Raw genomic sequence first — 247,207 nt, 5'->3', positions numbered from 1 at the left:
TCACACTCCCCCCTCACCCTCCCCCCTCACCACTCCCCCCTCACACACTCCCCCCCTTCACACTCCCCCTCACACTCCCCCTCTCACACTGCCCCCTCTCACACTCCCCCCCTCACACTCCCCCCCTCACACTCCCCCCTCTCACACTCCACTCTCTCACACTCTCACACTCCCCATCTCACACTCTCCCCTCTCACACCTCACACACTCCCCCCTTCACACTCCCCCTCTCACACTCCCCCCCTCTCACACTCCCCCCCTCACACTCCCCCTCTCACACTGCCCCTCTCACACTCCCCCCTCACACTCCCCCCCTCATACTCCCCCCTCTCACACTCCACTCTCTCACACTCTCCCCTCTCACACTCCCCCCCCTCACACTCCCCATCTCAGACTCCCCCTCTCACACTCCCCCCTCTCACACTCCCCCCTCACACTCCCCCCTCACACTCCCCCCTCTCACACTCCCCTCTCTCACACTCCCCCCTGTCACACTACCCCACTCACACTCCCCCCTCTCACACTCCCTCCCCCCTCACACTCCCCCCCCACACTCCCCCTCTCACACTCCCCCCTCTCACACTCCCTCCTCTCACACTCCCCCCCCACACTCCCCCTCTCACACTCCCCCCTCTCTCACACTCCCCCCCCCCAACACCCCCCTCTCACACTCCCCGCTCTCACACTCTCCCCTCACACTCCCCTCTCTCACACTCCCCCCTCTCTCACACTCCTCCCTCTCACATTCCCCCCTCACACTCCCCTCTCTCACACTCCCCCCTCTCACTCTCCCCCCTCTCACACTCCCCTCTCTCACACTCCCCCCCATCTCACACTCCCCCCTCTCACACTCCCCCCTCACACTCCCCCCCCCTCACACTCCCCCCTCTCACACTCTCCCCCCCTCACACTCCCCCCTCTCACACTCCCCCCCTTCACACTCCCCCCTTCACACTCCACCCTCACACTCCCCCCTCTCACACTCCCCCCCTCACACTCCCCCCTCTCACACTCCCCCCTCTCACACTCCCCTCTCTCTCACACACAGTATCTGTCCCCTCACACTCTCCCTTCCAACCCCCACATCTCTCATGCATTCTCTCTCTCACACACACACCCCTCTCTCGCTCACGCACATTCACACACTCACACAGACTCCCCCCTCTCTTCTATATACTCTCCCTCTCTCTCACACACATACTCCACCCCAACTCTCATACACATACACATGCACATACACACACATAAACTCTCCCCTCTTTCAAACACACACACACACTCCCCCTTTCTCACACACATACACCCCCCTCTCTCTCACACACACACACGCCCCCTCCCCCCACACACACACACACTCTCCCTCTCTCTCACTCTCACACACATACTCACACTCGCCCCCATCTCTATCTCTCTCACACACTCTCAATCTCTCTCTCATACACACACACTCCCTGTCTCACACATGCACTCCCTCTCTCACACACACTCCCTCTCTCTCACACATCCACTCCCTCTCTCTCACACACTCCCTCCCTCTCTCACACACACATTCCCTCTCTCTCACACACACTACCTCTCTCACACACACACTCCTTCTCTCTCACACACTCCCTCCCTCTCTCACACACACTCCCTTTCTCTCACACACACACTTTCCCTCTCTCTCTCAAACACACACACACACATACTCACAAAATCTCCCCCTCCCTTTCTCACAAACATTCACACACATCCTCCTCTTTAGCTCTCTCACACACACTCTCCCCCTCCCCTCTCTCACTCACACACTCTCAATTTCTCTCACACACACACACACTCCTTCTCTCACACGTGCACTCTGTCTCAATCACACACTCTCTCTCTCACACACTCTCCCTCTCTCTCTAACTCCCTCTCTCACCCACACTCTCCCTTTCTCTCGCAAACTCCCTTTCCCTCTTTCTCTCATACACACTTCCTCTCTCACACATACTCCCTCTCTCACACACACACTCCCCCTCTCTCTCTCTCACACACACACACGCACTCCCCCTCTCTCACACACACTCTGCCTCTCTCTCTCAAACTCCCTCTCTCTCTCACACACACTTCCTCTCTCACACACACTCTCTCTCACACATACACACTCTCTCTCCCCCACACACTCCCTCCCTCTCTCCCCCACACACTCCCTCCCTCTCTCACACACTCTCCCTCCCTCTCTCACACACTCTCCCTCCCTCTCTCACACACACTCCCTCTCTCTCTCACACACACTCCCGCTCTCTCACACACACACTCCCTCCCTCTTTTACACACTACCTCTCTCTCTCACACACTCTCTCTCTCACACACACTCCGCCCCTCTCTCTCTTACACACTCCCTCTCTCTCTCTCACACACTCTCTATCACACACACACTTCCTCCCTCTCTCACACACACTCCCTCCCTCTCTCACACCACACACACACTCTCACACACACACTCCCTCCCTCTCTCACACACATACTCCCTCCCTCTCTCTCTCACACACACTCTCTGCTGACCAGCTATAAGCAGATTTAAGATTCAAATCCCACAAAGCTCCCAGTTCCATTATTATTGAGCTCGCTGTTAAATTCAAGTGTCAGTGAATCAAAAATTAAACCCTTTCTCACCTCATTTATATTTCCCCAATTGCACTAACTGGTGGAAACAAATCTTAAAAGATGTTATAAGTGTGACCAGAAAAGAAAAAAGTAGTGTGAGCATTCAGCTCTTCTCAAATCACTAACAGTGTGGGAGTGCTCCGATTCCTATCGCTCTCTGTCTGTCTCTTCCTCAGATCCCTAATCTACAATTCCAATCCTAAAACAATTCCAATCTCTCCAGTCTCAAACACAACATGTCGCCTTCACAAGAGGGGGAAAGGGACAAATCTTGTATTTTTTAATATATATATCTGATTCCAGGCCCCCCCCCCCCCACCCACACACAGACACAGATACAGACTGACTGACAGACACACACACAAACATACAGACAGACACACACAGACAGACACACAGATAGACCAACACAAACAGACACACAGACACAGACAGACAGGCACATACACATACAAACATACAGACAGACACACACACAGACACACACACAGCCACACACAGACTGACACAAACAGACAAACAGACACAGGCACACACAGACACAGACAGACACACACACGCAGCCACACAAACAGACACACACACAGACAGACAGACAGACACACACAGACACAGAAACATACACAGACAGACACACACAGATAGACAGACACCCATGCACACAGACACAGACAGCCCACACAGATACACACACAAACAGACACACACAGACAGACACACACAGACACAGAATCATACACAGACACACATACAAACAGACATACACAGAGAAACACACACAGACACATATATGCACACACACAAACAGACACAGAGACAGACAAACACAAACAGAAACACATTCACACACACACGCAGACACAGAAACAAATATAAAGAGTCACATACAAACACACACATTCACAAAAACACCCGCACATACATACACACAGAAACACTCACACAGATACACACAGATGGACACACAAACAGACATAGACAAATAAACACACACAGATAAACAGACACACAAACACAGATAGGCAGACATACAGACAGACACACAAGTACACACAGACAGACACACACACACATACACCCTCCCCTCCCCCTCCCCCACCCCAATCATTGTAATTTTAACCTGCCACTCCGCTCAGATGCTGAAAAATGGTAGAAGCCGGTATCCGCCAGGGGGCTTCAGACATGAAGAAAGATTTCTCCAGCAGAATTCATTTTAAAAAACCTCCTTCCATCTTTGTACCATTTCACTGAATCCGAATCTGAGCGGAGATCACTCGCCTTCCTGCATAAATCATATTCCGCTGAATACTCATCATCAATTGTTGTCAAAATCCAGTAATTCGCCAGCACCTGTATTATATACAGAATACACATCATCTAAACTCGCCAGTAAAACATCTCTCTGTGATTCCTCTAATCTTTACACCTCGCAGTTTTCCAATATTTAATGTTATCCCAGTTTTAGAAGGAGAAGCCGCGTTGGCAATGGTTGTGACATCAGTGTAGCTCTCTCACCAATGGAGATGTTTATTTCCATTTTATTTCAATGTTTTATTAATAAGGAGCGGCTGGAGCGCTGCTCTATGCACCTTGTCCCCAAGGTTACAGCTCAATGTCCCCGCTCTTGTGCGAGTCCAGCGGGACATTCCGCACTTTCCCCTAACGTGTGTGGGCTGGTGTGTGGGGGAGGTTTGTTTGTGTGTGATTGTGCGTGTCTGTGGATGTATGATGCGTGTGGGGGGGTTATGTGTTGTGTGTGGGTATCTATATGTGTGTGTCTGTGTCCGTCTGTGTGTGATTCTGCGTCTGCGTGTGTGTATGTGTGTCTGAGTGTGCGGGCGTGTGTCTCTCTGTGCGTCTGTGTGTGTGTTTCTGTCTCTGTGGGTTTGACTATGTGTGTCTGTGTGTGGGTGTTTGTGTCGGTGTCTGTCTTTCTGTGTGTCTCTGTCTCAGCGGGTATCTCTGTGTCGGTGTCTCTATCTCCGTGAGTGTGTCTCTGTCTGTGTCTCTGTATGTGTCTGTGGTTGGGTGTCTGTGTGTGTCTCTGTATCTGTGTCTCTGTGTCTCTGCGTGTTTGGAATGGTGTGTGGAAGCGGAGGGGAATGCAGCACATACACCTCAGTGAATGGTTCTGAAGCAGACATGGCCGATATCTTGTTAGACTGCAGTGTAAACGCTGCCTGGGATACAGGGATGTCAGGATGGAGGGCAATCGGGTGATACCCCGCGGTGGGAGAAAGATTCACTCCTTAAACCACTGCACCTTAAAACTCCCCTCAAAATAAGAATTTATGCCGGTTACTGGCAGGCAGGGTGCTGAGGGGAGTGAGCGGCTGAGATTAGCATCTATTCTATCTTTTTAGGAAGAGAAAAAAGGGAGGAAATTAAACAGAGGATGAAATAAAATGGTGAAATGTGTCCCACGCAGTTGGTGTGAGCTGGCTGACTGCTGACACCGTTTATTTATTAATGTTTTGTGTGTGTGCAGACATTGATGCGAAATAAAATGTGATAGTATTGGCAAATGGGAGGAAGGAGAGTTGTTTGGTGGAGAACGCCCTCCCCCAGACCACATGGGGGACCTTCCCTGGCCAACTGAGCAGCAGGACTTGGACATGTGAGTCGCAGCCGGAGCGCAGCCCTATAAATGCGGCTGGGAGGCAACGAGCAACTCATTCATTCCAGACATTGCTACAGGAGAAAGGAGAGATCAGGGGGGCTCTCTCTCTCTCTCTCTCCCACCTTTCATTTCACCACCTCTCTCCCCCTTTGCCCACTCCCTCTCCTCCTCCTCCCACACATCATCATTAGTGTTGTTACTTTGCCGGTTTTATTTGGAGGAGGGGGAGATTACAGAAGGAGGTCGCCAGGTCTTTTTTATGAATTTTCTGCCAGTCAACATGGTCTGTGAGACGAAGATGGTGGCGGACGAGGAGATGCCGGGGTCCAAGAACGACGCGATTGTCTCCTCCAGCCAGATGTGGCCAGCTCCGGGCTCCCCGCCGCCAGTGGCCGCCTCCTCTGGACCCCCCTCCTCTGGATCCTCCTCGCCAGAGGAGGCTGAGGGAGGGGAGCAGAAGCAGCTGAAAGCCGAGGCTGTCCTCATTCGGGAATTCCAGCCCAGTGACCAGGCTAGTGTTTGCCGCATCTTCTACCACGGCATAATGGAGAGGATTCCCAACACGGCGCTCAGAGGGTTAAAACAACAGCCCAAGATCCTTCTCTTTTACTCCTGTCTGACCGGTGAGCCAGATTTTACCAGCATTCCCATTCGCAATAGAAAATGTTTTTTCCACCCCACTCTTCCCAAAGTCTAAATCCCACTATTCCCGAAACCCCAACTCTTCCCCAATTTAGATGTATTTTTGCACCTATTTTATGATCAGGAATGTGTATGTGTGTGTATATATGTGTGTGTCTGTATGTATGTGTGTGTGTGTGTGTGTGTGTGCTTTTTTACGCAGCCAAACGTGATGGACAACAATCTTTAATTTATTTAAATTCTATAAAAGAATATGTACCACTGTATTATTTAATTATTATTTTTTATTTTAGAACAAAAAAGACACTTAATGTGGCGGTCATTTTAATCTTTTAAGAGTTTTCAGTCTGAAATCATTTGAAAAATGAGAAAATAAGGCAGACGATCGCGAAACTGCATTGTCAATGTAAGTGGAGCTCAGCTTAATGCTGATGGACAGGCGCTATACTGACAGGCGGTGCGCGGACTGGGGAGGGGGTCTGAGGGGGGTGCTGGGGGGGGGGGGTGGGGGGTGGAAGAGGGCAGCTGGAAAGCGGCCCGGGTGGTCTCACCCCACAGCGGAGACAGTCGGGTCTCTGACAGAGACCCACAAGCATGTCAACTCACAGAGCTCCAGCTGTGCACATGGGGGGTCTGGCAAACAGAAGTAGTGCGGCCAATGCGGAGCAGCACTCCGGTATTCTAGCAGTATACACTTCCCCAGTGTACACTTCCCCAGTATATATTTCTCTAGTGTGCACTTCTCCATTATACACTTCTCTCATGTAGACTTCCCCAGTATACACTTCTCCAATATGCATTTCTCCAGTATACATTTCTTTAGTATACACTCCCCTACTAAACACTTCTCTGGTGTACACTTCTCTGGTGTACACTTCTCTGGTGTACACTTCTCTGGTGTACACTTCCTCAGTGTACACTTCCTCAGTGTACACTTCTCTCGTGTACACTTCCCCAGTATACACTTCTCCAACATGCATTTCTTTAGTATACATTTCTCCAGTATACATTTCTCTAGTATACACTTCCCTACTATACACCTCCCCAGTATACAGTTCTCTCGTATGCACTTCCCAATATACACTCCCCCAGTTTACCGTTCCCCAGCTTACCCTTGCCCAGCTTTTCTTCACCTGGGTAAGGTAACCTTGCTAAGGGTACCTTGGCAGATGTAATCTGATGAAATTGGAGTCACTGTGAGCAGGTCTGGGCACCACTCCTTTGGAAGTTTATATTGGCCTTGGACTGCGTGCAGCACGGGTTTACAAGAATGATACCTGAACTTCAGGGATTAAGTTATGAGGAATGAGTATACAAATTAGACCTGTTTTCTCCAGAATTAAGAAGGTTGAGGGGTGATCTGGTCAAAGTCTTCAAGATATTAACAGGAAAAGACAGGGTAGATAAGGATAAACTATTTCCACTGGTTGGAGATTCTAGAACTAGGGAGCACTGTCTAAAAATTAGGGCCAGACCATTCAGGAGAGATGTTAGGAAGCGCCTCGACACACAAAGGGTAGGAGAGGTTTGGAACTCTCTTCCACAAATGGCAGTTGATGCTAAATCAGTTGTTATCTTTAAATCTGAGATAATGTTTTGTTAAGCAAAGGTAGTAAGGGATATGGGCCAAAGGCAGGTAAATGGAGTTAGGCCACAGATCAGCCATGATCTCATTGAATGGTGGAACAGGCTTGAGGGGCTGAATGGCCTACTCCTGTTCCTATGTACTCTTACCCATGTACCCTTACCCATGTACCTTATCTATGTACCTTACCCAAGTATCTCTTTCCATTTACCCTTACTAATGTACCCTTATTAATGTGTACATTATCCATGTAACTCTTGGACATGTACAGTTACTCATGTATCTTACTCAGGCACCCTATACCCAGGTACCCCTTACCCATGTACACATTAAAGGGAGGCACTGGACTCATAATCCAGAGACCCAAAGCAAGATCTGGGGACCCGGGTTCGAATCCCGCCACGGCAGATAGTGAAATTTGAATTCAATTAAAAAAAACCTGGAATTAAAATTCTACTGATGACCATGAAACCATCTGGGGCACTAATGTCCTTTAGGGAAGGAAATCTGCTGTCCTTATCTAGTCAGGCCTATATGTGACCCCAGAGCCACAGCAATGCGGTTGACTCTTAAATGCCCTCCAATTCAGTGAAATGGAGGGTAGTTAGTGGTGGGCAATAAATGCTAGCCCAGTGTGTACAGCTTTTCAATGTACACCATGTATCCATTGCTATGTAACCTTACCCATGCACCTTATCCATGTATACATTACCCATGTACCCTGCCCCATTACTTTACCCAAACACCTCACCCAGGTATCTCTTACACATGTACCTTGCCCATGTCGCTGCAACCACATTACCATGGTTACATTTACCCATGTACCTTTTTACTTGGTAGCTTTACCCAGGTTATCACTAATTTTGTGTCCATATCATCCTTACCCCGATAGACTTTTCACAGGAGTCTCTGCTGAGACTGCTCGGTATCTCTGAGTTTTCTGTCTAATTGTCATTTCAGCCTGTGCAGTGTTATATCTCACACACTCTGGCATGCAGTGGGAGGACATTCCATGTACACAGATAGGGAATGTTCCCAGTGGGAATGTTCCTCATTCTCTATATGGACACATGCACACAAACAGGGACTGTCCTATGCACACAGACAGGGAATATTCCCAGTGGGAGTCAGCATCTTCCTCTGCATCCCACTATAAGGGGAGATGCGTCTTTAAAACATGCGCTTGTCTTTCTTGTTGTGACGAGCGCTCCGCGCCCCCGCACTTCTCGAGCCAGTCTGCGGCGCGTGCCCGCGAGACCCGTTCACGCGCAGTGCGCTCAGGAGGCAGAGGAGAGAGGAGAACGCGCTGCGGGTTCTAGTCAGCATGTGCACCAGCGGCTGGGGGGGGGGGGGCGGGGGGGTTCGGGGAGAAAGAGACAGGAGCTGAGAGGCGAAGAACAGACCTTTTTTTGTAGCATTTTAAAATACTGCCAAAGATTGTTCCTAATCCCACTCCAGACTCTTCTTTTAAACAACATCAGGCCTGTGAGCAGTTTGCTGTGTATTGTTAAATGTGAAGACACAGTAGGTAAGTTAGAAGGTGCCACACTGTTTACAGTGTCACTGTGTTAACAATTTGACCAAACTGTTCTTTAAATGATGTGATCAGTTTTGATGGTAGACAGGTTTAAAAAAAACACAGTACTTAACTGTGTTTGGGAAATCTTGTGGACATCACCTGCAGTTGAGACAACAAGTTATGTAAGTATGTACATAAATATAGGAATTATTACTTTTTAAAACAGCAACATGGGCAGTAAATGTGTATATATTTTTATAATATGTGTGTGTCTCCTCTGGGGTTGTTCCGAAATAAACACTCCATTCTCTTTTCTGACAGGTATCGTTTATTTCTCTCCCTTGTCTCCATAGTAATGTGCTTTTATCTGACCAAGTCCTCGCTGCTGACCTGCTGTGTGCCCACCTTACTATTGGGTGCAAGATATTACTACAGTAGGAAAGTTATCCTCAGCTATCTTGAGTGTGTACTACAAACCGACATGTCAGATATAGAGCAGTATTACATGAAACCTGCAGGTGAGTTCCCAATTTTCAGAAGCCCTAAGGAGGGTGTGGGTGGGTGTGGGGCTTGGGGGAGGGTGGGCATTGGTGGAGGGTGGGAGGCCTGGGATTGTTTTCTGTTTCCTTTGGTTCTTTTGCAATCACAGAATCAAAGGTGTGTAATGCTGGAGGTTTTCAGTGATAAAGTGGGAAAGAATGTTTGAAAGTGGGGAGTTTTGCATTTGAAACATGTTAAAACAATGCATTTGGTTCAAAGGGCATCTCAGGTCCTGGCTCCCTGAGCCATAGAATTACCAGGACATTGGAATGTAATTTTTCATGAAAAGGCTATTGAACATTTACTTTCCCCAAGAGACAGTGGGTGCTCAGTGTTAGCTGAGGTTTTCAGAACTGAGTTTGATGTTTTTTTGGATATAGATGGATTTTATGGCCTCGCTTGGGCAAGATCGTAAAATCCCACCCGAGGCCAAAGGAGATTTCTGTTCTGGGAACCTTGCCCGCCCCGAGTGATAGGTTCTCGGCCATTCAGCCAACTCAGGTCAATGAGTTGAGGTTCAGACTGGACGGAGGAATATAATCAAGGGGCTAAATAGACTACTCCTGTCTATGTAACTCTGTAAGCCCCCCACCCCTTCCACACACAGCCCTCTCCCACATCCCAAACCACCCCCACCCCACTCCCAACCAACCCACCCTGCCAACACACTTCCTCATTATTGCAAGTGCTGATTAACAGGGAAAGGACTACTTGCACATCCCAGCTACTCTGGATTAGGAAAATAGTGAATGATATGTGTGTGAATCAATGTAGAGGCAGACAGTGGGCAGGGAGTGGGACAGTGGTGAGAGACAGGGGAGTTCTACCTGTGAAGCTATGTTAATTTTAATTGGCAAACAGTCAGTCCTGTTTAGCAGAACTCGCCTCAGTGCTACTCCTTCCATTTCAACTACTGTGGGGAGGACCCAACTCTATTCACCTAGTGTAGTAACAGCAGGTTTCAACTTCTCCATCGTAACAATTCCAGGACTATAACCTGGTGTCTTGCTCAGAAATTAATAAACCTTTAAGTTTGAAGAAATTCCCAAGTGTTCCTTGATGCTTAGCTGTCTGAAATGTTGCTTATTTTATAAGAATTTTGACACTTTTTAAAAGATAACATCTTTGGTTGCAGCCGAAACAGTGATTGTATAGATATTTTAGTTTAATATTGTGTTGGATTATGTGATTTTATTTAGAAAATGTATGCAGTTTATTCATCATAATTTAGAGATGTGTTATTCCACTATTTTAAATAAGGAAAACAAAACATATCAAATTTAACGCTGTTTCTTTTTGATTTATAAATAAATTTGAACTAGGTGACTAAGAATAGACATAAATGTAACCATCAAAATCTTGCTTCTCGTGTTTGCTTCCTGTGACCTTCCACTGATTCTTTTGTCACACAGTCCCTATCGCACTATACTGTACTGATATCAAATAGTACGTCCTCTTATGTATGTCATTTATAGATGAAGCATTTCAAATACTGGATAGGCATGACTATGAGTATGTGCGAATGTGAAGAATATTTCCAGGCTCACCTAGCATCACACCCACAGGCTTGTTGTAAAAGGCATTGACGCAGATTCTAAATCACACCTTCACTGTTACAATAGCCTCTGATGCTGAACCATGAGCCCATGGCTGATTAAGTGAATTGAGATGGTAATCATTACTCTAGTAAATGTTGGAAGAAACAATTGTAATAACAAAACCAGGAAATGCTGGAAACACGTTCAGTGTTCAGTGGCATTGGGCGAGAGAGAGAGTTAGCTCTCCAGCTTTTTACTTGCTGGTCAGTAAGACAGCGGATACTGTTCCGATTCAGCGTTGTCGGTTAAAGGGGCCGAAGGAAAGCAACCAGTCTTTAAGCCTTGGCTAGAATTTGCTCGGATGGCTGATCCCTCACTGGATATTATTTATATTATACGGGTAAACGTCATCTCTCTGCCGTATGCCTCTTAGTCTCTCCCAGGAGGTGTGACAGCTGAGTAATTCAGAGGCATCAATTGAGATAAAAGATGCGAGTGAGCATATAACACAGAGCAGTGGTGTTAAACTTGTATCAAAGCTTGGTTAGGCCACATTCAAGAACATAAGAATGGTTGGTTTTCAGACTAGTGGAAGGAACGGAGTGGAGTTTTCCAGGGTTGGGCTTTAGGACCTGGCTTTTTCTGATGTATATTTATGATCTAGACGGGTTACAGGACTCAATTTCAGAATTTGCGGATGATACAAAACTGGAAAATATTGTGAACTGTGAAGAGGATAGAAATAAACTTCAAGAGAAGAGAGACAGGTTGGTGGAAATGGGTGGACACATGGCGTGTGAAATTGGTAAGGAGAACATGGAGAGACAGTATAAAATAAAGGGTACAACTCGGGCTGCAGGACCTGGGGGTATTAATGATTTAACATGGCAGGGTATGTGGGATTCTGAGCTTTGTAAATAGAGGAATGGAGTGTAAAAGTACTGGAGTTATGATGGACTTTATAAAGCGTTGGTTTGGTCTCAGCTGAGGTTTTGTGTCCAGTTCTAAGGACTGCACGTTTGGAAGGATGTGATGAGGGAGGACAGAAAAGATTTCTGAGAATGGTCCCAGGGAAGGAGAAACTGAGCTTGTTCTCTTTGGAGAAGATTGAGAGGACAGCTGCACAAAATGATGAAAGGTGGATAGAGTGGGTAGGAATTGTGGAAGGACCAAGAACAAGAGGGCATTGATTTGATGTGATTGGCAAAAGAACCATTAGGAGCAAGAGAAGGCTGTTCAGCCCATCCAGCCTGCTCCGCCATTCAATTAGATCATGGCTGAATCATTTACCTCAATGTCACTTTCCCGCACTATCTCCATATCCCTTGATGTCACTGGTCTCCAGAAATCTATCGGTTCCTGTCTTTAACATGCTCTCTGGCTGAGCTTCCACAGCCCTTTGGGGGAGAGAATTCCAAAGATTCACCACCCTCCGAGTGAAGAAAAACCTCTTGATTTCAGTCCTAAATGGCCTGCCCCTTATTCTGAGATGGTGACCTTTGGTTCTTGATTTAGCAGCTAGGGGAAGCACCTACCTGCATCTACCCTGTCACCCCTCTGCAAGAATTTCGTAAGTTTCAATGAGAAATAATGCATCAGAAACATGTGGAAAACAATTTCAGGCAGTGAATGGTTAGAATTTGGAATGCACTGGAGACAGATTCACACAGCGAGTGGTTAGGATCTGGAACGCACTGTCTGAGAGTGTGGTGGAGACAGATTCACACAGCGAGTGGTTAGGATCTGGAATGCACTGTCTGAGAGTGTGGTGGAGACAGATTCACACAGCGAGTGGTTAGGATCTAGAATGTACTGTCCGAGTGTGGTGGAGACAGATTCAATTACAGTTTTCAGAAGGAAAATTGGACAATTCCCTGAAGAGAGAAAATGTGCAGGGCTATGGGGAAAATGAGAGGGGGCAGTGGGACTAGGTGAGTTGCTCTTGCAGAGAGCTGGGTCAGATATAATGGGCCAAATGGCCTGCTTCTCCTGTAAAGATTCTATGGGAACATTACAATCAGGGGTAGGAGGTAGACAATATAGTCCCTTGAGCCTACTCCACCATTCAATGACTGATATGGTCTTGGCCTCAACTCCACTTTCCTGCCTGGTCCCCATATCTCTATAGTTCAAGAATCTGTCTAACTCAGCCCTGTTTATATTCAATGATCCAGCCTCCATTGCTCCCGAGTCAAGAATTCCAAAGATGAAACACCTCTGGAGAAGAAATTTCTCCTTGTCTCAATCTTAAATGGGAGACCCTTATTTTTAAACAGTGTCCCCCTAGTTCTAGATTCTTCCCAGAGGGGAAACATCCTCTCAGCATCAACCATGTCAAGATCCTCTCCCCCAGCCGCCAGAATTTTGTGTCTTTCAATCTGATCACCTCTCATTCTTTTAAACTCCAATGTGTAAAGTGCCAACCTGCTCAACCTTTCCTAATAAGACAAACTCCTCATCCAAGGACACAGCGCAGTGAACATTCTCTGTATTGTTTCCAGTGTAAATATATTTCTCCTTAAATAAGGAAATTAGCAGCCAGCACCACGGACATTCTGTCTTCCACCTTCTTCTGCTGGGAAAAAGATACAAAATTCTGATGTCACGTACCAACCGACTCAAGAACAGCTTCTTCCCTGCTGCCATTAAATTGATCTTTCTCTACACCCTAGCTATGATTGTAATTATATTTTGCACCCTCTCCTTTCCCTATCCCCTATGTACTCTACGAACAGTTTGCTTTTGTCTGTAGTGCACGCAAGAAACAATACTTTTCACTGTATCCCAGTAAATGTGACAATAATAAATCAAATCGAATCAGATCAGCCATGACCTTATTAAATGGCAGAGTAGGCTCGAGGGGCTGAATGGCCTATTCCTGCTCCTTGTTCGTATGTTTGAGATCAGAATGGTACACAGAAATCTAGGTGTGGTCTTACCAATGTCCTGTACTGCTGTAGAAACTTCCCTCCTTTTTGTATTCCATTCCCATTGCAAGAGCGGCCTGTATTCAATTTCCCTTCTCATTTTCTTTTTGTATCTGCTTGCTAACGTTTGTGCATCATGTACCAGGCCACCCAGATCCCTCTACTGCATCATTCTGCAGTTTCTCTCCACTTAAATAATATTCTGCTTTTCTACTTTTCCTATCCAAGTGGATAATCTCACATTTCCTCACATTATACTGAACTGCCAATTTTTTGCCCACTCTCTGAATCTGCCTATATCTCTTTGAAGCTTTTTGTATCCTCCTCGCAACTTGTATTCCTACTTATCATCAGTAAATTTGTCTCCAATACAACAATCCTGCCATCCCCGGTCATTAATATAGATTGTAAATAGTTGAGGCCCAGTACTGATTCCTGTACCACACTTGGAGTTACTGTGCACAGTTCTGGGCTCCATATTGTGAGATGCATAATAGAAACAGGGGTGAAGGTGGGACAGTGATTCACAAGGTTGACTCCAGAAGTGAGAGGATTAAACATTAATCAGGGAAGGATGAACAGGTTGGATCTCTGAGGGGTGTCCTGATAGATATCTTTATTATCAAGGGTATATGTAGAGAAGCTGTTTCCGTTTATGGTAGAGACCAAAATATAAAATAGTCAGCAATAAGGAAATTGGGAGGAAAAGAAAACCTTTTCACCCAGGAAAGGGGTTTGAATTTGGAGGTTTCTGTCACATGGAGCAATTTAAATAGAAGACGGTTAATTTTTTGAGGGGAGAGGAAGGGAAGATCATACTGACAAGGTTACAGGGAGGGCAGTGGAGAATGGGCTGTTTCTATGTTGTGGACGCAATTGTTTTTTCCTTATTCTTCCTTGGGATCTTGGTGTTGCTGGCAATCCTGCCCATCCATAATTACCCTTAAACTGAATGGCTCACTCGGCTATTTCAGAGGGTAGTTCAGAGTCAGCCACATTGATGTGGTTCTGGAGTCACATGTAGGCCAGACCAGGTAAGGATGGCAGATTTCCTTCCCCTGGGTGGGTTTTTATGGTAATCAACATTGAGTCACATTCCTGAGACTACCTTTTTTTAAAAAAAAAGTATTTATTAACAGAATTTAAATTTCACCAGCGATGGTGGCGGGATTTGAACTGATGTTCCAGAGCATGACCCTGGGCTTCTGGATTTCTGACCAATGACAATACTACTCGGGCACCGTCTCCCCTAAGCTGGAAATATAGCGGTCTCCAGTTGAAGAAAAGTTAAGGTTCATCTATATTCCTCTGCTACAATACTGCGTGCCACTTGATATAACAATAATCGTGAATCATGACAATCTCTCTGGGCACGATGACCTTTCCTTGTCCTAGATACATAAAGAATTGGATTGAATCTTGCTTCATCCCATTCAAGATAATTAAACTATTTTTTTCCTGTGATAATTGAGAGAATATTCCATCAGTTAATTAGTAATCTAAACCTACATCATCCAGCAGTAAAATAATTAGCACCAGAAATGTCTATATTTCACAATGAAACTTTAATTTTTCCACTCCCACAATTTAAATGGAATCAGTTCTTAGTCTCTGAGGATTTATTATTTGTAATGTAGATAATGTACAGCAATGAGTGACCAAATGGATAATAAGAAGAGAAAAACTAGAGTGCGAGGTAAAGCTGGCTGGAAATATAAAGACAGATAGTAAGAGTTGCGATAGATATTCTAAAAAGAAAATAACTAAGGGAGCGTTGGTTCTATAGGAAGTGTGTCTGGGGAATTAATAATGGAAAATAAGGAGATGGCAGATGAATTGAACAGGTATTTTGTGTTGGCCTTCACTATAAAGGAAACCGGTAACATCCCAGAAATATCTGTAAATCAGGAAATGGAAGGAAGGAACTCGGGAAAATTACAATCACCAGGGAAGTGGTATTGAGTAAATAGTTGGAGCTGCAGATTGACAAGTCCACAGGTCCCAATGGACTTCATCTTAGGATCTTAAAAGGAAGTGGCTAGTCAGATAGTTGGTGCATTGATTTTAATTTTCCAAACTTCACTAGATTTAGGGAAGGTTCCAGTATATTGGAAGATAGCAAATGTAACATCTTTATTCAAAAGGGGAGAGAGAAAGCAGGAAACTGTACGTAAGAAATTACAGGCAAGTCAGCTTAACGTCTTTCATAAGGAAGATATTAGAAGCCATTATTAATGAAGTTATAGGAAGGCATTTAGATAAATTCAAGGTAATCAGGCATGATCAACATGTTTTGTGAAAGGAAAATCATGTTTAACCAACTTACTGAGGTTCTGTGAAGAAGTAGTCAGTGCTGTGAATAAAGGGGAACCGATGGATGTACTGTACTTAGACTTTCAGAAGGCATTGATAAGATGCCACATCAAATGTTATTGCGGAAAATGAAAGCTCATGGTGTAGTGGGTAACATATTGGCATGGATAGAAGATTGGTTAGCTAATAGGAAACAGAAGTTGGAATTCTCCGGTCTCAGATGCTCAGCTATTGCTGCCAGTGAGAATGGGGGATTTGGCGCTCAGCCAAATCTCTTTTCACAGCAGCGGGCCCGGAGAATCCCAGCTGCAGGTGAGGTCAGAGATGTCCAGCCCGAGCGTGGGTATAAGTGTGTCATTTTCTGGTTGGCAAGATGTGAGAGTGGCGATCAGTGCTGGGGCCTCAACTCTTTACAACTTATAAAATGATTTGCATGAAGAAATCAATGGTTTCCAATTTTGTTGATGACACAAAGATGGGTGGGAAAATAAGTCATGAAGAGGGCATAAAGAGGATACAAAAGAAAATATATGGGTTAGGTGAGTAGACAAAGATCTGCCAGATGGAGTCTAATGTGGGAAAATGTGGAATTGTCCATTTTGACAGGAAGAATAGAAAATAAGCTTATTATCTAAATGGTGAGAGGTTGCAGAGCCCTGAGGTACAGAGGGATCTGGGTGTCCTAGTGCATGAATTGCATAACCTTAGTATGCAGATACAGCAAGTAATTAACAATGTTAATAGAATGTCATTTTTTGTTGCAAGTGGAATTGATTCAAGAGTAGGGAGGTTATGCTTCAGTTATGCAGGGCATTAGTGAGACCACATCTTTGTTCTGTGTACAGTATTGGTCTCCTTATTTAAGGAAGGGTATAAGTTTGTTGGAAGCAGTTCAGAGAAGGTTTACTAGACTAATATCTGGAATGCATGGGTTGTCTTATGAGGAAAGGCTGGACTGTCTGTCTTGGCTTGTGTCTGCCAGGTTTAGAAGAGTTAAAAGATGACTTGATTGAAACATGTAAGATCTTGAGGAGTCTTGATAGGGTGGATGTGGAAAGGATGTTTCTTCTTGTGGGAGAATCTAGAACTAGGGGTCACCCATTTAGGACAGCGATGAAGAAACATTTTTTCTCACAGTTGTGAGTCTTTGGAACTTTCTTCCTCAAAGGGTGATGGAGGCAGAGTCTTTGAATAGTCGTAAGGCAGAGATAGATCGATTCTTGCTAAGCAAGGGGGGGTTATTGAGGTTGGCAGGAATGGAGTTGAGATTAAAATAACGATCTTATTGAATGTTGGAGCAGGCTCAAATGGCCAAAAAGCCTACACCTGCTCCTAATCTGTATGTTAATATGTACGTATGTTCGTACATAGAATATAAGCTCACATCAAACACATTGTTACAATCTAGAGATAGGCTTATTCCATTTTTTTCTAATTGCCTCATTAAGATGCGGGTTGTCTTCCTTCGAAAGGAAATACTTGTATTTGTATCACACCTTTCACAGACATCCAGAAGCAATTTACAACCATTGAAGTGTAGTCATAGATCATAGAATCTACAGTGCAGAAGGAGGCCATTTGGCCCTTTGAGACTGCACCGACAACAATTTCACTCGGGTCCTTTCCCATCCCCGTAACCCCACATATTTAGCCGCTTAATCCCCCTGACATTAAGGGGAATTTATCATGGCCAATCAACTTAACCCGCACATATTTGGACTGTGGGAGGAAACCGGAGCACCCGGAAACCCACGCAGACACAGGGAGAATGTGCAAACTCCACACGGATAATCACCCGAGGCTGGAATTGAACCCGGGTCCCTGGCGCAGTGCTAACCAGTGTGCCACTGAGCCGTCACTGTTGTAAAGATGGCAGCTCCCACAAACAAGAATGTTATTGTGATGTTGAATGGCCAATAAAACTTGGCTAGGAGACCAGGATTTACACTCCTGTTCTGTTTCAGATTGATGTTATGAGATCTTTTACACGCACACAAAAAGGTGGATAGGGGCATGACATCATTTGAAAGTCGAGACCTCCTACAGCGCAGCGGTCCCCTGGCGGTGTCCTCTACATTGGGGAGATTAAATGCAAACTGTGTGCCTTCTTTGCAGAACACCGCCGGTCGTCCGCAAGCTTGACTCCAACCTTCCAGTCGCTTACCATTTCAATTCCCCATCTTGCTCTCGTGTCCTCATGTCCATTGGCGCAAAGGCATTTTACAGCCTTCTGGACTTGACATTGAGTTCAACAACTTCACACCATGAATTCTATACTCCATTTTTTTTCCCAACCCACTCCTCCCACAGGGCCAGTCGGGAACTTGTTCTCATGTTTTGCTTTCAGAGTACAGACCCGTTTTCTGCTATTAACATGTCCTGCTATCTCTCCTTGAGGCCACTATTCACACATTCTTTAGTCTTTAATGCTATCATTAACACTCCCTTTGTCTTGTGTCCATTACATCTTTGTTAAGTCTCTCCTGACTCACCTGTTCCTATTTTGTTCCATCCCCTCTCTTCCAGTGTAAAACCCATCACATTTCTCCCTCTCTTTAACTCTGAAGCAGAGTCATGTGGACTCTAAACGTTAACTCTGTTTCTCTCTCCACAGATGCTGCCAGACCTGCTGAGCTTTTCCAGCATTCTCTGTTTTTAATTTCAGATTTCCAGTAGCCACAGTATTTTGCTTTTATTTTACACTCCCAGTATCCTTGGCTTTTGTGTTTAAGTCCCGGGGTGGGTTTTGAACCCAGGATCCCATGACCCAGAGGTGAGAATGCTACCAGCTGAGCTACAGCTGACACTGCAGGTTGAGGGGAGATTGAATGAAGGTGTTCAGAGAGGAAATAAGGAAAAACTGTTGCCACTGGCAGGACGGACAATAACGGGGAGATAACATAATTGGCGGAAATCAAGAGGGAGAGAGAATTCTTTTCACATGGCGTGTTTTTAAAGGGAATTGGATAAACACTTTAAGGGGAGAAATGTGCAGATCTCTGGGTAAAGAACAGAGAAGCAAGACTTTTTAAAAAAAATGTATTTACAGGATGTGGGTGTCACTGACTGGACCGCACTTATTGCCCATCGCTAGTTGGCCTCCAGACGGTGGTGGTAAGCTGCCTTGTTGAACCGCTGCGGTCTCTGTGGTGTAGGTACACCCACAGTGCCGTTGGGGAGGGAGTCCCAGGATTTTGACCCAGCGACAGTGAAGGAACGGCGATATCTTTCCAAGTCAGAATAGTGAGTGACCTGAATGGGAACTTCCAGGCGGTGGTGTTCCCAGGTATCTGCTGCTTTTGTCCTTCTAGATGATAATGGGCGTGGGTCTGGAAGATGCTGCCTAAGGGACCTTGGTGAATCCCTTCAGTGCATCTTGTAGATGGTACACATGGCTGCCATTGTCCATAGGCGGTGGAGAGATTGAATGGAAGGGGTAGCAATCAAACGGGCTGCTTTGTTCTGGATGGTGTCGAACATCTTGAGTGTTGTTGGAGCTGCAGTCATCCAGATAAGTGCAAAGTATTCCATCACACTCCTGACTTGTCCATTGTAGATTGTGGACAGGCTTTGGGGAGTCAGGAGGTGAGTTACTCACTGCAGGATTCCCAGCCTCTGACCTGCTCTGGTAGCCGCAGCAGTTAAATGGCTGGTCCAGTTCAGTTTCTAGTCAATGGTAACCCCCAGGATGTTGAGACTAATTGGATTATTCTTCCAAAGAGCCAATACTGACAGGATGAGGGTGAGAGGCCTCCCTGAGTAGTATGTGATTCTATGATTGCTTTACCAGCAGACTCTGACTGTGTCTCACAGCAAACTTTAATCTCTGTCCTAAATGGTTCATCCTCAGAATGCGGCCCCTGGTTCTGGACACCTCCACCATCGGGAACATCCTTCTTGCATCTACCCTGTCTATTCCTATTAGAATTTTATAGGTTTTCAATGAGATTCCCCCCTCATTCTTCTAAACTCCTGTGAATATAATCCTAACCAACTCAATTGCTCTTAATACGTTAATCCCACCATCCCAGGAATCACCTTTGCTGCACTCCCTCGATAGCAAGAACATCCTTCCTCAGATAAGGAGACCAAAACTGCACACAATACTCCAGGTGTTGGCTCACCAAGGCCCTGTATAATTGCATTAAGACATCCTTGCTCCTCTCACAATGAAGGCCAACATACCATTTGCCTTCTTTATCTCCTGCTGCACCTGCATGCTTACCTTCAGTGACTGGTGCACAAGGACACCCAGGTCTCGTTGCACATTTCCCTCTCTCAATTTATAGCCATTCAGATAAAAGCCTGCTTTCCTGTTTTTGCTATTAAAATAGATAACCTCACATTTATCCACATTATACTGCATCTGATATGCATTTGCCCACTCACTCAACTTGTCCAAATCACATTGGAGTATCTCTGCATCCTTCTCACAGCTCACCCTCCCACACAGATTTGTGTCATCTGCAAATGTGGCGATAGTACATTTAGTTTCCTCACCTAAATCATTAATATATAATGTCAATAGCTGGGTTGGTAGCACTAATCCATGCAGTACCTCACTAGTCACTCCTGCCATTTGGAAAATGACCCATTTATTCCTCCTAAACAAAGAAAATTACAGAACACGGACAGGCCTTTCGGCCCTCCAAGCCTGCACCGACCATGGTGCCCGACTTAACTAAAACCCCCTCCCCTTCCAGGGACCATATCCCTCTATTCCCATCCTATTCATGTACTTGTCAAGACGCCCCTTAAAAGTTACTACCGTATCCGCTTCCACTACCTCCCCCAGCAATGAGTTCTAGGCACCCACTACTCTGTGTAAAACATCTGCCTCATATATCTCCTTTAAAACTTGCCCCTCGCACCTTAAACCTATGCCCCCTAGTAATTGACTCTTCCACCCTGGGATAAAGCTTCTGACTATCCACTCTGTCCATGCCTCTCATAATTTTGTAGACTTCTATCAGGTCTCCCCTCAACCTCCTTCGCTCCAGTGAGAACAAACCAAGTTTCTCTAACCTCTCCTCATAGCTAATGCCCTCCATACCAGGCAACATCCTGGTAAATCTTTTCTGTACCCTCTCCAAAGCCTCCACATCCTTCTGGTAGTGTGGCAACCAGAATTGAACACTATATTCCAACTGCGGCCTAACCAAGGTTCTATAAAGCTGCAACATGACTTGCCAATTTTTAAACTCAATGCCCCGGCCGATGAAGGCAAGCATGCCGTATGCCTTCTTAACTACCTTCTCCACCTGCATTGCCACTTTCAGTGACCTGTGTACCTGTACACCCAGATCTCTTTGCCTATCAATACTCTTATGGGTTCTGCCATTTACTGTATATTTCCTATCTGTATTAGACCTTCCAAAATGCATTTGTCCAGATTAAACTCCATCTGCCATCTCTCCGCCCAAGTGTCCAACTGATCTATATCCTGCTGTATCCTCTGATGGTCCTCATCGCTATCCGCAAATCCACCAACCTTAGTAAGTTTGCAGACGATACAAATCAAACCGGTTACATTTTCCTCCAAATCATTTATATATATATTACAAACAGCAAAGTCCCAGCACTGATCCCTGAGGAACGCCACTTATCACAGCCCTCCATTCAGAAACGCACCCTTCCACTGCTACCCTCTGTCTTCTTTGACTGAGCCAGTTTTGTATCCACCTTGCCAGCTCACCTCTGATCCCATTCGACTTCACCTTCTGCACCAGTCTGCCATGAGGGACCTTGTCAAAGGTCTTACTGAAGTCCATGTAGACAACATCCACTGCTCTACCCTCATCAATCATCTTAGTCACTTCCTCGAAAAACTCTATCAAGTTTGTGAGACACGACCTCGCCTTCACAAAACCATATTGCCTCTCACTAATACGTCCACTTATTTCCAAGTGGGAATAAATCCTGTCTCGAAGAATCCTCTCCAATAATTTCCCTACCACTGATGTAAGGCTCATCGGCCTGTAATTACCTGGATTATTCTTGCTACCCTTCTTAAACAAAGGAACAACATTGGCTATTCTCCAATTCTCTGGGACCTCCCCTGTAAGAGTTTTAACAACACCAGGTTACAGTCCAACAGGTTTATTTGGTCGCAAATGCCATTAGCTTTTGGAGCGCTGCTCCTTCGTCAGATGGAGTGGAAATCTGCTCTCAAACAGGGCACAGAGACACAAAATCAAGTTACAGAATACTGATTAGAATGCGCATCTCTACAGCCTACCAGGTCTTAAAGATACAGACAATGTGAGTGGAGGGAGCATTAAGCACAGGTTAAGGAGATGTGTATTGTTTCCAGACAGGACAGCCAGTGAGATTCTGCAAGTCCAGGAGGCAAGCTGTGGGGGTTACTGATAGTGTGACATAAACCCAACATCCCGGTTTAGAGATTCCTGTTTGAGAGCAGATTTCCACTCCATCTGACGAAGGAGCAGCGCTCCGAAAGCTAATGGCATTTGCTACCAAATAAACCTGTTGGATTTTAACCTGGTGTTGTTAAAACTCTTACTGTGTTTACCCCAGTCCAACGCCGGCATCTCCACATCATGACCTCCCCTCTAGCCAGTGAGGATACAAAGATTTCTCTCAAGGCTCCAGCAATTTCCTCCCTTGCTTCTCTCAGTATTCTGGGGTATATCCCATCAGGCCCTGGGGACTTGTCTACCTTAATGTTTCTCAAGAACCCCAATACCTCCTCCTTTTTGATCTCAACATGACTCAAACTATGTACACATCCTTTCCCAGACTCATCATCCACCAAGTCCTTCTCTTTGGTGAATACTGATGCAAAGTACGCATTTAATACCTCGCCCATTTCCTCTGGCTCCACGCATAGATTCCCTCCCTTGTCCTTGAGTGGGCCAACCCTCTCCCTGGCTACCCTCTTGCTCTTTATATATGTATAAAAAGTCTTGGGATTTTCCTTAATCCAATGCTTTTTCATTACTCCTTGCTTAAGTTTCTTTCTACTTTCTTTGTATTCCACACTTGCTTCGTGTGTTCCCAGCCTCCTAGCTTTGACAAATGCTTCCTTTTTCTCTTTGATTAGGCTCACAATATCTCTCGTTATCCAAGATTCCCAAAACTTGCCATACTTATCCTTCATCCTTACAGGAATGTGCTGGTTCTGAATCCCTATCAACTTACACTTGAAAGCCTCCCACATGCCAGATGTTGATTTGCCCTCAAACATCTGCCCCCAATCTACATTCTTCAGTTCCTGTCTAATATTGTTGTGATTAGCCTTCCCCCAATTTAGCACCTTAACTTGAGGACTACACTTATCTTTATCCATAGAATCATAGAAACCCTACAGTGCAGAAAGAGGCCATTTGGCCCATCGAGTCTGCACCGACCACAATCCCACCCAGGCCCTACCCCCATATATTTACCTGCTAATCCCTCTAAACTACGCATCTTAGGACTCTAAGGGGCAATTTTTAGCATAGCCAATCAACCTAACCCGCACATCTTTGGACTGTGGGAGGAAACCGGAGCACCCGGAGGAAACCCACGCAAACACGAGGAGAATGTGCAAACTGCACACAGACAGTGACCCAAGCCGGGAATCGAACCTAGGTCCCTGGAGCTGTGAAGCAGCAATGCTAACCACTGTGCTACCGTGCCGCCCATCAGTACCTTAAAGCTTACTGAATTGTGGTCACTGTTCCCAAACTGCTCCCCTACTGAAACATCGACCGCCTGGCTGTGCTCATTCCCCAATACCAGATCCAGTATTGCCCCTTCCCTAGTTGGACTATCTACATACTGTTTCAGGAAGTCCTCGTGGATGCTCCTTACAAACTCTGCACCATCCACACCCCTAGCAGTAAGTGAGTCCAAGTCAATATAGGGGAAATTAAAATCTCCCACCACAACAACCCTGTTACTTTTATACCTTGCCAAAATCTGCCTACATATCTGTTCCTCAATCTGCCGCTGGCAGTTGGGTGGCCTATAGTAAACCCCTAACATTGTGATTACTCCTTTCCTATTGCTGAGCTCTACCCATATTGCCTCACTGTATGAGCACTCCGAGGTGTCCTCCCGGAGTACAGCTGTGATATTCTCCTTAACCAGTAGTGCAACTCCCCCACTATCAAGCAACTTCCCCTCTATCTCGCCTGAAACATCTGTATCGTGGAATGTTAAGCTGCCAATCCTGTCTTTCCCTTAACCAAGTCTCTGTAATAGCAACAGCATCATAGTTCCTATTACTAATCCAAGCTCTAAGTTCATCTGCCTTACCTGTTACACTTCTCGCATTGAAACAAATGCACTTCAGTCCACCAGACCCTCTTTGATTAGCAACCCCACCCTGCCTGCTGTTTCTCTGAGTCTTACTGGCCCTACTCTCTGGTTCCCTTCAGCTAATTCACCTTTGCTTTGGTTCCTCTTTGTTTCCTGGCTGCCAACCAGTTTTCTATCCCCCATTCCCAATGCGCTTTAATTTATACACTAATCTCTTATATGGCACTTTGTGGTAAGCCTTCTGAAAGTACAATTAAACCACATCTAATGGCTTCCCCACTTCAACTCTACTAGTTACACCCTCAAAGAATTCCAGTACGTTTGTCAAGCATGATTTTCCTCTTGTAAATCCATGCTGACTTTGTCAGATTTTACCGCTGTTTTCCAAGTGCACTGCTATAAAGTCTTTGCTAATGGACTCTGAATTTTCCCCACTACCGGTGCCAGGCCAACTGGTCTATAATTCCCTGTTTTCTCTCTACCTCCCTTTATAAATGAAGTTCTAAAATGCTTTTGGAAGTGCAGGTAGCAAACTCAACAGGCTATTTTTGCTCAGCAAGATTCAACAGAGAGCGGCGTGGTCATGACCAGATAACCTGTTTTTTTTTCAATGATGATTGGTTAAGGGGTAAATATTGGCCCGAGCGCCACAGGAACTCCCTCTGCTCTTTTTGAAATAGTGCAGCATAACATTCAGTCCATCTGAGAGGTCAGATAGGCCTTGGTTTAATGTCTCATCCAAGAGATGCCACCTTTATCAATGTCAACCTAGAACGTGTGCTCAAATCTCGTGAGTGAGGTCTAACCCATGGCCCTCTGACTGAAAAGATGACAGTGCTACTACTGAGCCATGGCTGAGCTCTAACAGCTATAGAATACTATGAGCCTAATGCTCTGGGTCACTGAACCAAAGGTTGCATTATTGGGTGTATTTTAAGTGTGGTGGTTGGCACAGACAACCTTTTCATTCTTTCAGTGGATCTGGCTGACATTTATTGCCAATCCCTAATTACCCTTGAACTGGTGGCTTGCTCGGCCATTTCGGAGGGCAGTTAAGAGTCAACCACGTTGCTGTGGGTCTGGAGCCACATGTCGGCCAGACCGGGTAAGGAGTGCAGCTTTCCTTCCCTAAAGGACATTCGTGAACCAGATGGGTTTTTACAACAATTATAGAGTCATAGAGGTTTACAGGATGGAAACTGGCCCTTCGGCCCAACTTGTCCATGCCGCCCTTTCTTTTTTAAAACCTCTAAGCTAATCCTAATTGCCCGCATTTGGCCCATATCCCTCTATACTCATCGCACCCATGTAACTGTCTAAATGCTTTTTAAAATACAAAATTGTACCCGCCTCTACGACTACCTCTGGCAGCTTGTTCCTGACACTCGCCACCCTCTATGAAAAAATTGCCCCTCTGGACGCTTTTGTGTTTCTCTCCCCTCACCTTAAACCTATGCCCTCTAGCTTTAGACTCCCCTACTTTTGGGAAAAGATATTGACTATCTAGATGATCTGTGCCCCATATTATTTTATAGACCTCTATAAGATCACCCCTCAGCCTCCTACGCTCCAGAGGAAAAAGTCCCAGTCTATCCACCTCTCCTTATAGAACATAGAACAGTACAGCACAGTACAGGCCCTTTGGCCCTTGATGTTGTGCCGAGTTTTGTCCGAAACCAAGATCAAGCTATCCCACTCCCTATCATTCTGGCGTGCTCCATGTGCCTATCCAATAACTGCTTGAAAGTTCCTAAAGTGTCCAACTCCACTATCACAGCAGGCAGTCCATTCCACACCCCAACCACTCTGTGTGAAGAACCTACCTCGGACATCCTTCCTATATCTCCCATCATGAAGCTTATAGTTATGCCCCCTAGTAACAGCTACATCCACCCGAGGAAATAGTCTTTAAACGTCCACTCTATCTATCCCCCTCATCATTTTATAAACCTCTATTAAGTTGCCTCTCATCCTCCTCCGCTCTAAAGAGAAAAGCCCTAGCTCCCTCAACCTTTCCTCATAAGACCTACCCTCCAAACCAGGCAGCATCCTGGTAAATCTCCTTTGCACTCTTTCCAATGCTTCCACATCCTTCTTATAGTGAGGCGACCAGAACTGCACATAATATTCCAAATGTGGTCTCACCAAGGTCCTGTACAGTTGCAGCATAACCCCACGGCTCTTATACTCAAACCCCCTGTTAATAAACGCTAACACACTATAGGCCTTCTTCACGGCTCTATCCACTTGAGTGGCAACCTTCAGAGATCTATGGATATGAACCCCAAGATCTCTCTGTTCTTCCACATTCCTCAGAACCCTGCCGTTGACCCTGTAATCCGCATTCAAATTTGTCCTACCAAAATGAATCACCTCGCACTTATCAGGGTTAAACTCCATCTGCCATTTTTCGGCCCAGTTCTGCATCCTATCTATGTCTCTTTGCAGCCTACAACAGCCCTCCACCTCATCCACTATGCCACCAATCTTGGTGTCATCAGCAAATTTACTGGCCACCCTTCAGCCCCTCCTCCAAGTCATTGATAAAAATCACAAATAGCAGAGGACCCAGCACTGATCTCTGCGGCACTCCGCTGGTAACTGGTCTCCAGTCTGAAAATTTTCGATCCATCACCACCCTCTGTCTTCTATGAGATAGCCAGTTACTTATCCAATCGGCCAAATTTCCCTCTATCCCACACCTCCTTACTTTCTTCAAGAGCTGACCATGGGGAGCCTTATCAAATGCCTTACTAAAATGTCTCCGACATCAACTGCTCTATCTTCATCTACACACTTAGTTACCTCCTCAAAGAATTCTATCAAATTTGTGAGGCAAGACTTGCCCTTCACGAATCCGTGTTGACTATCCCGGATTAAGCTGCATCTTTCCAAATGGTCATAAATCCTATCCCTCAGGACCTTTTCCATTAACTTACCGACCATCGAAGTAAGACTAACCGGCCTATAATTACCAGGGTCATTCCTATTTCCTTTGTTGAACAGAGGAACAACATTCGCCACTCTCCAGTCCTCTGGCACTATCCCCGTGGACAGTGAGGACCCAAAGATCAAAGCCAAAGGTTCTGCAATCTCATCCCTTGCCTCCCAAAGAATCCTAGGATATATCCCATCTGGCCGAGGAGACTTATTGACCCTCAGGTTTTTCAAAATTGCTAATACATCTTCCCTCAGAATATCTACCTCCTCCAGTCTATCAGCCTGTATCACACACACATCCTCAAAAACATGGCCCCTCTCCTTGGTGAACACTGAAGAAAAGTATTCATTCATTGCCTCTCCTATCTCTTCTGACTCCATGCACAAGTTCCCACCGGCCCTAACCTCACCCTGGTCATTCTTTTGTTTCTCACATAAGAGTAAAAAGCCTTGGGGTTTTCCTTGATCCGACCCGCCAAGGACTTCTCATGCCTCCTCCTAGCTTTCCTCAGCCCATTTTTTAGCTCATTCCTTGCTACCTTGTAACCCTCAAGCGACCCAACTGAACCTTGTTTTCTCATCCTTACATACGCTTCCTCTTTCCTCTTGACAAGACATTCGACCTCTTTTGTGAACCATGGTTCCCTCACTCGGCCATTTCATCCCTGCCTGACAGGGACATACCTATCAAGGACACGCAGTATTTGTTCCTTGAAAGCTCCACTTTTCATTTGTGCCTTTCCCTGACAGCGTCTGTTCCCATCTTATGCTCCCTACTTCTTGCCTAATCGCATCATAATTATCCCTCCCCCAATTATAAACCTTGCCCTGCCGTACGGCCCTATCCCTCTCCATTGCAATAGTGAAGGACACCGAATTGTGGTCACTATCTCCAAAGTGCTCTCCCACAAACAAATCTAATACTTGGCCCGGTTCATTACCCAGTACCAAATCCAATGTAGCCCCACCTCTTGTCGGCCTATCCACATATTGTGTCAGGAAACCCTCCTGCACACAGTGAAAACTGCCCCATCCAAACTACTCGACCTATAAAGGTTCCAATCAATATTTGGAAAGTTAAAGTCACCCATGACAACTACCCTGTGACCTCCACACCTATCCATAATCTGCTTTGCAATTTCTTCCTCCACATCTCTATTACTATTTGGGGGCCTATAGAAAACTCCTAACAACGTGACCGCTCCTTTCCTATTTCTAACTTCAGCCTATATTACCTCAGTAAGCAGTTCCCCTCGAACTGCCTTTCTGCAGCTGTTAAACTATCCATGATTAACAATGCTACTCCTCCACCTCTTTTATCACCTTCCCTACTCTTACTGAAACATCTATACCCTGGACCTTCCAACAACCATTCCTGTCCCTGTTCTAACCATGTCTCTGTAATGGCCACAACATCGTAGTCCCAAGTACCAATCGATGCTCCAAGTTCACCTACCTTATATCCGGATGCTCCTTGCATTGAAGTAGACACACTTCAACCCACCTTCCTTTCTGCCGGTACACTCCTGCGACCTTAATACCCTCCTCAGTACCTCACTACACTCAACACTGGCTTCTGGACTAAAGCTCGTTTTCCCATCCCCCTGACAAATTAGTTTTAAACCCCCCGAAGAGCCGTAGCAAATTTCCCTCCCGGGATATTGGTGCCCCTCTGGTTCAGGTGCAAACCGTTCTGTTTGTACAGGTCCCACCTTCCCCAGAATGTGTTCCAATTATCCACGTAACTGAAACCCTCCCTCCAACACCATCCCTGCAGCCAGGTGTTTATCTGCACTCTCTCCCTGTTCCTCAACTCACTAGCACGTGGCACCGGCAACAAACCAGAGATGACCACATGGTTTGTCTTGGCTCTCAGACTCCACCCTAGCTCCCTAAATTCCTATTTTAAATCCCCGTCCCTTCTCTTACCTATGTCGTTGGCACCGATGTGTATCACGACTTGTACATGTTCCCCCTCCCCCTTAAGGATCCTGAAAACATGGTCCGAGACATCATGGACCCTGGCACCCAGGAGGCAACATACCATCCGTGAGTCTCTTTCGCTGCCACAGAACCTCCTATCTGTCCCTCTAACTATCGAGTCCCCAATAACTATTGCTCTCCTGCTCTCCCCCCTTCCCTTCTGAGCCACAGGGACGGACTCAGTGCTGGAGATCCGGTCACCGTGGCTTACCACTGGTAGGTTGTCCCCCTCAACAGTATCCAAAGCGGTATACTTGTTGCTGAGGGGAACGACCACAGGGGATCCCTGTACTGACTGCTTCTTCCCAGCCCCTCTCACCATCACCCATCTATCTTCATTCTTCGGAGTAACTACATCCCCGAAGCTTCTATCTATGGCCATCTCTGCCTCCCGAATGATCCGAAGTTCATCCAGCTCCAGTTCCCTAACGTGGTTTTTGAGGAGCTGGAGATGGGTGCACTTCCCACAGGTGTAATCAGCAGGGACACTGACGGCGTCCCTCACCTCAAACATTCTGCAGGAGGAACATTGCACTGCCTTCCCTGACATCCCCTCTAGATAACTTGCGGATAAAACAAGAAAAAGAAAGAGCTTACCTGATATTCACTCACCCCCTTTAGGTTAGTGGAGGTGGAAGGGTGGGGGACACTACAAGTGTAGTGTCTCGGGTTTAGGAACCGCCCAACTTATATACAGGTAAAAATAAAACACTTAACCAGCAACGACTGCGGCCCGCACTATAAAAGCAAACTACAAACCTTCCCAGAACTCCCCACGGCCGACTTCCGGTTTCCTGCTGCTCTAAAAGGAAAAAAAAGCTCCACAAAAAGTAAGTTTAAAAACAAAAATTCAGCTACCTTCAGCTCTCTTTACCAAAAATCGCTCCCCTCTCCGCCTTCTCCGCTGGAAGAATGAGGAAGAATCACTCAATCCATCAAGTCCCAGTAGCATCCTAGTGAATCTTTTCTGTCCCCTTTCTAATTTAATAATGTCCTTTCTATAATAGGGTGACCAGAATTGCACACAGTATTCCAAGTGTGGCCTTACCAGTATTTTGTACAACTTCAACAAGACATTCCAACTCCTGTATTCAATGTTCTGACCGATGAAACCAAACATGCCGAATGCCTTCTTCACCACTCTGTCCACCTGTGACTCCACTTTCAAGGAGCTATGAACATGTACCCCTCGATCTCTTTGTTCTGTAACTCTCCCCAACGCCCACCATTAACTGAGTAAGTCCTGCCCTGGTTCAGTCTTACCATCACCTCGCATTTGTCTAAATTAAACTCCATCTGCCATTCATCAACCCACTGGCCCAATTGATCAAGATCCCGTTGCAATTGGAGATAACTTTCTTCACTGTCCACTATGCCACCAATCTTAGTGTCATCTGCAAATTTACTAACCATGCCCCCTATATTCTCATCCAAATCATTAATATAAATGACAAATAACAGTGGATCCTGCACTGATCCCTGAGGCACACTGCTGGTCACAGGCCTCCAGTTTGAAAAACAACTCTCTACAACCAGACAGAAGCCAATTTTGTATCCATTTAGATATCTCACCCTGGATCTCGTGAGATTTAACCTTATGCAACAACCTACCATGCGGTACCTTGTCAAAGGCCTTGCTAAAGTCCATGTAGACAACATCCAACTGCACTGTCCTCATTTACCTTCTTGGTTACCCTTTCAAAAAACTCAAATCAAATTTGTGAGACATGATTTTCCACTCTCAAAGCCATGCTGACTGTCCCTAATCCGTCCTTGCGTCTCTAAATGCCTGTAGACCCTGTCTCTCAAAATACCTTCCAACAATTTACCCACCACAGATGTGAGGCTCACTGGCCTGTAGTTCCCAGGCTTTTCCCTGCAGCCCTTTTTAAACAAAGGCTCAACATTTGCCACTCTCCAATCTTCAGGCATCTCACCCGTGACTATCGATGATTCAAATATCTCGGCTAGGGGACCCACAATTTCCTCCCTAGCCTCCCACAATGTCCTGGGATACACTTCATCAGGTCCCAGGGATTTATCTACCTTGATGCACTTTAAGACTTCCAGCATCTCCTTCTCTGTAATATGAACACTCCTCAAGACATCACTATTTATTTCTCCAAGTTCCCTGACATCCATGCTTTTCTCAACAGTAAGTACTGATGAGAAATATTCATTTAGGATCTCACCCATCCCTTGTGGATCCGCACATAGATGACCTTGTTGATCCTTAAGAGGCCCTACTCTCTCCCTTGTTACTTTTTTGCCCTTTATGTATTTGTAGAAGCTCTTTGGATTCTCCTTTGCCTTATCCACCAAAACAATCTTGTGTCCCCTTTTTGCCCTCCTGATGATAATTTCAGCAACGATGATGGTGAAACTATCTTCAAATTAAGGCTAGACTGTTTAAGGGTGATGTCAGGAAGCACTTCTTTATGCAAAGAAATCCAAGATTCACAGAATTGTCATGGAGAAGAGGAGGCCATTTGGCCCATCATGTCTGTACCAGCTCTCCAAATGACATCATTACTTAGTGCCATTCCCCTGTCATTACCCCTGCACATTGTTTCTATTTAGGTAGTCATCTAATGTCCTTTTGAATGCCTCGATTGAACCTGCCTCCACCACACTTGCAGGCAGTGCATTCCAGACTCAAACCACTTGCTGAGTGTCATAGAGTCATAGAGGTTTACAGCATGGAAACAGGCCCTTCGGCCCAACTTGTCCATGCCGCCCTTTCTTTTTTTAAATCCCTAAGCTAATCCCAATTGCCCGCATTTGGCCCATATCCCTCTGTACCCATCTTACCCATGTAACTATCTAAATGCTTTTTAAAAGACAAAATTGTACCCGCCTCTACTACTACCTCTGGCTGCTTGTTCCAGACACTCACCACCCTCTGTGGAAATATTGCCCATCTGGACACTTTTGTATCTCTCCCCTCTCACCTTAAACCTATGCCCTCTAGTTTTAGACTCCCCTACCTTTTGGGGACCAGCTCCAAAGGTCCCCAAAGGTGAAAAAGCTTTTTCTCACATTTGCTTCTTTTGCAAATCATTTTAAATCTCTGCTCCCTCGCTCTCGATCCTTTTATGAGCGGGAACAGTTATCATAGAATCATAGAGGTTTACAGCATGGAAAGAGGCCCTTCCGCCCAACTTGTCCATGCCGCCCTTTTTTTTAACCACTAAGCTCGTCCCAATTGCCCGCGTTTGGCCCATATCCCTCTATATCCCTCCTACCCATGTAACTATCTAAATGCTTCTTAAAAGACAAAATTGTACCATCTTTACTACTACCTCTGGCAGCTCGTTCCAGACACTCACCACCCTATGTGTGGAAAAATTGTCCCTCTTTACCCTTTTTTATCTCTCCCCTCTCACCTTAAACCTATGCCATCTAGTTATAGACTCCCCTGCCTTTGGGAAAATATGTTGGCTATTTAACTGATCTATGCCCATCATTATTTTATAGACCTCCATAAGATCACCTCTAAGTCTACTATGCTCCAGAGAAAAAAATCCCAGTCTATCCAGGCCTCTCCTTATAACCCAAGCCATCAAGTCCTGGTAGCATCCTAGTCAATATTTTCTGCACTCCTAATTTAATAATTTCCTTTCTATAATAGGGTGACTAGAACTGTACACAGTATTCCAAGTGTGGCCTTATCAATGTCTTGTTCGGCTTCAACAAGACGTCCCAACTCCTGTGTTCATTGTACTGACCAATGAATCCAAGCATGCCGAATGCCTTCTTCACCGCTCTGTCCACCTGTGACTCCACTTTCAAGGAGCTATGACCCTGTACCCCTAGATCGCTTTGCTGTATAATTCTCCCCAACACTATACCATTAACTGCTGTACCATTACCTACCATTAACTACTCTCACCAGCCCCCTAATGATTTTGAACATCTCTATCAAATCTCCTCTTAGTCTTCTCTCGAAGGAGAACAGTCCCAACCTCTCCAATCTATCCTCATAACTGGAGTTTCTCATCCCCAGAACCATTCCTGTAAACTTCTTCTGCACTCTCTCCAATGCGTTCACATCCTTCCTATAGTGTTAATAGACTCCCCTGAGTCTACAGCAGACTGGAAGATTCTGGCCAGCACCCCTGTAATTTCCACTCTGACTTCCTTCAATATCCTTGGATGTGGGTTATCCAATCCCAGTGCCTCATCAACTTTCAGTACAAACAGTCTATTCAACACTTTCTTCTTATCCTACTGTTTCTGGCTTTTCACCATTTGGAACTGTTCCAGGGACAGAATTTCATCATCTGTCACCACCTGGAACTCTCAGCCCCAAACACCTGGTAGGGACCTGAACATTCAACTGAAACTCCCAAATATGAGATTGATAGGTATTTACTAGGCAAGAGCATTACGAGTAATGGAACCAAGCAGTTAAGTGGAATTAAGATACAGATTAGCCATGATTTAATTGAATATTGGAACAGGCACAAGGGGAGAACTGTTGCAATATTCCTATCACCCGAGTCTAAAGTATGTGCACCATGTAGGGAAGGTCAGCTTCAGTGTAGTAATGTGTGTATGATGTTAGGAGCATGCAAAGTTTCTGTTGTCTACGGCTTTTGAAGATTGTCATTGTGGTTGTTACACTCAAGCTCTTTAGCAACTCTCAAGCTGCTGAGCCTGTACAGGGGAAGGGAAACAACACTCAAATGAGATTTATCTTTGAAGGATGTATTTCCACTTGCATAGGTTCCACAGGACATGAGGCCAAACCACAAATGAATCGATTCTCAAATTTTAAAATACAGATCATCTCCTGGATCTGGCAAGGCCACTGGACATGTATTGCCCATCTCTCCTAGTTCCCTGAGATGGTGGTGATGGTCTTTAATTCTTTGTCCTGATTTTTGCTGCAACTGAGTGGTTTGAGAGGCTTTTTCAGTGGCTATTAAAAATCAACTACGCTGGTGTGTGACTAGAGCCACATGTCTGCCAGACTGGGCAAGGATGACAAATTTCCTTCCCCAAAGGGCATGAGCAAATCAGATGGGTTTTTACATTGCTCAATTCACAGCTCTTGTTCTATGATATATTTTGTCAATTGCACAATGTCTATTAACGTGAGATGAAGTGGTTTCCAGTGATTGCAGTTTCTGCTGTTGATACTTTAATGGGTCTGAATAATTGACACTTTCATAGTGTTATAATTAAGAAAGTAGAAAGTTATGAATGAATGTGTTTTTGAAGCATTTTCTCAATTTATTTTGTTTTTATACTGTACTATATTAGGTGAATGGGTATGGAGGACATGAGGGGCTGGATGGGGGCATGGGTTGGCATGGGTGGGGCATGGGGAGTTTGTATGTGTGTGTGGATGGGGAGGGGGTGATGAGGGGGTGTAAGGGTGAGGGCCAGAAAGCTGTTTTTTGTTTTGCTGTCATTATTACACGAAGGTGGGCCTTTAAAATTCATTATTGATTTTAAATCTAGATTTGATAGGTAACATATCTTTGCAGACACTTTCTCCTGTGGTGGATGTGCCGAGCCAGAAAATTTCCCAGCTGCTGCTAAGCACCTTCAGGATGAAAATCCAGGCCTACATTTCAGGCCTGTGCCTTTTCTGTTCTGTCAGAAAGTCATGCGTCAAAATAAACTTCATAATTTACATTTACTGGGCACACTCATTCATTTAAAATAAAATACATAAGCAGAAAAATGAATAGTAAAGTTGTCATATTCTCAAAAGACTAGGCTGGTGGTGATTTAACCTGAGGATCACCACACCTCAGGCAAGGTTGAGAAGGCGAGGCCTTCATGAATGACCTCAGCCGGTATGGGAATTGAACCCGCGCTGTTGGCATTGCTGTGCATTACTAACCAGCTATCCAGCCAACTGAGCTAACCAGTGGCAATATCATGATGCCACCACCTCTCTTTCATGTATTGATCCCCCAAATCTCTTTGGACTCCTACTGTTTCTGGCTTTTCACTATTTGGAAAGTGTCCTTTTCTATCCCTTTTCAGTCCACAGTGGATGGCTTCACATTTGCAATCCAGTTGTCCCAGTTTTGACCAGTCAGTTGATCTTTCAATTGTTAACAGGGTCCAAGCAGTTTGGTGAAGCAAAAATCAAAACAAAAAACTTTACTTTATTGAGAGAGTTTGTTAAGAGTTTGTTAAGTCTCACAGCTTTCCTCCCAGTGTCCCAGCTATCCCCTATTTACATGCGTTCAATTAATACACACCATCGGTTTTTCTTAACTTTAGTATCTTGTCAAATTAAATTGTTAACATCAATGTCTCTTTTAAGTGTCTATCTACACAAATGGCAAACTTTTAGATATAAAGCTTTTTATCCCATTATCCGATTAATTCATAAATAGAGTGAATAATTGGGGCCCCTTCACAGATTCCTTTGAGAAATCTCCGATCACATCCTGCCCATTATCCCTAATCTCTATCTCCTTCTGCTCAGCCAATCTTCGAAGCAAGTTACCTTTTAGTCCCTCGTAAGGGATTTTATGAATCTTCTGGAAGACCATATAAATAATATGCAAAGACAGTCCCCTGTCTATTCAATCGGATTCATCAGGCATGACCTATCCATTGTGCATCTACACTGACTCTCTCTAATCAGATGGAAATTTTCAGTGTGTTCAGTCACCCTATCCTTAATTATAGACTCCAGCAATTCCTCAGTAACAGATGCTGGACTAACTGGTCTATACTTCTTTGGTTTCTCTCTCTCTCACTTTTCTTTGCAGAGTGGCATATGCACTTTTCCAAATTAAAGGGCAGCATGGTGGCTAGCTTTGCTGCCTCACATCAGGGTTCAATTCCTGGCTTGGGTGACCGTCTTTGCGGAGGTTGCATGTTCTCCCTGTGTCTGTGTGGGTTTCCTCCGAGTGCTCCGGTTTCTTCCCACAGTCTGAAAGATGTGCTGGTTAGGTGGATTGGCCATGCCAAATAGTCCTTTAGTGTCCAAAGATGTGTAGGTTCCAGAGATTAGCGGGTAAATCGTCAGCGACACACTGACTACTTTTTCCTAAATAATTGTGGAAATAAGTTGTGTTGATCTTAATATATCTAACAAGTTTCTTTTCATACTCCCTTCTTGTAGCTCTTATATATTATGTCACCCTATGACTGTTCTTTGTATCTTTCCCATTTGCCAGGATCTGTGCTTTTTTAACACACATTTTTATGCTTTTTCTTTTAGTTTGATGTTGTCTCTTAACCTTTTGGTTGTCCGTGGCACTTGTTTTCGGGCAAGTTGAACACATTTTCCTCGGGTATGAGCTGGTTCTGTACCACAGTAAATATTTCTTGAACACCTCCCACTGATCGGTCATTTTATTCATTCACAGATTTGTCCAGTTCACTGTGGATAGTCCCTGTTTCATCCCATTGAAGTCAACCTGAGCTAAATCTAGAACTTTAATAGCGGTGTTTTTATATTTCAAGCATTGTGCTAATTGCTATTTGATGAATTTTCAGGCACTGTCAGGCTATTAACTAAACCTAGCTCATTACTCATTACTGAGATGGCCTGCCTCACTCCTCCCCCACTGCACCCTCCTCCCCCACTATACCCTCACACATCTCCCCCCACTACCCACCCTCATACCCCTTGACACCTTTAGAATCTAGAAATCTATCTATTTCCTTCAATATAATTCAATGACTTGGCCTCCACAGCCTTCTTGTGGTAAAGAATTCCACAGGTTCACCACACGCGGAGTGAAGAGGTTTCTCCTTATCTAAGTCCTAAATGGCCCACCCTGTATCCTGAGACTGTGACCCCTTGTTCTAGACCACACACCCCCTCCCCCAGCCAGAAGAAACAACATCCTTCCACTCTTAGTGCTGCTAGAGAGGGAGTTCCAGGATTTTGACCCAGAGACAGTGAAGATACGTTAATATATTTTCAAGTTAAGATAGTGTGTAGCTGGTGTTCCCATGTGTCTGCTGCCCTTATCCTTCTAGGTAATAGAGATTGTGGGTTTAGAAGGTGCTGTCGAAGGAACCTTGGTGCAGTCCATCTTGTGGATAGTACACACTGCTGCCATTTTGTATCGGAGGTGGAGGGAGTGAATGTTTAAGATCATGGATGAGGTGCCAATCAAGCAGGCTGCTTTTTCCGAGATGGTGCTGAGCTTCTTGAGTGTTGTTGGAGCTGTACCCATCCAGGCAAGTGGAGAGTATTCCATCACAATCCTGATATGTGCCTTGTAGATGGTGGACAAGCCTTGGGAAGTCAGGTGGTGAGTTACTCTCTGCAGAATCCCCAGCTTCTGACCTGCTCTGGTAGCCACAGTATTTATATGGCGAGTCTGGTTCAGTTTCTGGTCAATGGTAACCCCCAGGTTGTTGATAGTGAGGAATTTGGCGATGGTGATGCAGCTGAGTTCATGGGCAGATGATCGGATTCTCTCTTGTTGAAGATGGTCATTACCTGACACTTGTGTGGCACAAATATTACTTTCTGTTCAACGGTAACCTCCAGGGTGTTGATAATGGGAGATTCAACGATGGTGATGCCATTGAATGTCAAGGGGCATTGTTTGGATTCTTTGTTATTGGTCATTGCCTGGCATTGTGTGGTGTGAATCGTAATGTCACTTTTCAGTCCAAGCCTGAATTTTGACCAGATCTTGCTGCATTTGGATATAGACTGGCTCTGATGCTTCTCTGATGACCTTTGGCATCCGTGCCTTCGACTCTAAGCTCCAGAATTCCCTCCCACAACCTCCCGCCCCAATCTCTGCTCCTTTGAGAAGCTTCTTAAAGTGACCTCTTTGACCAATTAGGCCACCTGTCCTAAGATCTCGTTATGTGCTCAGTGTCACACTTTGTAGCTAATGTTCCTGTGAAGCACCTGGGGACATTTTACAATGCTAACAGTGCTATAGAAATGCAAGTTGTTGTTGAGAGAATAATCAACACCTGGACTGGGATCAGGATAGGACAATAGCAGCCAAGACGAGGCACTTACTGGCTGTGATAGTGAGACCAGAGATTTCAATGGAGATTTATGCTAAATGGATCAGATGACTTTCTGTAACCATACCGATCCCTGTGACCATTTGGGGCTGCATTGAGTGGTTTGAAAAGAAGCTAAGTTAAAATGGTTAGCATTCTGGTTTGCCCTGTTGTTATCAGATCAGCTCTGAGCTGCTTCTTGTCCCTTTGTTTTATTACTGTAACAACGTTAAGTAAGACCTGCATTTAGATAGCATCCTTTGTGACCTCAGGACCTCCCAGAGCCAATGAGCTATTTCTAAAGTGTGGGCGCTGTTGTGATGCAGGAGATTTGCACACAGTCAGATCCCACAGACAGCAAGATGAAAATGGCCAGACAATTTATTTTGGTGATGTCGAGTGAGGGATGGATGCTGAATAGTTCGGGACACTGGGTACAACTCCACTTCCCTTCCTCAAGATAATCCCCTGGGATCCTTCATGTCCACCTGAGGGGGCAATTGTGACCTCGGTTTAAGGTCTCACCCACGAGGCAATTGTCCAAGATAATTCAGAGAAACCCGCACAGAAATGTGAGGCTCAAAACGAGCAACATCAGATGTATTTTGTGAATGAAAGGTTATGCCAGAGCCAAAGAAAGATGATTCCTGCTGATATTTAATTTCCACTTTGATTGGTGCTTAGCATTTAAATTGGCCAAAAAATTTCAAAGGCTTTGTAAATTTTCTCTTTGGCAATTTGACTGTTTTTTTTGGCTGCTTTGCCATGCTTTCACCTTCATAACGATTGTGAAGTCCATTGTTTGCATTTATAAAGATGGCAGAGGCTCAGAGACATGTACGTGGAAACAAAACAATTAAATTATTCCTGAGTCCTGTGACCAGCTCACTGTGGGTCTAGAAGGAAGATTCCCCACGTGTTACTGGTCCCAGAAACACATACTTGAGGCCAGCCATGATTTACATTCCAGGACTGATCCTGGAGTGATTTACCATAAGACATAGGAGCAGGATTAGGCCACTCGGCCCATCGAGTCTGCTCCACCATTCAATCATGGCTTATATTTTTCTCATCCCCATTCTCCTGCCTTTTCCCCATAACCCCTGATCCCCTTAGTAATCAAGATAATATCTATCTCTGTCTTAAAGACACTACATGACCTGACCGCCACAGTCTTCTGCGTCAAAGAGATTCACACTCTCTGGCAAAAGAAATTCCTCATCTCTGTTTTAAAGGATCATCCCTTTAGCCTGAGGTTGTGCCCTCTGGTTCTAGTTTTTCCTACTAGCGGACACATCCTCTCCACATCCACTCTAACCATGCCTTGCGGTATCCTGTAAGTTTCAATAAGATCCAGCCCTCATCCTTCTAAACTCCAGTGAGTACAGACCCAGAAGCCTCAACCGTTCCACATATGACTAGCTCTTCATTCCAGGGATCATTCTTGTGAACCTCCTCTGGACCCTTTCCAAGGCCGGCACATCCTTCCTTAGATATGGGGCTCAAAACTGCTCACAGTATTCCAAATGGGGGTCTGGCTAGAGCATTATACAGCCTCAGAAGTATATCCCTGCTCTTGTATTCTAGCCCTCTCGACATGAATGATAACATTGCATTTGCCTTCCTAACTGCAGACTGAACCTGAACGTTAACCTTAAGAGAATCTTGAACAAGGACTCCCAAGTCCCTTTGTGTTTCTGATTTCCTAAGCATTTTCCCATTTAGAAAATAGTCTATGCCTCCATTCCTCCTTCCAAAGTGCATAACCTCACACTTTCCCACATTGTATTCCATCTGCCACTTCTTTGCTCACTCTCCTAACCTGTCCAAGTCCTTCTGCAGCCCCCCTGCTTCCTCAATACTACCTGTCCCTCTACATATCTTTTATCATCTGCAAACTTAGCAACAGTGCCTTCAGTTCCTTCCTCCAAATCGTTAATGTATATTGTGAAAAGTTGTGGTCCCAGCACTGACCCCTGAGGCACACCACTAGTCACCGGCTGCCATCCTGAAAAAGACCCCTTTATCCCCACTCTCTGCCTTCTGCCAATCAGCCAATCTTCTTTCCATGCCAGGATCTTACCTTAACACCACGGGCACTTAACTTATTTAACAGCCTCCTATGCAGCACCTTCTCAAAGGCCTTCTGGAAATCTAAATAAATCACGTCCACTGGTTCTCCTCCATCTAACTTTCTCGTTACCTCCTTAAAGAACTTACTTAGTGTAGAGTTTCCATATAAGGCAAGTTTGACGAGCCTCTAATGGAATAGAATAGGAGAAGGCCATTCAATCCAATGGCTCTTTTCCATCTTTCAATGAAATCGTCACTGACCCCATCTTAACCCCATTTACAATCATTAAATAACCCTTAATTCCTTTAGCCAGCAAAACTCAAATCAATCACATTTCAGAAATATTCAGCTGATCCTCCCCACTCCCACACGCAGCTTTCTGGGGAACGAGTTCCAGATTTCATTTATCTAACACCATTCATGCCTCAAGGTGTCCCAAAACACTTCACTGCCAATAAAGTACTTAACGTAGTGTCATCACTGTTAGAATGTGGGAAATGCAGCAGCCAATTTGTGCACAGCAAGCTCCCACAATCAGCAATGTGATGATGATCCACATCATCTGTTTGTGTGATGTTGATTGAAGAATATTGGCCAGGACACCAGGCAGGTTCCCCTGCTCTTCTCTGCAATTGTGCCTTGAATCTTCCTCATTCACCTGAGAGAGTGGAGGGGCCTCACTTAGTTTCATCAGAGAAGCTGATTCTCTGCTAGTGCCGCACCTCCATCAGTACTGCACTGGAGTGTCCCCAGATTGGTTCCATGACCACCAGCCACATCCATGTTATGATTTGGGCAGTGTAATATTTGGGTCAATTAGCTTGGCGGGCAGGCTGCCAACTTCGATATCCGCCCACCTAACATGATATGGGGTACAAGTCTACTGATGACCATGAAACCATTGTCGTAAAAACCCACCTGTTTCACTAATATCGTTTAGAGAAGGAAATCTGCCATCCTTACCCGGTCTGGCCTACCTGTGACTCCAGACCCTCTGCCCATGACATTGACCCTCAGCTGCCCTCTGAAATGGAAGGTAATTAGGGACGGGCAATAAACGCTGGGCTTAGCCAGTGATGCCCAAATCACATTAAATATATAAAAAATAACTAGGGACAAGATGTCATGTTCTCCTGATCTGCACGATTGAGGTAACCTGAAATTGAAAACATTGACTTGGGAATCTTTTCCATAGCATGACCTAATTCCCAAACCTATTGTCAAACATACGAGCAGCAGCAGCAATGACCAACAGCACTGTGGGTGTACCTACGCCACATGGACTGCAGTGGTTCAAGGCGGTGGCTCACCACAGCTTTCTCGAGGGGCTGTTAGGGATGGGCAATAAATGCTGGCCTAGCCAAAGATGTCCACATCCCATACACAAATTAAAAATAAATTGTGTTGCACCTTTAATGTAATAATCCCATGGTGCTGCACAGGAGAGTTATAAAACAAGACGTGACACTTTGTCACATCAGGAAGGTTTCAGTCAGGTGAGTAACACCTTGGTGAAAGGAGAATGTAAGAGTGTTTTTTAAAAAAAGGGAAACAAGCTCGCGAGGCAGAGAAGTTTAAGGAGGGAATTCCGGAACTTAGGACTAGGCAGCTGAAGACACAGCCAGCAATGGTGGAGCGATTATAATCCGTTTGCTCAGGAGGTCAGAATGAGAGGACTGCAGGTATCTCCAAGTGTTGTGGGGCTGGAGGTGATTATAGAGATGTGGGCCAGAGTGGGGTAGGGCAGGGAGGTTGGGTGGGGGTTAGTGGAGGGATTTGAAAACAAGGGTGAGAATTTTACAATGAAGACATTGCTTGAGCAGGAGGCAGTGTGGCTCAGTGAGCACAGGGGGTGACGGTGGAACACGACTTGGGACAAGTTAAGGCACTAGAGTTTTGGGTGACCTCAAGTTTCCAGAGGGTGGAATACGGGAGAGCAGCAGGAATGCATTGGAGTCGTCGAGTCTGGAGGTAACAAAGACGTGAATGAATGAGGGTTTCAGCAACAGAGACGCTGTGACGGGGGTGAAGTTAAGCGATGTTACGGAGGTGGAAACGGGCGGTCTTGGTAATGGTACAAATGTGTCAACATGCTGCTGTGCAGAGGGACCTGGGGGTCCTTGTGAATGAGACGCAAAAACCCAGTCTGCAGGTGCAACAGGTGATCAAGAAGGCAAATGGGATGTTGACCTATATCGCAAGGGGGATAGAGTATAAAAGCAGAGATGTCTTGCTGCATCTGTACAGGGCATTGGTGAGGCCGCAGCTGGAATACTGTGTGCAGTATTGGTCCCCTTATTTGCGGAAGGATATATTGGCCTTGGAGGGAGTGCAGAGAATGTTCACCAGGTTGATACCAGAGATGAGGGGTGTTGATTATGAGGAGAGACTGAGCAGATTGGGTTTGTACTCGTTGGAATTTAGAAGGCTGAGGGGGGGATCTTATAGAGACCTATAAGATAATGAAGGGGCTGGATAGGGTAGAGGTGGAGAGATTCTTTCCACTTAGAAAGGAAACTAGAACTAGAGGGCACAGCCTCAAAATAAAGGGGGGTCAGTTTAGGACAGAGTTGAGGAGGAACTTCTTCTCTCAGAGGGTGGTGAATCTCTGGAATTCTCTGCCCACTGAAGTTGAATATGTTTAAATCATGGATAGATGGATTCCTGATCGGTAAGGGAATTAGGGGTTATAGGGATCAGGCGGGTAAGTGGAACTGATCCACTTCAGATCAGCCATGATCTTATTGAATGGCGGGGCAGGCTCGAGGGGCTAGATGGCCTACTCCTGCTCCTATTTCTTATGTTCTTATGTGTCATTGGAAGCTCATCTCGGGGTGATATGTGACACCAAGGTTGTGAACAAACTTGTTTAATACCAGGCTGTCGATAGGGCGAGGGACAGAGTCTGTATGGCGGGAAACAAAGTCTGGACTCCAGACTGAAAACAATGGCTTCAGTTTCCCCAATGTTTCATGGCAGGAAATTTCTGTAAATGGTCTGAAAATATAACCACTGTGTAGAAGTTGAGAGAGCTGAGAAATACGTAGCGAACTCAAAAATGAAAACTAAATTGATTGAGGGGATGGTGGTCGAACTTTCTTGAGCATTACAATGTGATACAACTCAGATGCTTCATGTTGATGTGGGAATGGAGTCACATAAACACATCAGCCCAGACAAACAGAGCAGCTTCCCTTCCCCAGAGAATAGGTAGTGAACTGTATGAGTTTTTGATGACAATCCGACAGCCTCTTGAATTCAATATCCTGATCCCGCTTCTTCCCCCCCAACCCATATTATTTCTGTTCATGAGTGGGACGTGGGCATTGTTGGCTGGCCAGCATTTATTGCCCATCCCTAGTTGCCCTTGAGTAGGTGATGGTGAGCTGCCTTCTTGAATCGCTGCAGTCCACCTTCTGTATCTAATTTCTTCTTGAAAACACACTGTTTTGGCCTCAATTACTTTCTGTGGTAGTGAATTCCACAACATTCACCACCTTCTGGGTAAGGAAATTTCTCCTCACCTCAGTTCTAAAAGGTCCCTTAACTGCAGTGGTGATGTTGGGAATTGCTTTAAACACAAAATTAGAGATGCATGTGATAAGGGAATATCAGTGATCATGGGTGATTTTAATCTGCACGTAGATTGGGCAAATCAAATTAGCCATAATGCCGTAGAGGAGGAATTCCTGGAGTGTATACGGGATGGTTTTCTTGACCAATATGTGGAGGAACCAACTAGAGAGCAGGCCATCTTAGACTAGGTACTGTGTACTGAAAAGGGAATCATTGCCAATCTAGCTGTATGAGACCCCTTGAGGATGAGCGACCATAACATGATAGAATTTTTTATCAAGATGGAGAGTGAAGTAGTTGTTTCGGAATCTTAATAAAGGAAACTATGAGGATATGAGGCGTGAGTTGGTCTTGATAGATTGGGGAGCGTTACTTAAAGGGATGACAGTGGATAGGCAATGGCAAACATTCAAGGAACGCATGGGGGAACTGCAGCAACTGTTTATTCCTGGCTGGCACAAAAGCAAAATGGGTAAGAGGGCCAATCCATGGCTTACAAAGGGAAATAGAGACAGTATCCAATCTTAGGAAGAAGCATACAGATTGGCCAAGAAAAATAATAGGTCTGAGGATTGGGGGCAGTTTAGAATTCAGCAAGGAAGGACCAAGGGATTGATTAAGAAGGGGAAAAGACAGTATGAAAGTAAGCTTGCAGGGAACATAAAGACGGACACTAAAAGTTTCTACGGATACGTGAAAAAAAAAGGGGTTGGTGAAGACAAATGTAGGTCCCCTCCAGGTAGAAACGGGGGAATGTAAAATAGGGGACAAAGAAATGGCCGAGCAATTGAATACATACTTTGGTTCTGTCCTCACAAAAGAGGACACAAATCAGATGCCAGAAACATTGGAGAATGCAAGATTTTAGTGAGGAGGGAAGAACTGAGGGAGATCAATATTAGTAAAGAAATGGTGCTGGAAAAATTGATGGGATTGAAGGCGGATAAATCCCCAGGACCTGATAATCTACATCCCAGAGTACTTAAGGAAGTGGCTCTAGAAATAGTGGATGTATTAGTGGTCATCTTCCAGGATTCTATAGACTCAGGAACAGTCCCTGCAGATTGGAGGATAGCTAATGTCACTCCAATATTCAAAAAGGGAGGTAGAGAGAAAACAGGGAATTATAGACCAGTAAGCTTAACATTGATAGTGGGGAAAATTCTCAAATCCATTATCAAGGACTTTATAGTGGAGCATTTAGTAAGCAGTGGCAGGATCAGGCAGAGTCAGCATGGGTTTATGAAGGGGAAATCATGCTTGACAAATCTGTTGGAATTCTTTGAAGATATAACCAGGAGAGTTGACAAGGGGGAACCAGTAGATGTGTATATTTGGGCTGTCAGAAAGCATTTGACAAAGTCTCGCACAAGAGATTAACATGCAAGATTAAAGCACATGGGATTGGGGAAATGTATTGTGATGGATAGAAAACTGGTTGGCAGAGACAAAACATAAGAACATAAAAACTAGGAGCAGGAGTAGGCCATCTTGGCCCCTCGAGCCTGCTCCGCCATTCAATAAGATCATGGCTGATCTTTTCGTGGACTCAGCTCCACTTACCCGCCCGCTCACCATAACCCTTAATTCCTTTACTGTTCAAAAATGTATCTATCCTTGCCTTAAAAACATTCAATGAGGTCGCCTCAACTGCTTCACTGGACAGGGAATTCCACAGATTTACAACCCTTTGTGTGAAGAAGTTCCTCCTCAACTCAGTTCTAAATCTGCTTCCCCTTATTTTGAGGCTATGCCCCCTAGTTCTAGTTTCACCCGCCAGTGGAAATAACTTACCTTATCTATTCCCTTCATAATCTTATGTTTCTATAAGATCTCCCCTCATTCTTCTGAATTCCAATGAGTATAGCCTCAGTCTCTCCTCATAAGCCAACCCTCTTAACTCTGGAATCAACCGAGTGAATCTCCTCTGCACCCCCTCCAATGCCAGTGTGTCCTTTCTCAAGTAAGGAGACCAAAACTGTACACAGTACTCCAGGTGTGGCCGCACCAGCACCTTATACAGCTGCAACATAATCTCGCTGTTTTTAAAACTCCATCCCTCTAGCATTGAAGGACAAAATTCCATTTGCCTTCTTAATTACCTGCTGCACCTGAAACAAAGAGTAGGAATTAGTGGGTGCTTTTCAAATTGGCAGGCAGTAACTAGTGGGTGCCACAGGGATTGGTGCTGGGACCCCAGCTATTCACAATATATATTAATGATTTGGATGAGGGAACAAAATGTAACATCTCAAAGTTTGCACGTGATATCAAGTTGGGTGGGAGGGTGAACTGTGACGAGGATGCAGAGATCCTTCAACATGATCTGGACAGGTTGGCTGAGTTGTCAAATCAAGGGCAGATGCAGTATAATTTGGATAAGTGTGAGGTTATTCACTTTGGAAGCAAAAACAAGAAGGCAGATTACTACCTGAATGGCTGTATATTGGGAGAGGGGAGTGTGCAGCGGGACCTGGGTGTCCTTGTGCACCAGTCACTGAAGGTAAGCATGCAGGTGCAGCAGGCGGTAAAGAAGGCAAATGGCTTGTTGGCCTTCATTGCAAAAGGTTTCGAGTACAGGAGCAGGGATGCGTTGCTGCAATTATACAGGGCCTTGGTGAGGCCACACCTAGAATACTGTATGCAGTTTTGGTCTCCTTTTCTGAGGAAGGATGTTCTTGCTCTCGAGGGAGTGCAGCGGAGGTTTACCAGGCTGATTCCGGGGATTGCGGGACTGATGTATGAGGAGAGATTGACTAGGTTAGGATTGTTTTCTCTGGAGTTCAGACGAATGAGGGGGGATCTCATAGAGACTTATAAAATTCTAACAGGACTAGACAGGGTAGATGCAGGGAGGATATTCCCAAAGGTGGGGGTGTCCAGAACCAGGGGTCACAGTCTGAGGATTCAGGGTAGACCATTTAGGACGGAGGTGAGGAGACATTTCTTCACCCAAAGAGTGGTGAACCTGTGGAACTCATTACCACAGGAAGTAGTTGATGTCAAAACATTGAATGTATTCAAGAGGCGGCTGGATATAGCACTTGGGACAAATGGGATCAAAGGTTATGAGGATAAAGCAGGATTAGGCTATTGAGTTGGATGATCAGTCATGATCATAATGAATGGTGGAGCAGGCTCCAAGGGCCAAATGGCCTCCTGCTGCTCCTATCTTCTATGTTTCTATGTTATCCTCAAACACTGACCCCTAGTTCTGGATTCCCCCCATTGGGAACATTCTTTCTGAATTTACCCTGTCTAACCCTGTTCGAATTTTATAAATTTCTATGGGATCCCCTCTCACTCTTCTAAACTCCAATGAATATAATCCTAACCGATTAGTCTCTCCTCATATGACAGAGCTGCCATCCCGGGAATCAGCCTGGTAAACCTTCGCTGTATTCCCTCTGAGTCATTTCTGACTCAATATTGAGTTTTTTGAGGAGGTGACAAAAATGATTGACGAGGGAAGGGCCATGGATATTGTCTACATGGACTTTAGTACAGCATTTGACAAGGTCCCTCATTGCAGGCTGGTGTAAAAGGTTAAATCACATGGGATCAAGGGTGAACTAGCTAGATGGATTCAGAACTGGCTTGGCCATAGAGGCCAGAAGGTAGCGGTGGAAGAGTGTTTTTCTGAATGGACGTCTGTAGCTGGTGGTGTTCCGCAGGGATCAGCGCTGGGACTTCAGTTGTTTGTAATATATTTAAATGACTTGGAAGAAAACGTAGCTGGTCTGATTAGCAAGTTTGCGGGTGATACTAAGATTGCTGGAGTTGCGGATAATGATGAAGATTGTCAGAGAATACAGCAGGATATAGATAGGCTGGAACATTGAACGGAGAAATGGCAAATGGAATTTAATCCAGACAAATGCGAGGTGATGCATTTCGGTAGATCCAATTCAGGTGGGAGTTATAAAATAAATGGTAGAACCATCAGGAGCATCGACACACGGAGAGATCTGGGAGTACAGGTCCACAGATCCTTAAAAGTGGCAGCACAGGTGGAAAAGGTGGTTAAGAAAACATATGGCGTGCTTGCCTCCATCGGCCGGGGCATCCAGTATAAAAGTTGGCAAATTATGTTACAGTTCAAAAGACGTGCTGGTCAGGTGCATTGGACATGCTAAATTCTCCCTCAGTGTACTCAAATAGGCACCGGACTGTGGCGACTAGGGATTTTCACAGTAACGTCACTGCTGTGTTGATGTAAGACTACTTGTGCCAAATAAATAATAACGTTAGAAAACATTGGTTAGGCCACATTTGGAATACTGGGCGATATTTTACCATATTTTATCTAAGTACTGGACGGACTTGAAACTGGGAGAGTTTCAGATCCTTCTTTTGGCATGGTTTTACGCTCCACCCCCTGCCCCCCCCCCCCCCCTTCCCCCGGAACATTCTGCTACAAAATTCTGAGCGAGTCTGTTGCTCGCTGCAGAAGCCTGTGGGTGGGGACTAATGCACCAGAAAGCCTACAGAGGGAGGTAGTGCGCATGTGCAGGCTTCTGTTCTGCACATGCACAGTGGCAGTGGCAGGGGTTTGACAGACAAAGAGAGAGTTATCAGGCCCCTACTAGTGCAGGCAGTCTGAAACAGCTCCCCCCTCCCGCCCGCAATCGCAGGGACCCGCAGCCGTAGATATAGCCCCTGCCGACCATCCCCATGCCCAGACTGATCGCAGACCTCCTCCCTTCCCCATCGATCGCGGCCCCACTGCCCTCCCCTCACCAGTCGCTGCAGAGTGGCAGCGGGCCCCCTCTCTCTCCCTCTCCCCCTGATCGCTACAGAGTGGCAGTGGACCCCCTACCCCTTTGGCCTTGCCCCCACTAGTTCCCTGCCCCACTGGCCATGCTCCCCACTGGCCCCTCCCCCATTAGCCCCACCCCCTGGCACTGCCCAGTGGGCATTTCCCAGTTACCGAGGTGGCATTGCCCATGTGCGAGGGTGGCGCTGCCAGTCTAGCTGTGCCCAAGGGGCACCCCCCTTGCCCTTGGCCTCCCCGGGGGCCTCATTGGCCTGCGGTTCCTCCAGCGAGGCCAAGTCGACTGCTCACCGTTCATGGGGAGAACCTTTCCTGGGGGGTGGTGGGGGGGAGCCCAGACGATTGAGCGCCAGGCTCACTAATGACATGTAAATGCTCCGTTAAATAAATTTCAATAAACTACTCCTCCCGTCGTCCATTTCCGGCGAAAGGCTGACCACGTTGGAAATCCAGCGCTGGTAAAATGGCACTGATTTTCACGAAAACCGACACCAATCACGCTAATCTCTTTACTCCCCAATTTACGACTGCGTTGGCGCAGGGTGATGGTAAATTCACCTCCACTGTGTCCAATTCTGGTCGCCACACGACCAGAAGGATGTGGAGGCTTTGGAGGGAGTTCGGAAAAGGTTTACCAGGATGTTGCCTGGTATGGAGGGTATCAGCTATGAGGAGAGATTGAATAAACAGGGAAGACGGAGGCTGAGGGGCGACCTGATAGAAGTTTCTAAAATGAAGGGGGGTATAGATAGAGTGAACAGTTGGAAGCTTTTTCCCAGGGCAGAAATGACAATTACAAGGGGGCACAAGTTCAAGGTAAGGGGGGAAGGTTCAGTAGAGATGTGCAGGGGAAGTTTTTTACACAGGGTGTGGTGCGGGCCTGGAATGCACTGTCAAGTGAGGTGGTTGAGTCAGACACGTTAGCAACATTTAAGGCTTACCTGCATAGACACATGAACAGGCGGGGAATAGAGGGATACAGGCGGTTGGTCTAGATAGGACAACGTAGCATTCACCTAAGGAAGGAGCAACGCTCTGAAAGCTCGTGATTCCAAATAAACTGTTGGACTTTAATCTGGTGTTGTGAGACTTCTTACTGTGCCCACCCCAGTCCAACACTGGCATCTCACCATTATAGGACAATGTGATTGGTGCAGACTTGGTGGGTCGAAGGGCCTGTTCCTGAGCTGTACTGTTCTTTGTTTGTTCTAATAGCAAGGACATCCTTCCTCAGATAAGGACACCAAAACTGCACACAATACTCCAGGTGTGGCCTCACCAACACCCTACACAATTTCAGACCTTAACCACTCACTACGTGAAAACACTTCCAATTACCTTAAATCTATCTGTGCCCTCTCATTCTCAACCCTTCCGCCAATGGGGACAGTTCTTCCTATCTAGTCTGTCCAGACCCCTCATGATTTTGAATAGCTCTATCAAATCTCGATGTAAAATGTAACTTGAAGATAATCGAGTTGGCATCTTTCCCGATGGCCTTCTCAGTAGATATGTATTTCAGGATTATGACATAGAGGTGTTTTATCGGTGAAGTCATTTCGCAGCATTGTGCGGGAACTGTTCCCAACTGTAGCCCAATCGAGATCAGCCTCCTAACAGTGCTGGGTGATGAAAAGTAGGTTATGTTACTTTGCTGGAATTTCTGGACATCTGCAGTAACTTTGGAAGGTCAAAGTGCTGATAAGCTGCATGGGCCACAGACAGCAACGCAGTGACCAGACGTAATTCCTATGTGTGCCAGAATTAAAATGACAAAGTGCAGACAGAGAGAGAGAGGCAATCACAGGGGGATCAAGAGAAAGGCTTATTCCACCACATAGGCATATTAAACATCTGCGGCGAGTTAATTGGCAGGAGCTGTGACAGGGTAAGCATAAAATGTTACCTGACTTGTGATCAGGAATGCGCTGCCTGAAAAGGTGGCAGAAGCAGATTCCAAATAATGTTTCTAGAAGGGATAGATACTTGATGAAGAAAGATTTTCAATACCACAGGGAAAGAACACAGCAGTGTGACAAATTGACAGGTTGAATGTGCAGTATCATTTCACATTTTCGGAATAACTGAGAAACAAGAAGATAAGAATTAGTCTGGAAGGTTAAACTATTTAGCAGGGAAGCATGGATGAATGTGAGGTTATCCGCTTTGGTGGCAAAAACAGGAAGGAAGATTATTATTTGAATGGTGGCAGTTTAGGAAAAGGGGAAGTGCAACCTGATCTGGGTGTCATGGTGGAACAGTCGCTGAAGGTTGGCATGCAGTACAGCAGGTGGTGAGGAAAGCTAATGGCATGCTGGCCTTCATAGCAAGAGGATTTGAGTATAGGAGTAAGGATGTCTTGCTGCAGTTGTATGGGGCCTTGGTGAGGCCACACCTTGAGTACTGTGTGCAGTTGGTCGCCAAGTCTGAGGAAGGACATTCTTGCTATTGAGGGAGTCCAGCGAAGGTTCACCAGACTGATTCCTGGAATGGCAGGACTGACATTTAAAGAGAGACTAGATTGGCTGGGCTTGTACTCACTGGAATTTAGAAGAATGAGAGGGGATCTCATAGAAACATATAAAATCCTGATGGGACTGGACAGGCTAGTTGCAGGAAGAATGTTCCCAATATTGGGGAAGTGCAGAACTAGGGGTCACAGTCTAAGAATAAGGGATAAGCCATTTGGGAGATGAGGAAGAACTTCTTCACTCAGAGAGTAGTGAACCTGTGGAATTCTCTACCACAGAAAGCTGTTGGGCCCAGTCCATTAGATATGTTCAAGAGGGAGCTGGACGTGGCCCTTGCAGCTAAAGGGATCAAGGGATATGAAGAGAAAGCGGGAGTGGGATACTAAAAGCGCAGGATCAGCCAAGATCATATTGAATGGTGGTGCAGCCTCCCAGGGCCGAATGGCCTCCTTCTGCACCTATTTTCTATGTTTCTATGTTTTTTAAAGTCATGTTGGAGTTGTATAGAACTCTGGTGAGGCCACAGCTGGAGCACTGTGTGCAGTTCTGGTCACCACATTATAGAAAGGATGTGGTTGCCCAGGAGGCGGTGCAGAGGAGATTCACCAGGGTGCTGCCTGGGATGGAACATTTAAGTTATAAAGAGAGGTTGGATAGGCTTGGGTGGTTTTCTCTGGAGCAGAGAAGACTGAGGAGTGACCTGATTGAGGTGTTGAAGATTATGAGGGACATGGACAGAGTGGATATAGAGCAGCTGTTCCCCTTAGTTGAAGGGTCAGTCACAAGGGGACACAAGTTCAAGGTGAGGGACAGGAGGTTTAAGGGGGATATGAGGAGAAACATTTTTACCCAGAAGGTGGTGACAGTCTGGAATGCGCTGCCTGGGAGGGTGGTGGAGGCGGGATGCCTCACATCCTTTAAAAAGTACCTGGATGAGCACATGGCACATCATAATATTCAGGGCTATGGGCCAAGTGCTGGTAGATAGGATTAGGTGGAAGTTCAGATGTTTCTCGTGTGCCATTGTAGACTCCATGGGCCAAAGGGCCTCTACTGCGCTGTATGATTCTATGAACCCAATACCAGGGTCCCCTCACTCTAATGCACATGACAGCATCATTCACCAGATCTTTTTTTCAAAGAATAACTTGCATCAACATCAATTATATTTAAATAGCGAGAGCTCTGCCAATTTTTGTCATGATGGCAGGCATGCCTTCAACTTCTGAGGCTGAATTCCCTCCATAAGGCTCTCCATTCTCGACCATTCACTCCTCCTAAAAGTCACCATTTCCAATCAATTTTGCCACTTGCTCAAATATGACTGTGTCATTGTTGCATTTCATCTGAAACACTGTGGGACATTTAACACACTAAAGCTGCGAAATCAGTGCAAGTTGTTTTATGGAAAGCTGTGCGCTGCTCTGAACAGCTGCATGCTAAAGATCAAATCATTTAGAAAAATCAGGTGATAAATTCACCCACACAGAATGATGCTAAGATATCAAACTGACAGGTCAGATTGTTCATTACACACCCGATATACACCCGGTTCATTATAAACCCCGATATATACCCGGTTCATTATAAACCCCGATATACACCCGGTTCATTATAAACCCCGATATACACCCGGTTCACTATAAACCCCGATATACACCCGGTTCATTATAAACCCCAATATACACCCAGTTCACTATAAACCCCGATATACACCCGGTTCGTTATAAACCCCAATATACACCCAGTTCATTACAAACACCAGTATACATCCTGTTCATTATACACACCGATATACACCCAGTCCATTATAAACTCAATGTACACCCGGTTTATTATAAACCCTGATATACACCTGTTTCATAATAAACCTGATATACAACCAATTCATTATAAACCCCGAGACACACCCAGTTCGTTTTATACCCCGATATACACCCGGTTAATTATAAACCCCGATTTACACCCGGATATACACCTGGGTTCATCATAACCACGATATACACCCGGTTCATTATGAACCCCAATATACACCCGGTTCATTATGAACCCCAATATACACCCGGTTCATTACACACCCGAAAAACACTCAGTTCATCATAAACACTGATGTACACCCGGTTCATTATAAGCCCTGATATACACCCGTTTCAAAATAAACCCCAATGTACAAGCAGTTCATTATAAACCCCGATATACACCCTGTTAATTATAAACCCTGATATACACCCGGTTCATTATAAACCCCAATATACACCCGGTTCATTATACACCCCGATATACACCCGGTTCATTATAAACCCCAATATACACCCGGTTCATTATAAACCCCAATATACACCCGGTTCATTATAAACCCCAATATACACCCGGTTCATTATAAACCCCGATATACACCCGGTTCATTACACACCCGAAAAACAATCAGTTCATCATAAACACTGATGTACACCCAGTCCATTATAGACCCAGGAAACACCGGGTTCATTATAAACCCCCGATATACACCCGGTTCATTATAAACCCCCGATATACACCCGGTTCATTATAAACCCCGATATACACCCGGTTCATTATAAACCCCCGATATACACCCGGTTCATTATAAACTCCGATATACACCCGGTTCATTATAAACCCCGATATACACCCGGTTCATTATAAACCCCGATATACACCCGGTTCATTATAAACCCCGATATACACCCGGTTCATTATAAACCCCCGATATACACCCGGTTCATTATAAACCCCGATATACACCCGGTTCATTATAAACCCCCGATATACACCCGGTTCATTATAAACCCCGATATACACCCGGTTCATTATAAACCCCGATATACACCCGGTTCATTATAAACCCCCGATATACACCCGGTTCATTATAAACTCCGATATACACCCGGTTCATTATAAACCCCGATATACACCCGGTTCATTATAAACCCCCGATATACACCCGGTTCATTATAAACTCCGATATACACCCGGTTCATTATAAACCCCGATATACACCCGGTTCATTATAAACCCCCGATATACACCCGGTTCATTATAAACCCCCGATATACACCCGGTTCAATATAAACCTCGACATACACCCGGTTCAATATAAACCCCGACATACACCCGGTTCAATATAAACCCCGATATACACCCGGTTCATTATGAACCCCGATATACACCCGGTTCAATATAAACCCCGATATACACCCGGTTCAATATAAACCCCGATATACACCCGGTTCATTATGAACCCCGATATTAACCCTGTTCAATATAAACTCCGATATACATCCGGTTAATTATAAACCCTGATATACACCCGGTTCATTATAAAGCCCGATATACATCTGGTTCAATATAAACCCCGATATACATCTGGTTCAATATAAACCCCGATATACACCCGGTTCATAACGAGCCCTGATGTACACCGTGCTCATTATAAACCCGATATAAACCCAGTTCTTGGAAACCCCGATATGCACCCAGTTCATTATACACCCAATATACACCGGACTCATCATAAACCCAAATATACACCCGTTTCATCATAAACCACGATATACACCCGGTTCATTATACACCCGATATACACCCGGTTCATTATACACCCGATATACACCCGGTTCATTATAAACCCCGATATACACCCGGTTCATTATAAACCCCGATATACACCCGGTTCATTATACACCCGATATACACCCGGTTCATTATAAACCCCGATATACACCCGGTTCATTATACACCCGATATACACCCGGTTCATTATAAACCCCGATATACACCCGGTTCATTATACACCCGATATACACCCGGTTCATTATAAACCCCGATATACACCCGGTTCATTATACACCCGATATACACCCGGTTCATTATAAACGATGATATACACCCGGTTCATTATAAACCCCAATATACACCCGGTTCATTATAAACCCCGATATACACCCGGTTCATTATAAACCCCCAATATACACCCGGTTCATTATAAACCCCGATATACACCCGGGTCATTATAAACGATGATATACACCCGGTTCATTATAAACCCCCAATATACACCCGGTTCATTATAAACCCCAATATACACCCGGTTCATTATAAACCCCGATATACACCCAGTTCATTATAAACCCCGATATACACCCGGTTCATTATAAACCCCGATATACACCCGGTTCATTATAAACCCCGAAAAACACCCGGTTCATTATAAACCCCGATATACACCCGGTTCATTATAAACCCCGATATACACCCGGTTCATTATAAACCCCGATATACACCCGGTTCAATATAAACCCCGAAAAACACCCGGTTCATGATAAACATCGATATACACCCAGTTCATTATAAACCCCAATATACACCCGGTTCATTATAAACCCCGATATACACCCAGTTCATTATAAACCCCAATATACACCGGGTTCATTATAAACCCCGATATACACCCGGTTCATTATGAACCCCGATATACACCCGGTTCATTATAAATCCCGATATTAACCCTGTTCAGTATAAACTGATATACACCCGGTTCATTAATAACCCCGATGTACACCCGGTTCATTATAAACCCCGATATACACCCGGTTCATTATACACCCGATATACACCCGGTTCATTATAAACGATGATATACACCCGGTTCATTATAAACCCCAATATACACCCGGTTCATTATAAACCCCGATATACACCCGGTTCATTATAAACCCCCAATATACACCCGGTTCATTATAAACCCCGATATACACCCGGGTCATTATAAACGATGATATACACCCGGTTCATTATAAACCCCCAATATACACCCGGTTCATTATAAACCCCAATATACACCCGGTTCATTATAAACCCCGATATACACCCAGTTCATTATAAACCCCGATATACTCCCGGTTCAATATAAACCCCGAAAAACACCCGGTTCATGATAAACATCGATATACACCCAGTTCATTATAAACCCCAATATACACCCGGTTCATTATAAACCCCGATATACACCCAGTTCATTATAAACCCCAATATACACCGGGTTCATTATAAACCCCGATATACACCCGGTTCATTATGAACCCCGATATACACCCGGTTCATTATAAATCCCGATATTAACCCTGTTCAGTATAAACTGATATACACCCGGTTCATTAATAACCCCGATGTACACCCGGTTCATTATAAACCCCGATATACACCCGGTTCATTATACACCCGATATACACCCGGTTCATTATAAACGATGATATACACCCGGTTCATTATAAACCCCAATATACACCCGGTTCATTATAAACCCCGATATACACCCGGTTCATTATAAACCCCCAATATACACCCGGTTCATTATAAACCCCGATATACACCCGGGTCATTATAAACGATGATATACACCCGGTTCATTATAAACCCCCAATATACACCCGGTTCATTATAAACCCCAATATACACCCGGTTCATTATAAACCCCGATATACACCCAGTTCATTATAAACCCCGATATACTCCCGGTTCAATATAAACCCCGAAAAACACCCGGTTCATGATAAACATCGATATACACCCAGTTCATTATAAACCCCAATATACACCCGGTTCATTATAAACCCCGATATACACCCAGTTCATTATAAACCCCAATATACACCGGGTTCATTATAAACCCCGATATACACCCGGTTCATTATGAACCCCGATATACACCCGGTTCATTATAAATCCCGATATTAACCCTGTTCAGTATAAACTGATATACACCCGGTTCATTAATAACCCCGATGTACACCCGGTTCATTATAAACCCTGATATACACCCGGTTCATTATAAACCCTGATATACACCCGGTTCATTATAAACCATGATATACACCCGGTTCATAATAAACCCGGTGTACACCCAGTTCATTATAAACCCCCGATATACACCCGGTTCATTATAAACCCCCGATATACACCCGGTTCAATATAAACCTCGACATACACCCGGTTCAATATAAACCCCGATATACACCCGGTTCAATATAAACCCCGATATACACCCGGTTCAATATAAACCCCGATATACACCCGGTTCATTATGAACCCCGATATACACCCGGTTCATTATAAATCCCGATATTAACCCTGTTCAGTATAAACTCCGATATACACCCGGTTCATTAATAACCCCGATATACACCCGGTTAATTATAAACCCTGATATACACCCGGTTCATTATAAAGCCCGATATACATCTGGTTCAATATAAACCCCGATATACACCCGGTTCATAACGAGCCCTGATGTACACCGTGCTCATTATAAACCCGATATAAACCCAGTTCTTGGAAACCCCGATATGCACCCAGTTCATTATACACCCAATATACACCGGACTCATCATAAACCCAAATATACACCCGTTTCATCATAAACCACGATATACACCCGGTTCATTATACACCCGATATACACCCGGTTCATTATAAACGATGATATACACCCGGTTCATTATAAACCCCAATATACACCCGGTTCATTATAAACCCCGATATACACCCGGTTCATTATAAACCCCCAATATACACCCGGTTCATTATAAACCCCGATATACACCCGGTTCATTATAAACGATGATATACACCCGGTTCATTATAAACCCCCAATATACACCCGGTTCATTATAAACCCCGATATACACCCGGTTCATTATAAACCCCCAATATACACCCGGTTCATTATAAACCCCGATATACACCCGGTTCATTATAAACGATGATATACACCCGGTTCATTATAAACCCCCAATATACACCCGGTTCATTATAAACCCCGATATACACACAGTTCATTATAAACCCCGATATACTCCCGGTTCAATATAAACCCCGATATACACCCGGTTCATGATAAACATCGATATACACCTGGTTAATTATAAACCCCAATATACACCCGGTTCATTATAAACCCCGATATACACCCGGCTCATTATAAACCCCGATATACACCCAGTTCATTATAAACCCCAATATACACCGGGTTCATTATAAACCCCGATATACACCCGGTTCATTATAAACCCGGATATTCACCTGGTTCATTATAAACCCCGATATACACCCGGTTCATTATAAACCCGGATATTCACCTGGTTCATTATAAACCCCGATATACACCCGGTTCATTACAAACTCTGATATACACCCGGTTCATTAATAACCCCGATATACACTCGGTTCATTATAAACCCTGATATACACCCGGTTCATTATAAACCCTGATATACACCCGGTTCATTATAAACCCTGATATACACCCGGTTCATTATAAACCATGATATACACCCGGTTCATCATAAACCCCGATATACACCCGGTTCATCATAAACCCCGATATACACCCGGTTCATCATAAACCCCGATATACACCTGGTTCATCATAAACCCCGATATACACCCGGTTTAATGCAAACCCTGATATACACCCAGTTCATTGTAAACCCGATATACACCCGGTTCATTGTAAACCCCTATATATACCCGGTTCATTAAACATCGTTATATACACGCATTATAAACCCCAACATACACCTGGTTCAGTATAAACCCCGACATACATCAGCATCATTATAAACCCTGATATACACCCGGTTCATTATAAACCCCGATATACACCCGGTTCATTATAAACCCCGATAACCCGGTTCATTATAAACCCCGATATACACCCGGTTCATTATAAACCCCGATATACACCCGGTTCATTATAAACCCCGACATACACCCGGTTCATCATACACCCCGATATACACCCTGTTCATTATAAACCCCAATATACACCCGGTTCATTATAAACCCAGATATTCACCTGGTTCATTATAAAACCTGATATACACCCGGTTCATTATAAACCCTGATATGCACCCGGTTCATTATAAACCCTGATATACACCCGGTTCATTATTAATTCGATATACACCCGGTTCATTATAAACCTGGAGATTCATCTGGTTCAATACAAACTCCGATATACACCCGGTTCATTATAAACCCCGATATACACCCGGTTCATTATAAACCCCGATATACACCCGGTTCATTATAAACCCCGATATACACCCGGTTCATTATAAACCCCGATATACACCCGGTTCATTATAAACCCCGATATACACCCGGTTAATTATAAACCCCGATATACACCCGGTTCATTATTAATTCGATATACACCCGGTTCATTATTAATTCATATACACCCAGTTCATTATAAACCCCGATATACACCCAGTTCATTATAAACCCAATATACACCCTGTTCATTATAAACCCTGATATACACCCGGTTCATTATAAACCCTGATATACACCCGGTTCATTATTAATTCGATATACACCCGGTTCATTATTAATTCGATATACACCCAGTTCATTATAAACCCCGATATACACCCAGTTCATTATAAACCCCGATATACACCCAGTTCATTATAAACCCAATATACACCCTGTTCATTATAAACCCTGATATACACCCGGTTCATTATAAATCCGATATACACCCACTTCATCTTTCAAAAGTTGAATTTAAAGGGGTAAGACATGACAGGAGAGCTCCAAGCCGTGGTTTGCTCCTCTTGCTCCATGTGGCAGGCTGGGGACAGTTCCAGTCCCCTGGGTCAGCATGTGTGCAGGAAGTGTCTCCAGCTACAGCTCCTGGAAGCTCGAGTTTCAGAGCTGGAGCGGTGGCTGGAGACACTGTGGAGCATCCGCGAGTCAGAGAGTATTGTGGATAGCACGGATAGAGAGTTGGTCACACCGCAGGCTCAGACTCCGCAGGCAGGAAGGGAATGCGTGACCACCAGACAGAGCAAGAGAGATGGGCAGGTAGTGCAGGAATCTCCTGTGACCATTCCCCTGGCAAAACAGATATACCGCTTTGGATACTGTTGAGGGGAATGACCTCTCTGGGGAAAGCAGCAGCAGCCAAACGTGTTGCACCACGGTTGGTTCTGCTGCAGAGGGGAGGGGTAAAAAGTGTGCCAGTGCAATAGTTACAGGGGATTCAATTGTAAGGGGAATAGACAGGCATTTCTGTGGCCGCAAACGAGACTCCAGGATGGTATGTTGCCTCCCTGGTGCTCGAGTCAAGGATGTCTCGGAGCGGCTGCAGGACATTCTGAAGGGGGAGGGCGAATAGCCAGTGGTCGTAGTACACGTTGGTACAAACAACATAGGTAAAAAAAGGGATGAGGTCTAAAAGCAGAATACAGGGAGCTAGGAAGAAAGTTAAGAAATCCAACATCAAAGGTAGTGATCTCGGGATTACTACCAGTGCCACGTGCTAGTCAGAGTAGAAATGAGAGGATATATCGGATAAATATGTGGCTGAAGAGATGGTGTCAGGGGGAGGGTTTCAGATTCCTGGGTCATTGGGACCGGTTCTGGGGGAGGTGGGACCTGATTGGACGGCTTACACCTGGGCAGGACTGGGACTGATGTCCTTGGGGGAGTGTTTGCTAGAGCGGTTGGGGAGGGTTTAAACTAATCTGCCAGGGGGATGGGAACCTATGTAAGGTGTCTGAGAAGGAGAAACAAGGACAAAATGTGGGGAGAAGATTCCAACTACATCAAAAATCAGGAAAAAAGTTAAAAGGAAGGAGAACTCAGGAGATGTTATTAATGTAAGTGTTAGACTTCAAAAAGAAGGTACAAAAACTAGCATAAGGGAACTTTATCTGAATGCTCGTAGCATTCAAAACAAGGTAAATGAGTTGGCAGCACAAATCATTGCGGATGAGTATGATTTGGTGGCCATTACAGAGACATGGTTGCAGGATGGTCACGACTGATTTGTTGGATTCCGGGGTAGTGCAGGCGGATTGGAAAACGGCTAATGTTACGCCGCTGTTTAAAAAAGGAAATAGACAAAAGGCGGGTAACTACAGGCCGGTTAGCTTAACGTCTGTAGTTGGGAAAATGCTGGAATCCATCATTAAAGAAGAAATAGCAGGCGATCTGGATAAGAATGGTTCGATTAAGCAGACGCAGCATGGATTCATGAGGGGAAAGTCGTGCTTGACGAACTTGTTGGATTTTTATGAAGATGTGACTAGTGCGGTTGACGGAGGCGAACCGGTGGATGCGGTGTTTTTGGATTTCCAAAAGGCGTTTGATGAGGTGCCTCACAAAAGGTTGCTGAAGAAGATTGGGTCACACGGAGTTGGGGGTAGGGGGTTAGCGTGGATTGGGGATTGGCTATCTAACAGGAAGAAGTCTCACAACACCAGGTTAAAGTCCAACAGGTTTATTTGGTAGCAAATACCATAAGCTTTCGGAGCGCTGCTCCTTCGTCAGATGGAGTGGAAATGTGTTCTCCAACAGTGCACAGACACAGAAATCAAGTTACAGAATACTAATTAGAATGCGAATCCCTACAGCCAGCCAGGTCTTAAATGTACAGACAATGTGGGTGGAGGGAGCATTCAACACAGGTTAAAGAGATGTGTATTGTCTCCAGACAGAACAGCTAGTGAAATTCTGCAAGTCCAGGGGGCAAGCTGTGGGGGTTACTGATAATGTGACATAAATCCAACATCCCGGTTTAGGCCGTCCTCATGTGTGCGGAACTTGGCTATCAGTTTCTCCTCAGCGACTCTGCGCTGTCGTGTGTCGTGAAGGCCGCCTTGGAGAACGCTTACCTGAAGATCCAAGGCTGAATGCCCGTGACTGCTGAAGTGCTCCCCCACAGGAAGAGAACAGTCTTGCCTGGTGATTGGCGAGCGGTGTTCATTCATCCGTTGTCGTAGCGTCTGCATGGTTTCCCCAATCTACCATGCCTCGGGACATCCTTTCCTGCAGCGTATCAGGTAGACAACGTTGGCCGAGCTGCAAGAGAAGGTACCGTGTACCTGGTAGATGGTGTTCTCACGTGAGATGATGGCATCCGTGTCATTGCAGAGGTTGCTGTGGCAGGGTTGTGTGGTGTCGTGGTCACTGTTCTCCTGAAGGCTGGGTAGTTGGCTGCGGACAATGGTCTGTTTGAGGTTGCGTGGTTGTTTGAAGGACAGAAGTGGGGGTGTGAGGGTGGCCTTGGCAAGATGTTCATCTTCATCAATGACATGTTGAAGGCTCCGGAGGAGATGCCGTAGCTTCTCCGCTCCGGGGAAGTACTGGACGACGAAGGGTACTCTGTCCACCGTGTCCCGTGTTTGTCTTCTGAGGAGGTCGGTGCGGTTTTTCGCTGTGGCGCGTCGGAACTGTTGATCAATGAGTCTAGCGCCATATCCTGTTCTTATGAGGGCATCTTTCAGCGTCTGGAGGTGTCTGTTGCGATCCTCCTCATCCGAGCAGATCCTGTGTATTCAGAGAGCTTGTCCGTAGGGGATGGCTTCTTTAACGTGTTTAGGGTGGAAGCTGGAGAAGTGGAGCATCATGAGGTTATCCGTGGGCTTGCGGTACAGTTAGGTGCTGAGGTGACCGTCCTTAATGGACGGTCCTTAATAATCTCCATTAAGGACGGTCACCTCAGCACCTCACTGTACCGCAAGCCCACGGATAACCTCATGATGCTCCACTTCTCCAGCTTCCACCCTAAACACGTTAAAGAAGCCATCCCCTACGGACAAGCCCTCCGAATACACAGGATCTGCTCGGATGAGGAGGATCGCAACAGACACCTCCAGACGCTGAAAGATGCCCTCATAAGAACAGGATATGGCGCTCGACTTATCGATCAACAGTTCCGATGCGCCACAGCGAAAAACCGCACCGACCTCCTCAGAAGACAAACACGGGACACGGTGGACAGAGTACCCTTCGTCGTCCAGTACTTCCCCGGAGCGGAGAAGCTACGGCATCTCCTCCGGAGCCTTCAACATGTCATTGATGAAGATGAACATCTTGCCAAGGCCATCCCCACACCCCCACTTCTTGCCTTCAAACAACCACGCAACCTCAAACAGACCATTGTCCGCAGCAAACTACCCAGCCTTCAGGAGAACAGTGACCACGACACCACACAACCCTGCCACAGCAACCTCTGCAATGACACGGATGCCATCATCTCACGTGAGAACACCATCTACCAGGTACACGGTACCTTCTCTTGCAGCTCGGCCAACGTTGTCTACCTGATACGCTGCAGGAAAGGATGTCCCGAGGCATGGTAGATTGGGGAAACCATGCAGACGCTACGACAACGGATGAATGAACACCGCTCGCCAATCACCAGGCAAGACTGTTCTCTTCCTGTGGGGGAGCACTTCAGCAGTCACGGGCATTCAGCCTTGGATCTTCAGGTAAGCGTTCTCCAAGGCGGCCTTCACGACACACGACAGCGCAGAGTCGCTGAGGAGAAACTGATAGCCAAGTTCCACACACATGAGGACGGCCTAAACCGGGATGTTGGATTTATGTCACATTATCAGTAACCCCCATAGCTTGCCCCCTGGACTTGCAGAATCTCACTCGCTGTTCTGTCTGGAGACAATACACATCTCTTTAACCTGTGTTGAATGCTCCCTCCACCCACATTGTCTGTACCTTTAAGACCTGGCTGGTTGTAGGGATTCGCATTCTAATTCATATTCTGTAACTTGATTTCTGTGTCTGTGCACTGTTTGAGAGCACATTTCCACTCCATCTGACGAAGGAGCAGCGCTCCGAAAGCTTATGGTATTTGCTACCAAATAAACCTGTTGGACTTTAACCTGGTGTTGTGAGACTTCTTACTGTGTTCACACCAGTCCAACGCCGGCATCTCCACATCATATCTGACAGGAAGCAGAGAGTCGGAATAAATGGGTGCTTTTCTGGTTGGCGGATGGTAACTAGTGGCGTGCCGCAGGGATCGGTACTGGGGCCTCAACTATTTACCATTTATATAGATGATCTGGAGGAGGGGACTGAGTGTAGGGTAACAAAGTTTGCAGACGACACAAAGATAAGTGGAAAAGCGAATCGTGTGGAGGGCGTAGAAGGTCTGCAGAGAGATTTGGACAGGCTGAGTGAGTGGGCGAGGATCTGGCAGATGGAGTATAATGTTAACAAATGTGAGGTTATTCACTTTGGAGGAAATAATAGCAAATTGGATTATTATCTAAATGGAAAAAAATTACAACATGCTGCTGTGCAGAGGGACCTGGGGATCCTTGTGCATGAGACGCAAAAACCCAGTCTGCACGTGCAACAGGTAATCAAGAAGGCAAATGGGATGTTGGCCTATATCGCAAGAGAGATAGAATATAAAAGCAGAGATGTCTTGCTGCATCTCTACAGGGCATTGGTGAGGCCGCAGCTGGAATACTGTGCGCAGTATTGGTCCCCTTATTTGCGGAAGGATATATTGGCCTTGGAGGGAGTGCAGAGAAGGTTCACCAGGTTGATACCAGAGATTTAGGGATGTCAGAAGTTACAGAGGGACATAACATAGAACATAGAACATTACAGCACAGAACAGGCCCTTCGGCCCACGATGTTGTGCCGACCTTCATCTGAAACCAAGATCAAGCTATCCCACTCCCTACCATCCTGGTGTGCTCCATGTGCCTATCCAATAACCGCTTAAATGTTCCTAAAGTGTCTGACTCCACTATCACTGCAGGCAGTCCATTCCACACCCCAACCACTCTCTGCGTGAAGAACCTACCTCTGATATCCTTCCTATATCTCCCACCATGAACCCTATAGTTATGCCCCCTTGTAATAGCTCCATCCACCCGAGGAAATAGTCTTTGAACGTTCACTCGATCTATCCCCTTCATCATTTTATAAACCTCTATTAAGTCTCCCCTCAATCTCCTCCGCTCCAGAGAGAACAGCCCCAGCTCCCTCAACCTTTCCTCATAAGACCGACACTCCAAACCAGGCAGCATCCTGGTAAATCTCCTCTGCACTCTTTCCAGCGCTTCCACATCCTTCTTATAGTGAGGTGACCAGAACTGCACGCAATATTCCAAATGCGGTCTCACCAAGGTCCTGTACAGTTGCAGCATAACCCCACGGCTCTTAAACTCCAACCCCCTGTTAATAAAAGCTAACACACTATATGCCTTCTTCACAGCTCTATCCACTTGAGTGGCAACCTTTAGAGATCTGTGGATATGGACCCCAAGATCTCTCTGTTCCTCCACAGTCTTCAGAACCCTACCTTTGACCCTGTAATCCACATTTAAATTTGTCCTACCAAAATGAATCACCTCACATTTATCAGGGTTAAACTCCATTTGCCATTTTTCAGCCCAGCTTTGCATCCTATCTATGTCTCTTTGCAGCCTACAACAGCCCTCCACCTCATCCACTACTCCACCAATCTTGGTGTCATCAGCAAATTTACTGATCCACCCTTCAGCCCCCTCCTCTAAGTCATTAATAAAAATCACAAAGAGCAGAGGACCAAGCACCGATCCCTGCGGCACTCCGCTAGCAACCTGCCTCCAGTCCGAAAATTTTCCATCCACCACCACCCTCTGTCTTTGATCAGATAGCCAGTTACCTATCCAATCGGCCAACTTTCCCTCTATCCCACACCTCCTTACTTTCATCATAAGCCGACCATGGGGGACCTTATCAAACGCCTTACTAAAATCCATGTATATGACATCAACCTCCCTACCTTCATCAACACACCTAATTACCTCCTCAAAAAATTCTATCAAATTTGTGAGGCACGATTTGCCCTTCACAAATCCGTGCTGACTATCCCGGATTAATCCGCATCTTTCTAAATGGTCGTAAATCCCATCCCTAAGGACCTTTTCCATCAATTTACCAACCACCGAAGTCAGACTAACCGGTCTATAATTACCAGGGTCATTTCTATTCCCTTTCTTAAACAGAGGAACAACATTCGCCACTCTCCAGTCCTCTGGCACCATCCCCGTGGACAGCGAGGACCCAAAGATCAAAGCCAAAGGCTCTGCAATCTCATCCCTCGCCTCCCAAAGAATCCTAGGATACATTTCATCAGGCCCAGGGGACTTATCGACATAGATAGGATGCAAGACTGGGCGGACAAGTGGCAGATGGACTTCAACCCAGATAAATGCGTCGTGGTCCATTTTCGTAGGTCAAATGGGATGAAGGAGTACAATATAAAGGGAAAGACTCTTAGTACTGTAGTGGATCAGAAGGACCTTGGGGTCCGGGTCCATAGGACTCTGAAATCGGCCCCGCAGGTGGAGGAGGTGGTTAAGAAGGCGTATGGTGTGCTGGCCTTTATCAATTGAGGGATTGAGTTTAGGAGTCCGGGGATAATGATGCAGCTATATAAGACCCTCGTCAGACCCCACTTGGAGTACTGTGCTCAGTTCTGGTCGCCTCACTATAGGAAGGATGTGGAAAAGATTGAAAGGGTGCAGAGGAGATTTACAAGGATGTTGCCTGGATTGAGTGGCATGCCTTATGACGATAGGCTGAGGGAGCTCGGTCTTTTCTCCTTGGAGAGACGAAGGATGAGAGAAGACCTAATAGAGGTGTATAAGATGTTGAGAGGCATAGATCGGGTGGACTCTCAGAGGCTTTTTCCCAGGGTGGAAATGTCTGCTATGAGAGGACACAGGTTTAAGGTGCTGGGGGGTAGGTACAGGGGAGATGTTAGGGGTAAGTTTTTCACACAGAGGGTGGTGGGCGAGTGGAATCGGCTGCCGTCAGTGGTGGTGGAGGCAAACTCAATAGGGTCTTTTAAGAGACTCCTGGATGAGTACATGGAGCTTAATAGGATGGAGGGTTATAGGTAGGTCTAGAAGGTAGGGATGTGTTCGGCACAGCTTGTGGGCCGAAGGGCTGTTTGTGCTGTAGTTTTTCTATGTTCTATGAGGGGTGTTGATTATGAGGAGAGACTGAGCAGATTGGGTTTGTACTCGTTGGAATTTAGAAGGCTATGGGGGGATCTTATAGAGACCTATAAGATAATGAAGGGGCTGGGTAGGGTAGAGGTGGAGAGATTCTTTCCACTTAGAAAGGAAGCTAGAACTAGAGGGCACAGCCTCAAAATAAAGGGGGGTCAGTTTAGGACAGAGTTGAGGAGGAACTTCTTCTCTCAGAGGGTGGTGAATCTCTGGAATTCTCTGCCCACTGAAGTGGTGGAGGCTACCTCGTTGAATATGTTTAAATCACGGATAGATGGATTCCTGATCGGTAAGGGAATTAGGGGTTATGGGGATCAGGCGGGTAAGTGGAACTGATCCACTTCAGATCAGCCATGATCTTATTGAATGGCGGGGCAGGCTCGAGGGGCTAGATGGCCTACTCCTGCTCCTATTTCTTATGTTCTTATGTTCTTATGACTGGGAGTTGAATATCCAGGGGTATCAAACTGTTCGGAGGGACCGACAGGAAGGAAAGGGAGGTGGTGTAGCTCTGATATTTAAGGATGACATCAGGGCGGTAGTGAGAGATGATATAGGTTCTATGGAAAAAAAGGTTGAATCCCTTTGGGTGGAAATTAGAAATAGTAAGGAGAAAAAGTCACTGATAGACGTAGTCTATAGGCCACCAAATAATAACATCATGGTGGGGCGAGAAATAAACAAAGAAATAACTGATGCATGTAAAAATGGTACAGCAATTATCATGGGGGATTTTAATCGACATATCAATTGGTCAAACCAGCCTTGAGGAAGAGTTCATAGAATGTATCCACGATAGCTTCCTTGAACAGTATGCAATGGAACCGACAAGGGAGCAAGCTATCCTAGATCTGGTCCTGTGTAATGAGACAGGAATAATTAATGATCTTGCAGTTAGGGATCCTCTTGGAAGAAGCAATCACAGTATGGTTGAATTTAAAATACAGATGGAGCGTGAGAAGGTAAAATCCAATACCAGTGTCTTGTGCTTAAACAAAAGAGACTACAAAGGGATGAGGGAGGAGTTGGCTAAGGTAGACTGGGAGCAAAAACTTTATGGTGGAACAGTGGAGGTCTTTTAAAGCGATCTTTCACAGTGCTCAGCAAAAGTATATACCAGTGATAAGGAAGGACTGTAGAAAAAGAGATAATTAGCCGTGGATATCTAAGGAAATAAAGAAGGGTATCAAATTGAAAGAAAATGCATACAAAGTGACAAAGATTAGTGGGAACCTGGAGGATTGGGAAATCTTTAAAGGTCAGCAGAAAGCCACGAAAAAAGCTATAAAGAAAAATAAGATGGATTGTGAGAGTAAACTAGCTCAGAATATAAAAACAGACAGCAAACGTTTCTACAAATATATAAAAAAAGAGTGGCTAAAGTAAACATTGTTCCTTTCGAGGGTGAGAAGGGGGATGTAATAACTGGAAATGAGAAAATGGCTGAGGCATTGAGCAGGTATTTTGTGTTGGTCTTCACAGTGGAAGACACGAATAACATGCCAAACATTGCTGACAGGAAGGCTATGGCAGGTGAGAACCTAGAAACTATCATTATCACGAAAGAGGTAGTGTTGGACAAGCTAATGGGGCTAAAGGTAGACAAGTCTCCTGGTCCTGATGGAATGCATCCCAGGGTACTAAAAGAGATGGCGGGAGAAATAGCAAATGCACTGGTGGTAATTTACCAAAATTCGCTGGACTCTGGGGTAGTTCCCGCAGATTGGAAAATAGCAAATGTGACGCCACTGTTTAAAAAAGGAGGGAGACAAAAGGCAGGTAACTATAGGCTGGTTAGCTTAACTTCTGTAGTAGGGAAAATGCTTGAATCTATCATCAAGGAAGAAATAGCGAGACATCTGGATATAAATTGTCCCATTGGTAAGACACAGCATGGGTTCATGAAGGGAAGGTCATGTTTGACTAATTTGGTGGAATTCTTTGAGAACATTACATGTGCAATGGACAATGGGGAACCTGTGGATGTGGAGTATCTGGATTTCCAGAAGGCATTTGACAAGGTGCCGCACCAAAGACTGCAACATAAGATAAAGGTGCACGGTGTTACAGGTAATGTATTGGCTTGGATAGAGGATTGGTTAACTAACAGAAAGCAAAGAGTGGGGGTAAATGGGTGTTTTCTGGTTGGCGATCAGTGAAGAGTGGTGTGCCTCAGGGATCAGTTTTGGGATCGCAATTGTTTATGATTTACACAGATGATTTGGAATTGGGGACCAAGTGTAGTGTGTCAAAATTCGCAGATGACACTAAGGCTTAAAAAGAGCTTACCTTGGAGGTTTCAGCCTCATTGTTCCACAGGAGCAGGCTGAGGGTAAGAGAGTTTGTTTCTACACTTGATTTATTTATTTATTTTTCATTGATTTTTGTGTTTAAAATCGGAGGGGGTTTTTTTCAAAACCGGAAGTAGGCCCAGGAGAGGCCTGGGAAGGTTTTTGGTGGGTTTAAAAGGAGGCCGCACTTTTGAGTGAGCAGCGGAGTAAGCAGGGAACAGAGCGAGAGCTGTAAGGGCTTTGGCTCTAAGGGCTTAGGCAGAAAGGGTGAGGCGGGGTAAGTTTAATTCGTTTTGTTGTCTCTTCAATTGCAAATCTTAAGTTCAGTCCGTGTGGATTCCGAGGAAAAGGGGGGGAAAATTGCTCATTGCAACTCTATCTGCTAGTGATACTGGCAAGGTATCTAGAGGGGATGGGTGTGAAAGCAGTGCAATGTTCCTCTTGCAGTATGTTTGAGGTGGGGGATGCCGTCAGTGTCCCTGCTGATTACACCTGTGTGAAGTGCACCCATCTGCAGCTCCTCCAAAACCGTGTTAGGGAACTGGAGCTGGAGTTGGATGAACTTAGGATCATTAGGGAGGCAGAGGTGGCCATAGACAGAAGCTTCATGGATATAGTTACTCCAGTAAGGAAAATAGATGGGTGACAGTGAGAGGGGCTGGGAGGAAGCAGTCAGTGCAGGGATCTCCTGTGGTCGTTCCCCTTAGCAACAAGTATTCCGCTTTGGATGCAGTTGAGGGGGACGACATACCAGTGGTGAGCCGCAGTGAGCGGATCTCCAGCACTTGGGGCGTGGATTGGTACTTGGGACTATGATGTTGTGGCCATTACGGAGACATGGGTAGAACAAGGACAGGAATGATTGTTGGACGTTACGGGGTATAGATGTTTCAGTAAGTGTAGGAAAGCTGGTAAAAGAGGTGGAGGAGTAGCATTGTTAATCAAGGATAGTTTAACGGCTGCGGAAAGGCACTTCGAGGGAGATCTGCATATTGAGGTAATATGGGCTGAAGTTAGAAATAGGAAAGGAGCGGTCACGTTGTTAGGAGTTTACTATAGGCCCCCAAATAGTAATAGAGATGTGGAGGAAGAAATTGCTAAGCAGATTATGGATAGGTGTGGGGTTCACAGGGTAGTTGTCATGGGGGACTTTAACTTTCCAACTATTGATTGGAACCTTTGTAGGTCGAATAGTTCGGATGGGGCAGTTTTTGTGCAGTGTGTGCAGGAGGGTTTCCTGACACAATATGTGGATAGGCCAACAAGAGGTGGGGCTACATTGGATTTGGTACTGGGAAATGAACCGGGCCAAGTGTTAGATTTGGTTGTGGGAGAGCACTTTGGAGATAGTGCTAACATGGATTGACGATTGGTACTAACATGGATTGACGATTGGTACTAACATGGATTGACGATTGGCTGTCAGACAGAAGGCAGAGAGTTGGGATAAAAGGTTCTTTCTCAGAATGGCAACCGGTGACAAGTGGTGTCCCGCAGGGTTCAGTGTTGGGGCCACAGCTGTTCTCTTTATATATTAACGATCTAGATGACGGGACTGGGAGCATTCTGGCCAAGTTTGCCGATGATACAAAGATAGGTGGAGGGGCAGGTAGTATTGAGGAGGTGGGGAGGCTGCAGAAAGATTTAGACAGTTTAGGAGAGTGGTCCAAGAAGTGGCTGATGAAATTCAACGTGGGCAAGTGCGAGGTCGTACACTTTGGAAAAAAGAATAGAGGCATGGACTATTTTCTAAACGGTGACAAAATTCATAATGCTAAAGTGCAAAGGGACTTGGGAGTCCTAGTCCAGGATTCTCTAAAGGTAAACTTGCAGGTTGAGTCCGTAATTAAGAAAGCAAATGTAATGTTGTCATTTATCTCAAGAGGCTTGGAATACAAAAGCAGGGATGTACTTCTGAGGCTTTATAAAGCACTGGTTAGGCCCCATTTGGAGTACTGTGAGCAATTTTGGGCCCCACACCTCAGGAAGGACATACTGGCACTGGAGCGGGTCCAGCGGAGATTCACACGGATGATCCCAGGAATGGTAGGCCTGACATACGATGAACGTCTGAGGATCGTGGGATTATATTCATTGGAGTTTAGGAGGTTGAGGGGAGATCTGATAGAAACTTACAAGATAATGAACGGCTTAGATAGGATGGACGTAGGGAAGTTGTTTCCATTAACAGGGGAGACTAGGACGCGGGGGCACAGCCTTAGAATAAAAGGGAGTCACTTTAGAACAGAGATGAGGAGAAATTTCTTCAGCCAGAGAGTGGTGGGTCTGTGGAATTCATTGCCACAGAGGGCTGTGGAGGCCGAGACGTTGAGCGTCTTCAAGACAGAAATTGATAAATTCTTGATTTCTCGAGGAATTAAGGGCTATGGGGAGAGAGCGGGTAAATGGAGTTGAAATCAACCATGATTGAATGGTGGAGTGGACTCGATGGGCCGAATGGCCTTACTTCCGCTCCTATGTCTTATGGTCTTATGGTCTTATAGTGACCACAATTCGGTGTCTTTTGTTATTGCATTGGAGAGGGATAGGGCCGTACGCCAGGGCAAGGTTTATAATTGGGGGAGAGGTAATTATGATGCGATTAGGCAAGAGTTAGGGGGCATAAGATTGGAACAGAAACTGTCGGGGAAAGGCACTAATGAAAAGTGGAACTTTTTCAAGGAACAAATACTGTGTGTCCTTGGTAGGTATGTCCCTGTCAGGCAGGGAGGAAATGGCCGAGTGAGGGAACCATGTTCACAAAAGAGGTGGAATGTCTTGTAAAAAGGAAGAGGGAAGCTTATGTAGGGATGAGGAAACAAGGTTCAGATGGCTCGATTGAGGGTTACAAGTTAGCAAGGAATGAGCTGAAAAAGGGGCTGAGGAGAGCTCGGAGGGGGCATGAGAGGTCCTTGGCGGGTCGGATCAAGGAAAACCCCAGGGCTTTTTACTCTTATGTGAGGAATAAAAGAATGACCAGGGTGAGGTTAGGGCCGGTCAAGGACAGTAGTGGGAACTTGTGTATGGAGTCAGTAGAGATAGGCGAGGTGATGAATGAATACTTTTCTTCAGTGTTCACCAAGGAGAGGGGCCATGTTTTTGAGGAAGAGAAGGTGTTACAGGCTAATAGGCTGGAGGAAGCAGATGTTAGGAGGGAGGATGTACTAGCAGTTTTGAATAAACTGAAGGTCGATAAGTCCCCTGGGCCTGATGAAATATATCCTAGGATTCTTTGGGAGGCGAGGGATGAGATTGCAGAGCCTTTGGCTTTGATCTTTGGCTCCTCACTGTCCAGGGGGATTGTGCCAGAGGACTGGAGAGTGGCGAATGTTGTTCCTCTGTTTAAGAAAGGGAACAGAAAAGACCCTGGTAATTATAGGCCGGTTAGTCTTACGTCGGTGGTTGGTAAGTTGATGGAAAAGGTCCTTAGGGATGGGATTTACGACCATTTAGAAAGATGCGGATTAATCCGGGATGGTCAGCACAGATTCGTGAAGGGCAAGTCGTAGCTCACAAATTTGATATAATTTTTTGAGGAGGTAACTAAGTGTGTTGATGAAGGTAGGGCAGTTGATGTCATATACATGGATTTTAGTAAGGCGTTTGATAAGGTCCCCCATGGTCGGCTTATGATGAAAGTAAGGAGGTGTGGGATAGAGGGAAAGTTGGCCGATTGGATAGGTAACTGGCTATCTGATCAAAGACAGAGGGTGGTGGTGGATGGAAAATTTTCGGATTGGAGGCAGGTTGCTAGCGGAGTGCCACAGGGATCAGTGCTTGGTCCTCTGCTATTTGTGATTTCTATTAATGACTTAGAGGAGGGAGCTGAAGGGTGGATCAGTAAATTTGCTGATGACATCAAGATTGGTGGAGTAGTGGATGAGGTGGAGGGCTGTTGTCGGCTGCAAAGAGACATAGATAGGATGCAAAGGTGGGCTGAAAAATGGCAGATGGAGTTTAACCCTGATAAATGTGAGGTGATTCATTTTGGTAGGACTAATTTAAATGTGGATTACAGGGTCAAAGGTAGGGTTCTGAAGACTGTGGAGGAACAGAGAGATCTTGGGGTCCATATCCACAGATCTCTGAAGGTTGCCACTCAAGTGGATAGAGCTGTGAAGAAGGCCTATAGTGTGTTAGCTTTTACTAACAGAGGGTTGGAGTTTAAGAGCCGTGGGGTTATGCTGCAACTGTACAGGACCTTGGTGAGACCACATTTGGAATATTGTGTGCGGTTCTGGTCACCTCACTATAAGAAAGATGTGGAAGCGCTGGAAAGAGTGCAAAGGAGATTTACCAGGATGCTGCCTGATTCGGAGGGTAGGTCTTATGAGGAAAGGTTGAGGGAGCTAGGGCTGTTCTCTCTGGAGCAGAGGAGGTTGAGGGGAGACTTGATAGAGGTTTATAAAATGATGAAGGGGATAGATAGAGTGAACGTTCAAAGACTATTTCCTCGGGTGGAAGGAGCTATTACAAGGGGGCATAACTATAGGGTTCATGGTGGGAGATATAGGAAGGATGTCCGAGGTAGGTTCTTTACGCAGAGAGTGGTTGGGGTGTGGAATGGACTGCCTGCAGTGATAGTGGAGTCAGACACTTTAGGAACATTTAAGCGGTTATTGGATAGGCACATGGAGCACACCAGGATGATCGGGAGTGGAATAGCTTGATCTTGGTTTCAGATAAAGCTCGGCACAACATCGTGGGCCGAAGGGCCTGTTCTGTGCTGTATTGTTCTATGTTCTAAGATGGGTGGCAGAGCAAAGTGTGCAGAGGATGCTGAAAGTCTGCAAAGGGATATAGATAGTCTAAGTGAGCGGGTGAGGGTCTGGCAGATGGAGTACAATGTTGGTAAATGTGAGGTCATCCATTTTCGTCGGAATAACAGCAAAATGGACTATTATTTAAATGGTAAAAAATTGCAGCATGCTGCTGTGCAAAGGGAGCTGGGTGTCCTTGTGCAGGAATCTCAAGGAGTTGGTTTGCAGGTGCAGCAGGTAATTAAGAAGGCAAATGGAATTTTGTCCTTCATTGCTAGAGGGTGGATTTTAAAAACAGCGAGGTTATGTTGCAGCTGTATAAGGTGCTGGTGAGGCCACACCTGGAGTACTGTGTACAGTTTTGGTCTCCTTACTTGAGAAAGGATATACTGGCACTGGAGGGGGTGCAGAGGAGATTCACTAGGTTGATTCCGGAGTTGAGAGGATTGGCTTATGAGGAGTGACTGAGTAGACTGAGGCCATACTCATTGGAATTCAGAAGAATGAGGGGAGATCTTACAGAAACATATAAGGTTATGAAGGGAACAGATAAGATAGAAGCAGGGAAATTATTTCCACTGGCGGGTGAAACTAGAACTAGGGGGCATAGCCTCAAAATAAGGGGAAGCAGATTTAGGACTGAGTTGAGGAGGAACTTCTTCACACAAAGGGTTGTGAATCTGTGGAATTCCCTGCCCAGTGAAGCAGTTGAGGCTACCTCATTGAATGTTTTTAAGGCAACGATAGATAATTTTTTGAACAGTAAAGGAATTAAGGGTTATGGTGAGCGGGCGGGTAAATGGAGGTGAGTCCACAAAAAGATCAGCCATGATCTTATTGAATGGCGGAGCAGGCTCGAGGGGCCAGATGGCCGACTCCTGCTCCTAGTTCTTATGTTCTTATGTTCATTATAAACCCGATATACACCCAGTTCATTACACACCCGATATACAACTGGTTCATCATAAACCCCGATATCCACCCGTTTCAGTATAAACCCCGATATACATCTGGTTCGTTATAAACTCAACATACACCCGGTTCATTATAATCCCCGATATACACCCGGTTCATTATAATCCCCGATATACACCCGGTTCATTATAATCCCCGATATACACCCGGTTCATTATAATCCCCGATATACACCTGGTTCATTATAATCTCCGATATACACCCGGTTCATTATAATCCCCGATATACACCTGGTTCATTATCAACCCCGATATACTCCCAGTTCATTATAAACCCCGACATACACGTGGTTAATTATGATCCCGATTATACACCCGGTTCATTATATAGCACGATATACACCCGGTTCATCATAAACCTCGATATACACCCGATTCCATATAAACCCCAATTTACACCCGGTTCATTCTAAAACTGATATACACCCAGTTCATTATAAACGCGATTATACACCGGGTTAATTATAAACCCCGATATACACCCAGTTCATTTTAAACCCCGATATACACCCAGTTCATTATAAACCCCGATATACACCCAGTTCATTATAAACCCCGATATACACCCAGTTCATTATAAACCCCGATATACACCCAGTTCATTATAAGCCCTGATATACACCCATTTCATAATGAACCCCGATATACTCCCAGTTCATTAAAAACCCCGATATAGCCCCGGTTCATTATAAACCCCAGTATACACCCAGTTCGTTATATACCCCGGTATACACCTGGTTCATTATAAACCCCGATATACACCCGGCTCATTAGAAACCCAGGATATACCCAGTTCATGATAAACCGTGATAGACACCTGGTTCATTATAAAGCTGGTAATACGCCCGGTACATTCTTAACTCTGATATACACCCAGTCCATTATAAACCCCAATATACCCCCAGATCATTATACACCCCGATATACACATAGTTCATTATAAACCTGATATACGCCCGGATCATTATACACCCCGATATACGCACGGTTCATTAAAAAGTCCGATATACACCCAGTTAATTATGAAGCTGATATACACCCGGTTCATTATAAACCCCTATATACACACGGGTTATCATAAACCCAGATATACAGCAGTTCATTCTAAATCCCGACATACATCTGCATCATTATAAACCCCGATATACACCCGGTTCATTAGAAACCCGATATACAACTGGTACATTATAAACCCTGATATACACCCGGTTCATTAGAAACCCGATATGCAACTGGTACATTATGAACCCCGATATACACCTGGTTGATTATAAACCCAGATATACACCCGGTTCATTATAAACCCCGATATACACCCGGTTCATTATAAACCCCGTATACACCCGGTTCATTATAAACCCCGATATACACCCGGTTCATTATAAACCCCGTATACACCCGGTTCATTATAAACCCCGATATACACCCGGTTCATTATAAACCCCGATATACACCCGGTTCATTATAAACCCCGATATACACCCGGTTCATTATAAACCCCGATATACACCCGGTTCATTATAAACCCCGATATACACCCGGTTCATTATAAACCCCGATATACACCCGGTTCATTACGAACCCTGATATACAACTGGTTCATTATAAACTCCGATATACACCCGGTTCATTATAAACCCGATATACACCTGGTTCATTATAAACCCGATATACACCTGGTTCATTATAAACCCCGATATACACCCGGTTCATTATAAACCGCGATATACATCCGGTTCATTATAAACTCGACATACACCCGGTTGATTATAAACCCCGATATACACCCGGTTCATTTTAAACCCCGATATATGCCCAGTACATCATAAACCCCGATATACACCCGGTTCATTATAATCCCCGATATACATCCGGTTTATTATAAACCCCGATATACTCCTAGTTCATTTTCATTCACTTTAGGTCCAGGCAACTGAAAACAGATGGAGCTCTGGAGGAATACAGAGAGAGTAGGAAAGAACTCAAACGGGGAGTTAGAAGGGCAAAAAGAGGTCACGAAATGTTCTTGGCAGACAGGATTAAGAAGAATCCTAAGGCATTTTATTCATATGTTAGGAACAAAAGAGCTGTCAGGGAAAAAGTCGGACCTCTCAGGGACAAAGGAGGGGAATTATGCTTAGAACCCAAGGGAATAGGGGTGATCCTAAATGAATACTTTGCATCGGTATTCACAAAGGAGAGGGACTTGTTGACTGGGAGTGTCTCAGAGGGAGGTCTTGACCCGTTAGAGAGAATCTCCATTACAAGGGAGGAAGTGTTAGGTTTTTTAGGTAACATTAAAACTGACAAATCCCCAGGGCCTGATGGCATCTATCCTAGACTGCTCAGGGAGTCAAGAGATGTAACTGCTGGGCCTCCGATGGAAATCTTTGTCTCTTCATTGGACACAGGTGAGGTCCCTGAGGATTGGAGGGTAGCGAATGTGGTGCCGTTATTTAAGAAGGGTCCAGGGATAACCCGAGTAATTATAGGCCAGTGAGCTTGACGTCCATGGTAGGGAAGTTGTTGGAGAGGATTCTTAGAGACAGGATGTATGCGCATTTAGAACGGAACAGTCTCATTAGTGACAGACAGCATGGTTTTGTAAGAGGGAGGTCGTGCCTTACAAATTTGGTGGAGTTTTTTGAGGAAGTGACAAAAACGGTTGACGAAAGAAGGGCCGTGGATGTCGTCCATATGGATTTCAGTAAGGCATTTGACAAAGTCCCTCATGGCAGGTTGGTTAAGAAGGTTAAGGCTCATGGGTTACAAGGAGAGGTGGCTAGATGGGTAGAGAACTGGCTTGGCCACAGGAGACAGAGGGTAACAGTCGAAGGGTCTTTTTCCGGCTGGAGGTCTGTGACCAGTGGTGTTCCGCAGGGCTCTGTACTGGGACCTCTGCTATTTGTGATATATATAAATGATTTGGAAGAAGGTGTAACTGGTGTTATCAGCAAGTTTGCGGATGACACGAAGATGGCTGGACTTGCGGATAGCGATGAACATTGTCGGACAATACAGCAGGATATAGATAGGCTGGAAAATTGGGCGGAGAAATGGCAGATGGAATTTAATCCAGATAAATGCGAAGTGATGCATTTTGGAAGAACTAATGTAGGGGGGAGTTATACAATAAATGGCAGAGCCATCAAGAGTATAGAAACACAAGGGACCTAGGTGTGCAAGTCCACAAATCCTTGAAGGCGGCAGCACAGGTGGAGAAGGTGGTGAAGAAGGCATATGGTATGCTTGCCTTTATAGGACGGGGTATAGAGTATAAAAGCTGGAGTCTGATGTTGCAGCTGTATAGAACGCTGGTTAGGCCACATTTGGAGTACTGCATCCAGTTCTGGTCGCCGCACTACCAGAAGGACGTGGAGGCTTTAGAGAGAGTGCAGAGAAGGTTTACCAGGATGTTGCCTGGTATGGAGGGTCTTAGCTATGAGGATAGATTGGGTAAACTGGGCTTGTTCTCCTTGGAAAGACGGAGAATGAGGGGAGACCTAATAGAGGTGTACAAAATTATGAAGGGTATAGATAGGATGAACAGTGGGAAGCTTTTTCCCAGGTCGGAGGTGACGATCACGAGGGGTCACAGGCTCAAGGTGAGAGGAGCGAGGTATAACTCAGATATCAGAGGGACATTTTTACACAGAGAGTGGTGGGGGCCTGGAATGCGCTGCCAAGTAGGGTGGTGGAGGCAGGCACGCTGACATCGTTTAAGACTTACCTGGATAGTCACATGAGCAGTCTGGGAATGGAGGGATACAAACGAATGGTCTAGTTGGACCAATGAGCGGCACAGGCTTGGGAGAGCCGAAGGGCCTGTTTCCTGTGCTGTACTGTTCTTTGTTCTTTAAAACCCAATATGCACTCTGTTCATAATAAACCCCGATATACACCCGGTTCATTATGAACCCCGATATACACACGGTTCATTATAAACCCCAATGTACACCCGGTTCATTATAAACCCCGATATACACCCGGTTCAATATAACCCCCAATGTACATCCGGTTCATTATAAACCCCGATATACACCCGGTTCATTATAATCCCCGATATACACCCGGTTCATTATAAACCCCGATACACACCCGGTTCATTATAAAACCCGATATACACCCGGCTCATTATAAACCCCGATATACACCCGGTTCATTATAAACCCCGATATACATCCGGTTCATTATAAACCCCGATATACACCCGGTTCATTATAAACCCCAATATACATCCGGTTCATTATAAACCCCGATATACACCCGGTTCATTATAAACCCCGATATACACCCGGTTCATTATAAACTCCGATATACACCCGGTTCATTATAAACCCCGATATACACCCGGTTCACTACGAACCCTGATATACACCCGGTTCATTCTAAACCCTGAAATACACGCAGTTAATTATAATCCTGATATACACCCGGTTCACTACGAACCCTGATATACACCCGGTTCATTCTAAACCCTGAAATACATGCAGTTAATTATAATCCTGATATACAACCAGGATATTTCACGCCCCGATATACACCCGGTTCGTGATAAACCCTGATATACACTCAGTTCATTATAAACCCGGTATATTCTTAACCCTGATGTACACCCGGTTCATGATACACCCCGATATACACCCGGTTCATTATAATCCCGATATACAACCGGTTCATTATAAACCCCGATATACACCCGGTTCATTATAAACCCCGATATACACCCGGTTCATTATAAACCCCGATATACACCCGGTTCATTATAAACCCCAATATACATCCGGTTCATTATAAACCCCGATATACACCCGGTTCATTATAAACCCCGATATACACCCGGTTCATTATAAACCCCAATATACATCCGGTTCATTATAAACCCCGATATACACACGGGTTCATTATATACCCTGATATACACCGGCTTCATTATAAAGCCCAATTTATGCCCAGTTCAATATAAAACTGATATACACCCAGTTCATTATAAACTCCAATTTGCACCCGGTTCATTATAAACCCCGATATACACCCAGTTAATTATAAACTCTGATATACACCCGGTTCATTATAAACCCCAATTTATACCTGGTTCATTATAAAACCGATATACACCCAGTTCATTCTGAACCCTGATATACCCCCAGTTCAATATAAACCCCGATATACACCCGGTTCAATATAAACTCCGATATACACCTGGTTAATTATAATCCCTGATATACACCCGGTTCATTATACACCCGATATACACCCCATTCATTATAATCCCCGATATACACCCGGTTCCATATAAACCCCGATATACACCCGGCTCATTATAAACCCCGATATACACCCGGTTCATTATAAACCCCGATATACACCCAGTTCATTATAAACCCCGATATACACCCGGTTCATTATAAACCCCGATATACACCCGGTTCATTATAAACCCCGATATACACCCGGTTCATTATAAACCCCGATATATACCTGGTTCATTATAAACCCCGACATACACCCACTTCATTATAAACCCCGATATACACCTGGTTCATTATAAACACCGATATACACCCAGTTCTATATACACCCCAATATACACTAGGTTCAATATAAAGCCTGATGTACACCCAGTTCATTCTAAACCCCGATATACACCCGGTTCACTATAAACCCGACATACACCCGGTTCATTCTAAACCCTGATATACACCCGGTTCACTATAAACCCCGACATACACCCGGTTCATTCTAAACTCCGATATACACCCAGTTCTATATACACCCCAATATACACTAGGTTCAAGATAAAGCCTGATGTACACCCGGTTCATTCTAAACCCCGATATACACCCGGTTCACTATAAACCCCGACATACACCCGGTTCACTATAAACCCTGATATACACCCGGTTCACTATAAACCCCGACATACACCCGGTTCACTATAAACCCTGATATACACCCGGTTCACTATAAACCCCGACATACACCCGGTTCACTATAAACCCTGATATACACCCGGTTCACTATAAACCCCGACATACACCCGGTTCATTCTAAACTCCGATATACACCTGGTTCATTATAAACCCTGATATGCACCTGGTTCATTATAAACCCCGATATACACCCGGTTCATTATAAACCACAATATACACCCGGATCAACATAAACGCTGATATACACCCAGTTCATAATAAACCCTGATACACACCTGGTTCATTCTAAACCCCGATATACACCCAGTTCACGACAAACCCCGATATACACCCGGTTCATTATAAACCCCGATATGCACCCGGTTCATTATAAACCCCGATATACACCCGGTTCATTATAAACCCCGATATACACCCGGTTCATTATAAACCCCCAATATACACCCGGTTCATTATAAACCCCGATATACACCCGGTTCATTATAAACCCCGATATATACCTGGTTCATTATAAACCCCGACATACACCCACTTCATTATAAACCCCGATATACACCTGGTTCATTATAAACACCGATATACACCCAGTTCTATATACACCCCAATATACACTAGGTTCAATATAAAGCCTGATGTACACCCGGTTCATTCTAAACCCCGATATACACCCGGTTCACTATAAACCCGACATACACCCGGTTCATTCTAAACCCTGATATACACCCGGTTCACTATAAACCCCGACATACACCCGGTTCATTCTAAACCCTGATATACACCCGGTTCACTATAAACCCCGACATACACCCGGTTCATTCTAAACTCCGATATACACCCAGTTCTATATACACCCCAATATACACTAGGTTCAATATAAAGCCTGATGTACACCCGGTTCATTCTAAACCCCGATATACACCCGGTTCACTATAAACCCCGACATACACCCGGTTCACTATAAACCCTGATATACACCCGGTTCACTATAAACCCCGACATACACCCGGTTCATTATAAACCCCGATATACACCTGGTTCATTATAAACCCTGATATACACCTGGTTCATTATAAACCCCGATATACACCTGGTTCATTATAAACCCCGATATACACCCGGTTCACTATAAACCCCGACATACACCCGGTTCACTATAAACCCTGATATACACCCGGTTCACTATAAACCCCGACATACACCCGGTTCATTCTAAACTCCGATATACACCTGGTTCATTATAAACCCTGATATGCACCTGGTTCATTATAAACCCCGATATACACCCGGTTCATTATAAACCACAATATACACCCGGATCAACATAAACGCTGATATACACCCAGTTCATAATAAACCCTGATACACACCTGGTTCATTCTAAACCCCGATATACACCCAGTTCACGACAAACCCCGATATACACCCGGTTCATTATAAACCCCGATATGCACCCGGTTCATTATAAACCCCGATATACACCCGGTTCATTATAAACCCCGATATACACCCGGTTCATTATAAACCCCCAATATACACCCGGTTCATTATAAACCCCGATATACACCCGGTTCATTATAAACCCCGATATATACCTGGTTCATTATAAACCCCGACATACACCCACTTCATTATAAACCCCGATATACACCTGGTTCATTATAAACACCGATATACACCCAGTTCTATATACACCCCAATATACACTAGGTTCAATATAAAGCCTGATGTACACCCGGTTCATTCTAAACCCCGATATACACCCGGTTCACTATAAACCCGACATACACCCGGTTCATTCTAAACCCTGATATACACCCGGTTCACTATAAACCCCGACATACACCCGGTTCACTATAAACCCTGATATACACCCGGTTCACTATAAACCCCGACATACACCCGGTTCATTCTAAACTCCGATATACACCCAGTTCTATATACACCCCAATATACACTAGGTTCAATATAAAGCCTGATGTACACCCGGTTCATTCTAAACCCCGATATACACCCGGTTCACTATAAACCCCGACATACACCCGGTTCACTATAAACCCTGATATACACCCGGTTCACTATAAACCCCGACATACACCCGGTTCATTCTAAACTCCGATATACACCTGGTTCATTATAAACCCTGATATGCACCTGGTTCATTATAAACCCCGATATACACCCGGTTCATTATAAACCACAATATACACCCGGATCAACATAAACGCTGATATACACCCAGTTCATAATAAACCCTGATACACACCTGGTTCATTCTAAACCCAAAATACACTCGATTCATTACCAAACCCGATATACACCCAGTTCATTATAAACCCCGATATACATCTGGTTAATTATAAACCCGATATACACCCGTTTAATTATAAACCCAATGTACTACCAGTTCATTTTAAACCCCAATATGCCCCCAGTTCAAAATAAACCCTGATATACACCCGGTTCATTATAAACCCCGATATACACCCGGTTCATTATAAACCCCGATATACACCCGGTTCTTTATAAACCCCGGTATACACCCGGTTCATTATAAAGCCTGAGATACACGTGGTTAACCATAATCCCGATATGCACCTGGTTCATTATAAATCCTGGAATACACGCAGTTAATTATAATCTCAATATACACCCGGTACATGATGCACCCCGATATACACCCGGTTCATTATAGACCCTGATATACACCCGGTTCATGATACACACAGATATACACCCGGTTCTTTATAAACCCTGGTATACTCCCAGTTCATTATAAAGCCTGATATACATGTGGTTAACTATAATCCCTATGTACACCTGGTTCATTATACACCCCGATATACACCCAGTTCATTACAAACCCCGATATACACCCGGTTCATTCTAAGCCCGAAATACACCCGGTTCATTATACACCCGGTATACACCCGGTTCATTATAAACCCCGATATACATCCGGTTGTTTATAAGCCCCGATATACTCCCAGTTCATTCTAAACCCAGAAATACACGCAATTAATTATAATCCTGATATACTCCCAGGATATTTCACGCCCCGATATACACCCGGTTCATGATAAACGCTGATATACACTCAGTTCATTATAAACCCGGTATATTCTTAACCCTGATGTACACCCGGTTCATGATACACCCTGATATACACCTGGTTCATTATAATCCCGATATACAACCGGTTCATTATAAACCCCGATATACACCCGGTTCATTATAAACCCCGATATACACCCGGTTCATTATAAACCCCAATATACATCCGGTTCATTATAAACCCCCGATATACACCCGGTTCATTATAAACCCCGATATACACCCGGTTCATTATAAACCCCAATATACATCCGGTTCATTATAAACCCCGATATACACCCGGTTCATTATAAACTCCGATATACACCCGGTTCATTATAAACCCCGATATACACCCGGTTCACTACGAACCCTCATATACACCCGGTTCATTCTAAACCCTGAAATACACGCAGTTAATTATAATCCTGATATACAACCAGGATATTTCACGCCCCGATATACACCCGGTTCGTGATAAACCCTGATATACACTCAGTTCATTATAAACCCGGTATATTCTTAACCCTGATGTACACCCGGTTCATGATACACCCCGATATACACCCGGTTCATTATAATCCCGATATACAACCGGTTCATTATAAACCCCGATATACACCCGGTTCATTATAAACCCCGATATACACCCGGTTCATTATAAACCCCAATATACATCCGGTTCATTATAAACCCCGATATACACCCGGTTCATTATAAACCCCGATATACACCCGGTTCATTATAAACCCCAACATACATCCGGTTCATTATAAACCCCGATATACACCCGGTTCATTATAAACCCCGATATACACCCGGTTCATTATAAACCCCGATATACACCCGGTTCATTATAATCCCCGATTTACACCCCGTTTCATATAAACCCCGATATACACCCGGTTCATTATATACCCTGATATACACCAGTTCATTATAAACCCCGATATACACCCGGTTCATTATCATCCCCGATATACACCCGGTTCATTATCAACCCCGATATACACCCGGATCATTATCAACCCCGATATACACCCGGTTCATTCTACACCTTGATATACCCCGGTTCAATATGAACCCCGATATACACCCGGGTTCAATATAATCCCGATATACACCCGGTTCATTATACACCCGATCTACACCCCGTTCATTATAATCCCCGATATACACCCGGTTCATTATAAACCCCGATATACACCCGGTTCATTATAAACCCCGATATACACCCGGTTCCATATAAACCCCGATATACAGCCGGTTCATTCTAAAACACCGATATACACCCGGTTCATTATCAACCCCGATATACACCCGGTTCATTATAAACCCCGATATACACCCGGTTCCATATAAACCCCGATGTACACCCGGTTCATTATACACCCGATATACACCCAGTTCATTATAAACCCCGATATACACCCGGTTCCATATAAACCCCGATATACACCCGGTTCCATATAAACCCCGATATACAGCCGGTTCATTCTAAAACACCGATATACACCCGGTTCATTATCAACCCCGATATACACCCGGTTCATTATAATCCCCGATGTACACCCGGTTCCATATAAACCCCGATATACACCCGGTTCATTATAAACCCCGATATACACCCGGTTCCATATAAACCCCGATATACACCCGGTTCATTCTAAAACACCGATATACACCCGGTTCATTATCAACCCCGATATACACCCGGTTCATTATAATTCCCGATATACACCCGGTTCATTATACACCCGATATACACCCGGTTCATTATAAACCCCAATGTATACCCAATCCATATAAACCCCGATATACATCCGGATCATTCTACACCCTGAAGTACACCCGGTGCAATATAAACTCCGATAGACACCCGGTTCATTATAAACCCCAATATACATCCGGTTGTTTATAAGCCCCGATATACTCCCAGTTCATTATAAAGCCCGATATACACCCGGTTCACTATAAACCCTGATATACACCCGGTTCACTATAAACCCCGACATACACCCGGTTCATTATAAACCCCGATATACACCTGGTTCACTATAAACCCTGATATACACCCGGTTCACTATAAACCCCGACATACACCCGGTTCACTATAAACCCCGACATACACCTGGTTCATTATAAACCCTGATATACACCTGGTTCATTATAAACCCCGATATACACCTGGTTCATTATAAACCCCGATATACACCTGGTTCATTATAAACCCCGATATACACCCGGTTCACTATAAACCCTGATATACACCCGGTTCACTATAAACCCCGACATACACCCGGTTCATTCTAAACTCCGATATACACCTGGTTCATTATAAACCCTGATATGCACCTGGTTCATTATAAACCCCGATATACACCCGGTTCATTATAAACCACAATATACACCCGGATCAACATAAACGCTGATATACACCCAGTTCATAATAAACCCTGATACACACCTGGTTCATTCTAAACCCCGATATACACCCAGTTCACGACAAACCCCGATATACACCCGGTTCATTATAAACCCCGATATGCACCCGGTTCATTATAAACCCCGATATACACCCGGTTCATTATAAACCCCGATATACACCCGGTTCATTATAAACCCCCAATATACACCCGGTTCATTATAAACCCCGATATACACCCGGTTCATTATAAACCCCGATATATACCTGGTTCATTATAAACCCCGACATACACCCACTTCATTATAAACCCCGATATACACCTGGTTCATTATAAACACCGATATACACCCAGTTCTATATACACCCCAATATACACTAGGTTCAATATAAAGCCTGATGTACACCCGGTTCATTCTAAACCCCGATATACACCCGGTTCACTATAAACCCGACATACACCCGGTTCATTCTAAACCCTGATATACACCCGGTTCACTATAAACCCCGACATACACCCGGTTCACTATAAACCCTGATATACACCCGGTTCACTATAAACCCCGACATACACCCGGTTCATTCTAAACTCCGATATACACCCAGTTCTATATACACCCCAATATACACTAGGTTCAATATAAAGCCTGATGTACACCCGGTTCATTCTAAACCCCGATATACACCCGGTTCACTATAAACCCCGACATACACCCGGTTCACTATAAACCCTGATATACACCCGGTTCACTATAAACCCCGACATACACCCGGTTCATTCTAAACTCCGATATACACCTGGTTCATTATAAACCCTGATATGCACCTGGTTCATTATAAACCCCGATATACACCCGGTTCATTATAAACCACAATATACACCCGGATCAACATAAACGCTGATATACACCCAGTTCATAATAAACCCTGATACACACCTGGTTCATTCTAAACCCAAAATACACTCGATTCATTACCAAACCCGATATACACCCAGTTCATTATAAACCCCGATATACATCTGGTTAATTATAAACCCGATATACACCCGTTTAATTATAAACCCAATGTACTACCAGTTCATTTTAAACCCCAATATGCCCCCAGTTCAAAATAAACCCTGATATACACCCGGTTCATTATAAACCCCGATATACACCCGGTTCTTTATAAACCCCGGTATACACCCGGTTCATTATAAAGCCTGAGATACACGTGGTTAACCATAATCCCGATATGCACCTGGTTCATTATAAATCCTGGAATACACGCAGTTAATTATAATCTCAATATACACCCGGTACATGATGCACCCCGATATACACCCGGTTCATTATAGACCCTGATATACACCCGGTTCATGATACACACAGATATACACCCGGTTCTTTATAAACCCTGGTATACTCCCAGTTCATTATAAAGCCTGATATACATGTGGTTAACTATAATCCCTATGTACACCTGGTTCATTATACACCCCGATATACACCCAGTTCATTACAAACCCCGATATACACCCGGTTCATTCTAAGCCCGAAATACACCCGGTTCATTATACACCCGGTATACACCCGGTTCATTATAAACCCCGATATACATCCGGTTGTTTATAAGCCCCGATATACTCCCAGTTCATTCTAAACCCAGAAATACACGCAATTAATTATAATCCTGATATACTCCCAGGATATTTCACGCCCCGATATACACCCGGTTCATGATAAACGCTGATATACACTCAGTTCATTATAAACCCGGTATATTCTTAACCCTGATGTACACCCGGTTCATGATACACCCTGATATACACCTGGTTCATTATAATCCCGATATACAACCGGTTCATTATAAACCCCGATATACACCCGGTTCATTATAAACCCCGATATACACCCGGTTCATTATAAACCCCAATATACATCCGGTTCATTATAAACCCCCGATATACACCCGGTTCATTATAAACCCCGATATACACCCGGTTCATTATAAACCCCAATATACATCCGGTTCATTATAAACCCCGATATACACCCGGTTCATTATAAACTCCGATATACACCCGGTTCATTATAAACCCCGATATACACCCGGTTCACTACGAACCCTCATATACACCCGGTTCATTCTAAACCCTGAAATACACGCAGTTAATTATAATCCTGATATACAACCAGGATATTTCACGCCCCGATATACACCCGGTTCGTGATAAACCCTGATATACACTCAGTTCATTATAAACCCGGTATATTCTTAACCCTGATGTACACCCGGTTCATGATACACCCCGATATACACCCGGTTCATTATAATCCCGATATACAACCGGTTCATTATAAACCCCGATATACACCCGGTTCATTATAAACCCCGATATACACCCGGTTCATTATAAACCCCAATATACATCCGGTTCATTATAAACCCCGATATACACCCGGTTCATTATAAACCCCGATATACACCCGGTTCATTATAAACCCCAACATACATCCGGTTCATTATAAACCCCGATATACACCCGGTTCATTATAAACCCCGATATACACCCGGTTCATTATAAACCCCGATATACACCCGGTTCATTATAATCCCCGATATACACCCCGTTTCATATAAACCCCGATATACACCCGGTTCATTATATACCCTGATATACACCAGTTCATTATAAACCCCGATATACACCCGGTTCATTATCATCCCCGATATACACCCGGTTCATTATCAACCCCGATATACACCCGGATCATTATCAACCCCGATATACACCCGGTTCATTCTACACCTTGATATACCCCGGTTCAATATGAACCCCGATATACACCCGGGTTCAATATAATCCCGATATACACCCGGTTCATTATACACCCGATCTACACCCCGTTCATTATAATCCCCGATATACACCCGGTTCATTATAAACCCCGATATACACCCGGTTCATTATAAACCCCGATATACACCCGGTTCCATATAAACCCCGATATACAGCCGGTTCATTCTAAAACACCGATATACACCCGGTTCATTATCAACCCCGATATACACCCGGTTCATTATAAACCCCGATATACACCCGGTTCCATATAAACCCCGATGTACACCCGGTTCATTATACACCCGATATACACCCAGTTCATTATAAACCCCGATATACACCCGGTTCCATATAAACCCCGATATACACCCGGTTCCATATAAACCCCGATATACAGCCGGTTCATTCTAAAACACCGATATACACCCGGTTCATTATCAACCCCGATATACACCCGGTTCATTATAATCCCCGATGTACACCCGGTTCCATATAAACCCCGATATACACCCGGTTCATTATAAACCCCGATATACACCCGGTTCCATATAAACCCCGATATACACCCGGTTCATTCTAAAACACCGATATACACCCGGTTCATTATCAACCCCGATATACACCCGGTTCATTATAATTCCCGATATACACCCGGTTCATTATACACCCGATATACACCCGGTTCATTATAAACCCCAATGTATACCCAATCCATATAAACCCCGATATACATCCGGATCATTCTACACCCTGAAGTACACCCGGTGCAATATAAACTCCGATAGACACCCGGTTCATTATAAACCCCAATATACATCCGGTTGTTTATAAGCCCCGATATACTCCCAGTTCATTATAAAGCCCGATATACACCCGGTTCACTACGAACCCTGATATACACCCGGTTCATGATAAACCCTGAAATACACGCAGTTAATTATAATCCTGATATACACCCAGGATATTTTATGCCCCGATATACACCCGGTTCGTGATAAACCCTGATATACACCCGGTTCATGATAAACGCTGATATACACTCAGTTCATTATAAACCCGGTATATTCTTAAACCTGATGTATACCCGGTTCATGATACACCCCGATATACACCTAGTTCATGATACACCCCGATATACACCCGGTTCATTATAATCCCGATATGCAACCGGTTCATTATAAACCCGATATAGACCCAGTTTATTATGAACCCCGATATACACTCAGTTCATTATAAACCCGATAGACACCCGGTTCATTATAATCCCCGATATACACCCGGTTCATTATAAACCCCTATATACACCCGGTTCATTATAAACCCCGATATACACCCAGTTCATTATAAACTCCGATATACCCCCGGTTCATTATAAACTCTGATATACACCCGGTTCATTTTACACCCTGATACACACCCGGTTCATTATGAACCCTAATACACACTCGGTTCATTGTAAACCCAATATACACCCAGTTCATTATAAACCCCGATATACACTCGGTTCATTATAAACCCCAATATACACCCAGTTCATTATAAACCCCGATATACACCCGGTTCCTTATAAACCCCAATTTACACCCAGTTCATTATAAACTCCGATATACACCCGGTTCATTATAAACTTCGATATACACCCAGTTCATTATAAGCCCCGATATACACCCGGTTCATTATAAGCCCCGATATACACACGGGTTCATTATATACCCTGATATACACTGGGTTCATTATAAAACCGATATACATCCGGTTCAGTATAAACCCAATATACACCCAGTTCAATATAAACTCCAAGATACACCCATTTCATTATAATCCCCGATATACACCCGGTTCACTATAAACCCTGATATACACCCGGTTCATTATAAACCCCGATATACACCCAGTTCATTATAAACCCCGATATACACCCAGTTCATTATAAACTCCGATATACACCCGGTTCATTATAAACTCTGATATACACCCGGTTCATTTTACACCCTGATACACACCCGGTTCATTATGAACCCTAATACACACTCGGTTCATTGTAAACCCAATATACACCCAGTTCATTATAAACCCCGATATACACTCGGTTCATTATAAACCCCAATATACACCCAGTTCATTATAAACCCCGATATACACCCGGTTCATTATAAACCCCAATTTACACCCGGTTCATTATAAACTCCGATATACACCCGGTTCATTATAAACTCCGATATACACCCAGTTCATTATAAGCCCCGATATACACCTGGTTCATTATAAGCCCCGATATACACCCGGTTCATTATAAACTCTGATATACACCCGGTTCATTATAAACTCTGATATACACTCAGTTCGTTATAAGCCCCGATATACACCCGGTTCATTATAAGCCCCGATATACACCCGGTTCATTATAAACCCCGATATACACACGGGTTCATTATATACCCTGATATACACTGGGTTCATTATAAAACCGATATACATCCGGTTCAGTATAAACCCAATATACACCCAGTTCAATATAAACTCCAAGATACACCCATTTCATTAGAATCCCCGATATACACCCGGTTCACTATAAACCCTGATATACACCCGGTTCACTATCAACCCCAATTTATACCTGGTTCATTATAAAACCGATATACACCCAGTTCATTCTGAACCCTGATATACCCCCAGTTCAATATAAACCCCGATATACACCCGGTTCAATATAAACTCCGATATACACCTGGTTCATAATAATCCCTGATATACACCCGGTTCATTATACACCCCATTCATTATAATCCCCAATATACACCCGGTTCCATATAAACCCCGATATACACCCGGTTCATTCTAAAACACCGATATACACCCGGTTCATTATCAACCCCGATATACACCCGGTTCATTATAATCCCCGATATACACCCGGTTCATTATACACCCAATATACACCCGGTTCATTATAAACCCCAATGTATACCCAATCCATATAAACCCCGATATACATCCGGATCATTCTACACCCTGATGTACACCCGGTGCAGTATAAACTCCGATAGACACCCGGTTCATTATAAACCCCAATATACATCCGATTGTTTATAAGCCCCGATATACTCCCAGTTCATTATAAAGCCCGATATACACCCGGTTCACTACGAACCCTGATATACACCCGGTTCATGATAAACCCTGAAATACACGCAGTTAATTATAATCCTGATATACACCCAGGATATTTTACGCCCCGATATACACCCGGTTCGTGATAAACCCTGATAAACACCCGGTTCATGATAAACGCTGATATACACTCAGTTCATTATAAACCCGGTATATTCTTAACCCTGATGTATACCCGGTTCATGATACACCCCGATATACACCTAGTTCATGATACACCCGGTTCATTATAATCCCGATATGCAACCGGTTCATTATAAACCCAATATAGACCCAGTTTATTATGAACCCCGATATACACTCAGTTCATTATAAACCCGATAGACACCCGGTTCATTATAAACCCCGATATACACCCGCTTCATTATAAACCCCAATAAACATCCGGTTCATTATAAACCCAATATACACCCAGTTCATTATCAACCCCGATATAGACCCGGTTCATTATAAACCCCGACATACACCCGGTTCATTATAAACCCCGATATACACCCGGTTCATTATAATCCCCGATATACACCCCGTTTCATATAAACCCCGATATACACCCGGTTCATTATATACCCTGATATACACCAGTTCATTATGAACCCCGATATACACCCGGTTCATTATCATCCCCGATATACACCCGGTTCATTATCAACCCCGATATACACCCGGTTCATTATCAACCCCGATATACACCCGGTTCATTATCAACCCCGATATACACCCGGATCATTATCAACCCCGATATACACCCGGTTCATTCTACACCCTGATATACCCCGGTTCAATATGAACCCCGATATACACCCGGTTCAATATAATCCCGATATACACCCGGTTCATTATAAACCCCGATATACACCCGGTTCATTATAAAACACCGATATACATCCGGTTCATTATAAACCCCGATATACACACGGTTCATTATAAACCCCGATATACACCTGGTTAATTATAAACCCCAATATACACCCGGTTCATTATAAAACCCGGTATACACCCTGTTCATTATACTCCCTGAGATACACCCTGTTTATTATACACCTGATATACACCTGGCTCATTATACATCCCCGATATGCACCCGGTTCATTATATACCCGGTTCATTATAAACCCCAATATATAACCAATCCATATAAACCCTGATATACATCCAGATCATTCTACACTCCTGATGTTCACCCGGTGCAGCATAAACTCCGATATACACCCGGTTCATTATAAACCCCAATATACATCCAGTTCCATATACACCCCGATGGACACGCAGGTTCACAATTATTACCGATATACACCCGGTGCATTATCAACCCCGATATATACCCGGTTCATTATAATCCCAATATACACACAGTTTATTATAAACCCCGAAACACGCCCGGTGCATTATACACTCCGATGTACATCCGGTTCATTATAAACCCCGATATGCACCTGGTTCATTATAAACCCCAATATACACCCGGTTGATTATGAACCCCGATATACACCCGGTTCATTATAAACCCCGATATACACCCGGTTCATTATAAACCCCGATATACACCCGGTTCATTATAAACCCCGATATACACCCGGTTCATTATAAACCCCGATATACACCCAGTTCATTATGAACCCCGATATACACCTGGTTCATTATATACCCCGATATACACCCGGTTCATTATAAACCCCGATATACACCCAGTTCATTATGAACCCCGATATACACCTGGTTCATTATATACCCCGATATACACCCGGTTCATTATAAACCCCGATATACACCCGGTTCATGAAAAACCCCGATATACTCCCGGTTCATTATAATCCCCGATATACACCCGGTTTCATATAAACCCCGATATACACCCGGTTCATTATAAACCCCGATATACACCCGGTTCATTATAAACCCCGATATACACTCGGTTCATTGTATACCCTGATATAGACCGGGTTCATTATAAAACCGATATACATCCAGTTCAGTATAAGCCCAATATGCACCCAGTTTAATATAAACTCCAAATACACCCATTTGACTATAATCCCCGATATACACCTGGTTCATTATAATCCCCGATATACACCCGGTTCATTATAAACCCCGATATACACCCGGTTCATTATAAACCCCGATATACACCCGGTTCATTATAAGCCCCAGTATATGCCCGGTTTATTATACACCCGAAAAACTCCCGGTTCATTTTGCACCCCGATATACACCCGGTTCATGATAAACCCCGGTATTCACCCGGTTCATTGTAAACCCCGATACACCCCTGGTTCATTGTAAACCCCGATACACCCCTGGTTCATTATAAAGCCCGATATATACCCAGGTTCATTATCAACCCCGATTTATGCCCAGTTCAATATAAAACTGATATACACCCGGTTCATTATCAACCCCAATTTACACCCGGTTCATTAGAAAACCGATATACACCCTGTTTATTATACACCTGATATGCACCCGGTTCATTATATACCCGGTTCATTATAAACCCCAATATATAACCAATCCATATAAACCCTGATATACATCCAGATCATTCTACACTCCTGATGTTCACCCGGTGCAGTATAAACTCCGATATACACCCGGTTCATTATAAACCCCAATATACATCCAGTTCCATATACACCCCGATGTACACGCAGGTTCACAATTATTACCGATATACAACCGGTGCATTATCAACCCCGATATATACCCGGTTCATTATAATCCCAATATACACCCAGTTCATTCTACACCCTGATATACACACGGTTCAATATAAACCCCGATATGCACCCGATTCATTATCAACCCCGGTTCATTATCAACCCCGATATACACCCGGTTCATTATCAACCCCGATATACACCCGGTTCATTATCAACCCCGATATACACCCGGTTCATTATCAACCCCGATATACACCCGGTTCATTATCAACCCCGATATACACCCGGTTCATTATTAACCCCGATATACACCCGGTTCATTATCAACCCCGATATACACCCGGTTCATTATCAACCCCGTTCATTATGTAAGGAGCATCCGAAATAAGGTAGGTGAACTTGGGGCGTGGATTGGCACTTGGGACTACGATGTTGTGGCCATTACGGAGACATGGGTAGAACAAGGACAGGAATGGTTGTTGGAAGTTCCGGGGTATAGATGTTTCAGTAAGTGTAGGGTAGCTGGTAAAAGAGGTGGAGGAGTGGCACTGTTAATCAAGGAGAGTGTAACGGCTGCAGAAAGGCATTTCGAAGGGGATCTGCCGACAGAGGTATTATGGGCTGAGGTTAGGAATAGGAAAGGAGTGGTCACGTTGTTAGGAGTTTACTATAGGCCCCCAAATAGTAATGGAGATGTGGAGCAAGAAATTGCTAAGCAGATTATGGATAGGTGTGGAGGTCACAGGGTAGTTGTCATGGGGGACTTTAACCTTCCAAATATTGATTGGAACCTTTATAGGTCGAATAGTTCGGATGGGGCAGTTTTTGTGCAGTGTGTGCAGGAGAGTTTCCTGACACAATATGTGGATAAACCGACAAGAGGTGGGGCCACATTGGATTTGGTAATGGGAAATGAACCGGGCCAAGTGTTGGATTTAGTTGTGGGAGAGCACTTTGGAGATAGTGACCACAATTCGGTGTCTTTTGTTATTGCAATGGAGAGGGAGAGGGCCATACGGCAGGGCATAGTTTACGATTGGGGGAGAGGTAATTATGATGCAATCAGGCGGGAATTAGGAAGCATAGGATGGGAACAAAAATTGTCAGGCAAAGGCACTAATGATAAGTGGAACTTTTTCAAGGAACAAATACTGCGTGTCCTTGATAGGTATGTCCCTGCCAGGCAGAGAGGAAATGGCCGAGTGAGGGAACCATGGTTCACAAAAGAGGTGGAATGTCTTGTCAAGAGGAAGAAGGAAGCGTATGTTAGGTTGAGAAAACAAGATTCAGTTGGCTCGATGGAGGGTTACAAGTTAGCAAGAAATTAGCTGAAAAAGGGGCTTAGGAGAGCTAGGAGGGGGCATGAGAAGTCCTTGGCGGGTCGGATCAAGGAAAACCCCAAGGCTTTTTACTCTTATGTGAGGAATAAAAGAATGACCAGGGTGAGGTTGGGGCCGGTCAAGGACGGTAGTGGGAATTTGTGCATGGAGTCAGAAGAGATAGGAGAGGTGATGAATGAATACTTTTCTTCGGTGTTCACCAAGGAGAGGGGCCATGTTTTTGAGGAAGAGAGGGTGTCACAGGCTGATAGGCTGGAGGAAGTTGATGTTCGGAGGGAAGATGTACTAGCAATTTTGAATAAACTGAAAGTTGATAAGTCCCCTGGGCCTGATGAGATATATCCTAGAATTCTTTGGGAGGCAAGGGATGAGATAGCAGAGCCTTTGGCTTTGATCTTTGGGTCTTCACTGTCCACGGGGGTGGTGCCAGAGGACTGGAGAGTGGCGAATGTGGTTCCTCTGTTTAAGAAAGGGAATAGAAATGACCCTGGTAATTATAGGCCGGTTAGTCTTACTTCGGTGGTCGGTAAGTTGATGGAAAAGGTCCTTAGGGATAGGATTTACAACCATTTAGAAGGATGCAGCTTAATCCGGGATAGTCAGCCCGGATTTGTGAAGAGCAAGTCTTGCCTCACAAATTTGATAGAATTTTTTGAGGAGGTAACTAAGTGTGTAGATGAAGATAGTGCAGTTGATGTCATATACATGGATTTTAGTAAGGCGTTTGATAAAGACCCCACGGTCTTATGAAGAAAGTAAGGATGTGTGGGATAGAGGGAAGTTTGGCCGATTGGATAGGTAACTGGCTATCTAACAGAAGACAGAGGGTGGTGGTGGATGGAAAATTTTCGGACTGGAAACCGGTTACCAGCGGTGTGCCACAGGGATCAGTGCTTGGTCCTCTGCTATTTGTAATTTTTATAAATGACTTGGAGGAGGAGGCTGAAGGGTGGATCAGTAAATTTGCTGATGAGACCAAGATTGGTGGAGTAGTGGATGAGGTGGAGGGCTGTTGTAGGCTGCAAAGAGATATAGATAGGATGCAGAGCTGGGCTAAAAAATGGCAAATGGAGTTTAACCCTGACAAATGCGAGGTGATTCATTTTGGTAGGACTAATTTAAATGTGGATTACAGGGTCAAAGGTAGGGTTCTGAAGAATGTGGAGGAACAGAGAGATCTTGGGGTTCATATCCATAGATCTCTGAAGGTTGCCACTCAAGTGGATAGAGCCGTGAAGAAGGCCTATAGCGTGTTGGCGTTCATTAACAGGGGGTTTGAGTTTAAGAGCCATGGGGTTATGCTGCAACTGTACAGGACCTTGGTGAGACCACATTTGGAATATTGTGTGCAGTTCTGGTCACCTCACTACAAGAAGGATGTGGAGACACTGAAAAGAGTGCAAAGGAGATTTACCAGGATGCTGCCTGGTTTGGAGGGTAGGTCTTATGAGGAAAGGTTGAGGGAACTTGGGCTTTTCTCTTTGGAGCGGAGGAGGTTGAGAGGAAACTTGATAGAGGTTTATAAGATGATGAGGGGGATAGATAGAGTGAACGTTCAAAGACTATTTCCTCGGGTGAATGGAGCGGTAACTAGGGGGCATAACTATAGGGTTCATGGTGGGAGATATAGGAAGGATGTCCGAGGTAGGTTTTTTACTCAGAGAGTGGTTGGGGTGTGGAATGGACTGCCTGCAGGGACAGTGGAGTCAGAAACTTTAGGAACATTTAGGAAGCTATTGGATAGGCACATGGAGTACTTCGGGATGATAGGGAGGAAATAGCTTGATCTGGGTTTCAGGCAAAGCTCGGCACATCATCGTGGGCCGAAGGGCCTGTTCTGTGCTGTACTGTTCTATGTTCTATGTTCTATTATAAACCCCAATATATACCCAATCCATATAAACCCTGATGTACATCCAGATCATTCTACACTCCTGATGTTCACCCGGTGCAGTATAAACTCTGATACACACCCGGTTCATTATAAACCCCAATATACATCCGGTTCCATATACACCCCGATATACACGCAGGTTCACTATTATTACCGATATACACCCGGTGCATTATCAACCCCGATATACACCCGGTTCATTATAATCCTCGATATGCACCCGGTTCATTATATACCCGGTTCATTATAAATCCCAATATATACCCAATCCATATAAACCCCGATATACATCCAGATCATTCTACGCTCCTGATGTTCACCCGGTGCAGTATAAACTCATTTGCATGCAGTTAAATCGACTTAATGAACTGCGCGCCCAACTCTACCGCCAAATCCCACTTTACCGTCTTCTGGCCCGATCCGCGTCCGCGCTGTTACCGACCTGCAGAATAAAAGTCTGAAGTCGCCTCTGCAGCCTCCCAAGAGCGGGGTCAGAGACTGCAACGGCTCTCTGACCCAGGTCATCCTCTGGTCGGGGCGGGAGAGGGGTGGGAGGAGGAGAGGGGGTGTGATGTCTCATCCCCTGGGGGGCTTCGGGGGGGGGGGGGGGGGGTGGGAGGGGAGGGGTGTGACCGATCATCCCCTTGGGGGGGGGAGGAGAGGGGGTGTGACGTCTTATCCTCTGGTCGGGGGGAGGGTTCCGCTGCCTGTCTGCGGCCGATCCCTCCTGGCACCATCACTGGTACACTACCAGCCACAGATTACTCTTCCCTGCAGGTGCGAGAGAGCGGGAGAGATGGCTGTGGCTGGTAGAGTACCAGTGATGGTGCCAGGAGAGATCGGCCACAGACAGGCAGTGGAACCCCCCTGACCAGAGGATGATACGTCACACCCCCTCTCCTCCCCCCCCCCCCCCCCCACCCCAAGGGGATGATACATCACACCCCTTCTCCTCCCCCCCTCAGAGGATGATACGTCACACCCCCTCTCCTCTCCTCCCCGCCCCCCAGGGGATGATCGGTCATGCCCCCTCCCCGCCCCTCCCCTCCGACCAGAGGATGACCGTCAGAGAGCCCCTCTCTCCGCTTTCTGCTTTTTCTTTAGCGCCCGGGCGCTCTGTCAGATTATTTTCGACCTGCGCATGCGCAGTTCAGAGCTCCGATCAGTCCGCCAGCGCTAAGCCCCGTCCACAGCACGGATCGGGCCCGAGCCGGCAAAACGCGTATGGGCGCGCTGGAAAGAGGATTCCAGGCATGGATCTATTTGACGCCCAGATCCGGCACTTAGACTCAAAATGGTAAAATTGCCCCCTGTACCCGCCTCTACTACTACCTCTGGCAGCTTGTTCCAAACTCTCACCACCCTCTGTGTGAAAACATTGCCGCCCTGGACCCTTTTTTATCTCTCCCCTCTCACCTTAAACCTATGCCCTCTAGTTTTAGACTCCCCTACCTTTGGGAAAAGATATTGACTATCTAGCTGATCATTATTTTATAGACTTCTATAAGAGCACTCCTACATTCGAGAGAAAAGTCCCAGTCTATTCAGCCTCTCCTTATAACTCAAACCATCAAACCAATAGCATCCTAGTAAATCTTTTCTGCACTCTTTCCAGTGTAGTAATATCCATTCTATGATAGCGTGACCAGAACTGTACACAATACTCCAAGTGTGGCCTTACCACTTCTACAACTTTAGCAAGATGTCCCAACTCCTGTATTCAATGATCTGACCAATGAAACCAAGCATGCTGAATGCCTTCTTCACCAGTCTGTCCACTTGTGACTCCACTTTCAAGGAGCTATGAACTTGTACCCCTCGATCACTTTGTTCTGTAACTCTCCCCAACGCCCTGCCATTAACTGAGTAAGTCCTGCCCTGGTTCAATCTACCAAAATGCATCACCTCGCATTTATCTAAATTAAACTTCATCTGCCATTCGTCAGCCCGCTGGCCCAATTGATCAAGATCCCGTTGCAATCCCAGATAACCTTCTTCACTGTTCACTATGTCACCAATCTTGGTGTCATCTGCAAACTTACTAACCATGTCGACTAAATTCTCATCCAAATCATTTAAGATAAATGACAAATAACAGTGGACCCAGCACTGATCCCTGAGGCACACCTCTGGTCACAGGCCTCCAGTTTGAAAAACAACCCTCTACAATCACCCTCTGGCTTCTGTCATCAAGCCAATTTTGTATCCATTTGGCTACCTCACCCTGAATCCCGTGAGATTTAACCTTATGCAATAACCTACCATGCGGTATCTTGTCAAAAGCCTTGCTAAGTCCATGTAGACAACATCAACTGCACTGCCCTCATCTACCTTCTTGGCTACCCCTTCAAAAAACTCATTCAAATTTGTGAGACATGATTTTCCACTCACAAAGCCATGCTGACTGTCCCTAATCAGTCCTTGCGTCTCTAAATGCCTATAGATCCTGTCTCTCAAAATACCTTCCAACAACTTACCCACCACAGATGTGAGGCTCACCGGCCTGTAGTTCTCAGGCTTTTCCCTGCAGCCCTTTTTAAACAAAGGCACATTTGCCACCCTCCAATCTTCAGGCACCTCGTCTGTAATTATCGATGATTCAAAGATCTCTGCTAGGGGACCAGCAATTTCCTCCCTAGATTCCCCGATATACACCCGGTTCATGATAAACCCGATAAACACCCAGTATATTATAAAGCCGATATGCACCCTGATATAAACCCGGTTCATTATCAACCCTGATGTACACCAGGTTCGTTATAAAACTAATATACACCTGTTTCAATATAAATTCCGATATACACCCGGTTCATTATAACCCCAATATACACCCCGTTCACTATCGACCCGATATACACCCAGTTCATTGTGAACCCCGAGATACACCCTGTGCTTTATCAACCCAATATACACCCGGTTCATTATAAACCCTGATATACACCCGCTTCATTATAAACCCCGATATACACCCGGTTCATTATAAACCCCGATATACACCCAGTTCATGATGAACCCGATATCATGTAAACCCTGATATATACCCGGTTCAATATTAACCCCGACATACACCCGGTTCATTATAAACCCCAATATACACCCAGTTCACTATTATCCCCGATATACATCTGGTTCATTATACACCCCGATATACATCTGGTTCATTATACACCCCGATATACACCCGGTTCAATATGAACCTAATTTACAACTGGCTTATTATAAACCCGATATACACCCAGTTAGTATAAATCCTGATTATACACCTAGTTTGTTATAAACCCCAATATACACCCGGTTAATTATAAACCCCAATAAACACCCAGTTCATTATAAACCGCGATATACACCCAGTTCATTATAAACCCCGATGTACACCCGGTTCATTTTACACACCGATATATACCCGGTTAAATATAAACCCTGATATACACCCGGTTCATTATGAACCCCGATATCCACCTGTTTCATTATAAGCCCAATATACACACGGCTCATTATAAACCATGATGTAGACTTGGTTCATTATAAACCCCGATATACACCCGGTTCATTATACACTCCGATATACAACCGATCTATTATAAACCCCAAAATACACCCGGTTCATTATAAACCCCGATATACACCCGGTTCATTATACACTCCGATATACAACCGATCTATTATAAACCCCAAAATACACCCGGTTCATTATAAATCCCGATATACACCTGGTTCAGTATAAACCCCGATTTACACCCGGTTCATTATAAACACTGATATACACCCGGTTCATCCTACATCACAATATACATCCGGTTCAATATAAACCCTGAGATACACCCGGTTCATTATAAACCCCGATATACACCCAGTTCATTCTACACACAATATACACCTGGTTCATTACAAACCCCAATATGCATGTGGCTCATTATACACCCCGATATGCACCTGGTTCAGTATAAACCCCGATATTCACCCGGTTCATTATAAACCCCCGATATACACCCAGTTCATTATACACCCCGATATACACCCGGTTCAATATAAACCCCGATATACACCCAGTTCATTATACACCCCGATATACACCCGGTTCATTATACACCCCGATATACACCCGGTTCATTATAAACCCCGATATACACCCGGTTCATTATACACCCCGATATACACCCGGTTCATTATACACCCCGATATTCACCTGGTTCATTATACACCCCGATATACACCCGGTTCATTATACACCCCGATATACACCCGGTTCATTATAAACCCCGATATACACCCGGTTCATTATACACCCCGATATACACCCGGTTCATTATACACCCTGATATACACCCGGTTCATTATACACCCTGATATACACCTGGTTCAGTATAAATCCCGATATACACCTGGTTCAGTATAAACCACTATATACACCCGGTCCAAAATAAACCCGATATACTCCCAGTTTATCATACACCCGATATGCTCCTATTCATTATAAACCCTGATATACAGCCGATTCATTAGGAACCTGATATACACACGGTTCATTATACACCCCGATATACCCCTGGTTCAGTATAAACCCCAATATAAACTTGGTTCAATATAAACCCCAATTTACACCCTGTTCATTATGAACCCCGATATACACCCGGTTCATTATAAACCTGATATATACCTGGGTCGTTGTCAACCCCGATATATACCAAGTTAATTGTAAAATCGATATACACCCGGTTCATTAAAAACCCCAATATACATCCTGTTCATTATAATCCCCGATATACACCCTGTTCATTGTAAAACCCAATATACAACCTGTTCATCATAAACCCGATATACACCCTGTTCATTATAAACCCGATATACACCTGATTCATTACGAACTCCGATATACACCCGGTTCATAATAAACCCGATATACACCTGATTCATTGTAAAACTGATATACACCCGGTTCATTATACACACGAATGTACAACCGTTTCGTTATACACCCAAAATATACCCGGTTCATAATAAAACCCGATATATACCCGATTCATTATTATCCCGGATATACACCCGGTTCATTATAAACCCGATATACACCTGGTTCAGTATAAACCCTGATATAAATTCGGTTCATTATGACCCCGATGTACACTCGGTTAATTATAAACGCCGATATACACCCGGTTCATTAGAATTTCCGATATCCACCCAGTTCATTATAAACCCTGATTTACACCTGGTTCATTATAAACCCGATATACACCCGGTTCATTCTACACACAATATACACCTGGTTCATGAGACACCCCGATATACACCTGATTCAGTATAAACCCTGATATGCACTCGGTTCAATATAGAACATAGAAAAGCTACTGCACAAGCAGGCCCTTCGGCCCACAAGTTGCACCGAACAATTTCCTTACCTTCTAGGCTCATCTATCTTACTAACCTCCATGAACCTATCCAAAAGTCTCTTAAAAGACTCAATCGAATCCGCTTCCACCACCACTACCGGCAGCCGATTCCATGCACCCACCACCCTTTGAGTGAAAAGTGTACCCCTAACATCTCCTCTGTACCTACTCCCCAGCACCCTAAACCTGTGGCCTCTCGTGACAACCATTTCAGCCCTGGGTAAAAGCCTCTGAGAATCCACTCTATCAATTCCTCTCAACATCTTATACACCTCTATCAGGTCACCTCTCATCCTTCGCCTCTCCAAGGAGAATAGACCTAGCTCTCTCAACCTATCCTCATAAGGCCTACCACTTAATCCCGGTAACATCCTTGTAAATCTCCTCTGCACCCGTTCTATGGCTTCCACATCCTTTCTGTAATGAGGCGACCAGAACTGGGCACAGTACTCCAGGTGGGGTCTGACCAGGGTCCTATACAGCTGCAGCATTATCTCCCGATTTCTAAACTCAATTCCTCTATTGATGAAGGCCAGTATACGATACGCCTTCTTAACCACAGCCTCAACCTGCGACACCGCTTTGAGCGTCCTATGAACCCGGACCCCAAGATCCCTCTGTTCTTCCACACTGCCAAGCGTCTTACCCTTAATATTATATTCTTCCATCCTATTCGACCTGCCAAAATGAACCACCACACACTTATCTGGGTTGAAGTCCATCTGCCACTTCTCCGCCCAGTCTTGCATCTTATCTCTGTCTCGTTGCAACTGCTGACATCCCTCTACACTATCCACAACACCTCCAATCTTTGTGTCATCAGCAAACTTGCCAACCCATCCTTCCACTTCCTCATCCAGGTCATTTATAAAAATCACAAAGGGCAAGGGTCCCAGAACAGATCCCTGGGCACCCCACTGGTGACCGACCTCCACTCTGAAAAAGACCCATCTACAACCACTCTTTGCCTTCTGTGGGCAAGCCAGTTCTGAATCCACAAAGCAACGTCCCTTTGTATCCCATGCCCCTTCACTTTCTCCATAAGCCTTGCATGGGGCACCTTATCAAACGCCTTACTGAAATCCATACAAACCACATCTACCGCCCTTCCCCCGTCTAAGTGTCTAGTCACATCTTCAAAAAACTCAATCAGACTCGTAAGGCATGATCTGCCTCGGACAAAGCCGTGCTGGCTACTTCTGATCATACTATTCCTTTCCAAATGTTCATAAATCCTGCCTCTCAGGATCTTCTCCATCAACTTACCTACCACTGAGGTTAAACTCAGCGGTCTATAATTTCCTGGGCTATCTCTTCTCCCTTTCTTGAATAATGGAACCACATCCGCCATCCTGCAATCCTCCGGAACCTCTCCCATCTCCATTGACGACGCAAAGATCATCGCCAGAGGATCAGCAATCTCTTCCCTCGCCTCCCACAGTAACCTGGGGTACATCCCATCCGGTCCTGGTGATTTATCTAACTTGATGCTTTTCAACAGCTCCAACACATCCTCTTTCCTAATGCCCACATGCACAATCTTCTCAGTACACTGCAAGTCTGCACTGCAACTACCAAGATCCTTTTCCACTGTGAATACTGAAGCAAAGTATTCATTGAATACCTCAGCTATTTCAACCGGTTCAATACAGACTTTCCCACCGTCACATTTTCTTCCTGACTAAATCCGTTACAGCTTTCGTGCACCACGGTTCCTGTAACCTACCGTAAATCCCCCGTCGCACCGGAACATTGCCCTGAGTTACACCCGGTTCATTATAAACCCCGATATACACCCGGTTCATTATAAACCCCGATATACACCCGGTTCATTATAAACCCCGATATACACCCGGTTCATTATAAACCCCGATATACACCCGGTTCATTATAAACCCCGATATACACCCGGTTCATTATAAACCCAGATATACACCCGGTTCATTCTACACCACGATATACACCCGGTTCATTCTACACCACGATATACACCCGGTTCATTATAAACCGCGATATACACTCGGTTCATTATAAACCCCGATATACACCCGGTTCATTATAAACCCAGATATACACCCGGTTCATTCTACACCACGATATACACCCGGTTCATTCTACACCACGATATACACCCGGTTCATTATAAACCGCGATATACACTCGGTTCATTATAAACCCAGATATACACCCGGTTCATTATAAACCCAGATATACACCCGGTTCATTCTACACCACGATATACACCCGGTTCATTCTACACCACGATATACACCCGGTTCATTATAAACCGCGATATACACTCGGTTCATTATAAACCCCGATATACACCCGGTTCATTCTACACCACGATATACACCCGGTTCATTCTACACCACGATATACACCCGGTTCATTATAAACCCCAATATACACTCGGTTCATTATAAACCCCGATATACACCCGGTTCATTCTACACCACGATATACACCCGGTTCATTCTACACCACGATATACACCCGGTTCATTCTACACCCCGATATACACCCGGTTCATTCTACACCACGATATACACCCGGTTCATTCTACACCACGATATACACCCGGTTCATTCTACACCCCGATATACACCCGGTTCATTCTACACCCCGATATACACCCGGTTCATTATAAACCCCGATTTACACCCGGTTCATTATAAACCCCGATTTACACCCAGTTCATTATAAACCCCGATTTACACCCGGTTCGTTATAAACCCCGATTTACACCTGGTTCATTATAATTCCCAATACATACTTGGTTCAATATAAACCCCGATATACACCCTGTCTGAATATTCATTTTGATTCATGTCATTTGTAGGGAGAATTTGCTGAGGTGCAAATGAGGCTGACAGGTTGCATGCCACCTTTATTATGCTCTTCTGTACTTCCTGGTCCCCATTTACTCTTCTATAATGGGATAGATTTCTGAGGTCATAGGAAATTGGAGCCGGAGTAGACTATTCTGACCATTGAGTGCGCTCCATTATTCTATAACATTGTGGCTGATCCGATTGTTTCCTTCATTCAACATCCTTCCCTCCTCCCATAACCCTTGACTCACTTGTCAATCAAATTTCTCTCTCGCTCAGCCCTGACCATATCCAATGACATCTTTCTCACCTCAGCTCCTTATTCTGAAACTGTGTCCCAGGTTCCAGATTCCCTTACAACAGGAAACATCCTCTCAGCATCCACCCTGTCAAGCCCCCTCAGAGTTTTATGATTCATCTCTCATTTTTCTAAGCTTCACTTGGTACAAGTCCAACTTGCTCAACCTTTCCTCAAAAGACAGACTCCTTCATCCCAGGAATCAGCCTTCTCTGATGCAGGTATATCCCTCCTTAAGTAATGTGATCAAAACTTCAGCCAGTACTCCAAATGCAATCTCACCAACACCCTGTGCAGTTATAACAAAGCTTTCCTATTTTTATATTCCATTCCCCTTGCAATAAAGGCCAACATTCCAAATACCTTCCTAATTACTTGCTGTACCTGCACTTTTAGTGATTCATATAAAAGGACATCCAGATCCCTCTGTAGTGAAGCATTCAGGGATATCCAGATCCCTCTGTACTGAAGCATTCTGCAGTGTTTATCCATTTAAAAACATTCTACTTTTCGATTCTTACTGCCAAAGTGCAAACCTTGCATTTTCCCGGAATCTATTCCATCTGCCAATTTTTGGCCACTGACCCTATCCTAAATCCCTTTACAAAATCTTTCTATCCTCCTCCTCCTAACTTGGTTTTCCATCTATCTTTGTGTTATCAGCAAATGTACCCACCATACAGTCAGTCCCTTCATCCAAATAAATAAATACTTTCGAGTGCAAACTTCCCTGTATTGTTTGTTAAAAGTGATGGTGTGTGAAATCTCAGATGGAATAGCTATAGACCCTGAATGGAATGGACTCTAAATCAAATACTCTCTCCCACTTTATTTTGCTGGATGGGGAGCCAAACTGAATGGGGTTGAGGTAAAGATCTACTTCAGGAGCAGAGCAGACTTGAGAGCCAATCGAGACGGTAGTTCCACAAGGAATAGCTGAAACAAATAGTATAGGTGCATTTAATCGGAACCTGGATAAACGGGGTGAGGGGCTGTGGGTGGTGTTCACATGGAGCATAAATACTAGCACAGACCAGTGGGGTTGAATGGTCTGTTTCTGTGTTGTAAATTCAATATCATTCTTTGTCTCACGTGCAGGGAATTAAAAGCAGAGTAGGCTGTCTTGCCTAGTATGTTCCACGTAGTATCTTCTTGTCAGGTGGTCCAAGAGGGTCATTGCCCCAGAACGGTGCAGTTGTCCATTTGACTAGAAGAAGGGTGACCCGACTAAAATTGAAAGATAACAGTACGCTTTGTGCTGATGGTACTGGAGAATAGCCAGGGGATTATGAGCAAAGATTCCATCATCTGGGAATGGGCCTGCTAGAAGGAAGGAAGCCTGAGAACATTGGCAGGAATTTTCAATGTCCCACTGATAGAGGCTGGGCCAAAGCCTCACTATAATCCTTGGCCCATGTCTCATGTTGACCTCTTAGTTCAGGTAGCAGGGGGTTTCCAGGGCTGGCGGAGTTGGAGAAGGGGGCAAATGCAATTGAAGCAAAATAAAAGCAAAAAGGATTGTGTTTCCACTCATAAAGAAAGACAGATTTATGATTGCTGTTAAATGCAGGATATTCCAAAGTGCTTTACAGCAGGTAAAGAACTTTCCGAAATGTAGTCACTGTTATGACATAGGGAAACGCGGCAGCCAGTTTGTGCACAGTAAGATCCCACAATTAAATAAATGGTTTGCATATACGCATGGGCTAAGAAGTGAAGTTGGTGAAAATTAAACCAATTTCATGTGTGACTCAGAACAAGCTGACAAAGGTTTTCTGATTCTGTGCTTGCAGCCCCTGATCCCTATGCTTTAAAACAGATGGGTGGAAAATGAGAGGTTGGCGAGCACAGGAGCGGAAAACCATGAACATCTCCCCACCTAAAAGGATTCTTCCCGTGACAGAACTGGTGTCTCCAATGGAACAAGTTCTGCAGCCTGATTCTTGTCTTTTGTCATCGGTTTTACAGGTATTTTGTGCAGTTATTATTCACTTAATACTGGCAGCAAAATCTGGGCCATTCCCAGCTCGCTGCTCTTCACTGGTTGATGGTCACATTCAAAGGGCAGTGGCACAGCTGAGCGGATGTCCAATTTTCCTGCTTTCCTGTTGGGCAGTAAGTCCAGATAAATGCTGTTTTTTTTTATCTTCGTGGCCAGCCCTTTACTCACTTTGAGTAGAAAGTCTGCATGCTCTTTGCCAACAGTGTCATAGAGTCATTACAACATAGAAGGAGGCCATTCGGCCTATTGATTCCATGCTAGCTCTCTGAAGAGCAATCCAGTCAATCCCCTTTAATATCCATAGCCCCGCAGATTAACTTCTGTCAAACGCCCATCCAATTTCCTTTTGAAATCATTCATCATCTCTGCTTCCAATACTGTCATAGGCAGCGAGTTCTGTATCTCTTGCTCAGAAAGTTAAATCTGTGTCCTTCAAGGTTTATTTTCGCTCCTAAAAATAATAGGATTCAAACGATAGTCAGTGGATCTGCTATTGACTGTGAATCTTCACTAACTGGAGACCGATATACACATTCAGTTGCTTTGAACTGAGGACATGTACTCACACACTCAATTAGTTTGCAGTGAAAGGAAGGAAAGACTTGCATTTATACAGGGACCTCTGGATGTCCCAAAATACTTTACAGCCAACGAAGTACTTTTGAAGTGTACATACTGTGTGAAATATGAAATACAGGAGTCAACTTGCACACAATACGCTCCCACAAACCACAAGTCGTTAATGATTGAACAATCTGTTTTCGTGATGAAATATTGTCTCGGAGACCGGGGATAACACTCCAAACCACACTGAGGAGTCTTTTACATCCACCCGGACGGACAGGTGGAGGCTTAGCATTGCCCCTTGGAACTGCCCGTTGGGCTGCCTATACTACCCCTAGGCACTTCACCTTGGTGCTGACTGCACTACCCCCTGGTACTGCCTGGCCATGTGCCCCTCCCCCCAGAGGTTATACTTCTCTGTGCGCCCCCAGCGTGGTCTCTTCATCTGGTTCACATTGCTCTAGACCTGTTATAAACCTCATCATGTCAGTTGGGGGTCAGGGGGAGGGGAGGGAACCTGATGTTGGGGGGGGCGGGGCGTAACAGCACAGCAGGGAAGCTCCAACAAACATGAAAGTAATGTATTAGCTTCCCGACCTTCCTGGGTGGGAACATCATTATGTCAATGGCGGGCAGGTTGGTGATGATAGCGTCACCAGACAGTGCCGGCAAGACTTCATTTTTAGCCTCTCATGGGTTTTGCGACCATGTCCCCAACCGTGGGTGCAAAATCTCAGCTAGAATCTTTGACAGTGCGGTGATCCCTCAGTACTACATCGGGAGTGTCAACCTTAATTATTTGTCTATAAGTCTCAGGAGTGGGGCTTTGAACCATGAACCTTGTAATAGGACTAGCAACTGAGTCATGGCCGATAGTGAAGCTCTGTACTCATTCTGTCTGCTGGGACTAATCAGTTGGTTTAAGAGTGAAACCAACAAGGTAATGCAGGACTGCATCTTACTCTCAAACTGTTATTCACTGGTGAGGTGATGGTTCCTCTGGTTGGGGGGGAACAGAACAAGAAGGGGAGGAGGGGACTGAGTGTAGGGAAACAAAGTTTGCAGACGACACAAAGATAAGTGGAAAAGTGAATCGTGTGGAGGGCGTAGAAGGTCTGCAGAGAGATTTGGACAGGCTGAGTGAGTGGGCGAGGATATGGCAGATGGAGTATAACGTTAACAAATGTGAGGTTATTCACTTTGGAAGAAATAATAGCAAATTGGATTATTATCTAAATGGAAAGAAATTACAACATGCTGCTGTGCAGAGGGACCTGGGGGTCCTTGTGCATGAGACGCAAAAATCCAGTCTGCAGGTACAACAGGTGATCAAGAAGGCAAATGGGATGTTGGCCTATATCGCAAGGGGGATAGAATATAAAAGCAGAGATGTCTTGCTGCATCTATACAGGGCATTGGTGAGGCCGCAGCTGGAATACTGTGTGCAGTATTGGTCCCCTTATTTGCGGAAGGATATATTGGCCTTGGAGGGAGTGCAGAGAAGGTTCACCAGGTTGATACCAGAGAGGGGGTGTTGATTATGAGGAGAGACTGAGCAGATTGGGTTTGTACTCGTTGGAATTTAGAAGGCCGAGGGGGGGATCTTATAAAGACCTATAAGATAATGAAGGGGCTGGATAGGGTAGAGGTGGAGAGATTCTTTCCACTTAGAAAAGAAGCTAGAACTAGAGGGCACAGCCTCAAAATAAAGAGGGGTCAGTTTAGGACAGAGTTGAGGAGGAACTTCTTCTCTCAGAGGGTGGTGAATCTCTGGAATCCTCTGCCCACTGAAGTGGTGGAGGCTACCTCGTTGAATATGTTTAAAACACAGGTAGATGGATTCCTGATCGGTAAGGGAATTAGGGCTTATAGGGATCAGGCGGGTAAGTGGAACTGATCCACTTCAGATCAGCCATGATCTTATTGAATGGCGGGGCAGGCTCGAGGGGCTAGATGGCCTACTCCTGCTCCTATTTCTTATGTTCTTAAGAACTTGGTCCACTGTGGAAGACACAGCTGTACAGTGTGAAATGGAGGAAGATCAGGAAAGCAATAGAGGTTTCAATAATTAGGGAAACCAGCAGGGGTTTCTGTACCATGGGTGTAATTCCAGGATAGTGTGTCGCCTCCCTGGTGCCAGGGTCAAGAATGTCACTGAACAGCTGCAGAGCAACCTGAGGGAAGAGGGAACAGCCAAGAGGTTGCAGTTTACATAGGTATCGACCACATAGGTAGATTGAGGGAGGCTGTCCTTGAAAGATAGTTTTAGGGAGCTAGGGAAATGATTGATAAGCAGGATTAATAAACAAAGATAGTAATCTCTGAATAGCTGTCACAGGACGGAACGGTGGCACAGTGGTTAACACTGCTGCCTCACAGCACCAGGGACTCAGGTTCAATTCCAACCTTGGGTCACTGTCTGTGTGGAGTTTGCACATTCTCCCCATGTCTGCTTGGGTTTCCTCCAGGTGCTCCGGTTTCCTTCCACAGTCCAAATATGTGTAGGTTAGGTGGATTGACCATGTTAAATTGTCCCTCAGTTTTCCAAGGTGTATAGGTTAGATGGATTAGCCATGGGAAATGTGTGGATAGGGCAGGGGAGAGGGTTGGGAAAGATACTCTGTAAAAGAGTCGGTCAGACTCGATGGGCTGAATCGCCTCTTCTGCACTGTCAGGATTCTATGATTCTCCGAGCAAGTGAGTGTAGAAATTGGAGTCTGCAGCAGCCGAAAGGCAGGGCTGGAGAGACAGTAAATTCCTGAGATCATCCTGGCAGAGACAGGACCTGTGCAATTGGAGAGGGTGCATCTCATTGGACCAAGGACCACTATCATTACGGGGAGGTTTGCTAGCTCTGTTAGGGGGATGGGAACCAGAGTGTCGATTCAGAATGGAGAGAAGGAAAGCTCCTTTAGATCAGGGAAGCAGAGGCAGTGGCGTAGCGAAAATGCCACTGGATTAGCAGAAGCCAGGTAATGCCCTGGGGACGTGGATTCAAATCAATTTAATTATTCAATTAATGAAAATAAAATCTGCAATTGAAAGCAAGTTTCAGTAACGGTGACCATGAAACTTATCACCGATTGTTGTAATAACCCATCTGGTTCACTACTATCCTTCAGAGAAGGAAATCTGCCGTCCTTACCCAATCTGGCCTACATGTGACTCCAGACCCACAGCAATGTGGTTGACTCTTACTTGCCCTCTGAAATGGGCTAGCGAGACACTTAGTTCAAGGGCAATGAGGGATGGGCAACAAAAACTGGCCAGCCAGCGATGTCCACATCTCATGAAAGAATTTTTTTTTAAAGCTGGAAATGGAAGGTGGAAAATGAGGGGCTTTGGGTTCAGACTCAGGTGTACGGAGCAGCATTATGAAGTTTGAAAGTGGTACAAAATTCTTGTGGTGATGCTGAGATGGTCTGAAGCATGATATATGACGTTCGATGTGGAGAAGTGTGAAGTGATGCACTTTGGAAGGATTAATATGGAAAGAAGCATACTATAAATAGCATGTTTTTGAAATGTGTAAACGATTGGAGGAACCTTGGTGTCCATTCATGTAAATACTTAAAGGTGGCACGGCAAATTGATATGGCGTTCAACAAAGCAAATGGTTTGTTGGTTTACAAATGGAGGGATAAAGCAAAGAAATCATATTCTGGACCTTCACAGATTTGGTCATAGCTGCAGTATTGTGGACAATTGTGTGCACCACACTTCAAAAAAATGTGTAAAGTCTTGGCGAGGGTACAGAGGGGTTTGACCAGGGAAGAGGAACTTCAGTTATTAGGAGAAGTTGGAAAACTGAGGACTGTGGAAAGTCATTGAGTATGTTCAAGACAGAGATTGATAGATTTCTAGATATTAAAGACATCAAGATATGAGGATACTGTGGGGGAAGCAGCATTGAGCTAGAGGATCAGCCATAGGTGAATGGTGGAGCAGGCTCGAGGGACCTGCTCCTCTTTCTTAGAGAGTTAAGAGGTGCCTTGATACAGGCTTTTAAGATGATCAGAGGTTTTAATTTAGTAAATAGGGAAAAACTATTCCCTCTGGCAAGCTGGCCAATAACTGGAGATCAGAGATTTAAGGTAATTGGGGAAAGATTTAGAGGAGAGGTGAGGAGGACCAGGATCTGGAATACTCCAACTGCAAACACGGTGGGAGCTGATTCCATAATTTTAAAAGAAAGTTAGGCAAGTACTTAAGGATGTGAAATTTAAAGGGTTACATAGAAAAGGTGGGGGGGGGGGGTGGATGGTGGTGCTGGGATTAGTATAGTACAGATATAATGGGACGCATTACCATGTTCAGTCCTATAATTTCTATCATTCTATGAGGTGTTGCACTGGACTCCTTTACATTATTAGTACTGAAGACTTGTTAAACTGATGGAACGATGGAATGGTTAAAGCACAGAAAGAGATCATTCAGCCCATCATGTCCTGGACCCAACCATCTTCAGCTGCTTCATCAATGACCTTCCCTCCATTATAAGGTCAGAATTGGGGATGGTCACCGATGATTGCACAATGTTCAGCACCATTCACGAATCCTCAGATACTGAAGCAGTCCATGTTCAAATGCAACAAGATCTGGACAATATCCAGGCTTGGGCTGACAAATGGCAAATAACATTCACACCACACAAATGCCAGGCAATGACCATCACCAATAAGAGACACTCTAACCACCGTCCCTTGACATTCAATGGTGTTACATCACTGAATTCCCCACTGTCAACATCCTTGGGGTTACCATTGACCAGAAACTCAACTGGACTCACCACATAAACACAGTGGCTACTAGAGCAGGTCAGAGGCTAGGAATACTATGGCGAGTAACTCACATCCTGACTCCCCAAAGCCCATCCACCATCTACAAGGCACAAGTCAGGAGTGTGATGGAATATCCCCACTTGCCTGGATGGATGCAGCTCCAACAACACTCAAGAAGCTCGACACCAAGAAAGACAAAGCAGCCCGCTTGATTGACACCACATCCACAAACATCCACTCCCTCCACCACCGACGCTCAGTAGCAGCAGTGTGTGCTATCTACAAGATGCACTGCAGCAGATCCTTAGACAGCACTTTCCAAACTTACGACCACTTCCACCTAGAAGGACAAGGGCGGCAGATACATGGGAACACCACCACCTGCAAGTTCCCCTCCAAGCCACTCACCATCCTGACTTGGAAATATATCGCCATGCCTTCGCAATCACTGGGTCAAAATCCTGGAATTCCCTTGCTAACGGCATTATGGGTTAACCCACAAAACATGGACTGCAGCGATTCAAGAAGGCAGCTCACCATCACCTTTTCAAAGGCAACTAGGGATGGGCAATAAATGCTGGCCAGCCACGATGCCCATGTCCTACGAATGAATTTAAAATAAATGTCTCTGCTGGCTCTCTGCGAGTGTACATCAGCCGGTCCCACAGCCCTGCTGCCCAGCAAATCTTTCTCTTTAGGAGCTTCTCCAATTAATTCCCTTTTGAAAGCCTTGATTGGAGCTGTCTCCACCACACTCTCAGACAGTGCTTTCCAGATCCTAACCACTTGCTGTGTGAATCTGTCTCCACCACACTCTCAGACAGACCATTCCAGATCCTAACCACTCGCTGTGTGAATCTGTCTCCACCACACTCTCAGACAGTGCATTCCAGATCCTAACCACTCGCTGTGTGAATCTGTCTCCACCACACACTCAGACAGTGCATTCTAGATCCTAACCTCTCGCTGTGTGAATCTGTCTCCACCACACTCTCAGACAGTGCATTCCAGATCCTAACCTCTCACTGTGTGAACCTGTCTCCACCACACTCTCAGACAGTGCATTCCAGATCCTAACCACTCATTGCAGGAATAAAACTTTTCCTCATATCAGCTCAGGTTCTTTTGCCATTCACCTTACGTAGATGCCTTCTCATTCTTGATCCTTCCACCAATGGGAACAGTGTTTCCCTATCGACTCTGTCTAGACATTCAGTTTGTTCAAAATGAAAACTTGTCCTCCTTCAGTTTGTTGGAAGATGTGAACATCTTTGGCTTGGACATTTCTTCAGATTGAGTACAAATCTTCATCAATTTGCTCAGGATAAAGACCTGTACTCTGTGCATTTGTTTGAGAAGATGTGTATTCACTCAGTTCATTCCAGCTCTAGATATATATTCCTCATGGCTACTTAAGAGAATGATTGCAAATTGTGCTAAAAGCCAGACAGTCAAACATTGTTCTCATTTGAAGTGTTAAAAAAGAGTGTTCCTTCCCAAAACTTTCCCACAGAACTCACTGAGCAAGGGAAAACACATAACTGGTTACGTACAAAACTGCTAAACAGTAAAGGAAAACAGAACAGAAATGTTTGAGAAATGTGAGTGAGCTGGGAGCGTGATCACTGCAAATGGCAGTTTTGAGGATCAATATGGTGGAGTGTCTTCAATTCTTCAGTTCACAAGGTCAAACAAACTCAGTCCTTTTGGATTGGGGTAAAATCTTTATTTCCAACACCTCAACTCTTCTCACACACTGAGGTGAATTTTCTTGTTCTGCCCACCACGGGAATCGTAGCAAGCGAGGGGTAGACCATGGAAAGGTCCGTTGACCTCAGGTGGGATTTTCCGGTTGCGGGGCGAGCGTGGCCGGAAAATCCCGCTCACTATGTGACCTTGAGTAGGTGGAGCAGTGTTTGGGACTTGTCATTGTGGGAGGAGGAAGTGAGAGTGGATAGTTAAGGAGGGAGATGCTCACCAAAATACCCCAAATAACTTACCCCAGTTTTATTGAGCATATGTGTTGATGTCAATGTGCTTCCATCCCTTGTGACATTCAGGATGTTGGATCACATAGAAACATACAAAATTGGAGCAAGAGCAGGCCATTCATCCCCCCTCAAGCTTGCTCTGCCATTTAGTATGATCATGGCTGATCCCTATACCAAAGCCATGCTCCTGTTCTCTCCCAGTGCCTTTAGCATCCAGAAATCTATTTCCTTCTTAAATATATTCAGTGATTTGGCCTCCACAGCTTTCTGTGATAGAGAATTCCACAGTTTCACCAACTTCTGAGTGAAGAAGTTTCTCCTCATCCCAGTCCTAACCCCTGTATCCTGGGACTGTGACCCCCTATTCTAGACCCTCCAACCAGAGGAAATGACATCCCTGCATCCAGTCTGTCTAGTCTGCTAGAATTTTATACATTTCAATCAGATCCCCTCACATTCTTCTAAACTCCAGTGACTACAGGCCCAGTATCTCTCCTCATACACAATCCTGCTGTCCCAGGAGTCAGTCTGGTGAACCTTTGTTGTACGCCCTTGATGGCATGTATATCCTTTCTTAGGTAAGGAGACCAAAACTGAACACAGTACTCCAGATGTGGACTCACCAAGGCCCTGTACAGATGTAGTAAGATATTGTTGCACCTCTATTCAAGTCCTCTTACAATGGAGGCCAACATACCATTTGCCTTCATAACTGCTTACTGCACCTACATGGTTGCTTATAGTGATTAGTGTACTAGGACACCCAGATGTCTTTGTACATCAACATTTCCAAATCCATCACCATTTAAATAATACTTTGTCCCTCTGTTTTTCTAACTGAACTATTAGCTTCACACTTATCCACTTTATCCTGCATCTGCTTTGTATTTGCCCCTCACTCAACTTGTCTAAATTGCCTTGAAGCCTCTTAACTACCTCCTCACCACTCACATTCCCACCTAGTTTTGTGTCATCAGCAAACTTGGAAATATTACATTTGGTTCCCTAATCCAAATTGTTAAGAAGCTGGGGCCCAAGCACTGATCCCTGTGGTACCCCACTAGTCACTTCCTGCCACTTCGAATAAGACCCATTTATTCCTACTCTCTGTTTCCTGTCTGCTAACCAATTCTCCATCCATGCCAGTATATAACCCCCAATCCCACGTGCCTTATATTTTGCACACTAACCGCTTATGTGGGACTTTATCAAAAGCTTTCTGAAAATCAAATCATGTTGTGTTTACATTAATAATTTTGAGTGACAAGTATGTTGGACTAACTCTTGAAGATTTTTCTTTATAGTTATTGTTGATGTTAGTGAGATGTTATCAGGGTAGATTTTGACTTGGTGCCTTAATGTCTACAGCAACTTTTAAATCTCATTCGTCCGACCTTTATGTCCATTAAAGTCAGTGGACACAATCACACAGTCAAGATCTACCCTTGTCAACAGAAACCCAGGTAACCCAAAATATTCAGCCAGCTCTTCTTCTTGCCATAGGTTCCTGCTTCTGGGTTGCGGTTCTGGACGGGAACGTTGTGGGCATCGTGGCTGCCAGAGGCAACGAGGAGGATAACACGGTGGAACTCCGCCGCATGTCCGTGGACTTTGACCAGCGGGGGAAGGGCATTGCCAAGGCCCTGGGCCGCAAGGTCCTGGAGTTTGCGGTTCTCAACAACTACTCGGCTGTGGTGCTGGGGACCACTGCCGTCAAGCCGGCCGCCCACAAGCTGTACGAGTCTTTGGGATTCAGATATGTGGGCGTCACTGAACACTACGTGCTCCCGGGGATGAACCACTCGATCTTGGAGAAAATGTTTTTCCAGCTTCGTTACCACCGCTACCGGCTGCTTCTCCGTGAAGAGTAAATGTTTCCCGGCTCACCTCTTGCCCATCCCTCACCTCTTCCCTTTACAAACACCGGAATCGAATGCCCGACGCTTCGTAATATTTTTGATTTTTTTTTCTCCACCCTCCTTACCACCCTGAGCCTCTCATGGCCGATGAGAATTACAATTGCCCCGGACTTGCTGTAGGATGGTGGTGCCTGTGACCAAAGCAACCTGCCTGCAGCTAATATTCTTACAGTATGCAGCATGTCTTGGGCTGGGGTCAACATACAACACGACCCAACTTACCCTCAACTAGACCTCCATCAGTACATCAGTCACACAGTATGGATGCGGTAACAATTACTGTACTGGCGTAGCTTTTTGGGAGAGAGCGTGGATTGATACGGGGTGGATCATTGCACCTGCATTTAATGTACTGCCAGGTGATGATCAATGATCGGTACTCTTTCCCACCCCGCCCCCCCCCCCCCCCAACCCCACCATTGCCCGCCAAACGTCTCCCTCCCATGCTAGTGACTCTTAACTCCCTTCATCGCCAGCCGTTACCGTGACAGCCTTCGCGATCATGTGACAGTGTTTGAGAACGAAACACACCCAGCTTGTCCTGCTGCATGCCGAGGAAGTGTGGAGAAGATCAATCCTGGCTGGGCCGGGCCTGGCCAGGCCTGGCCTGATTCACCCGTACCCAGACTCCAACAGCACTTTCTTTATATTAAAAAAAAAAGAAAAATTAAATCGAGGATGTGCTGCATCCTGCCAAACTAGGGAGAGAGAGAGAGAGAAAAAGCAAGAATCAGAGAAAGGTGCATCCAATAACATGACTCTTATTTCCATTGTCTTCACAAGCCAGCAAGATTTAGTCATTTGGATGTTCTTGATCCCATGTTGCATATTGTAAAATAAGCATTTACTTTGTTCCTTCTCCTGGGTGGCAGTGAGTAAACTCTCCGCATGCGTACTGAAGTATCTATGCTGCTGTTAGGTTTTTTTTTTGTTCCTCTTTTCATTTTTATTTCTGCTTGAGCTGAATGATGTCATTTGAGCAGAATGGAGGCTGCGGTTTCTAAGGAAGCGCATCGCCCCCCCCCCTCCCCTCCCCTCCCCTCCCCTGCCCTCCCCCACCCCCTCAACCCTCCTCCCCCACCATATCAATGATAAACGCAGAGTCCAAAAATAGCAAGTAGGGAACCAGGAGAACGACTCCTGCAAACAGTAAAAGAAAAATTACATATGACAATACGACACAAAATCCATAAGCAAAAAAAAAATCTTATTATTAATTACAAATAATAGTTGTGATTGGTCTTCTGCTGCCTTGCTTAGTGTTGCTATGGTAGTTGCTTTAATGACATCAACCTTGTGACTGGTAGAATGCAGAAGCAATGCAATTGGCATGTGTCTGTACCCTAAGTGTGTGTGTACAGTGCCTGCCTGAACAATAAGACAAAGGATATAGCTCCTTAATCATGAAATAAAAACTGTGTATATCTTTAAAGCATTTTTTTTTGCATGCTGAATGTCTGTCTTGAATTCCAAACAACGACAAAAAATTGGTAGCTGAATTTTAGTTTCAACAATGGAAATGTTCTATATATATATATAAAAAAATCTTCTGGAAATGCACTTCAGTTACTTTCTCAGAGACGCGAGCCTTGATGATTTGTAAAGGATTTTAGTATCAGTACTTTGTAATAGAAATGCTGTGTGTGTGCGTGTGTGCGCGTAAAAAAGGAAGAGAGATACTTTTTTCACAAAGTCATTCCTGGTTAAAGGACAAAGATTGGTTGCTTTGTTTATTTTTATTACGCCGATGTTTTCTTGAAAGATACCGAAGTTCAGTTGGCACAAGCCAATTTTTCTTTTTGGAGAGTAATATCTTACTGGTGATGAATATCTCTTAGCTTTTAATGAACAGTCAAGCTTCGGCATTACTGAAATAGTGAAGATCTCTCACATCAGTCCGAATTATTTTTAAGTCATTTTCTGTACATAGATTGTACCTCGCTGGCGATGGTGAGTTTGTTGCAGTTCTCAAACCAGTGCAATATTGGTCTACATTGGTCCTGCAGCTCTTGTGACCGAGCACGGTCCAACCCTACGAGTGAAAGGACTGTTTTATTGTGTGTCGCTCCCGGTGGAACCTCGGTGATTTTATTTTTCATTTTCAGGTTAATTTTCGTATCAATAGGCTCTTCTGTTTCTCTCCTCAGTCTCTCTGGATCGTGGCCTGGTGGTTGGCTGTACCCAAGATGGCCACTGGGAGGGGCAAGAGGATGATCGTCAAATGACCTTTGGCGCCTCCCCACAGTGACACCCGGCTGAGATCAGGAACTCAAGTGGCCCATTAGGGGCAATAAGACCTGAGTCTCAACCCCATCATAGCACTAGTGTTGAATTCTGAGTATGATATCAGTTTGCTATAGGCGGTGGGATCATTAGTTTTTGCTGCAAAATAAAATATGTTAATATGTATGTATATAGTATTGATCCATTTAAAACAAATCTACTCTAGTTTAAGTAGGAGTAGATTATTTTTTGGTGTTGCATTGGATAGTGTATTGCTTTCAAGAGTCCCTAGAACACTCTTTTTCCATCAGCCATTTTTCCTCATTCAATGGATGAGTTAAAATTTGACCTGATATGAGAAAGTTAATGGATCTTGAGGAAAGTCCTGACCTGGGATCATTCCTCACAAGCTGGTCAATTGTCACAGCTTGCAATATGCTATGAAGTTTTTACACAACAGGTGCAGAGACCTGAAAAAGACGCTCGATTCTGAAAGTCCTTATTTCAGAATCTGCACCTTTGTTGTTGTTACCTTTTGCTCAGAGTGATGAACCTTTAATTGGTTTCAGTGCTTGTTTTAAGGTGTGGGCTCTGCTGTTCAAACCGATAGCTTGGGTTTAAAGAGTTTTAGTGACCAGGACCTTGTTTGTTCAGATTTGCACCACTGTCCTCAGCTCTGCAAATCCAACCTGAAGATCTTTCTTTTTCAAGTAAAGGATATGTTTCTCCACCTGAATTGCTCCATCCTGACTTTTTAAAGTCTCTTCCCCACCTCGGCCAATCAGGGTTGGTTCCCTGCTCAGGTGCGTTGACAGGTAACCTCCCCTCAGCCTCCAGCCTTGATCTGGCCACCAAGATGTACAAAGGTGAAGGACTGAGTGAAACAGAAAAGCCTGGAATGAAGAAAGGTTTTAACATCCGTGAGAATACAAAGTGGTTCCATTACCAATTTCTCCTAACTCATAATTATATGTAGAAGCAATAAAACCTGAATTGTCAAGTTTTGAAGATAAGACTTTAGAAGCCCAGTAATGCATTTATTGTAATGTATATTTGTCCCATTTAAGAAGTCTTGCAACAACAGGTTAAAGTCCAACAGATTTATTTGGAATCATAAACTTTCGGAGCACTGTTCCAGACTCACCTGATGAAGGAGCAGCACTCTGAGAGCTTGTGATTCCAAATAAACCTGTTGGATTTTAACCTGGTGTTGTGAAGCTTCTTACTGTGCCCACCCTAGTCCAACGCCGGCATCTCCACATCATGATCCATTTAAGATAGAGATGAGAATCATTTTCTCTCCAAGGACTTTCTTTGGAACTCTCTTCTTCAGCAGGCAGTGGAAGCACAGTCTTGGAATATTTTTAAAGTAGATAGATTCTTGATTAACAAGGCGGGGGAGGTGGGGGGGGGGTGAAAGTTTAGCAAGGGTAGGCAGGAATGCGGGGTTGAGGTTACAAGCAGATTAGCCATGATCTTATTGAATGGTGGAGCAGGCTCGAGGGGCCGAGTGGCCTACTCCTGCTCCTAATTTTTATATTTGAATAAATAACTCCTAAAATAGATTGTGTTTCTTCTCCAGCAACTCTGACGCAGGCACCCAGAATGCTTTAAATGTGGCAAGATTCTGCACTGCATTTTTATAATCAGGAATTTTACTTCTATTAGTCTGGACATGGTGCGGAGATGTTTATAACTTCCTGAGCTTGTAGCACGGGCATGGCCTTTTGCTGGTGGGTATCCTGCTCAAAAGGCAGTCTTTAAGCTCATTAATTATAAGTGCACCACATGACCTTGTACTGAGTTGTGTAGATTGTGAGGGTCAGATCCCTGTCCTCAAGAATGCGTAATATCTTTCTGACTGAAACACACGACCTCCGCCATTTAGAAGGACAAGGACAACAGACACATGGGAATACCACCACCGGCAAGTTCCCCCAACCCTCCCCCCACCGGCCATACACCATCTTGACTTGGAACATCCTTCCTAACAACATTGTGAGTGTACCAATACCAGACAGACCAGAACGGTTCAAAGACAATTAGGGGGATGAGCAATAAATTCTGGCCTAGATTTCATGAGTGAAGGAAGAGGGAAATCTCCATATTAGACCAGGGTATGGAAAGAAGACAATCACCCAAGGCCCCAGCTTTCATACCCCTGCTCGGAGTTATAGGCATTACAGGTAAAGGACAGACCTGAACCTCTAGTCAAATTGGCTATGGCCACTGAAACGTGAGCAATGTGATTGGAATACTTGGTGACTAATTACCCACGAGAGACGAGCCAAAAGAGGAGGCGACAAGTTACTCTTCTTTGGGAAGAGCTGTAGAAAAGTCTACATTCAAATTGTTACTTTAAGTTTATTACTGGGCAAGTGAACGTTCGGTCACAAAATTAACAACATATCAAATGATATTTGAAGCACATTCTCTCAGCATCATGGTACATCCTTCCTTCCTTTGCTAACTCCAGGGTAGCACTAAGCCACGGTAAATATGAATACCTGTCTTTAAATGAAGAAAATGCTGGAGAATATCTGGCAAGTCAGCCAGCAGCTCAATGAAGAAAATGGGGACTCAGATGAATATCTGCTGTATTTTTTCAGCTACCTTTGTTACATACCCGTCACTTACATTTTTTAAATACTTGCTTTCAAACATTTGAAACAAATAAATGACCGGAATAGCAAATGAAGGAAATTTACACCGATGTGCTGAGTGTTTTATAAGATTCAGATGCCAAACCTTTGTCTTCTCACAGTTTAATTTCTTATTTTTGTTCGCCCAGTTGCTCTTAATTTAAGTTTCACTGTATCGTCCCTTTAAGCCTTAACTGTCCAATTCAGCAATAAACTGACATCGGGAAATACAATGAACAGTATACTACAGCCAATGGTGAACCTGTTTTCAGTAATAAGAAGTACTTTGATAATTGATTTTTAAGCATTTTCAGAGGCTGGTTGCAATTCATCGATGAAACTTTCAGTGTCCCTGCAGTAAAAGATTAATTTTGTATTGTGACTTGGACTGATGCATGTAAATGTTCTTCATGTTATCTGTACATTGAATCAATATACAAACTTTAAAGGGACATTACTTTTGTTGGCTAACCCTACATTGCAATGTGTAAGTGCTGACCAATTTAACTTGTACATATATTTCAGAATCCTCAGGTGGGCTAGTTGCTCTTTCGACGGGGAGCTTTCCTCGCTCCGTTCAGCCGGGCTGGAGCTCAAATCGCATCCTCGTCCCTACAATCACCCTCTCCTAGGCTGCTGCCCTGGTTCATGGCCAGAGGAACGGTGGAAAGGTCCACGGGGAGATTTGTCTTGCCCGCTTACCCGAGGGAGGGGGTGGAGTGGGTGTGTGGCGTGTGGAGATTGGGGTTGGCTTCCTGTCCGACTGGGTGTTCACCAAGAAACTATAGGACGGACAGAACATTTAACTTTAAAACCACATTCACATTAATTGGCATAACCACAAGCTGTTGCCATTCTGATTTCAGTGAGATTAAGCCCTTTCCAAAACATCCACACCATCAGATGCAATTTTAACCTAATCCATTGGCACGGTAGCACAGTGGTTAGCACTGCTGCTTCACAGCTCCAGGGACCTGGGTTCGATTCCCGGCTTGGGTCACTGTCTGTGTGGAGTTTGCACATTCTCCTCGTGTCTGCGTGGGTTTCCTCCGGGTGCTCCGGTTTCCTCCCACAGTCCAAAGATGTGCGGGTTAGGTTGATTGGTCATGCTAAAATTTGCCCCTTAGTGTCCTGAGATGCGTAGGTTAGAGGGATTAGTGGGTAAAATATGTAGGGATGTGGGGGTAGGGCCTGGGTGGGATTGTGGTCGGTGCAGACTCGATGGGCTGATTGGCCTCTTTCTGCACTGTAGAGTTTCTATGATTCTATGATTCATCCCGCGATTGAGTGCAAAGCTGGGTTTATGTCCTGCTTGGTTTTACTCTGCATTGTATTTAGTGGAGAGTGATCCACGCAGCCTCTGGGGCTTTCCTGTCTGACCAGTTTGGTTAAAATTGCTCCTGCTCCCCATAATGAAATTCCACAGGGCATTAGCAGTTACCATGAGTTTCTGAGTGCTGTCTTGGCTTGGGGGTGACAGAAAGGGCATTTCCATACCCTAGGAACATAAGAAATAGGAGCAGGAGTAGGGCACTCAGCCCCTCAAGCCTGTTTAATAAGATTATACTTGATCATCAGCTTCAAATCCACTGTTCAGCCTGATCCCTATATCCCTGAATTCCCTTTCAGTCATAGAATCATAAAATCCCTACAATGCAGAAAGAGGCCATTCACCCCATTGAGCCTGCACTGACAACAATCCCACCCAGGCCCTATCCCCATAATGCCACGTATTTACCCTGCTAGTCTTCCTGACATTAAGGGGCAATTTAGCATGCCGATCCACCTAACCTGCACATTAAAAAATCTATCAGGATCTGTCTTGAATATACCCGACAGTGGAGCACACAGCCCTCTTGGGTAGAGAATTTCAAAGACTCATCAACTTCTCTGTGAAGTTTTTACTCTGTCAGACATGCTGACTGGTAGTGTCTCAGAGAGATGTGTTGACCCGTTAGAAAAAATCTCAATTACAAGGGAGGAAGTGTTAGGTTTTTTAGGAAACATTAAGACAGACAAATCCCCAGGGCCAGATGGCATCTATCCTAGACTCCTCAGGGAGGCAAGAGATGAAATTGCTGGGCCTCTAACAGAAATCTTTGTCTCTTTGCTGGACACAGGTGAGATCCCAGAGGATTGGAGGATAGCAAATGTGGTGCTGTTATTTAAGAAGGGTAGCAAGGATAACCCGGATAATTATAGGCTGGTGAGCTTGACCTCCGTGGTAGGGAAATTGTTGGAGAAGATTCTTAGAGATAGGATATATGCGCATTTAGAACTGAATAATCTCATTAGCGATAGACAGCATGGTTTTGTACGAGGAAGGTCATGCCTCACAAATTTGGTTGAGTTTTTTGAGGAGGTGACAAAAATGATGGATGAGGGAAGGGTCGTGGATGTCGTCTATATGGATTTTAGTAAAGCGTTTGACAAGGTCCCTCATGGCAGGCTGGTGCAAAAGGTTAAATCTCACAGGATAAAAGGTGAGCTAGCTAGATGGGTGGAGAACTGGCTTAGCCATAGAAGACAGAGGGTAACAGTGGAGGGGTCTTTTTCCGGTTGGAGGTCTGTGACTAGTGGTGTTCTGCAGGGCTCTGTACTGGGACCTCTGCTGTTTGTGATATATATAAATGATTTGGAGGAAAATGTAGCTGGTGTGATCAGTAAGTTTGCGGACAACACCAAAGATTGCTGGAGTTGCGGATAGTGATGAACATTGTCAGAGAATACAGCAGGATATAGATAGGCTGGAACATTGGGTGGAGAAATGGCAGATGGAATTTAATCCAGATAAATGCGAAGGGATGCATTTCGGTAGATCTAATGTAAGGGGGAGCTGTACAATAAATGGCAGAACCATCAGGAGTATAGACACACAGAGGGACCTGGGTGTACAAGTCCACAGATCCTTAAAGGTGGCAGCATAGATGGAGAGGGTGGTGAAGAAGGCATATGGCATGCTTGCCTTTATTGGACGGGGCATAGAATATAAAAGTTGGCATATGATGTTGCAGCTGTATAGAACGTTGGTTAGGCCACATTTGGAATACTGCGTCCAGTTCTGGTCGCCACACTACCAGAAGGACGTGGAGGTTTTGGAGAGAGTACAGAAAAGGTTTACCAGGATGTTGCCTGGTATGGAGGGTCTTAGCTATGAGGAGAGATTGGGTAAACTGGGGATGTTCTCCCTGGAAAGGCGGAGGATGAGGGGTGATTAATAGAGGTGTATAAAATTATGAAGGGCATAGATAGGGTGAACAGTGGGAAGCTTTTTCCCAGGTCGGAGGTGACGAACACAAGGGGTCACAGGTTCAAGGTCAGGGGGGCAAGGTTCAACACAGATGTCAGGGGGACATATTTTACACAGAGGGTGGTGGGAGCCTGGAATGCACTCCCAAGCAAGGTGATTGAGGCGGACACGCTGGGATCGTTTAAGACTTATCTAGATAGCCACATGAACAGACTGGGAATAGAGGGATACAAACAAATGGTCTAGTTGGGCACATGAGCGGCGCAGGCTTGGAGGGCCGAAGGGTCTGTTCCTGTGCTGTATTGTTCTTTGTTCTTTGAAGAAGTTTCTTCTCATTTCAGTCCGAAATAATTGGACCCTTATCCTAAGACAATCCCCTCGAGTTCCAGATTCTCGAACTCGGAGACCCCATTAAGCCCCCTTGGGTCCAATGTGATCACCTTACATTTGTCTAAACTCCAGAGAGTAAAGTCCCTCTCCATTCAATCCCTCCTCACACTCTCTCCCCAGGAATCAATATAATGAACTGCTTCGACACCCCCTGGATGGCAAGTATATCCTTGTTTCGACATGGAGACCAAAACTATAAACAGTACTCCAGGGCAGGAATTTTCTGACCCCCCTCCCCCCCCCCCCCCCCCGGACCCCACAGAAGGTTTCCCGGCAGCAGAGGCAGTCTGCCATTGGCGGGTGCTGGAGGTGGCTTGCTGGCCAATGGTAGGCTGCCTCAGCTGCCAAAAAACGTGAAGTGCGGGGGGGGGGGGGGGGGGGCGGGGTGGAAAATCCTGGTCTCGGTGCTTTACAGTTGCCAACTCTCCAGGATTGTCCTGGAATCTCCAGGAGTTGAATATCGATCTCCAGGTCGCTGCTGTGTGCAACCCTGGAGAAAAATCACTGGGACATTAAGAAAAGATTTTCTTTGTTCATTTTCTTTGAATATTTCTCTTTACTAGATATAGAGGTCTTGGAAATAGGGGCAAAGGTTCATAGACATCCTACATTGCAGGAGGCGGCCATTCGGCCCATCGAGTCTGCACTGACAACAATCCCACCCAGGCCCTATCCCCATCACCCCACATATTTACCCTGCTAATCCCTCTAACCTATACATCCCGGGACACTAAGGAACAATTTAGCATGGCCAATCAACCTAACTCGCACGTCTTTGGAGTTTGGAAGGAAACCCATGTAGACACGGGGAGAACGTGCAAACTCTACACAGACAGTGACCCAAGTCGGGAATTGAACACAGGCCCCTGGAGCTGTGAGGCAGCAGTGCTGACCACTGTGTCACCGTGCCACTCAGTTATTTGCCTGACAGACAAGCATCATCCAATTGGGGAAGGAGACTTTTCACTTTCCTCTTAGTGTAGGGTGGCAGTGTGTCACAAGGATGGGTGTGTTGGCCAACTAATGGCTGGAACATAAGACCATAAGACATAGGAGCAGAAGTAGGCCATTTGGCCCATCGAGTCTGCTCCGCCATTCAATTATGACTGATATATGCATGGGGGGGGGGGCAAGTCAAGTGATGAAACTTCCAGGAATACATTTAATTCCAGTTGGCAACCTGAGGTGTCTTCTCAGCCAATCCCTGCACAATTACAGCAAGATTTTTATACGCTTGTACCCCAACTCCCTTGCAACAAAACATTCAATTTTTCTCCCTAATTGTTAGAGCCATAGAAAAGTTACAGCGCATGGAGAGGCCATTCAGCCCATCATGTCTATGCCGGTCAATAAAGGGAGAAAAAAAGAAACTAGCTGCTTATTTTAATCCTATTTTCCAGCATCTGGTCTGTAGCCATACAGGTTACAGCACTTCAAATATAAATCCAGGGACCTTTCAAATGAGTTGAATGTTTCAGCTTTAGCCACCAACTTAGGCAGTGAATTCCAGACACCCACCACTCTCTGGATGAAAAAGATTTTCCTCATGTCCCCTCTAATCCTTCTGCTAATCACCTTAAATCTATGCTCTTAGTAATTGACCCTTCAGCTCAGGGAAACAAGTCTTTCCTGTCTAGGCCCCTCATTGTTCTGTACATGCTGTGCCTGCATGTTAGCTTTCCCTGCTTTTGTGTACCAGGACACCCAAATCCCTCTGAACACCAACATTTAACCATTTCTCAGCATTTGAAAAATATTCTTACTACCAAAGTGAATAACTTCACATTTCTCCATATTAGACACCATACACCACCTCTCTGCCCATCCGCTTTACCTGTCACTACCCCTTTGTAAACTTTTGGGACTGGATTTTTAGGGGGTCAGAACCCACAATCTCGAAACGGTGGTCTTGGGTTCTTCTCGGGGTCCTGACGGTGCAGGACAGTTTGAAATTTTCAATTGGTTAGCGAATGATGGGGGGATTCAAGGGAACAGAAGCCCACTTGCTACTCATCAATGCTTCATTAAGGTCGTTCAGGGTCTAGTTAATGAGGCCTGTGCCATTGAGAATACAATTTTTAATGGTTATGTCCATGAACCCCAGCAAAGCTGTCAGGTTTACAACAGAGCCATGTTCATCTTGTAACATGGAAAGTTATCGAGCCCCCCAGTAATCTGTGCTGGAATATGCACATTATCTTGGTTTGGTCCGGTCGCCTGGATGCATGAGTAATCATCTATCCTCCATGGCTCTCTGACAAGCTGCCTCTGTTCGACAAAGGCTGCCACCTGCCTTTACCATTGGCACGGACAGACAGTGCTCTGTGCCACCAATTGGGTGCTGAGCTCACCTCCTGGCCAACTAAGGAATTTACATTTAAAAATAGCGTGTGAGAGCAAATTCACCGGGGTGTCAGGTTCCCGAACCTGCTTTGAGAACTTGGCCCTTTGTGTCCCCCTCACAACTTACTTTACACTTGCTCCCTTCATCTAAGTCATTTTGGTTGTAAAAAGCTGAGACCCAAGTACTGATTCATGTGGTACCCTACTGAATAATAACCTGCCAATCCTCCTCTCTGCTTCCCAGCTTTTGATCAATCAATCCTCTATCCACATTAAGGTATTCGCTGATGTTAACACCATGGACTGGGATTCTGACTGAGCCGAGACAGATACATAGAGGAATTTTGCCGCCTCGCCCCCCCCCAGCGAGGCTCGCAGAACGGCATTCTCCAATGGCCTCGGGCGGAATGTTACGAGCCTCAGGTGGGCGAGGCGGTAAGATTCTGGCCACAGTCTGCAATCTAGATGGCCCTGTATTGAGATGAGTTTATTATCTCACTCGTAAGGAAGAAAGATAATCCCAACGTGTTTACAGTTTTGCTTCAAACTATTTGAACAAGGAAGTTCAATTAAAAGCTTAAGATGCTTGTAACTCAGAGTAAGAAGATTCAAACTGTGTTAACTCGTTTTGAAACGTGAAAGGCAATCAACTTTGAATTGGGTATTTTTTAATCTAAAAGGAGATTTTGGAAGCAAGGGGCATCTCTTGCTTTCAATCTTTGCTCTTACAGAATTCAGAATGTTTCACACAAATGTCGGATCAATGAACCAAACTACTGCTGTTGTCAAAGTGTACATTTTTAATTTGGAAATTTCTCAGCAGTGAGAATGGACGCCATAGATGGGGAGGAACAGATATTATTATTAATCTCACTGTCATTGCAGAAACACTGGATCGTGGCTGTATGAACTTTTCTGCATGATACGATTAACATGTTATTCCTATCAGAACATTATTACTGTTACAGCAGTGATTGTTTCTTGGTTTGGTGCACAGTGATTTGAAATGTCAATCTGTATTGCTAAACTGAAGCCAATGTCAGGCCCTCCAGTCTTAGCTTTGAGCTGCCTATTGCTTGTGCAGAATGCCCATCAGTAGATTCTCTTGCAGCCATTTAGACAAGATGCCTGCGGTACAATCAGGCCTATATGCTTCTCATTGCTCCAGTGCCGACTGATCAGGGTATGGAATGTGTGGCAGCAAAACCAAGGTCAAAGATCCAATGCTTATGTCGATATGTTGATGTTAGTCCCAATAAAGACACTGGGAAACATTCAGCCTTCCGACATCCCCCAGCATGGTGATAGATAAACAATGTTGTTTCAACCCTTTCTGTTCATGATATGCGATATTTGTTTGGTGAGATATTGCTGCCACCTTTGCTATAGAATAACTACCACCTCCTTTGCTGTGCAGTGGACAGTGAAACACTTGGTATGAACTTTTCTGGTTGTAGAGTTTATGTCCGACTGGAATTTCTGCACCCTCCCCGGGCTGGACACACCCCCCGGCAGCTTCTCTTCTTCCTCCTGTGGACCCGAGGGCCAGGATTTCAGCTCACTCCTTTGTGTTTGATACCCACTATCAATGGATGCTTGGAACTATTGATGGCACCAGGACAGCCATGCAGCCCTCCCTCTGGTGCTGGAGGTGACAGATTAGTAAAGGGGGTCAACTCAGCAGATTAGCTGCAATGAAATATGTGATTAGGCTGCTTTTATATGTATATATATTAGAAATATTAAAACAAAGCACTATCTTTAATTGTTTAGAAGTCAAAATGTTTAATGCCAACACATTGGGATACTGTCTCTTTACTGAATGTATCAAAATGCACAATTGTACAAATTGAAGGTGTCTGTTTTTTTAGGCATGAGATGTGTATCCAGTCCCTTTCATTACCCAGAAGACAGATGTTCGACAGGCTATTTTTCTGCTGCTGGTCAGTTGTAACTGTTTAAAGTCTGTAACTGCAAGGTAATGCTGAGGACAAGAATGTTCAGTGTACATGTTGAGAATCAGTGGAATATATGTACCACCAATTCTAATCTGTTAAAGGTGCAAGAAGCGCAGCTACCATACAAGACTCACTATTATGCCATCCTCATCCTTAGTGTTATTGTCTAGAGTAGACTGAAGTCCAGTGTCAGAGACTAGACTGAAGCCCAGTGTCAGCGTCTAGACAGAAGCCCAATGTAGTCTAGACAGAAACCCAGTGTAAAGACAAGACAGAAGCCCGGTGTCAGTCTACTCAGAAGCCGAGTATCAGAGTCTAGACTGAAGCCCTGTGTAGTCTAGACAGAAGCCCAGTGTATTCTAGACAGAAACCCAGTGTCAGAGTCTCAAAGGAAGACCAGTGTCAGAGTCTAGACAGAAGCCCAGTATCAGAGTTTAGACTAAAGCCTAGTGTAGTCTAGACAGAAACCTAGTGTACAGTCTAGATAGAAGCCCACTTTCAGAGTCTAGGCATAAGCCCAGTGTAGCCTAGACAGAAACCCAGTATCAGAGTGTCAAAGGAAGCCCAGTGTCAGGGTCTAGACAGGAACCCAATGTCAGAGTCTAGACAGAAACCCAGTGTCAGAGTCTAGACAGGAGCCCAGTGTCAGAGTCTAGACAGGAGCCCAGTGTCAGAGTCTAGACAGGAGTCCAGTGTCAGAGTCTCAAAGGAAGCTCTGTGTCATGGTGCTGTACAACTGTTTGTGTTGCAATCGGAGCTGCCTGGATGATCCCAAACTATTGTTTGAGGTGCTGCATCATTCATTTCACAGATTAAATCCCAACAGTGCACAGTTAGTGACCAGAACCTGCAATCAGGAGCAGGTGAAAAATAACCACTGATAGAAAAAAAACACATGGTGATATTAGGCCTTGACTAGAGTAAGGGAGTCACTGATTGTCCTTTCATATTGAAATTCTAATTGCAACCAGCTTCTTCAGAATGAGTGTAATGTTTTTAGTCGTTACCAATGAAACCGCTGTCTGACGTGTTGAGCAGGACTCAATTTTTTGGGGGGTGGGGGGAGGTGGATGGGGGACTGGGGTGATGGTGGGGAGGGCAGGGGGGGGGGGGTTGGGATTGGAGGGATTTACAGGACAACCCATTGCTGTCTCACGTTAAGATTTCCAAAAGTGAAAGATCTGAGAGTATAATAGAGTTGGCCTCGTTACCTTTGCTTATACCGGTGTGGTATTCATGTGTTTGCGCACTCAATGTTTTCTATTCTGTTGTAAGAAGGTTTAATAGGTGTGCAGGATGTGTAGTTCTGAGGCTGATGGTTTGCAGGCACTTTAACTGGACAGCAGGTTGCCGCTGTAACTGTAAGATGATCGCTGTCGTACTCGCGTATGCGTGCTGTACTGCGTGGTTCTTTCGATGCATATTTATAAGGGAAGCTGTAAAGACGATGGCTTGTATTATGAAAGCAATGCTGTGTAAATACTGTATCAATAAACGCAAATTAAAGGTTCTGCAAATGATTTCATGTTTTGGGTGCTGTAAAGTTAACTGAATCACCTGCTCTCCTGAAGGACCAAACAATTTGGGGAACGGCTCAAGAATATTATCTCAGCACAAATACTGCAGATGTCGGGAAATCTGATTGGCTGACAGCTGTCCTTGCTGCTAATCAACGTTCATTAGAGTCTGAAATGGCAACAGGCCTGTCAGAGTCAGCAAGGGATGCATCACCCTCTGACTGTCCGAGTGAAAATTCAACCCAGGGTTAACATTTGAACTGATGCAAGGACACACAGCTGAAATGTTAACTCTTCCATTCTCGCATTGGCGGGAATCATTGGGGGGCAAAAAATTTGACAAATCAGCAAAACGTCCATTGATTTCAGGCTGGGATTTCCTTTCCCGCAGAGAGAAAGGCTGGAAAATCCAGGCCTCTGTTTCTCTCTCTACAGATGACACTGGACCTGCTGAGTGTTCCCTGCGTTTTCTGTTGTTATTTTATATGATATATCACACTGGTGACAGGCTAATAGTTGCTACTATAAACGCTTTCCCAAAAGAGAATCTTCTGTTGTGGTACTGAGAGATTCCAACGTAATGTTGAGAGAACCAGATATTGTAAAGACTGTTGCTTATACACTCCACCTGACTCTTTCATTATTAATGTCATTAATGCACCTCTTCTGAGCAAGAAATTGAACTTTATCCCCACGAGTTCATTGTGGTATTACAATCTCTGGTATATTGTTAGAGAAACATAGAAGATAGGAGCAGGAGGAGGCCATTTGGCCCTTCAAGCCTGCTCCGCCATTCATTACAATCATGGCTGATCGTCCCACTCAATAGCCCAATCCTGCTTTTCCCCATAACCTTTGATCCCATTCGCCCCAAGTGCTATATCCAGCCGCCTCTTGGATACATTCAATGTTTTGGCATGTAATTTTACAGTCTGATTCATAGACATTTACAGCACAGAAGGAGGCCATCATGTCCACATTGGTTAGCAAAGATCTGACTATACCAATCCCATTTTCCAGTGCTTGGCCCATAGCCCTGGAGGTTATGGCACCGCAAGTGAGTATCTAAGTACTTGTTAAAAATTCCAATGGTTTCTGACTCAACCACCCTTTCACAAAGTGAGTTCCAGACTCCCACCACGCTCTGGGTGAAAAGGTTTCTCCTCATCTCCCCTCTTAGTCTTCTACCTTTTACCTTAAATCTCTGCCCCTGGTTATTGACCCTCGAATAATGGGAAACGTACCTTCCGACCCACCCTGTCTCTACCCCCCTAATCTTAGAGGTAAAGTTGCCATAGACACAGATGACCATAGGTTGCTCTCTCCTTTGAGGGGGAGAGCTGACTGGTGGTGATTTAACCTGAGGATCACCACACCTCAGGCAAGGGGCAAGGCGGGACCTTTATGAATAACCTCAACCGGGACGGGAATCGAACCCATGCTGTTGGAGTCGCTCTGCATCACAAACAAGCTGTCCAGCCACCTGAGGTAAACCAATCATTTAGGGGTGGCACGGTGACACAGTGGTTAGCACTGCTGCCTCACAATTCCAGGGACCCGGGTTCGATTCTCAGCTTGAGTCACTGTCTGTGTGGAGTTTGCACGTTCTCCCCGTGTCTGTGTGAGTTTCCTCCAGGTGCTCTGGTTTCCTCCCACAGTCCAAAAATGTGCAGGTTAGGTGTATTGGCCATGCTAAATTGTCCCTTAGAATCAGGGGATGCATAGGTTAGTGGGATATACAGGGTAAATATGATTTCTATGAATCATAGAAACCCTACAATGGAGGCCATTTGGCCCATCAAGTCTGCACCGACAACCTAGGCCCTATTCCCGTAATCCCACATATTTACTCTGTACATGTTCTATGATCATAATTTTATAGACCTCTATCGGGTCCCCTCTCATCCAAGGAAAACTCTATGCCTTGGCTAATAAGGGCAAGTACCCCATAGGCCTTCTTAACCACCTTATCTACCTGCCCAGCCACCTTCAGCGATCTGTGGGTATGTACTCCAATATCCCTTTGATCTTCAGTACTTTCCAGGGTTCTAACATTCATAATGTCATCCTTTACCTTGTTAGCCCTTCCCAAGTGCATTCCCTCACACTTTCCCAGGTTGAATTCCATTTGCCACTGCTCTGTCCACCTGAACAGTCCTGCCGTTTACCTCTATCCTCCTCACTATTTACCACCCTCCAATTTTCTGTAAACTTCTTGCTCATACCCCCTACATTTAAGTCCAAATCATTAATGTACACCATAAATAGCAAGGGCTCTAGCACTAAACCCTCTGGAACCCCACTGGAAACAGACTTCCAGTCACAGAAACATCCCTCTACCATCACCCTCTGCTTCCTGCCTCTCAGCGAATCATGGATCCAATGTGCCACTTTGCCTTAGGTCCCATGGGCCCTTACTTTCTTGATTAGCGTTTCATGAGGGGCCTTATCAAAAGTCTTGCTAACATCCATATCGACCACATCAAATGCATTACCCTCATCAACACTCATGGTTGCCTCCTCAAAAAATTCAATTAAATTTGTCAAACACAACCTTCCCTTAACAAATCCTTGCTGACCATCCCTGGTCAATCTGACAAAGAGCCATCCAGACTCGAAATATTGGCTCTATTCTCTCTCCACAGATCCTGTCAGACCTGCTGAGATTTTCCAGCATTTTCTGTTTTTGTTTCAGATTCCAGCTTCCGCAGTAATTTACTTTTAACCTGATCAATCTGTCTATCCAAGTGCGGACACATTCTGCCCCTCAGAATTCTTTCTAGTAACTTCCCCACCACCGAGGTTAGACTTACTGATCTATAATTTCCTGATCTAACTCTACCTCCCTTTTTTAATGATGGGACAATGTTAGCAGTCAGCCAGCCCTCTGGCACCTCAGCTGTGATCAGAGAGGATCTGAAAATTACTGCCTGTGCCCCTGATATCTCCTTCCTTGCCTCACTCAACGGGGAGGAGATATCAGGGATATCTTGGGATATATCATATCCGGGCCTGCGGATTTATCCACTTTTAAGGCTGCTAAAACAGCTGGTACCTCCTCTCTCTCTCTATGTTAATTTACTCCAACATTTCACAGTCCTCCACCCGAATGTCTTTTTCCATTTGAAAACCAACGCAAAGTACTCATTAAGGATTGTACCAACATCTTCCAGAACCACACTGTGGTTCATTGTGATATTACAGTCTCTGGTTAATTGTAATGTAATCTGATTCATTATGATATTACAATCATTGTAATATTTTAATATTATTTCTGTGTTATAATATTACAATCATTGGTTTATTGGGATATTATAATCACTAGTTCATTGTGATATTACAAGCACTGTTATATTTACATTTTTAAAAATTCATTTATGAGATGGGCCAGCACTTATTGTCCATCCCTAATTGCCCTTGAAAAGGTGATGGTGAGCTGTCTTCATGAACCACTTTAGTCCCTGTGGTTAGATATACCAACAGTGCTGTTAGGGAGGGAGTTCCAGGCATTTGACCCAGCGACAGTGAAAGAACAGCAATGTACTTCCAAGTCAGGATGGTGAGTGAGTTGGAGGGAAACCTCCAGGTAGTGGTGTTCCTAGGTATCTGCTGCTCTTTTTCTTATAGATCATAGAATCCCTACAGTGCAGAAGAAGGCCATTTGACCCATCGAGTCTGCACCGATTACAAACCCACCCAGGCCCTATTCCCGTAACCCTCCTTTACCCTGCTAATCCTCTGACACTAGGGACAATTTAGCATAGCCAATCAACCTAACCCGCACATCTTTGGAGTGTGGGAGGAAACAGGAGCACCCGGAGGAAACCCACGCAGACATGGGGAGAACATGCAGACTTCACACAGACAGTGACCTGAGGCCAAAATTGAACCTGAGTCCTTGGCGCTGTGAGGCAGCAATGCCAACTGTGCCACTGTGCCGCCCCAAATGGTAATGGTTGTGGGTTTGGAAGGTGCTGCCTAAGGAACCTTGGTGAGTTCCTTCAATGCATCTTGTAGATGGTACACACAGCTGCCACTGTGCGTTGGTGATGGAGGGATTTTTGGTTCATTGTGATGGCTCTGGTTTATTGTAACATTATAATCTGATTCACTGTGACATTACAATCATTATTATATTTTTTAAATATTACAATTCTTGGTTCATTGTAATATTACAATCACTAGTTCATTATGATATTACCAGCACTGTTATATTTCAATACAGAAATCTCTGCTTTATTGTATGAATGTATTATATTCACTGGGCCATCCGTCAATACTTCAGATTTACCTACAATGGGCAACATAATGGCAGATACTGTAAAGAAAAATCCCATTCAAAATATGAACAGGGTCTTCTCTTTCTGAGGCTGACTGCCCTGCCGCCCACTCCTTCATCATTTGCTGTTTTTAATTTCAGACAAGAGGCGTTATCACGTTATAAAAAGTGGCGTTCATTTCTAGTCTGTGAAGACCTTCCCCTGACAGATGAAGGGAGAATTGAAAGTCCAAGACGGCAAATCTGAAAGCAGAAGGTTTCTCACACTGGCCACTTGTGATCGGGAATGAGCTGCCTGGAAAGCTAGAGTCAATAGGAACTTTGAAAAGAGAACTGAATAAATAGTTGAAGTGAAACATTTGCTGGGCTGTTGGGAAAGGCCTGAGGGGTGAGACTAATTGGATAGGTTTTTCAGCAAGCAAGAGGGGCTGAATGATCTCCTGTGCTGTATCATTCTAAGGTAATAAAGGAAGTAAAGATGGAGGATTTCACCTGGCTACTGTTTCTGTCGAAGGCTGAAGTCACCAGGTTGCCACTACCAATCTGTAAATCTGCGATTCTAACAGTTAGAACATAGAACAGTACAACACAGAACAGGCCCTTCGGCCCTCGATGTTGTGCCGAGCTTTATCTGAAACCAAGATCAAGCTATCCCACTCCCTATCATCCTGGTGTGCTCCATGTGCCTATCCAATAACCGCTTAAATGTTCCTAAAGTGTCTGACTCCACTATCACTGCAGGCAGTCCATTCCACACCCCAACCACTCTCTGCGTAAAGAACCTACCTCTGATATCCTTCCTATATCTCCCACCATGAACCCTATAGTTATGCCCCCTTGTAATAGCTCCATCCACCCGAGGAAATAGTCATTAATCCCCAAAGATCATTAATCATTAATCCCCAAAGATTAATTAACTATTAGACTGGCATTTTTAATAGTTTTTGCAAAACAATGTGACTACACAACCCTTAGGGATGAAACAAACATTGGGGCTGTGATCTTACGACTGCGACCCGCACGGCCAATGAGCGGGTTGAGCCGGTAAGATCACGAGAGAACCGAGAAATCGGTTACCGGCACCGGATATCCGGTGAGATCAGCCTTGCGCCTGAAAAGGTCACGAGGCTGATTTCAATGTTTGAATATATTTAAATACCGATTTAAATATTACAAGTGAGCCCGGGGCACTATCGTCCAGGCTCACTTGCCTCTGCAGCCTCACCGGCGAAGGTTCTCTCCGTGATGATCACGTATGGGCCCCATCAACGGGGACCTGTTGTGATGGCCTCGCCAGTGGGACCGGAGGCCATTGAGGCCCCCCTGGGAGGAACGTGGGGTGCTGCCTGGCACTGTGGCACTGCCCACCAGGCCCCCTGGAAGTGCCAGCCTGGCACACTGGCAATGTCCACTGGGCAATGCCAAGTGGTGGGGCCTAAGGCAATGGGTGGGGCTTAAGGGGAGGGCAATGCCTGAAGGGGAGGCAGTGGGTGGGGGCTGCACACATTGCAATCAGGATTCGCCAGGGCAGCGATTGCTCAGGGGGGTGTGGTGAACAGGGAGCTGTGATTGGGGGAGGCACGATTGGGGTGGGCAGCAATTGGGGCGGCGATTGGGGGGCTACGATTGGGGGTGTGATTGGGGGAAGTGCAGGAGGTGATGTCTGGGGGAGTGACAGTCTTCCAATGCACCAGGTACTCTTGTATATAGTGCAGTGGGAGATCACACTGCAGGCACAATTGCCCCCTCTAACAGTCAGCAGCCGGCTTCCCGACGTGAATAGACTCTTTCCACTCCCCCTACTAGCAAGAATCATACTTAGCTTCATTTTGAATCTTTCTCTCGCCAAAAAACCGATCTGAAACTCTCCCATTTTCACGCTCATTCGGCACTTGGTAAGATTGCCCCCTTAATACCCATTTGGAAAGACATGGGTTAATTAGGGATAGTCAGCATGGCTTTGTAAGATGGAGGTCATGTCTCACAAATTTGATCGATTTTTTTCAAAAATGTGATCGAGTGTGTGGATGTGGGAAGTGCAGTTGATGTAGTATATATAGATTTTAACAAGGTCCCACATGGGAGATTGATTGAGAAAGCTGAAGCGCATGGAATTCAGGGAAACGTGGCAAGATGGATCCAAAATTGTCTTAGTAATAGGACACAAAGGGTGCTATTTGAGTGACTGGAGGCCAGTGTTCAGTGGCGTAGCACAAGTTTCAGTGCTGGGTCCCTTATTATTTGTTATATACATAAATAATACAGATGAGAATATGGGGGGAGTGATCAGTAAATTTGCAGATGACACCAAGATTGGTAGGGTGATTAATAGTGAAGAAGATCGTAGGCTACAGGAAGGTTTTCATTTATTTATTCGTGTCACAAGTAGGCTTGCATTAACACTGCAATGAAATTATCGTGAAAATCCCCTAGTCGCCACACTCCAGCGCCTGTTCAGGTACACTGAGAGAGAATTTAGCATGGTCAAAGCACCTAACCAGCACATCTTTCGGACTGTGGGAGGAAACCGGAGCACCTGAAGGAAACCCACGCAGACATGGGGAGAAAAAGCAGACTCCGCACAGAGAGTGACCCATGCTGGGAATCAAATCTAGGTCCCTGGCGCTGTGGGGCAGCAATGCTAACCACTGTGCCACCGTGCTGCCCATATTAGCGCAACTTAATGGTAGTTATTGTAGGCGCAAGATCGATGGACTGAAGGGCCTTTTCTGCACTGTATGACTCTATGACTCTCTGTGGATTGCAGTAACCAGCCATTTTTCCATATTTACAAGACAGGAACAGGGAGCCTGGAATACCTGGCAGCTCATGTCACCATTGCCCACTGAAAGTTGGTGCGAAGCTTGTTTCTTTTTACTTTAATGTGCTTTTTTTCCCCTGTCTTTTGCTCTTTGTATTTCTGTGTATCACTGTTCAGATTAGATGGGAGCTAGATCACGGATTCCAGGCACAGGAATAAATTCCAAGGTTATTCTCAGCGGGCCCTTTGAAAACTCACATAGACCGCTGGGGTCCTCAGATGACCGACTGAGAACCCTTGGTTTAGGCAACACTTGGAGTACTGTGCACAGTTCTGGTCAACTTCCTCTCTTGTGTTTTTTGGAGTGGGCAGGCGAGTTGTTTAAGTGTGTGGCACTTTTACATTTTCTGCACACATGTTACCTTACAGGGGCAGACTTGTGTGCAGCCTGCAAAGAGACTTTTAGGCTGCTGCACAGCAACATGGCTGAGAGGGAACATTAGTTCTAGCCTCCATATTATAAGAAGGATGCAGAGACAGTGGAGTGGGTCATTCCAGCATAGGCTGGAGCACTTTTTTCTGGAAAAGGGCTGCCCGAAAGATGACCTAATTGAGGTCTCCTGGATAGAGTGAGCTGCTTAGGTCAATCACTCAAAACCCGTAAGCTGATTTAAAAACCCGTCTCTGTTTTGTGCGCCAGGTGCAGTTGATCTGTGTCCAATACACTTACAGCTCTGGCCACTGATTTAGCATTCTGAGTCACAGTGGTGAAGGACAAGATCATGTTGCTGATTAGAAATAAACCCAAGTATTCACATTGACTGCATCCACTGAATTCAACACTCAGCAGTTGACAACACCATTAGTAGGTCACACTCTCTCCCTGTTTAAGACTCTCCCTAAAACCCAGAGAATGCCAGACAGAAGAGGACATATTGTTGGGGAGATGGTGGTCTGGTGGTAATGACTCTGGACTAAATAGAATAGAACAGTACAGCACAGAACAGGCCCTTCGGCCCACGATGTTGTGCCGAGCTTTATCTGAAACCAAGATCAAGCTATCCCATTCCCTATCATCCTGGTGTGCTCCATGTGCCTATCCAATGACCGCTTAAATGTTCCTAAAGTGTCTGACTCCACTATCACTGCAGGCAGTCCATTCGACACCCCAACCACTCTCTGCGTAAAGAACCTACCTCTGATATCCTTCCTGTATCTCCCACCACGAACCCTATAGTTATGCCCCCTTGTAATAGCTCCATCCACCCGAGGAAATAGTCTTTGAACGTTCACTCTATCTATCCCCTTCATCATTTTATAAACCTCTATCAAGTCTCCCCTCAGCCTCCTCCGCTCCAGAGAGAACAGCCCTAGCTCCCTCAACCTTTCCTCATAAGACCTACCCTCCAAACCAGGCAGCATCCTGGTAAATCTCCTCTGCACTCTTTCCAGCGCTTCCACATCCTTCTTATAGTGAGGTGACCAGTACTGCACACAATATTCCAAATGCGATCTCACCAAGGTCCTGTACAGTTGCAGCATAACCCCACGGCTCTTAAACTCCAACCCTCTGTTAATAAAAGCTAACACGCTATAGGCCTTCTTCACAGCTCTATCCACTTGAGTGGCAACCTTTAGAGATCTGTGGATATGGACCCCAAGATCTCTCTGTTCCTCCACAGTCTTCAGAACCCTACCTTTGACCCTGTAATCCACATTTAAATTAGTCCTACCAAAATGAATCACCTCACATTTATCAGGGTTAAACTCCGTTTGCCATTTTTCAGCCCAGCTTTGCATCCTATCTATGTCTCTTTGCAGCCTACAACAGCCCTCCACCTCATCCACTACTCCACCAATCTTGGTGTCATCAGCAAATTTACTGATCCACCCTTCAGCCCCCTCCTCTAAGTCATTAATAAAAATCACAAAGAGCAGAGGACCAAGCACTGATCCCTGCGGCACTCCGCTAGCAACCTGCCTCCAATCCGAAAATTTTCCATCCACCACCACCCTCTGTCTTCGATCAGACAGCCAGTTACCTATCCAATCGGCCAACTTTCCCTCTATCCCACATCTCCTCACTTTCATCATAAGCCGACCATGGGGGACCTTATCAAACGCCTTACTAAAATCCATGTATATGACATCAACTGCCCTACCTTCATCAACACACTTAGTTACCTCCTCAAAAAATTCAATCAAATTTGTGAGGCACGACTTGCCCTTCATGAATCCGTGCTGACTATCCCGGATTAATCCGCATCTTTCTAAATGGTCGTAAATCCCATCCCTAAGGACCTTTTCCATCAATTTACCAACCACCGAAGTAAGACTAACCGGTCTATAATTACCAGGGTCATTTCTATTCCCTTTCTTAAACAGAGGAATAACATTCGCCATTCTCCAGTCCTCTGGCACCACCCCCGTGGACAGCGAGGACCCAAAGATCCAAGCCAAAGGCTCTGCAATCTCATCCCTTGCCTCCCAAAGAATCCTAGGATATATTTCATCAGGCCCAGGGGACTTATCGACCTTCAGTTTATTCAAAACTGCCAGGACATCCTCCCTCCGAACATCTATTTCCTCCAGCCTATTAGCCTGTAACACCTTCTCTTCCTCAAAAACATGGCCCCTCTCCTTGGTGAACACTGAAGAAAAGTATTCATTCATCACCTCGCCTATCTCTACTGACTCCATACGCAAGTTCCCACTACTGTCCTTGACCGGCCCTAACCTCACCCTGGTCATTCTTTTATTCCTCACATAAGAGTAAAAAGCCTTGGGGTTTTCCTTGATCCGACCCCGCCAAGGACTTCTCATGTCCCCTCCTAGCTCTCCTAAGCCCCTTTTTCAGCTCATTCCTTGCTAACTTGTAACCCTCAATCGAGCCATTTGAACCTTGTTTTCTCATCCCTACATAAGCTTCCCTCTTCCTTTTCACAAGACATTATATTTCACGTGACTAATAATCCAGAAGCCAGGCTAATGCTCAGGGGTCATGGGTTCAAATCCCACCACAGCGGCTGGTGGAATTTAAATTCAATTAATAAAGTCTGGAATATAAAAATAGTCTCAGTAATGATGACCATGAAACTATCATTGATTATAAAACAAACCAGCAACATAGGTATTCTTATCACACCTTGAACAGACATAGAATAAAACAAAATTAACACTGAATAGCATGAGGTGATATTAGGGCAGATGACTAAAAGCTGAATCAATGAGGTCGGGTTTAGAGAACATCTAAAAGACAGGAAGAAAGGATAGAGATAGAAAGGTTTCAGCAGCTCAGGCCCAGACAGCTGAAGGCATAGCTGTCAAAGTTGGAGCAACTATAATCGAAGATGCTCCAGAAGCCAGAATGAGAAGAATGAAAATTATCTTGGAGGGTCACGGGGCTGGAGGTGACTACGGATGATAGGGAGGGGTGAGGCCATGGAGGGATTTGAAAACATGGTTGAGGATTTTAAAATCGAGGTGTCCCTTAGGTCGGCAAGCACGGGGTGCTGGGTGAATCGGGCATGCTTTGAAGTAAGGTTAGGACCATCTCCAACAAGAGAGAATCTAATCATCACCCCTTTATATTCAATGGCATTACCATCGCTGAATCCTCACTATCAACATCCTGAAAGTTATCATTGACCAGAAACTGAACTGTATTAGCCAAATAAATACTCCAAAAGCAGGTCAGAGATTGGGAATTCTGCAGAGAGTAACTCACTTCCTGACTCCACAAAGCCTGTCCACAAGGCACAAGTCAGGAGTGTGATGGAAGACTTTCCACTCGCCTCGGTTTAATCTACAGCAAGCTGTCTCATTTAGATTCAACATGTTAGAACATAAGAAATAGGAGAAGGAGTTAAGCCCCTCAAACCTGCACCACCATCCTGTACCATCATGGCTAACCCCAACACTGACTCCATCTTTCCACCCAGTCTCCAGTTCTCCTGATTCCTGTAATGTCCAGAAATCTATCGACCTCTGTCTTGAATATACTCATCAACCGAGCATCCACAGCCCACTGGGGTTGTCTCAACATCAGCAATTCATGAAGGTCACTTGAGAGTGTGCCACACATATCCACATTAAAGGGCAAACAACCCATATCTCCTCAGTATTGCATGACCAATAGGGACAGCATCATGATCACTGTATTAGAGCCTTCCTTGACCAAAGCCTAGGCTCAGATTTTGCTTCCATCACAAATCCAATGACTGGAGTTAGGCAGACATTGGGTTCAATCTAGAGGCCTGGCTTGTCTTGGTTCACCAGGTTGGGGAAATAACATGAAGGTTGCAACAATTCCTCAGAATCGGATGCTCATCAGTCTGCCGTTCTAACCTGTAGGAAATTATTGATGTGAATTAGAAACAGTTGTTTTTTCAACACAGATTCCTGAGGTGCTCAGTATCGCACTCCCCACCTCCTAACAGTGACATGACTTCTTGAACAAGTCCCTCTTTCCCTGCAGCCAGTTGCTGAGCCAATCTCATTCTAAATCCCTATCAGCTTCCAAATGTTTTGGGATGTCCGTGCTGCAAGGCTTCCCAAAGGAAAATAGGAGATGGTTCAGCCAGGGTCTCTGTCTCCTAGATTCATGTTTTATCATTGTTCACCAGACTATTATTGTACAATCGTCATCAGTTTTTTAAAAAAAAACTTGCACTTATATAGCACTTTCCATGACCACTGGATGTTTCAAAGAGCTTTACAGTCAATAAAGTAGCTTTACTGCTGGAATTCAGTGAATATAGTAAGAAGTCTCACAACACCAGGTTAAAGTCCAACAGGTTTATTTGGTAGCAAATACCATAAGCTTTCGGAGCGCTGCTCCTTCGTCAGATGGAGTGGAAATATGCTCTCAAACAGTGCACAGACACAGAAATCAAGTTACAGAATACTAATTAGAATGCGAATCCCTACAACCAGCCAGGTCTTAAAGGTACAGACAATGTGGGTGGAGGGAGCATTAAACACAGGTTAAAGAGATGTGTATTGTCTCCAGACAGAACAGCTAGTGAGATTCTGCAAATCCAGGGGGCAAGCTGTGGGGGTTACTGATAATGTGACATAAATCCAACATCCCGGTTTAGGCCGTCCTCATGTGTGCGGAACGAATATGGCAGCCAATTTTGCACATATCAAACTCTCGCAAACAGCAAAGTGATAAAGACCAGGCAGTCTATTTTAATGATGTTGACGAAAATGTAAATATTGTCCAGGACCCCAGAGATAAACCCCCTGCTCTCCTTCAATATAGTGTCATAGGATATTTCACATCGACTTGAAGAGACAGGTGAGGCCTTTGAATAATGTCTCACCCAAAAAAATGGCACTTCTAACAACGCAGCACCCCCTCAGTACAACACTGGAATGTCAGCCTTGATTTATGAGCCTGGAGAGGAATTTGAGCCCAAAACCTCACAATTCCGAGACAACCTCGCCACAACTGACACACAACAAATTTATATTCACTCCCAAAGTACTTCAGTAAGATTCGTGGGTCTGACTGACCACCCTTTTTAAAGACCGATATCATGTTAGCCTGTCTTCAATGTTTATCAACACCCAGTCGATTCCTCACGAATCTCATCCTTCGTCTCTCGAAGCATTCTGAAAATAAACACTGCCCTTCCCTGGGAACATGATTGTTTCAAATCCCTTTTGCTTGTCCAGAACCACTGAGTCCCTTAAACCAGTGATTTATTCTGCTTGCATTGTCACTTTTTAGGGAGGGCATTCTACTAATGTCTTCCCTAGGGAAATAATCTTTTAGTAAATTAACTATCCAGTGTTCTTCTTTGCTTTCAGCCCAGTTGGTAGGTTTTAAGGATTCTCACCTTAGCCCTTACTGTTAGTTACTGGTAGAATGTCTTACTGGTGTGCCTTGTATCTGCTATTTCCAGGTTACCCTTTGTCCCTCAATCACAAGTTTAACATGTTTCTACATTCATCCCAGCATGCCCCCCTACAGGTTCGCAGATGTCATTTTTCCTTCGCATTTCACTTCAGATCAATTTGTTAATCCATCTGTTAATCCCATGAGTGCCAATTCAGATTTGTATTTATCCCACTCTCCTGAACGTTTGCCATTACTTCAGTGGAAGAATCATGAAAAGTGAAAACAATGGAGAAATTCACACCCTATCCCATTAAAGATGTCCCATTTATCCTGTGTTGAGGTGTTGGTTGGTGAACAACTCCCCATTTCGTTTAATTTGCTTAAACTGTTAAAATATATAATAATCACCTCTCCTGGTGTTGAGCACTTACAAGTCCCAGATCACGTTGAACATAATATTTAATAGTCCCTACTTTCCAAAAGAGTTGCTGTTCTGATTGCTTTATTTTATCTAAGTAACATCATTGCCAAGTCAAGCTATGCATTGACTCTCATTGCTTCCATTTAAGACAGAGATGGGGAGATTTTTTTTCCTGTCAGAGGATCATGAGTCTCTGGAACTCTCTTCCTCAAAAGGTGGTAGAAGCTGAGTCTTTGAATATTTTTAAGGCAGAGAAAGATTGACTCTTGATTAACAAGGGGGTGGTAGGTTATCATGGTTAGGCAGAAATGTGGGGTTGAGGTTACAATCAGATCAGCCATTATCTTACTGAATGGCGGAGCAGGTTTGAGGGGCTGAGTGGCCTACTCCTGCACCTAATTCATATGTCCATATGCTTCCTTGATGCACTGTGTCAAGATGCAAGCATGCAATGTTTTTACTTTCGAGGAATGTATTTAGTCACTCAGCATTATGCCTTTAAAGGAGTTCAAGATGTCCTCTAGTGAAGTGTTGTTGAATAGCCCTCACAACTCATTAAATTGCTTCATCTCATCCAACATCTTTGTGGGTTTAACCCTTTTAAAATTGTACCATGTGCTCAGCGTTTAGGAATCTCAGATTACTTTGAATGGAATATTTTGTGGTTGTAACTCCCTTAAAGAGCTGTGACCTCCAATTCCTTTATTTCATTTGGGTCATTTGTTATTACTTAGTCAAGATGTGCTTCGCCTCTGGTGCCTCCTTGATTCACTGGGTCAAAAAGCGGTCATGCATAACACTGATTGACTAGAGTCTGAACCACATGAATTCCCAAATGACACTTGGTTGATTTAAGTTCCCCATTAAAATAGCTTTACTGTTTTCATTTAAACTGTCTTCCTCCATACTCCAACCTCAACGCCTGTGACACAATCATGAGAATGCATTATGCCAATCAATTATAATATCCTAAATAAGGTTTACAGTCAGTACCGTTTCTTACACCTCTTTCCATAAGGGTCCTCTGGATGAGACTTTGTCAATGTAGCATCAATCACTGTTAATTCAATAGCTACTGAAACCCTGCGCTGTGGACCCATTAAGGAACTGTGCTGAGATCCCCAATCTCATTTCATGTAGAATTATTACAGCCAGCAGAGAGATGGAGGAGGGACTATCACACCATCTGTCTCAGGCTGGATTTAAGACCATGCCCTAATGTTAAATTAGTGTTAGTCTACTATGACTCCCAGTTCCTGGAAAATTAGTTCTATTTCAGTGAAATAATTTCTTATACACAGTGCATCTTTCTCTTGCTGTATTGTTGTATGTCTGCAGCATGGCAAGAATAAGATGGGCATATAACGAAAGCACTTACTTTGAATAAGTGTTAGTGCTACTATTTTTTGATAAGATGACGATTGTTTTAGATCTATACAGTTAAATGAATGAAGTGGACAATTAAACAACTAACAGGAGGGGGATGTTCCACAAATTCCCATTCCTCTGTGAAAGAAATAAGGCTGAAGCATTTGCAACCATTTTCAGCCGGAAGTGCCAACTGGTCCCCAGCATCACAGATGTCAGTCTTCAGTCAGTTTGGTTCACTCCACATGTTATCAAGAAATGGCTAAAAGCACTAGATACTGCAATAGCTAAAGCAGACTACTGTAACATCCCAGCAGTAGTACTGAAGACCTGTTCTCCAGAACTAGCCATACCGCAAGCCAGAAGGCAAACAAGTCAGGAGTGTGATGGAATACCCTCCACTTGCCTGCAGCTCCAACACTTAAGAGGTTCAATGTCATCCAGGATAAAGCAGCCCACTTGATCGGCACCTCACCCACCAACTTAAACATTCACTCCCTCCACCAATGATGCATAGCGGTAGCACTGTGTATTTTATATAAGATGCACTGCAGGAACTCACCAAGGCTCCTTCAAAACCACAACATCTACATCTAGAAGGACAAGGAGAGTGGCTACATGGGAACACCACAACCTGCAAGTTCCCCTCCATGCCACACACCATCCTGACTTAGAAATATATCCCTAACAACACAGTGGGTGTACCTGCACCACAGGAACTGCAGCGGGTTGAAGAAGGCAGCTCACCACCACCTTCTCAAGGGCAATTAGGGATGGGCAACAAATGCTGGCCGAGCCAGTGACGCTCACGTCCTATGAAAGGATTTTAAAAATACACTGACGAACATTCCATTATGGCGACACTTATTTGAAAGACATTTTACTGTTCCTCTAACCTATAATTTTAACTTATGCAATTTTCACTACTATTATAGCTAAAGCTTCATTCAGTACTACACAGTCTTTTCAATTTTCAGTCCAAGGTCAGGATAGTCAGAGATATGTAAAGGAATCATAGATGGAGAGTGTTACAAAGCCAATAGTGACAGATGGAGTCGAGTAACGGGCAGCCTTGGCAAGTTGAACACACAGCCAGCTGGTTGGGAGGCAGGCACTCGAACATGTTGCTTCACTGCCCTGCACATTCATTCTTGACAAGAATAAGACTGGGGCGAGGCAGGGATGTGAAAGCTAAATATTGTGTGAGATGAGGAGTGTAGAACAGAATTCATCGCAAGCTGAGCTGAATCAGCAGGCCAATTTTCAGTCGTCCAACCCTCCACCTCTCCGCCCGCCCCAGCTCCCTAATTATCACTATTCAGCTTAATGAGCGGACACAAGAAGGATATCTTGAGAAAAACTAGCACCTACTAATAGGCTCCCAAGTGATTTTCAATGGCTCAATCTCTAACCTTTAATCCACAATGCCTTACTAATAATTTCAAATCTATTCTTTAATTCATTTTGATTTTAATGATACTGCAAGGTAGCAGCATTAATTATTTAGCACACTTGCAGATCTCCCATGGCATTGTATGCTGTAAGCTGAATTGCATGCCATTTAATCAAACAAGAGAGATTTGCACAACATAATTCAATGAGAGAAATATTTCTACCAGGCTCAAATTCTAATTTGTTGTTAAGTAAACTGAGGTTCCGGTCATTTGGAGTTCAATTGTTGCTTGATCGAGGCATTTTTGTAGATTGGAATGTGCCTGTCAATGTTAAGCAGATGGATAGAAATCAGGTCGAGGCGCCCAGCTATTAGATAGCTTTCCATAACCGTAATGAAATGTGACTCCTGAAATGTGACAACTCGATAGTCGACAGTCCATTTTTAATTAATTACCAGCAGATTTCTTGTAAAACTGCTCACAGTTATTTGGAGAATGAAACATTTTGTGACAATCAGGGTGTTTATTGCAGTAAGTGTGAACACTCAGAGAAAAATACCCTGCAAGCGCAAATTAAAGTCAAGAATCTTACCAGAAATTTCTGCGATATTCAGCAATCATTGGTCCTGACGATATTCTCCCCAGAGGGTTGGCATATGGAGCCAATGGGCCAAGCGATCTCTGTGCTGTAATGACTCTAAGGTCTATTCATTCCCTTAGTCAAACTGTTCCAATGCCTCCAATGACTTGGATCAACTTAATAATAAATCTTGCCTTGAAAGAGCACCTACCATATCTTCAAGACATCTCAAGGTGTTTCACAGACAATTAAGCAAGTCTGAAGTCACTATTGTTCTGTAGAGGAGGCAATTTATGCACAGCAAGCTTCAACAAGATAAATGACAAAAAAGATAAACAGGTATTTTTGTTTTAGTGGTGTTGGTTGAAGGATGAATATTTACCAGGACACTGCGAGCTCCCCCACTCTTCTTTGAACAGTGCTGTTGGATCATTTACCCCAACCTGAGAGCGCAGACTCAGAGTTGGTTTAGTGTCTCATCTGAAAGACAGCACCTCCATCAGTGCAGCACTCCCTCAGCCTAGATTAGCTGCTCAAGTCTCTGGAAGGGGACTTGAAACCACAATCTTTTGACTCAAGAGTTGAGAACACTATGAACTGGGCTAGACCTCTGGATGATTGTGCAGGTATGTTCTATCCATGAGCACAGTAACCCTGGCCTTATCAGCCTTCTTCCATTCATCAACAAACTGATGGAGACCCATCAACAATACCATCAAACGGCACAAATACTCTGTCCCTATTTTAACCTGTTAACTGGAGCCAAACCAGGTCTGAGTACTTAACTCCCTGCTCAAAGCACAATCTCACCTGTCACCAATTTAGCTTGAGTTTGATGAGGAATGCGAACCACCAACAATTGAATAAATACTTCAAAAGCTGCTGTCCAATGACCTCTTCACGACCCCGATTTGAATTTAATCCCAGATGGTGTAAGTCACGCATTGTCAAATTTGCTGGGAAAAGCTAGCAGCAAATGGACCTCGAATCTTCTATGTTTCAATAAGATCACCTCATATACTTCCAAACTCCAATGGATACAGGCCCAGCCTGTCCAACCTCTCCTCAGAAAATAACCCCTATCAGCTGTTCAGTTTCAGGATGGTGAACTCTGACCCCTTAAGACATTCACTATTATCTCTGTCCTCTGAAACCTTTGAAGTGTCCTAGTCACTTTGACATCCAAGCCCCATGGACATCTGGAAGCCTTCAGAATCATTGTAGGGATTGACCCAGATGTTAAAAGCCCACTTTACAGTGTTCTTGTATGACCTATCAGGTAAAGCTGTCACTGCCAGAATGCCAGGGGCAATGCAGGGTTGACACTGGGGGTCCTGAGGGGAATCCTGAAGGAGGGAGTGGCCTGAGGGGGTTAGTGAGGTGGGCGCCTGAGGGGTATTCTGATGGAGAGGTCTGAGGGGCATCCTGAGGGGAGGGGCTGAGAGGGGTCCTGAGGGGTGCCTGATGGGGATCCTGAGGAGGGTCCTGAAGGGACCCCATCTGGGGTCTCTCTTGTGGAAGTAGGTTGAGGACTCTGGCTGGAGAGGGGGAGTTCAGACCATCCTCATGCTTGCATGATGTGACAGGAGGGGGAAGAATGACCCATTCTTTCAGTGGTGGGGAGGGGGGTACTCACCTTGTCAGTGGGGGTCACCATGTCCATTGAGGAGGGCCTATCTGTCTTTAAAAAGGGTGCCCCAATCTCTGTAAAGCTGTGCTGGCTGACATGATTCACGCATGCATACATTTAAATGGTTCAGGTGGGAGAATGATTCATTGAATCGTAGAATCACAGAATCACACAGTGCAGAAGAGACCCTTTGGCCCATCAAGTCCACATTGACACATTAGAAACACTTGAACCCCCACCTAATCCCATCTACCAGCACTTGGTCTATAGCCCTGAATGTTATGATGTGCCAAGTGCTCATCCAGATACTTTTTAAAGGATGTGGGGCAACCCGCCTCTACCACCCTCCCAGGCAGCGCATTCCAGACCGCCACCACCCTCTGGGTAAAAAAGTTTTTCCTCACATCCCCCCTTAAACCTCCTGCCCCTCACCTTGAACCTATGTCCCCTCGTGACTGGCTCTTCAACTAAGGGGAATAGTTGCTCCTTATCCACTCTGTTCATGTCCCTCATAATTTTGTACACCTCGAATCTTCTCTGCTCCATAGAAAACAACCAGTGCAACCACATACTTCCGATAAAGTGGTGACCAGAAGTGCACACAGTACTCCAGCTGTGGCATCACCAAAGTTCTATACAACTCCATCATGACCTCTCTGCTTTTGTAATCTATGCCTCGATTGATAAAGGCAAGTGTCCCATATGCCTTTTTCACCATTCTACTAACATGCCCTTCCGCTTTCAGAGATCTATGGACAAACATATCAAGGTCCCTTTGTTCCACAGAACTTCCTAGTGTCTGAACCATAATACTTTTTTGTCAAATTACTCATTCCAAAGTGTATCACCTCACACTTTTCAGGATTAAATTCCATCTGCCACTTTCTGCCCATTTGACCATTCCGTCTATATATTTTCTTGTAGCCTAAGACACTCCGCCTCACTGTTAAATACTCGTCCAATCATTGTGTCATCCACAAACTTACTAATCCTATCCCCCACATAGTCATCTATGTCATTTATATAAATGACAAATAATAGGGGGCCAACTTCAGAATGGTTCTGGAGGGAGAATGGTTCCAGTGGGAGAATGTTTCCGGTGGGAGATTGGTTCCAGTGGGAGATTGGTTCCGGAGGGAGAATGGTTCCGGAGGGAGAATGGTTCCAGTGGGAGAATGTTTCCGGTGGGAGAATGGTTCCGGTGGGAGAATGGTTCCGGTGGGAGAAGGGTTCCGGTGGGAGAATGATTCCAATGGGAAAATGGTTCCGGTGGGAGAATGGTTCTGGAGGGAGAATGGTTCCGGTGGGAGAATGATTCCAATGGGAGAGTGGTACCGGAGGGAGAATGGTTCCGGAGGGAGAATGATTCCAATGGGAAAATGGTTCCGGTGGGAGAATGGTTCTGGAGGGAGAATGGTACCGGAGGGAGAATGGTTCCAATGGGAGAGTGGTACCGGAGGGAGAATGGTTCCGGAGGGAGAATGATTCCAATGGGAAAATGGTTCCGGTGGGAGAAGGGTTCCGGTGGGAGAATGATTCCAATGGGAAAATGGTTCCAATGGGAGAATGGTTCCGGAGGGAGAATGGTTCCGGAGGGAGAATGGTTCCGGTGGGAGAATGGTTCCGGTGGGAGAATGGTTCCAATGGGAGAATGGTTCCGGAGGGAGAATGGTTCCGGAGGGAGAATGGTTCCAATGGGAGAATGGTTCCGGTGGGAGAGTGGTTCCGGTGGGAAATGGTTCCGGTGGGAAAGTGGTTCCGGTGGGAGAGAGTTTCCGGTGGGAGATGACTGCAGTGCTATTCCCCACTCTGCACCAGATTTGCAAGCCACTATCAAATTCTTCAATTTTGCAGACAAGAAACTCAGTCTGTTCTTGAATGTTGCCAAAACAAAACTCAAAAAGCAACCCAGACCTGGTCAGCCAAATATTCTACCTCCAATATCTGTTGAAGGAGAGATTCTGGAATTTGTGGCTTACTTCCCATATCTTGGCAGTTACCTTGTTCAAAAGGCCACCATTGACAAGGAGATCCGACACTGGACTCCTGCAAGTTAAAAGCGTCCGAGTGTACAGATCATTTATTATCACCATGTGTCTCTATGAGAGTGAGACCTGGACTGTGTATCAGTGACACGCTCGAGAAATTTCATCAGCAATGTGTCCACCACATCCCCCAGATTCAATGGGAGGGAGGATCATCAAATAAATGCCTGTGTCCGTCTGGAAGCCAGTTCCACAAGCATTCAGGCAAAACCCCTGAAAAATCAGCTTCCGTTGATAGGTCACTAGTCAGATAGCAGAGAGCTGTCTCCCCCACCTGTTTCTCAACTCACACATTGCCAGTGTTCCAGGGGAGAATAAAGGAAATGTTTTGAAGGCACTCTGAAGCTCCCATTGAATTGTGGCAGCATTAAGACTGGGAGGAGCTTGCTGCCAATCATTCCAAAATGGTGACAACTTGTCCATCAAGCTGCATCACGCTTTGTGTCAGAATGTCTTCATGATGAGGCAGAGTGGTGGCAGAGAAGCAAAGAAAAATAAGTAAATCCTGCACTTCGGATTTGACCATTGCTAGGATGGTCTGACCCATGGGCTCAAAGATCTGTTGGTCAAGAATTGACCTGTTCAGTTACATGAAGACACAGGGTAGAAACACGCAACCGTGAATAGACTTCATCCTCAAATCGAGACACAGCCGGCGATGGACCCTAAGGGCAGAAAGTATCCAACCTGAGCAGGCTCGAAGGGCTGAATGGCCTACTCCTGCTTCTAGTTTCTATGTCTGAAGTACAACTGCCAATTCCGATTGGATGTGCTCCTTCCACCTTCTTCTGTTGGGAAAAAGATACAAAAGTCTGAGGTCACATACGAACCGACACAAGAATAGCTTCTTCCCTGCTACCATCAGACTTTTGAATGAACCTACCTCACATTAAGTTGATCTTTCTCTACACCCTAGCTATGACTGTAACACTACATTCTGCACCCTCTCCTTTCCTTCTCTATGAACGGTGTGCTTTGTATGTATAGCGCGCAAGAAACAATACTTTTCACTGTATACTAATACATGCAAATCAAAGATGTCACCACATGACCTTCCACCTCCAACTGTCCCCCTTCCCCCCCGCCGCCCCCCACTCTATGTTCCTGCCACTGGCCAGCTAGCTTGTCAATCTTAGCAGTGCCCCCACCCCCCGCGCCTTTCACCTGATGAAGGGGCAGCACTCCGAACGCTCGTGCTACCAAATAAACCCCATTGGACTTTAACCTGGTGTTGTGAGAATTCTTACTGTGCCCAACGCCGGCATCGACACATCATGGCCCTTTTCTTGATTAATTGGAAAGTGACTTGTTGATACTTGCTTGGATCATTCTTAACTGTCAGTCAAACAGCCTCTTTCCCCAAAATGGAAAGGAAAGGCAAGGAGACAGAAAATTGGAGGAAGGAACTGAGGAGAAATGGAGGTAAGCAGATTCCACCTCCTGATATCTTCCCTGTAATGGAGTCATGGACAACAAAAGGCCCAAGGACATATCACTTCTCCTTTCCCTGGTGTTTGGGAGACCCCTCTTCCCTCTCTTGGTCAACACATCAAGAGCCAGAATAGAGGAAAACTTCAATATTATTCTAACAGGCAAATTAAAATGTTCCCGGAAAATTAAAAAGAACACATTTTGTTTTAGAGCCCCTATGCCTTTCCTCCCTGGGTTTGCCTGCACCAGCATTCTGGAGATTAATCCAATCCTCACTGGGTTAGCAACCCTATTCTAACATTATGTCCTCATCTTTCTTCATTGCTGTAGGGTGAGCATAACATCTGGCAAACTGGTCCAAACTCTCACAGTCTGTGCATCTAGACAGATCTGTGTTCATAACCGGGGGAGTGAAAACTTGGATTTGCAAACCATCTTCTGAATAGCTGCATCGATTGAGGACAGGAACAGAAGAATTGATTGCACTTTAATGAGCCGAGAGCCAACGGACTGTTTATCACCAGGCAACTTGGCTAACAAACAGAAGTCCAAGGTAACCAGCCAATCCAGTCTGCATATAATAGCGGCAAACAAAAGCAATAGAAATGAGTCTGGTGCTAATGGAAAGAACCAATTGCCTCCTCAATCAATCATGTACAGCCATGTAATCATTATGGTGAGAAAATCACATAAAGTGTGGTTGCTAATAATTGGAGGATGCTAACAATATTAGAAATATGGGGTGAAAAGTTGAATCACAGAATTGTTATAGAGCATCATGTCTGCTCCGACTCTCCGAATTAGTGATTCATCTAGTGCCATTCCCAGGCAATCCTGCACCTTCTTCCTTTTCAGATTACTATCTAATTCCCCCTTGATTGCCTGGATTGAATCTGCTTCCACCACACTGTCTGGCAGTGCATTCCACACCTTAACCACTTGCTGCATGATAAAGCTTCTTTTGTCAATTGTCTTAAATCTGCACCCTCAGCTCTGTCCTTTCACGACTGGAAAGGGTTTCTCTCTACTGTATCCAGACTCTTCATGATTTTGAACACCGCTATCAAATCTCCTCTCAATTTTCTCTTCACTAATGAAACAGCTCTAACTTCTCCAATCTATCTACTTAACTGAAGTTTCTCATCTTGCTGGTAGACCAGATAACAAAATGTTCATACATAGAAGGACAAGGAGACAGAGAAATGAAGAAAAAAATAATGGGAAATGGGGGAGAGGATTCTGCCTCATAGTATCTGCCCTGTAATGGAGACCCAGATGACAATAGGCCCAAGGACATCCTTTTTCCCTTCTCCCTCCCTAGTATTTGGTGTTTCCTTCCCTCTATCTTGTTGAATGTATCAAGGGTCAGAATGGAGGAAAATTTCTCATAATAATTATGGGGAAGTGTATTTCAGTTGGCAGACTCCACGACACTGAGGTGTCAGCCTCGATTATGGGCACAAATCCACAAGGAGGATTGAAATCGCTGACCTTCTAGATTCAAAGTAATGAATCCTACCAATAAGCCAGAACTGATGCAACAGTGGTGCTGCGAAACTGTGATGCTTAGCAACATATTGGAGAATGTACCACACACTCATCAGTGAATTTTACACAAAAGCTTGAGAGTTAGGAGTTGCCTGAACATTCTTAACGTATCGTCATTGGAGCTTATCAACTTTGGAGAATAATCAAATGCTAACACTGGTGTGATGCTGGGCGTTTTAAAAATATTTTTGGATTATGGTGACATTCTGTAAAGAAGACTGTGTATGTACGTGTGTATGTCAATGATTAATTAAACTGGAGGGAAGGTTAATAGAGACAGCTTGTTTGTGAGAACCGACAGATAAAAGGGTAAAGGTGTTAGGTTCATGCATTTGTAATGAGAGGTTTTAGTGAGGTTGGATCTAAAATTTGCTTACGGTAAGTAGGAACGTACTTATTCAGCTGGTGAATTTCAAAGAGGAGTTAGAAGTGACAAGGAACCTTTACAGCTTAAAAGGTTGTACAGATAAACAGGGGAAGGTATATTAAATGTTATTGACAAAAAGTGGAGACAAAATATGAAAATGTGAAAGATTTTATATTTGGAAAAGTTGAGTTCAAAGAGGTGGTTGAGGATGATGGAATTTGAGATGAAGGGGAAAAAGATGTTTAAGGCAGGATATTTAACTGAGTTGTATGGCTGTGTGGGAGAGATGTCATAGAGACCAGATCTGGATGCTGAGGAAGTGTGAAAGATTAGAATTTGAAATAGTCACCCAGTTTCAAGTCAGAAAGGTTTTCTGAAGCATCTTTTTGGATTTCCACATCTGAGTGGAAGTTTTTGAGGAGTCAAGTGGTCTACTTTTATTAGCATGACAACAATTCTTTACTTTGGGTAATATTACTGGATTTTTAAAGTTACAAATCTGTAAGGGACTTGTTGCCAAGTTGTTCACTTGTGTTTTTGGCCAAGTGTGTTTTTTTTGGGAGTTGTTCTGTAAGACTGTTTTAACAGTGTAACTTTAATCTTCCGTGTTCAAGATTCTTTTTCTTGTTAATATATCTTAACATTTTAAAAAGCCTAAAGGTGTTACTGGAATCCTTGGCTTTTGGGGTCAGTAGCTCTTCCTCCTTGTTTCCAAAAGCAAAGAGTTATGATCTATCAGGAAGACAGGTTTCCATTTAGGATCTGACTTGCTCAGCAAGTAACATCTACTGTGGTCACAACACTGTTAATAAAAAGAGACAGTGCTGATTATCTGTAAAATATAATTGTCAATTCTATTTCAGAGAGATATTGGATGAAGTTTCTCATGAGCTATAGCATGATTGGATGCACAGAAACCGTCATTATTACTGAATTACTCATTGTTTATACATGCAAAAATATTTCTGCAGAAATAGTTTTACAGTATTCATCTATTGAAGTATTTTGTTTAGATGAGTATATGAGGGAGAAGGATATAGTGATGGAGTTAGATGAAGTGAGATGGAAAGAGACTTGTGCTGAGAATAAATACTAGCTTGAAACCGCTGGAACAAATAACCTTTCCTGTGCTGTAGATACTGTGTACTGTATTTAATTAATTGTTTGCTATTATATCCTCATTATCAATGGGCTTTAGTTGGTAAAAGCTTCAGAGTGCTTGGAATTTGTGCAGTTTGTATATTGAGGATGTTTCCATGTGCCTTACATGCCTGTGAATGTACTGCTCATTACTCTACTTTGTCTGAACTCCAAGGAGGGCAGACTCGAACAGCGGGAACTGGAGCAAAACACAACCAGAATACAAATGAACTGACTCAGCAGATTTAATGAAGGGAACTGTCTGAAATACATACACCATGAACAAATCGCTAAACACACATGCAGGAGTTGTCAAGCAATTTGAGAACATTTCTAATCAACTCGAATACTGAGGGCTGGACTCCTACACTAAGTTTTCTTGGAAAGCTTTCTGTTTAAGGGCTGCCTTACGTAATGAGATGCTACCTGGGATCATCAATGCTGCACCCTGCGTTCATATATCCTTGCTTTTTGAAACATAACAGAAATTTCCTTCTCTTTTCTCTCAAACTTTCCTGCCCCATTATGGCTTCTGAACCCTTAGACAGAATTTTGCACTGTCTGGAAGGGCTGTCTGGACAATGCTGGAACATCCCTATACCATTCACCTCATATTTGTGCCTCACTCTGACACCAATATTACACACGCTGAGTCAATATGAATTGGTGTGAGATGGGAAGACTGTCAGGTTCTTCCCCCCAATGTTGAATATCATACCCAGTGAGTGGCCTTGGAGAGTTCATGTGGATTTATTTTCCACTGGTCCAAAGCCTCATCAGATGGTGGACCAGCAGAGCCTGGCGTGACCAAGGTAACCACGTCACTGACCAGGTAAGACTATTTCTACATTTCAATGAAATATCAGTGTATAGGTGAAAATTTAAACAGGAGTTGGAGGAGCATGGTAAAGACAATAAGACATTATCGATGAATTACAAACACCAACTCCCTTGTTGATCTCAAGGCTGCAACAGGAATGGTCAATTTTGCAAGCTTTTACATTTCCTCTGGTTTTGTATTTCAATTAAAAACTCTTCCCTGGAGCCCCAAGTTGGTGAGGTGGTTTTGGCTGACTGGCTGCATTATGGCACATAAAAGCAATACTGCGGGTGCTGGAATCTGAAACCAAAACAGAAATTGCTGGAAAATCTCAGCAGGTCTCACAGCATCTGTGGAGAAAGAACGGAGCGGTCGGGCGGGATTTTACGACCTCGCTCGGATGAGGCTCGTAGAACCCTGCCTGAGGCCAACGGAGAATTCTGTTCTGTGAGCCTTGCCCGCCCCGATTCCAGGACGGGCGAGGCGGTAAAATTCCGGCCAACAGCTCTGAAGAAGGGACATCCAGATTCGAAATGCTAACTCTGTTTTCTCCACAGATGCTGTCAGACTTGGTGAGATTTTCCAGTGTTTTCTGTTTTTGTTGCATTATGGTACATTCTGCTTGAGTCATCAGCAGCGGTCCTTTCAAACACAAACACAATCACTGCAACATATCAGGAGCAAGCACAGGTGGGGAGATATTAATTATTACCCAGCAAAAGCCATCAACCTCAGTGTTTCCAAACACACTATGAGGAAACAATCTGCTTCAACTCACAGTGCTGGATATTAGAAACATTTCTGCTGATTAACATCAATTGAACAGAATCCATATAATCTGGTTAAAAAAACTGTGCAGCGTTCCTAATTTCATCCCAAGCTGCAGAAAGAAAGTGAAAGTTATAACGCCTTTAGGAGCAATGAAAACACAAAGATGATTATACTTGTTAAAACACTGGCAAATACCCTGAACCAAGTATTGATGCAGTTAGTGACTGGGTGTCTCCACACCTTGCAACTCTTCCATTGAACCCCAAGACTTCCCAAAGGAGAGATAGACTTTTAAAGGGACCTGTGGAGAAGATAACAAATTACCTGTTACCAAATTAATAATTAGTGTCATGGGTTTCTTTCAAATTCATGAGAAATTGTAATTAAATTGGGCTGAAATCTTTTCAGTCCTGGTGCATTGCAGGGGTGGATTGTACCTTTAGATGTACCCTGAGAGCCTCCACAGACTGCAAGGATTCCATGGTTCTTTTAACAAGTCCTACAATTGAAGAAGAATGGTGAGTGGCGAAGGCTGGCTAAACAATGGTTCTAATTAAACAATGAGTCAATTGTATCCTGCTAATAAAAATGTCAGATTTCAGTTCATGGTAATTCCATAGGAACATATAATGGGTAGAATATTTTAAAAATGGCAAAGTGTCCGGTCCTGACTGAAAACCAGCGTATTCCTCCCCAGAAACACAACCAGGTTTTCACTCCAGATGAAGGCAAAATAGTTCAGATGCTGGAATCTGAAACAAAAACAGAAAATGCTGGAGAAACTCACCAGGTCAGACAGCATTTGTGGAGAGAGAATGGAGCCAACATTCACTCCAGATCTTCTGACACTTTGTTAAAACAATAGCAGGGGGGTGTGATTTGCGCTGTCATTCTTGAGGGATGGGGCCGAAAGGTGCTGGCAAAGCTGGTGCCACAGAGATCAGGCACCAATTTTAGAGGGTGCCCTAGCCTCCTCTCACTCCCCCAAAGGACATCAGGACACCATCCCCATTGCTATCTGCAATCATCCCACCCTCCAACCCACCACCCACTCACTGTCACCGGCAATCTACCACCCTCAATCATTGCTGCGCTCCCTGGTCCCCCCCAGCAATGCCAACCTGGCACTGTGCTGACATGGTACTGCCAGGGTGTCAAGGGGGCAGTGCCCAGGGGCACTCCGTACAGCAGTAACCATTCCCATTAATGCGACGTCATGCCGGTGGAGTTGAGCATCTAACGTTCCTGGAAGGTGCAGCATTATGCTGTTTATGCATATTGTAATCTATTTAAATTGATGGTAATCAGGTCCATGCCCTCGGTGGGTGTGCTGCATCGTCTTCCTTCTTGGCGCACACACTAACTTCCCTCAGACATCTTCAAACCCCTTCCACAGTGCACACACTAGCCTACAGGCCTTGGAGCAGGATCTGGCACAGAATGAAAGAACAAATTCCCTGAGTACTACATTGGATTGTCAGTCCAGATTTAGTGCTCAAATCTCTGGAGTGGGACTTGAACCCACAACCTTCTCACTCAAAAGGCAAGAGCACTGTACGCAGAGCCACAGCTGGCAGGAGAGGAGGGGTCGCATTATATTGCAAACTCTGACACCTATGAACAATACACACATCATTTGCAGATACAGAGCATGTGGTACTGGTGATAGCAAAGTTATGACATTTTCTCATCCTTTTCTCTTTTGATCTAACTCTCACTCACTCAGTATTTTATTCTAGCACAAGGACCAGCTCCTCTTGTGCTGATAGCAGTGACGCTATCGCAATTACAAGTGCCAGTCAGTGGAAGGGTGCTTACAGTTCAACTCACAAACGTGAATGGTGTCTAGGGTTTGAGGAAAAACTGACCTGCTAGTTCCTGGATCTGGGAATCTTCAACCTCAAACAGTAGTTCATCATGAATCTGAGCTACTAACCTAGAATAGAGAGTTGAGGTGAGACTCGATTGTCACAGTTACTGCCAGGTTTTATCAACATGGATGTATCACAGGTTCTATACAGATGTACATGTCTGTTTAGCATTCTGCAAGTGGTGTGGTTAGATGGTGATTATTATGGGTGATGGGAAGAAGTTCCCAGCGAGCCCAGTAGTCAATTCGATAGGTCATTCAGGAAGATACCCAATTTCTTGGTGTAGACAAATGCTGATCAGCTGAACTCCGTTATGTGGAGAGACTGGAGAAGCTGGGATTGTTCTCCTTAGAGCAAACGATAAGGAGAGATTTAATAGAGAGCTTTAAATTTTGTTGGATTACAATCGAGTGAATAAGGAGAAATGGTTTTCAGTAATCAGAGGACATAGATTATTAAATAGTTGGCTAAATAGCCCGAGATTAGATTTTTAAAAAATTCTTTCATGGGACATGGGCATCGCTGGCTGGGCCAGTATTTATTGCCCATCCCTAGTTGCCCTTGTTCAGAGGGCAGTTAAGAGTCAACCACATTGCTGTGGCTCTGGAGTCACATGTAGGCCAGACCAGGTAAGGACAGTAGATTTCCTTCCCTAAAGGACATTAGTGAGCCAGATGGATTTTTCCGACAATCGACAATGGTTTCATGGTCATCAGTAAATTCTTAATTCCAGATTTTATTTAATTGAATTCAATTTCTACCATCTGCTGTGGTGGGATTCGAACCCGGGTCGCCATAACATTAGCTGAGTTTCTGGATTAATAGTCTAGCAATAAAACACTAGGCCATCACCTCCTGAGGAGAAATGTTTTTATACCATGAGTTATTACAATCTGAAATGTGCTACCTTAAAGAGCAGTAGAAGCAGATTACGTCTACTGTAAAAACCTAGAATTGCCACATTAAGGAATCATGTACCCCTTGACAGATTCCAGCATTTTTGCCCCTACCGTTCTACCTGGAACCCAACTTACACTCAGAATTTTCTTGCTACTAGGCTGGCTATAAAACCCCCTTAGCACTGCTTTCTTTGCCTATGTAGATAGCTTACATTTTTAAAAACTTATGATTTAACTTGAGTATAGGTGAAAAAAGGGGACATGCTGTCAAAACTTTTCATCTTGCATTCATCAGGACGGACACAAGAATGCCAAATTTCCTTTTGACTGCAAAAGACAGATCCTTGCTAATACACAATATATATAATTAATAATACATGTTGCTTCTAGCAAGCGGACATGAGCCACATTGCAAGCCCAGCTGACAACATTAAACAGATTGTTAGTGTAATTTTTAGCAGACTCAGGATTGTTCAGCAAGTCCTGTCCAACTGCGGAAAGACATCTAATGTTAAATATTATAAAGGGAATTTTCTCGTCCCACCCACCAAAGGAATCGTAGCGGGCTGGGGGGGGGGGCTGGAGGGGGTGGGGGGCATCATGCAAAGATCTGTTGACGTCGGGCAGGACTTTTCAGTTTTGGGGCGAGCGCGGCTGGAAAATCCCACCCTATGTTCTGAGTTTCGCAAACAGGAGCTGGTTGAGGACGGGCGGCACTCTGTCTTTTACGTCATGCTGGAAATTTCTGTCAACAAGCTGACAGAGGTGCAAGCAGCCTGTTGTTCATTCAGTGAGTGGCTGCGTATGTGCTTGAGGGAAGATTGTTGGAGAGCATTCCAGCTATTGCCAATGCATGAAGACGTACTTTCTGATATCAGTCCTCAACTTACCCTTTTAGACAATTTGCACTCAGGTTCCATACATTCTGTAGTGTTTACTCAATATGAAAATGATGCTCAGTATTAATTCCTATTCCACATGGTGTCTTGTATTCCTTTATGTTGTATATATTGACCTTGGATGGGCTGCAGCATAGATTCACCAGAATGCTACCTGGTACTAAGAGGGTTTATTATGAGGACAGTTTGTATATACGAGGCTTGTGTTCCCTCATGGAGAGAAGATTAAGAGGCGATATAAAGAAATATTTAAGATGGCTGAAAGATTTGATAAGGCAGACAGCGAGGAATTATTTCCTCTTATGGGAAGAGTCTGAACAAGAGGCCATTTTATTTAAGATAGACCATTCAGGGTGGTGACAGGAAGCGCGGGGTGGTGGAAATCTGGAACTCCCTTCCGCCAAAAAGCTATGGAGGCTGAAATTTAATGGAAAATTTCAAAACTAAGATTGATAGTTTCTTGTTCAGCCTGGTGTCAAGGGTTAATTAAATGGCAGACCAGACTTGAGAAGCTGAATGACTTATTCCTCTTTCTATGTTCCTATAAGCGGCCTGCTCATGCACCTCCTTCCAAGGCTTCATTTTCCTCATAATGCGGTCCTCTGGCTGACTCGGGGGAGGTCTTGTGTTGCAGGGGGTAGAGTTCCATTTGATGGCCAAGGTCAGCGTGTTATCAACCTATAAATCCTTCCAACGCACCTGTGTTAGGCAGTAAGAGTGGGAAAGTCTCCTAGTTGGGGATGTTGGAGAGCCAAGGCCTCTGGCTTCAGTATAGCAACCTGTTCCCAAGAACAAATATAACCATGCACTTTGTCTGCCTTGTTCATCTTTAGACACAGAAAGTTTTCTAAGTGTTTTTTCATTCTTTCATGAGATGCAAGAGCAGCATTTGTTGTCCCATTCCTATTTGTCTTTGAACTGAGTGCACTGCTAAGGCAGTAAAGAGTCAACCACATTTCTGTGGGTTTGAAGTTACATGTAGGTCAGACCAGGTAAGGACAGCAGATTTCCTTCCCTAAAGGACATTCGTGAAGAAGATGTATTTTTACAACAATTTGTTGAAGTAAAGACCATAAGACCATAAGACATAGGAGCGGAAGTAAGGCCATTCGGCCCATCGAGTCCACTCCACCATTCAATCATGGTTGATTTCAACTCCATTTACCCGCTCTCTCCCCATAGCCCTTAATTCCTCGAGAAATCAAGAATTTATCAATTTCTGTCTTGAAGACGCTCAACGTCTCGGCCTCCACAGCCCTCTGTGGCAATGAATTCCACAGACCCACCACTCTCTGGCTGAAGAAATTTCTCCTCATCTCTGTTCTAAAGTGACTCCCTTTTATTCTAAGGCTGTGCCCCCGCGTCCTAGTCTCCCCTGTTAATGGAAACAACTTCCCTACGTCCATCCTATCTAAGCCGTTCATTATCTTATAAGTTTCTATCAGATCTCCCCTCAACCTCCTAAACTCCAATGAATATAATCCCACGATCCTCAGACGTTCATCGTATGTCAGGCCTACCATTCCTGGGATCATCCGTGTGAATCTCCGCTGGACCCGCTCCAGTGCCAGTATGTCCTTCCTGAGGTGTGGGGCCCAAAATTGCTCACAGTACTCCAAATGGGGCCTAACCAGTGCTTTATAAAGCCTCAGAAGTACATCCCTGCTTTTGTATTCCAAGCCTCTTGAGATAAATGACAACATTACATTTGCTTTCTTAATTACGGACTCAACCTGCAAGATTACCTTTAGAGAATCCTGGACTAGGACTCCCAAGTCCCAAGTCCCTTTGCACTTTAGCATTATGAATTTTTTAACTCAAAGTTAAAGGATACAAGATGGTTACCTGGCACAAAATGGACTCTGGGAAAAGACATTAAGGTGTGCTGACTTGGGCACAGACATTGCACAATGAGTTAAATCCTGTTAGTGTCTAAATTACTGCAGGAAATAGATCAGACCTTGAGGCACCTTAGCTTGAGATAAAGCAGAACCAAAACAATGAGTTTTTGTAACGAGATCAGTCGTTGATAGAACATAGAACATAGAACATAGAACATTACAGCGCAGAACAGGCCCTTCGGCCCACGATGTTGCACCGACCAGTTAAAAAAAAAAACTGTGACCCTCCAACCTAAACCAATTTCTTTTCGTCCATGAACCTATCTACGGATCTCTTAAACGCCCCCAAACTAGGCGCATTTACAACTGATGCTGGCAGGGCATTCCAATCCCTCACCACCCTCTGGGTAAAGAACCTACCCCTGACATCGGTTCTATAACTACCCCCCCTCAATTTAAAGCCATGCCCCCTCGTGCTGGATTTCTCCATCAGAGGAAAAAGGCTATCACTATCCACCCTATCTAAACCTCTAATCATCTTATATGTTTCAATAAGATCCCCTCTTAGCCGCCGCCTTTCCAGCGAAAACAATCCCAAATCCCTCAGCCTCTCCTCATAGGATCTCCCCTCCATACCAGGCAACATCCTGGTAAACCTCCTCTGCACCCTCTCCAAAGCCTCCACATCCTTCCTGTAATGTGGGGACCAGAACTGCACACAGTACTCCAAGTGCGGCCGCACCAGAGTTGTGTACAGTTGCAACATAACGCTACGACTCCTAAATTCAATCCCCCTACCAATAAACGCCAAGACACCATATGCCTTCTTAACAACCTTATCTACTTGATTCCCAACTTTCAGGGATCTATGCACACATACACCTAGATCCCTCTGCTCCTCCACACTATTCAAAGTCCTCCCGTTAGCCCTATACTCAACACATCTGTTATTCCTACCAAAGTGAATTACCTCACACTTCTCCGCATTAAACTCCATCCGCCACCTCTCGGCCCAACTTTGCAACCTGTCTAAGTCTTCCTGCAAACTACGACACCCTTCCTCACTGTCTACCACACCACCGACTTTGGTGTCATCAGCAAATTTGCTAATCCACCCAACTATACCCTCATCCAGATCATTAATAAATATTACAAACAGCAGTGGCCCCAAAACAGATCCCTGAGGTACACCACTTGTAACCGCACTCCATGATGAATATTTACTATCAACCACCACCCTCTGTTTCCTATCCGCTAGCCAATTCCTGATCCAATTTCCTAGATCACCCCCAATCCCATACATCTGCATTTTCTGTAGAAGCCTACCATGGTGAACCTTATCAAACGCCTTACTAAAATCCATATATACCACGTCCACTGCCTTGCCCCCATCCACCTCCTTGGTCACTTTCTCAAAAAACTCAATAAGGTTAGTAAGGCACGACCTACCTGCCACAAAACCATGCTGACTATCACCTATCAATTCATTACTCTCCAAATAACTATAAATCCTATCCCTTATAATTTTTTCCAACATCTTGCCGACAACAGAAGTGAGACTCACCGGTCTATAATTCCCGGGGAAGTCTCTGTTCCCCTTCTTAAACAATGGGACAACATTCGCTAACCTCCAATCTTCTGGTACTATACCAGAGGCCAACGACGACCTGAAGATCAGAGCCAGAGGCTCTGCAATCACTTCTCTTGCCTCCCAGAGAATCCTTGGATAAATCCCATCCGGACCAGGGGATTTATCTATTTTCAGACCCTCCAGAATATCCTGCACATCCTCCTTATCAACTGTAATACTGTCTATTCTACTCCCCTGCAACCCAGTGTCCTCCTCAGCTGTATTCCTGTCCCCTTGCGTGAACACCGAAGAGAAATATTGGTTCAATGCTTCACCAATCTCCTCCGGTTCCACACATAACTTCCCTCTGCCATCTATAACTGGCCCTAAACTTGCCCTAACCAACCTTCTGTTCTTGACATACCTATAGAACGCCTTAGGATTCTCTTTAACCCTATCCGCCAAAGTCTTCTCATGTCCCCTTTTAGCCCTTCTAAGCTCGCTCTTCAACTCCCTCTTAGCCAATCTAAAGCTTTCTAGTGCACTACCCGAGTGCTCACGTCTCATCCGAACATAAGCCTCCTTTTTCTTTTTAACCAACAAAGAAACTTTTTTGGTGCACCACGGTTCCCTAGCCCTACCAATTCCTCCTTGCCTGACAGGGACATACCTATCACAGACTCGCAGTAGCTGCTCCTTGAAAAAACTCCACATGTCGGACGTTCCCAGTCCCTGTAATCTCCTAGTCCAACCTATGTTTCCTAATTCTCTCCTAATAGCCTCATAATTACCCTTCCCCCAGCTAAAACCACTGGCCCGAGGTTCATGCCTATCCCTTTCCATCACTAAGGTGAACGTAACCGAATTGTGGTCACTATCACCAAAATGCACACCAACTTCCAAGTCTAGCACCTGGTCTGGCTCATTTCCCAGCACCAGATCCAATATAGCCTCACCTCTAGTTGGCCTGTCTACATACTGAGTCAAAAAACCTTCCTGCACGCTTTGAACAAAAACTGACCCCTCTAACGAGCTAGAGCTATAACAATTCCAGTCAATATTAGTCAAGTTAAAATCCCCCATAACAATTGCCCTATTACTTTCACTCCTAAGCAGGATTGACTCCGCAATCCTTTCCTCAACCTCTCTAGAACTTTTAGGAGGTCTATAAAAGACTCCCAACAGGGTGACCTCTCCTCTCCTATTTCTAATCTCCGCCCATACTACCTCAACAGATAAGTCCTCATCAAACCTCCTCTCTGATGGGGGAAATAAATGCATAAATGTATCTACTCTATGTATAACGATGTGCTAACGGCTAATGTCCGTACTTGTCCATTATTTGAAAATGTATAAAAGATGCTCAACTGCCATTTTAAAGTTGAGAAGGTGACTGCGTGCACTGTGGAGAGCCCAGCGCTTCTCCCAAAGCTTTGTCCGATAAACTGCGTGTTGAATCTTTAGCTCTGACTCCGAGTGGTGATTTTCCCACAACAAATTGATGACGCTCGCCATTACTGAGAGTAGTTTATAATTCCAGTATTTATCAACTGAATTCAAACTCCACAAGCCTCTGTGGTAGGATTTGAACCCATGTTGCCAGAGCATTAACCTAGGCGTCTGGGAAGGGAAGGGTAGGTAAAGTCACCATCGTCCCAGATGACTGTAGGCTGCTCTCCCCTTTGAGTGGGAGAGCTGACTGATGGTGATTTAACCTGAAGGTCACCACACCTCATGTGAGGGGCAAAGCTGAGAAGGCAGGCCTGGCATATGGCAGCTGCCTGGATTACTAGTTTAGTGACATTACTGCTGTGGCACCATCTCATCCAGCCTGGCTGAATCTGAACCCATATTGAATCCGGCAAGATTGGCATCCCCCTTTTTCAGCACTGGTGTGCCTACAAGTCACTTTAGATCCTTAAAATGATAGAATCCCTAGAAGGAGGCCATTCAACCCATTGATCTGCACTGACTCTCTGAAAGAACTTCTTATCCAGGCCCAACTCTCCTGCCCTATCCCCATAACCCCGCGCATTTACCATGGCTAATCCACCTGATCTGTACATCTTTGGACTGTGGGAGGAAACCGGAGCACTCAGAGAGACCCACGCAGACATGGGGAGAACGTACAGACTCCGCACAGACAGTGACCCATGCCAGGAATCGAACCCAGGGTCCTGGCACTCTGAGGCAGCAGTGCTAATCGCTGTGCCACAGTACTAATCCTTTTATCATACCTAAAGGCTTAAACGGCGAAAGGACAAAATAAATCAGAATATGTGCAATTTTGTATCATAAAGTCCGATAAAATTAGAACCAGGGATCGCTGCATAAAAATAAGGGATCGCTCATTTAAGATTGAGATGAGAATTTTTTCTCTCAAAGTCTCTGGAACTTTCTTCCTCAAAAGGCAGTGGAAGCAGAATCTTTGAATAATTTCAAGGCAAAGCTCGATAGATTCTTGATTAACAAGGGCGAGATGTAGAATGTGGAGTTGAGGTTACAATCAGATTAGCCCGAGCGGCCAAGTAGCCTACTCCTACTCCTCATTCGTATGTTTGTATTACAGTTCTCAGTCCTGGAACCTCTAAAGCCCTGAACGTTCCAGTTATGACCATCTGAACTCTGTTTATTCAATGCCTACCAAAGCACTGATAAAACTGGTTAGGAGGGGGTCAGAGTAAGAGAGAATGTACCAATATTTAAATTACATTCACTGTGCAGGTATGTCAGCGCGCAGAGTGTGGCAAATAAAGCTGGTTGGTTGCAAGTACAGATAGCCATGTGGAAACACGATGTTATGGTGATAACAGATATGTGGCTCAGCAAAGAACCGGACTGGGTACTGACTATTCCTGGATACTGTATGTTCAGGAAAGATAAGGAATGAAATAAATGAGATGGGGTAGCAGTATCGATTAAGAATGCGATAGTGCTGGAGAGAGAGAGGATGTCGAGAGGAGTCAAGAATCTATTTGGTGAGAGGTAAGAAACAACAGAGGCAGCACAAAATTGCACAGCATGCAAAAGCAAATGGTCCCAAAGGTAGGGGAGTCTAAAACTAGAGGGCAGAGGTTTAAGGTGAGAGGGGAGAGATACAAAAGGGTCCAGAGGGACAATTTTTTCACACAGAGGGTGGTGAGTGTCTGGAACAAGCTGCCAGAGGTAGTAGTAGAGGCGGGTACAATTTTGTCTTTTAAAAAGCGTATAGACAGTTACATGGGTAAGATGGGTATAGAGGGATATGGGCCAAACGCGAGCAATTGAGACTAGCTTAATGGTAAGAACTGCACAGCATGGACAATTGTAAACCTCTATGACGCTATGACTCTATGAGCATTATCAATAGGATATCAATCAGTCACTGACAGCAAGCATACAGGTATAGCAAGCAGTTAGGAAGGCAAATAGCCTTCATTGCAAGAGGGTTTGAGTACAGGAACAAGGATGTCTTGCTGCAGGGCTTTGGTGAGACCACACCTGTCGTACTGTGTGTCATTTTGATCTCCTCAGCTAAAAAAAGAGATACTTGCCATAGAGGGAGTGCAGCAAAGATTCACTAGATTGATTCCTGGGACGGCAGGATTGTCGCATGAGGAGAGATTGGGTCAACTGGGCCTGATTTACCGGAGTTAAGAAGAATGAGTAGGGATCTAATTGAAATGTACAAAATTCTGACAGGGTTGGACAGACTGGATGCAGGTCAAGAACAAGGCATCACTATCTCAGGATATGCAGTAGGCTATTTAGGATCTCTTCACTCGGAGGGTGGTGAATTTGTGGAATTCTCTGCGAGAATATGGCTTTGATATAGGGGATCAGCCGTGTTCACGTTGAATGGCAGAGCAGGCTCAAAGGGCCAAGTGGCCTATTCCCAAAGTAAAAAGAAAAGTAAAGTTGATTTATTAGTCACAGGTAAGGCTTATATTAACACTGCAATGAAAGTACTGTGAAATTCCCCTAGTCGCCACACTTCGGCATCTGTTCAGGTCAATGCACCGAACCAGCATGGCTTTCAGACTGTGGGAGGAAACCAGAGCACCCGGAGGAAACCCACGCAGAAACGGGGAGATCGTGCAAACTCCACACAGACAGTGACCCAAGCCGAGAATCGAACCCGGGTCCCTGGTGCTGTGAGGCAGCAGTGCTAACCACCGTGCCGCCATGTTCCTGTTCCTACTTTCTGTGAAAGAGAGGAGAAAAGTTGCACAAAGTTACAAAGAGGTGCAAGACTTAACGAGTAGCTATAACTATAATGAATGAATTATCTTAATTTTTACCAATTGAAATATTTAATTTGGCAAGATATGATTCTTAACTGCTAACTTATCTCTATTCGTTCCAATTCAAGCAATATTCCTCTTATATACTGAAATTCCTCTTCAAAATCATTTAGTAACAGAGGCTATCGTGCTTGTATGTGGGCTGCCAGTCCTTCAGCCTCCGGAACACCTCTGGAGAGAGAGAGAGACAGAGAGAGAGAGATCTATCAAACATGCCTACCTCTCTATCGCCTGTCCACACTTTGGCAAATCAGACCACAAAGTTGTGCTCCTGCTCTCAGCTTACAAGCAAAAACTGAAGCGGGAGAATCCATCAAAGAAAGTCATGCAATGTTGGTCGGAGGAATCAGATGATTTCCTACGGGGCTGCTTGGAGTCAGTGGACTGGTCAGTATTTAAAATCGCTGCGACCAGCCTGAGCGAGTACGCCACAACAGTAACTGACTTCATTAGTAAGTGTGTAGAAGACTGTGTCCCAAAGAAGCAAATCCACGTGTTTCCCAACCGGAAACCATGGATGAACATAAGAACATAAGAAATAGGAGCAGGAGTAGGCCATCTAGCCCCTCGAGCCTGCCCCGCCATTCAATAAGATCATGGCTGATCTGAAGTGGATCAGTTCCACTTACCCGCCTGATCCCTATAACCCCTAATTCCCTTACCGATCAGGAATCCATCTATCCGTGATTTAAACATATTCAACGAGGTAGCCTCCGCCACTTCAGTGGGCAGAGAATTCCAGAGATTCACCACCCTCTGAGAGAAGAGATTCCTCCTCAACTCTGTCCTAAACTGACCCCCCTTTATTTTGAGGCTGTGCCCTCTAGTTCTAGTTTCCTTTCTAAGTGGAAAGAATCTCTCCACCTCTATCCTATCCAGCCCCTTCATTATCTTATAGGTCTCTATAAGATCCCCCCTCAGCCTTCTAAATTCCAACGAGTACAAACCCAATCTGCTCAGTCTCTCCTCATAATCAACACCCCTCATCTCTGGTATAATCCTGGTGAACCTTCTCTGCACTCCTTCCAAGGCCAATATATCCTTCCGCAAATAAGGGGACCAATACTGCACACAGTATTCCAGCTGCGGCCTCACCAATGCCCTGTACAGATGCAGCAAGACATCTCTGCTTTTATATTCTATCCCCCTTGCGATATAGGCCAACATCCCATTTGCCTTCTTGATCACCTGTTGCACCTGCAGACTGGGCTTTTGCGTCTCATGCACAAGGACCCCCAGGCCCCTCTGCACAGTAGCATGTTGTAATTTCTTTCCATTTAGATAATAATCCAATTTGCTATTATTTCTTCCAAAGTGAATAACCTCGCATTTGTTAACGTTATACTCCATCTGCCAGATCCTCGCCCACTCACTCAGCCTGTCCAAATCTCTCTGCAGACCTTCTACGCCCTCCACACGTTTCACTTTTCCACTTATCTTTGTGTCGTCTGCAAACTTTGTTACCCTACACTCAGTCCCCTCCTCCAGATCGTCTATATAAATGGTAAATAGTTGAGGCCCCAGTACCGATCCCTGCGGCACACCACTAGTTACCATCTGCCAACCAGAAAAGCACCCATTTATTCCGACTTTCTGCTTCCTGTCGGATAGCCAATCCCCAATCCACGCTAACACCCTACCCCCAACTCCGTGTGACCCAATCTTCTTCAGCAACCTTTTGTGAGGCACCTTATCAAACGCCTTTGGAAATCCAAAAACACCGCATCCACCGGTTCCCCTCCGTCAACCGCACTAGTCACATCTTCATAAAAATCCAACAAGTTCGTCAAGCACGACTTTCCCCTCATGAATCCATGCTGCGTCTGCTTAATCGAACCATTCTTATCCAGATGGCCCGCTATTTCTTCTTTAATGATGGATTCCAGCATTTTCCCAACTACAGACGTTAAGCTAACCGGCCTGTAGTTACCCGCCTTTTGTCTATTTCCTTTTTTAAACAGCGGCGTAACATTAGCCGTTTTCCAATCCGCCGGCACTACCCCAGAATCCAACGAATTTTGATAAATAACCACTAACGCATCTACTATTACCTCTGACATTTCTTTCAGAACAGGGATATCCGCTGCTTGCTGAAGTCTAGGTCTGAGGCGTTCAAGTCAGATGACCCTAACCTATACAAGAAAGCCAGATATGATCTAAGGAGTTCCATCAAAGATGCCAAAAGATGCCAAAAGACAGTACCAAGCTAGAGTCCCAGGCTAGCCACACAGGCCCCCGCCAACAATGGCAAGATCTGCAAGACATAACAGGCTACAAGATGACGGCATGTAAAATTGCCAGCTCCAATGCCCCCCTCCCTGGTGAGCTCAATGCATTCTACGCCGTTTTGAGAATGAGGTCAGCGAGAGCATGTCCTCCATCCTGGAAGCCCTAGATGAACCTGTATCTGGGGTCACCATTGCAGATATCAGAGCAGCTTTCGCAAAGGTCAACCCACAGAAAGTGACTGGCCCAGATGGGGTACCCGGACAAGCACTCAAATCCTGCGCGGATCAGTTGGTGGGGATATTTGCAGACATCTTCAACTCCTCTTTATAACTATCTGCTTCAAGAAGATGACCATCATCCTAGTACCAAAGAAAAGCCAAGCAGCGTGCCTTAATGGCTATTGTCTGGTGGCTCTGACATCCATCATTATGAAGTGCTTCGAAAGGCAAGTCATGGCACGAATTAATTCCAGCCTCCCGTACTACCTGGATCCACTCCAGTTTGCCTATCACCGTAACAGGTCCACAGCAGACGCCATCTCCCTGGCCCTGCACTCAACCCTGGAACACTTAGATGACAAAGACACCTATGTCAGACTCCTACTTATTAACTATAGCTCAGCCTTTAACACCATTATTCCCACAAAATTCATCTCCAAACTCTGTTGTCTGGGCCTCGGCTCCTCCCTCTGCGATTGGATCCTGAACTTCCTAACCCACAGACCACAATCAGTAAGGATAGGCAACAACACCTCCTCCACGATCATCCACAACACCGGTGCCCCACAAGGCTGTGTTCTCAGGAAACTTCAGGAAATGTAAAGAAGAACATGCCCCTGTCTACATCAATGGGGTTGAAGTAGAAAGGGTCGAGAGCTTCAAGTTTTTAGCTGTCCAGATCACCAACAACCTGTCCTGGTCCCCCCATGCCGACTCTATAGTTAAGAAAGCCCACAAACGCCTCTACCTTTTCAGAAGACGAAGGAAATTTGGCATGTTCAGCTATGACTCTCACCAACTTTTACAGATGCACCATAGAAAGCATTCTTTCTGGTTGTATCACAGCTTTCCGGTTGTATTGTTCCACAGGAGCAGGCTGAGGGTAAGGGAGCTTGTGTGTGCACTAATTTATTTAATTATTTTTTCAGTTAAATTAGTGAAAAAAATCGGAGGTTTTTTTTTCTAAACAGGAAATAGGCCCAGCAGCAGCCTGGGAAGGTTTTGGAGGGTTTAAAAGTAGGCCGCACCTTTGAGCGGGCAGCGTCGTTAGCGGGCAGCAGAGTGAGCAGGGGACAGAGTGAGAGCTAAAAGGGCTTTGGCTCACAGGGCTTCGGCGAAGGCGAGGAAGGTTGTTTGTTTGTTTTTCTTCAGTTACACCCCCTTTTTGTTTTATCCCCAAAACTAAAAAGGACATGGCTGGTATGAGTGGGAGGCCAGTATACTGCATTCGGTGTGGGATGTGGGAGTTCCTGGAGACAACTTGCCTCCCGGAAGTCCATATCTGTGCCAGATGTGTGGAACTGCATCTCCTGAAGGATCGTGTAAGGGAGCTGGAGCTGAGGCTCGATGAACTCAGTTTAGTTAGGGAAAATGAGAGAGTAATAGATAAAAGTTATAGTCAGGTAGTGACACCAGGGTCTCGGAAGGAAGACACGTGGGTCACAGTTAGGAGGGGTAATAGTCAGAAGGGTGATGTGCCAGAAAGTACCCCAGTGGCAGTCTCCCATAAAAGAAAGGAATGGGCAACGGATGGGAGAAGGGAAGGGAGTGAGCAGTCTGTGGAGAGATCCCCTGTGGTTGTCCCCCTCCAAAATAGGTAGCTTGTTTTGGATTCTGTGGAGGGGGATGACCCTCTAGGGGTAAGCCACGAGGACCAGATCGCCTCCACAGAGACAGGCTCAGGGGTCCGGAAGGGAAAGAAGGGGTTTAGGAGAGCGATAGTTGTGGGGGACGCAATGGTTAGAGGCACGGACAGGCGGTTCTGTGGAACTGAACGAGAATCCAGGATGGTAGTCTGCCTCCCTGGTGCCGGGGTACTGGATGTCTCCGAGAGGGTAGGGAACATATTTAAAAAGGAAGGTAGTCAAACGGATGTGATTGTACACATTGGGGGAAATGATGTAGGTAGGAAGAGCAGGGGGGTCATACGAGAGAAATTCAGGGAGTTGGGTGCTAGGCTAAAAAGTAAGACCTCCAGGGTAGCAATATCTGGACTGCTCCCGGTGCCTAGTGCAAGTGAGGCTCGGAACAGGGAGATTCTACAGTTGAACGCGTGGCTAAAGGACTGGTGCAAGAAGGAGGGTTTTAAATTCATAGATAACTGGGAAATCTTCAAGTCAGGATGGCAACTGTACAGAAAGGATGGGTTACACCTTAACTGGAAGGGAGCAAATATCCTGGCTGGGAGTTTTGCTAGAGTGTTTCGGCAGGATTTAAACTAGTGTGGCAGGGGGGTGGGGAACAAAACAGGAGGTCAGTAAATACTGAGGCTGGGGTCGAGCTGGGGGCCAGGGCAAGGCTAGCTAAGAAGAGGAGCACTCTGGACGAGGAGGACCTGACTGGGCCTGGAGGTCTGGAGTGCATCTGCTTCAATGCGAGGAGCGTAACGGGTAAAACAGACGAACTTAGGGCCTTAATGCTTGTGCGGAATTTGCATGTGGTTGCGGTGACGGAAACTTGGTTAAAAGAAGGACAGGACTGGCAGCTGAATATTCCGGGGTATAAGTGTTTTAGGCGAGACAGAGGAGGGGCTAAAAAAGGTGGGGGAGTAGCGATATTAGTTAAGGAGCATATTACCGCGGTGCAGAGGGTAGACAACTTAGAGGGGTCATGTACTGAGTCGCTGTGGGTGGAACTCAGAAACAGGAAGGGTGCAGTCACTATGCTGGGGGTGTACTACAGACCACCCAACAGCCCACGGGATGTGGAGGAAAGGATATGTCATGAGATTCTGGATAGGTGCAGAAAACATAGGGTTGTTGTAGTGGGGGACTTTAATTTCCCTGGCACAGACTGGAAAGTGCTTAGAGCTGGGGGACCGGACGGGGAGGAATTTGTAAAATGCGTACTGGAAGGTTCTTTGGAACAGTATGTAGATAGCCCGACTAGAGAGGGGGCTATACTGGACCTAGTTCTGGGAAATGAGCCCGGTCAGGTCGTCAAAGTTTCGGTTGGGGAACATGTGGCAAATAGTGACCACAACTCTGTTAACTTTAGGACAGTAATGGACAAGGATGAGTGCTGTCCTACGGGCAGGGTGCTAAATTGGGGGAAGGCTGACTATAGCCGGATTAGGCAGGAATTGGTGGATGTTGATTGGGAGAGGATGTTCGAGGGTAAGTCCGCGTCTGGCATGTGGGAGTCTTTTAAGGAACTATTGATAAGGCTGCAGGATAGGCATGTGCCTGTAAAAAGGATAGATAGGAAAGGTAGGATTCGAGAGCCGTGGATAACCAGGGAAATTGAGGATCTGATTAAAATGAAAAGGGAGGCGTACGTTAAGTCCAGGCAACTGAAAACAGATGGAGCTCTGGAGGAATACAGAGAGAGTAGGAAAGATCTCAAACGGGGAGTTAGAAGGGCAAAAAGAGGGCACGAGATGTTCTTGGCAGGCAGGATTAAGGAGAATCCTAAGGCATTCTATTCATACGTTAGGAACAAAAGAGTTGTCAGGGAGAAAATCGGACCTCTCCGGGACAAAGGAGGGGAATTATGCTTAGAACCCAAGGGAATTGGGAATTGTATCACAGTGTCAGAGAGGAGGTTTGATGAGGACTTATCTGTTGAGGTAGTATGGGCGGAGATTAGAAATAGGAGAGGAGAGGTCACCCTGTTGGGAGTCTTTTATAGACCTCCTAAAAGTTCTAGAGAGGTTGAGGAAAGGATTGCGGAGTCAATCCTGCTTAGGAGTGAAAGTAATAGGGCAATTGTTATGGGGGATTTTAACTTGACTAATATTGACTGGAATTGTTATAGCTCTAGCTCGTTAGAGGGGTCAGTTTTTGTTCAAAGCGTGCAGGAAGGTTTTTTGACTCAGTATGTAGACAGGCCAACTAGAGGTGAGGCTATATTGGATCTGGTGCTGGGAAATGAGCCAGACCAGGTGCTAGACTTGGAAGTTGGTGTGCATTTTGGTGATAGTGACCACAATTCGGTTACGTTCACCTTAGTGATGGAAAGGGATAGGCATGAACCTCGGGCCAGTGGTTTTAGCTGGGGGAAGGGTAATTATGAGGCTATTAGGAGAGAATTAGGAAACATAGGTTGGACTAGGAGATTACAGGGACTGGGAACGTCCGACATGTGGAGTTTTTTCAAGGAGCAGCTACTGCGAGTCTGTGATAGGTATGTCCCTGTCAGGCAAGGAGGAATTGGTAGGGCTAGGGAACCGTGGTGCACCAAAAAAGTTTCTTTGTTGGTTAAAAAGAAAAAGGAGGCTTATGTTCGGATGAGACGTGAGCACTCGGGTAGTGCACTAGAAAGCTTTAGATTGGCTAAGAGGGAGTTGAAGAGCGAGCTTAGAAGGGCTAAAAGGGGACATGAGAAGACTTTGGCGGATAGGGTTAAAGAGAATCCTAAGGCGTTCTATAGGTATGTCAAGAACAGAAGGTTGGTTAGGGCAAGTTTAGGGCCAGTTATAGATGGCAGAGGGAAGTTATGTGTGGAACCGGAGGAGATTGGTGAAGCATTGAACCAATATTTCTCTCCGGTGTTCACGCAAGGGGACATGAATATAGCTGAGGAGGACACTGGGTTGCAAGGGAGTAGAATAGACAGTATTACAGTTGATAAGGAGGATGTGCAGGATATTCTGGAGGGTCTGAAAATAGATAAATCCCCTGGTCCGGATGGGATTTATCCAAGGATTCTCTGGGAGGCAAGAGAAGTGATTGCAGAGCCTCTGGCTCTGATCTTCAGGTCGTCGTTGGCCTCTGGTATAGTACCAGAAGATTGGAGGTTAGCGAATGTTGTCCCATTGTTTAAGAAGGGGAACAGAGACTTCCCCGGGAATTATAGACCGGTGAGTCTCACTTCTGTTGTCGGCAAGATGTTGGAAAAAATTATAAGGGATAGGATTTATAGTTATTTGGAGAGTAATGAATTGATAGGTGATAGTCAGCATGGTTTTGTGGCAGGTAGGTCGTGCCTTACTAACCTTATTGAGTTTTTTCAGAAAGTGACCAAGGAGGTGGATGGGGGCAAGGCAGTGGACGTGGTATATATGGATTTTAGTAAGGCGTTTGATAAGGTTCACCATGGTAGGCTTCTGCAGAAAATGCAGATGTATGGGATTGGGGGTGATCTAGGAAATTGGATCAGGAATTGGCTAGCGGATAGGAAACAGAGGGTGGTGGTTGATAGTAAATATTCATCATGGAGTGCGGTTACAAGTGGTGTACCTCAGGGATCTGTTTTGGGGCCACTGCTGTTTGTAATATTTATTAATGATCTGGATGAGGGTATAGTTGGGTGGATTAGCAAATTTGCTGATGACACCAAAGTCGGTGGTGTGGTAGACAGTGAGGAAGGGTGTCGTAGTTTGCAGGAAGACTTAGACAGGTTGCAAAGTTGGGCCGAGAGGTGGAGGATGGAGTTTAATGCGGAGAAGTGTGAGGTAATTCACTTTGGTAGGAATAACAGATGTGTTGAGTATAGGGCTAACGGGAGGACTTTGAATAGTGTGGAGGAGCAGAGGGATCTAGGTGTATGTGTGCATAGATCCCTGAAAGTTGGGAATCAAGTAGATAAGGTTGTTAAGAAGGCATATGGTGTCTTGGCGTTTATTGGTAGGGGGATTGAATTTAGGAGTCGTAGCGTTATGTTGCAACTGTACACAACTCTGGTGCGGCCGCACTTGGAGTACTGTGTGCAGTTCTGGTCCCCACATTACAGGAAGGATGTGGAGGCTTTGGAGAGGGTGCAGAGGAGGTTTACCAGGATGTTGCCTGGTATGGAGGGGAGATCCTATGAGGAGAGGCTGAGGGATTTGGGATTGTTTTCGCTGGAAAGGCGGCGGCTAAGAGGGGATCTTATTGAAACATATAAGATGATTAGAGGTTTAGATAGGGTGGATAGTGATAGCCTTTTTCCTCTGATGGAGAAATCCAGCACGAGGGGGCATGGCTTTAAATTGAGGGGGGGTAGTTATAGAACCGATGTCAGGGGTAGGTTCTTTACCCAGAGGGTGGTGAGGGATTGGAATGCCCTGCCAGCATCAGTAGTAAATGCGCCTAGTTTGGGGGCGTTTAAGAGATCCGTAGATAGGTTCATGGACGAAAAGAAATTGGTTTAGGTTGGAGGGTCACAGTTTTTTTTTTAACTGGTCGGTGCAACATCGTGGGCCGAAGGGCCTGTTCTGCGCTGTAATGTTCTATGTTCTATGTTCTATGAATAGGGGAGATCCTAAATGAATACTTTGCATCGGTATTCACGAAGGAGAGGGGCGTGTTAACCGGGAGTGTCTCGGAGGGAGGTGTTGACCCGTTAGAGAAAATCTCCATTACAAGAGAGGAAGTGTTAGGTTTTTTAGGGAACATTAAAACTGACAAAGCCCCAGGGCCTGATGGCATCTATCCTCGACTGCTCAGGGAGACGAGAGGTGAAATTGCTGGGCCTCTGACGGAAATCTTTGTCGCTTCTTTGGACACGGGTGAGGTCCCTGAGGATTGGAGGATAGCGAATGTGGTCCCGTTGTTTAAGAAGGGTAGCAGGGATAACCCAGGAAATTATAGGCCGGTGAGCTTGACGTCCGTGGTAGGGAAGTTGTTGGAGAGGATTCTTAGAGACAGGATGTATGTGCATTTAGAACGGAACAATCTCATTAGTGACAGACAGCATGGTTTTGTAAGAGGGAGATCGTGCCTTACAAATTTGGTGGAGTTTTTTGAGGAAGTGACAAAAACGGTTGATGAAGGAAGGGCCGTGGATGTCGTCTATATGGATTTCAGTAAGGCATTTGACAAAGTCCCACATGGCAGGTTGGTTAAGAAGGTTAAGGCTCATGGGATACAAGGAGAAGTGGCTAGATGGGTGGAGAACTGGCTTGGCCATAGGAGACAGAGGGTAGTGGTCGAAGGGTCTTTTTCCGGCTAGAGGTCTGTGACCAGTGGTGTTCCGCAAGGCTCTGTACTGGGACCTCTGCTATTTGTGATATATATAAATGATTTGGAAGAAGGTGTAACTGGTGTAATCAGCAAGTTTGCGGATGACACGAAGATGGCTGGAATTGCGGATAGCGAAGAGCATTGTCGGGCAATACAGCAGGATATAGATAGGCTGGAAAATTGGGCGGAGAGGTGGCAGATGGAGTTTAATCCGGATAAATGCGAAGTGATGCATTTTGGAAGAAATAATGTAGGGAGGAGTTATGCAATAAATGGCAGAGTCATCAGGAGTATAGAAACACAGAGGGACCTAGGTGTGCAAGTCCACAAATCCTTGAAGGTGGCAACACAGGTGGAGAAGGTGGTGAAGAAGGCATATGGTATGCTTGCCTTTATAGGACGGGGTATAGAGTATAAAAGCTGGAGTCTGATGATGCAGCTGTATAGAACGCTGGTTAGGCCGCATTTGGAGTACTGCGTCCAGTTCTGGTCGCCGCACTACCAGAAGGACGTGGAGGCATTGGAGAGAGTGCAGAGAAGGTTTACCAGGATGTTGCCTGGTATGGAGGGTCTTAGCTATGAGGAGAGATTGGGTAGACTGGGGTTGTTCTCCTTGGAAAGACGGAGAATGAGGGGAGATCTAATAGAGGTATACAAGATTATGAAGGGTATAGATAGGGTGAACAGTGGGAAGCTTTTTCCCAGGTCGGAGGTGACGATCACGAGGGGTCACGGGCTCAAGCTGAGAGGGGCGAAGTATAACTCAGACATCAGAGGGACGTTTTTTACACAGAGGGTGGTGGGGACCTGGAATGCGCTGCCAAGTAGGGTGGTGGAGGCAGGCACGCTGACATCGTTTAAGACTTACCTGGATAGTCACATGAGCAGCCTGGGAATGGAGGGATACAAACGATTGGTCTAGTTGGACCAAGGAGCGGCACAGGCTTGGAGGGCCGAAGGGCCTGTTTCCTGTGCTGTACTGTTCTTTGTTCTTTGTTCTTTGTATGGCTCCTGCTCTGCCCAAGACCGCAAGAAACTACAAAAGGTCATGAATTTCACCAATCCATCACGCAAACCAGCCACCCATCCATTGACTCTGTCTACACTTCCTGCTGCCTTGGCAAAGCAGCCAACAGAATTAAGGATCCCATGCACCCCGTCGGAAAAAAGATACAAAAGTCTGAGGTCACGTACCAACCGACACAAGAACAGCTTCTTCCCTGCTGCCATCAGACTTTTGAATGGACCTACCTCGCATTAAGTTGATCTTTCTCTGCACCCTAGCTATAACTGTAACACTATATTCTGCACTCTCTCCTTTCCTTCTCCATGAACGGTATGCTTTGTCTATATAACGCGCATTAAGTTGAGCCACTAGACAGACAGAGAGAAGACTCACTTCTTTCAGAACCTGGCAGTAACTGCCTGCGTTTTCCCTGTAAACGTAGCTCCTCCCCTTAAGCACATGACTGTCTCTGTCAAACAACCTAATCAAAATCCTACTCTGAAACCCCAGGGGAAAAACCAAATAAACAAAAATGCATTCACTCAGATTAAAACTAACACATCCCTAGCTAAAATCAATCATTAGCCTAAACTAGCTCAGGATATTAAAAACAAAGCAAAAGTTTCTACAAGTATATAAAACGAAGAAGAGTGGATAAGGTAAACATTGGTCCTTTAGAGGATGAGAAGGGGGATTTAATAATGAGAAATGAGGCAATGGGTCAAGGCATTGAACAGGTATTTTGTGTTGGTCTTCACAGTGGAAGACACAAATAACATGCCAAAAATTGATGACAGGAAGGCTATGGCAGGTGAGGATCGAGAAACAATCATTATCACTAATAAGGTAGTGTTGGGCAAGTTAATGGGGCTAAAGGTAGACAAGTCTCCTGGTCCTGATGGAATGCATCCCAGGGTACTGAAAGAGATGGCGGGAGAAAAAGCAAATGCACTCATGGTAAGTTACCAAAATTCACTGGACTCTGGGGTGGTTCCCGCAGATTGGAAAACAGCAAATGTGACGCCACTGTTTAAAAAAGGAGGTCGACAAAAGGCGGGTAACTATAGGCCGGTTAGCTTAACTTCTGTAGTAGGAAAAATGCTTGAATCTATCATCAAGAAAGAAATAGCGAGACATCTGGGTATAAATTGTCCCATTGGTAAGACGCAGCATGGGTTCATGAAGGGCAGGTCATGTTTGACTAATTTGGTGGAATTCTTTGAGAACATTACATGTGCAGTGGACAATGGGGAACCTGTGGATGTGGTGTATCTGGATTTCTAGAAGGTATTTGACAAGGTGCCGCACCAAAGACTGCTACATAAGATAAAGGTGCACGGTGTTACGGGTAATGTATTAGCATGGATAGAGGATTGGTTAACTAACAGAAAGCAAAAAGTGGGGGTAAATGGGTGTTTTTCTGGTTGGCGATCAGTGACTAGTGGTGTGTCTCAGGGATCAGTGTTGGGACCGCAATTGTTTGCGATTTACACAGATGATTTGGAGTTGGGGCTTGCAGGCTCCAAGCGCTCCATCCCCTCCCCCCTTCTACAGTCGCCTCACACTCCTAAAAATAAACTCTCACAGCCTAACAATCACTAACACTGCTCTTTTAAATGCAATTGCAGGTCTAAAGATCATCCGACCTCTGCAGGAAGAGCCCGAACTGGCAGTGAGCCAGTGGACCCTGATACACGGACTCATCCGCAACCGCGACCCCAGGGACATCATCCACTTACCAGCCTTCGACCCGTCCACGCCGGAGCGTGGTCTGGATGTTCACCAACCGACGAAGCCAAAATGCAGCCCGACAGTGACCCGGAACACCCAACCGCGCAGACCCATCTACCGACGCAGGAACTGCTAGCAAGGCAACAAATCCTCCATCTGCACACCGACCAGAGCAAACAATCCCTTTGGACACAACCATACCCTTAACACCGCAAACCATTCTCACCGTCTCCCAGGCTCGAAAAGAAGCAGACACTCCAGGAAGTGTGGAAAACGTTCAGGCTGCAGGTGAGAGTGAAACGCCGCGGTCCCAAGGCCCTCCTCTCCAGCTTACTGCTGGCAAATGTCCAATCTCTGGAAAACAAGCTGGACGAACTTAGATCCAGACTCGCTTTCCAAAGAGAACTGAGGGACTGCTGTGTACTCTGTTTCACGGAGACGTGGCTCACCCATGCTTCACTGGACAGTGCCCTACAACCAAAGGGCTTCTCAATTCATTGAATGGACCGTACAGCGGCCTCAGGCAAGGCCAGGGGAGGTAAGATCTGCTTCCTAATCAACACCTCATGGTGCCTAGACGTAGCAACGCTGGCAACTTGCTGCTCCCCAGACCTAAAATATCTGGCGCTAAAATGCCACCCCTACTATCTTCCATGGGAGTTCACCTCCGTTATCCTGATGGTAGTTTACCCCATGCAGACGTGAAGATCGCGCTTGACAAAATATACACCACTATGAATAGCCTTGAGACAAAACATCCCGAAGCCTTGTTCATCGTGGCGGAGGACTTCAATCAGGCCAAGCTCAAGAGCGTACGACCAAGTTACCACCAACACATCTCCTGCTCCACCAGAAGCCCAAACATCCTAGACCACTGCTACACAAATGTCAAACATGCCTACCGCTCTATCGCCCACCCACACTTTGGCAGATCAGACCACTCGGCTGTGATCCTGCTCCCAGCTTACCAGCAAAAACTGAAGCAGGAGAATCCATCAAAGAGAGTCATGCAATGTTGGTCTGAGGAATCGAATGATCTCCTGTGGGGCTGCTTAGAGTCAGTGGCCTGGTCAATATTTAAAAATTCTGTGACCAGCCTGAACAAGTACGCCACTACAGTAACTGACTTCATTAGTAAGTGTGTAGAAGAATGTGTGCCAAAGAAGCAAATCCGTGTGTTCCCCAACCGGAAACCATGGATGAATAGGGATATCCACTGCTTGCTGAAGTCCAGGTCTGAGGCGTTCAAATCAGGCGACACTGACCTATACAAGAAAGCCAGATATGATCTAAGGAGATCCATCAAAGATGCCAAAAGACAGTACCAGACCAAGCTAGAGTCCCAGGCTAGCCACACCGACCCCCGTCGACTATGGCAAGGTCTGCAAGACATAACAGGCTACAATATGAAGGCATGTAAGATCGCTGGCTCCAACACACCCATCCTTAATGAGCTCAATGCATTCTACGTCCGTTTTGGGCAAGAGGTCAGCGAGAGCATGCCCTCCACCCTGGATGAACCTGTATCTGGGGTCATCATTGCAGCTGTCAGAGCAGCTTTCTTGAAGGTCAACCCACGGAAAGCAACTGGCCCGGATGTGGTACCCGGACGTGCACTCAGATTCTGCGCGGATCAGCTGGCGGAGGTATCTTCAACCTCTCTTTACAACAATCTGAGGTCCCTATCTGCTTCAAGAAGACGACCATCATCCCGGTACCTAAGAAAAACCAAATCGCATACCTGAATGACTATCGGCCGGTGGCTCTGACATCCATCATTATGAAGTGCTTCGAAAGGCTGGTGATGGCATGAATCAATTCCAGCCTACCGGACTGCCTGGATCCACTACAGTTTGCCAACCGCCGCAACAGGTCCACAGCAGATGCCATTTCCCTAGCCCTGCACTCAACCCTGGAACGCCTAGATGACAAGGACACCTATGTCAGACTTCTATTTATTGACTACAGCTCAGCCTTCAACACTATTATTCCCACAAAACTCATCTCCAAACTCCGTGGCCTGGGCCTCGGCACCACCCTCTGGGTCGCAGAGGGTGGTTGTCGAGAGTTGTTTTTCAAACTGGAGGCCTGTGACCAGCGGTGTGCCTCAGGGATCAATGCTGGGCCCACTGCTATTTGTCATTTATATTAATGACTTGGATGAGAATATAGGTGGCATGGTTAGTAAGTTTGCAGATGACACGAAGATTGGTGGCATGGTGGACAGTGAGGAAGGTTATCTCCAATTGCAGCGGGATCTTGATCAATTGGGCCAGTGGGCTGACGAATGGCAGATGGGGTTTAATTTAGACAAATGCGAGGTAATGCATTTTGGTAGATTGAACCAGGGCAGGACTTATTCAATTAATGGTAGGGCATTGGGGAGAGTTACAGAACAAAGAGATCTAGGGGTACATGTTCATAGCTCCTTGAAAGTGGAGTCACAAGTGGACGGAGTGGTGAAGAAGGCATTCGGCATGCTTGGTTTCATCGATCAGAACATTCAATACAGGAGTTGGGACGTCTTGTTGAACTTGTACAAGACATTGGTAAGGCCACACTTGGAATACTGTGTGCAATTCTGGTCACCCTATTATAGAAAGGATATTATTAAACTAGAAAGAGTGCAGAAAAGACTTATTAGGATGCTACCGGGACTTGATGGATTGAGTTATAAGGAGAGGCTGAATAGACTGGGACTTTTTTCTCTGGAGCGTAAGAGGCTGAGGGGTGACCTTATAGAGGTCTATAAAATAATGAGGGGCACAGATCAGCTAGATAGTCAATATCTTTTCCCAAAGGTAGGGGAGTCTAAAACTAGAGGGCATAGGTTTTAAGGTGAGAGGGGAGAGATACAAAAGTGTCCAGAGAGGCAATTCTTTCACACAGAAGGTGGTGAGTGTCTGGAACAAGCTGCCAGAGGTAGTAATAGAGGCGGGTACAATTTTATCTTTTAAAAAGCATTTAGATAGTTACATGGGTACGATGGGTATAGAGGGATATGGGCCAAATACGAGCAATTGGGATTAGTTTAGGGGTTTTAAAAAAATAATAAGGGCGGCATGAACAAGTTGGGCCGAAGGGCCTGTTTCCATGCTGTAAACCTCTATGACTCTATGACTGGATCCTGAACTCCCTAACTCACAGACCACAATCAGTACGGATAGGCAACAACACCTCCTCCACGATCATCCTCAACACTGGTACCCCACAAGGCTGTGTTCTCAGCCCCCTGCTATACTCCTTATACACCTATGACTGTGTGGCCAAATTCCCCTCCAATTCAATTTTCAAGTTTGCTGATGACACCACCGTAGTGGGTCAGATCTCAAACAATGACGAGACAGAGTACAGGAATGAGATAGAGAATCTGGTGAACTGGTGCGGCAAAAATAAAATCTCCCTCAATGTCAACATAACGAAGGAGATTGTCATCGACTTCAGGCAACGTAAAGGAGAACATGCCCCTGCCTACATCAATGGGGACGAAGTAGAAAGGGTCGAGAGCTTCAAGTTTTTAGGTCTCCAGATCACCAACCTGTCCTGGTCCCCCCATGCCGACACTATAGTTAAGAAAGCCCACCAACGCCTCTACTTCCTCAGAAGACTAAGGAAATTTGGCATGTCAGCTACGACTCACACCAACTTTTACAGATGCACCATAGAAAGAATTATTTCGGGTTGTATCACAACTTGGTATGGCTCCTGCTCTGCCCAAGTCCGCAAGGAACTACAAAAGGTCATGAATGTAGTCCAATCCATCACTTAAACCTGCCTCCCATCCATTGACTCTGTCTACACTTCCCGCTGCCTCGGCAAAGCAGCCAGCATAACTAAGGACCCCACGCACCCCAGACATTCTCTCTTCCACCTTCTTCCTTCGGGAAAAAAATACAGAAGTCGAAGGTCACGTACCAACTGACTCAAGAACAGCTTCTTCCCTGCTGCTGTCAGACTTTTGAATGGACTAACCTTGCATTAAGTTGATCTTTCCCTACATCCTAGCTATGATTGTAACACTACATTCTGCACTCTCTCCTTTCCTTCTCTATAAACGATATGCTTTGTCTGTATAGCGCGCAAGAAACAATACATTTCACTGTATGTTAATACATGTGACAATAATAAATCAAATCAAATCAAATCAAAGCGTAATGTGTCAAAGTTCACAGATGACATTAAGATGAGTGGCAGAGCAAAGTGTGCAGAGGATGCTGAAAGTCTGCAAAGGGATATAGATAGTCTAAGTGAGTGGGCGAGGGTCTGACAGATGGAGTACAATGTTGGTAAATGTGAGGTCATCCATTTTGGTAGGAATAACAACAAAACTTGTGCCCCCTTGTAATTGTCATTTCTGCCCTGGGTAACATCCAACTGTTCACCTTATCTGTGCCCCTCATAATTTTATAAACTGCTATCAGGTTGCCCCTCAGAGTGGATCTTCCCAGGGAGAACAATCCCAATTTATTCAATCTTTCCTCATAGCTAATACCCTCTATACCAGGCAACATCCTGGTAAACCTTTTCTGTGCTCCCTCCAAAGCCTCCACGTCCTTCCGGTAGTGTGGCTACCAGAATTGGACACAGTGCGGGCGATTGTCCCATTGCGACCCACAAATTTTCTGGTGGGTCCAGTCGGGCGAATCGCGTGTTGGCCATTTCGCGGGATTCGCGCGACGTATGCGCGTCTCCCAGAGCCGGAGAACAAGCGCAGTCGGGACCACGCTGGAAACCGATGGGAAAAAAGGTAAGTGATTTAAATCTTTTTAAAATGTATTTCAAATCTATTTTGCATGTGATTATTGGGCCGGCACGAACTTGCTGGGCCTGATAGCTTCTCCCACCCCGCCAAGAGTACTTCATTCCAGCGGGGTCTAGAGTAGCTCCCCACGTTCGGGGAACTAGTGGGAGACCCACTGGAGTGAATAGGGGGCCATCGGGGCCCACCAGGAGGTCAGGCGGTGAGGGGGTGGTGCCCCCTGAGCATGGGCACTCTGGCAGTGCCAGCCTGTGCTCCCTGGCACTGTCCAAGGGGCAAAGTGCCCATGCCCGGGGGCACCTCGGCACTGCCCACTGGACATCGGGCAGTGCGAAGGGAGCAGGGCATATTGTGGGTGGGGCCTAGGGGTGATTGGTGGAGGTGGAGGATCCCACTGCCACTCTGCATGGGGATCAGTCTGGGCCGGAGGGAGGACAGTGATCGAGGCGGGCTGGGGGGGGGGTTGGGGGGCGGGGGGGGGCGGTGGCGCGGCGGTGCTCTGCCAGGGGGGGAGGGGGAGATGTCTGCCTCTCGGGGGTGGGGAGGGGTGTGGTCAGCGGGGGGGGGGTCTGCCGGGGTGAGAGGGGATCATTACTGCTAGGGGGGATGAGTTGGACATCGGGGCGCTCCGGGACGGGGGGGCGGGGGGGGGGGGGGGGGGGCGTCAGGGCTCAACCAAGAATTGCTGTGGGGGCTGTGATTGGGCCATGGGGGGGGCTGGAGGGGCAGTACTGGGGGGGGGTCCCGGGCTGGCCAGCAATCGAGCTGGCCAGCAAATGGGGAGACTGACAAATTGGAGCCAGTGCGCATGCGCCGAGTTCCGGATTTGTCAAACTCCGGCACGAACAGGCCCCGCCCCTCTGAGTTTTTAATGAGATTCAGGATTGTGACCTCTGCATTGCAGAGTGAGGAGATCGAGGTCTGAAGCTGCACTGAAAAAACAGTTGTGATCTAGACCAGTTTTCTCACCAATTCAGCAGCTTTGGGAGTATCGCCCCCAGTATTCCAAATGTGGCCTAACCAACGTTTTATATAACTGTAACATAATTTGCCAACTTTTATACTCGATGCCCCGGCTGATGAAGGCAAGCACGCCATATGCTTTCTTCACTACCTTTTCCACTGTTAAGGATCTGTGGACTTGCATGCCCAGATCTCTCTGTGTGTATATGTCCCTGATGGTTATGTCATTTATCTTATAGCTCCCACCTGAATTGGATCTACCAAAATGCATCACCTCGCATTTGTCCGTATTAAATTCCATCTGCCATTTCTCTGCCCAATTTTCCAGTCCATCTATATCCTGCTGTATTCTCTGACAATCTTCATCACTATCCGCAACTCCAGCAATCTTAGTATCACCCGCAAACTTGCTAATCAGACCAGCTACGTTTTCTTCCAAATCATTTATATAGATTACAAACAGAGATCCCAGCACTGATCCCTGCGGAACACCACTAGTTACAGACCTCCATTCAGAAAAACACTCTTCCACCACTACCCTCTGTCTTCTATGGCCAAGCCAATTCTGAATCCATCTAGCTAGTTCACCTTGATCCCGTGTGATTTAACTTTTTACACCAGCCTGCAATGAGGGACCTTGTCAAATGCTTTACTAAAGTCCATGTAGACAACATCCACGGCCCTTCCCTTGTCAATCAATTTTGTCACCTCCTCAAAAAACTCACTAAAATAAGTGAGACATGACCTACCTCGTAGAAATACATGCTGTCTATCGCTAATAAGACCATTCAGTTCCAAATGTATATAGATCATATCCCTAAGAATCTTCTCCAACAGTTTCACTATCACTGACGTCAAGTTCACTGGCCTATAATTACCCAGGTTATCCTTGCTACCCTTCTTAAATAACGGGACATCATTGGCTATCCTCTGGGACCAACGAGAAAACAAAGATTTCTGCTAGTGGCCCAACAATTTCCTCTCTTATCTCCTTCAGGAATCTGGGATGGATACCATATGGCCCTGAGGATTTGTCAACCTTAATGCTTTTTAATACACTACAGTAATGATGACTTGCCCTAGAGGGTTTATATACCTCTCCGAGACACAATCAGTCAACGTGTCCCTCTCCTTTTGTGAATACTGATGCAAAGTACTCATTAAGGATCTCACCCACTTCCTTTGTTTCTACACATAATTTCCCTTCTTTGTCCTTAGTGGACCAACTCTCTCTCTAGCTACTCTCTTGTTCCTAATATATGTATAAAATGCCTTGGAAATCTCCTTAATCCTTCCTGCCAAGGACATTTTGTGACCTTTTTGCCCTCCTAACTCCCTGTTTGAGTTCTTTTCTACTTTCCCTGTATTCTTCAAGTGTAGTAAGAAGTCTCACAACACCAGATTAAAGCCCAACAGGTTTATTTGTAGCAAACGCCACTAGCTTTCGGAACTGGCTGTTCCTTCATCAGGTGGGTGGGAGTTCTGGTCACAAACAGGGCATACAAAGACACAAACTCAATTTACATGCTCCACTTCTCCAGCTTCCACCCTAAACATGTTAAAGAAGCCATCCCCTATGGAGAAGCCCTCCGAATACACAGGATCTGCTCAGATGAGGAGGATCGCAACACATACCTCCAGACGCTGAAAGAAGCCCTCATAAGAACAGGATATGGCGCTCGACTCATCGATCGACAGTTCCAACGCGCCAAAGCGAAAAACCGCACCAGCCTCCTCAGAAGACAAACACGGGACACGGTGGACAGAGTACCCTTCCTCGTCCAGTACTTCCCCGGAGCGGAGAAGCTACGACATCTCCTCCGGAGCCTTCAACAAGTCACCGATGAAGACGAACATCTCGCCAAGGCCATCCCCACACCCCCACTTCTTGTCTTCAAACAGCCGCACAACCTCAAACAGGCCATTGTCCGCTGCAAACTACCCAGCCTTCAGGAGAACAGTGACCACGACACCACACAACCCTGCCACAGCAACCTCTGCAAGACGTGCCGGATCATCGAAACAGATACCATCATCTCACGTGAGAACACCATCCACCAGGTACACAGTACATACACTTGCAACTCGGCCAACGTTGTCTACCTGATATGCTGCAGGAAAGGATGTCCCGAGGCATGGTACATTGGGGAAACCATGCAGACGCTACGACAACAGATGAATGAACACCGCTCGACAATCACCAGGCAAGACTATTCTCTTCCTGTTGGGGAGCACTTCAGCGGTCACGGGCATTCATCCTCTGATCTTCGGGTAAGCGTTCTCCGAGGCGGCCTTCGCGACACACGACAGCGCAGAGTCGCTGAGCAGAAACTGATAGCCAAGTTCCGCACACATGAGGACGGCCTCAACCGGGATCTTGGGTTCATGTCACACTATCTGTAACCCCCACAACTTGCCTGGACTTGCAAAATCTCACTGGCTGTCCTGTCTGGAGACAATACACATCTCTTTAACCTGTGCTTAATGCTCTCTCCACTCACATTGTCTGTACCTTTAAGACTTGATCAGCTGTATTAGCATTGATTATCTTGATTAGCATTCCAATCATTATTCTGTAAATTGAGTTTGTGTCTCTGTATGCCCTGTTTGTGAGCACATCTCCCACTCCACCTGATGACGGAGCAGCACACTCCGAAAGCTAGTGGCATTTGCTACCAAATAAACCTGTTGGACTTTAACCTGGTGTTGTTAGACTTCTTACAGTAGTAATCTTGACAGTCTATCCACATTACAATGGAGTCTTGATTGTCGATAGTTGATTATATAAGTATGTGAAGGCAATAGCAATGCCCATCTCTGCATTCCACTTGCTGCCAGTGATGGAATTCCTGTGTGTGGTCCAAAGATGATAGTTAATGGATGATGGTCAGTCAACAGTGTAAACTTTCTTCCGTACAGGAATTGATGGAGTTTCTTTACTCTAAAGATAATCTCTAATGCTTCCGTTTCAATTTGTGCACAGTTACTTGCAGCCTTGTTCAATGTTCAAGACACAAAAGCAATGGGTCTTTCTTCACCCAAAGGCATGATGTAGGAGCCCATCACTGCTTACACCATAAGGGAATGTGTCACACGCTGACTGTAAGGGTAGAGTAGGATCAAAATGCCTGAGAGCTTCAGATTTACAGTAAGAAGTCTCACAACACCAGGTTAAAGTCCAACAGGTTTATTTGGTAGCAAATACCATTATCTTTCGGAGCGCTGCTCCTTCGTCAGATGGAGTGGAAATGTGCTCTCAAACAGTGCACAGAGACACAGAAATCAAGTTACAGAATACTAATTAGAATGGGAATCCCTACAGCCAGCCAGGTCTTAAAGGCACAGACAATGTGGGTGGAGGGAGCATTAAACACAGGTTAAAGAGATGTGTATTGTCTCCAGACAGAACAGCTAGTGAGATTCTGCAAGACCAGGAGGCAAGCTGTGGGGGTTACTGATAGTGAGACATAAATCCAACATCCCGGTTGAGGCCGTCCTCATGTGTGCGGAACTTGGCTATCAGTTTCTGCTCAGCGACTCTGTGCTGTCGTGTGTCGTGAAGGCCGCCTTGGAGAACGCTTACCCGAAGATCCAAGGCTGAATGCCCGTGACTGCTGAAGTACTCCCCAACAGGAAGAGAACAGTCTTGCCTGGTGATTGTCGAGCGGTGTTCATTCATCTGTTGTCGTAGCGTCTGCATGGTTTCCCCAATGTACCATGCCTCGGGACATCCTTTCCTGCAGCATATCAGGTAGACAACGTTGGCCGATTTGCAAGGGTAGGTACCGTGTACCTGGTAGATGGTGTTCTCAGGTGAGATGATGGCATCCGTGTCGAGGATCCAGCACGTCTTGCAGAGGTTGCTGTGGCAGGGTTGTGTGGTGTCGTGGTCACTGTTCTCCTGAAGGCTGGGTAGTTTGCTGCGGACGATGGTCTGTTTGAGGTTGCGTGGTTGTTTGAAGGCAAGAAGTGGGGGTGTGGGGATGGCCTTGGCGAGATGTTCGTCTTCATCAATGACATTGATGAAGGGTTACAAGTTATCGATTGAGGGTTACAAGTTAGCAAGGAATGAGCTGAAAAAGGGGCTGAGGAGAGCTAGGAGGGGACACGAGAAGTCCTTGGCGGGTCGGATCAAGGAAAACCCCAAGGCTTTTTACTCTTATGTGAGGAATAAAAGAATGACCAGGGTGAGGTTAGGGCCGGTCAAGGACAGTCGTGGGAACTTGTGTATGGAGTCAGTAGAGATAGGCGAGGTGATGAATGAATACTTTTCTTCAGTGTTCACCACGGAGAGGGGCCATGTTTTTGAGGAAGAGAAGGTGTTACAGGCTAATAGGCTGGAGGAAATAGATGTTCGGAGGGAGGATGTCCTGGCAGTTTTGAATAAACTGAAGGTCGATAAGTCCCCTGGGCCTGATGTAATGTATCCTCCGATTCTTTGGGAGGCAAGGGAAGAGATTGCAGAGCCTTTGGCTTTGATCTTTGGGTCCTCGCTGTCCACGGGGATGGTGCCAGAAGACTGGAGAATGGCGAATGTTGTTCCTCTGTTTAAGAAAGGGAATAGAAATGACCCTGGTAATTATAGACCGGTTAGTCTTACTTCGGTGGTTGGTAAATTGATGGAAAAGGTCCTTAGAGATGGGATTTACGACCATTTAGAAAGATGCGGATTAATCCGGGATAGTCAGCACGGATTCGTGAAGGGCAAGTCGTGCCTCACAAATTTGATAGAATTTTTTGAGGAGGTAACTAAGTGTGTTGATGAAGGTAGGGCAGTTGATGTCATATACATGGATTTTAGTAAGGCGTTTGATAAGGTCCCCCATGGTCGGCTTATGATGAATGTGAGGAGGCGTGGGATAGAGGGAAAGTTGGCCGATTGGATAGGTAACTGGCTGTCTGATCGAAGACAGAGGGTGGTGGTGGATGGAAAATTTTCGGATTGGAGGCAGGTTGCTAGCGGAGTGCCACAGGGATCAGTGCTTGGTCCTCTGCTCTTTGTGATTTTTATTAATGACTTAGAGGAGGGGGCTGAAGGGTGGATCAGTAAATTTGCTGATGACACCAAGATTGGTGGAGTAGTGGATGAGGTGGAGGGCTGTTGTAGACTGCAAAGAGACATAGATAGGATGCAAAGCTGGGCTGAAAAATGGCAAATGGAGTTTAACCCTGATGAATGTGAGGTGATTCATTTTGGTAGGACTAATTTAAATGTGGATTACAGGGTCAAAGGTGGGGTTCTGAAGACTGTGGAGGAACAGAGAGATCTTGGGGTTCATATCCACAGATCTCTAAAGGTTGCCACTCAAGTGGATAGCGCTGTGAAGAAGGCCTATAGTGTGTTAGCCTTTATTAACAGGGGGTTGGAGTTTAAGAGCTGTGGGGTTATGCTGCAACTGTACAGGACCTTGGTGAGACACATTTGGAATATTGTGTGCAGTTCTGGTCACCTCACTATAAGAAGGATGTGGAAGCGCTGGAAAGAGTGCAGAGGAGATTTACCAGGATGCTGCCTGGTTTGGAGGGTAGGTCTTATGAGGAAAGGTTGAGGGTGCTAGGGCTATTTTCTCTGGAGCGGAGGAGGCTGAGGGGAGACGTAATAGAGGTTTATAAAATGATGAAGGGGATAGATAGAGTGAACGTTCAAAGACTATTTCCTCGGGTGGATGGAGCTATTACAAGGGGGCATAATTATAGGGTTCGTGGTGGGAGATACAGGAAGGATATCAGAGGTAGGTTCTTTACGCAGAGAGTGGTTGGGGTTGGAATGGACTGCCTGCAGTGATAGTGGAGTCAGACACTTTAGGAACATTTAAGCGGTTATTGGATAGGCACATGGAGCACACCAGGATGATAGGGAGTGGGATAGCTTGATCTTGGTTTCAGATAAAGCTCAGCACAACATCGTGGGCCGAAGGGCCTGTTCTGTGCTGTACTGTTCTATGTTCTATGTTCTACATGTTGAAGGCTCCGGAGGAGATGCCGTAGCTTCTCCGCTCCGGGGATGTACTGGACGACGAAGGGTACTCTGTCCACCGTGTCCCGTGTTTGTCTTCTGAGGAGGTCGGTGCAGTTTTTCGCTGTGGCGCGTCGGAACTGTTGATCGATGAGTCGAGCGCCATATCCTGTTCTTATGAGGGCATCTTTCAGCGTCTGGAGGTGTCTGTTGCGATCCTCCTCATCCGAGCAGATCCTGTGTATTCGGAGGGCTTGTCCGTTGGGGATGGCTTCTTTAGCGTGTTTAGGGTGGAAGCTGGAGAAGTGAAGCATCATGAGGTTATCGGTGGGCTTGCGGTACAGTGAGGTGCTGAGGTGACCGTCCTTAATGGCGATGCGTGTCCAAGAATGCAACCGATTCCGGAGAGTAGTCCATGGTGAGTCTGATGGTGGGATGGAACTTGTTGATGGCATCATATAGTTGTTTCAGTGATTGCTCACCATGACTCCAAAGGAAGAAAATATCATCGATGTATCTAGTGTATAGCATCGGTTGAAGGTCCTGTGCGGTGAAGAAGTCTTGTTCGAACCTGTGTATGAAGATGTTGGCATATTGAGGTGTGAATTTGGTCCCCATGGCTGTTCGGTGTGTCTGGATGAAGAACTGTTTGTTGAAGGTGAAGACATTGTGGTCCAGGATGAAGCGGATGAGTTGTAAAATTGCATCTGGAAACTGGCAGTTGACGGCATTGAGTACTGAGGCCATTGCAGCAATGCCATCATCGTGGTGTAGAGTGCCGAGACATCCATTGTGACGAGGAGTGCTCCTGGTTCAACTGCTCCATGTGTGTTGAGTTTCTGTAGGAAGTCCGTAGTGTCGCGACAAAAGCTGGGGGTTCTTTGTACAATGGGTTTCAAGATGCCCTCGACATGGCCGGAGAGGTTCTTGCACAGGGTTCCATTGCCTGAAACGATGGGACGGCCAGGTGTGTTTGCCTTGTGTATCTTTGGGAGGCAGTAGAGATCTCCAACGCGTGGAGTACGTGGGATGAGAACACGGAGGGTGTTTTGAAGGTCCGGATCAAAGGTTTTGATCAGAGTGTTGAGTTGACGGGTAACTGTCTGTAGTGTTCCTCGTTCCTCAGTTGTCGGTACACTTCTTTGCAGTAATCCGTTCTGTTCAGTATGACAATGGCTCCTCCTTTGTCTGCTGGTTTGATGACAATGTTGCGGTTGGTCTTGAGAGCATGGATGGCGTTGCATTGTGCTTGGGTGATGTTCGGTGCTGTCTTGTGAGTGCGGCTGATGAATTTGGTGTTGACGCACCTCCTGATGGCTTGGGCATACATGTCAAGTCGAGGGCAGCGGCCTTCCGGAGGAGTCCAATTCGACTCTTTCCTCTTCGGTTGCACTGCGGACCTCTCTGTCGGCTGTTCCGGTTCATTGGCTGTCTCATTGTGTTCGCTGTTGGCCTCTTGGGGTTTGTGGAAGAACTCCCGCAGCCTCATTCGCCTGATGAATTCCTCTGTGTCTGCTGCGAGACTGATGGGGTCTATTTTGGTAGTGGGGCAAAAGTTGAGCCCTCGGCTGAGAACTTCGATTTCATCTGGCTGAAGTGTGTAGTCCGATAAGTTGACAATGGACTTTCCTGCAGTGGTGCTGTTTTCTACTGTGGTACCGGGGGAGGCTTGGTTGCTGCTGGTGGTGATGCCGAGTTTCTCAAGTTTCCTGTTCTTGGTGTGCATGTAGATGGTGTAGTTCCTTTGTCTCGTCTGCTTGGCAGAGTTTCGCAGCTGGTCTGCGTCCTGAGCGCAAGTTGAGAATATGGATTCGATCTTGGTTTCCAGGCTGCGGCGTTTGCTGTAGAGTTGGTGTATGAGGTGTTTGAGGAGGGTGAGAGAGGTGCGACAGCAAAGTCTCTCAGCGTAGTCTGTGTTATAGGTTGACCTGAGTGGGTTTGTGATCCGTAGTCCTTTCGGTATCTTGTCTGCTTTCTTGCATGTTTGTAGAAACTTGATGTCTGTGTCGATATGCGCGATCTTCTTGAAGATCCTCTCCACTTGGAGCCGGCAGTTTGCGGTGTCGATGGTAGTCATGATGTGGAGATGCCGGCGTTGGACTGGGGTAAACACAGTAAGAAGTCTCACAACACCAGGTTAAAGTCCAACAGGTTTATTTGGTAGCAAATACCATAAGCTTTCGGAGTGGAAATGTGCTCTCAAACAGTGCACAGAGACACAGAAATCAAGTTACAGAATACTAATTAGAATGTGAATCCCTACAGCCAGCCAGGTCTTAAAGATACAGACAATGTGGGTGGAGGGAGCATTAAACACAGGTTAAAGAGATGTGTATTGTCCCCAGACAGAACAGCTAGTGAGATTCTGCAAGACCAGGAGGCAAGCTGTGGGGGTTATTGATAATGTGACATAAATCCAGTTGCTTCAGATTTGAGCAACGTTTTTTTGGCTTGCATGAAAACATTACTGTATTGATCCGACCACTTTCATTTCTTGTTCTGGCACTAGAGGTTATACAGTGGTTTCAGAATGGTTGCCAAGTTCGGAACAAATCTTCCATATTACTTCAACAATCCTAAGAAGGATCGCAACTGGTTAATATTCTGAGGTGCAGGAGCCTCTGTGATAGCTTTGACCTTGAAAAGATCTGTGAAGGCCCATGGCGTCTATCACACATCCCAAATACTCAACAGAGGACTGGAAAAACTCACACTTGTCCTTGCCAACTCTCAGACCAAAGTCATCCAATCTCTGGTGAGCGGCATCCAAATTCCAAAGATGTTCCTCTTTGTCTCTTCCAGTGACTAGGATGTCACCAGATAGCACTGGACTCTGCTCAGTCCACTCAGGATCTAATTGTTCTTTGAAACAATGCAGGAGCCGATGTGATACCAAATGACAATCTTTGGTGCCAAACCGAGCCTTTATGCGTCACGATTGTCAGAAGTTCTTGTGGCTTGTTGTCCACATTCATCTGTAAGTAATCCAGCTTCAGGTCAATGTTGCTGAAATGCTGGCCTCCTGTCAATCCCACAAAGTGGTCATCGATGTGGGGTAATGGGTTCTGTTTCACACAGAGCAGAAGGGATGGAAGGATCCAGAATCAGACAACACCAATTCAATGTGATTGAAAAAAGAAGCAATAGCGACATGAGAAAAATCTTTTTTTATGCTGCAAGCGGTTAGGATCTGGAATACACAGCCTGAGAGTCATAGAATCTCTACAATGCAGAAGGAGGCCATTCGGCCCATCGAGTCGTGGGCAGCATGGTGGCACAGTGGTTAGCACTGCTGCCTCACAGCTCCAGGGACCTGGGTTCGATTCCCGGCTCGGGTCACTGTCTGTGTGGAGTTTGCACATTCTCCTCGCGTCTGCGTAGGTTTCCTCCGGTTTCCTCTCACAGTCCAAAAATGTGCGGGTTAGGTTGATCGGCCATGCTAAATTGCCCCTCAGTGTTCCGGGATGTGTATGTTAGAGAGATTAGCTGGGTAAATATGTGGGGTTTCGGAGATAGGGCCTGGGTGAGACCGTTGTTGGCGCAGACTCGATGGGCCAAATGGCCTCCTTCTCTACTGTAGGGTTCCTATGAGTCTGTACTGGCTCTCTGACAGAAGTATGAGAGAGAATGCAGTGGAGGCAGGTTAAATCGTGGCTTCCAAAAGAGAATTAGATGAAGAAAGAAATTGTGACATTACAGGAAAAAGGCAGACAAGTGAGACTAGTCAAGTTGCACTTGCAGAAAGCTAGCATGGGCACGATGGGTTAAATGGCCTCTTTCTGTTCTATAACCAATTTGTGATTCTACGACTCTTTAAAGGACAGACAGGGCTATTTCAGTCATGTTGGTTTCAGACAGACAGACATCAAGGTCAAAAGGTCTGGGTCCAATAAGCAGACAGAGAAACACTGCAATAAACTCCAGGCAAACTTTAAGTCTAAAACTGCTGGAATCCTTGTTCAATCTGTATTTGTTAAGGTCAGTACCCCACAATGACTCAGATTCAATCTTGTGCTTGGGGGAGGTTGGATGAGGGGATAAGACTGGTATCTGACAGATGTCTGTACACATCTCAACTAACTACTGTCTCTCTGTCAGCAGCATTCCCTTAGAGAAGCTGATAGCATCAGGAGGTCATAAATGACTTATTTTTTCCAAATAGCAAGATTTGCAAGTGCCTCTTAGCCCACCTGTGTACAACAAGAATAACCTTTAGGAATGAGAAACACTGTTGGGCCATGAATATGCAGCATGTTTGAGAAGGGAGAGGTACCACTGAGTCACAGCTGACAGAACAGGGGTCTATAGAGTGGGTTGCAGAGAAATGTACGCCCTATTTTTGTACTGATGACCTTAAGGTGCTTTGAACAATATGACCTTGCCAGCTCACTTGTAGCATCTGACATAACAAGTTAGTCTGAAATGCTCTTCAAATGCCAGCTGCCAGCCTTAATAGATGAAGCCTGGGAAGATGCGGATCTGCACTGCTCTCGTCTGGGTTACTGTGTGTGGCCACTGTCTTTCGGAACATGCAGCAAAAACAGCCATCGTTCTGTACCAGTTTACTCTGCTCTTTATCTGCCCTGAGCAGTTGTTAGTTTGATTGAAAGCACTGCCCAAGTAATTGAATTCTGTCACATTGTGCTATTGTTTGCTTTCCAACCAGAATGTACATCAATTCTCTTTGCTATCTTCAGCCGCTCTGTGTAAAGCACCAGAGGGTCGTTATGCAGGTTCGATGAGCTGCTTTGACTCTCTTAATTTTGGGGCATCCACAACTTTAAGATCAATATCACCAGCGAATGGAAGAGTGTTAATGATTCGTCCAACACGGATAGACTAAATTCCATAAATAACCTTGTACAATGCCTGGCAGTGCTACTTTGAGCAGATTCAGGATCATGAGCTCTGTCCAAATAAACCGTAGAAAGACACATGCTTCCCTGACACCATCAGTACCCTCCTCTCTCTTCATCTTAGGAAAACTCTTCAATAGAATTTACAGCAACAAAACAGGCCATTCGGCCAAACGGGTGTATCATGGTGTTTATGCTCCACACAAGCCTACTCTCATCCCACTCCATCTCACGCAGCGTAGTTTTTTATTTGTTTCTCTCTTATGTAGAAAACAACATGAGAGCAGAGACACAGGGTAAAAGAAAGCAAGAAGACCTGCCAAGAGACAAACCATCAGGTCCTGGGACATTAGGTCTAATAATTTTCCCAGTATCGTTTTTGTGCTGATGGTAATTGTCTAAAGTTCCTCATTCCCTTTTACCTCTTGATTTTCAAAATGCATTGGGAAGTTTTCTAACTTCTAAAAATAAGACAAATGGGTCAGGATTTTCTGGCCCCGTTGTGGCAGCTTCATCTGCAGTAGATGCGGCGAGCCATTGAAACCTGCCAGTGGGAAGGTCCAGAAAATTTCAGCCAGAATACCTATTCACCACTTCCCCCATTTCCTTGCTTTCCATTATTAATTCTCCAGTCTCACTCTCTGGAGGCTCCATGCTTGCTGCAGTTACTTTTTTTTCCTTTTCAAATACTTGTAGAGAGTACTTGCGGGCGGCACGGTGGCACAGTGGGTAGCACTGCTGCCTCACAGTGCCAGCGATCCGGGTTCGATTCCCGGCTTGGGTCACTGTCTGTGTGGAGTTTACACGTTCTCCCCGTGTCTACGTGGGTTTCCTCCGGGTGCTCCGGTTTCCTCCCACAGGCTGAAAGATGTGCTGGTTAGGTGCTTTGACCCGAACAGGCGACTAGGGGAATTTCACAGTAACTTCATTGCAGAGTTAATGTAAGCCTTACTTGTGACTAATAAATAAATTTTATTTTACTCTAGAGACTCTTGCTATCAGCTTTTTTTATTTTGAACTAATTTTCCCTTATACTCTAATTTCTCCCACTTCTTAGTCATCCTTTGCTGTTTCTTAAAACCTGTCCAATCTTCTGATCTGCAACTAATTTAAGAGTTGTCCTGTGTTTCTTTCAATTTGATACTATCTTTAGTCTTCTTAAACTGAATGTGAAATTCCATCATGTTATGATCGCTGTCTCCTAGAGGCTCCTTGACTGTGAGATTATTGATTAATCCTGTCTCATTACACATTATCAAGTCTAGAATGTATATGCTTCAAGAAATTGTCTAAAGTACACTCTATGAGTTTATAAACCAAGCAATCTTTGCCAATCTGATTTGCCCAATTTATATTAGATTATAGTTGTGACGCTAATGTGTCTTTAAGAAATTTTATTTTTAAATGATGTTCTCTGCAGATTGTAAGCAGGATTTTTCATTGTGGCACCAGCTGTCTCCTTAGCAGTCCTTTTATTGCTGCTTCAATGGCTTAAATGAGGGTTTGTTTGTTTTTATTCTGGGCTTCATGCAGTTGTCCGGGATTTTACAACCTTTTGAATTGTTAGGGGGATGATTGATTGACAAGTCAAAGTCAGATGGTTCCTCCACAGAAGAATCCAAGGATTCACTTTCAGTTTTGGTTCAAAGTCAGAAGCTGTCCTGGTTTTCAAGTTGCAGGCAGGTTTTCTCTCTCTCTGTCCCGGGTATTGTAAATTCTGCTGGATAGCTGGAAGCAGATCTTCTTGCCTTCCTGGAGTGAGAATTCTATCTCTTGAGGTTGTTCGTTGGCTAAAAGCTAGAGGCCCGCAGTAGCATTATATCTACCTCGAGGTCTGCTGGAAATTATAAGGCTAGGAAGTCAGAGTTTCAGTTCTCCAACCAAAGGGCTAAGTTCTAGCATCTCGTGACATTCTTATTTTCTGTTTTAAACTTGTGGCAGGGGTATGTTTTAAGAAGGTTTATTTGGTTGGAACATAGTTGTTAAGGGTTATACAATATCATGGTTCTTTATTTGCTTGTTGGTAATTGGTAAAAGTTGTTGCTATATGTTAACTGTATTCTTAAGTAAACTTTGTTTGATAAAGGCTCCCTAGTGGGTCATTTGAATCAGACCTGAAGTGAAAGATCTCATGCTTACCCGTGCCAAATTTAAATTGCAAAGCTTACAGTCTAGGCTGACTTCATAAAAGATTTTGGACTTTCTGACTTGAATTATAACATAGTCACCATGATTATTATCGTATCTTTCCTTTGTGCTCCATTTATTTATTCCTGTGTATTCTGTCCTACAGTGTAACTACTGTTAGAGAGTCTATAAACTACTCCCACAGTGACCTCTTACCGTTCCTATTTCTTATCTCTAAACAAACTGATTATACCCTTACTCTTTCGAGCTAAACTCATCTCTCACTACTGGACTAATTATCCGAGATACCCCATCACCTTTCTCCAACTTCTTCTCAGTTTGAAATGTCAAACATGCTTTAGTATTCAGGTCTCAGTCTTGGTCACCATGCAACCATATCTCTGTAATGGCTATCAGCTCCTACATCTTTATTTCTATTTATGCGAACAATTCATTCATTTTGTTATGAATGCTGAACGTACAGATCTTTTAACACTGTCTTTCTCCCATTTTTGTAATCACTGGCCTATCTGCTGGCACACTATTAAGTTTGTACTCTCTGTCCCTTCCTTTGTTAATCATAAACTAAATCTCTATTGCCTCATTGTTTCCCTTTAATTTACCACACCTTCCCTTGCGTGATCCATTCCCCCCATGACTTAGTTTAAAGCTCTTGCTACAGCACTAGATATACAACATACTGGTCCAAGCACTGTTCAGGTGAAGCACATCCCAGGGATACAACTCCCACTTTCCCCATGGATCAAAACCCATTTTTAAAAATTCATTCATGGTATGAGTGTTGCTGGCTGGACCTAATTGCCCTTGAACTAAGGGTCTTGTTAGATGGCACAGTGGATAGCACTGCTGCCTCACAGCGCCAGGTTCAATTCCAGCCTTGAGTGATTGTGCGGTGTTTGCACGTTCTCCACGTGTCTGCATAGGTTTCCTCCGGGTGCTCCGGTTTCCTTCCACAGTCCAAAGGTGTGCAGGTTAGGTGGGTTGGCCATGCTAAATTCCCCCGTAATGTTGCTAGATGTGTAGGTTAGGAGAATTAGCAAGGTAAATACATGGGGATAGGGCCTGGGTAAGATGCTCTGTTGGTGAATTGGTGCAGACTTGATGGCATTGTGGTTGACTCTTAAATGCTCTCTAAACAAGGGCTATTAGTAATGCGCAATAAATGCTGGCCTAGCCAGTAATGCCCACACCACATGAACAAATGAAATAAACCCTAAAGACTGACAAGTCCTTAGGACCTGGAGTCTTTAAAGAAATGGTCCAGGGAATAATCGCAGCAGCCCTGTAGCAGCAGGAATGGAACCAACATGCCATCATTAAAAGCCACTTCCTCATCACAGATCCCACAACCCGGCGGCCTGGCTTCAACTTGCCATGTCAACTGGTTCTGCACTAGCCAAGGCCTTTGTCGGCACAAGTGGGGCCTTGCAGGGAACCTAGACTAGGGCACCTCAACCAATGACTCAAATCATTGACAAAAGTCTGACAGAGAGCTCAGAGAGCCACTGCAGAAGCTAAGAGTGTGTGGGCATCTGCATGGTAGATGCAGTATAATGTGGATAAGTGTGAGGTTATCTGCTTTGGTAGCAATAATAGGAAGACAGATTATTACTTGAACGGTGTAAATTGAGAGAGGTGGATACTCAACGAGACCTTGGAGTTCTCGTGCATCAGTCGCTGAAAGTAAGTCTGCAGGTACAGCAGGCAGTAAAGAAGGCAAATGATATGTTGGCCTTAATAGCAAGAGGATTTCAACATAGGGATAAGGATGTTTTCTTGCAATTGTACAGGACATTGGTGAGGCCACTCCTGGAGTATTGTGTGCAGTTTTGGCGTCCTTATCTGAGGAAGGATGTCCTTGCTATAGAGGGAGTACAGTGAAGGTTTACCAGGCTGATTCCTGGGATGGCAGGTCTGTCATATGAGGAGAGACTAAATCGGTTAGGATTATTTTCACTGGAGTTTAGAAGAGTGAGGGGGATCTCATAGAAACTTATAAAATCCCAAGAGGGTTAGAGTCAGAGAGTCATAGAGGTTTACAACATGGAAACAGGCCCTTCAGCCCAACTTGTCCATGTCGCCGTTTTTTTTAACAACTAAGCTAATCCCAATTGCCCATGCTTGGCCCATATCCCTTGATAGCCATCTTACTCATGTAATTGTCTAAACGCTTTTTAAAAGACAATTGTACCCGCCTCTACTACTGTCTTTAGTAGCTTGTTCCAGACACTCACCACCCTCTGTGTGAAAAAATTGCCCCTCTGTACCCTTTTGTATCTCTCCCCCTCACCTTAAACCGATGTCCTCTAGTTTTAGACTCCCCTACATTTGGGAAAAGATATTCAATATCTAGCTGATGTATGCCCCTCATTATTTTATAGACCTTTATAAGACCACTCCCATGCCTTCTACGCTCCAGAGGAAAAAGTCCCAGTCTATTCAGCCTCTCCTTATAACTCAAACCATCAAGTCCTGGTTGCATCCGAGTAAATCTTTTCTGCACTCTTTCTAGTTTAATAATATCCTTTCTATAATAGGGTGAACAGGACTGTACACTGTATTCCAAGTGTGGCCTTACCAATGTCTTGTCCAACTTCAACAAGACGTCCCAACTCCTATATTCAATGTTCTGACCAATGAAACCAAGCATGCTGAATGCCTTCTTCACCACAGGATGACAGGGTAGATTCAGAAAGAATGTTTCCAATGGTGGGGGAGTCCAGAACTAGGGGGTCATAGTTTGAGGATAAGGGGTAAATCTTTTAGAACTGAGGTGAGGAGAAATTTCTTCCAGAGGGTGGTGAATGTGTGGAATTCACTACCACAGAATGTAGTTGATTGTCTGATTTCAAGCAGAAATTAGATATAGCTCTTGGGGCTAAAGGGATATGGGAGGAAGGGGGGAAATCAGGATATTGAATCCAATGATTAGCCATGATCAAGATGAATGGCGGAGCAGGCTCGAAGGGCCAAATGGCCTATTCCTGCTCCTAGTTTCTATGTTTCTATTGCTTAGTAATTACTGCACCTAAACAAAAGGAAGTGGCTGCTGAGATAGTAGTTGTGGTTGTCCAAAATTCTGTAGATTCTGGAAAGGTCCCATCAGATTGAAGAAAGTGAATGTAACTTCTCTACTCAAGGAGAGAAAAAGCAGGAAACTAGGCCTGCTAGCCTAACATCTGTAAGGCAGCAATTACTAGAATATATTATTAAGGAGGTTATAGCAGGACAGTTAGATAATCATAATGGAATCAGGCAGATTCAATGTGGGGGGAGACAGTAAAGCTGTAACTAGTGCTGGGGATCAGCTATTTACAATCCACTTCAATGACTTAGATGAAGGTGGAGGACATTTTGCTATTTTGTGTATTGCTGTTATGCTGTGTTGAATATGTTGGTGTATTTCTGTTGTGAGTGAAGTGTAACCAGTTGTGGTGTGGAGCAGTGTGTGGAAATCAATATCGGTTGGCTGGAACATGGAGTAAGAAGTCTCACAACACTAGGTTAAAGTCCAACAGGTTTATTTGGTAGCACAAGCCACAAGCTTATTATTGGAGTACAGTGACACAGTGGTTAGCACTGCTGCCTCAGTGCCAGGGGCGCCAGTTCGATACCAGGTTTGGATCACTGCCTGTGTGGAGTCTGCACATTCTCGCCGTGTCTGCATGGGCTTACTCTGGGTGCTCCAGTTTCCTCCCACAGTCCGAAAGATGTGCGGGTTAGGTGTATTGGCCAAGCTAAATTCTCCCTCAGTTTACCCAAACAGATGCCAGAGTGTGGCGACTAAGGGATTTTCACAGTAACTTCATTGCAGTGTTAATGTAAGCCTACTTGTGACACTAATAAATAAACTTTAAATTGCTCCCAAAGTGAATAACCTCGCATTTATCCACATTGTACTACATTTGCCATGCATATGCCCACACACACATCCTATCAAAATCACGCTGAAGCATCTTTGCATCCTCCTCACAGCTCACCCTCCCACCCAACTTTGTATCATCTGCAAATTTGGAAATAATACATTTAATTTCCTCTTCCAAACCATTAATATATAATGTGAACAGTTGGGGATCTAGCACAGATCCCTGCGGTACCCCACTAGTCACTGACTGCCAATCAGAAAAAGACCCATTTATGCTACCTCTTTACTTCCTATCTGCTAACCAGCTTTCTATCCATCTCAAGACATTACCAAGACTGGTGTACTAGGTCACCCAGGTCCTTTTGCACAGCAACATTTCCCAATCTATGACCATTTAAATAGTACTCTGCCATTCTGTTTCACCATCCAAAGTGGATAATTTCACATTTATCCACATTACACGGCACCTACCAAGTATTTGCCTCAAATTTACTTAATTTATCTAAATCCTAAAGCTTCTTAACATCCTCCTCGCCACTCACATTCCCTTCAAATGTTGCGTTCTCAGCAAACTTGGAAATATTACTTTTGGTTCAAATCATTGATATATGTTGTGATTGGCTGGGACTCGAGCACTGATATAGAACAAAGAACAATCCAGCACAGGAACAGGCCCTTCGGCCCTCCAAGCCTGTGCCGATCATGATGCCCAAACGAAAGTACAAAAAAAAACCTACCCTTACGCGGTCCATATCCCTCTATTCCCTCCCTATTCATGTACCGACCAGATGCCTCTTAAATGTGCCTGCTTCCATCACCTTCTCCTGCAGTGCGTTCCAGGCACGCACCACTCTCTGCATGAAAAACTTTCCCCACACATCTCCCTTAAACCTGTGCCCCATTGTAATTGACACTTCCACCCTGGGAAAAAGCCTCTGACTATTCACCCTGTCTATGCCTCTCATAATTTGTACACCTCAGCCTCCATCTTTCCAGTGAAAACAATCCTAGTTTATTCAACCTTTCTTCATTGTCAACACCCTCGAGACCAGGCAACATCTTGACAAACCCTCTTTGATCTCTCTCCAAAGCTTCCATGTCCTTCTGGTAGTGTGGTGACCAGAACTGCACGCAATACTCCAAATGCAGCCGAACCAAGGTTTTAAATAGCTGCAACATGATTTCCCAACTCTTGTACTCAATCCCCCGCCGATGATGACAAGCATGCCATATGCCTGCTTAATCACCTTGGCCAAACGTGATGCCACTTTAAGGAACAGTGGACCTGCACGCCCAGATCCCTCTGTATGTTAATGTTTCGAAAGGTTCTAACATTTATAGTGTAATTCATACATAAATTTGATCTTCCAAAATGCATCACCTCACATTTGTCCAGATTAAATGCCATCTGCCATATCTGTGCCCAAGTCTCCAATCTATCTATATCACAAGTTCATAAGATATAGGAGCAGAATTAGGCCATTCGGCCCATCGAGACTGCTCTGCCATTCGATCATGGCTGATGTGCTCCTCATTCCCATTTTCCTGCCTTTTCCCCATAACCCTTCAACCCATTACCAATTAAAAATCTGTCTAACTCCCCCTTAAATTTACTCACTGTCCCAGCATCCATTGCACTTAGGGGCAGTGAATTCCACAGATTCATAACCCTTTGGAAGAAGTAGTTTCTCCTCAAGCCCGTTTGCTATCCCTTATCCTAAGACTATGACCTCTTGTCCCAAAATGCCCCATAAGCGGAAACATCCGCTCCACATCTACTTTATCCGTACCTTCTCTCTTCATACAATAAACCCCTCACCTCTGGAATCAATCTAGTGAACCTCCTCTGAACTGCCTCCAATGCCACTACATCTTTCCTCAAATACGGGGACCAAAACTGTGCGCAATACTCCAGGTGTGGCCTCACCAATGCCTTGTATAGTTGCAACAGTATTTCCTTATCTTCATATTTCATTCCTTTAGCTATAAATGCCAACATTCCATTCGCTTTCTTTATCGTCTGCTGTACTTGCATGCTAGGTTTCTGTGACTCATGAACGAGGACACCCAGATCCCTCTGCAAGGAGCACCCCCAAGTCTCTTCCCCATTTAGATAATAAGTCACCTTCCCATTTTTCCAACCAAAATGCATGACCTCACACTTATCCACTTTAAACTCCATCTGCCACACTTTGGCCCACTCTCCTAACCTATCTATATCCATTTATAAGGTTCTTCTTTTCTCATTGCAACTTATTGTACTATCAAGTTGCATCCTCTGACAATCCCTGGCATTATCAGCCAATCTTTGTGTCATCCACAAACTTACTAATCAGACCCCCCCACAATTTTCCTCCAGATCATTTATATATACTACTAACAACAGAGATCTCAGCACTGATCCCTGCAGAACACCACTAGCTACAGATCTCCATTCTGAAAAACACCCTTCCACTGCTACTTTCTGCCTTCTATGACCAAGTAAGAAGTCTCACAACACCAGGTTAAAGTCCAACAGGTTTATTTGGTAGCAAAAGCCACCAGCTTTCGGAGCGCTGCTCCTTCATCAGGTAAGTGGGAGTTCTGTTCACTAACAGGGCATATAAAGACACAAACTCAATTTACAAAATAATGGTTGGAATGCGAGTCTTTACAGGTAATCAAGTCTTAAAGGTACAGACAATGTGAGTGGAGAGAGGGTTAAGCACAGGTTAAAGAGATGTGTATTGTCTCCAGCCAGGACAGTTAGTGAGATTTTGCAAGCCCAGGCAAGTCGTGGGGGTTACAGATAGTGTGACATGAACCCAAGATCCCGGTTGAGGCCGTCTTCATGTGTGTCATGATAGCCAGGTTCTGCACACATGGAACATGGAGTGCAGAGCACATTAGGATGAAGGAAGAAAAATTTTGACCGAGGGCATCATCACTGGGACTCATTTTGAACTTTCTGAAAATAAAGACAGTTTTAATTGAACAGGGACACACACACACACTAAAGGTGACAGGTCATGTTATCAGGTCCAGACTAATTGCACCACCAGACACTCCCTCCACAACAACTCACATATTGCAGAAGCTCTGAAGAAAAATAATATTGGGCATGAACCGTTAACTCTGTTCCTCTCTCCACAGATGCTGCCACACCTGCCGAGTTTTTCCAGCATTTTCTGACAATATTGGATAAATGTATGGGGTTGGTTTAGTGGGAATGTGTCTTTTACTCCTCCAACCCCCAACACTCCACCCCAACTTGTCACCTTACACGTCCTGCCTGCACTGTTGCCACTGGCTGGAGAAGGTGTTTGAAAGGTGGCCAAAGATGTGTAGGTTAGGTGGATTAGCTAAGGTAAATGTGTGGGGTTATGGGGATAGGGCAGGAGTTGGGCCTGGGTACGATCCTCTTTCGGAGAGTCGGTACAGATGCAATGGGCCAAATGGCCTCCTTCTGCACTGTGGAGATTCTATGGATTCCATTCAAACCCTCCCTTTATAGAACATACACCCACAGAGCTCACTGCTAAGTTTAGATATGGCTTAGGTATTCATCTTTTTCTCACCTGGAAAGAACATATGTCTGCTCTTTGGCACAAATTAAACTCACAAACCTCACACTGAGCGCCAGGGATGGATGGGGTTTAAATGGAAAGTTTTTGCATAATTTCTACATCTAAACACACACGGAGGAATTGTCTGCCTTTGAGACTAAGTGCGGTGGCAGTGTCTCCAGCGGCTGACCAGAATGGCAGGATACTGCACCAGATTCTGCACTTGGAACCTCATGGATAATTCACAAGCCAGTTCCCCTTCGACTCTCCTGGCGGGCTGGTAGCTGATTTGTTCCCCACTCCTTCAGCTGGCAGGTTTGAAGGTCCAGGCGCCATAATTAAACACCAGTCCATTATCACTATCTCCAGCCCAGACCGTGCAGGATGTCAGTAACCCAGAGGGAAAAGGCTAGCAGCCTCAAGACTCAGCTACCTCCCCCCAGCCAATCACCGGTGAGGCATCACTGCCCCACTTGCACCCCTACCCACTGCATCTGGAGCCTTTGTGCGTCCCCTTCCAGTAAACAAGCTTTTCATGCAGCCTTGTCAGGGTCCAGCTTCCCTCTGTTTTCCATTGTTTCTCTTCCTAATCCACTCCTCTGCCCCACTGCCTGCCATCGTGAGCCTGTGCCCTTCTCCATCTCACCTTGCACAGCCCTCCTTCCAGATTGCACCCCCACTTCCTCTTGACAGGCCACCTCCACCCTCCACCTCGCCTCACACTCCACCACCCGCTCGAACTTTGGACCTTTGTTGTGGGGCTGCATGCAGCACAACACTATCCTGGTGTGTGGCACCGGGGGAAGGAGACCCATGTACGCCCCAACAGCTATACTGACTTGACTCAGTGACATAGGAGGGCATGGTGCTGTCCATGAAGACCAACTCGTCATGGACCGTCCTGACAAAGTGCTGGACAGCGCATGAGGAGCAGCGCAGCACTATGGGAAAAGGCTTTGTTGCACTGGTAGGGGGCAAACTTACCAAAAAATTCTAAATGTTGAACAAGCGAGAAAACGGGAGTTTCAGACTCCATTTTTCAGCGAATTGAAAAAAGCAATCTTCTGGCACTTAGTCAAAAAAAGTGCCAGGATGCGATTCTCGCCAGTAGGAGGTGGGGCGGAGCCTAATCTTGCCGGTGAAGCCGGACGCTGAGCTCTAGGAGTGCCATTGCACAGTATACACAGTGTACTGGGAAATCTCCTGTCACTCCCTCCAACCTCCCCCCACGGACATCGGGACTCACCACCTGTGTTCCGTGTGCTGGGCTCCACTTCCCAGACATCGACCCCCTCCCCCCATGCCAAACACTGCCCCAGACATCACCCTGCACATTGCCACCCCACTTCCCCGATTGCCACCCTGACCAATCAACCTGCCCGATTGTCACCCTGGGTGATCAACCCCCTACCCACCTGATTGCCGCCCCAGCCAATCAACTGTCCCCACAGCTTCCCCCGCCTCCCTGTCATAGCCCCGTCCCCCCTAAGGATCTTCCCCCTCAGGCCCTGCCACCTCTGGCCCCACCCCCCTCAGGCCAGAGTGCCTGGCGGACAGTGCCAGGATGCCAGGCAGGCAGTGCCAGGGTGCCAAGCGGGCACTGCCAGGGGATCAAAGAGAAAAGGCATATTTAAAGAGAAATTGAATACTGTTGCGTGTGGCAATGAAACAGGCTTGCGAAAACCAGCTGCCGCCACCCTCAGGGAAATGTGTTTTCGTTTGCCAGGCTTTTGAGAGAAGCTATGGCTTCCCAGTATTGAATGCAAGAGGAAGAAAAACCTGTGTAAAACTCCCCCTATAGCAGCAATGCACTTTGGTGTAATGTTACTGGAAATCTTTACCTAAGCCAAAATCATTTAGGAAATGTTATAGAAGTACTGTTAACTGTGTGAAGTGTCGTGTTTTTCAGTGTAATTTTCTTTTTTTTAGTTTAATAAATGTTTAAATTTAATATTTAAAATCTTCACAAGTGGTCTGAAATTCAGTTCTCCTGGCTTCAAATAACTCCTCATAACATACAAATTGCACATCATTATGGTGGATTGTTTAGGTTTCCCTTTGGAATTTGGACAGCCTGCCACTTCCCATCCGCCGTATCATAACATGCCTCTTTGTGGACTCAGGGGTGGGGGAACGAGGTGAGGGTCCTCCTGATTGGACATGCTGTGGCTCACGGAGGGCATTCACTCCCACCAATGATAAGGGCTGCCCCTGCACAAATGCCCTCACCAATAGCTCCCCCATGCCTGTCAGACCTGCCTGACCGGCTTTAACAACTCCAATCCCATTCATCTTGATTTCATGGTGGCGTCTATGATGCTGTTGTTGGATGGGTGCAGCTCCAGCATTGACCACTGCTCCTGGTGGCACTACTGGGACTGAAGAGCCACCAGCCCTCTAAATGGTGAGATCATCACCTTTAAAGGGATGGGAGGCCTGACACCAGGCATTTAATTACCTGATGGCCACAGAATTGGATCGGGGCTCCATGATGATCTGCCATCCTTACCTGGTCTGGCCTATATGTGACTCCAGATCCATAGTTTTGTGGTTGACTATTAAACTGTCCTCTGAAATGGCCGAGCAAGCCACTCCATTCAAGGCCAACCAGGGATAGACAAGAAATGCTGGCCTTGCCAAAGATATTTGCATCCCATGAAGGTGTCAAGAGAAAAGTTACATTAGGCCCAGCAATTACGTAGCTCAATACAGAGTGAATATTGGTCTGGGTAAAAGGTCCTTTCTCAGCTGAATGTTGATTGTTCAGCTGGTTCTGCTGCATTCAGGTTGTCAGGGAAAAGAAGAAAGGTAGAAAGAACTTGCACTTTTATAGTGACTTTCACGACCTCAGGATTTTTGTTTCATTCTTTCACAGGATGTGAACATCACTGGCAAGGCCAGCAGTTGTTGTCCGTTGCTAATTGCCCTTCAGAAGGTGGTAGCAAGCTCCTTAAAACCCTTTACAGCCCATGTCTGATCCAAAGGATGGCACTACTGACACTGCAGCACTCCCTCAGTACTGAGACTCTGTATTACATGCCTGATGTGGGACTTAAACCCAAGACTTTCTAGTTCAGAGGTGAGGTTCTAATTCACTGAACTAAGGCAGTCAGTGCATAAAGAGAAAAGTACTCCTGTCCCCAGTGTCAGCGGCCTTGTCTAAAACGCAAGGGTACCATTCATATATTTGATTAAATGGTGGAGGAGTCACCATACCATCAGAGCAATCTTGATCAAAATGACTAAAAACTGGCAATAAATGAATATGTTCAGAGATAAAAACAGTGTTTCTCAAAGTGACTTTACCAGTTTTAAGTGTGAACTGTGTCAGTTCAGGTTTGCAAGTTCAAATGTTCTTCAATTTGATGACAATGTGATGTTGCTGTTGATTAAATGGAAAATGTGCAAATCTTTTATAGAATCCCCACAGTGCAGAAGGAGTCCATTCGGCCCATCGAGTCTGCACTGATAGCAATCCCAACCAGGCCCTATTCCTGTTACCCCCACGTATTTACCCTGCTAATCCCCAGACACTAAGGGCAATCTAACATGGCCAATCAACCTAAACTGCACATCTTTGGACTGTGGGAGGAAACCGGAGCACCTGGAGGAAACCCACGCAGACACGGGGAGAATGTGCAAACTCCTCACAGACAGCGACCCGAGACCGGAATAGAACCCGGGTCCCTGGCACTGTGAGGCTGGGGCACTAACCACTGTGCCATCCCTAAATGAAAGAAAATAAGTAAAAACACAGCCCGGGGCTGTGGAACTCTACCTCTACTTAAATTTCACTGCGCTCTCCCCTCTGCTCCTCCCCAAGGTTCGTTGGCTCCAGTCCAACTCTAGGCAGAATTTGGCTATTTGTGTTATTCTGTTATTCTCTTTGTCACACCTGATAAGAGTTCTTTAAACATGTATTCCAATGGGCATCAGGGAAGTGTGTTACAATGTTGAGGAGCACACTCCTTCCTTGTCCCCAGGGGTGTGAGGACTGCTGCTGTCTTGTGCCTGTACTTTCTTTCATATTCTTCATGGAATGTGAGCGTCACTATCAAGGGTAACATTTGGTACATTAAAGGAGGCATTAAATAAGGTTAAGCACATGATAATATAAGCAAAAATTCCACACTGAATTGGAGATAACCTCATAGCATGGAGCGATAATTGGTTGGGAGATGGGAGATAGCGAGTCAGGATAAAGGAATTGTACTCTCAATGGCATGATGTGACAAGTGATGTTCATGATGTGGAGATGCCGGCGTTGGACTGGGGTGTTACTACAAGTGATGTTCCCCAGGGAGTGTAGTGGAGATTGGCTTTTCTTTAGGCAAGATAAAATGCTTCTCTGACTCTGCTTCTTTCTGGCCAGTGCAAATGTGAACTTATTTCTATAGCTTGTTTAGTGAAATAACAAGACAATTTTGGGGAGTGTTAGCATCCAGTCCTCTGCACATGTTTTACATATAGTTAAGCGTACATGATAAGCTAACTATTAAAGAATATTGTAGTAGGTTGTTAGGAGGCTACAAAAGTGTTGTGAATGAAAGGAAGACAACAGGATAATTTGTCACTCCATCCAACATCTGAATTATACACCCCCCCTCCACCATGGGTGCACCTTGGTATCCGGGTGTCATCGACAGGACACACTGCAACAACTCACCAAGACTCCATCAGCACCTCCTCCCAATCCATGGCCTCCACCGCTTAGCGGGGAGGAAAATGGTGCAGTGGTATTGTCACTGGACTAATAATCCAGGGACCCAGGCCAATGCTCTGGGGACCCGAGTGAATCCCACCATGGCAGATGGTGAAATTTATTTTTAAATCTGGAATTAAAAGTTCATTGTCAATTCTTGTAAAAACCCACCCTGTTCACTAACGTCTGCCAGGGGAGGAAATCTGCTGCTTATAGGTTGACTCCAAAATTAAGGGGCATTTAAGGATGGGCAACCAATGTTGGTCCAGCCAGCAATGCCCACATCCCATGAACGAATGTTTAAAAAGCACACAGCAGCATAGCTATGGGATGAATGTCACCACTGATTTGGAAACATATTGCCGTTCCTTCAATGGGTCAAAATCTCAGCACTCTCTCCCTAACAGCACTGTGGGTGTACTTACATCACATGGACTTGCTGTGGTATGGGAAGGCACAACCTTCTCAAGAGCAATTAGGGATGGGCAGAAAAAAATGTTGACCTAGCCAACACAACAGGATGTGGCAGGATTACAGAACTTTGATCAATACAATAGCGAAAGTAAAATTGATATTATAATTGGAGAATATAAGGCTGGGTCCCTACCTGGCTGTAAGAGAGGAGGACGAGGCAAGACATGTGAAAATCTTAATCATTGCCATTTTACATATATCAGCTGCAGAACCTATACAAAATATAGTGGCATAACAAAATCTGTATGAGTATATATCAGCATTATCACATCAGCACATCATAGCTCTGAGTGATCTTCCAGTTTAATCTGATCCAACCTCAGTCCCATTGTACCTCTACTCATTCAGTTTAAAGTTTATTTATTATTGTCACAACTAGGCTTACATTAAAGCTGCAATAAAGTTACTGTGAAAACACCCTAGTCGCCACACTCTGGCCCCTGTTCGGGTACACTGAGGGTACAGAGCTGGAAATTATCCCTGTGCTTATCAGTAACAGACACTGAACGGGTTTGGACTACGGTTTATTTTGAATGGCTTAATGCTTCCACTGAGTCAATGCTCAGAGGAATGTCACATGCAAGTGCAAATGTCACAGCAATCACCAGCAATCATTTCTGGGCTGACCTGTACAACTTTGATGCGAAGAATGGCCAATGGTCAGTGTTGTTAGCTCTGGTTTGATGCATTCCTGGTGATTTCATCACATGATCTCCAATTGCCAACCATCCCACCCCGGAGAATGTTAATATATTGAAGGAGGAAGTGTTGACTATCATAAATTGCATTAAGGTGGACAAGTCCCCAGGGCCGTATGGGATCTATCCCAGGTTACTGCGGGAGGCAAGGGGAGAAATAGCTGGGGCCTTAACAGATATCTTCACATCCACTTTGACCACAGGTGAGGTTCCAGAGGACTGAAGAATAGCCAATGTTGTCCCCTTGTTTAAGAAAGGAACAAAGAACAAAGGACGTACAGCATAGGAACAGGCCCTTTGGCCCACCAAGTCTGTGCCGACACAGATGCCACACTAATCTAATATTTTCTTGCCTCTACATAATCCATATCCCTCTATTCCCTGCCTATTCGTGTACCTATCCAGATGCCTCTTGAACGTTGTTATAGAATCTGCTTCTACCACCTCCTCCGGCAGCGCGTTCCAGGCATTCACCACCCTCTGTGTGAAAAACTTGCCCCTTACATTTCTTTTAAACTTTCCCCCTCTCACTTTCAACCTATGCTCCTGAGTAATTGACCCTTCGACCCTGGGATAAAGACTCTTACTATCCACTCTATCCAAGCCTGTCATAATCTTGTAAACCTCTATCAGGTCACCCCTCATTCTCTGTGCTCCAATGAAAATAATCCAAGTTTGTTCAACCTTTCTTCATAGTCCATAACCTTCAAACCAGGCAACATCCTGGTAAATCTCTTCTGCGCCCTTTCCAATGCATCAACGTCCTTCAGGTAGTGTGGCGACCAGAATTGTACACAAAATTCCAAATGCGGCCTTACCAAAGTCTTCTACAGCTGCAACATGATTTTCCAATTCCTATACTCAATGCCCCAACCAATGAAGGCCAGCATGCCATACGCCTTCTTGCCCACCTTGTCCAACTGAGTTGCCACCTTCAGGGAACTGTGGATCTGCACGCCTAGATCCGTCTGTATGCTAATATTTCTAAGGGCTCTACCATTTCCTGTATAGTTTCCTTCTGCAGTAGACCTTCCAAAGTGCATCACCTCACATGTGTCCGGGTTAAATTCCATCTGCCATCTTTCGGCCCAGGTCTCCAGCTGATTTATACCCTGCTGTGTCCTCTGACAATCCTCCTCACTATCTGCTACTCCCCCAATTTTTGTATCATCTGCAAATTTACGAATCAGGCCACCTACATTTTCCTCCAAATCATTTATATAGATTACAAACAACAGAGGCCCCAGCACTGATCCTTGTGGAACACGGCTTGTCACAGACCTCCAGTTAGAAAAATACCCTTCCATTGCTACTCTCTGTTTTCTATGCCCAAGCCAGTTTTATATCCATCTTACCAGCTCACCTTGGATCCCATATAGCACCTTCTGTATCAGCCTGCCATGAGGAATCTTATCAAAGGCTTTATTAAAGTCCATGTATACAACATCCACGGCCCTGCCCTGGTCAAGTTTTCTTGTCACTTCCTCAAAGAACTCAATCAAATTTGTGAGATATGAATAAAATCCCTTCACAAACCACACTGCCTGTCGCTAATAAACCTATTCTCTTCCAGATGTGAGAACATCCTGTCCCTAAGAATCTTCTCCAATAATTTCCCCACCACTGACGTAAGGCTCACAAGCCTGTAATTTCCCAGATTGTCTCTTCTGCCCTTTTTAAACAGAGGAACAATGTTAGCTACTCTCCAATCCTCTGGTACCTCGCCCGTGACTAAAGAGGATACACAGATTTTGGCCAAGGCCTTAGCAATTTCTTCCCTCGCCTCTCTCAGTATTCTGGGATAGACCCTATCTGGCCCTGAGGACTTGTCCACCTTAATGTTTTTCAAAACCTCCAATACTTCCTCCCCTTTTATCTCAATATGTCCTAGAATATCAACATCCTCCTTTCTACACTCACCATCCACCACATCCTTCTCTTTTGTGAATACTGATGCAAAGGACTCGTTAAGGACCTCACCCACCTCATCTGGCTCCACACACAAATTCCCCCCCATCTGTCCTTGAGTAAACCTACCCTTGCCTTAGCTACCATCTTCCTCCTTATATACGCATAAAAAGCCTTGGGATTCTCCTTAATCCTGCCAAGGACATTTCATGGCCCCTTTTTGACCTCCCTAAGTCCCTGTTTAAGCTCTTTCCTGCTATCTTTGATTTCCTCAAGAGCCTTATCCGTTTTCAATTTCCTGAAATTTATGTATGCCTCCTTCTTCTTTTTCACTAAGCTCACAATCCCTTGTCATCCAGGGTTCCCGAATCTTGTCATCTCTATCCTTCATTTCTACAGGGACATACTTGTCCTGAATTGTTAACAACTGACTTATGAACTTTGGGCTTCCTTCGAGCCGGAAATGAACCAGCGACCTAAAGATGGCAGCTTGAATCATCTACAGTCCTCCGCTCTACCAGCTGAGCTATCGAACAACTGACTTATAAAAGACTCCCACATATCGGATGTGGATTTACCCTCAAACAGACGCCCCCAGTCTACATTCCCTAGCTTTTGCCTAACACTGGCATAGTTAGCCTTCCCCAGTTTAGTACTTTCACTCTGGGACTACTTCTATCCTTTTCTATGAGTAATGTGAAACTTATAGAATTGTGATCATTTCCCAAAATGGTCCTCACTGAGACGGCAATCACCTGTCCGGGCTCCTTTCCCAGAACCTGCCCGAGTTGGACTATCTACATATTGCCTCAAGAAGCGCTCTTGGACACACTGAACAAACTCTTCCCCATCCGGGCCCCTGGTACTAAAGGAATCCCAGCCTATGTTGGGGAAGTTAAAATCGCCCATCACAACACCTCTGTTGTTTTTACATCTTCCCATAATCTGCTGACATATCAGTTCCTCCACTTCATGCTAGCTGTTGGGAGGTCTGTAGTATAACCCCAACAGTGTGATTGCACCGCTCCTGTTCCTGAGTTCTACCCATATGGCCTCACTGCATGATCCCAACAAGGTGATTTCCTCTGTTTCGCTGTGATATTCTCCCCAATCAATAAAGCAACACCCCAACCTCATTTGTCACCCTCTCTAGGTAATTACAGGCCAATGAGCCTTACATCAGTGGTAGGGAAATTATTGGAGAGGATTCTTTGAGACAGGATTTATTGCCACTTGGAAATAAGTGGACGTATTAGTGAGAGGCAACATGGTTTTGTGAAGAGGAGCTCGTGTCTCACAAACCTGATCAAATTTTTCAAGGAAGTGACGAAGATGATTGATGAGGGTAGGGCAATGGATGTTGTCTACATGGACTTCAGTAAGGTCTTTGACAAGATTCCTCATGGCAGACTGGTGCAGAAGGTGAAGTCGCATGGGATCAGAGGTGAGCTGGCAAGGTGGATACAAAACTGGCTCAGTCAAAGAAGCCAGAGGGTAGCAATGGGAGAGTGCGTTTCTGAATGGAGGGCTGTGACAAGTGGCATTCCTCAGGGATCAGTGCTGGGACCTTTGCTGTTTGTAATATATATGAATGATTTGGAGGAAAATGTAATTGGTTTGATTAGTAAGTTTGCGGACGACACAAAGGTTGGTGGATTTGCGGATAGCGATGAGGACCATCTGAGGATACTGCAGGATATAGATCAGTTGGAGACTTGGTCGGAGAGATGGCAGATGGAGTTTAATCTGGACAAATGTGAGGTAATGCATTTTGGAAAGTCTAATACAGATAGGAAATATACAGTAAATGGCGGAACCCTTAAGAGTATTGATAGGCAAAGGGATCTGGGTGTACAGGTACACAAGTCACTGAAAGTGGCAATGCAGGTGGAGAAGGTAATTAAGAAGGCATACGGCATGCTTGCCTTCATTGGCCGGGGCATTGAGTTTAAAAATTGGCAAGTCATGTTGCAGCTTTATAGAACCTTAGTCAGGCCGCACTTGGAATATAGTGTTCAATTCTGGTCGCCACACTATCAGAAGGATGTGGAGGCTTTGGAGAGGGTAGAGAAAAGATTGACCAGGATGTTGCCTGGTATGGAGGGCATTAGCTATGAAGAGAGATTGGAGAAACGTGGTTTGTTCTCACTGGAGTGACGGAGGTTGAGGGGAGACCTGATAGCAGTCTACAAGATGATGAGAGACATGGACAGGGTGGATAGTCAGAAGCTTTTTCCCAGGGTGGAAGAGTCAATTACTAGGGGGCACAGGTTTCAGGTGCGAGGGGCAAGGTTTAAAGGAGATGTACGAGGCAGATTTTTTACACAGAGAGTAGTGGGTGCCTGGAACTCGTTGCCGGGAGAGGTAGAGGAAGTGGATACAGTAGTGACTTTTAAGGGCGTCTTGACAAATACATGAATAGGATGGGAATAGAGGGATATGGGCCCCGGAAGGGTAGGGGGTTTTAGTTAAGTCGGGCAGCATGGACGGTGCAGGCTTGGAGGGCTTGTTCCTGTGCTGTAATTTTCTTTGTTCTTTGTTATATCTCGCCTGAAGCATCTAAACCCTGGAACGCTAGGCTGCCAATGCTGCCCTTCTTTCATCCGAGTCTCCATAATTGCCACAACATCACAGTTCCATGTAGTAATTTAAGCTTTAAGTTCACCCACCTGACCTGTCATACCCCTTGCGTTAAAGCAAACATACCTCAGACCATCTGTCCTGTCATGTTTTGTACACTCTCCGTGTTTTATTTCTCTTAGCCTTACTGGACCCATTCACTGAGTTCTCCACAGTCTCTGTACTCTGTACTGTGGCCCTTTTTTATTTTTGTCTTTGGTTTCTCTGCCTTTCATTTTTCCCCTTACTGCCTTTTGTTTCTGTCCCCACTTTACTTCCCTCTAACTTCCTGCATCGGTCCTCATCCCCCTGCCACATTCATTTAGGAAACAGGGGTAATCCGGGAAATTATAGGCCATTGAGCCTGACATCAGTGGTAGGGAAGCTTTTGGAGAAGATGCTGAGGGACAGGATATATACACACTTGGAAGAAAATGGACTGGTTAGTGACAGGCAGCATGGTTTTGTACGGGGAAGGTCATGTCTCACTAACTTGATTGAGTTTTTTGAAGAGGCGACAAAGATAATTGATGAGGGAAGGGTTGTGGATGTAATGTACATGGACTTCAGTGAGGCATTTGACAAGGCCCCGCATGGCAGACTGGCACAAAGACTAAATTCATTTGGGATTCGGGGTGAGCTGGATAGATGGATACAGGCCTGGCTTGGTTATAGAAGACAAAGAGTAGCAGTGGAAGGGGGTTTTTCAGAACGGAAATCTGTAGCTAGTGGTGTTCCAGAGGGATCAGTGCTGGGACCTCTGTTGTTTATAGCATATATAAATGATCTGGAGGAAAATGTGGCGGGGTCTGATTAGTAAGTTTGCTGGATGACACAAAGATTGGCGGAGTTGCTGATAGTGCCGGGGATTGTCAGAGCATACAACAGGATTGGAGACTTGGGCACAGAAATGGCACATGGAGTTTAATCTGGACAAATGCATTTTGGAGGATCAAATTTAGGCATGAATTATACTGTAAATGGCAGACTCCTTCGGAACATTAACATCTAGAGGGATCTGGGCGTGCAGGTCCACAGTTCCCTAAAAGTGACAACACAGGTAGCCAAGGTGATTAAGAAGGCATACGGCATGCTTGCCTTCACCAGCTGGGGCACTGAGTACAAGACTTGGCAAATCATGTTGCAGCTATATAAAACCTTGGTTAGGCCACATTTGGAGTATTGCGTGCAGTTCTGGTCACCACACTACCAGAAGGATGTGGAAGCTTTGGAGAGAGCAATGAAGGTTCACCGGGATGTTGCCTGGTCTCAAGGGTGTTGGCCATGAGGAGAGGTTGAATAAACTAGGATTGTTTTCACTGGAAAGACAGAGGCTGAGGGGAGACCTGATAGAGGTCTACAAAATTATGAGTGGCATAGACAGGATGGATAGTCAGAGGCTTTTTACCAGGGTGGAATTGTCAATTACAAGGGGGCACAGGTTCAAGGTGAGAGAGGAAAAGTTCAAGGGAGATGTATAGAGGAAACTTTTCACGCAGTGAGTGGTGGCTGCCTGGAACGCGCTGCCAGAGGGGGTGGTGGAAGCAGGCACATTAGCAACATTTAAGAGGCATCTGGATGGGTACATGAACAGGGAGGGAGTAGAGCGATACGGACCGAGTAAGGGCAGAATATCTTTTTAGTTTAGTTAGGACATTATGATTGCCACAGGCTTGGAGGGCTGAACGGCTTGGTCCTCTGCTGTACTTTTCTTTGTTCATTGTTCTACGCTCTCACTATTGGTCATCGACACATCCATCCTTCGGAGGCTCCTCCCTCTCATGCCAAATAGACTATTTAATTACCCAAGCGAATAACATTTGACACTCATTGTCTATTTAAAGAAATAAAATGTGCATTTTTATCACACTTTTCATGATCATAGAGTCATAGAGGTTTACAGCATGGAAACAGACCCTTCGGCCCAACTTGTCCATGCCGCCCTTTCTTTTTTAAAACCCCTAAACTAATCCCAATTGCCTGCATTTGGCTCATATCCCTCTGTACCCATCGTACCCATGTAACTATCTAAATGCTTTTTAAAAGACAAAATTGTACTCGCCTCTACTACTACCTCTGGCAGCTTGTTCCAGACACTCACCACCCTCTGTGTGAAACAATTGCCCCTCTGGACACTTTTGTATCTCTCCCCTCTCACCTTAAATCTATGCCCTTTAGTTTTAGACTCCCTACCTTTGGGAAAAGATATTGACTATCTACCTTGTCTATGCCCCTCATTATTTTATAGACCTCTATAAGATCACCCCTCAGCCTCCTACGCTCCAGAGAAAAAAGTCCCAGTCTGTTCAGCCTCTCCTTATAACTCAATCCATCAAGTCCCGGTAGCATCCTAATAAGTCTTTTCTGCACTCTTTCTAGTTTAATAATATCCTTTCTATAATAGGGTGACCAGAATTGCACTCAGTATTCCAAGTATGGTCTTACCAATGTCTTGTACAACTTCAACAAGACATTCCAACTCCTGTATTCAATGTTCTGACCGATGAAACCAAGCATGCCGAATGCCTTCTTCACCACTCTGTCCACCTCTGACTCCACTTTCAAGGAGCTATGAACACGTACCCCTCGATCTCTTTGTTCTGTAACTCTCCCCAACACCCTACCATTAACTGAGTAAGTCCTGCCCTGGTTCAATCTACCAAAATGCATCACCTCGCATTTGTCTAAGTTGAACTCCATCTGCCATTCGTCAACCCACTGGCCCAATTGATCAAGATCCCGTTGCAATTGGAGATAACTTTCTTCACTGTCCACTATGCCACCAATCTTAGTGTCATCTGCAAACTTACTAACCATGCCTCCTATATTCTCATCCAAATCATTAATATAAATGACAAATAACAGTGGATCCAGCACTGATCCCTGAGGCACACTGCTGGTCACAGGCCTCCAGTTTGAAAAACAATTCTCTACAACCACCCTTTAGCTTCTGTCAAGAAGCCAATTTTGTATCCATTTAGATATCTCATCCTGGATCCCGTGACATTTAACCTTATGCAACAACCTACCATGCAATATCTTGTCAAAGGCCTTGCTAAAGTCCATGTAGACAACATCAACTGCACTGCCCTCATCTACCTTCTTGGTTACCCCTTCAAAAAACTCAATCAAATTTGTGAGACATGATTTTCCACTCACAAAGCCATGCTGACTGTCCCTAATCAGCACTTGCGTCTCTAAGTGCCTGTAGATCCTGTCTCTCAAAATACCTTCCAACAATTTACCCACGACAGATGTGAGGCTTACCGGCCTATAGTTCCCAGGCTTATCCCTGCAGCCCTTTTTAAACAAAGGCAAAACATTTGCCACTCTCCAATCCTCTCCAATCCTCAGGTACCTTGTCAAAGGCCTTGCTAAAGTCCATGCAGACAACATCAACTGCGTGACAATCGATGATTCAAATATCTCGGCTAGGGGACCCGCAATTTCCTCCCTAGCCTCCCACAATGTACTGGGATACACTTCATCAGGTCCCAGGGATTTATCTACCTTGATGCGCTTTAAGACTTCCAGCACCTCCTTCTCTATAATATGTACACATCTCAAGACATCCCTACCACTAATGTATCAAAGCTCTTTGTCATTCTCCTGATGGAGGAGCAGTGCTCCGAAAGCTCGTGATACCAAATAAACCTGTTGGACTTTAACCTGGTGTTGTGAGACTTCTTTCTGTGCCCACCCCAGTCCAATCATAGAAACCATACAGTGCAGAAGGAGGCCATTCGGCCCATCGAGTCTGCACCGACCACAATCCCACCCAGGCCCCACCCCCACATATTTACCCACTAATCCCTCTAACCTACACATTCCAGGACTCTAAGGGGCAATTTTTTTTTTTAACCTGGCCAATCAACCTAACCCGCACAGCAGGCACCCATCACTCTCTGCGTGAAAAGTTTCCTCTATACATCTCCCTTGAACTTTTCCTCTCTCACCTTGAACCTGTGCCCCCTTGTAATTGACAATTCCACCCTGGTAAAAAGCCTCTGACTATCCATCCTGTCTATGCCACTCATAATTTTGTAGACCTCTATCAGGTCTCCCCTCAGCCTCTGTCTTTCCAGTGAAAACAATCCTAGTTTATTCAACCTCTCCAATGTCGGCATCTCCACATCGAAGTACTTTATAGTCAATGAAGTAGTTTTGAAGTGTAGTCACTTTTGTAACGTAGGAAACACAGCAGCCAATACAGTGCCGGGAAGTGTGGTGGAGGCTGATTCAATTGGAGCATTAGGGGATTACTTGAATAGAAACAATGAGCAAGGGCATGGGGAAAAGGCAGAGGAATGTCACTGAGTCATAATGTTCGTTTGGAGAGCTGGTGCAGACATGATGGGCCAAATGGCCTTCTCCTGCACCACAACTATTCTGTGAGTTTGTGACAATTGTCACACAGCAAGATCACACAAATAGCAATGTGATAGTGATCAGATAATCAGTTTCTTTGTGATGCTGATTGGGAGATAAAGATTAGCCAGTAGGCCTCCCCTCCCTATGTAACTTAGCAGAGAGGTCAGTGACTAGGTGACGTAGATTTAAAGTGATTGGTGGAAGGATTCATGCAGAGATGAGGAAGAGTGTTTTCACCCAGAGAATGTTGGGGGTCTGGAACTCACCTGAAAATTTAGGCCGCAATCCTCAACTCATTTGAAAGGTGTCTGGATAGGCACCTGAAGTTCTGTAACTTCCAGGGCCAGAGTAGGTGGTAGAAAATGGGATTAAGCTCGTTTCTAGGCCAGCGCAGGCATGATGGGCAGAGTGGCCTCTTTCTGCGCCATAGATTTTTCTACATATTTTAAACATCTGAGAAAAGAAGGATGTATGGGGAGAGGATGGGAGTGTGGCAATATGTGAATTGCTCTTTAGGACAGTCAGATTGCACATGATAGGCCAAATGGTCTTCTTCTACGCTGTAATGAGTCTATAATTATATGCTCTTCTTCAAAAGGGTGCTGTTAAAACTTTAAATATTATACCCAAAAGAAGGCACTCCCTCAGTACTGCACTGGAGAGTCAGTCTTGAAATTTGCACTCAAGCCCTGGAACCAGAACATTATGATTCAGAGGCAAGACTGCTCGCAACCGAGTCATGGGTGACACCGTTTTTAATTTGGACTTATAACCAATAAAGTTCACGGAAAATGAAAAAAACATAATAAATAACCCTCTGATTTTTCTCCTTGGTAAACATACCCCTGATGACGTTGAGGTACATTGAAACCAAGCACCTGGGACGAGAACATCCACTGGGCCCTGGTTGAATTTCCCGCTCTTACCTTGGACCACAAAGTTGACGGCCTGCCTTTCTGCCTGATTCCGTGAGCTGTAATCCTGCGAGTTGATGTGAGGCAATGGTCTCTTGCGTCCCATTAGCGAAACAGAGTAGCCTAATGATATAATAGAAGGATAAAAGTCTGTCACACCCATCCCCACCAGTTTGACTCTATGGTCCTTTTTTTAAAATAAATTATTATCTAGGATAGTTGCAATGAACACCAATTGACAAAATGAATGGGTGACTCCAGACACACAGCAGTGTTGTTGACTAGTAACTGCTCTTTGAAATGGCCTGGCAAGGCACTCAATTCTGTCAAACTGGTTTGGAAATAAAACCTACACCAGATGGACTGCAACAGTTCAAACTTTTTCCAAAATTCCCTAGATTCTGGAAAGGTTCCATCAGACTGGAAAGTAGCAAATATAACGCCTCTATTCAAAAAGGGAGGGAAGCAGAAAACAGGAAATTATCGGCCAGTTAGCTTGACATCTGCCGTGGGGAAAGTGTTAGAATTGATCATTAAAGAGGTTATAGCCGGGCACTTAGAATAACTCAAGCTTATTGGGAAGAGTCGACATGGTTTTGTGAAAGGGAAATCATGTTTAACCAAATTATTGGAGTTCTTCGAAGGAGTCACATGCATTGTGTATAAGGGGGGCCTGTAGACGTTCTGTACTTGGATTTCCAGAACGCATTTGATAAGGTGCCACACCGAAGGTTACTAAACAAAATTAAAGCTCATAGTGTGCATAAAAGATTGGCTGCCTGGCAGAAAACAGAGGGTATGCATAAATAGATCTTCTGATCGGCGAGATATCTTGAACGAAGTCCTTCAGGGGTTTGTGCTGGGGCCTCAACGTTTTACAATTTACATTAATGACTTATATGTGGGGAGCGATGGCATAAATTTGCAAATGACACAAAGATAAGTAGGAAAGTATGCTGTGAAGTGAACATACGGAGATTGCAGACATAGGAGGTTGAGTGAGTGGGTAAAAATCTGGCAGATTTAGCAAGATATACGAAAATGTGAAGTTGCTCACTTTGACTGAAAGAATAAAAAAGCAGAATATTATTTAATCAGAGAACAACAGCAGAGGGATCTAGGCATTGCAGAGAAGGTTCACCAGGATTATACCAGAGATGAGGGGTGTTGATTATGAGGAGAGACTGAGCAGATTGGGTTTGTACTCGTTGGAATTTAGAAGGCTGATGGGGGATCTTATAGAGACCTATAAGATAATGAAGGGGCTGGATAGGGTAGAGGTGGGGAGATTCTTTCCACTTAGAAAGGAAGCTAGAACTAGAGGGCACAGCCTCAAAATAAAGGGGGGTCAGTTTAGGACAAAGTTGAGGAGGAACTTCTTCTCTCAGAGGGTAGTGAATCTCTGGAATTCTCTGCCCACTGAAGTGGTGGAGGCTACCTCGTTGAATATGTTTAAATCACGGATAGATGGATTCCTGATCGGTAAGGGAATTAGGGGTTATGGGGATCAGGCGGGTAAGTGGAACTAATCCACTTCAGATCAGCCATGATCTTATTGAATGGCGGGGCAGGCTCGAGGGGCTAGATGGCCTACTTCTGCTCCTATTTCTTATGTTCTAGGCATTCTCGTGCATGAGTCACAAAAGGTTAGTATGGGGATTCAGCGAGTGATTAAGAAGGTTAATGGAATGTTATCCTTTATTATGAGAGGAATTGAAGATAAAATCAAGAATGTTATGCTTCAGTTATACAGAACAATGTTGAGACTACGGGCCCGATTTTACCAAAATTTCCTGGGGGGGGGGGCGGAGACGTCACATCCCCCCCCACCCCCCCCCCCCCCCCTCAAGGAAGAGATGTCACATCCCCCCTACCCACCCCCCCTTCAGGGAAGAGACGTCAGATCCCCCCTACCCCCCCCCAGGGAAGAGATGTCAGATCACCCCCCCACCCCCCCCCTTCCCCCACAGGGAAGAGACGTCACATCCCACCCCCCCCCCCCCCCCCGCTCCACCAGGGAAAGTCAAAGGCGGTGCAGACAGCAGTGCTGTCAGCGCTGCCTTTGACTTTCGCGCTCGGGTGCGCTGAGTGCTGGCGCCTTCGAACTGCGCATGCACAGGTCGGTGCTCCGACAGATGCAAATGCGCTCGGCCCCGCCCACTGGTCCCGCGCCAAAAAAAGGCGTATGGGGGCGCTGGAGCACGGCTGCCGGGCGCGGGTCTGATTTACGACCGCACCCGCCACTTAGAGCCGATTTGGTAAAATCGGCCCCTACATCTTGAATACTGTGCGCAATTTTGGTCTCCTTATTCAAGGAAGGATGTAATTCGGGGGAGGCAGTTCAGAGGTTTACTAAGTTGATACCTGGAATGAGCGGGTGGTCTTGAAGAGAGGTTGGACAGACTGGACTTGTTTTTATTCTTCCTACCAAAATGGACAACTTTACATCTGCCCACATTAGACTCCATTTGTCAGATTTTTTCCCACTCACATAACCTATCTATATCTTTTTGTATCCCCCTTCTGGATTCTTCACAATTTACTTTCCTACCTTTCTTTGTGTCATCTGCAAATTTAGCAACCACCCCTCCAGTCCATTCATCCATGTCACTTATATAAATTATAAAAAAGTTGAGATCCCAGCACTGATCCCTGTGCCATACCACTCATCACATCCTGCCAACCAGGCAAAGACTCATTTATGCCAAATTTCTGTTTCCTATTAACTAGGCAATTTTCTATCCCTGTGAATCTGTTATCCCTTACACCATGAGCTTTAATTTTTCCACAATAACCTTTGGTGTAGCACCTTATCAAAGCCTTCTGGAAATCTAAGTACATTACATCCACTAATTTCCCGTTATCTACAGCACATGTGACTCCTTCAAAAGAACTCCAATAAATTGGATAAACATGATTTCCTTTTCACAAAACCATGTTGACTCTGCCTGATTGCCTTGAATTTTTCTCAGTGCCCTGCTGTAACATCTTTAATTTCGGCTCCTAACATTTTCCCCATGACAGATGTTAGGTGAACTGGCCTGTAGTTTTCTGCTTTCTGTCTCCTTCCCTTTTTGTTATCTTCCAATCTCATGGAACCTTCCCGAATCCTGGGGATTTGTCAACCACAATGTGGTTGCAATGACGGAGACTTGGTTAAAAGGACAGGACTGGCAGGTGAATATTCTGGGGTATAAGTGTTTTAGGCGAGACAGAGGAGGGGCTAGGAGAGGTGGGGGAGTAGCAATGCTGGTTAGGGAGCATATTACAGCGGTACAGAGGGTGGACAATTTGGAAGGGTCAGGTAACGAGTCACTGTGGGTGGAGCTCAGAAACAGGAAGGGCGCAGTCACTATGCTGGGGGTATACTACAGGTCTCCCAACAGCCCACGGGAAGTTGAGGAACGGATATGTAAGGAGATTCTGGACAGGTCCTGAGTTACAGAGAGAGGTTGAATAGGTTGGGACTTTATTCCCTGGAGCGTAGAAGATTGAGGGGAGATTTGATAGAGGTGTATAAGATTTTGATGGGTATAGATAGAGTGAATGCAAGCAGGCTTTTTCCGCTGAGGCTAGGGGAGAAAAAAACCAGAGGGCATGGGTTAAGGGTGAAAGGAGAAAAGTTTAAAGGGAATATTAGGGGGGGCTTCTTCATGCAGAGAGTGGTGGGAGTGTGGAATGAGCTGCCGGATAAAGTGGTAAATGCGGGGTCACTTTTAACATTTAAGAAAAACTTGGACGGGTTCATGGATGAGAGGGGTGTGGAGGGATATGGTCCAAGTGCAGGTCAGTGGGACTAGGCAAAAAATGGTTCGGCACAGACAAGAAGGGCCAAAAGGCCTGTTTCTGAGCTGTAATTTTCTATGGTTCTATGGTTCTAGGTGCAGAAAAAATAGGGTTGTTGTAGTGGGAGACTTTAATTTCCCTCACATAGACTGGAAATCGCTTAGAGCTGGGGGCCTGGATGGGGAAGAATTTATAAAATGCGTACAGGAAGGTTCTTTGGAACAATATGTTGACAGTCCAACTAGAGAGGGGGCTATACTTGACCGAGTACTGGGGAATGAGCCCGGTCAGGTCATCAAAGTTTCAGTAGGGGAACATGTGGCAAATAGTGACCACAATTATGTAAACTTTAGGATAGTAATGGAAAAAGATGAGTGTTGTCCTATGAGTAAGGTGCTGAATTGGGGGAAGGCTAACTACAGCCGGATTAGGCAGGATTTGGTGGCTGTTGATTGGGAGAGGCTGTTCGAGGGCAAATCCACATCTTTAAAGGAGCAGTTGATAGGACTGCAGGACAGGCATGTGCCTGTAAAGAGGAAGAGGAGCCGTGGATAACCAGAGAAATTGTGGGTCTAATCAAAAAGAAAAAAGAGGCATACATGAGGTCCAGGCAGCTAAAAACAGATGGAGCACTGGAGGAATACAGAGAACGTAGAAAAGAACTCAAACAGGGAGTTAGAAGGGCAAAAAGGGGTCACGAAATGTCCTTGGCAGACAGGATTAAGGAGAATCGTAAGGCATTTTATACATCCATTAGGAACAAGAGGGTTGTTAGGGAAAGAATAGGACCTCTCAGGGACAAAGGAGGGGAATTATGCTTAGAACCAAAGGAGGTAGGAACCATCCTAAACAAATACTTTGCATCAGTATTCACAAAGGAGAGGGACATGTTGACTGGTAGTGTCTCAGAGAGATGTGTTGACCCATTAGAAAAAATCTCAATTTTTTCCAGGGAGGAAGTGTTAGGTTTTTTAGGAAATATTAAGACAGACAAATCCCCAGGGCCAGATGGCATCTATCCTAGACTCCTCAGGGAGGCAAGAGATGAAATTGCTGGGCCTCTAACAGAAATCTTTGTCTCTTCACTGGACACAGGTGAGGTCCCAGAGGATTGGAGGATAGCAAATGTGGTCCCATTATTTAAGAAGGGTAGCAAGGATAACCTGGATAATTATAGGCCGGTGAGCTTGACGTCCGTGGTAGGGAAATTGTTGGAGAAGATTCTTAGAGATAGGATATATGCGCATTTAGAACTGAATAATCTCAATGGCGATAGACAGCATGGTTTTGTACGAGGGAGGTCATGCCTCACAAATTTGGTTGAGTTTTTTGAGGAGGTGACAAAAACAATTGACGAGGGAAGGGCCATGGACGTCGTCTATATGGATTTTAGTGAAGCGTTTGACAAGGTCCCTCATGGCAGGCTGGTGCAAAAGGTTAAATCTCACGGGATAAAAGGTGAGCTAGCTAGATGGGTGGAGAACTGGCTTAGCCATAGAAGACAGAGGGTAACAGTGGAGGGGTCTTTTTCCGGTTGGAGGTCTGTGACTAGTGGTGTTCCGCAGGGCTCTGTACTGGGACCTCTGCTGTTTGTGATATATAGAAATGATTTGGAGGAAGATGTAGCTGGTGTGATCAGTAAGTTTGCGGACGACACCAAAGATTGCTGGAGTTGCGGATAGTGATGAACATTGTCAGAGAATACAGCAGGATATAGATAGGCTGGAACATTGGGCGGAGAAATGGCAGATGGAATTTAATCCAGATAAATGCGAAGTGATGCATTTCGGTAGATCTAATGTAAGGGGGAGCTATACAATAAATGGCAGAACCATCAGGAGTATAGACACACAGAGGGACCTGGGTGTACAAGTCCACAGATCCTTAAAGGTGGCAGCACAGGTGGAGAGGGTGGTGAAGAAGGCATATGGCATGCTTGCCTTTATTGGACGGGGCACAGAATATAAAAGTTGGCATATGATGTTGGGGCTGTATAGAACGATGGTTAGGCCACATTTGGAGTACTGCGTCCAGTTCTGGTCGCCACTCTACCAGAAGGATGTGGAGGCTTTGGAGAGAGTACAGAAGAGGTTTACCAGGATGTTGCCTGGTATGGAGGGTCTTAGCTATGAGGAGAGATTGGGTAAACTGGGGATGTTCTCCCTGGAAAGACGGAGGATGAGGGGCGACCTAATAGAGGTGTATAAAATTATGAAGGGCATAGATAGGGTGAACAGTGGGAAGCTTTTTCCCAGGTCGGAGGTGACGAACACAAGGGGTCACAGGTTCAAGGTGAGGGGGGCAAGGTTCAACACAGATGTCAGGGGGACGTATTTTACACAGAGGGTGATGGGAGCCTGGAATGCACTACCAAGCAAGGTGATTGAGGCGGACACACTGGGATCGTTCAAGAATTATCTTGATAGCCACATGAACAGACTGGGAATAGAGGGATACAAACGAATGGTCTAGTTGGGCACATGAGTGGCGCAGGCTTGGAGGGCCGAAGGGCCTGTTCCTGTGCTGTATTGTTCTTTGTTCTTTGTTCACAGTCCCAATAATTTGCTCTATACATTTTCCTGGTGACTGTAATTTTTCTGAGTTCCTCCCTCCCTTCCAATTTCTGATTTACAGCTTCTGCTCCTAAGTCCTTCGGTTCCTATGCTCACATCCTAAATTAATGATAAATAACAATAATAACCAGTGTATACAGTTCAGTTGAGGGATGAATATTGCCAGTGTATCATTCACTCAAAGTAAGCCTGCAGGTGCAGCAGGCAGTAAAGAAGGCAAATGGTATGTTAGGCTTTATAGCGAGAGGATTTGAGTATAGGAATAGGGATGTTTTACTGCAATTGTATAGGGCGTTGGTGAGACCACACCTGGGGTATTGTGTGCAGTTTTAGTGTCCTTATCTGAGGAAGGATGTCCTTGCTGTAGAAGGAGTAAAGAGAAGGTTTACCAGGCTGATTCCTGGGATGGCAGGTCTGTCATAGGAGGAGAGACTAAGTCTATTCACTGGAGTTCAGAAGAATGAGTGGGGATCTGATAGAAACTTATAAAATTCTAACAGGATTAGATAGGAAGATTCAGAAAGAATGTTCTCAATGATGAAGTCCAGAACTCGGGGTCATAGTTTAAGTATAAGGGGGTAAATATTTTAGGACTGAGACGAGGAGACATTTCTTCACCCAGAGAGTGGGGAATCTGTGGAATTCACTACCACAGAAAATAGTTGAGGCCAAAAGAAATTAGATAAAGCTCTTGGGGTTAAAGGGATCAAGGGATATGGGGGGAAGGTGGGATCAATTCGATGATCAGCCCTGATCATAATGAATGGCAGAGCAGACTCGAAGGGCCGAATGGCCTATTCCTGCTTCTAATTTTGATGTTTCTATGAAACTATCCTCTCCTCTTTGAATAATGGGTGTTGAGTCTTTTACATCTATCAAGGGAAAATGGGGCTTCGATTTAACATCTCATCCGAAAGATGGGACCGCCAAAAGTGAGGCATCCCCTCAGTACCGCACTGGGGAGTCTCAGCATAGGTTATGTGCTCAAATTTCTGAAGTTGGACTTGGACCCACAATCTCCTAACTCAGAGGTAAGTTTGCTACTCAACTAAACTAAAGGACAGTAAGAAAGCATTTAAATGATAATGAAATATTGCCAAAGCACCAAAAACACAGAAAGAAAAGCTAACTGATGGGGTGAATGCCCTTCAAGCTGCAAGTGCTGCTTCCACAGTGTAATGAAAATTGCCAAGGTTTTTGTACAGCAAAATATGGCTGGGGTGGGAATCTGAAATTATCTACAGCCCGGCACAACATCGTGGGCCGAAGGGCCTGTTCTGTGCTGTACTGTTCTATGTTCTATGTACAGTTACAGTGATTGTAGATGGATTAGAGAGAAGTTGAAGGGAATTTTTTTTCACTCAGAGGCTGGTGGTGGTCTGGGATTCACTGTCTGACAGGGTGGTAGAGGTAGAAACCCTCATCGTATTTTTAAAAACACTTGGATATGCACTGGAAGTGCCATAACCCACAGAGCTTTGGACCAAGAGCGGGAAAATGGTTGGTTAGCTCTTTATTGTCTAAGATAGACACAATGGGCCAAATGGCCTCCTTCAGTACTGTAAACTTCTATGGGTGGGATTTTCCAGCTGTTCCTGCCATTGGGATCTTCCAGTCCTGCTGATGGTGACCCCCCCCCCCCCACAGTCGCAGGTTCCCCAGCAGGCGGTGGGCGCAAACAACAGCAAAACCCGTTGACAATGACGGGACTGGAAGATCCCACTGCCGGCCAATAGCAGATTGCCTCTGCCGCCATGGTTGGAGTGAGGCGGCGGGAACAGAAAGTTAAAGTTAAAGTTTATTTATTCGTCACAAGTTAAGGCTTACATTAACACTGCAATGAAGTTATTGTGAAATTCCCCTAGTCGCCACAAGCCGGCGCCTGTTTGGGTCAATGCACCTAACCAGCATGTCTTTCAGAATGTGGGACGAAACTGGAGCATCCGGAGGAAACCCACGCAGACACGGGGAGAATGTGCAAACTCCACACAGACAGTGACCCAAGCTGGGAATCGAACCTGGGTCCCTGGCACTGTGAAGCAGCAGTGCTAACCACTGTGCTATTGTGCCGCCCTAAGTCCCACCCTATGTTTCTATGTTAGTAGAGGAGATTCATAGTTTCATAGAATCCCTACAGTGCAGAAGGAGGCCATTCAGCCCATCGAGTCTGCACAGACACCAATCCCCTTGACACTAAGGGGCATGGCCAATGCACCTAACCCACACATCTTTAGAGAGTGGGAGGAAACCGGAGCCCCTGTAGGAAACCCACGCAGACACGGGGGGAATGTGCAAATTTCACACAGACAATCACCCGTGGCTGGAATCGAACCTGGGTCCCTGGCGCTGTGAGGCAACATTGCTAGCCACTGTGCCACCGTGCCACCCTTCCAAGGTTGGAGTGAGGGGACATTACTGAACCACGTTGCAAGTTGACAATCTGCACCAAGCTTTTTTTAATCGTGACCAACAGTGATTGACACTAACACTGGGCGCCTGATGTGTGAAAACATTTTATTAGCGAAGGCTTGGCAAACATCAGACAGCATCCTTTTTTTTAATTATTAAGGGAACTACCAATTAACGGGACTTTCAGAAAAAACGTTTTGTTTTGAAAAGACTGGAAGCCTTCGTATATTTGGCTTTGGGCAGAAAACAGAAATCTTGAGATTTAAGCCTTTTGATCACCATGTGAATGATGTGACCTTGTTATATCATACGCAGCTTCTCCAGACAGACCTCCTCATCAGACAAAAGCCTTTTCATCCTCATTCACAGAAATGCACTCAAAACCAGATCTCAAGTTACACGGCTCCTGAGTACCAGCCATTGGCCTTTATCTCATCATCCACAATGATTGCCTTCAGCTTGATGCTTAATATTACTTCGTTCTCATGCATACAGGTATTTGAGAACATTGGGATCTGCACTCCCTGTGAAGCAGCTTAATTTGTCCTTTAATTAGAATGTGTTTTGAATAATGTTCCTCCCAAAACACTGCATCGATTGTCCAAGTTTACAGCTGAGGTTAATGTTTTTCCTGCCAGAATATTCTTGTTGCCAAGTTTCCAAATTCTTTGTGTATCACATGGTGCAATGCATGCTGGTACTGAGACCTCCTGCTGGATGGAAGTGTCTGTTCATCAGTTCCTGCTCTGCTTCCAAGACTACATTGGCACAGTAGCACAGTGATTAGCGCTGCTGCCTCACAGTGCCAGGGACCCGGGTTCAACCCTGGCATTGGGAGACTGTGTGGAGTCTGTACGTTCTCCTCGTGTCTGCGTGGGTTTCCTCTGGGTGCTCTAGTATCCTCCCACATACAAGGATGTGCAGATTAGGTGGATTGGCCAAACTTAGTGTCCCAAGATGTATAGGTTCGGGGGATTAGCAGGGTAACGAGGTGGGGTTATGGGGATAGGGCCTGGGTAAGATACTCTGTTGGAGAGTTGGGGCAGACTTGATGGGCCAAATAGCCTCCTTCTGCACGGTAGGAATTCTATGATTCTACGATTTACATGAACCTTGTAACTGCAATGAAGAACCCTAACAGAGGTGATTTGTTCATCCATAAAGAACATGAAGAAGAAAAGAAATCAAGGCAAACAGGAAAAGGACTAAGTGCCCTAAACATCTTTGTGCAACTAGTTCACGCCTATCACTGACCTTCTATTTTATTCCAGTTGGTCCATGCCCTCTTAAAGATATAAAATCTGTCACATATCTCCCTCTCTCTCGAGCTCAAACGAAGAGTCATGCAGACTCACCTTGTTAACTCTGTTTCTCTCTCCACAGATGCTGCCAATCCTGCTGAGTTTTTCCAGCATTGAATCTGCGCCGACAACAGTCCCACCCAGACCCTATCCCCATAACCCCACGTATTTACCCTACTAATCCCGATACTAAGGGGCTTCTTAACATGTTCCGAATTTGTACAAACGCACGTACGTATGTTTGTACCTCAAAGAAAGAACAACTGATAGAAAGGGATGAAGAGGAAAAGAAGGAAGAAGGAAAGGGAAAAAGTGATAGGAAGAACGACAACAACTGAGTGGGAAAAAAAGTGAAGGGAAAGAAAGGAATAAAGGAGGGGAATGCCTGATTTGGGATGGTAAGGATTTTAACAGCCAGGAAAAGAACAGGTCAGAGCTGGGGTAGAATATTTTGATTTAAACACCTCTCTCACACCATATGACACTGGGTGGGAGGAGATGGCTTCATAATCAGAGTAGTGGCGTTTGATTAATAGATTCTGATTGCAAAGAAAGTTTCAGACATTGAGAACAACGGCCACCTCTTTAAACAAAATTGATTGAGGTCTATCCCAAGCAGTTTAACTAGGCCCCACAGGACAAGAAACAAACCATGCTTGACACAGCAGCTGCCTAACACTACACGGGGGTGGCACAGTGGCACAATGGTTTGCATTGCTGCCTCACAGCGCCAGGGACCCGGGTTCGATTCCCGGCTGGGTCACTGTCTGTGTGGTGTTCGCACGTTCTCCCCGTGTCTGCGCGGATTTTAATCCGGGTGCTCCGGTTTCCTCCCACAGTCTGAAAGAGGTGCATTGGCCACACTAAATTCTCCCTTAGTCTACCCGAACAGATGCCGGAGTGTGGCGACTCGGGGATTTTCACAGTAACTTCATTGTGGTGTTAACATGTGACACTAATAAATAAACTTTCTTAAAACATTAAAGTGAGGAGAAAATCAGATATTTAGAGATAATGGCATTGTCCAAGTAAATATGGATGTTAGAAGTCAGGCTTTGTATTACAAAGAACAAAGAACAGTACAGCACAGGAAACAGGCCCTTCGGCCCTCCAAGCCCGCGCCGCTCCTCGGTCCAACTAGACCAATCGTTTGTATCCCTCCATTCCCAGGCTGCTCATGTGACTATCCAGGTAAGTCTTAAACGATGTCAGCGTGCCTGCCTCCACCACCCTACTTGGCAGCGCATTCCAGGCCCCCACCACCCTCTGTGTAAAAAACATCCCTCTAATATCTGAGTTATACTTCGCCCCTCTCACCTTGAGCCTGTGACCCCTCGTGAACGTCACTTCTGATCTGGGAAAAAGCTTCCCACCGTTCACCCTATCTATCCCCTTCATAATCTTGTACATCTCTATTAGATCTCCCCTCATTCTCCGTCTTTCCAGGGAGAACAACCCCAGTTTACCCAATCTCTCCTCAAAGCTCAGACCCTCCATACCAGGCAACATCCCGGTAAACCTTCTCTGCACTCTCTCTAACGCCTCCATGTCCTTCTGGTAGTGCGGCGACCAGAACTGGACGCAGTACTCCAAATGTGGCCTAACCAGTGTTCTATACAGCTGCATCATCAGACTCCAGCTTTTATACTCTATACCCCGTCCTATAAAGGCAAGCGTACCATATGCCTTCTTCACCACCTTCTCCACCTGTGTTGCCACCTTCAAGGATTTGTGGACTTGCACACCTAGGTCCCTCTGTGTTTCTATACTCCTGATGACTCTGCCATTTATTGTATTGCAGGCAGTATTGGTGAGAGATTTTCCACAGGTGACAATGACAGCATTGGGTGTGATACTATCACTCCACATCAATAGTGGAACATACCTGCGGTTCACATGGACTTGGTGTTCAGCGATCAGTGTGACATTAGGGAAAGTGGAGTGCTTGGAAACAGCCAATGTTCTTGTGCTTATGTTTCAAGCAGCCACTGGGGGAAAGAAGAGACATTATTGTTTAGTAATGATGCTCTTTACCAAGAGTTTGGACTTCTGAAGGTGATTACAATCTGGATGCTAGATGTAAAGTATTTCTACTTTAAGGCTGTGGGCACTGTGTTATTTGGTCACCAGTGTTACCAATATCAAGCACTCTGCTTGATAACTGGCAGTAACTGAGGGGAAAGGCATTATTCTAACCTTCATTGGTGACAAGAAACTGAAAGGACAAGGACAGATAAAGCTGCAGAAGCCAGTGATTCCAGTTGAGAACTTTAACTAAGACTGCTTCAGCGCTGTTAGAAGGGTGGGAGGTGGGACTGGAGAAAATTTAACAGGGAATTTCAGGAAAGACGAGTGTGGACTTCGGAGGCAATGTCAAGTTCAAGGATCCTAGTGAGGAAACGGAAGGCAGAAATAGAGGACAAGATACAATAAACACAAAAAACACTGGAAAAACTCTGCAGATCTGGCAGCATCTGTGGAGAGAGAAACAAAGTGAACTTCTGAGTCCATTTGACGCTTCTTCACAGACAGAGGGAGGAACGTGATGGGTTTTATACTGCTGAAGAGGTGGAGAAATATAGAAAGTCAAGGAGATTTAACAAAGCTGTAATTGACAAAGGGAGTGTTAATGATAGTGTTCAAGACTAAGGAAGGTGCTAATAGCAGAACAAGGGTATACACTTGCTAAGAGCAAAACATAAGAACAACTACTCCTTATACACCTATGAACATACGGCCAAATTCCCCTCCAATTCGATTTTCAAGTTTGCTGACGACACGACCGTAGTGGGTCGGATCTCAAACAATGACACGACAGAGTACAGGAATGAGATAGAGAATCTGGTGAACTGGTGGAGCAACAATAATCTCTCCCTCAATGTCAACAAAACGAAGGAGATTGTCATCGACTACAGGAAGCGTAAAGGGGAACATGCCCCTGTCTACATCAACGGGGACGAAGTAGAAAGAGTCGAGAGCTTCAAGTTTGTAGGTGTCCAGATCACCAACAACCTGTCCTGGTCCCCCCCATGCCGACTCTATAGTTAAGAAAGCCCATCAACGCCTCTAATTTCTCAGAAGACTAAGGAAATTTGGCATGTCAGCTACGACTCTCATCAACTTTTACAGATGCACCATAGAAAGCATTCTTTCTGGTTGTATCACAACTTGGTATGGCTCCTGCTCTGCCCAAGGAAGCAAGGTCGTGAATGTAGTCCAATCCATCACGCAAACCAGCCTCCCATTCATTAACTCTGTCTACACTTCCCTCTGCCTCGGCAAAGCAGCCAGCATAATTAAGGACCCCATGCACCCCGGACATTCTCTCTTCCACTTTCTTCCTTCAGGAAAATAAATACAAAAGTCTGAGGTCATGTACCAACCGACTCAAGAACAGCTTCTTCCCTGATGCTGTCAGACTTTTGAATAGACTTACCTTGCATTAAGTTGATCTTTCTCTACACCCTAGCTATGACTGTAACACTACATTCTGCACTCTCTCCTTTCCTTCTCTATGAATGGTCTGTTTTGTCTGTATAGAGCACAAGAAACAACACTTTTCACTGTATGTTAATACATGTGACAATAATAAATCAAACCAAATCAAGTTACAGACTAGCCCTGTGGGAAGAGGGGGTTGGGGGAGAAAAAAGAAAGAAAAAAAGAAAAGAACATGGTCAAAATGGAGGTCAGAGTTCATGGTCTGAAGTCGTTGAGTTTAATGTTAAATGCAGAAGGCTGTAAACTGGGCAGGATTTCTGAATCAAGTCTGAGGTTTTGAATGGGGTTTTGAAAAGTAGACCGACAGTACATGATGAAAGAAAGTCATTTATAATATCAGCAATCCTTGGTTTGGAAGAAGAGTTGAATTGCAAAGAATTGACTGGTGGTGAAACTGAGGGGGCGAGAGATGAATTTGAATAGTTAAGGTAGTTCAGAGAGGACAATGGGCAAACAAGTGCAAGAGACAGGTGGCCTGGGTAACAGTAAGTGGTGCTGCATCAAGTTTGGACCTCGAGCAGCTGTTAGGGGAGGAATGATGCGTTGATGGTCTTGATGTTGAAGATGTTAAATCCATGAGTTTGTGGTTTGGGGAAGAGGGATTTAAGACAATTGGAGGTTGTGAAGGAAAGAAGCCTGGAGTCACTGTTGTCATGTAGTACATGTGGCAGCCAATTTACACACAGCAAGCTCCCGCAAGCAGCTATGTGATAATGACTAGGGGTGGGATTCTCTGGCCTCCCAGCCAGGTGTTTCTCAGCAGTGGGAGGTGGTGCACTGTTCCTGGTCTCCTTGTCCCGATGCTATCAATGGGGTTTCCCATTGATTCCGCCCCACACCACCAGGAAATCAGCAGCGGGATCGGAAGCTCCCAGAGTGAACAGTCGGAGAGTTCTGTCCCAAATGTTCTGCTTTGGTGATGTTGATTGAGGGGTAAATATTGGTCAGAACACCAGGGAGAACTCTCCTGGTCTTCAGCAAACTAGTGCCATGTGATATTTTACACTATCTGAAAGGGCAGACTGAATCTCAGTGATATAGTCAGAGAGGTTTACAGGATGGAAACAGGCCCTTCAGCCCAACTTGTCTATGCCACCCCTTTTTTTTAAAACTCCGAAGCTAGTCCCAATTGCCCGTGTTTGGCCCATATCCCTTGATACCCATCGTACCCATGTAACTGTCTAAATGCTTTTTAAAAGATAAAATTGTACCCACCTCTACTACCACCTCTGGCAGCTCGTTCCAGACACTCACCACCCTCTGAGTGAAAAAATTGCCACTCTGGACCCTTTTGTATCTCTCCCCTCTCACCTTAAACCTAGTTTCAGACTCCCCAACCTTGGGAAAAGATATTGACTAGCTAGCTGATCTATGCCCCTCATTATTTTTATAGGCCTCTATAAGATCACCCCTCAGTTTAATGGGGCATCCACAAGATAGCTCCCCTGATAGAAAAATGCTCCCTCAGTAATGCACTGGAACATCAGCTTTGATTTTTATATTCAAAGCCCAGAGTGGAACTTGAACACACAGCCTTCTAACCTCAGAGGCAAGACTGCTGCCCCTGAGCCACAGCTAACATGGGGAAAGGTACTTGAAGCTATTGGATGATTGTAAAAGTCTAACTGACTCAGGACTGTCCAACCGAGGAGGGAAGTTCCATCCAATCTGGTCCATACGTGACTACAGGCCCACACTAGTGTGGTTGATCCTCGATTGCTTCAGTTATATCAAACGATTAGAGGCAGATCTGCCACCACCCTCAACAGGACATGTGCCATTAATACCAGGCTTACCAGCAACGCCCACATCCCAAGGAATGGAACTTTAAAAGCTGTATATTTGTAGAGGGGACAAGATAAACCCCTGTAGTGGATTTAAACGCATGAGAACATGATAACTATTACATTGTACCTTGCTGGTGACACTGCTGTATGGTTCTCTGAGTGAACGTGCGGACCTCTTTATATTTCTGTAGAAAGCTTTCAATAAACTGGCTGGCTTGACTTGCAGACACTCCGAGACACTCAGATAAACGGTCCCTACCTGTGAGGAAAACCAGAATATTATTTCCAAATAAAAGTGGCTCGTACAGTGCTAAGATGACTTTTTGATCACTGCACAGATAACTGATTCTGACTGAAATTAGTTATTAAATTATTAGCCCGTAACTTCCTCAGAGTATAATGCAGTTGTGGATTGCTGCGCTATACGCTTGAAAGGGAAAGTGGCGATCGAGACCAACCTTCCTGACTCAGGCCGAGTGAGACTGAGGAAGTGAAACATGTCCAGGATTCCAGTGGTGAAGTGTAAAACCAGCGGCGCGAAGGCACTGGCTGCCATAAAGCAGGTGTGTTTAAAGGGCCCATTGAAAGGGAGAAGGTCAGTTTATAAGGTAAGTGAATGGGGTGTGGGGGTGGGTTTTAAAGTTTTTAAAGTTTATTTATTAGTCACAAGTAAGGCTTACGTTAACACTGCAATGAAGTTACTGTGAAATTCCCCTAGTCGCCACAGTCTGGCATCTGTTTTGTGTCAACACACCTAACCAGCAGTTCTTTTAGAATGTGGGAGGAAATCGGAGCACTCGGAGGAAACCCACGCAGACACGGGGAGAACGTGCAGACTCCGCACAGACAGTGACCCAAGACAGGAATCGAACCCGGGTCCCTGGTGCTGTGAACCACTGTGCTACTGTGCCGCCCCAAGGTTTCAACCTTGACGGGAGGAATCAGGACATAGCGGGGAGATCCGAACATGGGGGGGGGATCCGGACATTGGGAACTGAATCCTGACATAGGGGGAAGATCCGGACATGGCAGGATCTGGACGTTGGGAGGGGAGGATTCAGACATCGGGAGGTGGGGTGCAGGCAGGGACTGGTGCCAGGTCAGGGTTGTCAATCGAGTTGGGGGTTCAGGTGTTTGGGTTCAGTTGGGGGCTGGTTTGGTTAGCGGGGTTGGGAGTTTGGGAATTCCTGTGCTGGTGGAGAATACCATGAGGGGCTGGGGTGCTTAGTTTGAGAGTGGGGGGGGGAGGTGGGGGGCGGTGAGTCATTGAGTCATAGAGTCATAGAGGTTTACAGCATGGAAACAGGCCCTTCGGCCCAACTTGTCCATGCCTCCCTTTTTTTTAAAACCCCTAAGCTAATCCCAATTGCCCGCATTTGGCCCATATCCCTCTATACCCATCGTACCCATGCAACTATCTAAATGCTTTTTAAAAGACAAAATTGTACCCGCCTCTACTACTACCTCTGGCAGCTTGTTCCAGACACTCACCACCCTCTGTGTGAAAAAAGTGCCCCTCTGGACCTTTTGTACCTCTCCCGTTTCATCTTAAACCTATGCCCTCCAGTTTTAGACCCCCCTACCTTTGGGAAAAGATGTTGACTATCTAGCTGATCTCTGCCCCTCATTATTTTATAGACCTCTATAAGATCACCCCTCAGCCTCCTATATTCCAAAGAAAAAAGTCCCAGTCTATCCAGCCTCTCCTTATAACCCAAACCATCAAGTCCCGGTAGCATCCTTGTAAATCTTTTCTGCACTCTTTCTAGTTTAATAATATCCTTTCTATAATAGGGTGACCAGAATTGCACACAGTATTCCAAGTGTGGCTTTACCAATGTCTTGTACAACTTCAACAAGACATTCCAACTCCTGTATTCAATGTTCTGACCGATGAAACCGAGCATGCCGAATGCCTTCTTCATCACTCTGTCCACCTCTGACTCCACTTTCAAGGAGCTATGAACATGTACCCCTAGATCTCTTTGTTCTGTAACTCTCCCCAACGCCCTACCATTAACTGAGTAAGTCCTGCCCTGGTTCAATCTATCAAAATGCATCACCTCACATTTGTCTAAATTGAACTCCATCTGCCATTCGTCAACCCACTGGCCCAATTGATCAAGATCCCGTTGCAATCGGAGATAACTTTCTTCACTGTCCACAATGCCACCAAACTTGGTGTCATCTGCAAACTTACTAACCATGCCTCCTATCTTCTCAACCAAATCATTAATATAAATGACAAATAACAGTGGACCCAGCACTGATCCCTGAGGCACATTGCTGGTCACAGGCCTCCAGTTTGAAAAACAACCCTCTACAACCACCCTCTGGCTTCTGTCAAAAAGCCAATTTTGTATCCATTTAGATACCTCATCCTGGATCCTGTGAAATTTAACTTTATGCAAGAATCTACCATGCGGTACCTTGTCAAAGACCTTGCTAAAGTCCATGTAGACAACATCAACTGCACTGCTCTCATCTACCTTCTTGGTTACCCCTTCAAAAAACGCAATCAAATTTGTGAGACATGATTTTCCACTCACAAAGCCATGCTGACTATCCCTAATCAGTCCTTGCATCTCTAAATGCCTGTAGATCCTGTCTCTCAAAATACCTTCCAACAACTTACCCACCATAGATGTGAGGCTCACTGGCCTGTAGTTCACAGGCTTTTCCCTGCAGCCCTTTTTAAACAAAGGCTCAACATTTGCCACTGTCCAATCTTCAGGCATCTCACCCGTGACTATCGATTATTCAAATATCTCGGCTAGGGGACCCGCAATTTCCTCCCTAGCCTCCCACAATGTCCTGGGATACACTTCATCAGGTCCCAGGGATTTATCTACCTTGATGCGCTTCAAGACTTCCAGCACCTCCTTCTCTGTAATATGAACACTCCTCAAGACATCACTATTTATTTCCCCAAGTTCTCTAACATCCATGCTTTTCTCAATAGTAAATACTGATGAGAAATATTCATTTAGGATCTCACCCATCTCTTGTGGATCCGCACACAGATGATCTTGTTAATCCTGAAGAGGCCCTACTCTCTCCCTTGTTACTCTTTTGCCCTTTATGTATTTGTAGAAGCTCTTTGGATTCTCCTTTCCCTTATCTGCCAAAACAATCTTGTTTCCCCTTTTTGCCCTCCTGATTTCTCTCTTAACTCTACTCCTACACCCGCTATACTCTTCAAGGATTCACATGATCCCAGCTGCCTCTGCATGTCAAGTGCCTCTTTCTTCTTCTTGACCAGGGCCTCAATATCCCGAGTCATCCAGGGTTCCCTACTTCTACCAGCCTTGCCCTTCACTCGAAGAGGAATGTGCTTACCCTGAACCCTGGTTAACACACTTTTGAAAGCCTCCCACTTACCAGACATCCCTTTGCCTTCCCACAGACTCCCCCAATTAACTTTTGAAAGTTCCTGCCTGATACCATCAAAATTGGCCTTGCCCCAATTTAGAATTTTAACTTTTGGGCCTGACCTATCAGTCTGCATAGCTATCTTAAAACTAATAGAATTATGGTCACTGGTCCCAAAGTGATCCCTCATTAACATTTCTGTCACCTGCCCTTCCTTATTTCCCAAGAGGAGGTTAAGTTTTATCCCCTCTCTAGTCAGGCCATTCACATACTGCATGAGAAATTCCTCCTGAATACACTCAACAAATTTCTCTCCATCCAACCCTCTAATACTATGGCTGTCCCAGACAATGTTGGGAAAGTTAAAATCTCCGACCATTACCATCCTATTTTTCTTGGAGCTATCTGTAATCTCCTTACATATTTGCTCCTCAATTTCCCGCCGACTATTTGGGGGCCTATAGTATAACCCTGTCAAAGTGATTTCCTCCTTCTTATTTCTCAGTTCTACCCATATATGGCCGAACCCGCGGATATATACCCTCTCAGTACAGCCGTGATGTTTCCCCTAATCTAAAGTGCAATTCCCCCTCCCCTCTTACCTCCTGTTCTATCTTTCCTTGGTTAACCAGTTTCCTTGGTTAAAAGAAGGACAGGACTGGCAGCTGAATATTCCGGGGTATAAGTGTTTTAGGCGAGACAGAGGAGGGGCAAGGAGAGGTGGGGGAGTAGCAATGCTGGTTAGGGAGCATATTACAGCGGTACAGAGGGCGGACAATTTGGAAGGGTCAAGTAACGAGTCACTATGGATGGAGCTCAGAAACAGGAAGGCCGCAGTCACTATGTTGGGGGGAAACTACAGGCCTCCCAACAGCCCATGGGAAGTTGAGGAACGGATATGTAAGGAGATTCTGGACAGGTGCAGAAAAAATAGGGTTGTTGTAGTGGGAGACTTTAATTTCCCTCACATAGACAGGAAATCGCTTAGGGCTGGGGGCCTGGATGGGGAAGAATTTATAAAATGCGTACAGGAAGGTTCTTTGGAACAATATGTTGACAGTCCACCCGAGGGAGCTATACTGGACCGAGTACTGGGGAATGAGCCCGGTCAGGTCATCAAAGTTTCAGTAGGGGAACATGTGGCAAATAGTGACCACAATTATGTAAACTTTAGGGTAGTAATGGAAAAAGATGAATGTTGCCCTATGGGTAAGGTGCTGAATTGGGGGAAGGCTAACTACAGCCGGATTAGGCAGGATTTGGTGGCTGTTGATTGGGAGAGGCTCTTTGAGGGTAAATCCACATCTGGCATGTGGAAGTTTTTTAAGGAGCAGTTGATAGGACTGCAGGACAGGCATATGCCTGTAAAGAGGTAGGATAGGAAAGGTAGGATTCGGGAGCTGTGGATCACCAGCGAAATTGTGGGTCTAATCAAAAAGAAAAAAGAGTCATACATGAGGTCCAGGCAGCTAAAAACAGATGGAGCACTGGAGGAATACAGAGAAAGTAGAAAAGAACTCAAACAGGGAGTTAGAAGGGCAAAAAGGGGTCACGAAATGTCCTTGGCAGACAGGATTAAGGAGAATCCTAAGGCATTTTATACATAAGTTCGGAACAAGAGGGTTGTTAGGGAAAGAATAGGTCCTCTCAGGGACAAAGGAGGGGAATTATGCTTAGAACCAAAGGAAGTAGGAGAGATCCTAAACAAATACTTTGCATCAGTATTCACAAAGGAGAGGGACATGCTGACTGGTAGTGTCTCAGAGAGATGTGTTGACCCGTTAGAAAAAATCTCAATTACAAGGGAGGAAGTATTAGGCTTTTTAGGAAACATTAAGACAGACAAATCCCCAGGGCCAGATGGCATCTATCCTAGACTCCTCAGGGAGGCAAGAGATGAAATTGCTGGGCCTCTAACAGAAATCTTTGTCTCTTCACTGGACTCAGGTGAGGTCCCAGAGGATTGGAGGATAGCAAATGTGATCCCATTATTTAAGAAGGGTAGCAAGGATAACCCGGGTAATTATAGGCCGGTGAGCTTGATGTCCGTGGTAGGGAAATTGTTGGAGAAGATTCTTAGAGATAGGATATATGCGCATTTAGAACTGAATAATCTCATTAGCGATAGACAGCATGGTTTTGTACGAGGGAGGTCATGCCTCACAAATTTGGTTGAGTTTTTTGAGGAGGTGACAAAAACAATTGACGAGGGAAGGGCCATGGATGTCGTCTATATGGATTTTAGTAAAGCGTTTGACAAGGTCCCTCATGGCAGGCTGGTGCAAAAGGTTAAATCTCACGGGATAAAAGGTGAGCTAGCTAGATGGGTGGAGAACTGGCTGAGCCATAGAAGACAGAGGGTAACAGTGGAGGGGTCCTTTTCCGGTTGGAGGTCTGTGACTACTGGTGTTCCGCAGGGCTCTGTACTGGGACCTCTGCTGTTTGTGATATATATAAATGATTTGGAGGAAGATGTAGCTGGTGTGATCAGTAAGTTTGCGGACGACACCAAAGATTGCTGGAGTTGCGGATAGTGATGAACATTGTCAGAGAATACAGCAGGATATAGATAGGCTGGAACATTGGGTGGAGAAATGGCAGATGGAATTTAATCCAGACAAATGCGAAGTGATGCATTTCGGTAGATCTAATGTAACGGGGAGCTATACAATAAATGGCAGAACCATCAGGAGTATAGACACACAGAGGGACCTGGGTGTACAAGTCCACAGATCCTTAAAGGTGGCAGCACAGGTGGAGAGGGAGGTCAAGAAGGCATATGGCATGCTTGCCTTTATTGGACAGGGCATAGAATATAAAAGTTGGCATATGATTTTGCGGCTGTATAGAACGTTGGTTAGGCCACATTTGGAATACTGCGTCCAGTTTTGGTCGCCACACTACCAGAAGGACATGGAGGCTTTGGAGAGAGTACAGAAAAGGTTTACCAAGATGTTGCCTGGTATGGAGGGTCTTAGCTATGAGGAGAGATTGGGTAAACTGGGGATGTTCTCCCTGGAAAGATGGAGGATGAGGGGCGACCGAATAGAGGTGTATAAAATTATGAAGGGCATAGATAGGGTGAACAGCGGGAAGCTTTTTCCCAGGTCGGAGGTGACGAACACAAGGGGTCACAGGTTCAAGGTGAGGGGGGCAAGATTCAACACAGATGTCAGGGGGACGTACTTTACACAGAGGGTGGTGGGGGCCTGGAATGCACTGCCAAGCATGGTGATTGAAGCGGACACGCTGGGATCGTTTAAGACTTATCTAGATAGCCACATGAACAGACTGGGAATAGAGGGATACAAACAAATGGTCTTGTTGGGCACATGAGCAGCGCAGGCTTGGAGGGCCGAAGGGCCTGTTCCTGTGCTGTATTGTTCTTTGTTCCTATAGCATCTGTACCCTGGAACATTGAGCTTCCCGTCCTGTCCCTCCCTTAGCCATATTACAATAATTGCTCTAATATCCCAGTCCCACGGACCCATCCATGCCCTGAGTTCATCTGCCTTGCCCGTCAGACCTCTTACATTGAAATAAATGCAGTTTAATCTGGACTTCCCTTGCTCCCTGTCTTGCTTTTGCCTGATCTGTCTGGTACTAGGTTTACTAACACTGCCTTTACTACTTAATGTGCTCTCTTTAACTTCTGTGCTATCCTCAAACTTCTCTTCTGTCTCCCTTCTGCTTTGGATGCCACTCCCCTACCAAACTAGTTTAAACCCTCCCGAGTGGCTCTCGCAAATCTCCCCACCAGGATGTTAGTCCCCCTCCAGTTCGGGTGTAACCCGTCCCTCTTGAACAGGTCAGCCCTTCCCCAGAAAAGATCCCAATGATCCAAAAATCTAAATCCCTCCCCCCTGCACCAGCTCTCAAGCCACGCATTTCTCTGCCTAAGCCTCCTATTCCTACTCTCAGTAGCACGTGGCACCGGTAGTAGTCCTGAAATTACTACCTTCGAGGTCCTGCACTTTAGCCTTCTGCCTAACTCTCTGTATTCACACTTCAGGACCTCATCCCTTTTCCTCCCTATGTCGTTGGTACCAATATGTACAACGATCTCTGGGTGCTCACCCTCCCCCTTAAAAATGTCCTGCAATCGCTCAGAGACGTCCTTGACCCTGGCACCAGGGAGGCAACACACCATCCTGGAGTCTCGATCGCGGCTACAGAAACACCTGTCTGTGCC

At 45.2% G+C, this 247,207-nt stretch overlaps 1 protein-coding gene across 1 annotated transcript; it reads left to right on the top strand.

Annotated features, from left to right (window-relative positions):
- The first annotated feature begins 5,507 nt into the window (after positions 1–5,507).
- Positions 5,508–118,303, top strand: nat8l (N-acetyltransferase 8-like). Its single transcript, XM_078215204.1, has 3 exons — positions 5,508–5,871; positions 9,348–9,512; positions 117,936–118,303. Exons 1-3 carry the CDS (start codon positions 5,508–5,510, stop codon positions 118,301–118,303), a joined length of 897 nt encoding a protein of 298 aa, XP_078071330.1.
- The last annotated feature ends 128,904 nt before the right edge of the window (positions 118,304–247,207 follow it).

The sequence above is a fragment of the Mustelus asterias genome, chromosome 6 (assembly GCF_964213995.1).
Source record: "Mustelus asterias chromosome 6, sMusAst1.hap1.1, whole genome shotgun sequence".
Classification (NCBI taxonomy): domain Eukaryota; kingdom Metazoa; phylum Chordata; class Chondrichthyes; order Carcharhiniformes; family Triakidae; genus Mustelus; species Mustelus asterias.
This window is presented reverse-complemented; position numbering and strand designations above follow the sequence as displayed.

Coding starts and splice junctions, on each gene's coding strand:
- nat8l (XM_078215204.1), top strand. CDS start 5,508: ATGAATTTTCTGCCAGTCAACATGGTCTGTGAGACGAAGATGGTGGCG. Junction 5,872..9,347: donor CTTTTACTCCTGTCTGACCG/GTGAGCCAGATT, acceptor TTGTCTCCATAG/TAATGTGCTTTTATCTGACC. Junction 9,513..117,935: donor GTATTACATGAAACCTGCAG/GTGAGTTCCCAA, acceptor TTCTTGCCATAG/GTTCCTGCTTCTGGGTTGCG.